At 37.1% G+C, this 288,358-nt stretch overlaps 13 protein-coding genes and 1 pseudogene across 22 annotated transcripts; 5 read left to right on the forward strand and 9 right to left on the reverse strand.

Annotated features, from left to right (window-relative positions):
- The first annotated feature begins 5,960 nt into the window (after positions 1–5,960).
- LOC135072131 (nipped-B protein) lies at positions 5,961–28,455 on the forward strand. The gene is given in 29 exon segments (XM_063966084.1): positions 5,961–6,062; positions 6,427–6,554; positions 7,752–7,920; positions 8,033–8,634; positions 8,900–9,093; positions 9,428–9,659; positions 9,748–9,909; positions 10,009–10,196; positions 10,281–10,518; positions 10,702–11,813; positions 13,401–13,637; positions 14,005–14,223; positions 14,741–15,235; positions 15,280–15,399; positions 15,444–15,575; positions 16,256–16,348; positions 16,573–17,313; positions 17,595–17,915; positions 18,154–18,492; positions 18,917–19,151; positions 19,698–19,852; positions 20,510–20,774; positions 22,560–22,750; positions 23,627–23,823; positions 23,911–24,034; positions 24,306–24,452; positions 24,727–24,920; positions 26,459–26,633; positions 27,759–28,455. Coding segments are annotated over 28 exon segments (7,458 nt in total). The 5' UTR covers positions 5,961–6,062; positions 6,427–6,487; the 3' UTR covers positions 27,873–28,455.
- On the reverse strand, positions 28,441–31,077 carry LOC135071864 (uncharacterized). Its single transcript, XM_063965710.1, has 3 exons — positions 30,823–31,077; positions 29,643–29,828; positions 28,441–28,748 (listed from the first exon to the last, which is right to left on the reverse strand). Exons 2-3 carry the CDS (start codon positions 29,823–29,825, stop codon positions 28,590–28,592), a joined length of 342 nt encoding a protein of 113 aa, XP_063821780.1. The 5' UTR covers positions 29,826–29,828; positions 30,823–31,077; the 3' UTR covers positions 28,441–28,589.
- A 576-nt stretch (positions 31,078–31,653) lies between these two features.
- On the reverse strand, positions 31,654–34,365 carry LOC135072254 (neurofilament medium polypeptide). Of its 2 annotated transcripts, none has more exons than XM_063966193.1 (3): positions 34,232–34,365; positions 34,044–34,149; positions 31,654–33,936 (listed from the first exon to the last, which is right to left on the reverse strand). In XM_063966193.1, exons 1-3 carry the CDS (start codon positions 34,250–34,252, stop codon positions 32,021–32,023), a joined length of 2,043 nt encoding a protein of 680 aa, XP_063822263.1. In that variant the 5' UTR covers positions 34,253–34,365; the 3' UTR covers positions 31,654–32,020. The 2 variants fall into 2 exon arrangements, with proteins under 2 accessions (XP_063822263.1, XP_063822264.1); XM_063966194.1 differs by having other exon boundaries at positions 31,654–33,435; positions 34,232–34,356.
- Positions 34,366–35,695: 1,330 nt separating this feature from the next.
- LOC135071848 (VPS35 endosomal protein-sorting factor-like) lies at positions 35,696–57,812 on the reverse strand. Of its 2 annotated transcripts, none has more exons than XM_063965683.1 (18): positions 57,610–57,812; positions 57,258–57,351; positions 56,385–56,489; positions 55,922–56,066; positions 43,021–43,175; positions 42,766–42,938; positions 42,332–42,674; positions 41,845–42,020; positions 41,540–41,643; positions 40,963–41,144; positions 40,240–40,386; positions 39,988–40,157; positions 39,747–39,909; positions 38,577–38,748; positions 37,323–37,462; positions 37,062–37,230; positions 36,581–36,849; positions 35,696–36,274 (listed from the first exon to the last, which is right to left on the reverse strand). In XM_063965683.1, exons 1-18 carry the CDS (start codon positions 57,627–57,629, stop codon positions 36,185–36,187), a joined length of 2,817 nt encoding a protein of 938 aa, XP_063821753.1. In that variant the 5' UTR covers positions 57,630–57,812; the 3' UTR covers positions 35,696–36,184. The 2 variants fall into 2 exon arrangements, with proteins under 2 accessions (XP_063821753.1, XP_063821752.1); XM_063965682.1 differs by having other exon boundaries at positions 43,021–43,190.
- A 772-nt stretch (positions 57,813–58,584) lies between these two features.
- Positions 58,585–61,338, reverse strand: LOC135071849 (mpv17-like protein). Its single transcript, XM_063965684.1, has 4 exons — positions 61,056–61,338; positions 60,502–60,635; positions 60,132–60,263; positions 58,585–60,028 (listed from the first exon to the last, which is right to left on the reverse strand). The coding sequence occupies exons 1-4, from the start codon at positions 61,180–61,182 to the stop codon at positions 59,834–59,836; spliced, it is 588 nt and encodes a 195-aa protein (XP_063821754.1). The 5' UTR covers positions 61,183–61,338; the 3' UTR covers positions 58,585–59,833.
- A 265-nt stretch (positions 61,339–61,603) lies between these two features.
- Positions 61,604–69,012, forward strand: LOC135071851 (tectonin beta-propeller repeat-containing protein). The gene is made up of 6 exons (XM_063965685.1): positions 61,604–64,614; positions 64,713–64,909; positions 64,999–65,208; positions 65,317–65,403; positions 66,443–66,764; positions 67,003–69,012. The coding sequence occupies exons 1-6, from the start codon at positions 61,806–61,808 to the stop codon at positions 67,182–67,184; spliced, it is 3,807 nt and encodes a 1,268-aa protein (XP_063821755.1). The 5' UTR covers positions 61,604–61,805; the 3' UTR covers positions 67,185–69,012.
- A 4,415-nt stretch (positions 69,013–73,427) lies between these two features.
- Positions 73,428–85,316, reverse strand: LOC135071853 (splicing factor 3B subunit 1). Its single transcript, XM_063965687.1, has 21 exons — positions 85,164–85,316; positions 84,635–84,894; positions 84,169–84,295; positions 83,787–83,866; positions 83,506–83,700; positions 82,962–83,154; positions 82,107–82,357; positions 80,393–80,582; positions 79,724–80,007; positions 79,060–79,263; positions 78,772–78,970; positions 78,540–78,698; positions 76,669–76,961; positions 76,431–76,589; positions 76,157–76,345; positions 75,713–75,895; positions 75,376–75,554; positions 75,046–75,291; positions 74,749–74,961; positions 74,213–74,429; positions 73,428–73,760 (listed from the first exon to the last, which is right to left on the reverse strand). Exons 1-21 carry the CDS (start codon positions 85,189–85,191, stop codon positions 73,602–73,604), a joined length of 4,008 nt encoding a protein of 1,335 aa, XP_063821757.1. The 5' UTR covers positions 85,192–85,316; the 3' UTR covers positions 73,428–73,601.
- A 1,116-nt stretch (positions 85,317–86,432) lies between these two features.
- On the forward strand, positions 86,433–94,753 carry LOC135071870 (vigilin). The gene is made up of 17 exons (XM_063965712.1): positions 86,433–86,480; positions 86,563–86,629; positions 87,824–88,088; positions 88,468–88,683; positions 88,763–88,969; positions 89,118–89,333; positions 89,405–89,588; positions 89,699–89,829; positions 89,906–90,089; positions 90,179–91,135; positions 91,302–91,588; positions 91,961–92,209; positions 92,462–92,602; positions 92,676–92,770; positions 92,862–93,075; positions 93,152–93,376; positions 93,694–94,753. Exons 3-17 carry the CDS (start codon positions 87,870–87,872, stop codon positions 93,958–93,960), a joined length of 3,792 nt encoding a protein of 1,263 aa, XP_063821782.1. The 5' UTR covers positions 86,433–86,480; positions 86,563–86,629; positions 87,824–87,869; the 3' UTR covers positions 93,961–94,753.
- Positions 94,754–95,450: 697 nt separating this feature from the next.
- On the forward strand, positions 95,451–96,786 carry LOC135072255 (phosphatidylinositol N-acetylglucosaminyltransferase subunit P). The gene is made up of 3 exons (XM_063966195.1): positions 95,451–95,731; positions 95,893–96,021; positions 96,185–96,786. Exon 3 carries the CDS (start codon positions 96,297–96,299, stop codon positions 96,768–96,770), a length of 474 nt encoding a protein of 157 aa, XP_063822265.1. The 5' UTR covers positions 95,451–95,731; positions 95,893–96,021; positions 96,185–96,296; the 3' UTR covers positions 96,771–96,786.
- Positions 96,787–100,971: 4,185 nt separating this feature from the next.
- Positions 100,972–103,978, reverse strand: LOC135071871 (serine/threonine-protein phosphatase 2B catalytic subunit 3-like). The gene has a single exon (XM_063965713.1). It carries the CDS (start codon positions 103,756–103,758, stop codon positions 102,271–102,273), a length of 1,488 nt encoding a protein of 495 aa, XP_063821783.1. The 5' UTR covers positions 103,759–103,978; the 3' UTR covers positions 100,972–102,270.
- Positions 103,979–111,083: 7,105 nt separating this feature from the next.
- LOC135072256 (protein RER1) lies at positions 111,084–116,188 on the reverse strand. Of its 3 annotated transcripts, none has more exons than XM_063966196.1 (6): positions 116,114–116,188; positions 115,834–115,970; positions 115,162–115,266; positions 114,284–114,380; positions 112,849–113,072; positions 111,084–111,408 (listed from the first exon to the last, which is right to left on the reverse strand). In XM_063966196.1, exons 2-6 carry the CDS (start codon positions 115,909–115,911, stop codon positions 111,325–111,327), a joined length of 588 nt encoding a protein of 195 aa, XP_063822266.1. In that variant the 5' UTR covers positions 115,912–115,970; positions 116,114–116,188; the 3' UTR covers positions 111,084–111,324. The 3 variants fall into 3 exon arrangements, with proteins under 3 accessions (XP_063822266.1, XP_063822267.1, XP_063822268.1); XM_063966197.1 differs by having other exon boundaries at positions 116,110–116,177; XM_063966198.1 differs by having other exon boundaries at positions 116,118–116,164.
- Positions 116,189–116,889: 701 nt separating this feature from the next.
- On the reverse strand, positions 116,890–143,807 carry LOC135071872 (TOX high mobility group box family member 3-like). Of its 6 annotated transcripts, XM_063965714.1 has the most exons (15): positions 143,728–143,805; positions 143,204–143,354; positions 130,432–130,506; positions 128,015–128,146; positions 123,862–123,971; positions 123,424–123,643; positions 122,808–122,885; positions 122,457–122,590; positions 122,244–122,379; positions 122,019–122,099; positions 120,976–121,251; positions 120,582–120,809; positions 119,985–120,269; positions 119,579–119,697; positions 116,890–118,477 (listed from the first exon to the last, which is right to left on the reverse strand). In XM_063965714.1, the coding sequence occupies exons 2-15, from the start codon at positions 143,267–143,269 to the stop codon at positions 118,408–118,410; spliced, it is 2,010 nt and encodes a 669-aa protein (XP_063821784.1). In that variant the 5' UTR covers positions 143,270–143,354; positions 143,728–143,805; the 3' UTR covers positions 116,890–118,407. The 6 variants fall into 6 exon arrangements, with proteins under 6 accessions (XP_063821784.1, XP_063821787.1, XP_063821786.1 ...); XM_063965717.1 differs by lacking the exon at positions 119,579–119,697 and having other exon boundaries at positions 143,728–143,807; XM_063965716.1 differs by lacking the exon at positions 122,808–122,885 and having other exon boundaries at positions 143,728–143,804.
- A 60,545-nt stretch (positions 143,808–204,352) lies between these two features.
- LOC135071874 (titin) lies at positions 204,353–241,646 on the reverse strand. The gene is made up of 7 exons (XM_063965720.1): positions 241,508–241,646; positions 222,690–222,767; positions 216,896–216,937; positions 216,079–216,285; positions 215,096–215,368; positions 206,106–214,923; positions 204,353–205,960 (listed from the first exon to the last, which is right to left on the reverse strand). Exons 2-7 carry the CDS (start codon positions 222,754–222,756, stop codon positions 205,855–205,857), a joined length of 9,513 nt encoding a protein of 3,170 aa, XP_063821790.1. The 5' UTR covers positions 222,757–222,767; positions 241,508–241,646; the 3' UTR covers positions 204,353–205,854.
- Positions 241,647–244,370: 2,724 nt separating this feature from the next.
- Positions 244,371–245,794, forward strand: LOC135072133 (uncharacterized; annotated as a pseudogene).
- Positions 245,795–288,358: the final 42,564 nt, after the last annotated feature.

Consider the following 288,358-nt stretch of genomic DNA (forward strand, 5'->3'; position numbering starts at 1 on the left):
GAATCATCAGTCTTTACAGGAGAATGTTTTGGACTGTTTAAGGCTTTAGAGTATGCTCTCCTTATGAAATTAAACACAACTGTAATATTTTGTGACTCTAAAAGTGCTTTGCAGGCATTTAAGAATTTAAGAACAATACTAATTATCCTATTATTACAGAATGCAGGAAATTACTTCACAAATGTAGTCTTAACAGTCATTTAATTAATTTTGCGTGGATTCCTAGTCATACCAATATTCCAGGAAATGATAAAGCTGATAAGCTGGCCAATGAAGCGGTTGAGTGTGGAGATATACATCCGTACACAAATTATTGCCATGACTTAACGGCAGCCCTTCCCAAAGCTTATCTCAAATCTGCCTGGGATGAGAATTGGGAGTTCACTAGCCAATCTAAGGGGAAACATTACAAGCTCATTCAACCATCCATCCTTTGTAAACCATGGTTTGTTAAAATTAATCTTTCCAAAACAGTTACTACCATTTTAACTAGAATGCGACTTGGTCACGTGTGCACTCCAGCACACTTGGCTAAAATACATGTACTTGATTATGATTCGTGCACTTGTGGTTCTGGCGTCGGAGACTTAAATCACATATTTTTTTACTGTTGCCTATATGATCGTTCCTCTTTTATTAGTTCTCTTTTAGCCATTAAAATTCCTTTTCCTACATCCATCACTTGCCTATTATATACCAATAAAATTGATGTTTATAATATCCTAGCCGAATTTATTACCCATAATAATATAAAATTGTAAATAGTAATGTATATTGTACTTATGTAAATATTATTTTATTTTTATTATTTTGTACTTATATCACACCTAAATTGATCCTATGAAAACCATCCTTTGTTCCGTTTCCTTCCGTAATTGATTCGTTTCCCTACCTTTTAACTTTAACCCAATCCCACCCTGTCTACTAAACGCAATGTCCGCAAAACTTATGGCAAAACTGAACGCAAAAATCAAGAACCCCGTCGCGTGGCTAAACGCAATCCGCGAGAGCCATAAAGAAGAAAAAAAAAAAAAAAAAGTATTGGAATTTATCGACTGAAGTCGCTGTTTGGAAGCAAGTTTGATCGTAGTATGGAAGTTTCCGTACCCTGACTGTCACTGTCATATCTGTCAAATATGACATTTATGACATTTTCGTTAAACGCATTTATCATTTTGCAAATAGTAATTAAATTATAAAATAAAATAATATAAAATTAATGTTAAATCAAAACAAATCACAATTCCACATTATTATCAAATTTTGAAGTACTTTTAAAATAATCTAAAATATTGTACAATCTAAAAATGAAACCGAACTGTAGGTCACTCAACGATAGTTGAGGCGGCGAGCGAGCACGTGCACGACACAGAGTATTACTGGTATAGGTGTACCAGAATCTCATGGCAAACAAAAATATTGGAAAAGTGTGTTTTTCATATGGCAATTGTCTATGGTTTAATTGTCACCTGTCAAAGAAAATTATGAAATCTGTCAGTCACTGCAAAAATTTTGTAATCTCTTCTTGACTATTTGTTATTTTTGTGAAAAAGTCGAAAAAGCTCAAGTAAGTCATATTGTTTTCAATGTGAATTGTAAAATAAGGCATAATTCAAAGTCAACCTTTAATTCTAAACGCGCCGTCGAGTTGACAGTGAGTTGGACTGAAATGTTTGATACATTTAGCTTATTACCCAACTGCGTCAGAAGGAGGGTTATGTTTTTTTATTCTTACTAACTTAATAGCTGCTTTATCGATGTTTTCAGGTATATCTCACAAATTGGTGCAGAGGAATGGTCAAAATGTTATGACCATGTAAAGAAAATTGAAAAAGATTTCATCAAGTAATATTGAATAATGGAGAAGTTTCCATTTTTTTTCTTTTAAATAAACTTGAAATAAATATAAGTAAAACTAATAATAATTGTGAAAGAATCATGAAAATATCTCTACAAATAAATAAGTTACAGGGCCCTAAAGTTGCGCATAACTATTCACGCCGTTTTGATCGGTGTATTCACGCACGACAGTCATTCGGGGTACAAACAGTAAATCACCCCTGATCCAGTGCTGTTGACAGATCCATATTTTTTTAAATCTATTTCTATTTTTTTAAGTCACTCAAGAATCTTTCTTAGTAAAATTTTGTAACCTTTTTTTAAATATCCCAGACCTGGCCATTTATACAAAAAGAACGGCACCGCCTGTTCCAATTCCACGCTAAAATAAGTGTGTAGGTAATTTAAATAATTAATTTCCCAGACATTTCTAGATCGATTTTAAAAAAAACTTCACCGTCTTTTTAGTTTTGGTATATATTTTAATCCCATTCAGAGAAATATAGTTTTTTTTAACATCAGGAAACTTCTCCATTGAAATGTTGGAAGAACAATTTATTTACAACACCTCTTTATCTTGATCATCTATTGAAGAACAAGAAATGCAAGTGGAGTTCTTAGAATCGTTTTCTAGTTCTGAATGAAGTGATAAGTTAAAAGTATGGTGCATAATAAAATTAGTTACTTTAAGTAATATACGATTTATTTATAATAACATTCTTCATACTCATACCTACCTAAAATGTATATTCGTACTTCATGTTCATTAATATTAAAGTCATAAAAGTAAAAAATTAAATAGTATCAAGATCGTTTATTCCAATTTCCCCAGTATTGCTCTCAACAAAGTTTATTTTCCCTATTTGCCATGAGATTCTGGTACACCTATATTACCCGTGGTATTACCGTGACGGAGGACAGGTACTCACTCACACTGATGACTTTGATTACACATTCAATTATCGAATACTTTTGGCGTAGACTTTCATGGCTACCATTTTATGTATTTGTTACGGTTAATGTGATAAATTGAAAATTATTAATAATAACCGGTTATTATGAATAATTACCGACAGTCGCGGTAAAAGTGATAAATTAATCACATTTAACAGTGATTATTTAATATTTCAACCTTAGTACTAACAAATTTCATAAAAGAGAACAACATCTTGTGTACGTGCTCGTGTACAGCCAAACTTTAGAACGTTTTGATATCATATATTATTATAATTTGGCATAATGAGTTTGGAATGTTTCTTGCATAATATTACTTTTCCATAATGCCTATAACATAATGTTTTGATTTAAAGTGAAAAATAGGTTAAGGTGCGGCGGGGGTGGCCCTTGGGCCACCCCTAAGCCGCCTATTTAGTTTTATACACACATAAATGACCTCATATTAATCACATTCACCAAATCATGCGGTAATTATTCATAATAACCGGCGATTATTCATAATTTTCACATTTATCACTTTGACCGTAACATATTTACATTTACAGGGTGACAGGGAGACTCGACCTTTAACTTGAAAGGGAGAACTAGAGGTCATCAGCAACAAAATAAGTCCCGTGAACCAAGTTCTTAAAAATTTTTTAGATATTTGTGTTAGGTTGAAGCAAAAGTTGAAGCAAACGTGCGTGTTTGTTTCAACTTCACTGATGTAGGTATTACCGTATTACTAATTGTATACAGAGCCCCGATTACGGTAATTTTTAACGTCTCCAATCCAGACGCGCTTCATCGATTCTGCGATACGATTGGTCAAAACAGCTGACTAACTATTGGTCAAAACAGTTTTGACCAAATAAACTAGTTATAGTTCCAAAATACTGAACTGTCCTATGCATGACATTGACAGTGGGGCGCCACCGTCAATACCGGATCGCTGGTTCCGATTTTTGCCATGTTGGAAACCATTTAGTTGAACGATGGTAGCGCCCCCCTGTCATTGAGTTTGGTGGGACAGTTCAGCGTGGGTCATCTATACACCTCGCAGTAGTAGCCTACTACTATTAGTATAATTAGTAGACAGACTAGGGTCTGTCTACTAATTTGCTAGTGAGACAGAAAGCACTTCTTAATCAACAGGCTACGCAAGACGTCCAGTGATATAAAGATATAGCCTGACCAGGAACATAAAAACCCTGGCATAGAGGCGCGTCTATTGCATTTGAAAGTGCAACACTGAGTACAGTCGTACCTGTGTTAAATTAATAGGCTAACTTTATGTATCAGGATTCAGGATTACGTCCTAATTTGATATTTTCATAAATTAACGAATAAAGATTATATAGGTAACCTGGTTTAAATAAATTAAATGAAACCATCAATCGAGCTAGTAGGATTTATTTTATTATTCATCAATAATCAAATTCAGAACTTGAATATTCAACTGCAATGTCTGCTCATGAACGCTTCAAACTCGGTACTTCTTTCCCAATTCCATAAAATTCAACACTTAGAAAGTGACAAAAATCTTTAAAATAGGTAGTTGAAACAAACCACAGCTAATTTTCATAGAGGACTGTACTATACGATAAACATGTCAGTCAATTTGACAACCTTTGTCGGAAACATTATTCAATGAAAATATTGTCCGAACCCTTCGTATCTCTTCGACAAATACTTTAACACATTGTGAACCACTTTTCTTTCACGACTATAAAAAGATTTTAGCATTTTAATTCACAAAATCAATTGCGCACATTTAAAATAAAGTTTGTTTACACTTTGACAGCAATAGACTGACATGCAAGGTGACATGTCAATGAAGTTTTCAGTTACTGTTGCCATTAAAAGAAATTAGTACCATTAGTTTTCCGCAACATGGCGAGGGTTTTTATGTTCCTGGTCGGGCTATACAAACGTTATTGTGTTCATTGCCTCATCTCTCGCTGCGCGATCTATAAATAGCCACAGATCTACGATTTTTAGGGCAAAATTTTTCCTGTGGCGCTATACGTTAGTGGTGGCGCCCCCCTCTTGAGTTTGAAATGCTTAAAAAAAGTTCGCTGCGCTCATTAAGCCGGGTCTCCAGCCCGTCTTTTGCCCTAGTACACAATCAACAAAAACATTTCAACATTGAACAAAGTAGCTTATATATAAAAAATGTTGAATGCTGACATTGTTTTTGTTGATTGTGTAGGGCAAAACACGCACTGAAGACCCGGCTTTACTTGGATGTGCGAGTAGATTTATGTTCAAAAAACCAATTGGGCGTATCAAATAAACTATCGATGGAATAAGTTGCGCCTATGTGAAACATTTCTTTTTACAAAGCGCCCTCGTGTCTCCATTAATTTTGGCCCCCCTTAGGTTGAAATAAAATCTTAGCCAGATTTTATTTCAATTACAATCAATAGCATCCAGGCGGCGCGGCGACCTATCTAAGATAGGTCTGCTTTTTTTATAGTACTCATTTTCATAAAATCTATCATTTTTAAATTATTATTTTAGGTTCAAGGTTCAACTATAATAGCGCCACCTGCATTTCGTTTTCACTAAGTAAGCTTTGACAAAATACAGTTGTGCAACGACAACGAGTTCATTTTTAACCAGTGATGTTCTTGATACGGCAATTGCCGTAATATACGGCATTCAGGCATCTTAGGCACCATAAATACGGTATACGGCAGCTCTTTCATTACCGTATCAAAATATACGGCAATTGATTAATGTAGAGTTTTATGAGTTTTTCATGAGTTTTAGTAAACAAAAAAAAATATTTCGTCTAATGGAACGTACCAAATTGTAAATCATAGATGAAGTAGAAGCGCCATGAAAAGAAACGTCAACAGAATTCAACCAAATGCAACCTTATCACCGAGATATTAATGTCTAAAATCGTTAGTTCCTCATTTTGGTAGATTTTTCACTTTTATTCGTGTAGGTTCTAGGACTAAACTATTCAAAACCTTTAAAAGTAAAGAATAAAATAAGTAAGTTTAAAAGTAGTTTACGTATAGTACTTAATACATCAACATTTTTTTTAAATTTTAACCTTTCAAGTAAGCATGTTGTACAAATACGGCAATTTTTCTAAGTTTTCCTTAAAAATCCGGCAATTTTAGAATCAGACTACGGCAACCCTAAATTTGTCAGGAACAACACTGTTTTTAACCTGTGGTAACATCGTCACAATTTCTTGATTACCTAAATGTTGGGATTATGTTTGATTTGCCCTGGATAAATAAAATAGAAATATCTAACATAATGTTAAAGTGAGTACAAGTGTATTTGTTCAACTGGAAATAATCTGCTCCTGGGAATAAATATCACAGTTTTGCTATCTCATTGGGAGTGTCGTGTGGATGCGCTGACCTTCGTTGTGATGCACAACGCACAACAAAGCATCAAATTGACGGCTGCCCCATTTCCACAACAATCTTCGTAATTTTGTTGATATATTTATCTTATTTTCGTGTACAGTGACATATTCTAAATTATTTAACATTCATTATCAGATTGTGGTCAGTGCCTTCAAAGTAGAAAGTAAATCATGAGTAGACAGGCGACGTCGACGACGCACTGCCCTGTGCTTATTATTTTGTTACTGTGTTGCTCTAAAGACTTTCTTTCTTCTAGGAGAGTTTTGGCGGAATTTGACAAATAAATTTTTGTTATTTATTGATATAATACAATCAAAATGAATGAAAGGGATATACCAAGTGTCCCTATTACAACATTAGCAGGAGTAGCCAGCTTGACAGACCGTGAGTATATTAAAAATACCAAATATTGTAATTGATAATCAAATCTAATTCATTAAATAAATTAAAATTATTTCCATCAAAATATCAAGATTTAGTAAACCTGTAATCCTAATTTTACCAATATTTATCTGAAGTTGTTTGCTTATCTGATTTCATGTGTTACAAACTGGTAGTTATAATCAAGAAATGAATCTTATGAGTACAGTACTACGACACCAAAGCAACCATTTGGTGTAAATCATCTACATTATTACCTTAAAAGTACTAAAAAAGTTAGCAGTCTTATTTGAACCATTTTAAACATCATAAAGTAGCTAGTACTTCACCAACAATGTGTGTAATAGCATGCTTTTCCACATTACAAGTCGACATATTGTCTGATGCTGATTAAAAAGATATTTTATAAAAAATATGCACATGCACATTCCTACTCTTTTGTCTTTTCAATACCTATCTAATTTACTGTATGATTTTAATTCTAATACATTAAACTTAGAATTCTAGTTAAGTATGGGTGTGTAGTTTTATAAATAGTAATCTAAACAATTTGCAATGTTTTTACTATAGACAAATTGTGAATTGCTAGTGTAGATTGAATACTAAGGAATGTGTAAATTTATTGTCATTTTATCAAATAATTAATCGGGTGATAATGAGTAGAGGTTATGTGGTTCTTCAACTAAGAAAACATTAAAGATCATCATACCGAAGCTACGTCACACATCACATTTTTATTAGCATTAGCTTTGTTCAGGCTTTGCTAAATAATAAAAACTTTTACAATATACAAAGGAGAAATTAAATACAAAATACATGATTGAAACTTCACTTTCTAAAGCTTTGTGTAAAAATATATAAAATAATGTTGCATTTACATCTACTAGTACATACCAGTCAATAATCCTACTAATATTAATTATATAAATGAGAAAGTTTGGATGTCTGGATGTTTGTTACTCTTTCACGCAAAAACTAATGAACGGATTTTGATGAAACTTTACAGTATTATTGTTTATAACCCAGAATAACATATAGGCTATAATTTATGACGATCTGTGATAAACGAAATTTTATGCATGTGAAGCCACAGGCAAAAGCTACTGACTAAATAATTCAGTAATTCTTTTATTCTTTTCCTTTAAAGCCAGAAACAATATTAAATGTGAAATGGGTATTAAAATTACAATTTTGTTTCAGTTCTACCAGTGTTACCACTTCCAACACCTTTGCCATCAACGTTAAATAATAAATCTCAACTGTTTCATCCAAGAGTTGCTGAAGAGGCTGCAATATTGCTAGCAACTCGTGATGATAACTTGGTGTCACTGCTCTTGCAATCTCTTATGCAAACCTCTGTACAGCACATGTAAGAATATAGCATTAAATTAATATTAATGTCCTAAAAGAAATATACAATCATCTGTGTGCTTTCCTATTTTCAAGGATATGGATCTAATCTTTTGCATATTTTTTTTCAGTGATTTAAAAGATGAGAGTATACCAAATGCAGTGAGTCCTGCTCCTCAACAATCCACACCAGAATTGCTGAAAGCGATCTTAAATGTTAATCCTAATGTGTTTGATCAGCAGCAAAGAAATCATTGGGGCAACAACCATTTACATGCAGCAAAATTTAATGGCATGTCGCCATCTGATTCATACAACTATGCCTCACACAACACTGTTAATTCAAGTCCATCAACACATGGAACTACAGTGCACCAACCGACCATTCCAAACCAGCAACTCCTGGCAACACCTTGTCAATCATCACCACATGTCAATATGGGATCCCCTCCCTCTCAGTCTAGACCTGGCAACCAAGTTAACATCACTGAACAGAATAATGTATCTCCTTTGTGGAACAGTGGGAATTCCTCCAACACATACACAAGTCCATTAGCAAACACCATGACCCCTAATTCACAAAATGGTGGATTCTATAATAGTCTAACACAGGACTCCAGGAATTTTGGGACAAATTTGAACGAAGATAAAGATCCTCTTTCTATGTCGCCTGGAAATCAACCTGATCAACAAAGACTGCACATGCAATCCCAAGAGAAGCCTTTTGAGCAAGGTACTTTTTTATTTCTATTGATGCCAATTAAAATCTTGTATCATAAATACACCTTAAAAAGTTACATTACTGTAATTTTTGCAATGTTTTTAAACAGCATTACACAGTAAAGATATAAACATGCAAATGATAAATTTAAAATGCATCTAAAACAACACAATGTATAATATTTATTGAGCTTAAAATGGAAATACAACATTCAGAACTAGTATAGTTTTCACACCTATGAGAAAAATCATCAACTTATTTTCCAATTTCAAACCAGATGGGAACGTGGTCACCGGTCAGTCGCCGGCGCAGGCGAGCGTGGCTCCGTCGCCGCTGCGGCAAGAGCCGCACGTGCCGCAGCCGTCGATGGGCGCGCCCTACGCGCCGCCCGCGCAGCCCGACAAGCAGGAGCCTAACAAGAGCACCGGCGCCAACAACAGATACCCTGTGGTCAAGATTGGAAGGCTTTCGGTGAGTTATTTCTTTTGTCTCTATGGACATAGTTGGGTAGTCAACACCAATCAATTAATAATACTTTTCGTGAACTTTTGAAATGTTTTGTAAACTTTTGTATTTTCCCCAACCTATGACATCTCGCGTTTTATGCCTGTGTGGGTTCTCGAAACAATAACAATAATTGGCAACTAATTGGTTAATAGTGTCTGTAGTGAACTGTTTAGTGATTGATCCATTTATTTCCAAAGTCAAAATGTTCAAAACCTCTCTTTGATGGCCTCTAGTATTTTTGGAGCAGAGTGCGATGGGAGCTTGAATTCTTTACATTTTATTTTATTTTTCTATCTAGGAGGGACTTTTGAAGAAGCATGAACCACCTAGTGATGAGAGAACTCGTAAAAATAGTACACTCGAGTCGGACTCTGATGATAATGCGCCACTAAAAGCTAAATCGAGCAGTGCAACACCCACTGTAGACAAAGAGAGAGAAGCAATAGATATAGCTAGAGAAAAAAATTGGGAAGCAGTGAAAAGAAAACACGAAGAAGCCAGTAAGAAAGAAGAAGCTGAAGCTGCTATTGGTAAGTGTATTTGAGTTATAAATCAATGAACTGGAATTTCCTATAAATTATAACACAATAAATATTGACAATAAAATGTTTATTACAGTTCGCCCAAAATTGCGTAAAGTCGAAAGAAGATTAGTACCTGTACTAGAAATGTTATCTGTTGACGAATTAATGGAGACAAATACGTATCAGCGTTTTAATAAATTAATCGAAACAGTATTTGAAACTATTGACGATGACGTTATCATTACTGATGAAATGGGTAAGTGCAGCATTAATCTTACAAGAAATGTCGTATTTTATCAATTATTATTCAATAATTTTATCGAATTTATTAAACAAAATGTCAATTTTATTTCAGAAGGGACAGATATCCCTGAAGAACTTTTACTACCGCGTTATCAACTTCAAGAGCTGTGTTCTGAGGCAGCTAAACTAAAGAATCTTGGTGCTATGGAAGCAATTCCTTCAGACAGATTAGTTCGCTTACTGAATATATTGGAGAAGAATATTAGAGCTGCGGAAAAAATGTCGTTAGTTGGCGATCCGGTAAGTTTTGTTCCATCGAAAATATTATTTAACTCTGTTGTATTCATTAAATTATTTTTTTCTAAATAAAATTATATTCCACAGGATGACAGTGAAGAGATGCGACAAATATGGATAGAATCAGCTCAAGAGAGAGTTATGTGCGCATCGGACGCGTGTCTGACTTCTTTATACATAATGACCTCACCGAGTATGCCTAAGCGCGTTTTTCTAGAAGATGTTATAGATAGAATCATTATGTTCATTAAATTTCAACTCAATAACACAATATACTGTGTGTACGATCCTGTATATAGCATCCAGACCACCTCCAAAAAGAAAGGTAAGTTTTAACAATCTTGTTCAATTCGATTTTTCCTATTTTTGTAGCTTAAATTAATTTTGATGCCATTTGATACAGTGGTTGAAAGGTTTCTACATTTCTTAAAACAAAAGCACCATGAAAAACGCTCCTCATTTGTTTCTCCTTCTTTTATTTATGTAATTCAACCATTCGCGCTTGCAGTGGACGGTCGGAAGAGGCGGGGCGGGGGCGCGGGCAACGCGACGCGGCGCGGCGGCGGCGGCGGCGGCGGCTCCACGCGCGCGGTTCGCGAGTTGTACACTCACGCGCACGAGTGCGTGACGTTGTTGGCTGAGCTACTGGCGGCGCATCACCTCACCGACACTACGGTGCTGCACGCGTCTACAGTGGGCGTGTCGCCGTTCTTCGTGGAGAACGTCAGCGAGCTGCAGCTGTCGGCGCTGAAACTCGTCACTACGGTGAGTTTGTGCTACGAAGTGTACGAGTGCGTCACGCTACTAGCTGAGCTGCTGGCGGCGCACCACCTCACCGACACCACGGTGCTGCACGCGTCTACAGTGGGCGTGTCGCCGTTCTTCGTGGAGAACGTCAGCGAGCTGCAGCTGTCGGCGCTGAAACTCGTCACTACGGTGAGTTTGTGCTACGAAGTGTACGAGTGCGTCACGCTACTAGCTGAGCTGCTGGCGGCGCACCACCTCACCGACACCACGGTGCTGCACGCGTCTACAGTGGGCGTGTCGCCGTTCTTCGTGGAGAACGTCAGCGAGCTGCAGCTGTCGGCGCTGAAGCTCGTCACTACGGTGAGTTTGTGCTACGTAGTGTACGAGTGCGTCACGCTACTAGCCGAGATACTGGCGGCGCATCACTTCACCGACACTACGGTGCTGCACGCGTCTACAGTGGGCGTGTCGCCGTTCTTCGTGGAGAACGTCAGCGAGCTGCAGCTGTCGGCGCTGAAACTCGTCACTACGGTGAGTTTGTGCTACGAAGTGTACGAGTGCGTCACGCTACTAGCTGAGCTGCTGGCGGCGCACCACCTCACCGACACCACGGTGCTGCACGCGTCTACAGTGGGCGTGTCGCCGTTCTTCGTGGAGAACGTCAGCGAGCTGCAGCTGTCGGCGCTGAAACTCGTCACTACGGTGAGTTTGTGCTACGAAGTGTACGAGTGCGTCACGCTACTAGCTGAGCTGCTGGCGGCGCACCACCTCACCGACACCACGGTGCTGCACGCGTCTACAGTGGGCGTGTCGCCGTTCTTCGTGGAGAACGTCAGCGAGCTGCAGCTGTCGGCGCTGAAGCTCGTCACTACGGTGAGTTTGTGCTACGTAGTGTACGAGTGCGTCACGCTACTAGCCGAGATACTGGCGGCGCATCACTTCACCGACACTACGGTGCTGCACGCGTCTACAGTGGGCGTGTCGCCGTTCTTCGTGGAGAACGTCAGCGAGCTGCAGCTGTCGGCGCTGAAACTCGTCACTACGGTGAGTTTGTGCTACGTAGTGTATGAGTGCGTCACGCTGCTAGCCGAGCTACTGGCGGCGCACCACCTCACCGACACCACGGTGCTGCACGCGTCTACAGTGGGCGTGTCGCCGTTCTTCGTGGAGAACGTCAGCGAGCTGCAGCTGTCGGCGCTGAAACTCGTCACTACGGTGAGTTTGTGCTACGTAATGTACGAATGCGTCACGTTACTAGCCGAGCTACTGGCGGCGCACCACCTCACCGACACCACGGTGCTGCACGCGTCTACAGTGGGCGCGTGTCGCCGTTCTTCGTGGAGAACGTCAGCGAGCTGCAGCTGTCGGCGCTCAAGCTCGTCACTACGGTGAGTCTGAGCTGCTCGGTGCGCGAGCTTATACACATGCCCAAGAGTGCGTCACGCTGCTGGCCGAGCTAGACTCGCTCAACATAGCTCCAGTGAAAACGACTTGGTAAATACAAAATAAGCTAGTAAACGAGTGCATTCTGTCTGCCTCTTATCATTTATTAAGGGTCAAAGCAGAGCAAGGCAGACATGCGTCATGTATTTTTATGAGTTAACAGATTACAATCCCACAACAATCAACATAGTTAGGGAGGCGAGGTAGCTAAATGGCGTAATTCAACGGCGCCGTCGAGACCTATCAAAATCGAAAGATAAAATAATTTCGAAAAGAAAAGCTCGTATGGCAAAAACCATTTTAGCGGTGGGTTTAGCGTGTACGGTTTTTCAAAAATGTTAAAAAAAACAGTTACTTGGGCATTCTCGAGCGCGTCAGATATTCATACTACGTATGCCCCGAGTACCTCTGATAACAACGGTATACTAATCTGCCGGTTTGCGTGGTGGGGGTAGGCATATAAAGTAGTCAAAAATGAAAAAAAAAAATTACTTGAGCGCGTCAGATTTTCGGAAGGGGTGTTAAGTAGGCCCAAAGGAAGCTCCCTTTAAAAAAACTGACGATTTCGGCGTGACGATAAGTTACGATGAATTTTTGAAAATGCAAAAAAAAAAAGTTTTTTTGAAATACTCGAGCGCGTCAGATTTTCATAGGGGAGGTTTATCTCGGTATCCTGAAAGCATATTTTTTTAATCTGACAAAAATGTTGGTGGGTTCTCTTAATCTGACCGAAAAAGATTCTTTGGTTTCTTTTTTTTCCTTTCTTTGGACAAAAATGTAAAGAGACCTTTTTTGTGTAAAATAAAATTACCTTTTTTGTTTATTTAAACTTTTTTTTTGTAAAATGTATCGTTCGCGACTTATATGCCGTAACGCGTTCTTAGGAATACGAAATGGCTTCTCCACACTTCCGGTCATGCGGAAACCGGCAGAGTAGTATGACCATTACTCCCCTTTTATCATGATGATGATGATGTTGGCATTTTTCAGTTATTTGATAACAACATTTTGTTACAGATATTCACCAAATACGAGCAACACCGACGGCTTTTGTTAGAAGACATACTGGCGTCGATAGCTCGTATACCTAGCTCGAAGCACAACTTACGATCATTCCAGTTGAGTTCAGATCAACACATACAAATGCTCACGGCTCTCGTACTGCAGCTGGTGCAGTGTGTCGTCACCCTGCCGGAGTCCATGTGCAAGTCTCAGGATAAAGATAAGGAACATCCTGAATCTGAGAGCAAGAAAGTAAGTGCCTTGTGTTTATTATTAATTTCTGGTTTGACAAACTTTACAATATTAATATCTAATTTCATAAATAAAATGCTGGATTCTTAACTTGCACTTACATTTCCATAGTTATTTTTCAACAAAATACTATAGACCATAATAATATGCGCGCGCGACGGTACTCTGGCGTCCTTACTTATCAATGTCATTCGTAACCTAACATTAGACAGCCGCCCATTGGTCATAATAAGGTTGCCTATTGGCATTTCGATTTTTTATGTTAACAGTAAATAAGTACTTAAATTGATTTCTTTTTTATACTAAATTGTCTATCATGACATAGAATCAATGATGCTTTGTTGTTCAAATCGTCGTATTTTTCCAGCACGTCGACAAAGATCTACTCATAATTTCGAAGTATGAAGCGGCGATCAGTGTGGGCGGCACGTTCCTGACGTCGTTCCTCAACAAGTGCCGCAGCCGCTCCGAGGAGGTGGACTTCCGGCCCCTGTTCGAGAACTTCGTGCACGATCTGCTCACCACCGTCAACAAACCAGAATGGCCCGCTACTGAGTTGCTGCTCAGCCTTCTTGGAACTATGCTAGTAAGTAATATAAGTTTTAATTATCCAACAATCCCAAACCCTTCTATGTAAGTAGTCGGTTAACAAATGGAAGTGTCTATGTGAAATTGATCATTTCCATCCCCATTTTATGGTGAATCCACGCAGTCCAGCAGCAAAGGCATGGCCGCCGGCTTTGTGTTTGGCAGTCGCAGCAAAGCCAGCGGCCATTTTGCCGCCGTATTGAAAAGAAAAATGTGCTAATATAGAACAGAGCCACATTTTCCAGCGGCACTAAAACCCGACTATCCGCTGGAGTTTATTGAGACGGCATTGCGAATAATTTATCCGCGGTTCCATCCCAGGCCTATGGCTCGCTATGGAGCGGACCCCATCCAGCCTTTAAGGGAATAATGCATGCTTTCGGCGCACGAGACATGTGTGCGCCACCACCACGAGCGGCGCACGGTGGCTGACAGTACACCAGCGCTGTATGAAACACCAGCGCTGTATGAACTAACTAAACTACTATTTGAAATAACAAAACATCTTTTCTCAGGTGAAATACATGTCGGACAAATCCATGGAGATGCCGGTGCGCGTAGCGTCACTTGAGTACCTGGGGCTGGTGGCGGCGCGGCTGCGGCGCGACAGCGTGCACTCGCGCGCCAAGCTCGCCACCATGGACGCCGTCGTGCGCGACATCCGCGCCGAGGAGGAGAAGGACGGCAACCAGACGCAGGTAACTTGCAGTCTGCACCTTATGGCGCAGGAGACAGGACCAGTAGTCCACTACATAACGCTGCGGCGCGACAGCGTGCACTCGCGCGCCAAGCTCGCCACCATGGACGCCGTCGTGCGCGACATCCGCGCCGAGGAGGAGAAGGACGGCAACCAGACGCAGGTAACTTGCACTCTGCGCCTTATGGCGCAGGAGACAGGACCAGTAGTCCACTACATAACGCTGCGGCGCGACAGCGTGCACTCGCGCGCCAAGCTCGCCACCATGGACGCCGTCGTGCGCGACATCCGCGCCGAGGAGGAGAAAAGGACGGCAACCAGACGCAGGTAACTTGCACTCTGCACCTTATGGTGCAGGAGCCAGGACCAGTAGTCCACTACACAACGCTGCGGCGCGACAGCGTGCACTCGCGCGCCAAGCTCGCCACCATGGACGCCGTCGTGCGCGACATCCGCGCCGAGGAGGAGAAAAGGACGGCAACCAGACGCAGGTAACTTGCACTCTGCACCTTATGGTGCAGGAGCCAGGACCAGTAGTCCACTACACAACGCTGCGGCGCGACAGCGTGCACTCGCGCGCCAAGCTCGCCACCATGGACGCCGTCGTGCGCGACATCCGCGCCGAGGAGGAGAAGGACGGCAACCAGACGCAGGTAACTTGCACTCTGCACCTTATGGCGCAGGAGACAGGACCAGTAGTCCACTGCATAACGCTGCGGCGCGACAGCGTGCACTCGCGCGCCAAGCTCGCCACCTTGGACGCCGTCGTGCGCGACATCCGCGCCGAGGAGGAGAAGGACGGCAACCAGATGCAGGTAATTTGCGTGCGATTGACACCTTCCTCTCAGCTTGAAGACGGCTGCACTCTACAGCTGGACAAAAACTTCTCCAAGTATTTTGTGCTGCCTGCATCCAGATGCTTCATTAGCCGCGGCATATCGCCATCTTCATCAGTTCATCAGCTAATAGGAGAGGCCTACACTACTCTCCCAGTGTTGCGTGGACGCCATTCTAAAACTTTTCTATCCCAGCAACTAGTTCTAGAGCTTTGTGCCCAAAAATTACGTGTCAGTGGCATTATTAATCCCGACCTAAACTATCTGTATGTGAATCGTATTTCCTCCCCTACTGGCACAGGCGATGCACTCGAGCACTCCCAACGACTCTTGTTGAGCGTGCAGCGGTCAACCTCTATGAGGAGACGGTTAACCACCTGCGACTGTATTAGTATTTAATTAGTAGCATGATGTCACAGATATATCAATGCAAATAATGGCTGAACCTACCTCTAAATAAAACTTGGCGGCCTTTAATTATTGGTTCCCCTTGTTAGATCATTCCTACATCTGGTAGGCGGTCGTTGGACGCTTCGCGCGCCGGCGATGCGTGGTCACAAGACTATTCTGCCCTAGCTGCCGCCCGTTCGGTAAGCAAAATATTAAAGTTTGTTAACATAGATCCTTCGCCAAAGAAAACGCAGTAGGTTGTTCGGTTAGGTATGTTTTAGGCTTTAAGGGAGCTGATTCTTATTATCTGTATTTAATCGAACCACGAAGAAGAACACTGGAACAATCATAATTCAGGATTTTTAAAAAACAGTTGTCGATTATTTTATTGGCACTAGTTATTCATATTTTACTCTTGTTGCAGGGTATTACGTCAGGACTCGATGAAGACGAAGAAAGAACGGAATTTTTACAACGAGTCTTACTTGATTACCTCGCCATCAACGGACAAAAGGACCAGGCATGGAATTGTGCGCGACATTTCTACATCACCCAGTGGTACAGAGACATGGTTGTGCAACCTAAAAGTTCGTCTCCTACTAAAAGGCCGAAAAACAAATCTAAAAAGCGCTACAAAGACGAAAGCAGCGAGGAAGAATCTGAACCCGACGACGACAGCGACAAAGAAACCAAGGAGAAGAAACAAACTATAAGCGCGGTTATATCGGCGGAGAAGTTCAAGACCAACGAGAGGCGGAAGCATTTCTTTCTGGAGAAGATTCGACCGTTCCGATATCAAGGCGGCACTCAAGTACAAGTGATGCAGTCGTACATAGACTACGGTGGTGCCGAGTTAATATCTCAATATCTCGCCTCGAAGAGGTCTTTTTCGCAAAGTTTCGATAGATATCTGCGAAAGATTCTAGTGATATTGTGCGAGAATACGATAGCGATTCGGACTAAAGCTATGAAATGTTTAGCGATGATTGTGGAAGCGGACCCGGCGGTGCTGGCGAGGCCGGACATGCAGATCGGCGTCAACCGCTCGTTCCTCGACCAGTCCACCGCCGTGCGCGAAGCGGCCGTCGACCTCGTGGGCAAGTTCGTCCTCAGCCGCCCCGATCTCATTGACAAGTATTATGGAATGCTCTCAAATAGAATTCTTGTAAGTTACTAAACTTTTAATCGTGTTAAAATAATAACAATAACAAAAATTTTAATGTAGCCCTTATCCAATATTTACCTACACTAGAACTATTGAAAAGAATCATAACATAACTTCTTTCTATATTTAGGTAATTTATCATAACATAACTTTTTTCTATATGTAGGTAATTTAATTCGTGCTAAACTTTGAAGACACCACAACTGGTCGGAAATACGACTGATATTAAAAAGTGATCTAATTTAGATCGAAAATCATCCAAAAAAAACCTTGTTTCGCAGGATACGGGTGTGTCTGTTCGGAAACGTGTGATAAAAATCCTCAAAGACATTTGTATAGAGTGCCCCGAGTTTCCGAAAATACCTGAAATCTGCGTGAAGATGATCAGGCGAGTGAATGATGAGGAGGGCATTAGGAAGTTAGTGATGGAGGTGTTTCAAAACATGTGGTTCAGTCCGTGCGCTAACTCGACACGGCTCGGCGCGCTCGATATGACCGCGGCCACCGCTGATCCGCTGACCAGGAAAGTCCTCAACATCACAGACGTCGTCATATCCTCAAGGGATATGGGCCTCGAGTGGTTCCAGCAGTTATTGACGAGCGTGAGTATCAAATAAGTCAAGAATGAGGGTACCCAGTTTATATTACGTTTATATTTTACCCAAAATAAGATAATCTTACCTGCCTGATTTATTTTATTTAGAAATATTTCATCTTAATGTTTACTGTAGTATCAAAATGTTTATCTAATCTCAGAAATAAGTATTATTTCATATTCTTCTAGGGTTGTGACAATGCAAATGGGATGAAATTATAGTTAGCCTTGACTTGACTTTTCAGTTATTCAAGCCAAAAGAAGACAAGGAAGATTCAACAAAAATTATTTATCAACCTCCAAAGTCACTTTTGGTCGCGTGTCAACAAATTGTGGACTGCTTGATCGAAAATTTACTACAGCTAGAAGAATCGAGTGTTGAGGGTAAGGAATATAAAATGAGAATGTTATTAATTAAGCTGTATATGAATCTATAAACCAACCCATTTTTTGTTTCAGGATCTGCGTCATCTCAACGCATATTAGCGTGCCTTTCAACTCTACATTTATTTGCAAAAATTAGGCCTCAATTGCTAGTTAATCACGCGTTAACCTTGCAGCCGTACCTGAGTTTAAAATGTCAGGTGAGTTTAAGTTTGTTTTTATCCCACAATAATGACGTCATCCCATCATTTTCAACATTGATCTTTACACCGAGTATGTCATCAGTCAAACAAACTGTCATTTCAAGTAGCCCTGACCTCTTCGGGTGGCGTGAAATGACGTCCTTTTTTGACGTCTGTGAATAAAGAAATAGATAAAAAATCTTTCCTAGGAATGCAATGCATGGTATTTTGATTGCTGTCGACTGTATTTTGAAGCAAAAATGTGACTAACGCCCGTATTCACAAACTTTACAATGAGGTCTCACAGTGCGCGTGGACGCACTGGCACAGGGTCACACACGAACCAATCACAGAGCTCTTTTCAACGCTGTGCGTTCGATTTGCTGCTTCACAAGCAAGCATCGTTTGTGAATACGGGCGTTAATCTCATCCGTTATTCCAGAATCAATATGAGCAACAAATAATGTCGACTGTGGCGTCGACTCTCGAGTTGGTGGTACCGCTAATGGAGCACCCTAGCGAGACGTTCCTCGCTCAACTGGAGGAGGACGCGGTGAAGCTGATCCTGCAGCGCGGACAGCTCGTCATCGCCTCGTGTATAGCGCTGTTAGCGGCCATCGTCAACAACCTGACGCACAATTACAAGCTTATTAGGGACGTTTTTAATAAATATCACGGTGAGTACACATAAAAAACTCGTTATTTGTATGCAGAAACTGATTGAGTTGTTGAAACTAATTAAGAGCATAGATAGATATGTAATTCATGTGTCTACAAGCAGTTTATCCAATCAAAAGTATTAGCGACTTGTATTATCAGCGGCAAAATGCTACGCTACGTTAGTCGTTAGGCTGGTTTTAGAATCGCATTGACGCACGCCGAAAGTCGGCGCTGACAGCCGAAATGTAAAGCCGCGTATCCACTAGCTAGAGGCAGCCTCGGCCCGAGCGGTTGCCTCGTCCCGACAAAATGTACATAGCTCGGACCGCGGCGACGTAATTTGCCCCGCAACGAGTCGTGCCTTGGTTGAGGCAGCGTCTTCATTTGAGCAGCTCTAGCTGCCTCTAATGGAGATCCGGCTTATGAAGCGTAGACGCCGAGCGATCAGCGTCACTCAGGAAAGTTTCCTTTAAATACATCAGTGAGCGGTTAGCGCGATTCTAAACCCTACACTATTGGTGTAAATATACGGTGAAATCAAAAGAATATCTATATTTTGTCAGGGGTGCTGCTACAGTGGAAGCACAGCTGGCAGCGCAACCCGGACGCGACGCGCGCGCACCACACGCGGCCGCACTTCCGCCGCGCGCTGTTCATCGTGGGGCTGCTGCTGCGCTACTTCGAGTTCACCGAGGCCAGGGTCATTGAGGGGCTGCCGGTACGATAGTCTTCACTTTTTCTAACATACCGTTATATTTTGGTGCAGCGTATTTTGTCGTTTTCGTTGTAATTTTAATTACGTATTTCACGAAATTAGTCACTTACTTTTTTTTTCCATTTTCGTAATCTCATAAATTCTGAACGGGCAACTTTGTGCGCGGGTTAATAGAGTAAGATTATAGTCAACAAGTCATAGAACAATGCTCAAGTAGTTTCAAAACTTGTGTTTTGAAACTTGTTGTCAATTCTTCATCGGAATCGACCACTTTGTTTAATTAAATTCCAGTCAACTGATACTTATCAGTTTTAGAGAAAAACGTTTAGTCAAATAAATTTAATGAGTTTACGTTAGGTGTGCTATACGACATATTGTACAGCGTCCCTAACGGCTACATTCAAGAAGTTCTTACTTCAAAAAATACTATGAAGAAAATCTTCTCTCGCTAGCGAGTGCACCTAACGTAAACTCATAGTAAGCACAGAATAATACGTAGCCTATCGATATGTAATTTTTAAAAATAGATCTTGTGGAATAAAACACTATGGCCGAAAGTCGCATTCTCGATCCATAATGTGCCCCCTTTAAAACAGACAAGAAATAAATATTATCGCACATCAGTTACGACTAAACCATCTCTCCCCTTCCGTACCACAGAACGACATAAAAGAGCAAGTGTTCTCCACAATGATGTTCTTCGTAAGCCTGGAAGACGAAGACTTCGTTTCGCACACGCTCAAAGCGCTCGGCTCGATATGCGTGCGGCACTACGAGTTTATGCTGCGGCCGGAGCTCAAGGACTTCTACCATCAGCTGCTGACGGCCGACCTCGCGCCCATCGAGATGAAGGCCGACGTGCTGAGGAATATTGAGATGTACTTGCAGGAGGAGGAGCAGAGGATGATACGACAGGATAAGGAATGTGAGTACACCCAGTTGAAAAACAAGTTATGTAGCTGTAGTTATCTTTCTTCTTTTTATTTTTTTTATGACCAGGTAATTCTGAGATATTACGGCCCACAGAGTGACGTAGTTACCTTTAACTGCCTATAAGGCATCGGACATCGAAATGACATTGCGCACCCCCGAGTCCGACTAAATTCGCGTAAATTATAAGTACGCTAAAACTTGCACAGCGGCGGGTGTCTGTATCGAAGAATAAAAAGGCGTGTGGCGCAGACGCGTGAGATTAGTTTCCGCGCTCATGCGCCCGCGGAAGTATTACCATTAAGTTTTGCTACACAAAAACGGCATGTAAAATTTGTGAATTCCGTCAGATTAATAATCTGACGTACAATCTAACCTAATTCACTGTTAGTTTTCAATCTCACGCGTTATATTATAAACTGACGAAGCTCACAATTTCACGTTAACATACACCGTGTTACTTTGCATTCTTGCCATATTCACAGAGATAAAAGTAGGGAACAATACCTTAATAGGTAACTTTCTTTATGGGAGTCTCTTGTTTATCTTAAATAATTTTAAGATAAACAAGAGACTCCCATAAAGAAAGTACACTAAGATTTTAGTCAATTTGGTTTTTCAGTACAAATTGGAATAAACCAATTTTGTCTCGCACGTTCTACAGGTACAAGTGAAATAAACCTAGTGGGCGTGGCCTAGTTCTTAATAATCTGTTGATTTATGGCTCTGGGTACCAGCCTTTTTATCCAGTCATAATAATTATTTTAAAATACTCTTCAGTTGATTTCAGATTTCCCTTTCTACTTTACGGGCTTAGGACCGTCAAAAATACGTAATACTTAATTATTAGGGTTTTAATTAATTTATAACATTGTACCCTATTTTTACAAATTAATAAATTAAGTATGAAATGAAATCACCTTATTCACAATTAATTATTTATTAAAAAGTTCCTACTTACAAAGTTTACTTACATACTGCGAAGCAAGTGTTCAAAGTGGCCTCCGATTCTGATCATCTGATCAAGGCACAGTCTAGCACTGCGAAGCGTAGGTTTTTCGCTTTAGTTTTCGCAACACATAAACGTTTTGTCTCACAGTTTCACTAAAACAATCCTTTCGTGTAACGCGTTTAACACTGTTTATCTCTTCTGCGCATACCAGTCGTTTCAAGTCACTCCAAAAATCCATTGGTGTCAGGTCCGAGGATAGTGGTGGCCAAGCTACTGGACCCCTCGTCCAATCCACTGTTCACCAAACGTATTATTCGCGCACTTGACGTCCTTATTGTGGGGGAGCACCATCCTGCTGGTAGTAGAGCATTTGGTGTAACGCTAAGGGTACGTCATCAAGCATTTCGTCTAAGACGTCTTGCAGACACTCCAAGCACCATTTTGATTAAATTATTCGTTGTTTGAATACGCTTCAGACATTTTTGTATTATTTATAACGTGATTTGTGATTGATGGATTTCTCAGTATTTTACAAGTGTCAAAAAGACATTTTAAAGACAATAGATTGCAATAGATATTTAAAAATACAATAAAAAGTAAAAAAGTCTCCATCGCCATCGCCAACAAGTGATGTGCATGCGTTACGATAATTAGTGGTGTGTTTAACAGATTGTCGATAAAATAAAATACTCAAGATAAAAAAAAAAATTTTTCGGGCTTTATTTTTTTACGGATTTGTGTTCAGTATCAGTAATATAGTAACCTCTGTAAATATGGCAAGAATGCAAAGTAACACCCTGTATAAAACATGTTTTTAAATCTTCATAGGGTCAAAGCGATCGAAGCACGAGAACCTCAAAGAGATGGGCGACGTGTCGTCGGGCATGGCGTCGACGGTGATCCAGCTGTACCTGAAGGAGATCCTGGGCTCGTTCCTGCACAACAGCACCGTGGTGCGCTCCAGCGCCATGAAGGTCGTGCAGCTAGTTCTGGCTCAAGGCTTGGTGCACCCTGTACAGGTAAGCAAAGGAAAAAAACCAACCAAATTGAGAACTTCCTCCTTTTGTTAAAGTCGGTTAAAAAAAACATAAGCTTCCACTTGCGGCCTGATCACCATTTTTCATCTGAGTGCAGTCTAGTAGGCTTAGGATGCGTGCCGCGAAAACTTTTATCGAGACATTTATTGATTTTACGTGACAAGCTCATACATTTTTCGTCTATCGATAAGATTTTATCACGGTGCGACTCGACAGGAGTTTGCCCATTGTAGCAAAAAAATCTCTGTTCATCATCGAGAACTTTTAGGTTCAGTTAGAATAATAGAAAAGAAAAAAAAAGAAAAGTTCACACTGAAAGGCAGTGCCAGTAGTGACGCGGGGAGCGTTTTTAACGACAAGCAAGTTAACATTTTTAATGTATGTAAACTTTTATGTTCGATATCAAAAGATATAAATAAATAAAAGTTTATTTGAACAAATTATTACATCTGGTATCATCACAAGGTACAAGGTGTTGGCGACATAATGATGCATGATGAGATACGGTTGAACGAAAACGCCTGCACTAGTTTTATTGAAAAACTGTATTCACTTGATTTTTTTTTTTTTTTAAAGATTATTAGTAATTTGTTATTACACAAATTACTAATACTCCCGTTAGCCCCTCGTACTAAGCTAAATATGCTTGTGTCACGAGTGAGCTCACCACAATAGTCGAGCGGCGGCGGGGACCGAACCCGCGTTCCCCGGATCACGAGTCGGCCAGTCCGACCCCTTCACCATTCGGCTATCGTGGCTCCGGGCGGGGACTCGCGCGACCCGTGTATTGCCGCAGCGCTACCATTTCAGTGTGGGTTTAAAGTGACATTTAAATTAATATTGTTGTATTTCTTTCAGATTGTTCCATATTTAATATGTATGAGTACAGACATAGAAGTTACCGTGTCACACACGGCAGATAAGAATCTTCAAGATATAGATAAGAAATATCCTGGGTTTATTCACATGAAAGCGCAGCTGGGTATCAAATTATCATATCAATTGCAGAAAATTCTACAAACGAATAAGAAAAACGTTGTTATTCGAGGATTTAGGTATGTACTATATTTTGAAATTTGAAAATTGTGTTTGATATAATTTATCACATGAGGATGTCATACTCACGAGTTCTTTTTTTGCAGGAAAAAAGAGCAAGATGATTTGCCTTCTGCGTTGAATGGTTTTCTATATTCATTACTGCGGAATACGCGACCTCAAAGGAGAGCATTAGTATTGTCGTTATTGAAACAATTCGACGATGTTTCCGTAAGTTTTTCTAAACTGAAGTATGTAGATTTATATTGGCACTAGCTTTTGCTCGCGGTTTCACCCGCGTGAAATTTAGTGCCACAGATTCGCATAAATTATAGCCTATATGTTATTCTGGGTTACAAATAATAATATGTACTGTAAAGTTTCAACCAAATCCGTTCTGTAGTTTATGCGTAAAAGAGTAACAAACATCTTTCACCTTTATAATATTAGTAGGATTTAGTCGTCCTTTTTACATAAAATAATAATTTTGCGAATATTTCAGACTGCCCCCCTGGATCAAATGTTGTACCTGGCCGATAACCTTAGTTACTTTCCATATCAAGTCCAAGACGAACCCTTGTTTATAATACATCACATCGATATAATCATCTCAACATCAGGATCAAATCTACTGCAGCTTTTTCGTGAGGTAAGATTTTAACCCAATAGCTTAATAAATTGTTCATTTTCTTTCAATAGTAGATAACTTAGTCGATTTTTACGTTTGATCCAAGATCTCTCTTAAACTAACTGTCGAAGAAAAGCTACTCTCTAAATGTGCGCTCGCATACCGCGGTCGTTCCTATTCAACTAAAAAAAAAGTTCCCTGTATTCCTTGGACACGTGTCCCATGGCATGTGTTACAGAAATCTCAACCTTGGTTTGGTGATCTCAAGATTTCATTGCTGCTCATCTTTTTTCAGGGCTTAATAAAAACAAACACAGAAGAGAGGGAGCCACTAGACGAGGAAGAAGACGAAGAAGAAGCCGAGACGCTGATGAGCCGACTGCCGGAGAGCACGCGGCCGCTGCGGGACGCCATGCGCCAGGCGCGCGGCTGCCTGCTGCTGCTGGTGCTCAAGCAGCACCTCAAGCAGCTCTACGGGTTCACTGACGCGTGAGTGTCGCGCCGCACTAGCGGGACACTAGGGCGGGACGCAGCAGGGACGCCGCTGAGCCGCTGCCGGAGAGCACGCGGCCGCTGCGGGACGCCATGCGCCAGGCGCGCGGCTGCCTGCTGCTGCTGGTGCTCAAGCAGCACCTCAAGCAGCTCTACGGGTTCACTGACGCGTGAGTGTCGCGCCGCACTAGCGGGACACTAGGGCGGGACGCAGCAGGGACGCCGCTGAGCCGCTGCCGGAGAGCACGCGGCCGCTGCGGGACGCCATGCGCCAGGCGCGCGGCTGCCTGCTGCTGCTGGTGCTCAAGCAGCACCTCAAGCAGCTCTACGGGTTCACTGACGCGTGAGTGTCGCGCCGCACTAGCGGGACACTAGGGCGGGACGCAGCAGGGACGCCGCTGAGCCGCTGCCGGAGAGCACGCGGCCGCTGCGGGACGCCATGCGCCAGGCGCGCGGCTGCCTGCTGCTGCTGGTGCTCAAGCAGCACCTCAAGCAGCTCTACGGGTTCACTGACGCGTGAGTGTCGCGCCGCACTAGCGGGACACTAGGGCGGGACGCAGCAGGGACGCCGCTGAGCCGCTGCCGGAGAGCACGCGGCCGCTGCGGGACGCCATGCGCCAGGCGCGCGGCTGCCTGCTGCTGCTGGTGCTCAAGCAGCACCTCAAGCAGCTCTACGGGTTCACTGACGCGTGAGTGTCGCGCCGCACTAGCGGGACACTAGGGCGGGACGCAGCAGGGACGCCGCTGAGCCGCTGCCGGAGAGCACGCGGCCGCTGCGGGACGCCATGCGCCAGGCGCGCGGCTGCCTGCTGCTGCTGGTGCTCAAGCAGCACCTCAAGCAGCTCTACGGGTTCACTGACGCGTGAGTGTCGCGCCGCACTAGCGGGACACTAGGGCGGGACGCAGCAGGGACGCCGCTGAGCCGCTGCCGGAGAGCACGCGGCCGCTGCGGGACGCCATGCGCCAGGCGCGCGGCTGCCTGCTGCTGCTGGTGCTCAAGCAGCACCTCAAGCAGCTCTACGGGTTCACTGACGCGTGAGTGTCGCGCCGCACTAGCGGGACACTAGGGCGGGACGCAGCAGGGACGCCGCTGAGCCGCTGCCGGAGAGCACTTGACATAATTTTTATACATCATCATCATCATCATCATCATCATCATCTCAGCCATAGGACGTCCACTGCTGAACATAGGCCTCCCCCAGTGCTTTCCATGTAACCCGGTTGGTAGCGACGCCTGCGTCCAGCGCTTTCCTGCTACCTTTGTGATGTCGTCGGTCCACTTTGTGAGTGGACGTACCCACGCTGCGTTTTCCGGTACGGTAATTTTTATACGCTCACATAATTATTTTGTATGGCAATGAAGACTATGACGTCATCAAGTGCGAACTCCTTTGACAAACAATTTATTGATTTCAAAGCATTTAGTTTTTCTTGTTTTTTTGTTCGCTAAGTAACTGATGGAAAATCGTGTGTAATTTAGATTCGCACTTGCTAGTTTTTCGTTTACAGAAAACTCATTATAATGTTTGTTGCAGTAAAATAAACCAGTATTCGCCGTCGGAGAGCGTGAAGGTGTACGAGAAGGCGGTGTCGCGGCGGCTGGCGCCGGTGTTCGAGCCCAAGGCCACCATGGCGCAGCTGCGCGACGCCGACGACGACGACGAGCTCGACGAGCGCGGCCGACGCCGCCTCGTCGACGACTACTTAGAGGTACGTATTTATTAGGCTGGTTTTAGTGTCACGCGGACTGTCAGTGCGGATCGCTCCGCACAGCCGATCTGTATGAACTGCTAGGGAGCGAGCGGTTCCTCCGGACCGTATTACTCTAAAACGCTCCCTAGAAATTCATACAGATTGGCTGTGCGGAGCGGGTCCGCACCGGACGGTCCGCGTGACACTAAAACCAGCCTTAATTTAATCAAGTGGCAGTGGGCGGGGCACATAGCTTGTAGAGACGATGGCTGTTGGGGCAGGAAAGTTCTCGAGTGGCGACCACGAGCTGGAAGACGTAGCGTGGGCAGGCCTCCTACTAGGTGGACCGACGATCTGGTAAAGGTCGCGGGGAGAGTCTGTATGCGGGCAGCGCAGGGCCGTTCATTGTGGAAAACCTTGGGGGAGGCCTCTGTTCAGCAGTGGACATCATTTGGCTGAGACGAACGACCGTATTTATTTAAGTACATCTTATATCGCGTGTGGGTTGTAACAAATTAACTCGCTTCCCTGTCTCAAAAAAACCTACATACTGACTTGCTTATTCTTATGGGTTGAAGCACTGAGCTCGCAATCTGACTGACACCCGTATTCACAAACATTACTATGAGGTCTCACGTCCTGTGACAGGATCCTAAAAACCTATTCATAAACAATACTTGAATGGCGGAGTGACACACACGAAACCAATCGCAGAGCTTTATTCAATGCTGTGCGTTCGACTTCACATAGCGTTGCTCACTTAGCAAACATCATTTGTGAATACGGGTCATAAGGTTTTGCTGTACTGTTGAACCGTTTTAGGCGTCTGATAATAGAGATATCGGACGAGGCAGTAGTACCTACGTATCGGTTTCGATAATACCGTATCGTTATTATTGAAGTTTGATATTGTTATACTGTCGATACTCTTGTCTTGTTTATTCCATGCTAAAATACGCTACGTGCAGACCACCGTGTTTGCTTAACCCAGGACCTATATTTCTTATATTGGTTGTGTCTACATAAGCTACATTTTGACATTGTTCATGTTCATAGACTTTTTTGATCGAATTACAAGTGCCGATTTATAGACATAGACCTGGCTTGTATAATATTTTATTAACTAATTCATTCTCCCCACAGTTCAAGCAGCTAATGCTGAAGTTCGACCCCGAGGAGGAGGAGGACGAGGAGAGCCCGGCGGGCGCGGCGCCCAGCGCGGCCGACGCGCCGCCGCCGCCGCCGCCGCCCACGTAGCGCCCGGCCCCGCCCCGCATGTACAGTACTTAGGACCCGCTCCGCCGCTCCGACCCGCTCGATCGACCCGCGACCGGCGTCGGGCACACTTTGTTTTCCCCCAGATAGTTCTATGCTAGAGTTGCGTATTATTTATTGCGAGCCGACGCCGGCGGAGCGGGCGGCGCCGGCCCGTGCGACCGCGACGCGCGCTCGTCGATCTTAAATTCTATAAATAAGTTATATTTGAGAAACATGATTTTGTTTTTATATTAAAGTCTTGTGTGTAGATAATTTTTATGAAGAATATAAAATATATGTACCTACTCTGTTTTGAATTTTCCGAATGCTATCTTTCTGTTATGCGTTGTTTGATCGTAGAGCGTCGCGATTCGATCGAAGCGTAGAGCGATGTGCCGAACGCGTGTATGATACTTGTGTGCGCGCCAGACTTGTCAGATATTCACGTAAAGTTTTGTACATACTGGGATCTATGTAAAATTAAATAATGAATTATTTATGTTGACATTAGAGGGTACTGCAATAAACTGCATTTCTTATGATTAAGAAAGAATTAAAGTTACAAGGCTAGATTTTTACAAAATTATTTTTTCTATTTACCCTATCTTAAATTAGTACATAAATATAAATGTGGATTACATAGGCTGGTTATTATTAATACTATACAATGTTACATCTGATTACATACAATAACAAACGTTAACGATTAAAGCCAGTTTACACAGATATTTTATTTTGTCGTTCATCGGATATGGCGAACTTGTTGCATAGGAAGAAGATGAGCGTCTCCGACGTGGGCTTGACCTTGCCGTCCGCGATGAGCCGGCGCAGGTTGCGGATGCGCTGCTTGTGTGGGTACTCGGATCCTTGCTTGGGCTGTGGAAAAAAAATCTTTAAACGTTTTCTATCAATGTATTGACTGAACATTTCATTTCACTACATAAACTCCACTTTACTGTTGGTATCAACAAAAAAACAATTACAAGACGGTACATAATATTCTCTAGGTTCCGATATCAGACATTGCAATACATGATTAGCTGGTGAAATCAAATCATAACGCGATTTACATTACAAGCAGCGAGATATTTAAAAGTATCGACATCTTTACATGTCTTAACATTTTATTATTAATTTAGAGAAACATTGGAACTTATGAATGAAAAAAAAATAAAAAAGTTGCCCATATGGGGTCATAAGGAGTGCTCTCGCCTATACCAAAAGGAAGAAATATTTCCTACACTCGGTATGGTATCAGTGTCTGGTGAAGTGAAAGCAAAAATGTGTATGTTAGACTGGGTGTGACTACATGCCGCTGACATACTGGGAATAGCGCCAGAAAGTAAGTTATGTTTGTCCTATTTACTATTCTTTATGGCTTAAAAACATTCTAGATAAATCACACGAGGTAGACAATTGGCTGCTGGACACTTTTTGTAAGTATTTGTATATTTTATTGTTATACAGGGTGATTATCAAATCCGCATCGAACCAGTAAGGTTAGGATTAGGATAAGCCTCTACATTTAAAATTCGAGCCAGCAGATCAAGAATAAAGAATAAAAAGTCAACAAAAATGTTGGTAAGTGTTTCCACTATTCCATGACATTCCTCGTCCCGATTGTTTCATAATTTGTGACATCAATGTTGGGTAAGTAAATAATTCCACTATTCCATGACATTATCTTCTTGTTTGTCATCGATTTCACAGTATGTACATCAATCACTCATGTCATCTTTATCATATGAACATAATTATGTGTACCCGTACCTCATCGGACTCGGTGTGGTCTGGCGGCGGGATGCCTTCGATAGAGCTGTCCCACATGACGGGGTGCCAGGGCCGGCGCGCTGCCTTCTCAGGAGGCAGCAGCGGTTGCGGCGGCCTCAGCGGCAGCGAGCTCACGTCCACGTACTGCTCATCCTCAAGCGCTGCAGGCTCCATCGAACTCATTTGCTGGAAATATCACAAAAATTTTATCCATCGCAGTCATTCCAGTAAGTCTTCAAAGGCCTCCCACTTCATACGTCCCCGCTACGATACTACCCGCTACGTCCCTGATACTAATGACTTAGCATCGCAGTCTTTCCGCCTACAATCTTCAAAGTCCCAAAACTTCATACGTCCCGAAACAGATTAATTAGCTCTAACAGACAAGTGTCATTCCAAAAAACTATGGTTGATACAATTTTATCTTTTCTATGTTGGAACTTACTTATGTTACTTATCCAGACGCGCGACTCTTTTATAGGTGTTCTGAATGTATATATTTGGTTATTTATTAAAAACCTTAATTATTATTATTAAATATTTTTTATCGCGGCTCCGCTTGCATTGATTACAGCTCTCAATCCTCTGTAATCGTTTTGTAGGAGACTAGAAAGAGTCCGTCGTTACGCACGAATAGTTCATTTGGATTCGGTATTACAAAGTCTTGTTTTTATGAATTAAGATATTTTTAGACGTAGACACAAAACAACTAGATTATTTAGATCACATTAAAATCTTAAGAATGTGGCTTTACAAGCCAAGTAAAAAACTGCTGCGCAGTAGCGGGAGTTTTAATTCGATCAGTTGTTTGGCAAAGATACAAGAAATTCTCTTTTCGGCATCTGGCTCTGGTGAAAACATCGACCGATCGCGAACATTGGAAACGTGACGTTCCGATTTTGATGATTGGAAAATTCTTTTAATTAATCAAAATCAATTATTTGTATTACTTTTGGCACAAATTCAAATATAATTTATTTGCACTAAATAGGGTTTCACAAAGTGGGTGTTATTACATTTTTAAGTTATTGTACTTATGCCTATTTAGCCATACTTAATTACAGCGTGCAAATTTTAAATTTTGTCCTACACAATATAAATAGGAGACATTATTCGTATAGTACGTCCTATATTTTTCCTATTTTGTAACATTAAGAAATCAAAATTATTGAGGACTTACCGCTTCAAATCAACGAATCCAATTGCGCACCGGGAAAATAAATATTAGCAGCACAAACACAACCGCCTCGCGTTCACTGAACAAATTGGTTAGCTGCAGGCTGAAATCGCTATCTGTTTATTATTGGCTACTAATCTCATAAAGCTTTATTTATAATCTCAAGTGAACTGTTGCATAGGCAGAATTAGACTGACATGAATCGCTTTCTCGGAGTCTCGTTGTAAGCCTGCGATTTGCGTGAATCGTTTCCTTTGTGACGTCTGATCTTGGACAATTACCAGAAAAAATAGAACATTAAAAACAGTATCGACATCTAGGACACTAACCGAATCTTTGCCAACTATTGTTATAGAGTATGATGTACTCGTGTGTATAGGTTCTAGATGTTATTGTAAACATGGCCCATAGCGCATTTATTAATTTGGTGGTAATTGAGTAAAGGCATGGCCATTGGACCACGAGACATGACCTTAGTCAATAGATAAATATTTACAATAGGTTCGTCGCACCGCACTGTATGTTTGCACACAAAAAATCTTAAGTTTGGGTTTGGTATAGGTATTTAAAAATATAGGTATACTTGTTCTCACGATGCCTAGTTTCCATGAGTTAACGCATGTTTAATTGTCTGTGTTAGTTTTAAAAATAAATATAACTAAATCTTTGACCTGATCAGAAAAGTAATTAGGACAATGAACTAGACTTGCAATTTCTGGCGTCTGACCTATTCTGCGTTCTAGGTGCGATTAGTTTCACTTTGTGCCTAATTTCTATCACTTTAATTGACCAACTCAAGGTTATTTTTTAAAAACTAAAGTAAAATAAGACAAATTAACAAAACAATTATTTATTTTCGAAAGATATTAATCTAAGTATAACTAGTTAACAACAAACATGAGTTTAACAAAAGACAGTCCTTGTAAAAGTTTAACAACTTTATAATTGTCTCCATAGCGCAATAAACGCTTGTAAAACAATCTAAATCGACAAAAAGATATTATAAAAACTCCTTTTTTCATAGTTCAGTTCTATTTGGTTGTTTTGAAACCGTTCATGCCAAATCAGTTGTAAATCTGTGAAATCTTATTTAGTTACGCAACAAATATCTATTACCCGTTACAATCTGTCCAGGCTTTTGTAAAACCGACACGCTCTACTAACATTGCTAGTGTTGGCTAACATTTCCAGCCTTAATCTCTTACGCACCCGCCACCGCTTCATCGAACGAAGCTTCGTGCTCTGACCTTGATAACATGAACTCGGGTAAAGTGACACCTAAAGCTGCACTATAGCGAGGCATGGTCTCAGCCCAGAAAGCACCCTTTGAACTATCGCCTGCAAACTCGTCAGGCGCAGCTATATTCGTCTCGTCCACAATTTCAGCTTTTGTTTCTGCTTCTGATTCAACGCTTCTTTTGGACTTATGTGATTTCTGTTGAAGAGCTGTCGCTGACGCAGCAGGAACTGCGCTGGCAATAGGATTAGTTGCAGCTGCAGCCGCTGCTTGAGGAGCTTTCTTACGCTTTAACTTTTTGCCGTAACCATTCGTTGCGACAACATATGCAGCAGATTTTTGCGCTGCGGGCGGCGCACTCGTAGTTACAGTTTTACTTTCGGCACCTTCATTAACCTCATCAACTGTTGCTGGTTTTGAAGTAAATTCTTTAACTTCCTGGTAAGCTAAATGGCTTCGTTTTGGAGCAGACTCCGATACGAACATGCATTCTTCGTGCTTCAAGCCATTCTTATCGACGCACTGGAAACAAGTCATACCGTTCTTTTGCACTTTTTTACATGTAGACCTGTCTTTCTTTTTGAATTCCGCCAACACATGTTCTACATCTTTCTTTGGTTCATTGTCTGTATAAAAGCCGGGCAAAGCTTTTTTGTAATTGTATGGCTTAGATACTGAGTCTGACTTTTCTTCAGAACTTTCATCACTGGCAGCTCTTAATGCCTCGCTTGGTTTGGGTTTTGAAGTGTGTACATAATAAGCTTTGTACTTTTCTCCGGAATCATCGCCTTCGTCTTTGTCTGCGGCTTTGTAACTGCTATAGGGTTTATGTTCCTCGCTGGAAGAAGATGGAGTATACTGCTGGGCATCGTCCTTGGGATTTTGATATTTTGCTGATTTTTTCGGAGCTTCAGACTTTTCAGCTTCTTGTGGTTCATCGGGTTCATCGTTACTATCGAACTTTCTTTCTTTTGAATAAGCGTATTTGTTGTTTTTGGGCTCTGCTACATACGAACAAGATTCGTAATTACCGCCAGTTTTTTTATCTTTGCATACCATACAAGTCATATCGTCTCTCTTGACTTCTTTGCAATTTTCTGGATTTTGTTTTATTTCGGCAGCTTGCTTTTCCGACAGCTCCTTTATTCTTTCATATTCCTTGTGGTCATATCCTGAGTCGTATCCATACGGGTACTCGTAATCCTTGTTGGGGTCCTTTTCTTGTTTGTAGGCACTGCTGTAAAGTGAAGAATCAAAAGCTTTAGGTCTTGAAATGTATTCGGCTTTGTAACCGTAAGGGTCGTCCTCGTCCTCCTCACTGCTTTTCCTCAGATTTTCTTTTTTTCTTCCACTTGTGTATCGTCGAATACGCGATGGTCCTGCAATATAAGCATTTGGCTTGTAGTTTTGTTCGTCGCGTTCTTCTATTAATTCCTCTTTACGATAATTCAAAGGATGAGAAACTTCGACATTTGTTAGTGCAGGTTGAAAATATGCAGCGACAGATGGATTTTTTTTCAAAGCTGCTAAAATTTCTTCACCCTGCTCAGTTTCTTCAGGTTTGTACACCTTATAATCGGCGTCATGTACCGTACGAATATCATAGCGTAAAGGCTGCAAAATAGGCTGCGCTTGTTGTTGCTGTTGTTGTTTTGGCTGTGCTACTAGTTGCGCCGGCCTCCCAGGCGGGTTAAAGCTTTGACTCGCAATTGGATTAAAACCAAAGTGTTCAGCAGAGAACGCATTTTCTCTCGGTGCCACTCGAGCTTGCAATGAATCGATGGAACTACTGACGATGGTGTCAAACAATCGCGGATATTGGCTCTTATCTACTTTTAGTACTGCGGCGGCAATAGGATTCGAAGCCAGTGAGGTAATGCCTGAAAAAACAATATAACTTGTTTATGGCATTTGGTTATACCTAATCACTGCGTGCATGCAAAGCTTTTGTGTGCTACTGTGTAATTATTTATGCTTATATAGTTACCTGAATCCTCCGAGCTGAATATAGGCGCAAAATCCAGGGGCTGGACGAATCCATTGTCTTTTTCCTCCTTGCAAAGAACTCCCTCACATATCACCCATAATAATAACTGTAACAGGCGAGAACAAAATTATTTCAAAGTTTAAGCGCTAAAAATATTGACAGTCTTCTATTCTATCACAGATTCGTACCAGACATCTGAGTCTATACATTGTAAGGATTTGGGTATAAACCCAAATTCGATTTTAAACTCAACTTCTTCTCACTGTACCAAGTTGTTCTCGTTTAGTTTGGGATGAAAGTAACGTCACAATATTGCAATGACAACGTTTTATAGGCGTCAACATTGCGAAGGTGAAAGATCGGTGCAACCGAGCGCGCGCGCCACTCAAGCGTGACGTAGTGGACAATGTCCGCTTGCTCCATCCGCCGCCCGACTGTGGGGTCAACTCTGCACCTGCAGATTGATTAGTAAGTGCACCCGTGAAGCTTATCAAAACTAATCGCTCTCCCTTTTGCCTCGTAGGAACCTGCATTGTCAGCTGCCAATGGCAACTACCACCATTACTACAGCTACGTTGCGGGAAACCCACTCGTAAATAGCTCAGCTGAAGGAATTAATATGTGCGATACCGCTAAACCTTTTAAAAAAACATGGTTCTATGATACATCGCCGATGGTATATTCCGCATTCCCGCCTCTAACTGGGAATTGCTATAAGTCTAGGTCTTTATAATTTTATTTCACAAACTGGTACCTACTCTTTTATTTTGCTCTGTAACTATGTGCATTCTATTGCATATAAAGTACATAAAGCAACAAAATAGACTTACACAAAGTTAGTACTACCGTCCTTTGTTGAGGTTAAATACATTAGGTAGTCGTTTTATTAAGATCACTCGTGCGTGCGTCTAATATTTACAAAACAGCTACCACTACCATTTGTTCAAGAAAATCTTTGATGTCGTATCTATTCATGGCGTAGCTATACTTATTGTTACATCATAGCTCATTCCATGCATTGTTTTTTTTTTACATTGTTATCGAAGTAAATGTTTACTACATCAATAAATTAGTTCTAATGGTTGGGACTTTATATCACCGGACAATGTAGCTGCATCGATTTCTTATTTACTTATTAGCCAACATCACATTACATTGTCATTTATTGGCCAACAACAGAAAGTAATTTAGTCATCCTTGTATACAGTCAATTAAATTAGAGATACACATATTATATCAAAGATTAAGGGGTGACATTCGTGTTGTCAGCCCATAAGAATGGCTCTAAATCTAAATGTTTGTCTCAAAGCGCTGGTAGGGCTCAAAAGATAAGGAGACATGTAAAGTGCCCCATAAGGGCTACCTTTTCTTTTTTATTATTTACTATATTTTGACGTTCATAAGTGCCACTTGTGGTCTAAACTGAATATTTTTGATTTTGATTTTGAAATTGTGAGGTGTATCTAATACTCTTATAAATAAAACAGTAGTAATAGATCACTTAATTTGATGTCTACTTTTTCTTAGTGTTATTAGGATCTAATGTATACTTAGACGTAGGCGTTTAAATTAGGAAAGAAAGAAATAATTTTATTTTCGTTCATCAGAATTAAGTGGTCTTCTATCACCATCAATAAAATAAAAAAATAAAGTATTTAATTGATTTTATATTTGAATTAGGTATAAATAAACTTACATGCATATAAGTAGATAGTTAACATACTTTGTGAAATATATTTAATTTCTAATAGTAAATAAATGCAGTTATAGACAATTTAAATATAGACAATATTATTTTGAACTAAATATCAGTCATTTATAGTGAAATTCATCTCACACGGATTATACTGACTAGTGAAAAATACACATACCTAATTAGAAAAAAAATGAAGAAAGAATCTCGAATCCATTTAGAGTAGGTACAATACGAGATTATCTATGTCTTACAAAGACATTGTTTTTAATGTTTTTTATAGTTTCCTATTTTTTTATGATACTCTCGCTCGGCTATCTATAGTAGTATAATACTCTTAAAGACATGATATTTAATATTGCGTATTACGTAATCATACAATTATTTCTATTTTTTACATAACGGAATAAGAACGAAAGACACACAATCCCAGATCAATCTTCTTCCGTCATTGTTTGGTAGCACTTTCTTCAAGTTTTTTCAGTAAAACTTGACTCGCCGGACTACTATCGGATGCTAATGCCGCTAACATCGATTTCTGAAACCAAATAATTAAAGTTTAATAAAACATGCTTGAACAGATTGTATGTAACATGTAATAACATAGTTTCGTGCGCTGCTTATTAGCACTGGCCCTCACTATTGTCCCCAAGCACTGTTAGCAGTCAAGGTTATTGTTATAATGGGTCTTGGTACGTGTCGCATTTACATCTTCGTGATAAATACATTTTAGGGCAAATTCAAATGAAAAATTGACAGATTATTCACTACACGTCAATTTATTTATGATAACGACGTACGTGACTGTAAGTCAAACAGGTTGCTTAGGGTAAAAGTTACTTACAGCCATTTTATTATTACTTGGCTCTTGTAGTTTCTGTGATAACATCCATAAATTGGCAGCCAAACTCATCATCGTAGCTTTGTTGAGCTCTCCACGTCTCACAACTCTCCAGAACATTTCTAACGCTAAGTTATGCTGTTTCTTTGTTTCTTTAGCGTCGCCAAGCATCTTCAAAACTACCAGCAACTCTTGACAAATATTTGTAGCATGTTTATCAATCGCCTCCAGAAATTCTTCTTCACCACCATACAACTTGTCATTTGAAAGGACTGTAAAAACAATAATTTTATTAGTCATTTGAATAAAATATTTTACTTTAACGGCAATATTTTTAAAATAAAAAACGCCTTCAAACAATCTAATTCTTATACAAAACATGTAATATTAAACATAGAAGGCAAATGGCTTGAGTTTTAGTTGCTAGTAAACAGATAAAATTTTTAGCCACGCCCACTTTTCTTGAGGTCTCCAAACGACAAACCTGAATCAATGTGGTATGCGTAATTTTCTTGCGTCATTTCGCTTAGCACATCTAAAATGCGTAACAATGTTGCATAATATAAGGGATCAGTTTTCTTCCAGTGTATTCTCTCTATCATCTTGATGAAGCCACTCAATAGATATGCCTTGCAGTTGCTGTCCACGTTATCCTGAAAGTACAAAATAAAATAAAGACATTGAAAGTCTATGGAGTATTGTCTAGAATTCTAGATAAAAATTAAGTCACAAAAATATAACTTACGGGCATTATCAGCATAGTTGATAAAAAGTCGCTCATGATGCCACTGACTTTAACATTAGTCGGTTTCCTTTGTCCATCCTCGAGGAGAAATTCTGGGATATCCGGTATTAATCCGACTAGAGCTTTGAAATTCGCTTCGGCTAGAAAATATGAAATAAGTTTTACACATAGTAGATTAAATTATGCAACAATTATGAGAATTATTAAAGAATGCATAGAAGCAAATAAACTAAGAGATGTGGTGCTTTTAATGTGCCTCGCTAACCGATTTCAAGGGCGAAAAATTACATATTGTATAGCCGGTGCTTGTACAGACAACAGCATGTTAAGCTATACACTGAGCACTGATTGAGGTATCGTATTTATTTGTAATAGGTGCGATTTTGCAGTAAAAATGAATGTGCTGTTGACTGCCTACAGCGACTTATCTAGCCCATGTAGCGCATATGTGCATTCATTAACCTATCGCCCTATAGTAATACGCGCGGCTAGTGGCGCCCGGCGCCTCCTAGGACCGTGCGCCCGTGTGTAACGAACTTACCTATACTAACCTTACTTATACATAGGTAAGGTAAGTATAGGTAAAGCCGCCTCACTAAGCATGGAACATTTCATGAATAGCAGGTGAAAAATCATATGACATGAATTTCATTAATCACACCTGCTATTTAACTTCACATAGACTGCTATTTTTTCACAGTCAACGAAATCACGAATCACATGAATTTCATTCATTCATTCGAGCGAAGTCCGTGAGCGCAGCTCTGCCAAGCGACCGAGCGAGTAAGAAGGAATGATTTGATCATGTGCGTGTTAGAAAAGGACGAGAGATGTGATGACGGACGAAACTGGGCATTTTAAATATGAACTTTAAGCTCAAAGGTGTAAGGTTTAGATTTCCTTGTCATGATTCGTATGATTTCATTAGATAGCAGGCAGATGAAATGAATGATTTTTCACTAGTCGCGCGGTTATTGATGTTACTGCATACATGCAGTACTGTGAAACTGTTTGTTTTTTGTTGTGCGACATAAAATGAAACATATATTGTTACATTTCATATTTAGCTAATTAGCAATCGTTCATCATACTTCATTAAAAGTAGCACATTATATGAAAGAGCTACATTATTATAACACTGCGAATAAAAATCATTGCCTGTGAAATTTCGCATGTTTTATCATATGAACAAAAATCATCATTTCATAGAATGAAAATGAATGAAAAATAGCAATTATTTCCATGCCTAACTACCTTGTCCGATGCAGTTGTTGAGCAGCGCCACCTGGCCGGCCAGCAGGTAGAGCTGCGCCCGCGCCAGCGCGCACGGCAGCGACGGCACCGTCACGAAGCAGTACGCGGCGCACGCGCGCTGCAGCCAGCGCAGGCGCCGCGCGCCCGCTCGTGCTGCTAGCGCGTTCACCGCCTATACAACGGTTCACTCACATTAATGTCAGATCGAATATTAAGGCTAGGTTGCACCATCTTCACCCCAAGGAAAACGCAAACGTGGTCGACCCAGGCAAACTTGGCGGCGCACTGAAGCGGACGAGGCGAAGAAGATCGGCAAGACCTGGAGCGAGATCAAGCGAGAAGCTCAAGACCGAACGAGATGGAGGACTGTTGTGGACGCCCTCTGCCCCATCTAGGGGACATAGGACCATAAGTCAAGTAAGTCAAGCACCATCTTACTTTAACTTTGACAAACGTCAAAAATATATCAAATTCCATACAAAAAACACCGGTTATAGTTAGTTACCGTCAAAGTAGGACGGTGCAACCCACCCTAAATATTTGTATTAGAGTAAGCGCACACCGTTGATTTTTCATCGGCCTATAGTTTAGTCGGGCAGTTGATCAGTATGGGCATGTATGGGAGTGCGCACACTACGCCGATTCGATTTGGCCGATTGTTCATACAAATTAAAATCGTGCACAACTATCGGCCAACTAAAAATCAACGGTGTGCGCCTACTCTTAACAGCGAAGCGCTGGTAGGGCCCAAAAGATAAAGAGACATAAAGTGCCCCATAAGGGCTACCTTAATTTCATTTAAAAAAAGACTCATAATTGCCAAAATACTGGTCCTAATTGTTTTTTTTTTTTTTATTGAATGAATCACCAGTGAAAGTCCTTTGGTTGAAAACATAACTTAAGCCCTACAGTATGCCCCGTGAAGTTGGCGTCGTGGTTTCTGTTTTTTTTGTGCGCACCAACATAGACAAATAACATCGGATATAAATTAACCCCTTATAAAATAACACAGAAATACAATTTAACAATAGTGTTACAAAAGTTTCTGATAAATAATTATGCGCGATATAGGCAATAAAAACATTGCAAGTTACATAAAAGCCAGTGCGATCGTAAATGTTGCATAGACGTTTAGTATTTCGTACCTCAAATATGATGTAAAGAACTTACGTGAACCAAAGCTATCAGAACTGCGTCAAGTTTTATGAAAGCTGATCTGCATTCTACATAAAAGTTTAGTTGCTGTTCTAAGTCATCTTCGTAAGTAACTGCTTGCACGAATTTGTTGATCAGTTCCGCACACACTTTACTCTCATCATCGACCGTTACAGCACTAAAACAAAAATATCATTATTATGATTATGATACTTACGGTAAATCATAGTTCTTAAAAGGTAATTTAATAACTCACTTGATAGAATCGTGCAATATGCAGCACAGCCTCATCAAACTGGAAATAATGATGTGATCCTCAATGTGTACTGAGGTGTATCTTGAGAAGAATATGGAAAGTACAGTTTTGGCCATCATCGTACGAGCGTTCGCCGTCTGCACGAGCTCAACTAGGGGCATAAAGGCATCCTGCAATCAAACACTTGTTTATTACACAAAAAGGACTCTTATTTATTCGTTTTATTTTATTTTCTTTGACATTTACACATACCATCAAGAAAAGTTCCTCAACATCAGGTATAAATTTGAGCATCCTCCTTATGACAAAATGAAAATTGCCCGAAAATTCATCAGCAGGTTTGCCACACTTGATCATGTAGCGGATTGTCCCTCGCAATATAATGTTGACATGTTGAGTCTAAAAAACAAAAGACGACACTTTAACGATAATGTACTAAGGCAGGATTCATATTTACCGGCGCGAGTCGCAGCGTCCGTTCGACCAAAAATGCTGTGAAATGCGCGCCTATCCGCTGGAATACGCTCGTAGCCGACCGGCTTCAGACGCATGCTCGCGCATCCGTCCGGATTGAAATGTCAGTTATTTATTTATTTATTTATTGATAAAGGTACACCAACAGCAAAACACATTTAAGACATTCACAGTATACAACACATATTGGGGTTTTAGTTTAAATATGTTTGCCAATTACAGGTATACACAACAATTTCCAAAACATTGCAGCTTATTAGATATATTATTTATGTATACAAAACACTAAAAATCAGTTAATCAGTTGTAAGCAATTACGACTCTAAGAACTGTTAATAAAATACTATTTTCTTTACGGCCGTGTAAGTGCGCTCCGACATCGTCGGTCAATGGGTATCGTGAGAGCATTTTGCAAAAAAAAATGTTTTATGATTATTGCAAAATCGCACTTAATATTACACAGTTGTCTTAGTTAATGCACATAATATTTTGAGGTCTTACCGATAAATGAGTACAAGCGAATTGCAACCACGGCTCCAGCACTTGCAAAAAGTGGAAAGTAGACTTCAAAGTAGTGGCTATCTTCCACCATGTTTGGATCAATGCTTCTGACGACAGCTGGCGATGACTTTCGGTGTTGCACAGGTGCTCTCCAAGTGAAGTGAGAATTTCACTCACTAAAACTGTAAAAAAGACTAGACTAATAACTGTCTTAAAATGTTATTAGGTGTAGGTCTTAACTCAGTCAGTGCCTGAGGTATGGGAGGCGCAAATGGGAGGGGTGACATTGGCATATTGTGAAGTGACACGGCATACAAGTCTGAAGTCTTCCTGACGTTTGACCGCACAAAATCACACTCCCCGTGCCGCTCCTATATACCTCAGGCACTGACTGAGTTAAGCACTACTAGACCTATAAAATTAACTCAAAAACATGCATGCATATATCTAGTCTTATAGTCCGGGGACGAATCCTTAGTGTGACATACCGCGCGCTAAGCAAAAGGTTATGGGTTCAATTCCCATCTAAGGCAATCGATTCATTTATGTTTAAAAAATAACAAGTTTTTAAACAAACCCATTTTATCTGAAGACTTTTGTACTAATTCCAAAATCTTCGAGGATTTTTTAATGATACTTGGTGAATCAAAAGCGTTTACGACGCAATAGAGCAGTAGTTCACTGAAATAAAAATACCATGTTGATCAAAGTATAGTTATATAGATAGGTAAAGAAAATTAGAAAAAAATTCTGAGTAATATTAATTATTTCTGAACAAAAGTTTGTTTTTTTATTAACAAATATAGGTTTCTTTTCATTACAACATCATGACTAGGGATGAGAAACTGAATTTAAAAATTGAAATGTGAAAATAACACCTACTTATTTTCCATGTCTTCACATTGTTGCAGTAGCTCATCTAAAAGTGTATCTTTACATTTATTTGAGTTGAGTGTGCCATGAAGGAGCCAATCCACAGCTGGTACATACAGGTTTAGATATTTGTCTAATGTTAGTAACTGGGCTTCAAACTTCCTTATGATCATAGGATGGAAGATCTGAAACATACAAGTTTTTTATAATATTTTTGAAGAATTAACTTGTTTTACTTACTAATATTACTACTAATTAACTGATACTACAAACAAGGTGATCTTCACACACAACGAATATGAGCTCGACGCATAGAATTTAAAATTTAATCAAAGGAGAATATCTTACAAATGTGAAAGTTTGTGAAAAACCGCAAAAACTACTGAACAGATTTTTCAAGAAACTTAGAAAGGATTACTGTTTAATTTATAACGACAGTGATTAACTGTATGTAAAGAATATAAAAAATTTAGAAATTCAAAGCAAAGACCTTTACCTGCTGATATTCTTCAAGGAATTCCTTTAGATTTGAATAAAAGAATTCTTCACTCTCTTTACCCAGCAACTTTGAAGCAACACGACATAAATATAGTCTAAGATAAATAGCAACCAGGGGGTTTCCAATTCCTCTAATCATAGTTGTAAGTCTCGCTATTACTGGCTTTATTTCATTTTTCGATATGAAAGCATAACACTTGAGCAAAGACATCTCCATGTATAAACGTGGCAGCAGCTCCCTAATTGAAGCCATCTTAAACAACCAGTTTTGGCAGGTCTCTTTAGCAGTTTCAGGAATTTCTCTAGGATCAATATCATTTATATCTTTCACTTCATTTGGCCTGAAACATTTAATAATAAAGATTTTATTGTTTTATCAATATGAGAGATGACAAGAAATGTTTTAAACTTATTATGATAGCTTAAACTTACTTGAAACTTTTTGCCTTTAGTCTGTCAAATACTAAAACTCCAAAGGTATCCAAAATATCAGTGATCAATACAAATTTACTTGGGTAGAATTGCATGACATTAACATCAGACAGTAATTTAGAACACTGGATACCTATTTTAAATGCCTTTACCCTTTGCTCAGAATCCCAAGCCTAAAAACAATAGTTATCATTTTGGATTACATTTCAATAATTTATTTTACTGTACAAAATGTAATGTAATTTTGCTACGTACCTTTTTTATTTCATCATTCAGCATGTTAATTTTCGTAACAAACTCCTGCTGGCTCAATCCCATGGTTTTCCTAACTGATCCTTCATCAAAATCATCTAGCTGTTCAAGTCTGTGTTTAACTTTTTCATTCAAATTAGATACTTGTCTAAACAGAGCTGAAAAAGAATTAACTTAAAAAACGAAAAAAAAAACAAGAAAAAATATTAGTTTAGTAGAGTATAGTAGAATCATTCAAGGCAGTTTATATTATCTGAGACTAGATAATCAAGAATAAGGCAAGAAAGAAGAACGGTCACGCCCCATACAAAAAAAACCCAGACCCGACAGAAAGGAGACATACGTACTGTTAGGCCGGGCTTTGATAGAGTCTTTTTAAAAAAGGCTAATTATTCTGGCTAAAATAAAATACAGTGATTGGATTTGAAAGAGGCAGCCGTCACGCACGAGTGGTAGCGAAGAACTGGCGAGCCCGTGAAGCGGGCGAGCCAACTCGGGCAAAAATGCTGATGCCGCAGGATTTTCTGGGCATCAGGGGTTTTATGTACATCAGAGGGATGTAACACCTCCCCCCATCAAGAATAAACTTAGGGGTTAAATCTCCTAAGTTTATGGGTTTAAGTAAATTTGTCTATAAGTTCCTGCGAATTTTGGGGAATGAGGTTCCCGGGTTCTGTTCGGATTTAGGTTCTACTTTAGGAGTGGTACGAGTAATCGCGAGTTCGGTTAGGTTAGGTTAGGTTAGGTTAGGTTCGACATCGTGAGGGGTGCGATGGTGAGGGACCTCCACGTGGTGCACCCCGGGCAACGTCCGCGTGGTCTTTTCACGCGGGCGGCTGACTTCTCACCTGCGCGGCAGGTTGCGTCAATTCGGCGGGCCTGTCGGGCGACCCGTAACCCACAACGGAGTGGGCCGGGGGCTGTCGGGGCATTTGCCCGGGCCGCGATGCAGGGGACATCTCAGAAACCCCCCCAATCCCAAGGTCTACAGGGGCCGAGGGGACGCGTGGTCGTAGGGTGTACGGCCGCTACCCTGCTTGAGAGAGGGTGTGGGCAGCTGCGCCCGGAAGCAGTAATCTATGACATGGACACAAGGAAAACTAAACTACCCCAGGGAGGTACCGGCAAAGCCGGAGAATCCTCTGCCGCTACGGCGGTCACGGCCCACGTATCTGGGGGGGCCGCACCGTGTTCTGTGTCTTCGCCGGCGAATGCGCCGAAATCTTGCAAGGTCGAATTGACCAGCTTTGACCGAGGGCTTCGGAATATGTTCGGAGCTAAACCTAAAATCGACCAGATCGCTAAAAAGACAGTTGAGACTGCCGTGGATACAACCCGCGGTGTGACTCCTGTCCCAGAAAGTAACCCAGACTTGACGACAGCAAAGGTGGTGGTTGAGACTCCCCCGGTTCTACCCGGGGATCTGACTCCCACTACCCGCAGCCGCTCCCGGATCAATAGTGAGGACTCCGTCACTCGGGCTGCCACCAAGCGGCGGATCGAGGAATCGGAAGAGTCACAGTACTCGGATTTAGAAACCGATAATTCTGAAAGGGTTGATCGCTTCATTGAAAGATGCTTAGCAGCCGACACGGATGACTCTTGCATGTCGACTGAATCGGCTCCGTCAACAAAACACACAGCATCGTCACGTGGCGGCAAAAAACCCCGGGGCCGTGGTAGAGCTCAAACAAGCGGGGAATATATCGGCTTGAGACAGAAGTGGGCTGAAGAGAGGTTGCTTGCCAAGGAGCAACTTGAAGACTCCGAAGAATCAGCCATACGACTGACTAACAAAATGAAGACGGCGCGACTTCGCGCTCAGGATAAATCGTGCATACTTACTGCAGCAGAGCTTATGGAGACTATCCGCACAAGTGCTCAGGCGGTTTTCAAGTGCGCGGGAAAGTGCAGTAAGATCAGAGGCACTGAGCAGGGGGCCTTTAAAGAAGCCGCTTTGACTATCGAGGCAGCAATCACGGCACTGGCTGATCGGCCTCCTGATGAAGAAATTCACAGACTAAACGTTGCCAACTCCCTCCTTAAAAAGGAATTGGAGGAACTTCGTCAGGAGGTTCGCAACCTCAAAGAGGAAAGGAGCAAGGTCACCCCAGCCATCATCACTGCTCCTCCCCCCGTATGTTCTACACAGGCAGGTGATATGGAGAGGGAAATAATGATTCGCGTAGGAACTATGGTTGACGCCAAACTGCAAGGCATAGAGGAAAGACTCCTCCCAGAAAAGCGCCTTCGCCCATCTTTGGCAGCAGACAAAGCGAAAGTACTGGCCCCAGCCGAGGACTCAACCGCTCTCACCACGAAAAAACAAACCGGCCCAACCTCACGGGCGTCGGCTAAAAGGGTTGCCCCAGCACCCTCCGTAAAGAGTGCACCTGCAAAAGCTGCAACAACCGCAGCCCCTCAAGCGCACACCAGTCAGAAGGAATCCTTGGTTGCCGAGCCTCTCGTAGCGACCGTGGAACTAGCGTCGCCTCCTAAAAGAGGCCGCGTTAGAAAGAAAGGTAAGGGCAAATCTCAACCTACCCCCATGCCTACCCGTCCAGAACCTCGCCCGCTTCCTCCACCCCCCGTGTCCATGGATGCTGAGTGGACGGAGGTTGTAAAGCGTGGTAAGGGTAAGAAGCAAGGAGGCCAAGCCACACTAACCAGCGCCAAACCGCCTAGCCAACAGAAGGCTGGGCCGGGCAGAGAGAAGGGCAAAGCCCGCAGGGTTCGTGTCCCGAGAACGGCCGCAATCTCGGTCGTGTTTACGCCGGAGGCCGCTCGTCAGGATCCACCTCGTGACTTCCAATGGTTTATGCACATTGCAAAGCAGCAGGTGGATCTCGCCCAACTGGGCATAATGGACGGCCTCCGCTTTAAGCCAGGTCAAACGGCAGCGAAGCTCCTCGTCCTTTCTGGTCCAGACGCGGAGGAGAAGGCGGATAGGCTGGCTGCTGCCCTCCGTGATGTCCCCGCTTTCACAGCGGAAATGGTCGCTATAAGGCGACCGATAAAGAGTGAAGACATCCGACTGTCCGGTTTGGATGAATCTATCGAACAGTCGGAACTCGCTACGGCTATTTCCATCAAAACTGGGTGCCCACTAGAACAGATTAAAGTGGGTAAAATAAGCGGAACCCGGGACACCCGCAGTGTCATCGCGCGGGTGCCGTCGAAAACGGCGAAACAGCTGGCAAGTCTACGTCGGCTACTTGTAGGATGGGCCTCGGTGCAAATTACGTTGCTAAAACCGAGACCTTTGAGGTGTGTGTCTTGTTGGGGCGATGGGCATGTTGCTCACAAATGCGCTGCCAACGTCAGCGACCGCAGTGCACTCTGCTTCCGATGCGGTCAGCCTGGGCACCAGAGGAAGGAGTGTCCCGCCAATGAACCCCGCTGTCTACTTTGCTCAGCGGTAGGAAAGGCAGCGGACCACACGCTGGGGACAAAAGATTGCCCTCAGCCGCAGCAGAAGTCGAAACCGGTGCTTTCTGGGCCCGGCCGAACGGCTAGCCTCATGGAGGTGGACGCGGGGGCGTCCGCTTCCTAACACTGAGGCCCGAAGTGCGCGCGGAGTCCCCGCGTGCTTTGGAGAGATGACCCCTTGAAGGGGTCTGTAGAGCGAGGCTGCGGCCGATGCGTGGGGGCAGGCATGCGAACGATTCACCGACTCGTACGCTGCCCCACTAAGCGCGACCAGAGGGACCCGACTGGTTTTTAGTGGGTAGGCCTTGCCCTTCAGGCGAGGAGAGTCCCACATAACTCATCGGCTCCCCCGGGCCGGTGAGTATGCAGTTTCATGCATTTTCCAGTCGAAAAAAAAAAAAAAAAAAAGGTTCGACATCGTGAATGCTGCCTGTTTTTATTTTAGTAAAATTATTATACTTATAAACTATTACAATTATGATTAGGAATAGGATAAACGACGAATAGTGTGCCCCGTATTTAATGATATGTGGTTCTTGAATAACTTTATTTAATTCGGTTAAAATTTTATCATTAGTGTATTTTCCAAAATTTATTTTATTCAGATCGAGATCTTTTAACTTGATGTTGGGTACACCATCGGCCATTTCCTTGAATTTATGGACATTACAACAACTGTCATTAATCAGATTAAAGTCTAAGTTAGATGAAGGTAAAGTTATATTTAATACATTATTTTTAGGTATCAATTGGGTATCTTTACAATAAGCTTTACAAGATGTTGGAATTTCTATGATTCCGGTTCCTATAATATTAGTTTCTAACGTTTCGGAGTTTGAACAATCTATTGACAATTTACTTAAGGTGGATTGAACAAATATCCACTTATTATTCCGGAGTGGTTTCCAAACGTCCAAATTACCACGGATGAATTCCGTTCGACACTGATTAGGTAGTTTTGTTATTACTTTAGATAATAGTTCACTTTCACAATTGGGGTTTTCACTGGTTGGGAACACATTCACTGATTCACAGATATAGTTTTGTTTATTGGTATGTTTGCACTTTTCGAGGGAATCCAAGTTATTGTAGTGTAGTTTGTCCTTTGTTATAAGGATATACTTATGGCTAGGTATTACAACGCTGAATGAGTCTGGTGTTGTTAAGTTATGAGGAGTTGGTAACGGTATATTATTATACAAATAAAACTGGCGTGGACCTACTAGGGGCACTTGTAGTACAAACATTATCTTATTACTAACATAATAGCTAACTAAATTACTAAGATTTAAAATAACATGAATCAAATTTATATCTAAGTCTACGGCAAGTTCCAAATCACTGGGTAAGTGTCGGTAGTTATCGGCAAGCTCTCTATAAAGTTGTTGCGGAGTTATTACTGACGGATGAATGACATTAACATTACTAAATAAGATTGCATTGATTATGTCTTCGATCTGAAACGATAAGGTAAGCAAAGATGATTCTAAATTGGTGAAAATTTCATTTATTTCGGAAGTTATTAATAGACTATTGGTAGTATCAGAGATATTTATAAGTTTGGCTGAGAGCTTGTTGATAGCTGCACTGAGATTATCTTCGTTAATCTTAATTTTACTTAATGTTTCATTATAAGCGGATAATACAGATGTAGTGACTAATATGTGATCTTTCATTAATGAAGCCAATCTCTTTTGGTTGTTTTGTACATGTTTTATAGCCGCATCGTATTTGATAGCATCATCTTCGTCCAGAGTACCGAAGATCTGCTTCATAAGGGAGCCTATTCCGGGGATCCATGCGCTACGTTTTACTCTACTGTCTATTAAATGAGTTATTGAAGAATAATCTTTGATTATATCTTTAAAACGGATTGCAAAAGGTTGAAGGATGTTAAAGCACTCAGAATTATCTAGCGGTTTTATTTTTTCGCAAATGAATTTGACCTTATCCAGTTCCTGATTAATATTTTGTATATGCGGCCTTATATATGAAATATCTAATGGAATCAGTATCCTTAGATTTCCACTAATGATTTTGGCTTTTCCAATATAATCAAAATAGATGCCCGAACTTGTGGGTATCGGTGTTATGAAACTTGGCGTAGCCGTAGCTGACACGCTGAAAATAAACAAATTAAAAGTAAGTTCTAACGTCTAGTGATAACTAACGATAACTAACCTATTATATTACTTAACTAAGGAGAACTGGGAAAGACGCCAGCTAATTTCACCTCGTCGCAGTGATGTTTGACGTGACGTCTATTGATTAAAAGAGTGAGGGTATTGTTGTTGTGAACAGCAATAACCTTGTATGGACCTTTCCATATAGGTGAAAGTGCTTTACGCAGTCTTACATGATTTTTTAAATACACAAAGTCTCCCACTTTGTATTTAACTGGACGAGTCCTACTATCGTAGTAACCTTTGGATCTTTCTTTGGATCTTTCGATGTTTTCAACAGCCCGTTCCCAGGATAATTTAAGTCGGTGTTGGAGCATCCGGACGTAGTCGGGATAAGTAGTGAGGTCTTGACTGTAAATGGAATCGGGAATAAAGGCCTTGTGCCCAAACAGTAGTTCGTAAGGGGTGAAGTTCGTGGTACTATGAATGGCTGAATTGTAAGCTAGGATAGCCGTGTAAACGTAACGGGGCCAATCATCTTGGTTCTCGTTAACGTAAGACTTCAGATATTCTTTAAGCGTCGAATGACTTCTTTCCAGAGCTCCTTGAGTTTGTGGATGGTACGGAGTGGACCATATCTGTTTTATTTTGAGGAAGGAACAGGTCTTTTTAAAGAGGTCAGCGGTAAAGTTTGTGCCTTGGTCAGTGAGAATGGAAACTGGGATGCCAAATAGGGAAATGAAGTGGACCAGACAGTCGGTTGTTTCTTCGGAAGAGACACTACGTAAAGGATAAGCTACTGAGAATTTGGTTAGATCATCCTGTATTGTTAGAATATATTTAAGTTTTGCGGGACCTGATTCGGGAAGTGGACCTACAATGTCCAGGGCTATTCTTTGAAAAGGGCTAGTAGAAGTGGTGGTTATCTGCATGGGCGCCTTGTTAGTTCGTCTTAGGGCCTTGTTTTCCTGACAGGAAGTGCAGTTTTTAATATATGATTCTACATCGCTTTTCATTCCTTTCCAGTAATAGCGTTCTTGGATTCGGCTTAGCATTCGATTGCAACCCAAATGGCCAGCAATCGGGAGGTCGTGATTTTCTCTTAGGATTTTCTTTATTTCACTAAGGCTTGGATGAATTATATTGTTGTGGTAGATATTTACTGTAATATTAGTGTCGTGGAAAAGGTAGACAATGATGTTGTAGATTTTAGCAAAAGAATGTTTTTGGAATGGATTTTTAAAGTCGGGTAATGCGATTTCGATTACGTCATCTGTTGATTCTAATAAGTGGTTTCTTGCAGTTTTCAATGTTTGGAATATTTCTGGGTAAGTACACTCGTCAAAGTGGTTTACTTTCGGATAGATGAGATAAATTGATTTATTATTAATGTCAGGGATTCTTTCGAATGAGTATAGTTGTTTTTCTGAATACAGTATTTCTTTGGGGTCTGTAGCTTGTTCAAGAATTTCGGAGATATAGGCATTCGATTCGTCTAAATCGATGGACGTAGGGACTAGTAGGATTTTGGCATGAGATTTCAGGAGGGATTGATTATGTTCTAACACCTTTGTGTTATAATTTCTGTTCTTATTATTGATTTCTTTCAGGAATTTGGAGTAATCATCACCGAGGGCTACGTGTTCTGGACTTGAAGGTAAGTTGGGACTTAGGTTAAGTGTTTCAGGATTTTGCAGGGGAGAGTCAGGCGCTGGGAGGAGCAGAGGTGAGGTATCTTGATTTCCAGGTGATGGATCGGGAGCATCTAGGAGTGGCTGAGGAGGTAAGTTTTCTTGCATTTCAGGATTGGATTCAGCGGGAATGTTTTTACTTGTAGAAGGTCTAGGGTCAGGAGTAGTTGTAGTAGGAATTGCAGGTTCAGAGGATTGAGTCGGGTTAGTTTCTTCAGGACTGGATGGGAATGTGATTTCACGATCATCATCTAATAGGTCAATGTTAGGTATACTGTCACTGTCATTTTCAGAAGTATGCGGGAGCTGAATATTTAGGTCATCCAGCGTGAGCGGACTAAAAGGTAAGTCATTATTTCCGTTATCAGCGGATTGGACAGGATCAAGTTGATTTGGAGCTTCTAATTGCGGTGGAGAGTCGGTAGGGATTATTGGATTTACAGGATGTCGAGATAATGCGTCAGCATTGGCGTTTACTTTGCCTTTTTTATATTGGATATTATACTCGAACTCTTCCAGTTTTAGGCGCCACCGGACTAAGCGAGACCCGGGGTCCTTGCAATTAAAAAGCCATTGAAGGGGTTTGTGGTCTGTGATGATTGTGAAACGGGTTCCATAGAGGTAAGGTCGGAACGTTTTAGTGCCGAACAGGATTGCTAGGCATTCCTTTTCAGTCACACTGTAATTGCATTCCGCCTTATTGAGAGTGCGAGATGCGTATGCAATGGGACGGTCTCGTCCCACGGGACCTTGGGATAATATTGCGGATATCGCATAGTTGGAAGCGTCGCAAGTCAGAAGGAAGGGTTGTGTAAAGTCTGGATAAGCTAAAATCGGGGCTGAGACAAGTTTGTTTTTTAGGGATTCGAATGCGAGTTGTTGCTCGTTTTGCCAATTAAAAGGCGTGTCCTTTTTAAGGAGGGAAGTTAAGGGTTTAGCTAGTTTTGAGAAATCTGATATGAATCTCCTATAATAGGAAACTAAACCCAGGAAAGATTTCACATCTTTTGGAGATTGTGGTACTGGAAATTCTGTTACAGCGTTGGTCTTGTCGGGGTTAGGCTTAACGCCATTTTCACTGATGATATGGCCAAGGTAAGCCACTTCCTTCCGGAGGAACTCACACTTGTCTGGCTGGAGTTTTAAATTGAAATTACGGATTCTGTCGAAGACGATTTTGAGGTTGTCAATTTGGGAAAATAGGTCAGGGGAGTACACGACGATATCGTCTAAATAAACGAAGCATCGTGTACCCTGAAGGCCAGAAAGGCAGTTGTTCATGAGTTTTTGGAAGGTGGATGGCGCATTTTTAAGCCCAAATGGCATCCTATTGAATTGGAAATGCCCCTGAGGGACGGAGAACGCGGTTTTGGGTGCGTCTTCAGGAGATACGAGAATTTGATGGAAGCCCGAGGTAAGATCCAGAGTGCTGAAGTATTTGCTCTTGCCTAGCTGGTCGAGGATTTCATGGATTTGGGGAATTGGATAGGTTTCGCCTATTGTGATGTTGTTCAACTTCCTATAGTCGATGACAACTCTCCATTTTCGTCTTCCTTGGGAATCTAGTTTTTTGGGAACTATCCATATGGGAGAGCTCCACGGCGATGAAGAGGGCTCGATAATGTTTTGGTCAAGCATTTGGTTGATTTGCGATTCTACCTCCTGCTTATGGCATTCTGGGAATCTGTAGGATTTGGTGTGAACGGGTTCGTCGACTGTAGTTTTGATTTTGTGGTCGAGAGCAGTGGTGAAAGTTAATTGATCGCCTGGCAAGTGGAATATATCTGAGTATTGGGAGCAGAGATCTATAAGAGCATCTCTCTCTTCTTGGTTCAAGTGATTTGCTCTGAGTGAATTTATAACTTCTTCAGTTCGTTTGGATGTCGTCTGTCTACTAGTATGGACAGGATACGCAGAGGTATGAAGAGGTTCCAGGTGAAGATTGAGATTTGTTTTGATATTTATCGGCTGTTCTGAGGTATTGGCGACTGTTATGTTAATTTTATCATTTTCCTTGACTTTTACTAAGCAGTTTGATATTAGTAGGTTCTGGGATATATGCTGATCTAGAATGACACCTTCTTTAAGGTCAGGATTAGAAACTGAACACTCTATTACTTTCTCTGAGCGTGCTGGAACGGTGTAATAAGGATCCGTGAAGAATAACTTTAGGATATGTTTTCCAAGCTTCAGGGCTTCGCGCGTGAAATCGATGCTGCCATTGAATTGGTTAAGGAGGTCGTTACCCACGATGCCGTCGTAGGGGAAATCAATGTCTCCCACTACGTGGAATTTGTGCTTGATGGAAACTTTGGGTTTGTCTTTTAAGTATAACGCCAAATTAAGTGAGCCCAACGTTGGGACGGATTCGTCAGCAGAGTTAAAGCCTTTAAGTTTGAGCTTTTCCTCGTTCAGCGGAGTTTGAGGTTTGATACACGACTTTTTGAGTAGGCTTATTGAAGAACCTGTGTCAATTAAAAGCGACAGTGGCATTTCAGAAGCGGCTGTGTTGATTACAACGTGTGGTAACGATTTGATTGAGGGATCAAATGATATTTCGTAAATTTGTGTGTTTTTTCCAGTTAGCGGAGTCGTCAGGGAAGGCCTGCGCTTGGGTGTAGTGGATTTTGCATTTGATACAGTGGTTGACTTTGACTCAGCGGATACAGTGGATACGGTGGTTGGCTTTGATGCAGAGGATACAGTGGTCGCCTTTGGTTTGGCGGATACAGTGGATGCAGTGGATACAGTGGATGCAGTGGATACAGTGGATGCAGTGGATACAGTGGTCGCCTTTGGTTTGGCGGATACAGTGGATACAGCGGTCGCCTTTGGTTCGGCGGATACAGTGGATGCAGTGGATACAGCGGTCGCCTTTGGTTTGGCGGATACAGTGGATACGGTGGATACAGTGGATGCAGTGGATACAGTGGATGCAGTGGATACAGTGGGTGTCTTTTCATTTGGAATCAGGGTTGGTTTGCGTTTTGGACTCGCGGGACACCGCCGGGAGTCCACTACTCGTTTAAATTTTCTGAGGGATTGAAGTCAACTTCGTCATGACCCTCGTCGTCCTCCTGTTGGTCCTGGTTGAAGTTGACCCTACGGAACTGAGGATTTGGGGTGTTGAATGGAGGTCTTTGACCCCTCATTCTGTTATTGTATTCTCGTTTTCGACAGACGTCGATAGTGTGCCCTGGGGCTTTGCAGTATCGGCATACGACGGTGGAATTGGAACCCGAAGGTTGAGGTTGAGATTGAGATTGAGAACTTTGTTGTTGGTTGTTAAAATTCTGACGGGGTTTCGTGAATCGATTATTGTTATTGTTGTTAGGTCTTTGGTCGGGAACAGGTTTCTTGTACAGAGTCTGTTGTATCCTTTCTTCGGATACGGCGAGGTTTACGGCTTCGTTGAGGGTTGATGGTGAGCGACATCTCACTATATTGGAGATACGGGGATGTAATCCCATTAAGAAATGGTGGAGAGCGAGATCCTCCATTGCGGCTGTCCTACCGGGAATTTCTTTGATTTTAGTTTGCGACAACGATATCTCCGTCAGGAGTTGGGACAGGCATGTCTCGACTCGGAGCGCGTATTGGCTGACGTTTTCATTACCGCCCTGCTTACTTTCTTGGAGGTCCATTAGCAGGTGCGCATAATGTTTACGTTCACTGAATTGGGTTTTCAAGAATTCCTTCAATTGTTCCCAATTGGTGAATTCTTTTATGGAGCACGCGACTTCCGCTTTCCCTTGAAGTTGGCATAATATGTATTTAAAAACTATATGTTTTTGGGTTTCCGTGGCTAAGTTGTAGGCGTTGTTGCAGTTTATGATAAAAGAGTTTAAAGTTTCTCTACTGCCATCGTATGGCTTTATGAATTTTAGGAGGATACTGAGGTCTAAATTCATTGCAATAGTTGAGGGAGCAGGTTTTCTGCCCCTTTTTTCCCTTTGGACGTCCGCTACTGGGCTTGTGGCTCTATCGTCCTCCGACATTGGCAAGTCCACGTCTACCGGTACGGGGAGCACGTCCTTGGGTACTCTGAACTCTGATTTTGACATTTTGAATTGATGTAAAGTTAAACTTCTTAAACCGTAAATGATTACAAAAGGAATACACGATAAAATTGGTCACAACGCCACACAAAGAATTGAGTCAATTGAATATTAGATAAGGTACAAAGAACAAAGGCCAGACTCACTACAATGTTGCGTAGACGGCGAACGTGAGCGCGACGACGGGAAGCGGCTGCATTCCGGAGCGATAAGGGCGTCTCAGGCACGGTGTTACGCGTTGATTGTCTTGAGTTAGGATGATATTTATTTCAGGTTGCGGCAAATCGGGATACGGCGGAGCAGGATACAGCAATGAGATTCTTCTTCAGGATGCAGTGGAGATGGTAAGTATTTTCTTTCAGGGCCAGCGATGATGGTGAGTTCGACGACGGTTGCGGGACACAGCGGGAACAGTGGGACACAGCAGATACAGCGGGACACAGTGGGACACGGTGAAATGTAGCGGGACACGAAGAGGTACAGCGATGATGCAGTGTGATGCGACGAGAAACGGTGAGATACGGCGAGATACAGTGAGATACGGTGAGATTCTGAGTTCGAACTTGGATCACTTGCACACACACTGTTTGTTCACTATACTATACTTCGGACGCGGTACCGAGGATTTTATAAATCCCTTGAGCTGCCACCAATGTTAGGCCGGGCTTTGATAGTCTTTTTAAAAAAGGCTAATTATTCTGGCTAAAATAAAATACAGTGATTGGATTTGAAAGAGGCAGCCGTCACGCACGAGTGGTAGCGAAGAACTGGCGAGCCCGTGAAGCGGGCGAGCCAACTCGGGCAAAAATGCTGATGCCGCAGGATTTTCTGGGCATCAGGGGTTTTATGTACATCAGAGGGATGTAACAGTACCTCAGTTTTTTTGTCATGTCTTAATTAGTTAAATTATATATTTTTTATGTTCGAAATCTATATATAACACCAAAATACCCTTTGTTTCTGTTCAGGCGTTATACAAAAACTAATACAAAATGCCTATTTATCACCAAAATTGATAAATGTATGTACCTAAATGTCTATTACAGCTGCTATGGAATGTATCTAGGTGACCTGGAGATACAGCAGGATTATACAGGGTGGTTATACATATGGAACGATAAGTGATATCACTCGATTATTTCTAAACTATACAAGATATCGAAAAACTAGTTACTGATTCTGAAAGTGCTTCATGAGCTCTTTCAAGTGGTACCAATAATAGGTTACAGATTATGGAAGCTGGTAACATTGAATTTTTGGATTTTGTAACTTCTCGTTTCCACCCTGTATAATTCGGCTGTATCTCCAGGTCACCTAGATACATTCCATAGCAGCTGTAATAGACATTTAGGTACATACATTTACCAATTTTGGTGATAAATAGGCAATTTGTATTAGTTTTTGTATAACGCCTGAACAAAAACAAAGGGTAATATTTTGGTGTTATACATAGATTTCGAATATAAAAAATATATAATTTAACTAATTAAGATGACAAAAAAACTGAGGTATGTCTCGTTTCTGTCGGGCCTGGGTCACAAATGACCGTTCTTCTTTGTTAGAGTTTATATTTTATTTATACACAAATTAAAAGCATACTAACTTTTTTCTCCCCCAGGCAGAAAACTGCTTACTATTGTGAGTTTTTCGCCTGTGGTATATTTGTTAAGTATAACAGAACGCCTTGTATTCCATGAGTTCTTATAATTTGTGACATCATCGATAGGAATATCAATTTGGTTACATTCCTATAAAAAATGAATTTAAATTAGTTTCTGGAGGTCCCAAAATATTGTTTTATAGAATACTAGCTGACCCGGCGAACTTTGTTCCGCCTTAATGGCAATAAATAAGCAGACTTTTTTTTAAACGGGATAAAAAATCCTATGTCCTTCTCCTGGCTCTAAACTACCTCCCTAACAATTTTCAGCTAAATCGGTTCAGACGTTCTTGAGTTATAAGTGGTGTAACTAACACGACTTTCTTTTATATATATAGATTAATTAATAAATTTATGTTTATCTATGGCTACATTATACTTAAATTCAATTTAAATTGTTACTTGCCTCCTCTTGTTTCATCTGCTCAAACCTCAAAAGTGGGTCTACTTCTTCAAATGCATTACTCCATTTAGTTAGGTTGTCCATCAAAATTTTACTGGTGCTCTCTTTCTGTAATTATTATTATAGTCTTTTTCACCTAAGATGATCCGTATGACGTTTCGAGTTTGAAGGATTTAGAGATGTCACATAACTAAACCATAGCGATTTATCTATCGATTTTTTTCGAAGAGTTAGTAAAACCTACTTTTAAAGAAATATTTTGTATAGGTGTTATTTAACAAAAAACATGTTTTTTTTAATTACAAATATTATTGTAACAATTTTTTATTGATAATATTCAAATTTCATGGTTCGTGTTCAAAAAAACGATTCCTAAAAAGTACTGGTTCTGTTTCTTTAAATTAAAAACTATTAATTTATTTTCAATGCGTTTATTAAAGTCAATAATCGAAAAATGTAGTTGATTTTTGTGATGTTTTTAATAACTAAGTATTCACTGCAATCGATTAATGAACCGCGGAAATAATCGATTATATTATACAAGAAATACCCCAGCACTAAATCTATTCCGTTTCACACATTGCGTACATTAAATTAAAAATATTTTTACATCGTATTTAATTAAAATATAATCAATAGACTCAGATTTTACTATATATTCCAAGACAAGTAGTTAATTTTTTTTTAATATATTGCTAATAAAATACAAATATTTTTTCAAAAATATTCTGCATATGTAGTATGCGTAATATGGATAACCTTGAAGTGTCATACGGATCATCTTACGTGAAAAAGACTATAGTAAACTTAAGTAAACAATAAATCACAAAATATTCACAAAATATAAAAACAATATTCAGTAAATATCAAACATACCATAACATTTATCACATTTACTTTTAGAGGATGAGAAGCAACTTCAAAACTAGGGTATTCATGTTTTTTCAAAGTAGGTTTCTTTCTTGAGGTCCTGAAACATAAATAGAATTACCATAATATGCACCATCTGACTTTATAAATAAAGTCAATTCTGAAAACATCATTTATAATCTTATAATATTATAGTTACAGTAAAAGTTATGGTGACGCATGCAACCTTATCCAACCCAGGGTTAATATCACTACTCCATGTACTTACAATTTACTCTAAAGCCTATTCGTGATGGTATGGTAAGGTATTTAGAGATGAAAGATCTGTAATCATCTTGTAGTTACAAATCATACTTACCATTCGTAATACACAGGCATCTTACAAGCAATGTGCAGAACAAATTTCTTCTGGTTCACTTCTATGGTTTATTAAGCCAAGGCAAATACAATTTTGAAAGTTTCAATTAATAGTTTTTATCATTATTAAATTTAAAATCAATAAAAAATTCGAAAACAACAACACTTTACCACCAGACGCACCAGACTTGACACATCTGTCAGTCAGTGACAGTCAGTGTCAAAGTTTTTTTTTAATATGCAGTTTTACGGCTCTGGGTATCACAGATTAGACAGGTCAGTCAGTGAACAGTGTGCATAGAAAGGAGGAAGTTAGTAAAGTTGGACAACACTAGGTGGTGGGCGCTACCGTCAATACCGGATCGCTGGTTCCGATTTTTGCCAGGTTGGAAAATACTGAAATTTCATTTGCAGGAGGGCGCTGCCATCAATTCCGGATTACTATTTTCCGATCTTTGCATTTTCCATTTCAAAATCGTTCATCTATACTTTCCTGCTTTACGACTGGGTAGGTTGTTCTGATTTTTGCCACGCTAGGCTAGACAAGACTTGTCCCACTGCTGTACTGTGGGACTCCCACTCAACAACTCCCACACATATTATAGGAGGGCGCTCAGTAGTTTTTGTGAGAAAGAATAACAAACATCCATCCTCACAAACTTTCAGATTTGCCATATTAGTCCTACTATTATTATAAATGCGAAAGTTTGGATGTCTGGATGTTTGTTACTCTTTCACGCGGAAACTACTGAACGGATTTTGATGAAACTTTACAGTATTATTGTTTATAACCCAGAATAACATATAGGCTATAATTTATGTCGATCTGCAAAAGCTAGTAAAGTAATAAAGTAAAATTTAATTTCGACAATGGTGGGAAAAGAACCCATGACCATTGTTGTCTGCCAGCTGCTCTAACCACTGGATCACCTGCTAATTTGGCTAAGTAACTGGATAAAATTAACACATCGTAAAATGTCTGTTAACATTTTATTTAATTCAAAAGATACTTTCACAACATGTTTGTAATAAAAGCTCATTATTTTGGGGTAGATTCAGATATTCAAAGCCACAGCAATCATTTAACGCCTTTTTACTAAGCTTGATAACAACAGATATTACAGGCTCATCACAATAAGGATATTTTGTGTAACTGATAAAAGTGTAAGCTGCAAAATCAACCCCAATTTTGATATGATACAGTTTCGACATACATACATACAAAAATTTATGTACATTTGTATAAATTCGGATACTTTCTGCATTGTAAACTACCTGTTTCCACGACTTTATCATACATTTAATCACCTCCCTAGAAAAGTTAAAAAACGGAGAGAAGTAAACATAAAAAAAACGCCGGATCAAAGTGATTTCGGCATTACAGCCGTCACGTTTGTAACATGTCTAGAGGTGCCCCTGTTAATTCGCTTCGTGAAGCGAAACTATTGAGTTACTTTGTCTAGACCATAGAGGAAAGTAATACTGGTCTAGACCCTGTGGTCTTTAAATAATAACAATAATACATTTCTATCAATATAGACTACACATATTAATTATAAGATCTAAATTATTTGAGACTGCATCCAAAAGAAGGATGATGTATTGTTGTAAAATAAGAAATTATTAATACTTTCAGGACCATCACATGTTTTATAGACCCTAAAGCATGTTTAAAAAAGGAGATTCAAAATCTAGTCCCATTTTCAAATTATAAAATAAAATAATTGAATAAGCAAGTGCAGAAATAGTCATTGTTGATATCAATATCAATCAATATTAAAATAATAAATATAATAAATTACAACTGTAATACTTCTAATACTGAGATAATAATTTTCTTAATATTTGTACTAGCAAACAATTCATTCAATAACCGTTTACATTTATTAAACAGGTAAAAGAATTGCTTTTATTTAAAAAATATAATAATAATATTCTTCTAACTGCTCAAAGCAAAAAAATATAGCATCAAATCTCTGCTCTGCAGAATGTCTTACTTATAAATAATTTATGTATCACATGGCTTGTTTCTAAATAAATAATTGCACAAAAATCACTAAAAAGAAGAATTTTCTAGTCTTAATATTAAATTAAATTGCACTAATGACAAAAGCACTAAGTAGTGAAGATGTGGACATAATTAAACCGTAAATATGTATTTTTTATTATACATAACAACAGATCTAATTATGAACATCACAATGCTGTGCTTTTTATAATCACCTTTATACTTTCATCTTCAAAAGTTGCACTGGGCTCTGCCCTTTTTTTGCAGCTACATTTTCCTTATCAAGGTGTTTCATATATGCTAAGAAACTTGTCCAAATAAGACTACACATACTGATGAAAGGAACCCTATTACGTGGGGGAATGAGGCAAAAATTAATCATAGCAACCGCTGGCCACACAGAAGCACCAATCTGAAATCATATGAATTACAGTCAGTCATTTTAAGAATTAGAATCTGTTTTGTTAAGCAAACTAAAATCATAACATTTGTTTTAAAAAGAAACTATTACTCACTTTATATGTGGGCCAAAACTTAGCATTAACTTCAGCAACAGCTTCACAGAAGGGTTTCATTTCAAGCATACTCATACCAAAGTAAAAGCTGCACATTGCAAATGGAGTATATGTTAATGTTTCTACAAATGTCTGAAAAAGATAAAGTAAAATAACTAGTTATACATTTTCTTTATACATTTCATAGACTCCTACATAATATAAAATTATAAAATACCACTTAATTATAGACTGCTGTAATCATAGTTTTTATGTTGTTTTGTTTATTGTGTTGAAAAATGGATATCAATGTTTAGTTACACTATTAACACATACCTAAACATTTTTTAAACAAATACAAAACTAATTTCCCAATAAAAAATATTTTTACCTTAATTATACCAGCCTTTATAGAGTTCCCTGGCCACATAATATTGGCTATAGTCAACCAACTGTATAAAGTAGGAGCAACATAGCAAGATCCATAAAGACCATATCTGGCACTTCTCCACCAATCATAGTTGTCTGAAATAGATTATGATAGAACCATTGACTAGAATTAAGTAAAAATAGACTAAAAAGTTATAACTATGCAATGTGAAAGTTAAATCATGTAAGAATGCAATCAACTATTCAGTTTAAAATAATAGCTCCAGCATAAAAGCCATAAAAATCAGTAGGGAACACTTGAAAATAATGAGCTACATATTAATGTCTGATGCTCGATGCCAGACAGTGTAATGCATCATCTCTGTTATATGGTGAGTCAAGGGCTTGACAATCTGATTTGTCATTTCTGCTAACTACTAATAACTGAGCGATTTTAACTACAAGCACAAAAATAAATAAGTTATTTCTAATGTATGCATTGGACTGTCGTCAGTCCATTTCCTGAAGCTATCCATATAGTATGAATACTTATTGTAAAAGGCACTACCTACTTACCAAAAGATTTCCCTTCAAATGTCTGTTGGATAAGGCTAGAAGCTGGCCAAATTACGCTGTACGATGCCATCCCACGAAGCAGTGGGTACTTTTTAAACACAGTCTTCAATTTACTAAACACTCCCATTTTTAATTGGTTAAATTACTTTTTTGTAGTGCAATGAGTAACGGCACTTATGTAAGATTCTCATAGTAATTGTGTAGGAATGGAAATTACGAACGACCTTTAGTTTCATCAGGAAATAGGTAAACTTTTGATCAAATGCCAAAAAGAAAAAAGTCAAACACGTGCAAGTGACATTATGTTTTTTAAATTTTAAAGAAATTGTACTCACAAGAATATTGAAACTCAAGCAAAGGAATGCCTAAAAAAAACGTTTCACAAGACTCATCTAATTTTACGGTGTGCAACGGAACGTATCAGTGTCATTTTGCTTTATTACATTTAAATCAACGAAAAAACACCCTTATTGGAATGCACATAAGGACTATAGTTTCTTATTGACTTGAATGTCAAAATTGAAGTCCGAATTTTGACTTTTGGTTTTTTGAAGTTTTGCGAAATGTCGAAATGAATGGCTTGATTCCAGTCTTTTTACTTTATTTATTACACGTTTTAATCCAAATAAATAATAACAACAACGCTTCCTTGTAAAACATCTTCTATCTATGGCTGTATAAGTTTGGTGTGGAGAAAGATTTACATTCATAATTTAAGTGGCAGCAAGTGATGATCAGCTAATATCAATAATGTCCAGTAGTAGCTCTCTACTATTTTCTATCAACAATGAAGGTAAAGTATATGCATTATCTACCAGCGGCTCATGTTGGCGTGAGTTCATGTACCTGGGATTGGAATTTAAAACTTTATCAGCTGTACCACATTATTTGTGGGCTGTGGGAGGGGACCGACAGATCTATCTACATGTCCATGGACTAGAAATTCCTATACGAGTCAAAGAAGAGTCCTATGAAAATGAGAGATGGCTACCACTTGAAGGTTTTAGTGGTCGCCTCTTGCCCACTGATAGGTATCACTTTTCATCACAAGATGGCACAAAGGACAGGTCTATAGATCGTATTCGATTGCCATCAATGGCTTGGCAATGGGAGGGCGATTGGCAGCTAGAGCTTACTTTAGATGGGCAACCTTTAGACCATGATGGTTGGAGTTATGCTGTTGATTTTCCTGCTCATTTTAGTCCTATAAAACAATGGAAGTCTTGTGTGAGAAGAAGGAAATGGATAAGATACAGGAAATTCAGTGCAATGAATTCTTGGTGTGCAATTGCTCCACTTCACAAAGATCCAACTCAAGAGCCTTTCATTGATGTAAGTATAGGTGGAAATGAAATACCTTATGCTTCTCCTGGAACTCTATCTGTTTGGGCCATTACTGCACATGGTAGAGTTATGTACAGAGCTGGGGTCAGTACTACTTCACCAGAAGGTTTGAAATGGATAAATATAAGCATTCCACCTAACTGTGATATAAAACAAATATCAGTTGGCTCTACAGGATTAGTATGGGCTTTACTCTGGACTGGCAGAGCCATTGTTAGAAAAGGAGTAACCAAAGACTGCCCCACTGGTGATGGTTGGCTTGAAGTCAAATCTCCTAGTGAAACCAAACTTTCAGTGATCTCTGTGGGATATAATGCTGTCTGGGCTGTAGGTACTGATACCAGAGTGTGGTTCAGAAAAGGAATAGATGGCAATCTAGCTGGTTCTTCTGAATCAGCTGCAATGGGAAGTGGGTGGCTGGAAATAACTGGCCATATGACACACATTTCTGTTGGCAGAAATGATCAAGTTTTTGCCATTGGAGACACAGACAAATGTGTTTACTGGCGCAGTGGAATAACACAATCAGAGTTGACTGGCAAAAGATGGAGAATGGTTCAAGCTAACATGCAACTGAGTCGAACATCAAGTTCAGCAAGTGTTGTCTCCTCTGCTTCCAATGCCAAACACCATAGCCTGACCACATTGAGTGAAGCTACACCAGAACTTAAGTCTAACATTCATTTGCACAATTCTTGGGAAGAATCACATTCTGCACCTATTGAACACACATTACCTGTGAAACCCAAGGAAAGAAGAGCAAAAGGAACTGCTAATGTAGAAAACATTGATCTAACAGGAAAAAGTTATGAGACAACATTAAAAAATCCTCGTGCTTGGAGCCCTGTGCGTAGTGTTGGTTCTGTTGTCGGCATGGAAGCTCAGCCAGACAGTGACAGCAGTGTGTTTGATGTGGACTCTGGGATGTACTTTGATGAAGAAGTCAGTCAGACAGCATGGGGCACATGTGACACTACATGGGCTTTTGTTGAAGCTGGAGCTTGTTCTGTTGACACTGTTCAGATACCTCATTGGTTTACTGACAATCAAAATGCACACAACTCTGATCTTAGCACTAAATGGCGTCTCGATATATTAGAAAACTTGAAAAACAGAAACCAAACGCAGGATGTAGACTTGTCAAGTTATGGCATTGCTATTGAAGAAAAAGGATGGACTCGCAGTTGTGAGGCTAGATTAGTTAATACCAGTAACACTGGTGAAGATTGTATTTTATCACTTTATTGGCATGCTTTAGAAAACACGGGAACATTGTCAGTCTTCCAACCTGATGGCACTATAAAATTCATATTAAATTTGGGTGAGGTAACAAGTGTCTTTACCTCATCAGAACCTGGATGTCCTAGAATTACTATGTTAGTCCCAAGACAACTTAAGGATGGAATCAAAGTACAGTTTATATCTGAAATGGAACAGGAAGAATGGTTTTCTGTTTTAGTTGATATAACATCACAAATCAATGGGCTTTCTGGGAAACCTTCACCCACTTCTATCTGGACAATTACAAATTCAGGTGATATTTTAAACTGGGATCCAATGTCAGCACAATTAAACACAGAATCCAATGGCAGATACAAAAAGGAATATCAAGTATTTGGTAAAGACATTTTGTCTGGTTTTTCAACAAATTTAAATAACAGCTTTTTGAGCGGGAGTACCCTTAAAATCACAGGATGTCTTTCTGATGATATAAAGAGATTTCATGTTAATCTACAAGGTCCAGAAATAAAAAAGCAGAGGCACAGGATAGAAGTTGAAGTAACAGACATTCCTTTTCATTTTAATGTGAGATTTGATGAGAGCATTGTTGTCTGTAATTCAAAAATAGGTGGCAGTTGGGAAACTGAGGAACGACACCCATTGCCGTTAGCCCCAGGTCAAGAATTTTCTGTGAAGATAGTCAGTGAATCAAAAGGTTTTAAAATAGTTGTAAATGATAAAAGTTTCTGCTTTTTTGAGCACAGATTGAATCCCGAAAGTATAACTTCAGTATTAATTCATGGATCCTTGAAATTATACACCATGGAATACTGCACCACTAGTGTTATTATAGATCCTGAAGAAATGATCTGGCGAGTTATGGGAGGATATCTCCGTAAAATAGAAAATTGTCAGAATGGTGTTATATGGGGGATAAGTCATGATCACAGAGCTTGGGTTTATACAGGAGGCTGGGGTGGAGGTGTTCTAAAAGGTGAGAATTTTATTACCAACTGGGGATTATTCATAATCCAAATTATATGATTCAGTAGGTATCTAGTCATATTTGATTTTGACATGCCTGTTTTTCAGCTATTGGCTCTAATGAGGGCATCAATCCTATGACTGACACACAAACATATTGCGTTTATGAAAACCAAAGATGGAATCCACTCTCAGGGTACACGTCGACGGGTCTTCCCACGGATCGCTACATGTGGAGTGACATAACAGGGAAGCACAAGAGGACACGAGAACACACCAAACTACTAAGTCGTCATTGGCATTGGGTACGTAAACCATCATTTCTTTACATCGCGCTTATGGTATGACATTGATATTTATAAGAAAATAACAATAACTATATTGGTTTTTCTAGATATCAGAGTGGATGATCGATTATAATACACCTGGCGGCGTAGACAACGATGGATGGCAATACGCTACTGATTTTCCAGCGCCATATCATGGGAAAAAAATATTTACAGATTGTGTTCGCCGACGCCGTTGGTATAGAAAAGCTCAGGTTATTACAGAGGGGCCCTGGATACGGGCTGGCAGCACAGCTTTGCTAGATATATCGTTATGGGTAAGAAATTTTCTTAATTTTATAGCTCCTAGTCTCTATCGAATTATTATAATAGTCATGTTTCATTCACTTTGTTTGATTCATGGATAAATGGACTGTTTGTTACAGAACAACGACGAAGAAGTAACTGTGTGGGCTATTACACTTGGAGGTGAAGCTATCTATCGGACCGGAGTTTCGGCTACAACACCTGCGGTATGTTTTAAAATTTCAAATGTATCTTTTTGAGAAAATGCGAAAATTATTTACAATGCCTAGAGAGTGTTTATAATGACCAGACGATGTGTTATTCAAATGCAATAATGAGCCCTCATTACTTGCGCTACGTGTCTCCAGTTGGCGCTAGTGTCGAGGAGCCATAAAACCATACGCGCCAATGGCGTCAACAGCTGAGCGCAAATATTTTTTCTAAAATGATTTTTTGAATCCCTATCATTTATATTCCTAACTAAATTGATTTTATTTGTTGTGTCACAGATAAGACCAACAAGATGATGTCATTAAATGAATTTTGCTGAATTTTGCTTTTTTGACACAACCATTCAAGTGAGATATTTTATAATTTACTGTTGATACGACACGCCCATTTTGCCCTTCCGACATTACAGGAACTCAGTGTTGCCAGAAGGTTACTTTTGTAACCTTTTAGGTTACTTTTGAACTGCCTTGGTTACTTTTAGGTTACACTAATGAAAAGGTTACTTTTTGGTGATTTTTCAGAAATTGTAGAATTAACTTTTACAGGTTATTCAGTAAAAAATATTAATAGTGACAATTTAAAAATTATGTCATAAACTGCATTTAAACATGAATTTGATTTATTATTTGATAACAATGAGTTTTAGCGAATGTTTTTCGATAGTGAAACGCCAATGCATGAAACGTTTTATACGACCGGTCACTTTTCGGTCTTCATGGAATGGTCAAAATTTCGAATTTAGGTAAACGATTGATGATCAATTGTATTCATTTTCCATCCATGAACAACCTTACATTTACACAATCGCTCCATTGAAAAAGGTTACATTTTTTTATATTTCTGGTAATTTCTGACAAGACCCGACTGGCAACACTGCAGGAACTAAAGGTATATTCTCATTGCCACCTTACGTGCGCAAACGTGATTTATGCGTGTGCGCAACGGCCCTATGTTTCGTACAAACAGCGCGTTCACAAAATGATGGAGGAATAAAATTGGGAACCAACTGTTTTATAAAATGTCGTTTTGTTACAGGGTCTACATTGGGAGCATGTTAATAGTCCCCAGTCATTTATCGCTATAAGCACATGCAACTACATAATTTGGGCAATAGGACGCAAAGGAGAGTTGTACTTCAGGGATGGAGCATCGAAAGAGAACATATCAGGAACGAGTTGGAAATTAATAGAAGCACCAAAGAGCAACACTCCTTTCAACCAAAAATCTAATGTCGGTGCCAAATGTGTCTCTTTAAGTAAATACACAGCGTGGGTATTACTTTCAAATGGGGTAATCACAGTGCGGACAGACATTAGCAACAAAAAACCTGATGGAAAGCAGTGGAAATATTTAACAGGTAAAATAAATGTTTTGTTATGTCGACCAATAATCCGTCTAATAAAGGTCGGACCGCATTAACGCGGCGCTCTGTGCGGCACCGCATTGCGCGTCAAAATATTCTCTCGTAAGTAACTGTGCTGCGACGCGCAGCGACGTTCTTTCTTTCTGCCAACTCTTTAGTTACAAAAAGCTTGACGAATTAGGCTTATCTTAATTCTTTCACACTAACAACGTATATTGTGTTTGTATTTTAGATAGCGAGATGACATTCAAAGACGTATCGAGCATTGAACTTGAGGTGTGGGCGGTGAGTACGGACGGAGCGCTGTACCGGAGGCTCGGGGTCACGGCCGAGAATCCAGCGGGCAGCGTGTGGCAGCGCGTCCACTCGGGACCCACGGTTCACGTTTCAGCTAGAGGAAGCTCCTTACAATAGTATTATTAACGCGTAATTCGTATTTACATTATGCGCCAAAGAACCTTCATAGGATTTATTGAAGCGCTTGCTCCAACCCAAGGTTAGGTAAAGCAATGTACCCCAACTTTATTTATGATTCCAAAAAACGATCTCACGGTCCAAAACTATTGGGCTGTATAGATGTTGGGTTTACAGACTGACATTATTTTTATAATGGCTTACAGGAAAGCTGTGCTTCAATCAACAAATTGCCCAGTTACAGTATATTAAAATTTTGTTTTACATCAATTTTATTTATGTTTCAAAGACTGAGTACGTTACTAGAATTAATTATTTATTATTTAACGTGCATGCAGTCTTGTAATGCTTACTTTGTTTAAGAGTCTAATGTGTGCTGTGTGCGCTGTCTTAAACAAAAAGAGGCGAGGACGCTTTTTGCCTATGCCTACCATTTCTCAGTTATGTGAGCCTCATGCGACTTATGATATTGTTTTTGATAAGTATGTAATGTATTCGATATTGTAGATTGTAATATATTTATTTTATACTATTTCTAGAGAAAGTCGAATATTTTAAACCTTATGAGCACACATTCCAAATAATAACTATCGATTTTTAGGATAACATCGTTTTAACTTGTTATCATGATTGTGATCATTTCGCTCAATGTCATTGTATAAATAGACGAAAACTATGGTTAAAAGCCAAGTTCAATAAATTCTCAAAACACTATTGAAATTCAGGTAAATTTTAATTTCTCTATCCTCCACATTTGGTCAAAATGTTCATGGTAGGGTACAAAAATTACCATGACAGATTTCGTTGTTTTCTTTATTAGATTATGTATAGACTCTTCAGTATTACTGATACATTACTGATTTGATTACATTATATTTTTACTTGCAAATACTAAATTTTATTCATTCCTGTTATTTAATAACAAAAAAGGTTAGCAAAATTCGCCAGATCTCAGTTACATTCCTTTTTCATTTTACAATTGAAAATACAAATTGCCCAATTCAATTTTGGCTGAGTTTCAAGAGTGTTTGTTAAACATTTCAAGCGTAGGCGTGCAAAAACCAAATTAACTTATTACTGTAGTTGGAAAAGTGGAAACCTTGTTGTGTTCGTTGTATGTACATACGAAATCAAATCAGTAATATTAAAAATAAATTGATAGCTCACTCTTACGCCTCGTACACAGTAATAAGATATGCACGACTCAATGACCGGAAGATTGCACGCGCATGTCATGTATTCATTCATACCTACATGTTAAGTGATAAATAAAATTATATCAACTCGATTTTTATTTAGACTGTTACACTGGTATTATTTATTTTGATAAAGTTTTACATTGTTATTTAGATTATTATTCGATTTCATATTATCATTTGCTCATTTAAAGTGTACCAAAACAATAAGAAAAGCTATTATTAATACTGTATTATTTTGAAATAAATTAAGTTGGTATATTATTTGTGATAAAATTGAGAAAGGATTACTTATTATTATTTTCTAGTCATTGATTGATTGATAGCAGTTAGGCCTGGTTTCCCCAAGGCGGAGCGGAGCTGAAAAGTATTTTGAATAACAAACAGATTTCATTCATTTTATTGGAGAATGAAACCACCTTGGTGGAAAACGGGCCTCATGGTCCTTTTTTCTGTTTTAGAATTTATAAAGTATTTATACACCTTATTTAATATGATTATTTGTCTATATGTATATCAAAATTGTTTGTTTCCCTAATATATAAATAAATAAAAATTTATTAGAACTGTTCAAAACTACTCAACAAAGTTATCGCTTAAGCTTGAAATATAAATTAATTCATTATTCTAAATATTTGCTTTTTATTTTTAAGATTTTAAGACCTGTTTGTCAATAAGTTAGCGTTAGTTTAGTCAGTTCACCGATAGTTTAATCAGAATCGGGCAGTTAATCAGAATGGGCACGTATGGAAGTGCGCACATTGCACCGATTGATTCTTCATACAAATTAGAATCGGGCCCTAGGCTAAATCGATTCTCAGTGGGGACACTACTTTGTTGGGTGTTTGGGATTGTGCATAATTAGCCTGGCTAGCTAGTTACCCACCACATTACTCAAGTCTGTCGATATAACAATGTTATGAGCATTGTTTGTGTTACGATGTGTTATAATCATGGACTATTATCATATCGCACACCTAGATCTAAACTGAGACAACTCAAAAATTGCCAATTTTGACTTATGCTTGTATTCAAATACTCGGTTATCATACGCATCTTTCCAACATAACAGGTTTAATAAAGCCTTGATCCATTTGCCGCTAGATGGCGATAACTTACTTTTGTTGAATCAACGCTTGTCAACCCCTTCCACCTAAACAAGCGTTTTGTCAGTTGACCTTCGCTAGTATCAGAGAGTGCACGTATTAAAATAAACGAAAACGCGGATATTTAGATTTGTTACAGTTAAGCAGAAAATATATAATGAGTTAATTTGAGTAGTAACAGTATTGATGAATTGTTCTGCAATAGTCAACCAGATCATTTTGACTTGTTCCAGTTTTGTTTGATAAAGTAACTTATATTTTGTTACTATTTTGAGTTGAGTTTGTTTTGATGAATCAACTTGTGAATTTATAGTTGGCGTAGTTTTGTTGGAACAAATTTCAATTCAATGTTTTTCTATACAGAACGCGTAGTTTTGCATGTTTCACCTAAAATCAGGTACAGTATGATAATCCCTGTTTCTAAATAAAGTTAGTTTTATTCAAACTGTTCAACTGTTGTGTTTGAGAAGAGTGTTTTGAGTTAACTTACTATTGTTGGATAAGTAAAAATTGCAATGGATATTTTTTTTATTTTCCGAAAAAAATATGCTAGGTCGTTTTCTTTTAAATATTTTGAGAGAACAGTGTAAAAATAGTTAAAATGGCAATGTACAGATGACGGCACTTCAGGTTAAACACTGTAGTAACTAATGTAGTTGTAATACAAGTGTATAGTCTGATATGCTGTTGTCTGCACAAGAGATAAAACCTTCTTTATAATGTAGAAATAAAAAATAATGTAGAAAAAAGGTCTATAATAAGTAAATAAAAAATAAATAAACATATCAATCAGCAGATGCTAAGAAAAAGTGGCTGAAGAAACTCAAACACCTATCATGTTCACCATGTCATGAAATCTTCATTTATATCTCTTATGCTGATCCAAATCGTGTTAAAAAAGAACTGTTTTCTCAAACAATTCCTAAATTGATGATTATGGATAACGAAACATTCAATGAAAACACTTTAATAGTGCAGGAAGAGGACTCAGCCACATCTTGAAATTTTGAAATACAGAGGACTAAAGAACGTGGAAGAGATGACATTTGAAAAGTTTTATGACACTAAAATCTTGCAAAAAATGTGGGCAACTAATTTGGTTGTAGACGAAAATCGGAATCAAGTTAAATGGCACGATATAAAAATTTTAAGAGTGGAAAAGGAGGACTCAAATCTCAAAATGTCCAAACAAAACTGATTCAAGTCTAAATGTACTTTATTATTTATACAAAGTCATTCCTCTAAAATGTAACAACTAAAAAAACTGCGATTAAAGGTAAAAAGGATAGATTTTTTGACCCAGTTTATACACAGGGTCATTTCACACCCTATCAATAATCCAAAATAAAACTGAGTTTCATAACTTCCCTAACAAAAAATGTAGTAATACGTTTTTTTCGCCTCCTGAAAAATGCCCTTTTTTGAGTTGTCTCAGTTTAGATCTAGGTGTGCGATATGTGTACAAGGTGTCCCGCCCTCCGCGAGCGACTATCGCAACTAAAAAGTTTCAGTAGTTCGGTTGGACTAACAACCGAACTGCTAATACAGGAGTGCACCTGCGCGCACTTCTGTTTCGAAGTTTTAGCGGAGGCCCTAAATTGTGCCGTTTCGATTTTGTATTTCTGTGAGCTAATCTCCGCGAAATCGGGTCTATACACCAGAGAACAATAATAAAAAGGCCAATATCAATGATGCAAGTACATCACCCATTTATTTAACACTTTTACAAATAGTTACGTTAATCCCATATTACAACTAGTGATGCAATGAATTTCCTTTCAGTTACATTATTATTTTAATGCTGATGTAATAACTTAATAACATAAGCATACAACAAATCTTATTTCACAGAGCTAATTACATTTGTAGATTGCTTTTCAAAACTTTTCTTCATAAAGATGTAATTAACTAATAACACATTGACAGTCACATAAATTAGCTAAAGTTGTTTATTTATTTTAGAATTAGGGTAAACCACCCAATTATTGGCACTTTAAGCAGCTACTTCACAAAACCGGTAAAATTTACATGTAAAAATATGTTTTATCAAAGATAAAAACATTTATATTGGTCTTTTAATCTTTGCAGAATATTATAAACTACTTATCATTAATAAATTAAATCATTTATTCAATATAGTGTACCTTTTAAAAAATTACCTCAAAATACCAGTTGTTGGCATAGCCAAACCTTTTATTGGCAGTGATAATTACCTATTATTGGCACTGATCTCGCAAGACTGAAAAATAGCTGCTAGGTCTTATGTAGAGGTTTTAAAGAGATTCATGATAGAAATAAACAAAATAAAATCTTTTGTTAAAAGAAAAGTATCATTTTTTTTGTATAGGAACATACCATATCAGTTCAAACGCTTATTTAAATATGGTTTTAAACTTTCCATAACCACTTTTATCAAATCTTCTTTTCTCTTCGGAAATCCTGTTTTGCTACTGATTTTTATTTTATCCAGTCAACAAAAAGCTGTTCTTCCTCGTCAGTTAAAACTGTGAACGGACCGGGCTTAGAGCGATGATCAGGATGTTTCAATCTGGATTGTATAGTAGACCGTGGCACCACTTTCAAAGCCTTTCACAGGCTTATTCGACTAATCCCCGTCAACGGGGATTAGTGAACTTTTTATTCATTAATCCCCGCTAACGTCAATGGAGCTTATAATGGGGATAAATGAACTAAAAAGTTCATTAATCCCCATTACTTTATTTTTCTTTATTCAGAAAACTACGTTAAAAAATAAAATACTAATGTAAGAATCATGTACCTTCTATTTATTATTGGATAACAACTCACTTATTGATTATTTTTATAATCAAATTTAATTTAATTTAAGCCTGATTACAAAGCTATTAATTTACACCATTTTTATCTTGTTACATTTTGGGCCAAATTTGTATGTAATCGTTTCCATCTTCTTTTAAATGATGAATGAGGAATAACGATTCAATATCCATAGTGCTTTTGGTTAATCAGGTAAGTGTTCATTTTTTTTAAGTATTGTAATCAGTCTTAAATTTAATTTAATTTGATAATAATAATAATAAGTGAGTTCTTATCCAATAATAAATAGAAGGTACCTAATTCTTACATTAGTATTTTATTTTTAACGTACTGGGGATTAATTAACTTTTTAGTTCATTAATCCCCATTATAAATTCCATTGGCGTTAACGGGGATTAATGAACAAAAAGTTCACTAATCCCGTTGACGGGGATTGTCAACGGGGATTAGTGGAATAAGACTTTGAAAGGCTTTGAAAGTGGCTAAAAAGATAATATTTTTTATTGGCACCCTTTTAACCAATGTTTGACACCCGTGCCAATAAATGGATTTTATATAATTGGCAGTGGGCCAACATTTGGATTGGTGTGTCCAAAACGTTAGAAAATATTTTAAATGCAATTTAAACTCAATTTTGAGACAAACAAGGTATAATTTTTAATAAACTCAAATTATTTTAAATACCCTTTTATTGGCATGTGTGCCAATAAAATGGATAAACAGATTTTACGCATACCAATTGTTGGCATACTACAAATAATTAAAAGTTGGCCGTTAAATTATAAAATAATGTTTTAAAAAGGCAGTTAATATAGTCAATAATAAGACAAAATGATTATGTATAAGAACAACAAAATAGATTTGCATTTTTTTAAAAGATTATGATAGCTCTTACCTTAGTAAAAAACGAATATTTCGATTGTTTTATTCGCACAGGTCCCGGTTTGTCAAACAAATGGTTGAAGCGCCGCGATGTTTGAAATAATAAAAAACGTGTGTAGCCAGTTGAGTAATAAATGATATTACTCTTCAATTTCTACCAAAAAATATAAGGTTTGGCTACAAAGAATCTTAATTTTCTTGAAAAACTGGAGCATGCCAATAAATTGGTAGAGTGCCAATGATTGGGTGGTTTACCCTATTACATTTATATTGAATTAGGAAAAATCATTCCATTGTCTTTGACTAACCGTCTATGTGTTATAATAACGCATAACATTGACATCGCTATACTTAGTTTTATTTTATTTAATATTATTATAATCTTACTATGAAATCAAACAAGATAGTCGGGCTTAACGCGTTACAAATAATACGTTTTACAACAAGTAGTCTAGTTCGTATCTTAGGAAATGGTTATTGGGATCGTTTTGTATCCGGGGGTAGCCCGCGACTAATGCGTCTTGTCCTCCGATATATAGGGTGTTGTAGATTTTCCAATAAACGTCGCGAACCTTTCTTGCAGGATGGAACAAACCCTGAAAAATAAACACAAGAATTAAAATAAGTAAGAAATTAGTGATGTAACGTGATGAGTGTTTCACAGCTTGATTGTAGAACAATTAATAAGCACACAGTGGCATCTTATGTAGCTAATGTAGCATAGCAGTGTGACTGCAACAACAATTTGTAACTGAGAAGTGTGGAGCAGACTAATTTTTGTATGGAATTTGACAGCGGCGGAGCTGTGCGGAGCGGAGAGAAGGGGAAATAATAAAAAAATATTGGTTATTTCAAAACACTTCTCCGCTCCGCTCTGCTCCGATTTGGTGGAAACCGGGCCTAATGGGTGATAATAGACAAAATATAAATGTTAACCATCAGACTTCCCGTAATATAGTAAAAATGTTCCCACAGAAAGAGAGATTAGAGTGGCTTATGTCCTAAGTAAACTGTATCATACAATTTAAAATTTCATTCATCATCATACCTGTAAAGCATATTGCAGTATCTTGATAGGTCCGAGGGCCACCCGCATGCCCTCCACGGCGTCCATAAAGGCCTGCACGAGATGCGGCGACGTCTCGAAGATGTTGGGCCACACGTGGTTGAGTAGATGCACCAACGCATCTTCGCAGCCGAAACCGTACACACCTAGCGCCATGTGCTTTATGGCGGCGCACGCGGTTTGCCGATGAACTAGATCCCTGAGGACAAGAATGGAACGTCATCATTTATAGCTAAGTCAGTCATTGTACAGACGATTGTACACCAGGCATTGTGGCTTATGTAGGTGTAATAAGTGTCATTTTGCAATAAAAATGGTCGTTTATCAATGATAGAATCACTTAGGACTGATTGATGGGTTTTGGCATTTATACGGCCTTTATACTTATAGGAATCTCTTACATTGTGCATTTCATGTACTTAAGACATGACACAACTAAGCGAAAATAACACAGTGGATTTCCACTACAAGTTGGATAGTAAATTATGAAAGATGGAAACATCAATAATAAAAATTACCTGTCCATAAGAGCATCTTCAAGTAATGGACAGACAGCATAAATGTAGTCCTTGCCCATTTCGCCGATGTACTCAAATAAGAAGGATAAAGATTTCAAAACTCCGTTTTGAACGTTCAATTCTGGAACTCTGTATTCATTCATCAAAGCAGGCAGGACTGTGAACGGCGAACACGTTTCCGCGACGATAGCTATAGCCACAGTGGTACATACTCTGAAAAAATAATGGTAATATTACTTACATAACGGTCTTACAAATGATAATAATGTTTATAATATTTATACACAATCTACCAACCTGTTTTGTCTTTCTTGGACCTTCAAATTATTCAAAAGTGTGGCCAGCACATCGTGGGGACCGATAGCTTTAGCAATATAACCAAACGTGTTGACGGTCGCTCTTCTAATTGCTTTCTTATGGGCTTTCAGCAGCTCCAATAGCTCGAAACAGATTCTCATCCATTCTCGAGCGGAGACGAATTCGGGCCCTCTATCTGCTATTCGCCCAACTAAATCGATGCAGTTCTCTTGTACTTTTTCATGTCTGTAATACAGAAAATTGTTTACTTAGAAACATGTTAAAAAAGCAAACTCACAGTCAAATATAAAGGAAAGTTGTGGTACATACCGATTCTTTAAAATGGGCGTAAGCCTGGGTAGCAGATCCTTAATAGGAGGAGTCATTTTAGTCATACCGATAACGTTTACAATAGCTTTCAATGCTCCCAAGATGGATCCAAGCACCTCAGGGTATTCTTCTCCCAAATACTCGTATAGCACCACACCCAAATGACCCATAAGTTTTTCCTATAACAAAAAAACAGGCTCTTAATTTTAATTACACTAGAGAGAGAAAGAAATAGAAAAAGTTATTATTTTACAGTTTATTAAATAAACGAGATAAAAAACATAATATTTGTCACCCAGATTAAAAAAGTTAAAATTTAAACATCCAATATACACACCTCTTGACACGTTTTCATAACGACCGCTATTCTGGAGATGAGATCGGCGGCCTGTTGTCGCACTTTAGCGGACTTGTTGTTCATTCGCCACAGAATGATACCGCATATTTGGGGCAAGTATGGCTTAACACGCTTGCCCAGTTGGTTGACAATAGTGCCAAAGCCGTTCAGCATTACGACATCCTAAAACAGAGTAAAAGTATTTAAATAAATATTTATATGGCGCAAGTATACTATGCGGGAAATTGACCGAGACGTAATAGTGTGAACACCATCTCGGTTACTGTCTCCTTCCCCCACTCGTACGTCGCCCATACTTCGGTGTGCGATGTAGCGTTTCGTCTCGGTCAATTTTCCACAAATTGTAGGGCCAATACATAGAAAACAGCGCAGGTCAGTTCTGTATAAGAGAAAAAAGAAACATAAAACATGACATTAACTTACTTCTGTAGTCTGTTCTTGGAATGCATAAAGGATACCGTCAATTAAAGCCTCTTCCAGCTTGGAGTCGATGTCAGCAGCACCCAGGTTTGCAAGGATCTTCTCAATAGATTCCATTACCATTTTCCTGTACTGTTCATTGTCATCTTTTAAGTCGTCAACAATTCTGTTTATGATTTCAGAGGCACCAACCTGAAATTAAACATATTTTGTAAATAATGCTTTGACATGATTCATAAAAATATGGATTAAGTTAAACTCTGAAAATATGACTTACTTTGTTTGCAATCTCCACCGTAGTGTCGACGAGTTGGCGGTAATTACGCCTGTCCAGCGCCATCCGATGGTTCCAAAAGTGTTTGAAGAAGTGTGGCAAAATTTCGTCCATAATATACTGCGGTTCCACACCATCAGTACCGCAACACTGTTTCACTACCTAAAAACGGAAATGATGCATTAGAAACCTGTACTTAAGGTCTAAATTAAATAGAGAGAAAAAAGTTATAATTGCTTACTTTCAATACAATCTTCTTCATTTCCTCATCAGGCGACTGGAACTCACGAATGAGAATCAACATTACTTCACGAGTGTAATAATTTGCGTACTCGGCGTCCATAAGAGGGATGAGGTATCCGATAGCTTTCAGGAAAGCAGCGAGACCTTTGCCTCGGTGAGTTCTGATACCCTTCCATAGGGGTTTGAGCACTGAATCGAACGACTCGATACCGTACGGGGTGGCGGCCTCGGCGAGAGCGGCGCTGGCTAAAGCAGTAATCGTACGCACTTTTTGCTGCTCGTCAACCAAACCTGCAAATAACGTAGAAATAAGTATGGTGCAGTGATGCACATGGTTAAGGGCAATAACTTAACTTTTTTTAACTAGTTATTAAAGGACAATGTTCGTTCTCCATACATTGTTCGCCGTTAGATCAACAGTGCCGAAATAATACTTTCTAGGTTCTAAATGACACAAATCTTTATGTAAGAACAATTATTCCTGGCGGACCAATTCTATAAACTTATTGATAGCAATATTGTTATCATAACCTCTTACTTACTAGTATTGTATTATATTATTTTATGCACATCGATTTGGGAGATGTTCTGTATTGTAGTTGTCGCAGCCAAATTGTATTATAATATTGGACGGGTTTTGGAAATAGCTCGGCGTTCCACTTTTATGATTTACTTACTTACATTTTGCACGTAAATAAATAACATGAATCCTATGTTTACTTTCCACTCTTGACATTTAACACGTGACTTACCAAACTAACTATCTCCATGGTTACCGTCTTAGTCTATGCATGACTAGGGATTGAACAACTTTTAATTGAATATTATTAACAATTCTCGATAATTATTATCGATTGAAAAATATTCGGTATTTGAATCGAAAGATATATTCAATTTTATCAATATCAAAATATTCAATTTTAATAATAAAATAAATATTATTTACTACCACCTATGAAATGTTCTAAAAATTGCCTGGAGCGCTCCCCCAATCCTGGGTTTTCCCCTTCCAAGCTGAGAGGATATCATTTTGGTTCTATCGATACATTATAAAGGTACTTAATATTTGAAATGTATTACCAATTATTGTTATAAGCATTTTGAGCGAATAAAACTTTCAATTCTATTAGAACTTTAGACATTTCTCTCACTTTAAGCGGCATTGGATTTTTCATCGAATTTTGAAACTGTAACAGATATATTAAAGATGATCCCATATTGTTGTCATTGTCTATATCAGTGTTATGATCACAATTCTTTTTATTTTATTCATGACCTTCGACCAGTTGGACACATTAGATAGCTTCTTGTAGTATCGTGCAATATATTTTTAACTTTTAATTAAAATCTAGTCATACTGTAGCAATTTGGACGATTTATTTTATTTACAAGATCGGTATCTTATTGTCTATGATGACCGCAGTCAACATCACTATTACATGGATTCCTAACAATGAAGTACGGCATTGCCTTGTGCCGATTTTACATAGATTTTATCGACACAAATTATGGAACTTCATAGGATATGGAGCAGGCCACGCCCTAAAATATCCGGATGTCGTCATAGTATTATAGAATACATATAAAATACTTTTATTATTTCATTTTTTAATCCTCAAGTGTCTGTTACAATCTAATTAATATTTAAGTATTCAAAAAGTAAGAGATTAATTTTGATACTTTACTGCTGTGCCCAGGAATCTAAGGCGGTTTCTGACAATGTCCTTTTCAGCGTTTAGAGTCGCATCTCAAACTAATTTGAAAATTATAAATAACTTGAAAAAATCGAACTGCCTAAGGCGGGAATTGAACATTTTATCATTTTTTAACTGTTTTCAACAATATAAAAATACTAAAGTGTAGTCTTACCATGCTCAATAATTTCCACCAATGACTTGAGATGCGGCAAAATGGCGCAACCCATAAGGATGGCGATTTGTTGCACGATCTTAATTCCAGTGTGACGAGCCTGCCACGATTTTTTGGATCTGCACACAGCCTTCAAGAAGGGTAGCAAAGATGGAATACCTAAAAAGAATGAATAAGATTTAATTTATAATCATTCTCCATTATTTAAGAAATAAATTACATTTATACATACCTAAAGCAGACGCTACTACGGCGAAAGCCCTAGCCGTTGTGTTTCGTACGTACTCATCAATGTTGTCAATATCGGGTCTCATTGTCGAAATCATGGTGGCCAAACCAGCAGCCTTTGCCAAGTTCGAAATGATCTCACGACCTTCCACACGGGCGTAGTAATCTTCATCAATCAGAAGAGGTTCAATTACGACCAAAATCTAAAAATAAACATACAATTTAATCAAATATTTCACCAAATGGAGATCAACCTTTTTTCAATGTATCATGTAAAATAAGGATAACTTACTTTGTGGACGTAAGGACGAACTAAATCGTCTAATTTGTATAGAATCCTGTCAATGACTTTCACTAATAAATGACGTTCCTGATCTTCGAGCGTGGGACTCATCAGCAGAGGCAAGATCTGATTGAACAACGGGCCTGCCCCGAACTCTCGAGCTTTGTCTGTGATCTGACGTAACGCGGCTTTGCACATGGGCGGTGTGCCGTTCTGAAATAAGATGCAAGATTTAATATAATAAGTAATGTAGATATTTTTTTAAATAATGAATATTTACACAACAGCCTGGAAATAAAAATAAGCCCCTCCCCTTATTTGGGGCCACGCCCACTAAGCTAACCACGCTAGTAGAGTAGTTTTCTTTAACTAGTCGAGATTTTTTGTTCTCTCATCATTTTTCCTCGTCATACATTAAAACTATCTTTACTACAAGGGTAACTAGGTAAAGCCTGGTCCGTGAGCACGTAAAATTTTGTCCAATGACCCCAAGCTGCCTATCCTTGTCGCTCGCGCGTAATTATGTTGCTGTCGCGCTCGCACACTCACTGCGGGCGCGCGTCGCACAGTCGCGACAGCAATATAATTACGCACGAGCGATAAGGATGGGTAGCTTGGGGTCATTGGACGGGATTCTACGTGCTCACGGACCAGGCTTTAACTGTAGCCGCACCTTAATTTTGAGCAACAGCTTCATAATCTTCCGCTCCTTCAGTTCTTCGGGGGACAGCGTGTCCTCATCGACGTCGATGAGCAGTTTGTCAAAGTACTGCGCGTCTTCGGGCTTCATGAAGGGCAGCTGCTGGCTACCCTTGGGCTGCGGGTCGAGCAGGCGCGCGGCGGCCGCGGCGGAGCCCCCCACTTCCTCCGTCTGCATGAAAAAGCCGATTGGGGTACCCGCCAGAGGCGTAGGCGTCGCGGTCAGCTTACGAGCCGGCGTCCGAATCGGAACATAACCTGGTCAACAACATCACACATTAACAACGGTCGCATGCCGTCACGGATATCGTAAGCGTGCTTCTCTATCGTTAAACAAAGCGATTCATAAACGTAAAGCTCAATCTGGAGTCTATCCGACGGCATGAGACTGTAAAGTCATTGTCATCATTCATCTGAAAGAAAAAGTGTGTAATTAAAATAAGTGTCTGTTCGTTTCAAATTTAAAAACACATGTATCTTTTGATATATCATTACTGTAGACTTCCCACATGGTGAAGGCTTTTTAATACATGTGTCCTGAAACTAAAGTGGGTATTAATAACTAAATGATAGTCCTTATTTGTATTTGATTTTAGAAAACGTATTTTAAAACTAGGGTGGGGTCCAAATGGACGGTACTTACCGGCCGGAGGGGGTAAAACCTTGTACCCAGGTGGGAACATGGCGTCGAGTTCTTCGTCGGTGTAGGGCCTGTTCCGCTCGTCGATCTCCTTCTCCCAGCGGTAGGCCTGCAGCTGCTCCGGCGTCATGGCGGCCACGTGGCCCGGCGTGGGCGTGGCCAGCGCCATGGCCTTCACTCCCACTGGGGTTGACTGGAACAAGTACAAGTTCATCAATTCAGGCATTCATTCAAAAAGTTCAACAATCCAATAGAAAAAGTCGACAGTAAAATGATAGTGCAACGGTGTCAGTATCGAGCTGGCCGGCTCGAAATCCAAGGAACGTCGCACTGGTTCGCAATCCGTCGTCAGCTGGACTATTGTGGTAAGCCCACTCTTATTATAGGGTGGAAACGATAAGTGATCTCATTCGATTATTTCTTAACCACACAAGATATTGAAAAACTGGTTACTGATCCTTGAAGTGCTTCATGAGCTCTATCAAACGGTATGAATAAACTGGATCTATCCGAAAATTCAACGTTTCCAGCTTGCATACATTTAGTATATTATTTAGTTTAGAAATAATCAATTGAGGTCACTTATCGTTTTCACCCTGTATTTAGCTTGGCTGAAAGAGTTGACAAACATACATATATAGCCTGACCAGGAACATAAAAACCCTCGCCATGTTGCGGAAAACTAATGGTACTAATTTCTTTTAATGGCAACAGTAACTGAAAACTTCATTGACATGTCACCTTGCATGTCAGTCTATTGTTGTCAAAGTGTAAACAAACTTTATTTTAAATGTTTGCAATTGATTTTGTGAATTAAATTGCTAAAATATTTTTATAGTCGTGAAAGAAAAGTGGTTCACGATGTGTTAATGTATTTGTCGAAGAGAAATACTAAGGGTTCGGACAATATTTTCATTGAATAATGTTTCCGACAAAGGTTGTCAAATTGACTGACATGTTTATTGTATAGTACAGTCCACTATGAAAATTAGCTGTAGTCTGTTTCAACTACCTATTTTAAAGTTTTTTGTCACTTTCTAAGTTTTGAATTTTATGGAATTGGGAAAGAAGTACCGAGTTTGAAGCGTTCATGAGCAGACATTGCAGTTGAATATTCAAGTTCTGAATTTGATTATTGATGAATAATATTTAAAATAAATCCTACTAGCTCGATTGATGGTTTCATTTAATTTATTTAAACCAGGTTACCTTTAATAATATTTTCGTTAATTTATGAAAATATCAAATTAGCCCGTAATCCTGAATCATGATACATAAATTTAGCCTATTAATTTAACACATGTACGACTGTACTCAGTGTTGCACTATCAAATGCAATTGAAGCGCCTCTATGCCAGGGTTTTTATGTTCCTGGTCAGGCTATACTTTAAAAAAATTGTAACAAAATACTACAAACAATATTTGATAAATCTGAATTGAATGAGGGCTATCGTTTTTATACATAACAGTTGGCACCCCTGGCGATTGATAGGACCTTACTCTACAGTAGCGCCATCTTGATGAGTGCAAATGCGATAGTCCTCCTACCACTTTAGCACTCACCAGTTGGTGCCACTGTCTTCGCTACTAGTTGGTGCCACTGTCTTCGCTACTAGCAAGTGACAGGACTTTACTCTACAGTGGCGCTAACTGGTGAGCGCTAAAACGATAGCCCTCATTAAGCCTGTTTGCATATAAATAACATGGTTATTCTTACCCCTCCAGGCGTAAAGACCGGCGTATGCGGCGTGGGCGTGGCATGCGACGGCGTGGCGTGCGATGGCGTGGCGTGCGATGGCGTGGCGTGCGACGGAGTAGGCGTGGCGGCGGCGGGCGTGGCGCCGGGCGTCTCGTCCCAGCGCGAGCGCCGCTTGGTGCCCGGGGTCGGCGTCTCTTGGATGGTGTCGACGCCGGTGCCGCGGTCCGTGCGAGGAGTCTCGGCCCACCCGCTGTTGTGGCCGGGGGTTTCTGGGGAAAATAAACAAGATTATTCAAACGCCTTGTTTGAAAATGATTAACATGATGTTTAGTAAAGAACTTGCAAGTATAAATAACTTTAGTAATCTCAGTAACAAGGAATGTTTCCTGGGTAAAAAGCAAGTTTGAATTAGTCCGTCAGTCACCTTATAAATATTCGACACGTATTTTTAACTTTTTCAAACTAATGAAAATTTACAGTTATAAATAAATAAATAAAATCTTTTTATTTACTTTTACAAGCAGGTACTTACATTAATCTGAGGCTGGGGTCTACCTAGTAAGTATAGAGATATACCTGTGGCAGGAGGCCCCGCTCTTCTTACACTGGTTACGATAATTTAAGTACATAGGTAATCTTTAACACTAGTGCGCTTAACTTTAGTAGTTATAGCGCGCCAAAGTTCAAAAGAAGAGGCCCGTGACGTCAAGACGTGGTTAAGTGTAGCACGGTGTGACGTCAGGCGGAACTTCAACGCACCATAACTTGTTTGATTGATAAATGAAAAAATATTTGTCCAATATTTTTTGATATAATAATTGACGGACTAAAAGTTTTTTTATGAAAACTAGCCTATTTATTTTGAATGCTTACCTCTATCTGTCTTTGGTGTTTCATCCCAGCGGTTACGCCGGGAGGTGTGCTGCGCGGGCGTTTCCCTGCCTGGCGTGGCGTGTCCCGGTGTAATATGTCCCGGAGTGGCGTCCCAGACTCGGGCGGACGGCGTGGCGCCAGGTGTTTCGCCACCACGCCCACCACCACCAGGAGTTTCTTCCCATGCTCCCCTCTGTGTATATAAAAAAAAGTTATTTAAGTATTTATAATCTATATCTACACTTCTACAGTTACCTACAAAAAAAATACTAGACGAAAATTAATTTATTAACTTGATTGGCGCCCACTAGTTGGCCAAGTGATTTATCAGGAAGGTGTTATCTTAGTGATTTGCATGCCTTAGTGATATATTATATACTTCTGATTTATAAATAAAACTGACCCAATGGGAGGGCTTCCACCTAAGATCGCACGTGCGTTCAGTATCGAACAGCACCCGATCCGTGCGCCCACGCGAGTTTTAGCGGAGGCCTATAGTGACGACAACACCTATAATATCTCCTACTTCTCTATCAATTCTTACCTCTGTATCCCATGATGGTGTGGCCTGTGAATTGGGTGTAGCTGAAACTTGAGCTTTCTTGACAGATGGGGTATCCTCAGTACTCTGATCCCAACGGCCTTTTCGTTTGGCGGCAGCTTTTGTGGCCTCTCCATTGGATTGAGCAACAGGTTTGAGAGTACCTTCTCTGGCTCTTTCTAATAGTTTTTTTCTAAGCTGTAAACAATAATATTCAAATTGAAAAAATTACTAACAATATTATTATAAGAATAAATATTGAATATAATAAAGTATTATCTTACCTCAGTTTCTTCAGCACGGAGATATTGCTCTTTCATAATCTCTGTATATGTTCTAGACCCTACATCTGGTGTTTTTCCACCTGGAACAATTTAATATAGCAATGAAATCAATGGACATAATTATACACATTCAAACAAGGAATCTGCCACCACAGATATTACAAGTTAATTAGGGGAATTTAAAATTAATTGTAACTTAATATTTAATGCAATTTTATTCTTAAAAGTATTCAGAACATTCTAACTGTAAGCAATCAATTAAATTGACATAAGTGTGCCAATCTTGTGCATCATACTTTAATATAAATTGAGATTTATAGACTAAGTACTTACAAGAAAATAATTAAAATATGTGTCCAATTAAACTTCTATCAAAACATACCTTCTGCAAAAGGATCAATACGTTCTGGTGATATAATCATCCTACGCCTCTTTTGACGGTACTCATCTTCCCTATCAGCAATCGTAGGTCTTCTTTTGTCCGCAAATGGATCATAATCTTTGTCACTCTGGAAAATTTCACAATGTTAACAAATTATCAACAACTCATTGCATATTACAGAATGTATATCAAAACTTGATTCTATTTTAAGTATAAATTGAGTGATTGGTTCGATTTCAAACGTTTAGACTAATCACAAGACAGAATCTATGAATAACTAGCTGACCCGGCGAACTTCGTACCGCCTTAGCGTAGAGATTTTCTTTATATTTTTTTCCGTAAAAACCTTGTACAGAGTATTAGAAAACTACAAAAAAAAAATCAGCCAAATCGGTCAAGCCGTTTTCATGTTATGTCGTGACAACGGAAAACGGGTTTCATTTTTATATATATAGATAGACAATACCTGAGCAATATCATTTAGTATAGATGCTGGAGCAGTGTATCCAGATCTTTTTTGAGTGATCGGGACATTTTCAACATCTTCATCTTCCACCTCATCATTTGCAGCGATAGAAGTCACATAACCATCATATCTTGATTTCCCTCCTTGGGCGTCATAAATATCACTATCATAAGTCTCCCCAAGAGACACGCCCTTGCCGGATCCATTTTCTGGTAGTTCATTTTTCTTTGATTGAATTTCTCTTATTTGAGCTTCAATAGCTGGTGAGAAATATAAATTAATAGCACAAAATTCATAAAGAAAAAGTAACCCCAACTTTAAAAGTAAGCATGTATACGTGAAGAGTAAATGGAATTATTCCTGTGAAAACTATGTTTAGACAGAATATGCATGAGAAAAATAGTACAAAACGATAAAATAACACATTTTTTTTATCAATTTCAGATTGTAATAGTGTCAATGCTGATGCACGTCGCATGCATACAAATAAAGCAAGAAGTCAACATTTTTACCTATTCTTTGGCCTTACCTTCGTGAGTCCTGGGTATTTTGTCCATTATTCATGAATATGGAGTACCTTGTATTCGTTTTTAGGAATTATTATGCATAAAAATCAAATGTTTTCATACAGCTACTCAAAAAGCATTTCGGTAGACATTTTGATTTCTTGAATGAATGATGAATGACTGAGTGAACCACTGAACGAATGATTAATTTAATTCTTTTCAATAAACTGGCAACACAATTCATTTCTGTTGAAGCAGTGCGTTGAAACCTTTAGTGATTACCGATACCGATTGAATCGATTGAATAGTTGGCAACTGCCTACTGTCATCGTGTTACCATAGACAATTACGAGTTAAGAATAGAAATTAGAGATGGGTTATACTAGGTAAATTTGATACTAGGTGCACCTATTCCAAGTATTTATTAATACGTGATCCAAATACCTGTTCCACTTAGTACGTAGTAATTTACCATACTTGACGCGACTAGTGCGGACTAATCCACGTATTACCTATGACTTTAAAATACAATTTTCTTTGAAAAGATCCACTCGTAGTATTAATAATGCAATTTGAAATTGAATAATAATGTTTTTGCTGGTTGTTGATTGATTGATATCCTCCCTTCATACTTCAACAGGCTTAGGACTGTCAACTTAAAAGTTGGCGTATTTAAAAGATATCAATTTCATAAAAATATTTATATAATTTTTTCTATTTTTTATTTATGCAATTATCACGGACGCGTGACAACAAACCAAAACAAACCTGTCGGAAGAATAAAAACTGGTTTTTTACCGGCTAGTCAACAAGGAGTGAGCTGGATGAGAGAGAACAAAAATTAAAATATTCAAAACCTTACCTGTGTACAAATAGAGTTTAAATTACGTAATACATCAAACACCTATTCCTATCTCACACCTGCCTGCGCTCAAATTTGTTTGTCAGACAGAGACGGAGTGAATCTCTACGTTCGCACATAAGCTTAGCGAGAAATACGCGGTGCGCGTAATACACGACTACGGATTATGCAATAATAACCTCTATTACTTTGATGGTAGGGTCGGAAATCGTGTAATTTAAAAAATACTTAGCAAGAAATACGCGGTGCGCGTAATACACGACTACGGATTATGCAATAATAACCTCTATTACTTTGACGGTAGGGTCGGAAATCGTGTAATTTAAAAAATACTAGGTGGATCAAGTATTTTAAAAATTGGAATAGGTGCCACTTAGTACTGTAAAATACCTAGTGTGTGGATCTGTTCTAGTAAATACGTCTCATCTCTAATAGAAATAATCTGTGGAAGACATCTTTCTCCTCGCGGCAGCACTGGGTACGTGTTTAGCTGGAGAAAATTTTAATTTATTGTTTTTTTGTTACTGTTTCATGATAATCATTTATCACATTTTACGCAGGAGAAAGACTAGCTGGCCCTGGCGTCCTCAGGATAGTCATTCAGGTTGATTAGCTGCAGTACGTACGGTGAGTATTGAATTTTATAAAAGCCTACTTCCACGTCAAATGTGTTGGAAGGTGACACGTATTATCACAAATTTCAATAGTAATATTCATGAACCCTGAGAGTTATTAACAAACTTTTGGTAAATTAATTTCCTAGTAAATGTATTATTGTTAGCCATTGACAGTAAGTATTGATCATCATGTTTGTATAGTTACAGATTGTTCACATTTTTGTCTGTAAATTGAGTGTACACCTCATCTAGATGTCGTTTAACCTCTATCCAAAGCGTATTTGTTAAAATTATATTGACTGAAGGTGGTGCATATTTTTCTTTATTAGGATATCAAAATACAACATCTAAGGATCATTTTTTGCCTAGTCTGTTCATTCATACTTATAGCTAAAACCAGCATTATCTTACATATTTATTAATGTTCAAGAACACTTCTAATTACTATTTATCTTATAGTAATAATAACAATCCATTTCCAAATTAAATATTTTTATCACTAACAATATGGTTCATTAGTAAATGTAAAAATCTTCCTATCTTCTCTACACTGTGAAATGCAATAAATTATTGAGTATTGGTATTGTTGTCTTGTCTAATTGTGTAGTTAAATCATTTAAATTGTACTGTAGCATTATAAAAGAACAATATTATGTTTTTAAATGTGATAAATCATTTACATACTATCTTAGGATATCTTTCAATTCATGAGCTGGGTTGAGCACATAAAAATCATATTAATTAATAACTTAGGCTAGAATTACTTTAACTCATTTAAACCTATTAAAAAAGGTGGAACACTTCTAATCCATATTATATTAAAAATAAATTTTAGTAATTATAGTTTATTATACAATAATTAGATTGAGATTATTATTACTTTTTTGAAATCACTAGTGTGCTTACCATGAAATACATTAATTGCACTTGCTAGTGACTGCAGATTGTACAGCACATGAAGACTTATGATATGATACCATTTATACAGTATACTGTACATACTATTGGTTTAATCGTGTTTGATTTTATTTCATACTGACCTTCAGGTAAAAATTCACTGCCAGATGTAGTAAGAATTATTTTAATAGTCATCGAACAACTGTATAAACATGTGACTTCAATTGAACAGTTAAACAGATGGCACATTTACCACATAAAATTTTTGTAAGTGAAATGTGGTTTCATTTTAATTTTTATTGTGTAGTACTGTAACGACTTGGCGCGGACAAGGACTGCTGGAGGAGACTAAAATGATGCATCAGCAATCCATGATGGTTGGAGATATGTTACCCGTTCACCCTGAAATACCTGTCCATGGCGAAGAAATGAACAACGTTGGGTACGACACGAGTGGGTCGTACGCTTATGACGACCTGTTTCCTGCGCTCCCGCACTCGCAGCCGCCAGTGCAGAGAAACATCCAGCAGGTCACCAATAAACTTCGTGTTGGCTCATCTTTGCACACTCAAGTAAGCATACAATCTCATTTTTTTGTAGCAACTGTGCTTTTTCTTTTTCCCTACAAAACACGTGGCTTAATTAGTCGCGCTTACGTAATCTGTTTGATAAAGTTTTGATGATAAGATTTTTTGTTTTATTTTAATGTAATGTGATTGTCAAAAGCAGCACTTATCAATTTAAAATTGTCTACATATTGATGCCTCTTTTATTTTGTTTTTTTTTTTTTTCATTTTAAACATTTTTCTTTTGAATGCTTTGTTGTCCAAAATTAAAGATCATATTGGGTCTACAAAATCATAACTTTTGAGGAGAATGCTAAAAACATTATGAAACATTTGTTTAAGCAAATAATACATTTAGTACATTATTTTTATTGAATTTTACTAGGTATTCCATGTGCCATACGAAGAAAGAAAGCTGGACAATGCTAACACTTTTGGAGAGGGTGAATCGCTGAGAACATGTCAGGCAATCACAAAAGATACTGGTGCCCACATTGAGATCTCTACCAGCAAAGACGGAAGCCTCACGTTCCTTATCACCGGCAAGCACAGTGCCGTTCTTGAAGCTCGGCGTCAAATTTTGACCCATTTCCAACAACAAGTAAGTTTTATTTTTCTAAGATGTTATATTTTAGATAATCTTACTAGCACAATATTATTATTATGTAACTTTTTTGCAGGCTAGTAAGCAAATTGCGATTCCTAAAGAACATCATCGCTGGATTCTGGGAAAACAAGGCCAAAAGCTGAAAGATCTGGAGAAAGTCACTGCAACTAAAATTAGTGTGCCAGGGATTGCTGACAATAGCGAAACTATAACTATCACTGGGACTAAGGAAGGTATTGAAAAGGCTGAACATGAGATCAGGGTCTGTTCGGAAGAGCAGGTAATTATATTGTTTTTATACATTTATATTTTCATTGGATATTTTATAAAATCTTAAAACTCAATGTTTAAGTTTTTACTTCTATACTGTTTTTATAACATATTGACTAATATTGAGTTATTTTAAAATTTATTTATTTTTATTACAGTCTCGTAAAGCTCTCGAGCGAATCACCATTCCAAAAACCTATCACCCCTTCATCCAAGGTCCTTATGGCGAGCGTGCACAAGCCCTCAGTGCTGAAACTGGTGCTCGCATCCATATCCCTCCCGCGTCCACGCAAAGTGACGAAATTGTTATCGCCGGTGAGAAAAATGGAGTTTTGGCAGCTAAGGCGCAAATTGAACAGATCTATGAAGACATGGTATGTGTTTCAAGATTACATTAGGTATCTTAAATGTATTAAGTATTTCATTAACCATCAGTATTTTTTAGGTCAAGAAATGTTCAACGGTTCGGGTAGAAGTACCCAAATCGCAGCATAAGTATGTTATTGGTGCTCGTGGCACAACAATTCAGGAGATTCTTAAAGAGACTGGTGTCTCTGTTGAAATGCCTCCACCTGATTCCCCTACTGGCACTATAACTCTTCATGGACCCCACAACAAAATTGGCCTGGGTATGTACATTTAAATAATCACATAAATCATACTTATTTACTCAGATGAATTTCATTGAAATTGAAATTATTTCAATGAAGCATATTAATTAATTAACGAAATATTACAGCTCTATCTAAGGTATGTGAAAAAGCGAACTCTGTTAAAACTGCCACTGTTGACGCCCCAACATGGATTCATAAATACATCATTGGGAAGAATGGATCCAACATTAAGAAGCTCACCCAAGATTTCTCCAAGGTAAATAGTGAAACCTTGTAACTCATTTTTGCTATAAATGGTTTTGCAATATTACAGTTTGTATTATTTTGTTTAGGTTCATGTAGACATTACTCATTCTGAAGATAAAGTAAAAATCGATGGTCCCCCTGAAGAAGTAGAGCGTGCCCAAGTGGAACTTGACGACTTTGTTAAAAACCTGCTTGCAACTCTCACTTATGTTGAACTCTCTGTTGACCCGAAATTCTTCAAACACATTATTGGCAAAAGTGGATCGAACAGTAAGTATTCTCAAAATCATCTGTCTAATTGTTGATATGTTTTTATGGAAACTGGGTTATCTAATGTACATTTCCGTTTTTATTTATAGTTAACAGACTGAAAGATGAGACTGGTGTAGTTATTAATATTATTGAAAACGAAAATAACAACGTAATTCGCATCGAGGGTAGCCACCAGGGTGTGGCCGATGCCGAAAGAGAACTTAGGGAGATGGTAATGAAGCTCGAAAATGAAAGAACGAAAGAAGTTTATGTCGATCACAGATACATTAAATCACTCATTGGAGTCAGGGGAGAGAAAATTAAGGAAATCCGTGAAAAGTTTGATCGCGTTCTTATCTCCCTGCCTGATCAAGGCCAAAAGAGGAGCCCAATCAAACTGAGAGGTCCACAGGAAGATATCGAGAAATGTGAGAAGTTCCTCCACAAACTATTGAAAGAAATCGCTGAATCGTCATACGTTCAAGAGGTGCCCATTTTCAAGCAATTCCATAAGTTTATTATCGGCAAGGGTGGCGCTAATCTGAGGAAAATTCGTGACGAGACGCAAACTCAGATAGATCTCCCGGCCGAAGGGGACGACAGTGACGTCATCACCGTTCGTGGCAAACGCGAGAACGTGGAGGAGGCCGTCAAGAGGATACAGCAAATCCACAACGAGAAGGCGAATATCGTAACGGAGGAGGTGACGATTCCCCCTAAATATTACAATTCGTTGATCGGTGCGGGTGGTAAACTTATTCATTCCATAATGGAGGAGTGCGGCGGTGTGCTTATAAAGTTCCCGCCGGCGGAGAGCGACAGCGACAAGGTGGTGATCAAGGGCCCGGTGGAGGACGTGGAGAAGGCCAAGCAGCAACTGCTGGCGCACGCGTCGGAGCGCGAGCTGACGTCACACACGGCGCACGTGCGCGCCAAGCCCGAACACCACAAGTTCCTCATCGGCAAAAATGGTGCTAATATTAAAAAGATTCGCGAGCAGACTGGCGCTCGTATAATCTTCCCGACTGAGAAGGACGAGGACAAAGAAGCTATTTTCATTATTGGTGAGATTTTTTTTTACTGCTTAATAATTTCATAATATTTTATCCCCATAAAATGCCTGCCTGTTATCTGATCTTTATCGACCCCTGTATGTACCAAACTGTCATACTAAAATTGGAACCTGGTTTGTTTGAAATAAGTCTAACAAAAACGTAACATTGCTACCAGGGCGCGAGGAGCAAGTGGAGGCAGCTCGCAAGCAACTCGAGGCAGCTGTGGCCGAGATCAGCAACGTGTCGGAAGGCGAGATGTCGGTGGCCGCACGTCACCACCGACACTTCGTTGCGCGTCGCGGCGAAGTGTTGCGACGCATCGCCGATGACTGCGGCGGTGTGCAGATCTCTTTCCCGCGCCAGGGCGTCAATAGCGACCGTGTGGTGCTGAAGGGACCTAAGGACTGCATCGAGGCCGCTAAGGCTCGCATCAACGAAATCATCGAAGACTTGGAAGCCAAGGTTTGTAGATACTTTTCCTATTAATATGTAGGTGGTAAGGTGGGCGGGGTGTTTAGTCTGTGTGTCAGAAACTGGAATAATCAGCTTAAATCTTTTAGCTTATGGAGTACGATATTATTAGCGGCGTAAATTTTTAAAATGCTGTTTTAGTTAATGTACAAAAATATTCACAATACATAATGGCGCTTGTGTGAACTAAACTGAATTTAAATAAATAAAATATTTTCGAATTTAAAACTAATTTAGGTACCAAAAGAATCTCTTTTTTATTTTTTTATTTAAGGCAACATGGTACAGTCTTGTACAATCAATAGCAAATATGAATATGACTCTTTGTGGATAAACTTTTTTACTTTTAATTATCGTTTTCAGGTGACAATTGAATGCGTGATTTCGCAAAGGCATCACCGCACCGTGATGGGTGCTCGCGGTGCCAAAGTGAAGGATATCACGGCAGAGTTCGATGTACAAATTAAGTTCCCCGAGCGCGACACGTCGGAAGCCGCCGACATCCCCGTTAAGAATGGGGATGATAATGCGGAGCCTGGTGTGAATGATATCATCAGAATAACTGGGCGGCCTGAAAACTGCGAGGCGGCTAAGAAGGCTTTGCTGGAACAAGTATGTATAGAATAGAATTCCTTTATTCAGCATATAAAATTTAGGTGCATACATGTTTAACTTTATTGACGCATGCTAAAAAGGCGCCCGCTCAGCAAAAATCGTGACATCACACAAGTCGTCAAGTCACGAAGCTGGTTTTCAGCGGGTACCAACGCCCTTTTGTCAGTGACAGTTAATCGTTAATTCGTTTGTTTGTTACCTGTAACTGTTTTTATGTTTTCTTTACTGTAATGTGTGTTCTACTCGTAGGTGCCAATAACCATTGATGTGGAAGTCCCTAATCACCTTCACAAGCTACTCTCTGGCCCAAGGAGGAGAGAACTGATGCAGACCTACGATGTCCATATCTTGCTGCCGTCTAGCAATGACCCTCCTAGCGACCTGGTCAAGGTAAATGTAATTTCATTATGGTTATTTCTTTGCTAAAAATAGAACAAAAATCTCATACATCATAATTTTACAGGTCACTGGTACTCCAACTAATGTTGAAAAAGCCAAACAGGCACTGACTGAGAAGATTGTTGAATTGGAGGAAGAGCAAAAAGATAGAGAACTCAGGTAATATTTCCTTCCTTGGTAAACATGCATAGAATTTAGTAATATTAGTAAAGTGAACATTAACATTACAAAAGTATGCTCTTTCTTTCAGGTTATTTGAGCTGACATTCAAAGTAGATCCTGAGTACCACCCCCTTGTTATTGGGAAAGGCGGTTCAGTGATTACGAAAATTCGCACGGACTATGGGGTGCAAATAAACCTTCCCAAGCGCGGAGAAGCGAACGACGACACCATCACAATAACGGGATACGAAGACAAGGCCATCCAGGCCAAAGAAGCTATCATGGCTATTGTCCACCAACTTGTAAGTAAACCTAACATTTTATTGAGTTTTATGTAAATTAAAATGTTAAATTAATCTGTAATTTTGTAATTATCAGGATAACCAATACCGAGAAGAGGTAGACATCGATCCTCGCGTACACCGACGATTAATCGGACTCCGCGGCAAGAACATCAGGCGTATAATGGACGACTACAAGGTGGACATCCGATTCCCGAACTCGAACGCCAGGCAAGGCGACGACAGCATCGTCGTCATCACCGGCGACGAGGATAACGTCCTCGATGCTAAAGACCATCTTCTGAATTTGGCAGAAGAATATGTAAGTATAAACACATTATTACACAGTATGCGCGGCGGTCTCAGAGTGCCTGTTTGAACCCTGCAGTATTTTGCGAGATGAACACAGGCTTTTGGGCGCGGCATAATTAGATATCTTTAATTCTCATTCACTGTTTTAATTGGTTGATAAGATGTTATCAACGATTTATTAATCTGATAATTTTTAACTGTAAGTAACAGCCGATTTGTTGATCATCTGATAACTTTAATCTCAAGAATTACTATGTACAATTATATGCCCATCTCTGAGGCATAACAGACATCAAATTCCTGACTAACACGTAACAATATTTTCAGTTGCAAGACGTGGCTGATCACCGATACCAGCGACCGGCTGGCCCATCGCTGGGCGACTTCGGCGACGTGTTGAACACGGACAACGGAGCCGGCGCCAACGCGGCCGCGGGCGCTGGTCCCACCAGTGGCTTCGTGGTGAAGGGCGGGCCGTGGGAGCAGCGCGCGCCCGACACGGCATCCACGCACGAGTTCCCCACGATGCCCGGCGCCACCCGCGCGCCGCCCGCCGCGCAGCCCTCGCCCGCGCCCTGGGGCCCGCGCCGCTGAACCCCCCTCCCCCCTCCTCGACTCGCGGTGCCGTGTCTTTATTATTACGATAACATATTTGTATAACTATATTATATTATACGTGTTTTAAGAAGTCTGCCGGTAGTATAGAAATGATTATGCCACGTCTGCATCCCTCGGTGAGCGACGCTCGATGCGATCGTTCGACCCGTTTACCGCAGCGAGCCGCGCTCTCGACGCTCCCGCTGCGCGATTGTGATCGATTCGCGTTCCCGTGACTGAATTTGTAACGATGTAATATCGAATTAGGAATCTACATAATATTTAACGATCGATTAGAAGGTGTCTGTATATCATATATTCTTTGTATGTATCCAGTGAACTCCTACTTATCGATATAATATTTTCGCAATGAAATTAGGCTGATCGATTTTATTAAGTTTTAATTAGTATTCATTATCGCCATGTTGTTATTGTAATAATGTAATGATGAATTTTGTTTTTTTTTTATATCAAAAATGCCATTGACTTCCTTGTTGATTTCTTTATATTATTATTTATATCCGGATCTAATTATGCAATTATTCAAATTATATGCATCCCAATCGTGTGCAGAATTATGTTTCTATGTACTTATTGGATAAATTTATAATGAAATGTCTATATTTTTCATAATAATTTTCAAGATTGTTTTTATCTATACTATGTTTTGTAAGTGTTGCCTACAATAATTGAATCAGTAAATAATAATAAGACAAGAATGAATATTTTTACAAAGTAATTTGTACATAGTAAATTGCGTTTGAAATATTAATAAAATCTTTTACATGAATTGTTGTTATTTTATTATATTTAATAATAACCGAAGTACACAGAACTAATTCACAGTTATCTCTCGCTCTTGCTATATGTGTATAAGCGAGATAGAAAGCAGTTGTCTGTCAGTCATTGGTCGCGCAGCGAGAGTTGAGGCGACTAAGCAAAAAGATTTTGAACAAAGAAAATAATATACTCTGACTTTACTTTATTTAAATATTTATTTTGAATCTGTCATGGCGCAGGTACTATCGGCCACAGTTCCAAATACCGCCGGCTCGCAGTCAGTGTTGCGTTACTGCAACATGTTAATGTTTGAGTTTGTATTGAAATATACGATCGTTAAAATGATAACAATATTTTGAAAAAATGCCACTGCCAATATATTTTTATGAACTCGACTATACCATACGTGCCGTTCGCCTCAACTTTCGTTGCGTGTCCGATTGGAAAACGACTATCAGAAGAGCCCCGATTACGGTAACTTTTAACGTCTACAATCCAGACACGCTTCTCGATTCTGCGAAACGATTGGTCGTTCAACAGCGTACGTCAGCTGTTTTGACCAATCGTATCGCAGAATCAGAAACGCGTCTGGATTGTAGACGTTAATAAAAGTTACCGTAATCGGGGCTCTGTTCGGGTCGCCAAAAATGGATTATAACCGGTTTCGGAACGCGTTGACAGTTGACAAGTTTCGGAACGCAGCAGCATCTGTCTGATCTGTCAAAAAAGGGTGGCTCGCTCGGCGAGTTGTTTTTTATTTTGAGATTTTGGTGTTTCACAATTTTTCATAGTTGTCTAAAATGGTCTAAAACTTGTGTATTATTTCACTGAAAATTTGGTATTTATACATAATTTAAAAGCTTTGTAAAAAGCTGAAATATTTATAATAAAGGATTTAATACAAACTAGTTTCATGCCTACGTTTCATGTAACAAAATTTTAAGTACACAATATTTTCTATAATGATTGACGTTCGAGAAACAAACGTGTAAGTATTAATTCATATCAGTTCGTATCTTTTAAATTATATAATGCAACTTTCATGTTAGTTTGGTTCTTCCAACACCATGGTACGGCATGGCATGGTGGTGGCATTTAAATTAAAATATTTACAAGTAGCTAATTGTAACTCAATATTTTTCTTTACAGGAGCTTGACTATTCCATTTTCATCCAGTGAAACTGCAAATTTGGTGCAAGAAGTGCTAAATGTTGATAAAGAACTAAAAGGAAGTGGTGTTAGCCGAACAATCACATCTGACCAGGACACATTACACATGTTAGTATTAAAAAAAAAACTAGGTTTAACATGATGTGTTGTTGGTAAATTCAATATTATTATTGAATTAAAATAGAATTATCAATATTTTGTCATATCTTCATTTATAATAAAAGATCTAAGTGTAACATAGGTATTTTATGTTTATTTTATTTTCTTCCAGTGATTTCAAAGGTGGAGATCTCAAGAAATTAAGAGTTGCTGTGAATTCCATGATAAAAAACATTTTATTGGTTGTGAAGACTATAAACCAGTTTGAAGTTTAAAGTACCAAGATGCCAGAACACACTCCAGCCCCAACACATGCAAGATCTTTGTATGGATTTTTTATGTATTTATTTAGCAAAACTGCACTTGGAATTTACTGTGTCTGGGCATTTACACCTGATTTTGTCTTACACTATTTTAATATTTATTACTATCCCCAAAGGTACTGGTCTACTGCAATCCCAATTCAATTTCTTGTAGCTCTTACATTATTTGCTTTTTTGATATACCCCAGTTCAAATTTAACATTGTCAAGAAATATAGACAGCATAAATACTATAAGAGATCCTTCTTCTCATTACACTAGCAAAGTAGATGTCAAAAATAATCAGAATGAAAATCTAAATTGCATTTGTCCTGATAAGAGTAAATGTACTAAAGATAGTTATTTTCATAATCCTGTTAGTAAAGAAAACCAGGTGCCTCAACTATATGATTTAGACATAAGATTTGTATGTAAGAAAATGTATTTAAATAAATGAACCTTAGCAGTTAAAAGTTTTTTTATTTAACTAATAGATGAACTACTTACTTACCTATACATAAGTACTTCAATGTTTTGGATAATCTTTTAAACACAGTAACACACACCTCATTAAAAAAATATTGAACATAACTAGTAGAATAGTGTTGATTACTCCAAGACACGGTTTCACAGCAAAAGAACATTTCTTGTCATCTATCTAGTTTTAAAACTGGTATGTGCTATGTACCTAATACCTTCAACCGTGGTTATACCTAGTATACTGGAGATGGAGAAGCATCCAGTGGATGCCATCCACAATGTCGGCAGACGGCGACGTAGCATCACAAACATTACGAGTAGGTACCTATACCAATTCAGCGCATCTATTACGTAAGTTTTAGATTTCAGAAACACGAATATAAAAATAACGTATTTCGAGACTTCGAGAGTAACTACATAAACAAAACACGTCAAAACCATGTAGGTACATAGATATTAGGTAAAAAAGTTTAAATATGTAGGTACTTAGCTTACTCGTGGTATACGTAATAAATTATGCATGAGTTTCATTATTGTTATTCAAGCAAGTCATATTTTACAGGGTGTACCTACTGTAGGCGTCGTAAAGTGTAAAGAAACATCATTAGTGTATGGTACATCACCACACTAAAGGAAGCAAGAAGCAATAATATGACCAATGGCAGACTGATAGAGAAAGCCTACATGCTTAAGTCTGCACTGCAACAATGCAGCGCAGATGCGCTGATTAAAAGGAAAACGATACCTCTGATCTGACTAATTGTTTATCGTAGGTATTTATTGTGCTACAATGCGTTCCAAAACAGAATAAGTAATAGTACCAAGGTACAGAGCGAAGTAGGGTAGTACAGAGGACTTCATGGGCATTAAAGACTATAAAGTTGCGTTATGTCGCCGCAATAACATCGAGGACTCTCATGAACAGGAAGTCATGGGTTGGGGCAGGAAGGAAGTGGGTCAACGTATTAACAATATCTTTTTAACATATTTTTTCCTTTTACCTATTAGGTGAGTACTTTTCGCTATAATTCTAGAAAATATTTTGGATTTAGCTATCCAAGTTTTTTTTTAAAACGTGTGTGTGCATGGAGACACAACTTTTTTCACACTCGGTGCTCGTAATTACTCGTATATTCGCTGCTAATATTCAAAAGTGCTTCCTACTTGCCTATTTAGAGCTTTTCTCACGAGAGGTTTTGCTTTCGTTCGTCGTGCACCTATTGAAATACTTCTAAGTAAAATTACCTACCTACCTTCTTCAAAATTACCAGTCACTTACGCCTGTAGCACACCTCCGCCGCGAAACCATGACAGCGAAACGATTTCAATATAACTAAAACTGCGCGTTTACTTCGTCACGTTGCTAATGTGGGGATATGATTGCAGAGATGTATATTGAAATCGTTTCGCTGTCATGGTTTCGCGGCGGAGTTGTGCTACAGGCGTTATAGAGTATAATATTATGCACATGCAGTCACTTTACTTTCAGTTGATCAAAGAAGATGGTTTATCTACTTAGTTACAACAAACAATAATCGCGTTTGACATCAATAAGATCATTACAAAATGGTTACATACTTTTGGTTTCCTCTTCATCAGGCGCACGCGCGCCTTATAATAAACGTATAGTGGGTATAGGTAGGTAGTAGATTTATTTATGCATACGTTATTTATTATTATTAGTTCATCATTCATTCATATCAGTATCGGCTACATTTAGTTGTACTTAATTATAAAATGTTTACATAAGTAGGTATGTAATAAAAGACAAGTCAGTTGGTATGGTACCGCCTGTATAGAAGCATACGTGATTAGACTGTTTTTCACAGCTACCTGCAGCTTTTGTCTTGACTGTCATTTCACTTATTGTTTCTTAATAGATTGTAGGTTATTTAGGTACATTGTGCTTATTAAAATATGAAAACTTGCTCGGTAGTAATAACAGTCATGTGATGCGCTTCATTATGTATGCCGAAGTTAAGATAATGGACTTCGCTAATTCTAAATACCTGCAAGTTCGAGACAGCCTAGCTAAGTGTCAGCGTCTGTTCGATTATGATGATGGATGACGACGACGAAAATGTGAAGCAGAGACGTGTTACATAAAAGCAGGCTACTCTACCGTACACCAGCATACTTGTACTACTTATCAGTATATTTTTAACCTAGATGATCGCGCGAAGTAATGAGACTCCTTTGTCATAGCCCGTTTTTGCGTAAGTATCCCTTGGGAACCGTGTTGTTGTCACCCTTTGAACTTTTGCTAGGTCGAGATAGGTAGGTACATAATTGGGCTATTAAGTACTTAATGTTGCATCCACCCACACTTTAGGCCAGTCAGATTTGGCGGAAGTCAAGGTTTTTCTAATGTAGCTAGGTAGCCTAACTACCTAACTTATAAAAATATTATATTTTACTTTACCTTTAATTTTAAAATGTAAAAATAACTAAAAAAATACGGTAGACAAGGTTAATTTATGGTAATATAGGTAATGGTTAGATATCACTTCTAGCATAGGTATTAAGGTATTAAAAACAAAAGATACTTTTAAGTAGGTACCTACTTACCTAGTTAAAACGGGTAGTTAGTTCACTATCGCTGCATCATGTTGGTGGGTAGGTAGGTATTTACCTACCAGACTGGTGTGGTGGTGGTGGTTAGAGATGGGTTTCCACCCGGGTAAAAACCCACATGAGGGTAAAAACCCAATAAAAACCCGTTTCATTCCACCCGTGGGTGTTTACACCGGGTGAAAACAAATAATTTTATAATTATTTCAATTGGTATCTTTTCTTTATTTTTATTGAATTTTTCTCATTTAAGTTTATTGATTAATAAGTAATAAGTCAAATTTAACACTAATATGCATTTATATCGTGGCCAAATCGTAAAATTGATCACGTTATGATGATGTGACCAATCCCAACTAATATTATAAATGCGAAAGTAACTCTGTCTGTCTGTCTGTCTGTCTGTCTGTCTGTTACGCTTTCCCGCTTAAACCTCGCAACCGATTTTGATGAAATTTGGCATAGAGATAGTTTGAGTCCCGGGAAAGAACATAGGATAGTTTTTATCCCGGTTTTTGAAACAGGGACGCGCGCGATAAAGTTTTTCTGTGACAGACAAAATTCCACGCGGGCGAAGCCGCGGGCGGAAAGCTAGTTATTTTATAAAATGGTGTTATTTCAAGAATCGTTGAACCGATTTAGAAGAAATTTAGTAGGAACACAATAATTTGTGATCATGGCAAGGACATGGAGGGGGAGGGGGGGGGGGGGGATGCCAAAGATGCCAAACTCTCTCTTTGATGACATTACGGTATAAAGTTACAAATAACAACACCAACTACAAAGTACTTCTGCTTAAAAACTTGAAATCGAACCGCCCTTTCGCCACTGTAACGCATTGTAACGTTTTTCAAGACCTCCTCTCCCCCCAGATTGCATTACGTAACACTAGAACGCCCCCTTAGCAACAAATACCACTTCTCACTTTTAAAAAACGCTATTTTTATTTTCACCCACCAGAATGGGTGATAATGGGTAAAAACCGGGTTTTTACCCAAATCACCCAGTTTTAACCCAATCGGGTGAAATGGGTTTTAACCCACTACCCATCTCTAGTGGTGGTGCGTGTTTGTCACCCCAAAACGCACTTCCCGTTTCGAGTCAGTTTTCAATTTTCGCTGTTTTTTACCTACGACGCAGTATTATTTTTTAAAACTGAGGCTAAAAGTATGTTGGGGTAATGAATCTTTTGTTTTTATCCATATCTGTGGTTTTTACTAATATTAAAAAACACTTTTTATTATTGGTGGTCTAGTACCCATAGTACAAGCTTTGCTTAAATAGTTTGGGACTAGACGACACAAAGTACTTTTTATACAGGATGTCCCAAAAAGTAGTGTCAAACCGAAGCCCAGAGGTAGAGCATCACTAGGGCTACCCAAATCACCGTGACTTTTGATAAGATTTTGAGTTATGATTTTTTTTTACAACATACAGGTTTTAGTTTACATTCGTGTTAAGGATGTAAATACTTATGAATAAGCTAGACCTAGTATTCTAGCTAGACTTAGTAGAAGAACAATTTTCTGGATTAAGGAATTTTGTGTATTTGTGTAATGTGTAGGTAATGATTAAGGGTCTAAAACCGATTGAATGAAACCATAATCTATGGAGCTCAATGTTAATATATTTTTATAAGGATAAAACAACACTTCCCATGATTAGTACAAAATAAAATTAAATATATTGTTAGTTTTTTTACATAGGTAAAATTTATTTAAAAGTACAGAACATATGAAGGACTACACACTGAATTGAGATAAAATACTTAGTACTGACTTTGAAAAACGATGTAAGCCACTTTAGTATTCACAATATTATGAACTTATTGCATCAATTAATGATTATTTGGCAGACCAAAAGAGATTTTCCAACAGTGCATAGGTCATTAAACCTAATAATATTATATTATATAGTGAAATTTGGAATAGAAGCTGTAAGAAAATCTGCAATTAGACTAGCCACTACACCTTATATACCGAAACATTATGGCTAAGAAACTTTAATATGTGATGTTCCAGCATACAAGTTCAGCTGCATGCAGGCAACAAGGGGCCAGCATACACCCAAATATAAATTAATTTTAAGTAATAGTTCATAGATAGTAATTTTAATATATTTTGTACAATAAAATACAATTAAGTACAACTTGTAGCAAAGATATTAAAGAGAGTAATATTTATCTCAAGTGTTAAAGCTGCAATAACGTGTGTGTACGCACAAGGCATATTTACACAGCACACACGCACGGCAACGACACACCATGTGCTGCACACTATAGTACATAATTAATTTTATTACTTAATAGAATATAAAGACACGCCCAAGCTGAGAACATTCCCACTTACTTTACATATTTCAATGCATGATTAGCCAATGAACATGCCCGTACTTCACTAGCAGATTGCTATTAAATAATACACGATCGTCGCTTAATATCACAGCTAATTATGCTTTGAAAAATTATAGACATGTCTAATTTTCACTAATGTAGATAACAATGTAGAGTATAAGTAGACAATCTGAATAAATTTACATTACAATATCATGTCTTTTCATATGAAAAATTTAAAATTACATTACCAAAAATTAAACAGTGCAGCGCATTATAAATAAATGTGCATACCTTAATATTTAATTGACTAAATAAATTTGTTGCCTGCAGATCTGACATATTTTAAATATCGAGAGGTAATATCTTAAGAGAAATTTTTAACTTTAACTATTGAAAAAAAGTTAAATCCAAATTTAAAAATATTTTGTATCTATTACAATTCCCTTCAAATCCACCTAGTTATTATGAATGTGAAATATCATTCCAAAAGCTGAGTCTCCTTCACACATATTTCACTAACCACTGACGTGGATCAAGTAGTAAGGATCGAAGAGAAGTAGTAGTTAGCACTTCACGAATGTGCATTGCTGTTTACATGTGGTTTCTTTTCCTGCGTGTCTGGTGTACGCTGGCCATCACGCCTCGGTGGCATACGCTCATTAATTGCATCCAACCCCTTAGCCTCAGCAAATGAAGTGATCTTGTGATTTGGAGAGAAACCTTGCAAAGCATTCTTTAGAGATGTCTTACCACCGGAGAGTGCACCCAATGGTAGAGCGCCAGTAGGAGTTAGCCCCTTCAGCTGCAGAACAGATTCACTTTCCTCACGAAGCACAGAGAACACATGAGCCATCTTTCCAATGGCACGGATTTTATTGCGGATGACTTCTTTTCTGAGATTTGCTTCCTCCAATGCATCATCTCCTTCTGTCATCAACTCATCATCAGAACAGATGTTTAAGACATTGACCAACATTTCTGTTACTTTCTCGCCGACAAATGGAAGAGACCAGGTGAAGACATCCATGAAGTTCGGTAGCCAGTACGGGTGAGGTGAACAATTGAACTGTCTGATATTCATAACATTGTTCTCATATTTTAAGACAGCAGCTTTGTTATTGTAGACATCCAAGTAATTAGGAGCAGAAAAGATAGTAATAAGACTGGGAAAACCTGTGGTCTGGCTTTTACGGTACATCCGGTAACCAGCATCTTGAGCTTCATGGGCACGTATGATTGACAATAAATTGTTTCTTTGTAGAAAATCACAACATGCTGCATAGCTATAGAAATAAGAACAACCTCTGACTGAGTTGTGCGAGAAATGTTCTGCATTTTTTTCATTACCAAAGTCCTCAAGAGGATCAGACCAAAGCAGGTCACACATGGCTCCAAATGCAGGCGGTTCCTTGAATCTATCTAGTTTACGAATATCATCTAAGTTGTTAATTTCAGGGGACAGACCTCCATGCACACATAGGAACTGCTGGTTCATGAGAGCAGCAAGCGGTAGGCAATCAAATGCCTCCATACATGCATCATACACTTTCTCAGAATACTTGATTTTACATTCTTGTTTGAAGGTGAAATACTCCGTCAAGTGTCGGCATTCATGGTTACCGCGTAATAAGAATAACGTCTTCGGATAACACAACTTCAAAGCCCAGAGGTAAAGAACACATTCTATACTGAAATAACCTCGATCGACATAATCACCTAAGAATAAATACTTGGTGCAAGAGGGTGAGCCTCCCACCTCGAACAATTTCATCAAATCATAAAACTGGCCATGGACGTCTCCGCACACGGTCACCGGTGAATCAATCTCGATCATCGTTTTTTCTGATCGTAATAGGGTGGCACCATCTTGGATGATTCGTAAAGCCGCGTTTTCCTCGATACGACCTTCTAAGATAAAATGTTGCTTCAGTACATCTGGAAGTGGTTTGCCCGTTTTTTCATCGAATACTTCCGACACGGTAAGCTTGTGGCTGGGAGGGAAAGCGACACTTTGGATCATACGCTGCGTAGTCGACACTTTATCATTGCTCCCGGACATATTTGTCACATAAAAAACACTAGGTCTAATCCATACACGCCACTATTTTCAAAATGGCAGAATAGATATAATACTAAAACAGAATCCCGATTTCACGACAGAGTAACTACTGCGCACTGGAAAACAATGCGCAAACATCTGGCGAGTGGTCAATAAAATAAACAGGGATATCGAGCGCGTTTTATTACTTTTGAAAATATCATTAAAATAGTAACACTGGCAATATCCGCAATTGTTGCCAGTACATTCATTAAAATAATCTACTACTTAATTAAATACATTTTTATGATTTTGTATTTGATAAATCTGAAATCTAATTAAAATAAATTGTGTTGAATTAAATATAAAAAAAAATTTGCTGCTTAACTTTTGCAGCTGAGTAAAATATATTTTTAGCGTTTTGAGTGGGAGTCAGAAGTATAGGTCGCGCAGTAAGAGTTGAGGCGATCAACACACAAGCAAAGATTTGTATTCGTCTGTATGTCGCGGGGATGTTTGCATATTCTGAGTTTCGGACCAATTTGTGTCTTTCTGAATCAAGTATTACATCAGTGTGAGTGTTTGTGTTCGCCTCAACTTTCGTTACGCGACCTACTCTTGATTTTATGATAAGAGGAAGAGTGAAAGGTCGATGGTTCTTATTATAATGAAAAATTAAACTGAAGGAATACATATGTAAAACTTTTAAAAACATTTTAATACAACTTGGTCGAGTTAACTGCGCACCTGGCGGCCGTGACGTCACATCGGCGCTCTGGTACGAACGGGGCGGGAGATGAGCCGGTGAGTGCGAGCGAGAGTCACATTCCAGCGAGGTGCGCAGCTCGACCGGGTTACTAGGTAATAGGCGACAGTTCTAGCTACCCATTTCCGGTCATGTTGTTTCGTTCTATATCGCAAAGAAACATCATTATTGATGAGAGCGAGAGAAAAAACGGAAATGGGTAGCTGGAACTGTGGCCCATTGTGCATAGCATACTACTAGCGAGGAGACCCAATGCAAGTAGGTGCCGTTGCCAGAAACTTTACCAGATTCGGATTATTGCCACTATTTTTTACTTGGTTGGTATATTAAAGCAACTTGATGTTAATAATTAATGTAGTGCAAGGTTAATCAATATAGGTCAGTAGTAGTTTCACTTTATAACATATTCATGCATTATTCGCTATTTCGCACTATTTAAGTTTATGTAGTGTGGCTGCCTACTAAATAAATAACGCTTTAAAATATTTTCTTCTCTGTCCTATTCAAGTAGTTACTTTAATGCTATGCTGTATTAAAATAACTTTATAATAAAAAATATATTTTTTAAGGCAGCAGTAGGTAATGTTGCCACGGGAATATTGCCAAAGGATGGCTACACTCACACGGCTCACACCCCTAAGCCCAACTGACAGATCCACAGCCTAAGGTCAATCGATTAAATACAGGGTAGTAGGTTACTGCGTAGAGCGCGTTCCCAGAAAAGGGTAATCTACCTTCCTATGCCGAAGGTCCGTAAGAAATCTCAAAATATTTTGATTATGGAAAAAGTAAGATTAGGTATTTGACTAGAAGAATAAGCAAAATAATCTGCATTTGTACACAGCAACAAAAGGTAAGGTCAAAACGGAGGACATTTGAAAAATATGAAAAAAATATAGGTATCCCTTTCAGACCTGAAAATTTTTTTCTACAAAATTTATGTTTTCTCGGATTTTATGTAACATTTGGTCCATAAGGAAGACAAGAAAAATAATATAAAAATTTTCCGACTTTCCATTTTTTCAGAAAAGTACCCGCACTATCGTGCGTGCTAGGACTAAGTGCACTATACGCACGCTCGTGCATAATTAATAAATTAGAGGAAATCCATAAGAAAATACTAACTTTTTTGGATATTATTGTTAAAATTTAATAATAATCAGCTTTTACTTGAATAAAACCATTCCAACTCATGGCCATTGAAGTGTTATGAGCTCCTGGTGGAACAATTGGAGATTGTCATAACAAATATGTTGTATTTCCATTTTAAGAGACTCAGGTCATCAAACACGAGTTATTCTGACTCTCCTCTTTTAACTTATGGTCAGACATGAAATTTAACGTTTTTCGTTGAATAATACCATTCATGATAATGGTGCTAGTTCCATACAAAGGCAATCACTGTCAAATTTCTAATAACATGACGGACGCTGGTGAAATACCGTAGAAGTATATAAACCTGTGTGGAGGAACCGCTTATGTATACAAAATTACTAGTGCACCAACACCCTGCTCTTGCTCAGCAAAAGCTGTACTTGCATTCAAATAAATACTAAAATCAAGCATCAGTCTTCCAGCAGTTAAAAGCCAAACAGAGCAAGGTACATTTCTTACAACCTGCATCTGCCAGTAACATATTATTATACTCATTAAGTATATAACAGTTACTCATCTATTTAGTAACTATTAGACACTCTATCCATTTTCTGACAAGCTTGCAAGACTTTGAAGGCTGTACTTTCCACAAATGGTATGTCCTCTAGAGAAGTAGGATGATCATAGGGAACAAAGTTAAATACGCTTCGCAAAGTTGCGAATCCTAACGTCTTCAGAATGTCACCTATGACTACTTATCGTATATTTAGTCACCAGAACAGATACAACTGGGGAAAGAAAAAAATCCATGTATGAAAGCATACCACACATTTTATCAGAGGAGGTATTAACGGCTCGCCCAGTTTTTTCCAAGTAGTAGTTATTGAAGCATTTGGCTCCTAGTCTATAAAATTATGGCCAAGGAAGTTTCCAAAGTACTTCATTGGAGTCTGTACAGTCGAATAGATTGATTATCTATCAATATCTTTCATTTATTTTACAGATATGCCCTTTGCCTCCATATCCTAGCCCTTTTCTCTCTTCAATTGGCGTAATACATGGTAAAGTTACTTTTACGAAGGATTGAGCACTACTGGTACTCCCTGATGGCTCTGCAGGCCCAGATCTAGCCAAATCAATGGATTGCTGGCACAAAATAACTTCATTTCATACTACTTCCTTCTTTTGATCTAAATGATGCAGAAGGTAGCTTTCGTCTGGATTTTTTTATGTCTGAGTCATTTTCATCACCTAATAAGCATAAGATAATGTTTTCTGATAATTAAACTGCTACATCAAAAAGTTAAATTAAAAAATGACTATTATTTTAATTAAATATCCAAAAAAACAATACGCACGAGCGTGCCGTTTTTTCCCTTTAAAAATGAATTTAAACCGAACTGCTACGATAGTGCGTATTACATTTAAGTTAGTTTTAAGTAAGCAATACTATAAATTATTTTAATGGTTTATCATTTATTTATTAGAATACAATATTTACTTTATAAATAATAACATTTTATCAACAATACTAGCAAAATACTATTTTATTGTTTACGTACCTCTCCGGGAGTTCGCGCCGAAAAATTCTGACATCTTTCACAATCGCTGTCCGGCGACCAACTACCCGCAAGAGGGTCCTATATTTTTTATTAAAAGTATCATAATACGCACGATCGCCGCGTACCGATTTCGTTCCGAAAAACAAAATTTTGCCAAGCAAATTTTTATTTTAAGTCTATGCGCACGCTTATTTAAGTCAGGTCTGAAAGGGGTATTCCTGATAACTTTTACTAAAGCTTTTTTGGCTAGATGGCCATTCATAAGTCTATCTTCTCCATAAGTTAGGCACAGTCTTTATGGGACACCCTGTATACCTACAACGACTACTTGATACTTAATGTATCGGGTGCGTCGCCGCGTCGCGTCGCATTGCGTCGTGTTCTGGTCGTGTTGTCGCATATTTTTCATTCACTAGGATAACAGGTTAAAGCATTGTTTTTTTTATCCACAACGAGGAAGCTCTTGGCCTGTATCTCACCTGATGGTAAGTGACGATCAGGCCGAAGGTGGAAGCGAGCTTCACCCGGAGTCCTCAACCACGGAGGAACTGGCTATCTTACCTCCAACTGCCGGAACACAATAATGCAGTTAATATTGTTGTTATGGCGACAGACTTAGGTAAGATGGTGGTAGCTAGCTAGCCAGGCGGACTTAGAACAAGCCCTACCACCAACCAAACCGAACAGAAAAATCTGCCCCCACTGGGAATCAAACCCGGGACCTCTGCGTCTGAAGCAGGTGGTCTTACCACTAGACCACAGAGGCGGAGGTGGAACACACTATAGGTATATTGTTTCTATATAGGTAGTCGTAGGTATTGTGTATTTTTTCCGAATTGGAAGAAAATGTCACCAGATTCTACTATAATCCCACCACACTTGTTCAAATAAAACGGTGTAGGTAAGTATTTGAAGGCCAAAGGCCGAGTCACCTACGTTTTGGCCCAGGCACTTGTATCTAAGCCTGGTTTACTTATGGGTGGGTTTGGTTCATATACACGCGCACGGTTAGTAGGTGGCGAGTGATGAGAAGTGCGTTCATCATCAAATCGGCACTGGAAGTCTTCAAATTAATTATTAAGGCTACTTGATGCCCTAAGCAATCAACCTCCCTATTTTATTACCTACTACGAGAATGTATAATATCTTCATTGATAATTTCATGAGAATGTCATTTTGTAAGTAGGTACCTAGGTGGGTAATGAAAAGAACCGACCCAATCAAGAAAAGTGCATTTTCAAATTGCAGGTAACGTGTATCGGGCCGTAAAATCGTTAACTCGCTAGTTAGCTGACCTAGATTTTAACTAAACATCAAAAGTTGAATAACTGATAAAAAATATGAATTGAATCAATATCCAGAAACATTATCCAATGGTACCTACTTAGAACAGAGTTTTTCAGTAGGTAGACATAAACCGTTAGGGACGAGTAAGTAAGTAAGTACCTAGGTACCTACATATTATTCTGTGCTTAGGGTTGCTTTGCTGCAATAGCAGCAAAGCAATACCTATTGCAGCTACTCATGGCTCCAACTTAATTATTTCGTGCATGAAAGCAGTTTAAAACTAAATGTAGGTCATGCTTCTTATCATAAACAACGCTTTTTTAATAGATTCTCACACGAAGGTTTCCTTTTCTTCACTCTTATAATAAGCCCTTTAAATTAGAGATTAGAGTGTGTTACTTTTGTAGGAACTTGTTGAGGGACGAGTCACGACGATAGTACATAAATACCGTGAATAATAAAATTAAAATACAGCTATTAACCCACCATTAACCATTGGCACATTTTTAGTCGTCATTACTTATGTGACGAAACAAAAATGGTATGTGTAACCCGTAATTACTTACTGAAAATACTATTTGTTCTATAAACTGAGCTCAGTTTATTCCTGAACGTAGTTTTTCGTCAGTTAGAAAACGAATTGTTTGATAGGTACCTACCTACCTCCGAAATAAAAGTTAAAAATAGTCGCTAGTGATAAAAATACAGCAGCATTCAGCACATTGTGCGTCGCGTTCGTCAATATCTAATTGTGAGTATTTTTGACGCAGTTTCTAGGTACGCTACACAACACGGTAGGGCTCCAGGTCATACGTAAGCAAATACGGTTAAGAAATTAATGTAGGTAATTTACATAGGATAAAAATAGAACAGAATATTACAAGGTACTTCTAATTGGTAGGAACTTTTAAACCTTAATGGATAAGAAATATCGATGAAACTATTTCTTATCAACCGAAAGAAGGACTTCGCGCTCTACTTACTTTAATTTTATATATGATCCTCTGGTCAGGGGATTTGTAGAATTTTTGTCCACATAATTATCCCCTCTCTGCACGCAACTATACTATGGAGGACATTATGAATAGCGGTTCATGTGAGTTGACCAACTCTTTTGATCTGGGTACTAGGTAGGTAGAGGTACGATTTACCGCCATCAGATCGATCGTGCGCACATACGACCCAACCCAATATCGTCAAAAATACACGAACTAAAGTATAACTTATCTCTACACGTGGAAGGTGGGACGAACAGTTCCACTGTTGGACAATAGTGTGAAGCCGGCATGCATAGGTATTCAGGGAGCCCCTACATGTTAACTGTGGTAAAGGCTATGAAATCATATTATGTATATGTATACCTACTTAGTATTATTAAACTTGACTAAATCTCTATTCTACGAAAGTAGAGCACCCAAGCAGCGACTTCCCGATTTCAAGTCTGCGACTCGTCAATGTTCGTGTCCAGCTCCTATCCCAAGCAGTTGTTCATGAGACTTGTTTCTTTGTTATTTAATACAAACTTATTGCTCAAATACAGGGTGTCCCAAAACTCGAAGTCAAGTGCGTACCGCGTGGTTCCACCGACGGGCTAGCTAGACGGCTCTATCTGTATTTTTTACATGAAGAGCAACCAAATGATTTAAATTGCTTTTCAGGTAAGCAGCTGAAAATAGTGTTTTTAACGAGATGCGAATACAGTTACGGCTATTAAGTATGTACCTATTCTGTGGTTACGGGTACTATTTTCAAAATGTGTTTCGGAGGCTCTTCGAAAATGCAATAATGTATAAACTTACCTAGGTAACTACAAAGAAGAACGTCAGTCATGTTTTTCCTTTCCCTTAGTACCTACCTGATATGAAGAGCGACATGTCGAGTTATTAATAAAAGTTACACCCTAGTTGAAATCTGGCTTAAATTGTCATTTAATATGGAAATATCATTTTAATCTAGTTCATCCTAGGTGTAACTTTTTTATTAATAAGGGGGTTAGTCATACAAAGGGTCTTAAAGAAACAAGACCTACATCTTGCTAGTACAAGGCGCGAAGACATAGTAGGTACATTGATTATATTTATAACGTGTTACCTAAATATGGGCTCATAATTAACTTAACAGAGTATATTATTGTGTAGATAAAGATAGGTATTAGTGGTATTATAAGACGTCCACTATGTTACTTACGACGCTGTGTGATCCTATGCTATCGTTTCGTTCGTTCGTATCGTTTTAAAATATATGTAATATGTATAAAATTTAACAACTTTTTACAGCTAATACAGCTATGTATGTGTCAACGTGAAATTGTGAACTCTGTCAGTTTATAATATAACGCGTTAGATTGTAAACTAACAGTGGGTTAGGTTAGGTTAGATTGTAATTTAACTACGTCAGATTGTAATCTGACGGAATTCACAATTTTACGGTGACATATGTATGTAAGTAGTTACATAATTACCATTAGAGCTAATATATAAATATAAGTATTTATTAATATAGGTCTTACTTCTTAAACCGACGTTATATAGAGCTATTAAAAAAGGCCAGCTTCTTCTTATCACATTTATCATAGAAACCCACTTTATGATCACGCGCATTTACCTTATGTCGAGGAGAAACACAAAACAGACGAATACGAATGATTACTTTTTGGCTTTTATTATTTACATCATAGTTTACATTAAAAATATTTTTTACAGTTCCGTCTTTAATTTCAAAAATAATAAATATTTTAGTGATTTACGACACAAATAATGAAATTAAAGAAGATAAAACATTATAATAAAAACTGTATTTCTAGAATCGTACAACAGTTTTAAGTTAATTTAACTATGACTCCTCCCGGCATTCGATGCTAGCATCGTTTAAAAGTGGTCAGTTAACAGTTACTGCAGGGTCAACAGTTTTGTACTTTGGTTTGCTGTGAGTGAACGGCAGGTACCGGTATTTGATCATATGCTGAAAAAAAAACAAGACTTAATAAAATGTAAAGAAGAGGATAATTGAGGGAATGCACGGCAGTACAGGTGGAATGGATATTGAGCGGGATTCTATTTCATCTCTTAGCTCATTATACTGAGGTAAATATACAACCTCTCTTCAAAGGTTACGTCATAAGGCTCTTTTACATACTAACACGGGGTTCTTGACATTTTATTTTTAAGCTAAACTAAAAGACAATGCCGGAAATTGGCGTCTTTTTTTTTTTCGCGCGGCCATCGACCAAACCATCATCATCATCATCAAACTTCTAACGCTCGTAACTCAGTTCAGACTGAGTTAAGAGGTATACATGTCTTAGTAAGTTTGGTTTATTACACTATTTTGTAATCAAAAAACAAGGCTTGGTCGATGGCCGCGCGAAAAAATAAAGACGCCACCTTCCATACAAAATCTGGCATTGCCATTTATTGAGGAAATATCTACAGAGAATTCCAAGCATAATATTTTTCCTGGTAAAATAAAAATAGGTACCTAACACATTTATTTATTTTTTTGCACAGCATAAAGTAAGTTGAACTAAACTTTTAACAAATACTTCATCATTTATCTATTTATATAAATAAAAATGAATTGATGTTTGTTAGTCTGATTAAAACTCGAGAACGGCTGGGCCGATTGAGCTGATATTGGTTTTAAAATGTTTGTCGTAGTCCAGGGTAGGTCTAAACGGTGAGCAAATACGCGCGCGATATTTTTTTTCTGTGACAGACAAAATTCCAGGCGGGCGAAGCCGCGGGCGGAAAGCTAGTATGTAATAATAATTCTGCTAAGTGCAAAATCCTTTTTGTACTTTAGTGTTTTTAGAGAAGATTAAGTTTTTTATAAAATATTTAGCGCTCCTGCACACGAAGCCGCTGCCGCGCCGTCCCCGCGCCTTTGCACTGTTTATACGCGCCGCGTGAAGCCCGCGGCGGCGGGCTTTTCTCGGCGTGTATGAACAGTGTAGGGGCGCGGCGTCGTGTGCAGGAGCGCTTAGGCGGAGCCACCAGCAAGGCGGAGCGGAGCAGAAAAGTTTTTTGAATAACCAATCAGATTCCATTATTTGCACATCTCCACTCTGCTTCGCCTTGGTGGAAATGGATCGAGCGGAGAAAAGCGGAGAAGTGTCAGGCACAATTATTGTTTTTCTATGGAATTTGACAGCGGCGCGGCGCGGTGTGGAGAAGAGCGGAGCGTTGCGGTGTTTCATAGATAGCAATAGACTGACAGCTGACAGCTACGCACAGCTCACACATCTTCTCTCGTCTCCACACCGCTCCGCTCTTCTCCGCTCCCCTTTGGTGAAAATAGCCTGCCAGCTTCGCCGCACATCTCCTCTCGTCTCCGCATCGCTCCGTCTTGGTGGAAACCGGGCCTTAATTTTAAATTTGTGGGTGCCTATAATATAAGGCTTACCTTGATTTGTCTCTTCATCGTAATACAAAATAGTGTTATAAAATACATGACCAAAATGGGCCAAAATACTGGAATATTAAAAGCGTCGATAAAAGTACAGAAGAATGCAATGATAGTGCTCTTTGTTACAGAGAGCCAGAACTTAAATTCTGGCAGTCGCCGTATGAACGGTCGGAATTCTTCTGTAGCCCTTGTTGGTAGAGCTGGACCATTATCATCATCACCTGAAAGCAAAAGCCAGTATAAATAAATCTTGTATCTGTGAAACACAAGATAAAGAGAAAAAAAAGTACAAGTACAAGGTGAATATGGTTTTTATTTAGGTCTCGGAGATATAATATTGTAGGGAATTTTATATTACTTTTTTTTTAAAACCATCTACAGGCTTCTGACAAACAATTTGGCTTTTTTTGGGGTTTTACGCAGAATTTGCACGTCGCAAAGTGCGTACTTTTCCATTTTCTAAACAGCCTTTATATTAGCTGCAGAGTTTGTTTAATATTTGTATAGACAACTGCATTTTGCGAAGTTCATATTCTGCATTAGACTCCTTTTTTGGCAGGCAATTTTTGGCCAATATTTATGTCTACCAACAGCAACGGTCATATCAATTATTATCATTCGGTGTCTCACTAAGGCGATCACAAGTGATTAATCTTTCAACACTAGCTTTAACTCTTTTTTCGATCTCACCAGGTTTCCACCTGTGGTCACTTAAAAGCGCACACGAGGGTAGTGTTAGCAATAGGAGGAGTAGGTACTTATTTAAAGTGTAATTTGTCTCTGAGGTCTATTTGCAGAGTAGGTACTGTTACTGTAGACGTCCTACTAGCTGAAGACGACTATTCGAGATATTCCGGAGGGCGAATTACGAGGCAGCAGTAACAGCCTCTCGAGGAAGACAGTATTGACGACGTAATGTGAAGACTGACCGAGGTCTTGCGTGTAAGGGAGTATGCTCTGGAAGCATTGATAGAGGGCGTTGTCCACGCGGCACAATGGTTACGTTATTACGTATGCGTAAACCACTAGTTTCCACGGGCCTCCGCGGGTACACGTCGCGGTCAGGTGGGCACCCGCGCGAATGAATGTATGGAAATGCGCTGCTCATATTAAGTTTCGAAACAGAACCGCGCGAGTTTTAGCGGAGGCCCTTGGACTTCCTTCCTGACCGTTAACGTCATGTAAAGAGTCAGCGAAATCAATAACGCCCACGCAAAGATTTTTGCGGGATGCTTTAGTTAAAAAATATGAACACTTGAGGTTGGAAGGAAATAGTGTTTTTTTACCACTGGATAAATTTTAAGAATGGTAAAGCAATACATATGTATCAATAGTTTCGATATACATATTATTAGCACAATATAATAATATTTTGACAGCTTTAATTAAACATAAGTTAACATACTAATAAAAGACATAAATCTTCACTTACCATCAAAATCCATTGCTGGATCAATTTTTGGTGTTAGGAATGCAATGAACAAATTTAAATGGTATATCCCAAGTGCATATGTTATAATATACCAACCCTGAAGAAGACAAAAAATAACATTATTAATATTTGTTTATTAATTACCAGTTTATGTACAATCTAAATTTAAAAAAGTATGTAGTTACATACTAAAAATATCAATGAATTTATTTCAGATTTTCATTTGTGTTTCCTAGCATGGGATTACACCAGGATTTCAGATAAGAATGTAGAAATCATTGTTTCTCATCCTGATCAGTGCTTAGGCATACAAAAGGCTAACCCCACTAGGTACTGAACCTGTACCACTTTATAAAAATCATTTGCATAAAATATCTATTTTTATATTGTGACAAAATAGCTGGATAAATTGTATGGTGAATGATAACAATAATATTTATTATTAAATGGCATTCATGGAGTTTCCTCCTCTTCAATGATGCACTTTTGATAATGAAGTGAGTGGTTATAAAGTGAGTTATGTACAAGTTTAAAATTTTTTTTTACCCTAGCACAGTGTAATAACCCTAGCTTTTAGATTTTACTTTATGAAAATGAGTCAACATATTTTAACTTTTAGCGGATTTTAATATAACATAATTTTTTGGACTGTACCAATTTAAGGAAGTTTAATCTGTGCGAACAAACTACTGTTATCAATGTTGAGTTCACAAATTAAATAGGAACTAAATAATGCAGATAACAGAGGCGGCATGCTGACAACAGTGTGAATAGTCAAATGATTAAATAAATTGAGCAGTTTATTGAGAGACATTGTAGATTAAATTTTAAATGGAAGTGAGTCAACTCTTCGTATTTCAATTGATGATTATACTCACTTGCTTGGTAAATATTCTAAGTAGGAATATTAATACAAGAACTATACTGCCAATCCATCTTCCCTTAGTATATGGTGTCCATCCATCTAGTGTTCCTTGGTAAATCTGAAATAGAGGCATAAATAATAGTGTTAGTGCAGCAATTTGGAAAAAAAAATTACCCCACTTAAAAATGACGTTTGGTACACTTTGTTAAGTGCAAAAATGTATTTGTGAAATTATGTAATTTAACTGTTATCAGTATTAAATTTAAATAAGGGTTCCTTGTCAGGACTACGGAACCCTAAAAAAGAGACAACAGAAGAGGGTGTTACCAGAAATTTACATCCTTGAAAGTTGACAGTTTTCAGAAATTTCTCCTACACAATAATTTCTTTATATCCAACCCCAGTATAGCTTGCCTTACAAGCTAACACATTGAGGACACCATAGAAGCTGGTGATAAGGTGTGGCTCAAGAAACATAGAAAACATTTTTATTATTAAGTTTTAATTATTCATCCATTACTATGGTAGGGTTACTTTTGCTCATCACACAAACATTATTTCCTACAGGGATTCAAATACACTGTTGTACTAAAGAGCGTAATTTAGCCTTAATTAAGTGCTAGTTCATGTTCTTGAGTGACAAGTAGGACGTGTCCTTTGGTTAGAAACCGACTTCGGTGTTTACCTGGGAAATGCGTGACCAAGCTTGAGAAATGATGTTTCTTCGAACAGATTCAGATGCTAAATCATTGCCGTCCATCATACTGATAGCTTTCCTGTAATTCTAGTTAGATTCTAATCACTGTACATCACTGTCACGAGCTGTAAGGAAATAAAACTGCAGTTATTTTATTACTTTCGGAGAAGCAGATAGCAAATTCCTATAATTTCTGAATGAAGGTATTTTTTGTAATTTACGAAAATTAATCGTTTATGACTTAAAATCCACTAATTTTATCACCTACATACTAAAGTTTGACACCTTGCGATTGCTGATTGACATAACATGACACGAGTCGAGTTCATCTACTATGTTCTATAGTCTTTGGTCGAGCACAAGCTCGAGTTGAATTGTTGCCAGCCACGATTAATACTAAAGACTAGAGAGAGGAACAAAAATAACGTTAAAATATCGTTACAATGTTTGTAGCCCCGCCCGACTGAGATCCTAATGTATTTTTCGTTGGAAGAAAACTAGATTATTTTATTTCATGCATTGCACGACAGAAGAAGCCACTCGACTCACTTGGAGCTTTCTGCTGCATCAGATCTGTCGATTTTAATGTTTACCTTACCTTAACCCTTCCTTCTTTGCGGGATTTTTGACTAAATCTCCTCGCGTATTTTAATGGTTGCCTCATTATTCTAATTTAAGTATAACGCATTTTATTTCAACTGGAAACCCTTACGCTACTATTGTGTATTCCGTGATATTACTTCTTTTTATAGGGGCTCTCCTACCCCCATCAAGCTACCTCCCATAGCAGTTTAATTCACCCAATCTTTCTGGGACACACTATCCTATTAATATTATAAATGCGAAAATTTTGATGTCTGGATGTTTGTTACTCTTTCACGCAAAAACTACTGAACGGATTTTGATGAAACTTTACAGTATTATTGTAAATAGAGGCTTATATAATTTATGACGATCTGTGACAAACTAAATTTCACGCGGGTGAAGCCGAGGGCAAAAGCTAGTATGTTGTAAAGATAATTTGTATTAGCCATGAAAAACCAATTTGTATGTTTATGAAATTTATTGAAACCATTTTTTTCTAATTACATTTTATACATTTTTATTTTACATTTTAAAAGATTATTTTGATGCTATATTATCTAACAGGTTTACGAAATAAATAACATAAGTCTGAAATTATGTCTCACGTATTTTCTACTGCTAGGTACCTACTGCTATTATTGCATGTGTTTATTTACAATTGTAATAATATATTTAATACCTATACATAAAACTTAGAGTTTATCAAATATTCTAAAATAGTTTTGCTTTGAATAAAGAAAATTTTGGTCCAGCTAAATCCTATAATACTAAACACAGGTCTGTAGGAAAGTAAATGTTGCTATCTTATACTTATGTACCTATGCTACATAGTTGGAACTTTGATATTTTTAAGATTTAGTATATCGAAATCAACAATTATCTAACCGTCCAAGTCAAAACTAGTTTTTAACATAAAGTATTATTATGTTATCGTCGTATTTTTTCCTTTTCACTTTGACGACAGCACGATTTGAGGACTCGATTATGGTTTTTCTAATGCCTGCTTACACGCATGATGAAGTATTAAAACAGATAATCTTACAGCAACTAATCTTAAACCATTATATAATATTTAATGGATTATATTACAACCTAAGATTACAACGTAATAAATGCTAGTTTATAAACAATGATTTTGAATCAATAATAAATACTGAAAGGTATTATTAATACAAGTTTTTCATTGCTAATATGCATCATCGTGCTTTATTCGAGCTTAAATCTAGATACCTATAATTAAATATTACATAACCATATTTAAGGCAAGGATTGCTTTATTAACGAGGTTAATGTAGAGTTTGTTTGTTCATAATATTTAAACGAAATAAAAGCTTGTAAATGCTTTTGAAACACTATTCGTGTATAAATATTTTATTCACACAAGCCTTAGTTATATTTTGTTAAAATAATTTACAAATGAGTTGAAATTACTATCTAGTATTTTCAGCTAATAAAAACATAATTACTAAGGAGAATTACATTTTAGTTTTAACACTAGCTTTGCTTTAGCCTGATCATTATGTAGGCCTAGTACATATTCCTTTACATTTTTGCTTAATATGCTTTAGCAAATAAATAAAGACTACTTCCACGTCATGCAAAAAATACAATACAAAATATGTATAGAAATCAACAAGGAAAGTTTTTGAAAAAAGAAATCATTGTCTCCCATATAATCCACATAAGGCCTGTTCGATAATAATGTTCGAATTGTTTCAAACTAAAGTTTAGGTTTGAAACTATGCTAGAATTTCAATCAAGTCTAGTGCGTTGTTTCGTAACTACGCGTCTTAAGCAGATCTTTAACTTTAGAGGCATATAAACCATTGAGGGCATAAAACACTCAAACAAAAGATATTAGGTACTGTAACAAATGAAAATAATTACACTAATATTTCATAATGTACTTCTAGACTCAATATAAACTTGAAAGAGTAATTTATCTATTAGTAACTACTCTTGATATGTACAGATAGTTTACTTCACTGCGGAAAAATTTTGCATCTGGTTGCTGCTGTTGGAAGCTACCCAAGAGCTGAAGACATCTCTGAAAACAATTATTTCATATAAAGGCTATGTTAATAATTATGTTACAACACAATTATAACACAGCGCTGACCAGTGGTTATAAATTGATGCAGTACTGGACCAACATTGGATTTTTTAAAATTATATTATCCATTACTTATGGTTTCTCAATAAATCGCTGGCAATAGGCAGTGTTAAGGTTTTTGTTGTGGATCAATAAATAATTGTAATTGCACAATTTATTTCAGCTTCATATAAAAGAATAAAATGTAATTATAGTCCGATTTTTAATTCGACGGAATTCTGACAGCTGTCATTTTTTGACAATTCAGATGTAATAAGCCTTTTTTGCTTTGAATTATTAATAAATATTATGAAATGAAATTTCATCAAGTACAACTTACAAGAATGAACTATTTTTTGTTTTGTGAATTCAATGAACACTAATTATTATGTACATTTTAGAGATTAAATAGAAAAAAACGTGTTTTTAACACAGTAAAATAACATATTATCAGAAACGAAAATATGTATTAATTATCAATGATCATTATCGTCATCATAATCAACTTGGATTATAAAATTAGCATCTTTTAAATTGATTATTTTATGAAGCCAAGATTTTATTAACAAAAGGATTTTCATAAAAAAGGTTTGTAACCCATGGATTATTGGCCAGGGAGTCCAGTAATAGAAAAATAATTTCCCAATTTTTTTTGTAACATCAAAAATATGATAATAAAAATTCAAATAATCATTTTGAAATGATGAGTACATTTTTAAGCCTTAGTTTTTCAAGTGAAACCTTAAATTCAAGAAAGGATTAATTTTTAATTTGTGAAAATGCTCTCCATTCTTAGTGGGAATGTTTCAATGTTGGCAACACTTCTGAAATGTCAAAATTCCGTCGAATTAAAAATCAGAGTTTAGACAACGAAAATAATGTAGCAATATCCCGACAATATTAACTAAAATAATAAGTTATTGAAAAAACCACGAAACAACTGGGTTGGTTGCTGTTGCAGGGAAGCAAGTGATTGAAGCTACGATCATCACATATTTTGAAAGAGCAGAGTGCTTCGTTTTAATATATTTTTTAAGATGTCAAATGATCATTTACCTGCAGTGGCTGACTACACATTCATTGGAACAATATTCATCTTCCCATTCACTATTGGCTATGGCTGGGTTTGTACAGCCTTGTCGGATACATGAGGGTGTACTTCTGTTTTCATTTTGCTGTGAAGAAGATAATTGATTGAATTGAATTGCATCAATATAATTTTATTGCAATGTTGCCCTTTTATTTTAAATTTGAAAATGTATGACTTGTGTGATGAAGTGTGCTTTGAGAAAAATTTAGAATATAATTTCAAAAAAGGTAGAGCCACTCTCAAGGTACTAAAATAAAAGTATAAGGTTTTCTGATTATTTTTAAAATGTTCTAATATTGTAAATTAGCCCCACTGTTCAATTATATGAATGTTCTGGGAAAATGTATTGAAATGACGGGACACTGAACTTACATCAGGCGACTGCTGTGGCATGCCAGAGCTGCCGTTACTATTTGGAGAATGTTCAGGTTTTGGCACTTGTCCAGGGATTTGTTGTTGCTGTGGTTGCTGCTGCTGCTGTTGTTGTTGCTGCTGTTGTTGTTGCTGTTGTTGTTGCTGCTGCTGCTGTTGTTGCTGCTGCTGTTGTTGTTGTTGTTGCTGCTGCTGTTGTTGTTGTTGCTGCTGTTGTTGTTGTTGTTGCTGATACTGTTGTACCTGATGTGCCTGTTGCATTTGTTGATGAGCTTGCTGCATTTGCTGTTACAAATAAATTATGTCATTGTTTAATATGTCATTTGATAATAGTTGTAATAATAATTAAATTATGTTTAAAAGAATAGCATGCAAGAACTTCGACTAGCTATAACCCCCTTATTAATAAAAGTTACACCCTAGTTGGACTCTGGCTTAAATTGTCATTTAGTATGGAAATGTAATTTTAATCCAGTGTTATTAACATTTTATTAATAAGGGTGTAAGTGATTTTATTTTAAAGTAGGTTGACAAATTACTTGACATTACTCATTTTTTATAAATAGCATTTCAAATTTCAATACAACATTGACTCACCTGTTGGGAATGATGGTACTGCATGGCAGGGTGAACAGACCCCATGGGTGGGGACTGCGATTGTACTTGTCTGTAACCCGGTGGTGATAGGCCTGAATTTGCAGCGTAGTTAGATGGCGACTGCGCAGGCTGATAACTTCGTGGAGACTGTGCAAGGCTGGGCTGACAGCCTTGGGGTGAGTTGCCAGGGTTTACTTGATAACTCTGGGGTGATTGACCCGGAACACCCTAAGAACAAAGTTTTCATAATTATTTTGTTTTTTTTATAAAGACAAAACTTTAAGTGAGCTCAATTTAGATAAAACAATATCCTGTATGAATTACAGATTTCTTAAGTCATACCTCATCAATAAAATAACTATTAAATTGTAATTTAACAACAAAAAGTACATACCTGGTAATTTTGTGGTGCATGGGCCATATTGCCTTGATAGTTTTGAGGTGATTGTTGGGGATTAGCAGGGTATCCTTGTGGAGTTTGGCCAGGGTAAGCGGGCTGTGGTTGGCCTCCAGGGTAGTTTTGTGGCGAATAGCCTTGAGGCACACTGTTTGGCACAAATCCTTGAGGTGAGTGACCATTTCCATATGTTTGCCCCTGGTAATAATTACCATAATTTGAATTGGCACTATTGTTGTGATTATACATGGTCTGGTTCTCTTGTTCACCTCCCTGGAAATTCAAAATCACAATAATATTAAACTTTGAATCACATTGTAAACTTTGAGGTTAGAAAGCTTCAATAATAAACAAACAGGAATGTGGATTTATTTGTACATATAAATATGGTACGAAATTAGAAAGAAAAACGATCACATTGAACAAAACAGAACAAAAGTTCAACCTTGTGAGCTTCGATTTATATGAAAGTTTGCGTAGGTTGTAGAAGCTTTTGTTTTGGTCGGCAAATAAACAAACGTTTACATACGTAAACTTTTACTAATTTTGTAATTGTGACCGCTAATTTAAATAAGTAATCAGCTAAAAACCTCTAAATAACGTCTAAAAGCTCAGGAGCCAAGAACAAAAGCAAGGGTATCTTGAACAAATTTAACAAAAGCTCCGCTCAGTCCTTGAGAAATTCCGGTTTGCCAAGAACGAATGGAACGAGTTCACTGACATTGACAGTTGTTGTTTGTAGCAAAGGAATTGAGTTTATACGTTAACGTTATTTGTAACGAGTGAATAACGTTGCTTCGTTACCAGACTACGCCCAAAACCGCGTGTATGACAATTTATACAGGGTTACAAAGTACAATAATCGGACTTGTGTGCTTGTGTTTACTAGGTATTTCATTTTTATCTTGGAATCTGCTTTCGAAACGATTTCCTGCTATTCCTGTTGTCAAACATTAAACGAATCTTTGATTATTTTTGTCTCAAGTATTCTCAGTGTAAGCAATAAAAAAACTTTAATATTTATTGTTCTTCATAAATACCTTTGAAACTAAGCTAGCTCTGTATGCAGCAAGTGCTTTGAGATACTCCTTTTTGGCCACTTCGGTCTTCTGTTTGTAAACCTATACACAAAATAACAATAATAAAAACATGAACAAAACGTGAAAGAAAATTATTGGCTTAGAGACAATAATTTTGCTTTGCTTAGATAATGTTATTTATTTACTTTAAACAATTCAACAAAATAACAATTTCATTATGCTTACACTTTTATGTTCTGAATCAAGACCATCCCACATGGATGCAACTATTTTTGAAACTTCTCCAAAACTTGCATTGGGATTTTGTCCTTTTATTGCTGCTTGTGTGTCCCGGAAAAATAGTGCATATGCTGACACTGGTCTATAAAAAACAGAAAAAATATTAAGATAATTGAAATTAAATGAGACATTATTTTAAAATGTAAGTATATCTCTTACTTTTGTGGTTCATTTGGATCTCTCTTCTTCTTTTTCTTTTGAACTTTAGGTTTTTTCTGCATTTGTCCCCGATTCATTCCATTATCCATGGGTTCTGGAGAAGACCTTTTTACTCCCATACTGCTTACACCCATCTGTGTAAATAAAGAAATGTAATTTATGTGTTTATAAACAAACTAATAAAATAATAATTAGCTTTGATAATTACATGCATAAGCAAAGTGGTGTATTTATAATAAATATAAATAAGTATGTACATACTACATATAATATAGTTCATTGGCAACAGAAATCTATAAGAATAGGCAATACTGTGTGTGGAAATATGTAAGCGGTAAAATTTGCCTATACCTGATGAAGCGTAGTTTGTTGCTGCCGGCTCGCTGAGCAATAATGGATAGGCAGAAGGCTTTCCGCATCACCAGGCAACTACCAACAAACAACCAATTCATTAGAATCTTTTATTATTATGTTCTACTTATTTAAACACTAAATGATAAACCAAGAAGTAGGTACCTGCCAATGAACTATATTTCTACATGGTAATAAATAGCTTAATGCACTATTCTTGACTTTGTGTTTTAATTTAGGACTGGGAACTATAGGTATTTTATTTTTAACATATTTATAGTACATCGAAATTGTTATTATGGAATGTTGTAAAATTTGACACAATCTGAGGAAAATGTTAAATATTTTATTACCTACCTAATTAAAATATTATTTTACTACTTTGATTGATCAGGGGATGTTGTACAAGTATAAACATTAGTGGGGTTAAGAAAGAAGTGTCACATAATGGTAATTTTCCATAAAATGGACTAAATTTAAAATGCAAAGAATACTCACACATGTCTGTTTTGTTGTATTTAAGACTTAAGGTTAAAATATGCTGGTATTATCATTGATGGTACATTTATTTTATGTGGCATAATATATTATATGAGGTTTTATAAAGTGAAATTACCTGGGAATGATGTGAAGGCACACTGTCATCTGAATCATCACTAGTTGTGCCTGGTGGTGACGCTCGTTGTGGGGATCCATATACAGGTGCTGAGGGTTGAGTGGGAGTACTGGGTGTGGGTGGGCCACTCATCACTTGGCTGGGTTGCATCATCAGCAGCCGCTGCTGACCACCAGGTTGCTGCTGGATCATGTAGTTACCAGCAGGGGCACCTGCCCCACTAGAAAACAAATGAATATGAAAACTCTGGTTTCAAATTGTATCTACTTAAAGGTAAAAATGTATAGTTGTGGGACTTGTGGGTTCAAACCACAAGAATAGGTAAGTAATGGGTGTTAAACTGTAGTTTGAGATGGAAAGCTTGAAAATATTATGTAAATGCCAAGTTATTACAACATTAAAACTATTATATTGGTAAAAACTAGTATCAATAGTTACCTGTGCGACGTAACAGGTGTATGGGGTTCTTGTAAATAAAGAGGTTGCTGGTAAGAAGGTGCACCGCCCGGCGGTGCTAGTCCGTCTTGAGCCGGATTCATCATACCCACCTGAGAGCAATACCATTTTTTTATCACAACTTCTTTAAAGTTGAAACAAACAAGTTTGTGTTTGTGTGACGTTAACAACATAACCTAAATAATGGTAACAATAAAATTCTTACATAACAAAGTAAAAGGGTTTTTTGAATTGAAATAATAAGAATAATAATTAACGAAAAATTAAAGGCATATTGTAACTAAATTTAAACAAACAAAATGTTTATAAAATGCATTTGAAATCCGTAATCACATGACAAAAACACTCGTCAAACTTTTTTGACGTGTATCGTCTGTCATTTTTTTCTTTTTTTTTCTGCACCAGGAAGACTAGTGAAGCTAATTGAAATAACCGGTAGCTATTTCAATTGAACTTTTCAATTAACATAGACCATATTATTAAATAAATAATCAATTTATTATACATTTCAAACTAAGAGTCTGTCTAGGCAGGAACTAACTGCTTTTTACTGCCATTATCGCGATTAGGCGTCGTATATTCACTGATAAATGATTTTAATATGAGCCGCAGTAAACGGTAAAAACCTAACTTAAAGTTTCACCTCGCAGTGGATATTGGAGACACATTTTAATCTACACTTAACTTATGACTTAACTACATATTACATATTATTGGTTTTTGGGCCTTCATTTGCGCCAGCTCGACCAGGTTTGATCTATTGTGGCAGCCCTTGTCTTTAGAGTTCACTGCTTAGTCCCGTTGAGTCTATAAATTTTCAGATTCTTTGGAGCGTGATATCTGCTATCTCATCCGGGTGCATGATGACTGTGTCACCCGAGATGGATACTTCTTTTGCTCTTAGGCCTCAGCCTCGAACTTAGCGGGCAGCGGCGCGGGAGCGGCGGCGGGGCGGGAGCGGCAGGATCTTATGCGTAAAATCAAATAGACCGGTTCTCGAAAACAGCGGCGCGGCAGCGGCGCCGGAGCGGGCAACGAGCGGGCAGCGGCGAGGGAGCGGGCAACGAGCGGGCAGCGCACTCCTTCTTTTGCCCACAATAAATCGAGCGTAAGGAATAAATTTGAATCGAAATAAAATTGTCGCCGTTGTTCAGACATTTCGTTCGCGAATAAAAACAAATATCTCGACAACACAACCCCGAACACAACACTTCGCCGCTAAAGCGCCGCGCGAGCTGCCCGCTGGTTTCGAGTAGGCATGGAACATTTCATGAATAGCAGGTGAAAAATCATATGAAATGAATTTCATTAATCACACCTGCTATTTTACTTCACATAGACTGCTATAATTTCACAGTCAACGAAATCACGAATCACATGAATTTCATTCATTCATTCGAGCGAAGTTCGTGAGCGCAGCTCTGCGAAGCGACCGAGCGAGTAAGAAGGAATGATTTGATCATGTGCGTGTTAGAAAAGGAAAAGAGATGTGATGGCGGACGAAACTGGTCATTTTAAATATGTACTTTAAACTCAAAGGCGTAAGGTTTAGATTTCCTTGTCATGATTCGTGTGATTTCATTAGATAGCAGGCAGATGAAATGAATGATTTTCATTAGTCGCGCGGTTATTAATGTGCTGTGAAACTGTTTGTTTTTTGTTGTGCGACATAAATGAAACAGATATTGTTACATTTCATATTTTAGCTAATTAGCAATTCTTCATCATCATTCATACTTCATTAAAAGTAGCACATTATATGAAAGAGCTACATTAAAACACTGCGAATAAAAATCATTGCCTGTGAAATTTCGCATGTGAAATCATATGAAAAAAAATCATCATTTCATAGAATGAAAATGAATGAAAAATAGCAATCATTTCCATGCCTAGTTTCGAGAACGGGTCTGCGTTGCCCGCCCCGCTCCCGCGCCGCCGCCGCCGCCGCCCCGCTGCCCGCTAAGTTCGAGGCTGAGGCCTTAAGCGGGCCGCATGAGCAAAGAACATGCATGGCCGTTTTTTTTCTGTATGGCAGAATCTGCACAGAGTTTCCTCGGTCATGTTTATGTTTGATTTGTGTTTGTTTAGTTTGCAGTGGCCGGTTAGTATTCTAGTCACTGCACAGGCTTTGTATCTTTTGAACTTTAGCAGTTCCTTAGTTACTTTGTTGCTATATCCCTGAATGAGTGCTTTTGAGTGTTTTTGTCCCGATGTAGACTTCCACCACTCAATAGCCTCTTGTTTGCAGAGGGCGGTAGTAGCGTGGTGGCTCGTTGTTTGGTGATGCCACAGAACGGTTCTACGCCGATTTGAGGGTTATCGGCTCCATCTCTGGCGAGTTCATCTGCTACTTCGTTTCCTTCTATATTCGAATGTCCTGGTACCCATGTAAGCGTTACTTTGTTGGTATTTCCCAGTGCATTCAGTGTCTCGGTGAATGTTTGCACCAATTTTGACGTGTATTCGAAGGATACAATGCTTTTAAGGCTAGCAATGCTGCTTGGCTGTCTGAGTTGATGTAGATGTGTTGATCCCGGAGCTTCCTTTCGAAGTTTATCTCTGCACATACCTATCATAATCTCCAAAGATAGATATCTTTAATTTCTACTTAAACTTAGCTTTAACTACATATGGATGGTTTTTAGTCCTTTACGCAAAAACTACTGGATAAATTTTGATGAAACTTTACAATGTTATAAAATACAAACATTATACATCAGAATCTGAATGTAGATAATCGAAAATCCTCCACGTGGGCTATGTCAAGAGCAGAAGCTACTAAAAATGTATGGGTCAAAAATACTAATCGAAAAGTCGAAGTAAAGTAACAGAAATAATTGCATAAAATCTAGTTTTCAACCGACTTCAAAAAAAAGGAGGAGGTTCTCAATTCGACCCGTATGTTTTTTTTTTTTTTTTTTTTCTATGTTTGTTACGCGATAACTCCGCCAATTATGAACCGATTTGAACAAATCTTTTTTCGGCGTATAGGTAATATCTCAAGGGTGGTCCCATTTAAATTTAATAATAGAAAAAACAACCCCCAAGGGTAGAAAATTGGGGATGAACTTTTTTATACGCAATATCTCCGCCGATTATAAATCAATTTGAACGATTATTTTTTTGTTGAATAGGTATTATCAAAAGGGTGGTTTCATGCGAATTTGAAGAAAATATTTCACCCCCAAGGGTGGAAAATTGGGGATGCACTTTTTTATACGCAATATTTTTAATTTTTAGTTTTTTTTGTGTTCACGCATTTGAAGTCGGTTTTATTTTTTTTCAACCGACTTCAAAAAAAAGGAGGAGGTTCTCAATTCGACCCGTATGTTTTTTTTTTTTTTTTTTTTCTATGTTTGTTACGCGATAACTCCGCCAATTATGAACCGATTTGAACAAATCTTTTTTCGGCGTATAGGTAATATCTCAAGGGTGGTCCCATTTAAATTTAATAATAGAAAAAACAACCCCCAAGGGTAGAAAATTGGGGATGAACTTTTTTATACGCAATATCTCCGCCGATTATAAATCAATTTGAACGATTATTTTTTTGTTGAATAGGTATTATCAAAAGGGTGGTTTCATGCGAATTTGAAGAAAATATTTCACCCCCAAGGGTGGAAAATTGGGGATGCACTTTTTTATACGCAATATTTTTAATTTTTAGTTTTTTTTGTGTTCACGCATTTGAAGTCGGTTTTATTTTTTTTAAAAGTTATCGTATGATTTTATCCACCCATTTATAAATTGGGACAAGAGTTGGGGTAACTCAACTGAGATGTTAAACGGAATCCATTGATAGGCATTCAATTACAATAAAAAGCAATCTAAAAAGTAGGGCGGATCCGAGATACCAATAACGTTGTTGTGTAACTTTCGGGCCACTGTGATAGAAGTTCGGTTTCAGAGGTTTACTTACCAATAATACCATTATTGAATTGGCTACGCAAACGTTTCATTTTGTACGAAATTTTATAGACAATGAATAAATATTAATGAGGTCTTTAAAGGAAATTAAAAGGATATTTTATTTAAATAAGTACCTATTACTATTCTTGTAAAAAAAAGAACTTTGTTAACAAACAAAAGAAAGTAGAGCTATTTTTCCGTCATAATTTGAAAATGGAATGCGTACCTGAGGGGCTGTATGGTGAAGCTGCGTATACTGAATGTGCGCTGAGTTCTGCACGCTGCCACCAGTCGCATGCTGTCCGTGAATGAGGGGAATATCGAACTCTTCGTCGCCAAATGATGGGGTGTGAAAAGTCTAAAACAAGATAACACAAAACGTAATTCAATTAAAGTACTAAACTGTGGTACCGTAAGGCCCAATTCCCCACGTCATAAGGAAGTGTCTAATAAAGATTGGGTAGGTATGCTTTTGTTATTGGTAGAGTTATGTACAGTCGCCTGCACAGAGAGTCGAGTTTTATTGCAAATTCGCTCCTACTACACACAAGATGCCACTGTGTTTTTTTTTTGCCCTTCGAACTTTATAAGAGCTAGACTAGACAACAAAGCAGCAGCATCTCACCCTTAAATATTAAAGCATATTTTAATACTAGCAAATTCTATCGAGGGATCCTCTCAAAACACCAAGACACGAGTACTTAGCATTCAGAATCATTCGATGAACAGTTACCAAATCGATAGAGATGATTCTACGTGATTTGTACACGTATTTTTACCCATTCCGATAGCAACTGAGATACCTACTTAGCTGACCCAAGTTCATTGAGAAAAGTTTATCGAACTGAGAATCGAACTTGGGACGTTTTGTTAGGAGGAATATGAATTCAAAAATTTAATTTTCTTATTGAGTTTTTTTTATTACTCTGTTTTAGTGAATGTAATTAATTTGTTCTCAAATTGGTACTTAACAAACATTGTAACTACTAGTTATTTAATACAAAGTTGAATACATAAGAAAGTGTATGAGAGAATACCGTCACAAGAAGTTTCTATACAATGTTAATGGCAATAAAAAGCTCTCGCTGTAATTGTACCATTGTTATTCGTTCTATTGTCGTCATGACTATGTATTATAGACTGCTAATTATTTCTTTTTGTCTATTTACATGTGGAAGTTATTTTCAAGGGACGATTCAGGGTAATCTGCGTAGTATTTAATCAAGTTGGTGTCTTCTGTTTTATTATTTCTGTAATCTTTTCTTGTCTTGTTACTGTAACGCTATCAATAAATTAGACCTGTTTCTCAATAGTATTTAAATTAAAAGAAATCATTTAATTTTCCTGTAATAATTATGACAAAAGCTTATACTAGAAATGTGTAAGGATTAACTCCATGTTAATCTTAAAAAATCTAGTTACATAGGTACCTAAGAACTTCTGTTAGCGTGAACTCCTAATCTACATTAGAACTAGAATTTAACTATCCCTACCTCTATGTATGCTAGTAGGTACATAATAAGGGCAAGCATATCTACAACGTGATGATGTATGTGGACCGGAGAACTTTTATATCATTTGTATTTACTTTGATTATTTCGTACTAGCGGCCGCCCGCGACTTCGTACGCGTGGCTCCCATTTTACCCCCTTCATCTATCTTACGCGGTTTAGATTTTTTGATACAAATGTTTTTTCCCGCTAACTCCCGTACCCGTGGTAATTTTGCAATATCCTGTTGTAACAAGCTTTAAGTTTACTAAGATACCTGTATGCCAAATGTTTTTTCCCGCTAACTCCCGTTTCTGTGGGAATTTTGCAATATCCTGTTGTAACTAAGCTTCATGTTTAGTAAGATACCTGCGTGCCAAATTTCAAGCGTCTAACTTAAGCGGTTTAGATTTTTTTATAAAAATGTTTTTTCCCGCTAACTCCTGTTACCGTGGGAATTTTGCAATATCCTATTGTAACTAAGCTTTAAGTTTACTAAGATACCTGCATGCCAAATTTCAAGCGTCTAACTTAAGCGGTTTAGATTTTTCATACAAAAGGATTTTCCCGCTAATTCCCGTTCTCGTGGGAATTCCTAAGTATACTATAACCTGCCCAGGAGTATGAAGAATAATTGTACCAAGTTTCGTTAAAATCCGTCGAGTAGTTTTTGTTTCTATAAGGAACATACAGACAGACAGACAGATTTTTTGGCATCAGTATCGATCACTAATCACCCCCTGATAGTTATTTTGAAAATATATTTCATGTACAGAATTGACCTCTCTACAGATTTATTATAAGTATACAGGATGTGAGGTAAATGGGTATATGAGCCGACACTAGCCCATGTTAACATGGTCATATAAATGGTATGGTGAAGTCAGAAATTTGATATCATCATTTTATTTTTTTAAATTTTCATACAAAATAAATTTTATAAAATCCGATTTGTATGAAAATTAAAATAATTTAAATGCAGATATCAATTTTCTGACTTAACCATACCATTTATATGAACATGTTAACATGGGCTAGTGTCGGCTCATATATCCATTTACCTAACACCCTGTAGATGTAATTGAAATGACAATGACTTTAGCGGTTGATAAAACTCCTATTAAATGACATGAGACATAATTATATTACTAACCTGATCATTCATAGCGTATATGCTATTCTTGGAGTCGCGTGGTGCTGACAGCGGCGACTCGAGGTTTTCAGGTCGCTGAAACAAACAAAATTTTATGTTTAATATAAAGTTACATAACCTTTTGTCCATTTGCTTCTGGTAAATTGGAGAGGGTCGTGTTCCTGCAGTGGAAACTAAATGACCTGATGATGATGAGACTTAGATACTGATTGATAGAAACCTAAATAAAAAACGAGTTTTTTTTAATTTCAATAAATATTTGAAAATTTCACTACATTTTGAAAGAATATACAATAAGATTAATGTTGAAGATACATTAAAAGCTTCCTTCTTGGGCTTTGCTTTATAGAAAATAGTTTTCAATATTGCTTGAGGCATGGTTTATAACCGAGCGTTAAAAACAGCAACGGTTATGAATAAGGATTATTATTATAATATAGTGGAACAAAATTATTTAATAACTGTGATAAAACTTTATTCGCGTTGGCAAGGTCAATCGTCAGTAGGTAATATTTTATACAAAAAATACCTTTTATTTGAGAGAGTTCTAGAGAGAATAGAGTAATGGAACGTAAAGCGTACCTATTTTAATATACTTTATACTTCCAGTTCTCCCTGAAAATCGCTGTAGGTACCTACTAAGTGGAATTAACATCATGTAAATATTTTCGTAGTACAGATAATACAGAGAAAAGACTTTCTATCGCTCTTATGTTGTTTCAAAAAGCCTAGGTTAAATTAACACACAATAAAAATAATTGAATAAACATTAGGTATAAAATTAGACACGAAAATTATAATTAAAACATGGGCTTGATGTATTACGGCCTTAATAAAAGCATTAGAACCTAAAATAAGTTTATAAGTTTAAGAATGCGGTCACTCGGCGCGGTGTGTAGCGTCGCACTAGTACCTCAATTTTTTCGTGCCTCAGTATGAGTAACAAAAATAATTCAATTCTAATAAGAATTCTAGCGCATTTTGACTGTAATTAACTGATACAACTAGAAACAGCGTAAGAAAGCCTATACCGATTTGTTTATTACTCACAATGTCAAGGTAGAGCCAATAACTTTTATAAAAAGCAAATGTATTCGTCGTGAAAGCAGAAGTTGTTGTAAATCAAATAGCATAACACTCATTCCTAGAAATTCTCCGAATTTTCCGCACATTCTATAGAAAGATAATATGTTTTATTTTTAGAAAATATTATTTACACATTATTTAGTCCAATTTTAATTCAAAATACAATATTGGTGAATGTTTAAAAGCTTTAAAAAGCTTCGGTAATTAATTTACAATTCCATCAGTGATCTCTCAAAGCATATAAGTAATTATGTTGGGCAATTTATTTGAAATAACTATTTAATAATAAGATGACGGCTTGGGACACGGCACATAATGTTTTTTTCAACAATCCATGTCCCGTTGATAACTAACTTCCGATGACAGATTTAAGTTTAGTAATAACAACTTCGAGGGAAGAGTTTAATTCGCTATTGATTTTATTACAGCACGACGTCACGAGATTCCCTGAGCTTCGATTTGCGGGAACAATTTCAGCGAACTGTGTTGCTATAACGTATCCTGATACTGAGCAATCTAATATCCTTCGACATAAGGGCTAAACTCAAACGAAAAATCCTATATAAAGTATGGTTACTGTACACAACAACCTCGTTAACTTCCCGACATGATAGTTAGAGGATCAATTTTATTACTTTTTACTTTTTACACGATATTAAATTTCCTACGTTCGCTTGAGTAAATTGTTGATTGCATCTTACTCGGCTCGGAGCAAATTATTCTAAGTTAGGCTTGGAGGTAAATTTAATTTTATAGTATTATCGTAAACTTACAGTAACGAGCCAATTACTATTATTTAATATACTGATTGGAGTTCATGTTAATCTTTATGGACATCAATGAATGTTTATGTTGTACATTTTATTATATTAATTTATATCGTAAAATATGCTTTGACTAATGGAAATTAATTATAGTGTTTAGCGTTCAAATGTTAAGTAAGTAGAGCGCAGAGATTCAGAGCTTCAAATATAACAGATTTTCAGCATTTAAAACAGTTTTCTTTGTTTATGGATATTTTACTTGTTACGTCAAAATTACTAAAACATGCATAGATTAGTACTTTTTTTTGATTGATTTAAAATTGAATGAGTAGGTTTTTATTTAAAATTGACTGACAGACTAAGCAAAAGTAAGTTAAGATGAAAGTTAGTTTTTACATGATCAGTTCAGCAATACTCAATACAGCATTTCTTAAGATTGCGATATTGAATAACATTGCGTTGCGCCTAAATGGCACACTGTCTTACGGCATTTGATTTGATCTGTGCAACAGACGCAACACTTTTAGTATTTTATTACAGCTTAGTCTATTTTAGACGACGACCATACAATTTATTTTTGTAGAGCATTTTGAACGTGAGCATACAGGATGATTAAACATTATTCGTGGGGAAATCAAATCAAAATCGATTTTTTTCAGAACCCATAATAGTATAAGAAATTTCTTCCTACCTGATAATACCTACTATGTATTTTTCAGTCGTTTTGAAAAAAAAGAAAACATAATTTCCTTCATATTTTAATGTGCTTCTTCATATTGTGTGTGACATTTGCCTATGTGGACACTTTTCTTTTAATTAAGGAGATTAATTGGGGTCATGGCCTTATGTAGATATAAACTACTCGTTCACAAATGCCCACTTGATTGTTTACATAAGTCATATTTGATTCCTATACGTTTTTCTAGTTGTTAAAACAAAGAGTATGAAGTTGTGTTAAAGGCTACTTAAAAGGCAGAAAAGATAGGTATCTCTATCTAATTTAAAAGAAAAATAAGTACTTATGTTCCGTGAAAGAAAGATTTCAGAATTTATTACATTAAGTAATAAGAATTGTGTGAAGCCTGTATGTTTCTTTTAGGCGTTGGCAACAAAAATAGTTTGCTGTCCATAAGATATAAATGCCCGTAAAGTTATTTCTCCGAGAAATTCTTTTGTGAAGGTGTTATAAAACATCCTTTCTTATTTTTTGTTCTTAGAAGTTTCATAAACACTTGGCTTATGTTCTGAGAACTCGTGCTTAAAGTAAACGTAGCATTGAGAGAGAACTTCCACAGAATTGCGCTCGGGGTGTTTACTACACCTGTATATTTTATTACGTATTCAGAGGAAAATCTCTTAATAGTGAATATGAAATGTATATTGTTATTTAGAGTACCTATTTTCGTTAGAATGTACTTGTTTATTAACATTGTGTTGTGTCAGTAAGTGTATGTATTTGGTATAAGTAGTTATGTTATGGTGACTTAGCGGTTGCCTGCAGCGTTGCACGTGTAGAGTTATTTTAATAAAATGTGATTGTCAAAAATAAGTGTCTCTTCAGTTATAAATCGTAATACCTAATTTTAGTAGTCTTAATAATAAGCTGATGGATACTTTGAAACTCCCCGCTTGTTCGAACTTAGCTGGTTAGGTTACAAAAAAAAGCTATTAAGATTTTTTTTGGGTGTGCGTTGATAGATCAGCCGTTTAATGGACAGACGATTTTATAATTTATTGACTTCAGGAGTAAAAAATAACAAAGAACGGCAACTTTCTCGATAAAACTCAAACAATTTCTGGCTCTACATTATCATCTAATCAGAGTTTTGAATTTGCCCAAATGTGTGAATTCTACTTACCTACTTTGTATATTGATACTGCATATTCTATTAAATCCAACAACCAAATCCAATAGACCAATAAAGTATAACAACCAAACGTTTATTGAATTGAATGTGAGAACCGTTTTAATCGTCTAAAATCCGATTGATCAACATTGTATAGTACCTTGAGCACAAGTCGGTCTCATTCCACGGACCGGTTCCACGCACCGGCTGCGGGCCCAAATGGGCTTATACAGCACACACACCAGCACCAAGTGAAAGGACACCCTGATAATTGCTTTCGAGCTATTGGATTTTGTAATATGCCAGCATTCATAAATATTGATACACTACTTAAAACATCGAACGCTCGTAATTAAATATCCTTCAAGCACTCTACATTTTAACTCATAATTGTCCATTCTTCTTAAACAAGCCTAATTAGACTTAAAACAACTAAACGAACAAACAAAATGGAATGATAATTTTTCTAACCGATAAATCTCAGTAATTGTCGATTATAATGTGGCATCCATAACGATACGATGTTTCTAATATGTTTTTAGAGCGTGGAAAGTAGAAAGTTTCGTAAAGTAGGTAAGTTTAATACAGTTCGAAAATGAACTGCTTGACGTATTATTCTAAAACGTTATTTCATTCTTTTATTTGGGTTGGACAAAGAATGCAGATAATTTAAATTAGTATAGAATAACATTTACATCAAAGAGAACTATGCAAAACGAAAACATTACCATTCCTTGATTTATATCGCATGTTGAATTCAAGAAAGCATAATACCATTATAATGTAATTTAGCTACGGAGTAGTCTCTAGGAGGACATAATTGCCGGTCGGTGACCTCGTTTTATTCCTCCCACTAAAATAGCGTTAAATCAATTGATGTTATTACAATTGGAACGCATCTCTGATCGTAGCTTGCTTTCGTCCTATAGGGGAGACAAACAAATAAAAATAAGAAAGCAGGTGGATTCATTTTTTTGCTCCAAAAAACCGGTACAGACGCATTGTTTGAAGAGGTAGAGTTTTTATTGAGCTTTTAGATTTGTTTCGAGCCAAAACAGATAACCTTTTTACTTGGGGATGTGTCGTTTTGTAGATTTAAAACGTAAATGCTTGACACGATTTTACTTTTACTTAATTATTGAAACAAGGGTTGAATAAATTATTGGGGGATATGTTGGTTTTTTGTTGCCTAATATTTGAATTGGGTATGCCGTTAAAATTTTATTGTAATAGTCGTAGTCAGTATTAAACTGCCGTTATGCGATGTGTCCATAAACCTTTCGTAAGGTTTCATGCCGCGACTCACTTGCCCTATTTTTAGGGCAAGCACTTTTTAAAATACAAGTCTGTTACATTTATTTTTATAACCGTGGTAGAGCCGGTATATTATCTTTGATCACGGTGTATGTAAATATTTAATACACGTACCTATTTGAAGCTATTTTCATCTTAAAAGTGATCTATGATCATCTTTTAATTAATACAGCCAAATCTGATCATTAATTAACAAGGAATCTTAGAAATAATATTTTTATCGTTTTAAAATACGTTCACTAAAAGAGTCGTACTTAATTTAAAATATTGATTTACTTTAAGCTAATACATATGAAACATGACAGTCGGTAGATATTAATATGTTAAAGTAGCTGCAAAATATTATTTCTTTATTGGTAACATAAGAATTACTTGAATTCTTGAAAGAAACATTTACAAAGTAGGCAACTAATAAATAATTAACTGTGGCATATCTTATCGCTCTATCGAGGCATGTTTCAGTTGGTCGTAGATAGTGATGTTTGTCGTCATTTAAATAAATATACACCCGAGTAAATGATGCATGTCGACGAGTTATATTTTCTACATAATAAAATGTAATTATTGTCTCTTAACGCGACTTAACACGCTTTTAAATGCTTAAAGCGTAAAATGTAATATTTTTTTAAAGAAGTGTTGTACAACGTAGCGTTGAAAAACACTGCTTTGTTATTTTTTTATTTATCTTTATACATTTTCTTGGTACATTACAGAAATTAAATCCATAAAAAACATTTCACAACTGTTACTTAGTAGAGCTACTACGTAACTTACTTTGGAGATATGGAGTCGTTTCACTCGTTAAAAAATATATTTGTCCAGTTTATTTACATTAAAATAAATCATGTTTATTGCTACATTGATAAAGTTTTATAACTCTTTGAAAATAACTACGTAAACAATTTAAACAATGCAAGATAATCATAGAAAGTTTTATACATACCATTTATGTATTCAGTTAACTGCCATATATTCCATCTAACGAAACGTAGTGGTTTTAATTAATTCCATTCATTAATTTAATACCTTCCGGTTCTATGTAAGATCTAATTAATCTATCGAGGAAGAAAAATTATACAATTACAACTTTAATTGATAGAGCACTGGAGTCATTACACAGTACGACGTGACGCAACGTCGTATCCTGGTCGTCGTTCACAAACTTTGATCACAGTGAGTTTCAGTGAATGTTTTGTATTTGCACTTTTGTGGAATTTGAGGTTCGTTCGGAAACTGTGGGGCGATGTGAAGGCACGCTAGACGCACGTGCGGACCGCGCGGGAAGACTGCGTGGCGGTCGCTGTGCGCGCCTCGCTCGGGGGGCCGCGCCGCCCGGCGCTAGTGCCGCCAACCACCGCGCGATGCCGATGGCGCTGCTGTTGTTAACATTGCTTTTTGGTCTGCTGACTAGTCCTGCGACCGTTGGTGCAGCCAAATTCAAATGATAACTGCCGCAATATTCGGCATTGCTTATCTTATGTTAGCACATTATGCTCTACGTGTACTCCTACTACATCATAATCATTTCATCACAAGACCTCTTGCTTGGCGCGGTATTAGTTGTTTTCTATGAGGCATTAGCCAGTTTTGCCACTGGGGACAATAATAATTATTATAAGCCATAAGAGCTCGCAGAATGAGGGTAGATACCCGAATGTGTATTTTTCCTACCCTACTAATTAAACGGTGCATGATATTTTGTAGTTACTTTAATGTGCAGGTTATTATGGTGCAAAAACAAGTACTTTTAAAAACCTTCTGTTTTTCAATGTTTTTAAATGCTAGAAAAATAAAACAAATTAGGCTACTATACTATTTTCATTTTGATTGTCAATCACTTTTTATTTTCAACCGACTTCAAAAAAGGAGGAGGTTCTCAATTCGACCCGTATGTTTTTTTTTTTTTTTTTTTTTTTTTCTATGTTTGTTACGCGATAACTCCGCCAATTATGAACCGATTTGAACAAATCTTTTTTCGGCGTATAGGTAATACCTCAAGGGTGGTCCCATTTAAATTTAATAATAAAAGAAACAACCCCCAAGGGTGGAAAATTGGGGATGAACTTTTTATACGCAATATCTCCGCCGATTATAAACCAATTTGAACGATTATTTTTTTGTTGAATAGGTATTATCAAAAGGGTGGTTTCATGCGAATTTGAAGAAAATATTTCACCCCCAAGGGTTGAAAATTGGGGATGAACTTTTTTGTACGCAATATCTCCGCCGATTATGAACCAATTTTTTTTGGTCTCAGTGTACCTTCAGTGGTAACATCAAGGTAATAATTAGTTAACTAAAAAGCAAGAAATAAGTAAAATTTTATAAAAAAAAAAAACCGACTCCAAAAAACCTACACTAAAACGTAGAAAAATAATTACTAATTACCTACTTATTTATTAGGACGAATTATTAATATTTATGTAGGTATACCATGATTGATACTTTTGGAGTCGGTGCAGGCAAACTTTACATGTTTCATAATCTTGGCACCGACTCCAGAAGTATCAATCATGGTATACCTACATAAATATTAATAATTCGTCCTAATAAATAAGTAGGTAATTAGTAATTATTTTTCTACGTTTTAGTGTAGGTTTTTTGGAGTCGGTTTTTTTTTTTTATAAAATTTTACTTATGTTTAAAAATCTTGAACTGTTTAAAAGTTTTAAAACATTTAATGAAGACAAATGTAGAGTCCGTTAGCCCTTGCAACTAGTTCTGAAGCATCAGACTCTACTGCGCATGAGACTCCAAATTTCAAACTACCCACGAAGCTACATTCCACGCCCATAAACAAATATTTTTGAAGAATATTCTACTTAATTTTTATTCTGTGTAATTACGAGTAGGTACCTACTTAGATTACGAACTTTTTTGTTTTTTTTTATAGTGCGTAAAATTATACCTAAAATTATATTTGTTGAATAATATTACATGTTATTTATGTGTATTGAAGTTAATTATTTTTAAGATTTCTTATAAAATTATTTTCTTAAGAGCTTTTGCTTTTGATAAAACAAGTGTTAAATAAAGTTTTTTTTTCATATTATTAAATGTTTGAAAAACGTTTTGTTAGATCGATATGTTGAAAATACAACAGCGTTTCACCACCCTCGCCCATCGCTAGATAGCGCTGCGTATACATACAGGGTGTCCCAAAAACAATGGATAACCCTGTAACCATCGATAGGCCTCGCCATGGTCTCCCTAACGTCCAATTTTGACCCCAGTAAAAATATCACCGTTTTCAAGATTTTTAAGTTTTTGTGCATTTTTAGAAAATTGCCACCTGCGATTACTTTTTCTCATGCCATTTCTACAAATGAGGATACTTTTCAATCTAGTTTTCTTCCTTATCACAAGGGATAGTTGGGCTATCAAAAGAAAAGATTAAAGTTCAACAAACTAGTTGAAAAGTATGAAAATTTTAAGAAATTGCAGAGAAGAAGGAAAATTTAATTCATTGTCTTGCACTTTTGATCAGCCGTCGTATAAAAAAAATGTAGGAAGACCATCGTGCCCATTACCTTAAAAACTTCCTTGGTTAATTGAGATTCTAAAAAGGTATCACAAGCCTATGTATTCTGTATTATTTTTATCTTATGGCTACTTGAATAGCAACTAGTATGAAAACTGCAAAAATGAGTTTTTCTCGTAATAGTTAAACTAGGACTGCATAGTGGCATTAAATACAAATGGATAATTTTTAGCGTAGGAATTTTAATAAAGCAACATTTTATCATCATCATCATCATCATTTCAGCCATAGGACGTCCACTGCTGAACATAGGCCTGTACCCCAATGATTTTCATAATGACCGCTTGGTAGCGGCCTGCATCCAGCACCTTCCTGCTTACCTTTATGAGGTCGTCGGTCCACTTTGTAGGTGGACGTCCTACGATGCGCTTTCCGGTACGTAGCCTCCACTTTAACCCTGTTGCCCCATTGGCCGTCCGTTCTGCGTTTTTGTGATTACTTAATTTTTGTTTTAAACCTTATAAATGTGCCTAGACAGATACCCGTGATAATACACGGCTCGGAAACGTGGATTTTTTGGACAGCGTGCTATGGAAGGGGCTATGCTCGGGTTTCTTCACGAAACCGTATCAGAATTTAGGAGATCCGTAAACGAACTAAAGTCGCTGACATAGCTCGACGGATCAGCAAGCTGAAGTGGCAATGGGCAGGGCACAGTAGGTTGCCGAACTGAGGCAGCAGGGTTAAAGTGGAGGCTACGTACCGGAAAGCGCATCGTAGGACGTCCACCTACAAAGTGGACCGACGACCTCATAAAGGTAAGCAGGAAGGTGCTGGATGCAGGCCGCTACCAAGCGGTCATTATGAAAATCATTGGGGTACAGGCCTATGTTCAGCAGTGGACGTCCTATGGCTGAAATGATGATGATGATGATGATAAAATGTTGCTTTATTAAAATTCCTACGCTAAAAATTATCCATTTGTATTTAATGCCACTATGCAGTCCTAGTTTAACTATTACGATAAAAACTCATTTTTGCAGTTTTCATACTAGTTGCTATTCAAGTAGCCATAAGATAAAAATAATACAGAATACATAGGCTTGTGATACCTTTTTAGAATCTCAATTAACCAAGGAAGTTTTTAAGGTAATGGGCACGATGGTCTTCCTACATTTTTTTTACACGACGGCTAATCAAAAGTGCAAGACAATGAATTAATTTTTCCTTCTTCTCTGCAATTTCTTAAAATTTTCATACTTTTAAACTAGTTTGTTGAACTTTAATCTTTTCTTTTGATAGCTTAACTATCTCTTGTGATAAGGAAAAAAACTAGATTGAAAAGTATCGTCATTTGTAGAAATGGCATGAGAAAAAGTAATCGCAGGTGGCAATTTTCTAAAAATGCACAAAAACTTAAAAATCTTGAAAACGGTGATATTTTTACTGGGGTCAAAATTGGACGTTAGGGAGACCATGGCGAGGCCTATCGATGGTTACAGGGTTATCCATTGTTTTTGGGACACCCTGTAGATGCTGTCTCGTGCCGACTCAGACAACGTTGCATCGATGTAAAGCCGTCGATCTACGGTGTGTACAGCGCTTTAGTTTACATAGCGGACAGACCGAATCAATTTCATATTCTTTATTAGTACAGACAGTGTACAACGTGTAGACTCAAAGTCTGGGAGAAAAAATAAACGGTGCCTGGGTGATTTTTAGAGTTCCTGTTTTCACCAACTACGATTTTTTATCTAGCATAGTTTCAGAGCTGTAATTGTCATGGCAACGGATTGTTTGCTGTCATAACAGAATACAATTTTTAAACAAAAATTGTTGTTTCGTTTAAAAAATACTATCAAAGAACTTTAGCTGTTAAGGAAAAAAAAATCATTTATTTAACGCTACCTATGTGAATATACCTTTAATACTTTATTTTAAGCCAAGTTAGAGCTGTTTATTTGGAAAAAAAATGGACTAATATTATCCACACAGCAAAACTTAAGTAAGCCTAAGTTAGTACAGATTAAGATTAAAATACTTAAACTTTGCGAGCTCTTTCATAAATAAAAACATCTTTTACAGCTGCCGTTAATTAGCAGCGTAATTTCAAAGGAATTACGATATATTTTAGGCCTCCTCCAATGTTGAAGTTAGAAAATAGGGGCTGGTTTGTTTCAGGACTTTAAAATTTATAATTAACGAGCTCTAGCCTAGGCCTAGGTAAATAAAGTTTGTGAAAGCTTCTTTTCTCGTAACTGAAAGTACCCAACTCTACATGCAACAATAATTTACAAAGCCTTAGAATTCTTATGTTAATTATTTTAAAGTAAATACTGTCCGTCTGTCTATTTTTAAACAAATTAAAAGAGACCATCAGTTGTTTATTGGCAGATTTAAATATAAGTTCCGTCCGACATTGACGAGGGTGAGCTTGCCCTGACGTTTGTTGTTACAGGCCACAAATCGCTGTACAAACACCTCATAACAATCAACTTCAACTTATAAACGTTGAACACAAACATCATACAAATCCAAAAACCAGTCAAGTGTGAGTTGGATTCGCAAATGTAAGTTTCTGTTGCGTCGTTCTCGATTGAACCTTCTATTGCTATTATAAAAATTGACTAAAATCTTCTTTTACAACCTCCTCATTGCAGTTGACGGCGGAGGCAGTACCCAATAAGTTACCTTTTGGTATCGACTCACATCAAATCAAAATCAAAATATTTTTAGTACTTGTGTAAGAAGGCCTTTTTCAGGGCACTTACACGTATACAAGTCCCAAATAGCTCCACGAATCCCAAAGATTTTTTAGATTAGCAGTTAGCAATGTTTCGTAAATAGATATAATTAAATTATATAGAAAGCTCTCCACTCCACTCTCCCGTTACTAGGTCTCGGAGTTCTGGGTTCAATTCCCAGGTGACACACACAAAGTGTGAAATCTTTTTGTGTTGACTGTAACACACACCAAAATGTTACTAAATACATTTTGGTTACATATTTATTGCTATTCTATCAAATGAAACAAATTCAGTGCTTCGAGGGCAGGGACACTGAAAATTCAAATTTTCAGAACGGAAAAGTACGTGCTATGAAAAACAATCCTAAGATAGGTTTTTAAAAATACGGGTCGGAAAACTTTAGTATGACTTGCTATCTTAGAATTAAATTAGAGGTACCTAAAAACGTACTTAAAAACTATCTTTAAGGAAGTTAAATCAAACAATAGGATACTTGAACACTTCAATCAGATTACATTGACTTAAGTTTGATACAATATTTTTTCCTAGAAGCAAAAGTGAAATGTTTTTGAAAAGCGCATGCCATTTTGGTTCAAACATGTACGTACTTACAAATACTTTGAACTGTAAAATTGTAATAATTGTTTTGGACCAAATAAACATTTTCTTTCTTTTTACTCATTTCTTTTATTTGCTATACAAGTAACGTGCTAAAATAATTCCTGGTTGATGAAGTTATAACTAGCAAAATAAAATAAGAAAATGGGAGGATTTTCCTGGAAAATATGTTATATTAAAAGTTATATTATGTTTTCTTCCATCGCGGCATCTATCAGCATGAGTTGGATTGATTGATTGGCCAATTTGAATATACGGTGCCGTTAAAAGATAGTATGTTATGTATTTTATTTGCGTATCAAGTTAACTATTTTAGTTTTCTGTGTATGTTTCAGATAGTTACTGACAGTTTTCAAAGCCAGCGATATCCTGTTCGGTGTTTCTACAAACTAATTTATAATGGAGAATAAACAAACGTTTTACACGAAATAAATAATCTTTGGATATCTTACATTGCGCCTCTAGTCCCAAACTAAGCAGTTTGTAATTAAATATGGGTCCATATGGGACAATCGATATAATATGTAAATACACTTACTATAATATGTAAAAAAACTATACCCACTTACTTTTTTTTGTAAATACATTTTAATAGTCTTTATGATAAGTTCGTTAGAGGCGACAGTGTTTGGCACTCTCCGTGAAGGATTATATCGTTTCGCCGTCCGATCACCCAAAACGTTACTTTTAAATTAATATGTACATTTTCCAAGAATAATATTGAACAAGTAAAGTATGATGATAAAAAAAAATTGTGTGATAAATGTAAGGCGAAACATATTTAAGGTAATGAATGAGTTTTTAATTTTACTTAACTTTAACAACTTTAACTTTAACAGGTTAACGAAATAAAATGTTTATGAATTAAATGTCAACGGAAAAAAAGATTACATAATAATATTGGTGCGGACTTACCTTGTACATATTATATAACTTGTAGGCCCTTTCCTGGTCCTCCGATGGCATTTGAACCGATTCCATTCTGATGCATTGATGTATTCGTGCACTGTTTCCAAAATAGGAGAGTTCATTTACCAGCTTTTCAGATTTTCTTCTTCGTCAATACCTACCGAATGAAACGTCTATGTTATATGCCGTAGTGTAAGACATTAAAATGTTGTGAAATATGAGCGCGGATCAAAATTATCTTAAGTTTCCTTCCGACGGCTGAAGGAAATTTAAGTATCAAAACAAATAATTTTCCTTGATATTTCCTTGTTATTTGGGGATGAAAACTGCCGTGAGTTTCAACTCCAAGAATTTACAAAAGTTTGTGAAAATGAGTTTGATAAAACAACTGTAGATTACAAAAGAAGAAACAAAAAAAACTGTAATAGTTATGGAACTTTCAACTTAAAAGCACTAAAAAACAATCAAAGACAAATAATTATAAACGCGCTGCCGTCAATTAAAAAGTGCACTCTAAAAAGGTTGTTTACATTAATCGCCGGTCCGTAATTACGGTTTTATCAATGGAGTTCGAGTAAAAAAGCGGGGTGTCGCCAGTAGGTGAGCGGACCACGTGGGCAGCACGCCGCGGCAGGACACTTGGCGAGAGCTCCCGCCGGAAACCGAGGCGCACCGGGGCTCCGCGGGCACAGAGTGCGACGCCGCGCCCGTCCCCGCTCCGCGCATGCACCGCCTTCGTCTCCACACCACCACTCACCCCGCATACTATGTTTGCCTTAATCGCGAATTAAGGTTCCACCAATGTTTTCTGTTAAGCTTAGAGCTTAATTTGACGTCATTCATTACAGATTCCGTTTCGAGAGGAAATGTATTGATTAAATTAATACACAAGCTCCTTATTCTATAAACGACGGGTAAGATTTGGTTCTGAATTGGAAATAAAGCGATATTCACTCGTTGGAATTAATTTTGTGGTACTTCTTTCCTTCTTCATGGTGGTGTAAGGAAAATTAACACCCTATGAAGCTTTCCTAATATACGTTCGTTTACACCTTCCCTGAAGTAAGCTCAGCGAAGATAAATTAAGAATGATGTTCCAAGCGGTACGTTTATATCTTGTTTGAATTTACTAACAAGTAGTAAATAAGAGATATTAGCTCCTAATGAACTTGAATAAAACTCTGATTAGACTTCTTTAAGACCCTTTAAAGGTGCTTGAATTCTTCCAGATAGCGCCACTTTACTGCTGTGCTTAATTTACTTATTAGGGTTCTACAAAAAGGATTACGACAACAGAGAAATAATGAAACGGAACAAGCTGAATAAGAAATTGAAGGAAATTAATTTCCCTCGGGCGTAAGTGGGTATTAATACATTGTAAGCCTACCTACATTTATTTTAATTTGTCGACAATATTATAGTGGGGATGACGCTCTACGTATATTATTATTACCAGCACCCTTCGAAAATATTTTAGTGACTTACATTCTTCTACCAACCTATCTCTATGGTTACAGTTAATGTTGTTTTTTTAGAGTTAGCACTGCTCTTGTTATGATTGAGTTTTTAAAATTGATTAACGCAAATTGTTCTAACGAAATGGAGCGAAAACATCAAAACGGCGCTCTTTTTATGATTCAGCTTGTTTGCATAAACAAGATTTCATTTGTAAAATTTTATATCAACTCGCGGTTCTAAAAGAATCTACCTATTTGTGAACAAAGCATGGCTGTAATGAATTATGCACAAAATTGTCTTTTCATAATTCAAAACCAGGGCGCTGATTTATTATGCATACAGTACGAAGATTTATACTTATTTTGGGAATAATATTAGTCAAGTCGTAAAGGTCATTCGTTCGAATTACGTATCGTAATACATAAAATTCAATATACATGTCGTCTTCGCTATGTGGAGTAACAAAGTTACGCACGCGCTTTGAAGGCAATTCCATACAAGTCTTATTTCTTTTACGAATTTCCGTTCCATCATTTTCCTTCAGTCTATTCCCATTTCCTCCTTTTATTTTTATTGTTGAGCAACAGAACACGTCCAAACGCGGATTCTTGAAATGGATTTTCTTTTATTTCTGTGATTTTATGGGAAACTTTTAAAAAGCAATATGTCTGTGCAGCAACTATGTGCCCTCGTAAAGGTTAAAGTTTCGGTGGTCGAAATATCTGATGTGATGTCTACTTTGGATTAAAAGCTAACAGGAGGATGTCAATATTTTCACTTTTCAGGACTGGTTCGGTAACTACGTTATGACCAAACAAACTTTGGGATCCTTTACGACTGATTTGCAAGTCGTAATTTGGTGCAGTCAGTTTCGATTGCTCACAAGGTGAGTCGTGGAGTTGTAGTTGTCCACGTCACGTGCCGGTCCGAGCCATAAAGTCTACGAGTGCACCGGATACAGCAAACCGTGTCTCCCACGCTAAAAAAGTTGTCGTAAGTGGTTAGTGTGCGATCGGAGGCGCGTGGCGAGCCATTGCGGTAGATCGCGGCGCGAGTGGTGGCGAGTAGGTCGGACTATTTGTGGTGACAGGAGAAGCGTGGGTGCCGCGTGTAGCGAGCTGGAGTGGCAATGACCTTGACACTAAGCGAGTGGCCTTGGGTAGCACGTGGCGGCTGACACCCGCTGTCTGTTGTCGGAACGCCGCCGCCGCCTTTCCCAGGGGAGCCTATTGTGGACACGCCCTGCAATTAAATCCGAATTTCCACCGGCGAAAACAGCAAGTGGCGAGGGCTACTGAAAACGAATTTGTGTTCAGTAAATAAAATGAAACTGAAATGCAAGTTTGGAAAGTTACGTGCCTTGTAAAGATGAAAAATAATAATTTACGAACGTCTTAGTTCCTAGTTTTGAATACTTTATAAGAAAGGGGGAAATGCATGCCATTTAAATTATACATTACCTTTACTCAGATATATTTAAAATTACATTTAAATAGACTTCTGCGACACATCACATTGCTTTCCGTATTCTAGAATTACTTTTAACTTGAATCAGAACTCTATTAGCTACTGGTCAGTTGCTTTGTAGCTGAAAAATGATGATTTTTCAACCCATGTTTAGGCTAGTGCGCCGCACCGATTGCACCCGAAACGCATGGTTCCCGCGTCGTCGCATATTTAAATGTAATATCCCACGAATCGCATTAAAAACTATTGAATTCCAAAAATAAAAATAGCGAGTCTTATCCACGATATGCGAACATGTGAATGGGTGCGATTCCAAGCGTCGGCGACGTGCGGCAGCGTGTCGAGTGCGGTCGCCGCGGGGCGGCGCGCCGAGCTCAGTAGCCCCCGCCCGGCCGATACGTTTACGAGCCGACACTAACTTTAAGTAGGGTTGCCATCTCGGCACTAACCTACGCCAATAGAAAATTAACCCTCACCAGAGTTTCAACCGAGATCCTAGCTTTTTTACACGCGAAAATAGGGTCCTAGGGGTAAAAAGGGTCTTTGACAGCTCTACACACAATTTCGTTGCACTTCAAGTGATTCTCTACGCTGAGATTGACCTGTTTGTGTCCTTAAGTCGAAAATACGGTAAGATATCATCTGAACACCAACTAAAAGACCGTCCATCACGAAAGAAGCATAAATAGGAAGTATTTTTGAAATAATGCAACAGAAGTCACATCTTACCACGCTCACTATGTTTAGCATAGGATTCAGATCAACCTGACTTCATAAAATGACAAGTACTCGTAACTTCAACGGTAATACTGTGACTAGCCGAACTTGAAACACCACAACTGCCTCCTAATTAGTAGAACTTAGTATGATTTAGAACATACTGTGATTTAGAACTAGTGTGTGCAGGAGTACCTATCTCCTAAGAGTATCGTGAATTACTGTTTCCGAATGTAACAGCTATAGTGTCAAGGAATCGGAAACGCATCTAATTTACCTCACCCTAGGTGTTAAGCGTCGCCGGCTCGTCGGTGTCAGCCAGAGACGTTAATAAGTCGATTGAGAACTTCAGAACGAGGCCAATAAGGGGAATCCCCGGCGGAGCAGCCCTGAGCGTAAGTGACCCCGCCGCACTCGTGCGCCTCAACCTTGTTTATATCCCAACTGAATGAAAATAAAAGCGACCGTTTCCTTAACTTTCCACGAAACGGAACTGATTACGCTCCAGCTAATTCAAGTTGTTGGCGTCGTGCATTCCGCTTTACGCACTTGTACGCGACCAAAATAGTGTCTTTATTCGCAAGGAAGCCCGATCAATGCAGCGTGTAGCACGTTTACATATTTTGTTGATTATTATCTTGTTCTTTAAGCATCTCGTCAAATTATTCCGCTATACTGCGAAACAATGTTGCTAGGACTTTTCTTTGCACTGAAACGAAACACTGAAATAATATTTCAGATGGTTAGATTTATTCACTTGACAAGTTGTATATGATAACAAAATTGAGCAATTTTTACTAACATGAATTACTTATATCAATAAAGTAACTATCATTCCACTAACTCCAGTAAGCAGCTCCTTTCTGTGAGTCCTTGTTTGGTTACTTCAGCACAAACATGACCTCTCCGTTTGTTTTCATTCGTACACGTAATTCAAGCATCATGACATGAATCAGCTGAGCGCGTGTGCCAGGTGCAGGTGTCAAAGAATGCGTACGTGGCTGGGCGGCAGCTCCGGCATGAATGGCGCTCTGCGTTTTTTATCGCTGCAGCGTCGAAAGCTTCAACAAACACCTGTAATTTACCTGTTTGCGACTGTCAATCACACGCCGCGGGCGCCGCCACGTCATCCACACATTGTTGGGTCACGGTAGCGGATAGAAACGTAAACCACCAAATTAGCCACGGGTCACACGATGTTTTGTTGCGGATATCGTGCGTGCAACTTTTGACCGTCGTTGTTTACGTTTATAATCTGTGTAGCGGCGGCTTTTTCATTCATGTCTATCGGAGGTTTGCTTGTAAAATTATCGATTTAGAGATCGATTATGGTTTTAATTGACTCTACAATTTCTTTTGACTGTCCTCCGGGACAAACTCTGGCCTTCATTACTTGGGTTTTTATTGGCGGTCAGCTGAAGATCCTGGCTACATGAAATTTAGCAGTACCTACCTAGTAAGGAAGGAAATGGAAGAGGAATAGTCCCGTCTACTATTTCTGCTTGCAATATTAATGACAAAAATACAAAATTACTCGTATGGAGTATAAATTCCATTTCATATTTTTTTCGGCTGTTTGGCCTGGTGATTCTCGTACTATACTCAACGTTAACTGCGATTGTGATTCATATCGCTTTGAGGATAAATATTGAAGCTGATGATTAGAGCGTATAAGATAGTCGCAATTGATATGTATTTATTAAGTTACGTTTAACCGTTAAAGTTAGTCTTATGTACGAGTAGTTCAACTATTGGAAGAAGAACATAAAAGAAGACCCCATTAATTCATATTTGCCACGAAATAGCACGATCCGTGTTTGCCCCGCAAAATTTTAAACACCTAACAGTCATTAACAAACTATCATTGATATAATTAATTAAACGCATGTATCATTCCAATATCCCCACTATGGTGCTACGAGCACCAATACTACGGCTACGGGCTGGAATTCGCTACGCGCGGCATTTTAACGCATTCCATCTGATCGAAATTAATAAGGAATCTCATTACACATTCATTCGCATTCTCTTGCTAAAAATATGTACGTAATATTTATAAAGATTTTTTTAACTAAGTTGTTGTAAAGAGGAGGGAACGATGTTTCGGGGTTTTAGTTGGTCTTTCATTATTACGAGTATGTGTTTAACAGTCGTAGCGTTGGACGTGGTAATCTCAAAACTAGAGTAACATGTAAATAATATGATAAAAACATGCCTTCTTACATAATAGACATTTCTACGGAGTTAAATTGATAATTCATAATCACTAATATTACTATTTAATCATTGAAAAATATATTTGCTTTACATAAGTATTATTTTAAAATAACAACTGATTCGTCTTTACTGCTATCTTAAAAGAAAATACTCTCCCCTGCGGAAAGAGGGGAAGGAAACTAAAAAAACTTACAACGAATAACCATTTGCCTCGGAATGAGATTGAAGTAATATGTCTCCGAACGAATAGGTATTATGACAAGGTTTACTTTATTTGGATAAGTTTATATCTTTCATCTCTGAAATCTACCTATTGATATTTTAAATAACTTATTGTGATTATGTTTGATGTATAGGGTAATTTAATTCATCATTAAGTATTTTAGAACCCTACATGTAGAGTTTGATAAAAAGATCCATTTTCTATGTACCTAAATTGAAATAAGTTCATCCTCTGATTAATAAAACATGTAACAATAAAGTTTGTTGTGACTGTATATGAATCATTTTATAAAAGTAGCTATTTCAAAGAGAATGAAAAACAAACATAAAAAAGTAATATTTCTAAGTAAGTAGCTTTTAATTAAACAAAAAAGCATTATTATGCCGCTTTTGTTGCCACTACCATTTTCAACGAACACAACTGTTTTTACATTAACTGAAGTATTTTAACATGTTATTTTTTTCTTCAGACGCGAACATGGCCATTTAAATTTTGCCAGAGTACTCGGGAATGCTTTATGTGGCTGTCAAATGTGAAACATTTAGCAATAACGGTGTATGTCGAAACAATATGTAGCGTGCACAAGTTAATTTGCATCTTAAATCAGTCACGAATGTCAATATCTATGGGTTTATATAGCTAACGTATAATTTAATTTTGATACTGTCATGGTGTAATATTTATTGGTACCAAGCCCTTTAACTTGAAGCTATAAGTACTTGTAGTGCTAACGCAGATAACAATTTCATTTTATAGCACTAGGTATTTTAGTTTTGGTACTTGAGATGAAAAACTGGCTAAATTTTCAAGTATATTTCTATAGTTGTATTCTATAACTTAAGAATCTCTTTCCTAAGTAAAAAAAAACAGGAATAGCAAAAATGTTTATCTGCCAGTTGAGATTATCTCCGGAACGTCTAGACAGACCCTTCATAGGCTAACTAATAGATAATATTTTTTCAGGGTAATATTGAGGTTACTTTTATGTAATATGTAAAGCTATATTGCGACTTACCTACTAGATTTGTCGGAAAATTTTCAGAAAAAAACATTTTCTCAATTCGTTTGATATTTATTTATAATGTGCTGATAAAAATTTCAGTAGCTAAGTTAGATTGTGATTTAACAACATGTAAGATTTTTTCAAAAGCAAGACTTTCTTAATTACTCACCACATTCACTATAGCCCCGGTTATTTGCTTTTTTAGTTAAAGTGGCCCCGACGAAGGTTAGTTAAGTACTCAGTAATGGTTCAAAATATTTGTAAGGTCTAATATAAAATCCGAGGTCCATATTAAGAGTGACTCTTATATTTATTTAATCATTTGATATTACGTACCTCCTTTGCTACGTTCATTACATAACTTATGAAGCACCTAACTGTGCGAAGTACAGTATATACGTTGTTTGTGTAATATATCTTAAATTTTCCGTAGTCTAGAGACGGAAATTGTGATCTTTGTCGCGCAATCGAGTTAAATATCATTTCTACTACGTCGAGGGCTCTCAATTTAATTATTTGAGGACACGGCAATGACGTCGACGTAGATTAGCTCGAAACATAAATGGGATTAACTACGATATCTATATCTAGTTAAATATAAACGAGCTTTGAACTTACTTTTGATCACTTCCAATATTTATCATCAATTAGTAATTACGTCCAGACCATTGAGTATTCAATCCAAGCAATCCCAAGTAAAGGGAACGAGTGATAAAACGATGTAGTAGCTACATACGGAGCACTCTAAATGCGATACAGATAATATAATAAAATAAAATTGCGATGCGAATTCGTGAGAAAATTTAAATAAATGACTTTTCTGTTTGCACATAAAAAGAAATATATTGCGGCACAATGAATGTTGGGGGTGGTGTGGGGAGAGGGGGCGCAGGGGGCGAGAGACGGCGCCGGGGAGGGGCCCGGGGGTGAGGGGGTGACCCACTTTAACGGGACAAGTAATATTACTTTTTACTTTTAGGTAACTATTTCATGTTTTATCGCGATAATAACATATATTGAACAAACTTTCCTTTTTGGTTAATTTTTTTTTTAAATTTTTTGGTAGTTAATCTCGCTCATCTTATCAATTGGAATGATTACATTTATGAAATTCTCTGGTAAGCTGGCTGTTTAAACGTATTAATATTTTACTCTATACTCACTTTGTATCGTCGTTTATGTTAATAAAGTATAGTCTTTTATTACCTCTTACAAATATTTATTAAGCTAATAGCATAATTATTTATCTTAAAAAAATATCTCGAATACTAGTATTTGGCCCTAAAGCTATAAAAAATTAAGCCATTAGAAACTTATATTAGCAGTTTAATAGTATGAAAAAACTGTATTTCAACTGCTTAATTAATTTTATTTTGAAATCCTGAATTAATATCTTTATAGAAATATCCATGTGGACTAAAAATGAAGACAACTTGATAATACACAAGATGTAGAGAGAAAAATAATGATGTAGCCATATTTATTTGAAAATGTTTAACTGTTTTTTCATTACTGAAAACCTTTAAGTAAGTGCAAGAATTCCCTTTTTTGCCTCAAGGAATTTTTCCGCGTCTGCCATAGCAGCGGAAACCGATAACTTAATAATATAATAATATGATTAGTCGTTCGATGTAACCGATGGAATTTTTCTTGAATTTTTTAATCTTTTTTAAAATCGGTTTACAGATAATTAGATTTTCAGATTTTGGTTTACTAAGGAATCCGATCTTGCTACTTTCATGTCCTGAGTATTAAATATACTAAAATAAGCTTATTACTATATTATTAACTAGCGGCCGCCCGCGACTTCGTACGCGTGGATCCCGTTTTACCCCCTTCATCTATCTTACGCGGTTTAGATTTTTTCATACAAATGTTTTTTCCCGCTAACTCCCATTCCCGTGGGAATTTTGCAATATCCTGTTGTAACTAAGCTTTAAGTTTACTAAGATACCTGCATGCCAAATTTCAAGCGTCTAACTTAAGCGGTTTAAATTTCTCACATAAAAGGATTTTCCCGCTAATTCCCGTTCCTGTGGGAATTCCTAAGTATACTATAAGCCCAGGAGTATGAAGAATAATTGTACCAAGTTTCGTTAAAATCCGTCGAGTAGTTTTTGTTTCTATAAGGAACATACAGACAGACAGACAGACAAAAATTTTACTGATTGCATTTTTGGCATCAGTATCGATCACTAATTACCCCCTGATAGTTATTTTGAAAATTTATTTCATGTACAGAATTGACCTTTCTACAGATTTATTATAAGTATAGATTAATATGCAATATGCATGCAGCTCATCAACGTACCATAAAATATCATTTTGAACCTAAGCGAAGGATAGACAGAGTCTTTACCACTAATCCTGTGAAAACAGCCTTTGCTGCTAAACAATATCTAACACGGTCGACATACCTGTATAAAATAATAAATAAAAAAGTTAACATATAGTCCAGTAGAATTAGCTTTTAAATCGGAAATAATTCCTACAAAAGATTTTATTGTTTTAATGGCTTCATTGGTTGCCCATTAAGACTCTCCTAAGTTTTCGACTTCGACGGAGTTGTGCTTAAGTGGTGGGGGCCCCCGAAAGAGGCATTTTTTCGGTTTTCCGGTTATACCGCGTAAAGGACTTACCCTATCAAAAAGTGGTCTTCATGGCGGTTGAAGGGCACTTAATCCTGCATTGAATAAGACCAAATTCATATGTTTTGGACAAACCGTTCTCGCGCTAAAGTTCGGCAAAGTAGAAAATATACGTATAATTAATGACCCTCTCCACGTCCAATGGTTTGTTACCCACAGGCTTCCAAGTCTTGAAAAGGGCCACCTCAACCAGTGTAACCCTATCAAGGCTTACGAGCTTGATGCGCCTATCCTTGTTCGTCCCAGCGTTCCTTAACTGCGGTTGCTGCACCTCTTCCTGACACTCACCTGAACGACTCTGTGTTACCTACTGTGGCTGCCCCTCTTCCTTATATCCTCTTGCATGACTACGTTGCCTAGCCGTATGCCTGGTCTAAGGTTCGACGCCAAAAATCAACAACAACAAGTTCATATTAAAACGCTGAAGAGTTTTTTGTTTGTTTGTTTGAACGCGCTAATCTCAAGAATTACTAGTTTGATTGAAATCATTATTTTTGTGTTGAATAGCTCATACATTGAGGAAGGCTATAGGATATATACAATCACTCTGCGACTAATAGAGGCGAAGCAGTAAAGAAAAATGTTGCAAGCACGGAAAATAGTATTTAAACTATTTTCACGCGTACAAAGTTGATTTTGTGGCGTCGAACCTTGGACCAGGCATATAGCTAAGCAATGCAATCGTACAGGAAGGTACAAGGAAGAGAGGCAGCCACATTAGGTAACACAGAGTCGTTCAGGAGAGTGTCAGGAAGAGGTGCAGCAACCGCAGTTAAGGAACGGCTGGGACGAACAAGGATAAGCGAATCAAACTCGTGAGCCTTGTTAGGGTTACACTGGTTAAGGCAACCCTTTACAAGGCTTGGAAGCATGTGGGTAACAAGCCATTGGCAAGGAGAGGGTCATTAATTATACACATATTTTCTACTTTGCCGAAAATTTGCACGAGAACGGTTTGTCCAAAACATATGAATTTGGTCTTGTTCAATTCAGGATTAAGTGCCCTTTAACCGTCATGAAGACCACTTTTCGATAGGGTAAGTCCTTTACGTGGTATAACCGGAAAACCGAAAAAACACCGCTTTCGGGGGCCCCCACCACTTAAGCACAACTCCGTCGAAGTCGAAAACTTAGGAGAGTCTTAATGGGCAACCAATGAAGCCATTAAAGCAAAAAAATCTTTTGTAGGAATTATTTCCGATTTAATCAATTTTTGTGTTTAATTCTACTGGCCTAATATACAATTTAACATATTATGACTGCAAGAAAAAACTCACAATCTGGTTAAAATCCCTCAGCTATACAGAAACAGAAAATCTACTTATGAATATAATACATATAACAAGAACTATCTAATGAATTAACACCAACCTAGTTACTAATAAATATGATGAATTGTTTAATATCTGACTTGACGTATGGGATGGCATAAAAATAAAATAAAATAAAAAAATAAATTAAATAGATTGCTACACACACACAACACTCCACTCACAACACAACACACTAACTCACTCAATACACCACTGATAACACAACACACAAATTCACTCAATACACCACAAACACACTAAATAAGGATGTATGTTAATAGGGTAAGATGGGGCACAGTGTTACAAAAAAAAATATACGGGACTATAATGACAAAAATATTGTTTCAATCAGCTAGTTTTTGGTATAAAAATAAACTTTAACAATCCCTCTTTAATTGTAATAGCTCAAACATTAACATTATTAGGAACTACTAAATTTAAATTGTACTTTAAATAAATCAGTCGATTGTAACACTGAGCCCCGTATCTGGGGTAGTCTGTTACAGGGTAAGGGGCGCAATGTTACAACAAAATAATAGGTTCGGTTCAAGTGGAAAATAGAGACGATTGTCAATTTTGCCATTTCGACGTAAGTAGCTAACGTCGTCGTCGTGTCCTCAATATCTGGCAGTAATTTTCAAAAATAATGCTTTCAACCATCAAAATCGCTTCTGCCATATCTTTTTCACTGTGAAGACCATAATCTGTCTTCCTCTTACGATATCGCACAATTTTCTTTTAATACCTTGAAATGGTACAAAAACATTTTGTAATTGGGGCTGACTTTTACAGTGTCACACAGTGCCCCGTAACACAGTGCCCCAGAAAGTCAAACCAAATTGAAAAATTCGAATTAATATTTAAGGTATGTTTACAACTAACAATTCAACGGTAATATATAGCTAGATAAACATAAAAATAAAGAAAAATATCAACATTAACCTGAATACAACACGTCCGGCAAAAGATTAAAAACTTTGAAACGGTTTTTTCGACGTTTAATAACATAAAAACAATTTTTGTTTGACCCACTTGTTACTAGCGTTCTTTTACACTGACGTAAATAACTATAAAGTTTTGGAGCGATTGTTTTGAGATAAATTTATCATGACTGATTTAAGGTAAGTGATAGAAAAAGTGAATTCCGTAACAAGTGGGTTAATTTTCAAGCGCGGTACAAACTGTCACAGGAAAAACGGTTCAAAGATGGCGGCTTATGAGCTTGACATACGTGTATACCAACATCATACAATTAATAGAAAGGGACGGAGAATTAATGTGCATTGTAACATTGTGCCCCGTGTAACATTGTGCCCCACCTTACCCTACTGTTGGAAGAGCGGTAACCTCCTACTACAGGTATTCTTATACTTAAAAGGATGGTTACCAAAATACTTTGTAAATCAACTTTATTTATAAAATAAAACATTTTCATTTTCATTTTTCACCTTAAGACCACATCCATATACCTACCTACAGTACAAAATCCATTATCCCAAATTTTGAAAACAGGTTGAACTGCTTATGCTTGTGCAGCAATAGCACATCAGACTATACATTTTAATTGGAAAATAGCACCTATTACAACTAATATAAGATACTCCAGTATTTACCTTAATGTATCTGTACCTTCCTTGTAAACAAGGTATGTAAGTATTAAAACATACTCTCGCCCTATACTAACTTTCACTCTCATACCATAAATAAACTCATGTTTTTATGTAGTAAGGGTGCCTTATATTCGTTTGAATTAATTATGATTTCCTGCATATTAATTGAATATTGACTTCCAGCGCACGATGTTTTGATGGAAAACGTACTTAATAATTATACATATTTCTCTGTAACAAATACAAGAACTATTCCTAACACGGAAACATTTTGGTAGGTATTCCTGAAAAAAAAAAAAAAAGACAATGGTGCCTAGGAATCTCAGAAAAGTAAATATTGCTTAATTTTATCAAAGTGCATGTTATAGATACTAGATTTCTGTCTTTTATAAATTACTTATGTAATTTATGAAACGTTGTTAAAAATAACTCTACAAGAACTTTAAGGCCCTGGACTCTTTTAGAGAGTTTTGCAGGTTATGAAACTGTAAAAGAAAATCATCAGAATCCTCAGGTGCGATTGCGCTTAAATCCTGCCTTGTTCTGTATTAAAAATAATAATCCTGTAAGTAATAATAAAAATACTAAAATTATGATTTTTCATGAAGATTTCGCCAATTTTATACGTAAGTCCGTAATATTATAATAAGTTTACGATTAGAATTATGTTATTGTTAATTGTAGGTAAATCCTCTTAAAACGTTAGAATGGTTGTTGCTACGTCGCTTACATTTTGAGTTCAAAATACTTGATATAACAACACCACGATTTAAGTAGCCTTACGAACAGTTATGACACTTACAGTTAAGCAAATATAATTTACAGCTTGTCCAGACGCTAAACGACTTTTTATCTTCCAACATTAGCAGTTCGTAACGGCTGTAACCTCAATAGGATCTACCTACCATCACCACAAAACGCTAATTAGATAGTAACGAAAGAAAGTATTTAAATAAATTAGAATGGCTGACCACACTATGTTCTTATTAAGGTATTAGAATCGTGGTGGTAAAATAAAATGATGAAGAATGTTATGAGGGCCACAATTGTGATGAAAAACAAGAATAATATGTGTGGCATGTCAAATTCTAGTGAAGAATTAAATATTCTATTGACTCGGATACATCTTATTATTATTTGATTTGAGCACCTGTTTCTAAGAATAGAATTAGTAGAAAAACAGCTTGTATTATTAAGGAATTTAGATTTTGTTTTTATTCTATACCTATTTTGTTTTTAGACTATTCATAAGATTTTTCAATAATTTTTATTCTATTTATAGTTCTGTCGATTTTTAGGGTTCCGTACCCAATGGGAAAACGAGACCCTATTACTAAAACTCCAATGTCCGTCTGTCATGATTCATGAACCGTCATAGACAGTTGAAAATTTTGTGTATGATGTATTTCTTTTGCCGCTATAACAACAAACACAACAGAATAAAATAAACCCATACAACAAACGTGATTTTTTTGCAGTTTTTTGTTCGTAAACCTTAATTTTAAGGAATAAACTACCTACAAGTTTGTACGGAACCCTCGGTGTTCGAGGCCGGCTCGCACTTGGACGGTTATAAAAAAACGCAAATATCCGTTATGATAGTGAAATGGGATTGTTCCTATTTTATGTATTTAACTAGATTTATGTACATGTGATTTTACCAGCTTTCTGATAAATCCCAGTTACTGTTACTATTATAATATTTTATGTATTATATTAGTATACATTTTATGTATTTTGTACTATTTTGCACCGCCTACTTAAATTCTCTGTTTTGTGTAATTTTCTGGTTAGCTGGAAGAGAATGCCACATGGCATTAAGCTCGCCTGTTGTACCACTGTTTATTATGTGTGCAATAAAGATTTTAAATAAATAAATAAATATGTTAAATATGTTGTATGTATTTCTATATCTGTGAGTATTACGTTTTATCGACGTAATCTATACTTATAATAAATCTGTAGAGAGGTCAATTCTGTACATGAAATATATTTTCAAAATAACTATCAGGGGGTGATTACGATTAGTGATCGATACTGATGCCAAAAATGCAATCAGTAAAATTTTTGTCTGTCTGTCTGTCTGTCCGTCCGTCTGTATGTTCCTTATAGAAACAAAAACTACTCGACGGATTTTAACGAAACTTGGTACAATTATTCTTCATACTCCTGGGCAGGTTATAGTATACTTAGGAATTCCCACGGGAACAGGAATTAGCGGGAAAATAATTTTGTATGAAAAATCTAAACCGCTTAAGTTAGACGCTTGCAATTTGGCATGTAGGTACCTTAGTAAACTTAAAGCTTAGTTACAACAGGATATTGCAAAATTCCCACGGGAACGGGAGTTAGCGGGATGAAACATTTGTATGAAAAAATCTAAACCGCGTAAGATAGATGAAGGGGGTAAAACGGGATCCACGCGTACGAAGTCACGGGCGGCCGCTAGTGAAATATAATTCTTCCGGGAAACAACTCTATGTCTTCGCTAGCCTGATGGCTTATTCTAGCTCTTAAACAAACAAACCAGTTGTAAAGAGAATCTAAATTAATTAACAGAACAAACACATCGCTTAATATAATCCAAGGAACTGTGATTTAATTACATCATATTTAACTGTGGTGGTTCAACGCTTTATAAATTAATTAACGCTCTATTCATAACGTAGAGAAATAATTACTAACTTAATTTATTTTCACGAATTTTAATTAATTTCCATGTTATTCTGTCTGGTAGAGGTAAGAGAAAACATAAATCCATTTTAGAATTTTCTAATTTAATATTGGTAACTCGCAGAATAAGATTTTTTATATTTAAACAGAGCTTAAGGCTTGGTATTTCTGCTAAAGTAGGTATTTCGCGCTGTCAAAATCTGCGCGCGCAATACTTCGCCGAAGACAGCGCGCCAAAGAGCTCTCGCGGCTACACAGTATAGAAATACGCAGTTCAGAAATACGCAGTTGGTTAGGTTAGGTTGACTTCCTTCCGTTCAAGCGTCACACTCACAGCACTTTCTAATACAAATCATATCCATGTGATACAAATTAAAACAACTTTCAAAATTTTTGGGAATATATTTTAGAATCGAATAAATATAGTTAATATAACTGCCAAAGTAAACACGGTTCAAAGAGGCGTGGCGTCACCCGACCTTCCGGAAGTTCCGCGCCGGCTAAAAGAATTTCAAGATTACGTCACCCGACCTATCGGTAGATCCTCGGGAGCTTGAGCGATTGGAAAAACATTTTATGATCAGTTACTCGTAGTAGCGATTATTTAGAGCTTGGATAATAAATTATAGTTGTTGCAATTCACAAAGCTTTGCATGTGGTTAATTACATTAATCAGTACACGCATCAATTTTGTTCAGTCTTTTTGTTTATTAATAAATAAAAATATCATAGTAAAATTGCATACATATTTGTTTGTATTGGTCTGGGTGTTTTCTTTCCATAATTTATGTATAACGTATGTACGGGGCTCTGTATCGAAAATCGGTTACCTGGAGTGCATTACCGCAGCAAAAAGCTTGCCATCTTAAATGAACGGTATAATATCGAGGTTTCGTCAGTACAGTTGCGAACAAAGGTGTTTGTGTAGTGTAGTTGAGTTGAGAGGTCAGATTATTGAAGTAATAAAACGAACATTTTATTTTTTAAATACATTTTAAAAATAATTTACATTACAGATAACAATGAGAGGATGACATTGCAAGGTGGTGCCAGTCAAGTCTTAAATCCGTTGATATATGCTGCATCTGCCATGTTTTTGGCTAAAACATTCTTCTATCTTGCAGTTTAGACTTTTATTACAGACCTCAGACAGTATTTTTGGAAAACTTTTACGCATGGTGGAGGAAGGGACGCTCTAGACACTCAAGTCTACAAGGAGTCACATGAACTCCAGTTTTAAATCCGTTGACATCTGCTGCATCTGCCATCTTTTTGGTTAGAAGATTCTTCCATCTTGCAGCGTAGACCTTTAGCTACAGACCTTAGACAGTATTTTTGTGAAAATTCTTACGCATGGTGGAGGAAGGGACGCTCTAGACACTCAAGTCTACATGGAGTCACATGAACTCCAGTTTTAAATCCGTTGACATCTGCTGCATCTGCCATCTTTTTGGCTAGAAGATTCTTCTATCTTGCAGCTTAGACCTTTAGCTACAGACCTTAGACAGTATTTTTTATTATTTACTAGCTGACCCGGCGAACTTTGTTCCGCCTTAATGGCAATAAATAAGCAGACTATTTTTAATTCGAACGGGATAAAAAGTGTCTTATGTCCTTCTCCTGGCTCTAAACTACCTCCCTGACAATTTTCAGCTAAATCGGTTCAGCCGTTCTTGAGTTATAAGTGGAGTAACTAACACGACTTTCTTTTATATATATAGATTTGTGTCAGTGTGCTCTTCTAAAGAGTGTAAGACGATTGTATGTAGGTACTATTAAAATGTAATTTTAACTCATTGGTTTTGTCTCATATTTGAGGAATGTACTATGTATCATGAGTAGAGTCTTCGTTTAAAAGGATGCGAACGATTTAAATTTCAATAGGTAGACAAAATTGATAATTTTTTATTATCAAAAATTTAAGCTTTCTCCAGTAACACTGATATTATTATACTGTGACTCATCAAAGTCATCATTGTCAAAAATATTGACAAATCGCGAACTGTCACGTCCAAAAAACTGACACACGTCCGTCCTCCGTAAGCGCCACCGCGCGACTGATTGAGATTGTCCAAGCCGTCATGGACGATTTTTTCCACATTTTTTAACATAGTAACTAAATAAGACGCAATATAAAAATTTCATCCGTTAAAAGCCCTCAAGTTATTTCTGAACTTTAGTTTAGTAAAAGATTTAGAATCTCAAATCGCTTATTTTAAAAATAAAACCATAAATAGAAAACGAATAGAGGTAACTTTGGGAATTTATTCTATCGAGTCAACTTCATCAAATCGTGTTTCCATCCGTTAATAGCCCTAGAAAATATCCTCAACTATGCCCAATAAAAATCTTAGCCTTTAATTTTACTGTTTAGTACCTCAAAAATGAAAAATGAAAACCTCATTTTCGCCATTTTCTCTGCTACCCGGCCTTAATTCAATGATATAGATACTTGACCTCGCTATTTTTCAAGCAACTAACTACATTATTTTTTCCTATGTTTTTCCAGGTTTGTTTACTCGTAGTTTAATGTGGTTTAATTAAGAAGATTCTAGCTTCTTCGACTTGACTCGCTAAAAGCCAGTAAATATTCTACGTTATTTTCTAAATAACCAGAAACATGTTTTTTTGTTTTTAAATATATTTTAACGGGTAAGAATGTTGCCTCTACTACTCACATCTTTGGCCTAATTCAAATGATTAAGATTTAAGTGAATCTCCTTAGTAATATGTAATTCTAACAAATAAATAACAAAAATAAATACGAGGATTTTTTTATTGTTTTACGTTTATATAACTTACTAAAGATATTTTTATAAGTAGGTAATCATCAGAAAATGCTTTCTCAGAATTGGCTTTGTAAACAGTACCTGATTAACTGTGTGATCGAATCAACTTATAGCCTCAATAAAGATAGGGGTTACGACGCTGCGGGGTCCCAAGACCAGATTAAATTGTCCTGGTTCCACTGTACAATGGTTGGGTTCTATAGAGATGTTACTAAGGGTACTCTTAAAGCTAGCTAGACGATATTTTCAAAATAGATAATGTAAGAAAAGATGATCTTTTCTTAACTTGACTTTTGATATTCACATAAATGCTTACTAGAGAGGGGAAATATTTTAATTGCAGTTTTCACGGGAGAACACAGTTCCCAAAGGGTTTGCGTTCTATTTTTGAGGGAAGTATAATTTAACATACAATACACTACAATTTTTACTAATTTAAAGAATTATCTTTAAAGACATTTTCAGGGACTTATTCTTTACCTTTGAGAAATTTTCTTTTATTCTTCCGTATGGGTTCTTGTAACAATTGAGATCACAACCCTGTTTGTCTACTTATAAACCATCACTCACAAGTATTAAACGTGGCCCATGACGATTACAAAGTAGAGTCACTTCCTCCAAATTCCACACATTTGATCATACACGGCCGAAAACAAAACGGAATGCTTAAAATATTTGCGTTTCGATGTACGACTATTTAAAAAATGTTATTTGCTCGCATCCCCTGAACGGGGGGTGAGGGAGAGTGAAAGCTATTGTTTCTATATCGCAGTGACCTTTTTTAATTAATTCCGTCGGCTCGATTAATGAGATCAAAGGGCTGACTGTATCTGCTATTGGACGACCCGCGCCATATCGTCGCTATACTATTTTGGTTTTTGATCAAATATTAAAAGGCTCACTGTCTGCGGTTTAGTTGACATTCGAAATTTTTATTCGTGTAATGTTGGATTTCAGAATCGTATGATACGTGTTTCGATGTACTTATGTTAGTAAATTAATAGGAAAATCAGTTTGAGATGTTTAATAACTGGCAGCTTTTCTTTAAAGATACGGTATTAAATATTGGAAAAACATTAAAAAAAACTCTATTGTGCAAGCAAGTAAGCTAGTACCTAGATAGAGTGCGTCAATTTGACTGAGGTAATAAAACTGGTAACAGACTTTAAGAGAGTCCATACTAAACATGGCTCGATAAGACTGAGCCGCGTCGTGCCCTCCCAAGTATGGATTTATAAGACTTAACGAAAATGTCTTACCAGAAAACATTTTCATTAACTCTTTATAGATAAACATAGGTATAGAGTCATTATTATGTCAAAGTAGGTAGGTACATTGACTACTTATTTTTTTACCAAAACTTGTAACTTTTTGGTTATAACAAAACAAATGAAGGTTGATAGTTCAAACTAACTTAATAGGGTTGACAAAATAATCTCTAAACTTCGTTTTTCAAGCCAGGAGAGGGACTTTCATCCCTCTTCAAATCCGGTCGCCTCGGCGAGCGCGGGGCTCGCTCGCACTCCGTCCGGTCCGCTCGCCCTGTTTTGTCTAAAGCATCGAGTTTCATGTTTCAAGGTCAAGGGAGATTAGGAGGAACTTTTAAAAATGAAAACATTCATCATTGTCTTAGATCAAAGCAGAGAACCGCTGCCTTCATGAAAAAGAGACATTCCACTACAACTTGTTCAAAAACCCAAATGAAAACTACATTAATACATGTACTCGAACAATTTGAGAAATGAAACGAAGACGAGTACTCGTTTATAAGCGTGATTTAACAACTCCAGCATATTGATTTTTACGTCGCCGTGGGCCCACCCCCTCCCCCGCGGGAAGAGTTGTGCACGGGGGTAATGCTAAAATGCTTGTTCCCCTATTTGAGAGTACATGCTGGAGGGACGTTCAACTGCGGCCGCGGAAAATCCGTGTTTTTCTTATTCATTTATTACTACTTTTTTACTTATCGTGAATACTTTACGTAAGATTTACGACCGGATGCGTCTTCATTCGAACGTGAATGTGACACACTTTCTATCGCACACTCTTATCTGTAATGCATTGTGTTTTAACAACTAGTTATGGGTTGGTTTTATGTTTTATTTTGACAAGAGCTATAATTTAAAAATGAGGTAAGCTTATTTATTTGTTACACGGGATTTTTCGTGACCAAGTCTTTTAAGTTAACTGACTAAAACTGTTTTGGTAATATGACTTCTTTCGATTTTTGATTGGATCCAATAACCAATTATAGATAGAAATTGGTATGTTGGTTGTATTGTTACTTCATAACTTAAGAGCAATTTAAGCTTAATACAACCGAAACCCACTTAGTAAAGGAGGTCACATAGATATTGAAACAAATTTCACCGTTCTAATTAATTAAAAGCCTACACAGTAATAAAAACGTCATTAAAATATCAATTTGAAATGAAAAGAAAATAGGGAAAACTCACGGCCCCAGTTGTAAGTCCCCGCGAGTTTGTTCAGCCCCACCCGCGCACTTTTCAGTGGGCCGCCTCGCGCGCGCACCCTTCGCTGCACCCCATGTGTTATTCTCCGCTCCGTCCCGCGGCAGGACCGGGACGCTCCTTCATTTTACTCCAATTTACAAACTGAAAAAATTCAAACAAACATTTCCCAAAATAAATCTAATAACAACTTTGGGACTCGCATTCTTTGCGCGAAGTTCCCCCAGCTGAGTCTCTTTATAACCCGTTTTAATATTAAATTATTCATTCACTAGCCGCTTTATGAGATTATTAAATTAATTATTGTGATGATGCGATACCTAGCTTTAGGTCCTCTGAAGGTTAATTAAGATGGAGTTTGTTTTAAAATGGGTCATGAGATTCATTTGTAGGCGCCTCATAGATGAGGGAAAATAACATGTCAAACAATGGTACGGCAGATCGATATCGCGCTCGCGATGTCGTCATTCTGTCGTAAAAGGGGTAACGAAAACAAAAAGAGGTTATGAATAAATAAGCTAACGAAGTTTTGTACCTACCTGAATGTTAATGGTTTGACATCAGAACTAATTAGGTATTACCGATGAGCCTATTTACGAATCTGGAGTTTTTTAGTAAGATTGTGGATTTCCTGAACAATTTGATTCTAACTATTGCAGTTTATATTTGCCCGCGTTATTATAACTCGTAGAATATGTGGTCCAGCGTCTCGGTGACTGGCCTCATGATTTTTACCTTCGTGACTGATTATGATCCGTTTTACGTTCTTTAAATAATTTATTTAATATAATGCACCATCTGGGATATAATGAGAAAGTAATTAAAATCATAAATGTCAATGGAACCTTCGAATTATACTAGATATCTCTCTTTTCGAGATTATGAAAGTCGATACCAATTATTATCATTGAGGTCAGTAATTTTAATTAAATTTTCAACCAAAAGCAACACTAGACACGAGATCAAAAACTAGATTACATATTTCATAATTTCAGGAACTTGAAAGTAACTGAATCAATTAAATCTACCCGTCGGCCCCAGGCTATAAAAATCCCCTTTACCCCTGCACCGATATCGACTTGTGGGTTGCCATCAAATGAATCAATTTGTGTTTCAATTTTGTGGCCTAAATATTTCTTACTTTACGAGTATTAGCAATACTATTTGGTTGATTTCATGTTCCGATTGAAGTGATATTTATAAGACTTCATGATCATATTATTTATAAAATTCGAGTCAATTATGGCAGAGTTATTACATTTATGATCGGGGACAGTGCCACAAAATTAAATCTGTTGGAGCATTTTTGTAACCATTACCTAAAGATATTTTTGTTTTAATATGTAAAACACTGGAACCTATTTCCATTTTCTTAGAACCAGCCGATACGTATCTAAGCTAGATTCTGAAGCGGCGATAGCACGGTAATACTATCTATACAGTATTCCAACTCGGCCATATTTTTGAAATAAATTTCAACAGTCGCGCGGTACGTCACAGTATGACAACATGCAATAGGGCTGCCACCCTACAGTACCCAGTTTAATTACATCTGCCTACTTAGAATTTCTATATTATAGTTTTGTGATTGTATTTCTTTATTTAGTTAGACAAACAAAATACTTTGTGAATGGAATAGGTTAAAAATGTGTGTTGTTTTGTGATTAACTAGTATATTTAATTTAGTAAAATCTACTTAAATAATTTTAAAACTTTAATAATAATGATCTGTTAATTTCGAGCGGGCGAAGTCGTGGGCAAAAGCTGGTTTAATACAATATAATTTTCATTTCAAATCAAACTGACTGAAAATGACAATTTGACTAGTTTTTGACCAATTTGACCGTAAATGATGGTCAGTCAAATTCAATCAGTTTTGTCATTTTTAACACTTGGCCACCGACATCCATTCGGCACATTCGCATTCGCGACACCCCCGACTTTTGCATACCGAGCGCATACCGAGATTTGAATTTCGAAAGAAAGTTCTCGTTTCGTCTGTTTATATGAAGTTACAATACTGTATGATATTATTACCGTGGCGATAGGGCTAAGCTATTTTAAGACGTACGAGCAGGTGCAAGAAAGGATTTTTAAAATATGCTAAATTAAAATGATAAGGCATACATTTATACATGACCTGTAACATTTAGACAATGGCACGAGTTGCTTGCTAAGTATGCTGTAAAATCTTCTCTGAAATTGTTTTGAAACCTAGGAGGTTACATTACATAGATCTTCTCTAGGTAGATGCCATTCCTAATAAATACGACAAAAACTTACTAAATTATAGTCTGCAATTATGTACGAGTAAGTAGGTAAGTAATTATTTAGTGGAATTGATCTAGGTACTCGTATTAGTAAGAGGAATTCATTTACTAGCATCAATTTGTAAGGCTTTAGATTGAAAAAGATTCTTAAATTTGCAACAATAAGTTTTAATACAACATATACCAAAATAATGAATTTTAGTGCGGTACTTGTAGATATAATAACAGAGGGGCGCCACCCCAACTCGCGCTTGAAAAGGAAAGCTTTTAAGAGCTTTTTGTTTTGTAATTAATTATGTTTTTATACTCTCTTTTAGCTTCAGAATGTATTATGTTATGAGTTTTCTTTTAAGTGAAATATTAATTTACACTGACATGTAGGTAGGTATAAGTTAAGTTAATGTTTCTTTTTTCGGAACAAAAATTGTATTCGTTGCAGCGTCCAATAGAGCATTTGTAATTTCTGTATGATATTGAATAACATAAGTCCTTGTTTTGATTTGTACATTGGGTAATGTAGGACACATAAAACATTTTATTAGATTCATAAACAGACAAACAAAAGAAACATAAAATATCGGGCTTGAGGACGGGCACCAAGGAAAATGAAGTTATGACGGGAAAATTATATGTATTGGACAAAGACATACAATAAAAGTAAAAACGCTTGTATAAGGAAATCTTAATCAGATAATGATTTATGGTAAAGTAGTTGTACTGGGTACATACTCCGAACTTACCCCTGTAACTTTAGAAAAGATAATTATTCAGTAATCAAATAAATTCAAGCAGATAATCATCATCATCAATCTTTTTCTATGTCCATGTAGTAACATCCACTTTCAGTGTCCATTAGTTGACGATTTCAGCTTATTATTCTGTATTTTTTGACCGAGGACAACCACTTTTTTCACCCAAAGCATTTCTACAATTGGAACGGATAACATCTCATAATTCCAACATCTAGTTAATCATCATCACATGGTCAGTTCAGGCAGGTCTCCACTGCAGGAGCACGGCCCTCTGATTTACCACAGGCAAGTGGAGGATTTGGTCCACACGCTGGCCAGATGGTTTGGGGGAGGTAGGCCTCTAAGTAGTCGCCTTTTAAGGCATCCCCGGGAAGAGTGGGAGTGGTCCTGTTCAACTCTGCCAATACCACGCGGCCATCTATCTATTCTACCAGTATACCAATTTCTGGTTTATTGGTTCCACATAAACTCCACTTAAAAATGTTTCGAAGAAGACATGTCTACTTTCTCACCCTATAATTCAATACTGTGTAGATGTAACATTACAATTTATTTGTAAACTTATACGTTATCTTGTTTGTTGTTCAGTATTCTGAAAAATTTAATATTAAGTCAACAAGGAACAATCAATAAAAGTTTTATAATTGTTTAAACTAAAAGTTAAAACGAGTATATCAAAATGTTATGTCTACAAAATCGTGTGTTGCTCTGTGTAAAAATTGATTGGATTCGTTCAATATCGCGAACCGAGACAAAACAAACATTGAAAAAGTTTGCTTGTACTCTTCTGACTGCGTCTCTAAATCAAAGTGTATAAAATCCATGTGTGCTGCTAGTCCTATAAAAGCAGTACTTGAGCAATTTAAAGTTATTTATAAGATATTGTACCAGGCTAGTATATTTTAAGTTATTGGTTCTAGTCTAGGCTATAATAACTTCAATTCTAGAGTAATAGACACGGCTCTAATGTAAAATGGTATTACAATGTTAAACCGTTTAAACTATGATACCTACTACTAGTAATTACCCCATAATAATTAATAGAGTGTTCGACCTTACTCTAAAAAAACTGGTTTAATAGATTTTATGAGTGTCGGTGTAGAGCGTTGATATTTTAAAATGCAATATCAATTAGCTTCTATTTGGAACATTGAGAGATTAAGGACCGTTATCGATACTTTGTATAATAAATAATGTATTCAAGTCACTGTTTTTTTTCATATTCCTTGTAAATGTAATTATTACCACAAATACCTTTTCATCGATAAAGCACTACCTACGACAGCATTTATATAATTGTCTCAAAAATACATAAGAAATTAAAGATTTTGAAATATACAATGTAGGCGGTCTTATACCTAGGAAGCTGCCCAGACAACCCAGGGTGTAAGATAATTCTAAAACATTCAGTAGTTAGTATTATGTACCGTGTTATTACGGACATTATTGCCCTCCTATAAAAGTTATATTAAATTAACAATAACATGAAATTATCTTGTCCCACGGGCTGTTTCTCATTATCCTATAAGAAGATTTACTTGTTGGTACTAAGGCTAATTGGGTATGATGTTGTTGTGCTTATAAGTTGTTTAAAAACATGGAAAAATTACTGTTTCTCGTTTAAGGGTTGCCCGCAGATTATAACATAAGTACAAGTAGATACTTAATGAGTGAAAAAGTGTTACCATTTCAAAAAATATCATCAGAAAACATAATTAGTTGAAATGGAAAAAAAGGTGGTTTTATCATAACCTACATAGCAATCTCTTCCAGACATCTCTGAGAGAGGACCAGAGAGGACAGTTGTTTGAAATAAAAAATAAAGGCCGTTAGACATATATTTTTTTCAAATAGAAAAGTAAATACTTTCTTTTGTTTATTAATGTGTGTCTGAAACTAATTATGATTTCTAAAATTTAGTACATCTCAAATTGAAGAACAATAAAAATATGTCATACGAATACGAGAAACAAGTAATAAAATGGCATTCATTTCCATTCATCATGAATCGCTCATGGGCTGTCTAAAGAAAAGGTTTTAAATTGTTTCTCGATGTTAATAAATTTTAAACAGATAAACCTGTACATCTCGAGCTCGCAGCTTAAAAAACGAGTATCGTGAGTATAGAATCCAGACGAAAAAAGTAGTCGTGCAACATTTCACAAGGCACAACGGCCCGCTGCATTGTGTGCCTTAACAATATCCATGGGCAGAGAACACTACACAATAAATACAACACGTCTCCGACGTCATTTCAACAAATCAAATACTCTGAGCAAACAAACTCAAATCGACAATTCCAGCCAATTTAAATTTTATGCCTTCCCCCCACATGCGCCTTGGGCTGCGACGGAAACAATATTTCTATAAATACGATTTTATATCGGACCAAAACTGTAACAGCGCCGCAATCAAATAGGGAATCCTTATCAAGCAATAATCCAATCAACAGATTAGTATCTATTGTAAGCTAAAGGTTTATATGACTAGAGTTTAATTTTCGACCGGTTAGTTCATTTTATTTTTACAGTAAGTATGAATGTAACCTATTTAAATTATTGTGTACCACAAGTATGAAACAAATATTTTATTCTGTGATTTCTAAATAACAACCAATAAGTAAGTCTTGGATATCTACCATACAGTTAATATTGTAAACTTGATTTTTTTGACGTAACTAATAAGTAAATTAATTTTGTTTCAGTGTTCTATAGACAGTGAAAAATAACAACAAGGAAATGAGTTTCAGAAATGCTGATTTAGTTCCACATCGGAACAAAAGAATAATGATTATAACTTACGTAAATGTTGTTGCAACCGGACACGAAAATAATTTTACATAAGAAAGGTGATGACAATTTCATGTCGTAATTAAATGTGGTTGTTAAACAATAAGCATGGTTCGATTGTTGATCAGGCCCGGGTCACTGGAGTACACTGAGAGCGGTCCCGCAGGGAAGGGTCGCAAACAGGTTATGACCCCGACAAGTTACTTGCTCGAAGCCTCAAATGTAGCCACGACTCTAGACCCTCGCCTCTCTCACACAAACCTCCTTTTAGGCCAAAACCACGCACCCAGAGGGGAGAGAAAGGGCTCATCCTTCGCTGGTCGCCGACAGTGACCCGCTCCTCCGTCCCAAACCAGGATAAGATAAAATAATATCTTGACGCTGTGATTTTGTCGGCACGTGACTTAGATTATAAACAACAAATTACGCAATTAATCCTTGCCACTAATTTGCGGGAATTGAGTAATCTTTTCAGTTTTTTTGTTGCTTGAATTTTTTAATGTTTTCTAATTTTTTTACTGAGTTATGACCGCAGATTTATTTAAATAGTTATTGCTTTGTCAGTACTAATATTATTTTAATTATAAATGTCGGTTATTCCTTGGTATTACAGGGTGATTAATATGTAAAATAAATATCAGTTAAAACAAATCAATACTAATGAAACTTCATGTTCATTTTACCTGCCTCGTAGACATTACTACAAAGAAAACAAATTGATAAATAAACAAACATATTACTCAGCAATATTTTTTTTGTGAATAATTATCTTTTTATGCTTTTATTTATAAATAAAAAGGACTTAAGTATATAAAAAGCCTTTCATCCTCTTCCTGCACACGCCAATATTAAAATCGCATTATGTTAGCAGTTGTTTTAGCCCTGCATCCGATATAACAATGCCGCGATTTGTTTAGATACTTTTTTCCACGCATAAGCAAACGAATATATTTCCAATATTACCACATAATACACCATTGTTCTTCAGTTCGTTGATATTTCTCCAACATTTCCAACGCTTGGACGCCATTTATGTGATACACATACCTAGCGATGCATGAATACCTACCATGAAACAATGTTACGGTTTGCTAATGTTTTTTGATGAACCCCTAATTAAACTCGAAAAAATAAACACATGGTTAAGTGTAATCTTGTGAAGACTTACTTTTCCGATAAAAAACCAGCCAGTTTCTTCACGAACATTATGAAGCCATGCTATGGAATTTCGTGCAAGTATTTTTTTCTGACATGCCATTCTCATAAATTTTTGATTGTACAGGTGTTTAAGTACTTTACATATTACAAGTAATTAATTGGGTATGAATAAGGTTTATCTTTTCGTTTCCGTTTATGTTTTCATAAATTGCTTTTAATCGAGGACGGGGTAAGGTAACAAATTCAAAACATTGGAATAATTTCAAAAATATGATAAAGGGAAGAAAAGTATAGGTAATAGGTATAATTATGATACTTATCACACATTGTGAATTTGTTTCTCATTTACCTAATTTATGAAATATCGTGTGTGAATTGTTTAAGAGCACCGTGCCTGTCCAGAGAATAGAATATCTTTTAAATGAGGTGCCTAAACAGCTTGGTATGAAGATGAGACTATGATTCTTATGTTGACAGGTCAGGACTCTGTCTTTTTTTATAAAGCCTTTCTTCAAGGTAATGAAGATGAGAAGCTGATTTCTTCCTTTCTTTGAATGAAATAATTGAATAAATTTAAAATGCTTGAAGAATATAGGTCTAAAGGAGCTTTTCAATGGTCAAGCTTTTTATTGGTTAGCATCTGAAAAATTTGGAGCTTTTGTTTTATCTGTAATAAGAAAAAATATTGTGCGTTTATATTATATCAAGTTATTTATTATTCACAACTTTATATTTAACTAACTTGTACTTTCATTTTTAGCTGTCTCATAGCCTTTTTTTATTAACTAAACAGTTTTTTAACATTTCATGCAGACAGTTTTTACTAAATATAAGACACGTATTATCCCATACCCATTTAATACTATTTATTTGATATGATCGACTCATGACCTGAATACATAATAACAACTTTTAAAAGGTAAGGTACTTTTAAAAACAATTGTGAGATAAAGAAAATATGGTAAGTACATACTCCTTATTAAAGGCAGCCTGATCAAAATGTATGAACCAGCACAATATTTTTATTGGATACATGCATGTCAAGAAAGCTGTTACATATTTTGCCTCGTTACTGAAACAAGTGGGTATATTAATATAAATACAACAAGGTTTCAAAATTAAAGATAAAGTTAGAGTAAAAATAAAAATGGTTACAATTTAATACGTATTTAAATGTTTAAAAGCTCACGCTAGCGATACAATCGAATACATAATATTTTCCCTCTCATAAATAGGTTCTTCGTAAAAACATTTCCAAGCAGTAATACCTTAATAGGAATACGCAATGCATCGCACATTCCAGATCTAGTGTAATCGTAAAAGAAACGCCATATAAAACTGTCCAGGAATTTGAATGAGATTGAAACTTGATAATAATCTCCTTTTGCACGAAGATAATAATGTAGCCTCCATCGGAATCAGTACAAAAAATGTAATTATCTTCCTTACAATCGGGCACTACAGCGTGTTTCAATGGGAAACCCCCACAATAATGTTAACGACTACATTCGTTCGCTATTTGGAGTTGAAGTGCGTGTAAAAATTCCATACCGAGCGACGAGGGTGCCATGTTTATGTCTGTTACGAAATGAAACCGAGCGGCTCCGAGCACTAGTGCGCCATCTGGTGCCCATCAACTCATCAAGAAAAAATAAACTTTCACAGAAAATAAACAAACGTGCCATCATAAATAGACAGTTCAGTTTAATGTAAACAACACTTGACATATTGAATTATAGGGTTAATATTTTTGGATTTATTTATCGACAAAAGTAAGCTAGACCACTATTCAGCGCGAGCGGGAGAATCGCGTGGAATCTAAGGTCTCCATCGAAGGAATTCCAATTTTCTTTGCCTTTTATCTATGAACAAAGAGGACTTATTAATTTGATGCCAATTCAAGTTATTTCTAAAGCGCAATGCATTTTCAGTGACGTCGTAGCAGGTGTTGAAGAAAAGTAATTTATTTTTAATATAATTTCATTTAACTATGCAATAAAAGTTAATCCAATGCTGAGTCGTATAAACATTGTTTAGTCTGAGCGTCGTGTATACAAAAATGAAAATAAAAAGAGACTAAAAATTGTAGAACCGGTCTCGGGCATCGTAGCTCGGAGAGCGTCGGAGGACTGACCTCTGTTGGCCTTGACAGCTGCGCTCACTCCGGCCGCGACGTGAGCCTCTCGGCTGAATCAACCACTAATAACTTCACTATAACATTATAATGCTGGTGCAACTATGCGTTACATATTACCTGCACAGCTCGCTCTACCGACGCGCGACGTGTCGTCAACACATGATTTGTCGAAGCTCATTTGTCTCATAAAGCGCACTCAGTGTTCTTAATGTACCAAAGCTTTTATTCCTATATTATCCACGTCTTCCTGTGGCACGCCAACAGTGTAGCTATAAATTATATAACGTTGAATAATGCGCTGCTTAAGTATTTATTTCAAAAATAACAGCGTTACGAAATTACTACGAGGACAATTAAATGTAGCAGATTGTAGCACCTTTGTGTATGTCGCATACGTTTATGAATATTGTTTTACCTGTTTCTTTTCAATATTTATTTGTATTTCATAACATTAATTTAAGTTAGTAAACTTAAAACATTTAGCAGCTAATTTTAACATCTAACAGTGTCTACCAAAAAATAAGACCAGGGACCTTTTTATCACTTATTTTAAAACCTGTACTGGAAAACGACTGAGTCATCAAAGCACTTGCTTCATAAACATAGTCAGTAATTTGAAATTGAATGTAGAGTTACTCATAGGTAGTTAATCCACTTGCCATTGGAATTTTTAATTGAGACGCATTTTTCATTATGAAATAAAGCTACAACTAGGCTTAGAGTCGTTTCAATTTTTTTTAAGTAGTGTTCAGCCTTCAGGTTTTAATTAAAACTTTTATTACAAATGTTTAATACAGGGAACGTTGCAACTTTGAATAACGTCTACAATAATAACACAAAGATCGTTCGGACAAATGTAGCTATTGACATAAGTGGCTTGCCATAACATCATATCGGCGGGACAATGGGCATTCCAGAGCCGGGAGGGGGGCGGGGTGGGAGGAGGGCCCGTCGGGATCGACATGTCCCGTCCTATTCTATTGTGTTTATACAACGTTTTCCGGACATGAACTTATTAATTACCTGTAAATTCAAAACGATACTTATTTTAATTAATTTGCGAAACATTTTACTAATGAAAGCTTGCGCTGATTGGTTAACGAAATAATTTATTGAAATTAAACAATCATAATGTAATTAAATAATCACAATGAGGTATTAATAGCTTTTGATTTATTTGCTTTAATTTTAGGATTTATTATATTGTGATATGTCAATTCTTGCAGGACCGCCGGAGGTCTCATACCTTCGTGTTCGAATGTTGGTTTATATTGACTCTACCAAGGTGGTTTGCCACTTACATGAATTTGGTTTTGCCCGAGGCTTCGCCCGTGAATTTTATTACAGTCAGTTAGCAATTATGTAGCTTTTCTACGGGTGATAAAATATAAAAATCTAATTTAATAAAAAAAAATAAAGGTAAGAAGTAATTTCATCTTTTTAATATCTAAAAATCTGTTTTGTAATTTCAGAGAAAATTTTCTAACTACCATTACATTACCTACAAACTTTTCCTCATTACGGTACTGATTGATTTTAAACATTCATCATATACCTAGTCAGAAATTATGTAGCGCTTTATCAATGCTCTAGAATATGCGCATTCTGTTGATTCTATTCTAAAATAATAGTAAACACTATCCTACTTACCCGAATAAATTACCAGTCAAACAATCACAGTGCTCATTTAGTAAACAAAATGTCCTCCGCCTATGGTCGGGGTCTATTCTGCACAAGTCAGTCTTCCTGTTGCCAGCGACTATTCGACGTTAAACTGGTTGCTAAATGTCAACAATTGCAAGAACGCCGTGACTCTGACTTGTTCAATAGGTCATTTGCCCTTAGGGAAAATATTTTAATGCTCACTACAGAATTGTTTAAAATTGATATTATGCAATGTTTTGCGCTAATCGGACAAAATGGAGCAGACCACCCGCTGAGAAATTGAAATGTCAGACTAAATTAGAGACAGCTTAGGCTAAGGTACCTGTATCTTTTTTATTTAGTTCAAATTATAGTTACTTTGTGTTAACCTCACCGACAGATCTGGGGATAGGGATACTTTTTTAATTTAACTTTTATTTTCCTTTTTTGTAAATATTGTATTTTTTTTGTATATAGTATAGTTTTTAAGTTTGTAAATTACCTGTACAAATTTAGTTTGTTATTGTTTAATAAAATCCAAAATGATCTTTTTAAATTAGCAAAAACGGCAAATATGAGAAAATTGTTAACGAGTTTCATTCCGAGCGTTTTCCTACGGTTCCATGCGTGTAGGTAGCAGTCTGTTATCTCGATTACTTTCATTAGCTTTTTTTTCAAGTTTGGATAAATAATTTATACAGGGTGTTAGGTAAATGGGTATAAGTAGATGAAGATTAGGGCATCTGGATCCAACCATTCAGGATCCAGATACCCTAATCTTCATCTTTTCAACACCGTATATTTTATGATCAGACCTAGATACAAGATTATCTAGACAATAAAAATCTCTATAATGTATACTCGAATCGAGAGTTTCATAAGCTTGCATTCAATTTCACTATTGTCATTTCGTTATTTGATCTACATTCTGCATCGACTCTAAGAATGTAAAGGTTGAACGATGGGTTGAAGTTTCTTCCTATTCGATGGTATTCTATTCGAATTATCTACTGTATTGCATTATCATAAAATAAAATCATCTTTTCTAATTAACTGTTTATTAAATTATATTATTTTCATTCTTATACTTTATAAAATTACATACATTCATAAAAAAACATGTTATGTACTAGAAAAAAAATTAAAAAGGTTGAGACACAAAAATAGTCCCTATACTTTTGATAATATCTTTAACTCGAGCATAAATGTTATCATTGAACACGTTTTCCACAACGTGTTGAGCACAAATTTCTGCATTACACTGACACACAGATTTGGTAGAGTTTTCAAACTGTTCCGCATCGTAAATTTCTATTCGAATCACTTTTGCTCCATGCGATACCGTTCGAATACTCGAATACAATTTCTTCTGTTGGTTAATGATGATATCACCATATCGTTGATTTTCATTTTCCATATTGTTTATTATTCTTTGCACACTCGTAGGACTCATCCTTCCAGATGCTGGTGGTGAGAGCGGTGTATATGATGGTGAATAAGACCAATTTTCGTGCTGAAACAAATAAGTATGATTAGACATTTTTTTTACAAGTGTAAGAAAAAAACATTTGTAAATAAATATTTTATAACTTACCGCCATTATTGCTAGCAATTATTCGTTCGTTATGCTTTAGGTACTAAAAATACTAATTAATTCCACATCTCAGAACCCTTCCTTTATATTAAAAAGAGTGCTTACGAAATAGTTTAAACACCCGAGGTAATTGGTCTATATTACGTTATAAGCAGTTTTTAATAATAGACCTAACTTTACACTTTTCTATAAAGAATATTACGTTGAAGGAGGAAATGATATTCCATCAATATTTAAAACATCTGAAAAGTGTGGATATGAACTAGTTTTGCAAACATTATTCATAGCAGGGTACAGTCCAGCCATTATACTCCATAGAAAACAGTAATCATCATTATTTTTTATATTTATACAACTCTTTGAATTTTTTATGGCTATGGGTAGGTCTATATATGTTCCACCTCTCATAGGAGAATATTTATTTATATTAATTTCGATATGACTAAACGAAACAAAGGTCCACCCAGATTGACAATGTTGAAATTCGGTTAACTTTTCATTAAATGTATTCATCATATTCGTTATTAACTTTTTCAAATCAGTATTCTTATATACAATCATATATTTTGTATTAAACGACTTTAATTGTGTTTCATCAGATTTTGGCAACATAAAATAGGCAAACAATTCAAAATTTAGTTTAATGCAGTCATGTTTATTTAAAGATAAATTGATCAAATCTATTAATTGTTCTTGGTTGTCATATATCACCGCCTCTAAGCCGAGGTACTCGACTTGCTGATCGACATTTAATCTGTATGTAACAATTCTGTTTCTGAATGCAGTTGCAACAATATTAATATTTTCAATCTGTGTATTCAATAAAGAATTAGCTTTATGTATATTCGTTTTCATATGATATGGATATTGTCTTTTCAGTACTAGAACTTTGCATTTGTCATAGTATATAGAATTTTGAGCTCTTGCTGTTTCGTAAGGGTGTGCAACAGTAACTGTGAAAAGAAAAAAATAAATAATAATACTAATATTTATTGAAGACACTTATTCTGTAAATTAAAATAACAGTGAACAAAGATTACAATATCTGTTACATAACTTATTCGGTTACATTATAGTAGGTAAATAGCATAGTTATTTAGGTGAGTATATAATAATAGTGTAAGTAGGTAATATTATAACGTATTAAATAACACTTTCGTATGACCCAAGCAATGAGACTGGACAATTCCTAAAGTCCTTTTTTATTAGATTTACGAACTCCTTTAAAGTATGCCATGAATCTTTATGTTCATCAAGTTTCATTTTAATAGTTGTGATGGCGTGATCTATTAATTGGCGCTATTTTCTGTACCTCCTCCGTGTTATATATCTTTAATTCCACATAATACTTTCCCTCCTTTGTCTCACTTATTTGTTTAGAGAACCCTCTTGATTCTCTTCTTGTAAAAGAAGAAAGTAGAGGTAGTATATTACCGCTTTTGCTGGATGTAGACGGTTTCACCCGATGTTCCTCATCGCTGTCTTCACCGAATAGATCGTTCGCTGTAAGTCGAGGTGGTGGAGTGTACGGTGTGATGGATGTCTTCGTTTTTTTCACCTTCGGCTCTTCTCTCGGTTTGCTTGAGCTTCTGCGCTTATTAGACTTCTTTTCCACAGGTTTTGACTCAACTTCAGAGTCGTCACTGGAGAGGAATAGATCCTTCGCCAACAATTTCGACCTGTAAACAATAAAAAAAACAGTTTAATACGAATATAAGAGAATATTCATTGAATACAGAAAATGAACAAAAACAATAAATAGATTCATAGAATACAGAAAATGAACAAAAACAATAAATAGATAATATGAGCGGAATAGAGGACATGAATGGAATTCAGAAAATTAATTAAAACAATAAAAAAGAATACAGAACATGAATCGAATAAAGAAATTTAATTAAGACATAGTCTTAGAATAGAGAAAACGATTAAAGATAATAAACATAATAGATAGCATGAATTGAATATACAAAATGAATGAAGACATGAATAGATCAGAATAGAAAACATGAATAGATCAGAACGTATGTTCCGTCTAGGAATCGAACCTAAGAGTCGTGTAGTAGCCTTAAAAAGTATATTCTATTCAGTAAGTAAAATAACAATCTAGTTACAGAGTAGATAATAATAGTTGGTACTTACATTTTTATTATTGAGAAAACCTTTAGGTTCTTCTGAGGCTGGCTGGCACTAGGGATCTTCAAATGACTGGCTTCCCGTAGGATAACAATCGATCTGTGTGATTTTCGCTCAACACTAGAGCTATTTAAATAAAAGATTTGTGACGTGGATCCCTTCCTTATTAGTTAAGTTCGTATGTTAAAAAGTAGCAATCTGCAGTTTTCTAAATATGTAAAGTGTTGATAAGTGAAAAATATCTAAACAATGCTTATACCCTATGTTTACTTGGTTACATTATTAATTTATTAACCTTCTCCTTTATGTAAGTATATTGGTAAACTAGCTATCGTCACACGGTTTCGATCGCGATTATAATAGGGTAACAACACGTGTTAGTCCAGATCATAGTCTATCTATGTATATAAAAAACATACAAATCCATCCAACGATTGCTGCATGATTGTGCTTAACAACTTGACATAAACATACAAACTTTCGTATTTATAATATCACTATAGATAATATTTTTATGCATAAGTAACTCTGTCTGTTAATTATGCTAAACCACTAAACCGATTTTGATTAAATTTGGTACAGAGATAGATGGAATAGAGCTTATATTGTTATTATAAAACTGTTAAGTTTTACCAGAATCCGTTCAGTTATTTTTTATAAAAGAGTAACAAAACTTTTATACATACAAAGTTTCGTATTTACGTATGTTTGTAGGATACGGAAGTATGTTCAACATGTAAACTAAAAATTAGTTTTTAATATACCAGGCAAAGTCGTAGTCATTAGTTAGTATCATGATCAAACATTAATGGACTAGCAACTGAACAGACGTCAGCGTACGTATTTGGACAGCACCAAATACAGAAAAGCTCTACATAGCACTAAACTACTAACGTAATATTCTTTATAGAAAAGTGTAAAGTTAGGTCTATAATTAAAAACTGCTTATAACGTAATATAGACCAATTACCTCGGGTGTTTAAACTATTTCGTAAGCACTCTTTTTAATATAAAGGAAGGGTTCTGAGATGTGGAATTAATTAGTATTTTTTAGTACCTAAAGCATAACGAACGAATAATTGCTAGCAATAATGGCGGTAAGTTATAAAAATATTTAGGAAGGGATCCACGTCACAAATCTTTTATTTAAATAGCTCTAGTGTTGAGCGAAAATCACACAGATCGATTGTTATCCTACGGGAAGCCAGTCATTTGAAGATCCCTAGTGCCAGCCAGCCTCAGAAGAACCTAAAGGTTTTCTCAATAATAAAAATGTAAGTACCAACTATTATTATCTACTCTGTAACTAGATTGTTATTTTACTTACTGAATAGAATATACTTTTTAAGGCTACTACACGACTCTTAGGTTCGATTCCTAGACGGAACATACGTTCTGATCTATTCATGTTTTCTATTCTGATCTATTCATGTCTTCATTCATTTTGTATATTCAATTCATGCTATCTATTCTGTTTATTATCTTTAATCGTTTTCTCTATTCTAAGACTATGTCTTAATTAAATTTCTTTATTCGATTCATGTTCTGTATTCTTTTTTATTGTTTTAATTAATTTTCTGAATTCCATTCATGTCCTCTATTCCGCTCATATTATCTATTTATTGTTTTTGTTCATTTTCTGTATTCTATGAATCTATTTATTGTTTTTGTTCATTTTCTGTATTCAATGAATATTCTCTTATATTCGTATTAAACTGTTTTTTTTATTGTTTACAGGTCGAAATTGTTGGCGAAGGATCTATTCCTCTCCAGTGACGACTCTGAAGTTGAGTCAAAACCTGTGGAAAAGAAGTCTAATAAGCGCAGAAGCTCAAGCAAACCGAGAGAAGAGCCGAAGGTGAAAAAAACGAAGACATCCATCACACCGTACACTCCACCACCTCGACTTACAGCGAACGATCTATTCGGTGAAGACAGCGATGAGGAACATCGGGTGAAACCGTCTACATCCAGCAAAAGCGGTAATATACCACCTCTACTTTCTTCTTTTACAAGAAGAGAATCAAGAGGGTTCTCTAAACAAATAAGTGAGACAAAGGAGGGAAAGTATTATGTGGAATTAAAGATATATAACACGGAGGAGGTACAGAAAATAGCGCCAATTAATAGATGGCGATACGCCATCACAACTATTAAAATGAAACTTGATGAACATAAAGATTCATGGCATACTTTAAAGGAGTTCGTAAATCTAATAAAAAAGGACTTTAGGAATTGTCCAGTCTCATTGCTTGGGTCATACGAAAGTGTTATTTAATACGTTATAATATTACCTACTTACACTATTATTATATACTCACCTAAATAACTATGCTATTTACCTACTATAATGTAACCGAATAAGTTATGTAACAGATATTGTAATCTTTGTTCACTGTTATTTTAATTTACAGAATAAGTGTCTTCAATAAATATTAGTATTATTATTTATTTTTTTCTTTTCACAGTTACTGTTGCACACCCTTACGAAACAGCAAGAGCTCAAAATTCTATATACTATGACAAATGCAAAGTTCTAGTACTGAAAAGACAATATCCATATCATATGAAAACGAATATACATAAAGCTAATTCTTTATTGAATACACAGATTGAAAATATTAATATTGTTGCAACTGCATTCAGAAACAGAATTGTTACATACAGATTAAATGTCGATCAGCAAGTCGAGTACCTCGGCTTAGAGGCGGTGATATATGACAACCAAGAACAATTAATAGATTTGATCAATTTATCTTTAAATAAACATGACTGCATTAAACTAAATTTTGAATTGTTTGCCTATTTTATGTTGCCAAAATCTGATGAAACACAATTAAAGTCGTTTAATACAAAATATATGATTGTATATAAGAATACTGATTTGAAAAAGTTAATAACGAATATGATGAATACATTTAATGAAAAGTTAACCGAATTTCAACATTGTCAATCTGGGTGGACCTTTGTTTCGTTTAGTCATATCGAAATTAATATAAATAAATATTCTCCTATGAGAGGTGGAACATATATAGACCTACCCATAGCCATAAAAAATTCAAAGAGTTGTATAAATATAAAAAATAATGATGATTACTGTTTTCTATGGAGTATAATGGCTGGACTGTACCCTGCTATGAATAATGTTTGCAAAACTAGTTCATATCCACACTTTTCAGATGTTTTAAATATTGATGGAATATCATTTCCTCCTTCAACGTAATATTCTTTATAGAAAAGTGTAAAGTTAGGTCTATTATTAAAAACTGCTTATAACGTAATATAGACCAATTACCTCGGGTGTTTAAACTATTTCGTAAGCACTCTTTTTAATATAAAGGAAGGGTTCTGAGATGTGGAATTAATTAGTATTTTTAGTACCTAAAGCATAACGAACGAATAATTGCTAGCAATAATGGCGGTAAGTTATAAAATATTTATTTACAAATGTTTTTTTCTTACACTTGTAAAAAAAATGTCTAATCATACTTATTTGTTTCAGCACGAAAATTGGTCTTATTCACCATCATATACACCGCTCTCACCACCAGCATCTGGAAGGATGAGTCCTACGAGTGTGCAAAGAATAATAAACAATATGGAAAATGAAAATCAACGATATGGTGATATCATCATTAACCAACAGAAGAAATTGTATTCGAGTATTCGAACGGTATCGCATGGAGCAAAAGTGATTCGAATAGAAATTTACGATGCGGAACAGTTTGAAAACTCTACCAAATCTGTGTGTCAGTGTAATGCAGAAATTTGTGCTCAACACGTTGTGGAAAACGTGTTCAATGATAACATTTATGCTCGAGTTAAAGATATTATCAAAAGTATAGGGACTATTTTTGTGTCTCAACCTTTTTAATTTTTTTTCTAGTACATAACATGTTTTTTTATGAATGTATGTAATTTTATAAAGTATAAGAATGAAAATAATATAATTTAATAAACAGTTAATTAGAAAAGATGATTTTATTTTATGATAATGCAATACAGTAGATAATTCGAATAGAATACCATCGAATAGGAAGAAACTTCAACCCATCGTTCAACCTTTACATTCTTAGAGTCGATGCAGAATGTAGATCAAATAACGAAATGACAATAGTGAAATTGAATGCAAGCTTATGAAACTCTCGATTCGAGTATACATTATAGAGATTTTTATTGTCTAGATAATCTTGTATCTAGGTCTGATCATAAAATATACGGTGTTGAAAAGATGAAGATTAGGGTATCTGGATCCTGAATGGTTGGATCCAGATGCCCTAATCTTCATCTACTGGTATATGAGCCGACACTAGCCCATGTTAACATGAGCATATAAATGGTATGGTGAAGTCAGAAATTTGATATTATCATTTTAATTTTTTAAATTTTCATACAAAATAAATTTTATAAAATCCGATTTGTATGAAAATTAAAATAATTAAAATAAAGATATCAATTTTCTGACTTCACCATACCATTTATATGCCCATGTTAACATGGGCTAGTGTCGGCTCATATACCCATTTACCTAACACCCTGTATAGGAGGTTTTTAATTTAATGCTCGATAAAAATACCGCCGCAATTGTTTATAAAATTCGGTGGGCCAGAGAAAAACTATGCTCTGGTGTTTCATCGAAATCAAATCAAAATTTTGACGGAATTCATTTTCACATTTTAACATTAGTGTGCCACACAAAATTGAGTCCACACTAACTGGTTACTAAAATTAAGTGAAAATTATTATTATATTAACAAAGTTGATTAGACGATAAAGTCAACAACACAACGGTATGCGGGCGGCTCATTGTCAAACAAATTGCTGTCATAACCTTTATTATTTAGGCTGGGCAATGTACTGACTATGGCTGAAGTAGATTGTTGAAAATTTCCTTATTTATATGCTTATAGAGCTCACAATTGTTCGTATGATTTTGCTGTTGACTGTATGAATGCGATGCACATATCCATACATGTTGTGCTTACAATTTTAACTGTAACCGTATTTTCAGTTGTTAGTTTGGACAAGGTACATAAACTTCCAAATAGTTTTGTTGCATGATTTTTCTAATTTGACTAAATCTTATTATAGTCTTGGGTTTAGTTAAATATCTAATGGATGTCATTTGGCTGAAACGAACGAGACGTCACTAAACGCTTGCTTTGTATTACATAATTGCAGTTTTTAGTCCAGTCAATAAAGCATTATAGATGGAAATCCGTGGAACACAATTTCTGATCTCGGGCCTTTATTTAGACTAGTTAGGAGGTGAACATAGCAAAAGTCCCCGCCCTTAGCCCTTAAGCTGGCGGGGAGAGAGGGGTTTAAAGGTACCACTTTTCGGTTTTTCGCTTAATCCTGGGAAACTATGCGTCCTAGTGACATGACTACTATGAACCAAAAAAAGCTTATTCAATTTGCTACAGGTGAGAGAGTCAAGTTTTTCTATATCTTGTATAGTTTTCGCGGCATCTGCTCTAGAAGGTCTGTAATATTGGAAATTTTATTTTTGTCTTACATGTTCCTAACAGGAGAAAATCGACTAAATAACATTGAGCAAACATTCTAGACAAGCGGGAGCATGTTAAGCTTAATTCCAGGTTAGGGACTGCACCGTGCGTATATTTAGACGAACCACTTGGAGCCACCTTTGACTCCTCATCACTCAAAAAGTTATGTAAAAAACCGTTTAAGGTATAGTTATGAAATTTGAATCTGATGTTTATCTTGCAAGTCTCAACAAATGAGCTAAATTTGAAGTGTTAATGCACATAACTTTTTGAGTGATGAGGAGTCAAAAGTGGCTCCAAGTGGTTCGTCTAAATATACGCACGGTGCAGTCCCTAACCTGGAATTAAGCTTAACATGCTCCCGCTTGTCTAGAATGTTTGCTCAATGTTATTTAGTCGATTTTCTCCTGTTAGGAACATGTAAGACAAAAATAAAATTTCCAATATTACAGACCTTCTAGAGCAGATGCCGCGAAAACTAAAAACTTGACTCTCTCACCTGTAGCAAATTGAATAAGCTTTTTTTGGTTCATAGTAGTCATGCCACTAGGACGCATAGTTTCCCAGGATTAAGCGAAAAACCGAAAAGTGGTACCTTTAAACCCCTCTCTCCCCGCCGGCTTAAGGGCTAAGGGCGGGGACTTTTGCTATGTTCACCTCCTAACTAGTCTAAATAAAGGCCCGAGATCAGAAATTGTGTTCCACGGATTTCTCTCTACACCGTCGTTAAAGCATTCATTGACTGGACTATTTCATGATTTTTCGTTTTTCATAATGCATGTAGTTTATAATTAAAAAGTTTAGAGTAGTCAAACAATTGCCTCTACTTAATCAAAACATACTTTGGTTTCTACGTCTAAGCATTCTCATTATTTCTCTCCGAAGAACAACTAGCTGCAACCACCAAGCTCGGGGCTACCGGAGGCTGGAGACAATTGATTTTCAATTTGGTCTGCGTACAGAGTGATACAATATTGTGTAGATTTCCCGAATTTGTATGCAGGAATACCCTGAATTCCGAAATCAAGGTAGACAGTGCCGTCAACGTCAGCAGTCGAGTGTTCTACAGTTATACAGGGTGGAATTTTGTAATGCCACCTGAAGGGAACGTACTCTTAATACTGTAGACATAAAATTTTACATTCCTTTATTTTGAAAAGAAATATAACTGTATTCAAAGATTTCCAAAAATTTGCTTGCCATACCCGGGAATCGAACCATCTAAAATCTGTTAAAATTACACCCTGTATTTTTATTGCAACCCAAACGGCGTAACCGTTTGGGTTGCATAAGGATGAAATCTCTCTAACAAACTTGATAAATCAAATGAAGGGAAACCATGAAATTTTAAATTATTTTAATTATTTACAGAAAATTGTATGGTATGGTAGTTAATTTTCGAAAAAAAAAAATCGGAAATCTTTGAATGCTTCTTTTTCTCTTTATTTCTTTTATAAATTAAAGGAATGTTTTGTTTGAGTAAAATTTTCTATCTACAGTATTAGTAGTACTTTAATTTCTCTCCAAGTGGTATTAAAAAATTCCATCCTGTATAGGTGCAGTCGACAGCACATCAGACTACACATTTTTGTAGAAAAATCACCTGTATTACAAATACATAAGATGCCACAGTGTTCATCTTGACGCGTCCTCGTATACGATAAACAACACTAACTATAACATTGTTATGTAGTTCCGAAATTAGCAAGCGTTGTATAAGTAGGACAACGTTTAAAAGGTACCTGACCTGACCTACATTATGTAATCTGATAATATCAACTGTCTGACATTTCAACGGTAATAAAATCACAAACTTGATAACAGGATGATAGATAGTAGAAATTAGTTAGAAACTTGCGGTTCTGAATTCAAAATGATCTTAGATAGAATAGTAAGTAACGACTAACAGCACCCTTACCATGTAGTAACTTTTATTATAGCATTACGATTCACACTAATTCAAAGACGCAGGTACAGCTAGTTTGTAATAAAACTTTTCCACATTTTAAATCCCTACTAACATTTCTTACAATTTTTTTATTGGTAGAGCTCCAGTTTGTTAGAATATTCAATCATATTATTCAGGGATTAACCGAAACTTTCGGATATCCATAGTAAAAAAATATCCATAACCGTAACCGGTATAATATTATTCCTATATCCGTAACCGAAACTACATATCTATAACATCCCTAATTATAATGATTTGTCAGGCTTCATTAGATAGACTTCTTAGTCTAATGCGTCACAATGGCTTGATACATCCCTTGAATGCATGTTAATCTTCCAGGATTATTATTATAATAGTGAAGTTTTCTATAGGTACCTACTTCTTACTTTCAAAAACAAACAGCTTTCAGTCTTTATGACGTTAAAATTAAAATTGATTAAGTGATCTCGTAAACAAAATAGTTTAACATATTAATATTAAATTAATTACAGCAGCTGCATAAATAATGGCTTAATGAAATTGTCGTACAATAAAATTGTATTACTTATTCAGCAAGTATTCATACTAATTAGTCGGAATTACCGCTCATGCAAAACTGGAATTTCTATAGACCATGTTCATAACTTTATAAAATGTTAAAAGGCATGCTATTGAACATAATAATATCCTTATTATCTACTTATGAAACAACCAGTTCCAAAGGCATAACGCGTATATAAGTTTGTTCAAACTGGGAACCGGTTCGTAAGAGAAATTGTTAACTGTACTTAATGACTTGGTAACTAAACACAAATATATATTACAAAATATCGTATTAAGCGTTTAAAACAAAGTAACAGCCACCGGGAATTGTAAAATATCGGGTGTTTTGGTTGAGGATGGATTTTGTTTCATATTGGTGTAGGTACGTTTTACTAGGTTTTTTGCTTTGTGGTTGTATAATACAATTACGTTGAAAATGACTGGAAACACAAATTATCTAATCGATTCATAAGTGCCACTTGTGGTCTAAACTGAATAAATAATTTTGATTTTGATTAACTATTTTGCAAAATACAAAAAATTTAAAATTTCAAAATGTTTCCTTGTCTTATTGGATTCCAACCTAGGTTACTTAGGCCCGGTTTTTTGAATCGTAGTTAAAATAACCAATGGTCAAATTTGACAGATGTCAAGTGACAAGTGGTTAAATATCAGAAAAAATGTTTTTCGAACAATGGTTAGCTTGACTTTTAGTACATTTTTTAACTATTAGTTAGCATTTTGTTAATATTTAACCATTAGTACCAAAATTTAACAATTTGTTATTTTAACTATGAATCAAAAAACTGGGCCTTAGTAATAGATTTACAATTTTAGACATTTGTAGAGTAGGCCAGTAGAATTAAACACAAAAATGAATTAAATCGGAAATAATTCCTATTAAAGATTTTAGTGCTTTAATGGCTTCATTAGTTGTCCATAAAGACTCTGGACCAGGCATATGGCTAAGCAATGCAATCGTACAGGAGGGTACAAGGACTAGGGGCAGCCACATTAGGTAACACAGAGTCGTTCAGGAGAGTGCCAGGGAGAGGTGCAGCAACCGCAATTAAGTAACGGCTAGGACGAACAAGGATAAGCGAATCCAACTCGTGAGCCTTGACAGGGATACGCTGGTTAAGGCGACCCTTTACAAGGCTTGGGAGCTTACGGGTGACGAGCTATTGGACGTGGAGAGGGTCATTAATTATACACATATTTTCTACTTTGCCGAACATTTGCACGAGAACGGTTTGTCCAAAACATATGAATTTGGTCTTATTTAATGCAGGATTAAATACCCTTCAACCGTCAGGAAGACCACTTTTCGATAGGGTAAGTCCTTTACGCAGTATAACCGGAAAACCGAAAAAGCGCCCCTTTCGGGGGCCCCCACCACTTAAGCACAACTCCGTCGAAGTCGAAAACCTAGGAGAGTCTTAATGGGCAACCAATGAAGCCATTAAAGCAATAAAATCTTTTGTAGGAATTATTTCCGATTAAAAATCTAATTCTACTGGACTAAGAGTCACATTGACTCTCTTTGACTAAGCATTACCTATATCAAGTTAATTAAATTGTTCTTTACTCTTTTTTCTGGTCAGCAATGTAAACATTTTTAGAAATAATTTTAGATACCTATCTACTTATGGAAAGACTCTCGATATTGATGGTAGATTGACTGATACACTAATGTCGCATGGTTTAAATAAATATTCACATTTACTAGCTATTATTATTTTCTTGTATCCAAAATTATTTTTTTGATTATTCCAAAAACAGAAGTTTATAACGGACGCTATAAAATGCGTATAGCGCCATCTATTGCATCCATAACAAAATACGTAGGCTGGTAGGGCCGGGCGTAAACTTATTACGGAACGGGAAAATATGTATTTCTTAGGTTGGGTCTTTCACTATAACAAACCATCTTTAACTATAACAAACGTCAAAAATTTGACAAACTCCGTACAAAAAACACCGGTTAGCATTATAGTTACGGTTAAAGTTAGGTGGTGCAAGTCAGCCTTAGTAGTGATCTGTAGAGCTACATGTTTTGTTTTAAAACCGAGGTCAAATGAGTAAGCTTAAATAAATGACTTCGTAGGATCCTATTCCTAATCTGTAAAGATTAGCGGTATAGGGATAGGTCATAAAAATGTCAATGAATTATTTTGTGGTGTCAATCACCCAATCCATAGGGATACCAAAATACTCCACTATTCGCACCCCGCGAGTAAAGCTGCGGGAATAGACTAGACAACACCTATAAAGTTAGGGTTAGAACGGCACGAAGGAAAACATTATTGAAGCCGAATTTAGTCTCGAAATTAAATCAGTGTTTCTGGATCGTTGGCATTTCCGATTTTCATACAAGACATCCTTCAGAGAAGAGTGCTCGTTCAGCTAAAATAATAACGACATTTGAGTTGGTACGATGTTGTGTTATGTTTTATCATTCGTATTTAAGAAAGTAGACAAGGAAAATGGAAATTTTAAGATGTTTTACTACTGGCAATGCATTATGGGGCATTTTTTAAAAAGTAGGTTTATTTAACCCAATACGTAGTTGCTTAATATCCATATTATGCAAGATGTCTTTTCTGTTAACTTCTGTTTGAGGTTTATTTGATTTATCAAATAATGTTGCAGTCCATGCGCGATTAAGTACCTGTCTTCACTCAGTCATCGGTGGAAAAGAAAAAATAACAATGCATAGTGACCTTAAAAAGTGTTGCATCATGATTCGATTATAACCACAATCCACTCTTTAACATTGCAGCATCTATTTTGTCTACGACTCTATATCAATGAAACTATTCTTCAGAGTAAAACATAGGGATAGCTATAAATACCTCATAATCACATGGTTGCAAACAACATCGAGTTTGTGTTTGGTGATCGTGGAATTATATGTATGTAATAATGCAGGCTAGTGATTTACTACAGGTTTTGCTCGCAAGCATCTATATTTCTTAGTTCGCGAGGAGGGAAGACGTTATGACTGAAACTTGCGTCGTTGGAAACGCCGTGTTACTAAAATATTTTTTGTTTAGAATTTAAAACATTTTAATAAAGTGTTTGAATAATATTGAACTTTAATCATTATTAGTGGTTGGTAGCTCATTCTGCCACATATGCCATGGCTAAAATAGATAGATAAAACTTTATTGACACGCATCATGAGTAGGTAAGGTACAAAATACATAGACAACAAATAAACCTAAAAGTTAAGCAGCATGCAGCGATTGCAGTATCTATTGATCTATACGTTCTTTATAGGTACGGAACTATTTCCACCTCTCATTCCCACCGCTGCAACTCCTGTGTAGCAAGGATCTTCTTCTTCTTGAACGTGTTTTATGAGTAGATGTAGTCGATAGCACACAGACTCTACATATCTGCTGAAAAATTGCAGCCAATACAACTACCTACATAAAATGCCTGTGTTTACTTTGATATGCCATGGTCTGGTTTTCGGTGGTTGCTAAGTTTCCGTTCTTTAAGGTATCGGGATCATAGCAGTCTTTATTTAGACTAAACCACGAACTAAACTTAAGCACAAAGCTTTTAGTTGGTGTCTTAATAACTAATTAATCATAAAGGTAGGTATAATTAATCAGTTTCACCTCCTAGCTTTTCTCAACATACTTGTATTTCACAATATTTGAACATTTCTGCGATTGAAAGTAGAAAGTAGGTAGGTAAGTATTCGTGTTACAAAACAACAAAGTAAGGTGTAAAAAATATGATATAAGTAATACCATAAAAGTAAGTTATCAGACGTTTTGTATTAATATTTCATGAATCTCCAAGGTTTTCCTGTTCTCCGAGCAAAAGTAGGTTCACTCACACTACAGAAAATCCAATTCGCTGGCTCGTACACACGCGCGCACACCAGCACGCGTGACTTGAGGGAAAAATAAAATTTCTCGCTAAGTTTATAATGGGAAAACTTTGAGAACCACTTAATTATGTTAATGTTTGAAACAAAATTTTAGAAGAGACGTTTAAACATAGCAATGTTTAATTTAAAATACTATTTAATAAGATTGCTCTGGTGATTTCTGATTGAGTATGTCTGGAATGTGTTCTGGTACAGATTGGAGTATTGATTCTTTTAATTAGGTTTTTTAAGTTATGTTCTGATAATGGTATCTATATTAGATATCTAACTACAATAGTAAATTAATTATAAGTAGGTAGGGTACTTATATTTCCATGTGAAACAGCAACAATATGGTGCAAGGTTTTACGTGGAAAAATTTTCTAGTGCTTTAATTATTTTTTTCATTTTCTTATTTATATTTTTTAACCAGCTTACGACTCTACCTCCCGTCAGACAAAAACAAAAAGCCAAATACTATTCTAATCAATATCTTATGATTACCTTTACCCATGTCATGATTTTAATGGTTTCTTAAATCGAATCTCATTAGTTTCATTGTAATTAGAGCATGTTGAAAGTTCAAATTTAAATTACACTTTGGAGAGTTGATCCTAAAGACTAACATTGCATAAACCAGTATTTCGTAAAATCCTTTCATTTGTGCGATTGCTAACATTTTCAAAACTTTGATTTAGTTTAATTTAATAGTGGCGCAGTATTAATAACTTGAACTGCACCAAGTTTTATCGTATTTCAAAAGTTCTCTATTTTGTATTTCCACTACATAGCTTCGCTGTAAGTTCAACATTTTTGATTTATATCAAACGTAATAACAAGATCTATACACAGATATGCATATATTTTATTGTTATGTAAATATAAACGATTATGAGGATGTCCAAAGTAAAGTAGTAAAATAAATGATTAAATAGCTACATTGCTAACAAATACACTTTACTACCTCATAAAATGAGCATAAAATGCTCTTTCAGTATCCATATCTGCAAACCAATGTAAGAATAACATGGCTTCATTATCATCGAATGAAACAGAATCTCGAGTTTGTAAAAGGGAATATATCGCCGAACGGAATAAATCATACAACATTACCTCATTTTCATTTTAATGAAAATATCATTTCCTTCCAAGGAGGTATATCCAAACTTTACATCCGTCATTTTGCATGGGCCAACGGTCGAGTGGCGGAGGCAGGGGTGCCAGGGGGTCGCGGCGGGTGGAGCGGCGCCACCCCGCGCCCCCCCTCCCCACGCGGGATCGATACGTCATTTGAGCTGGTCGCCATGGAGACCGCGAATGGAGCGGGGCGGCGCCGCGGCTCGGGATGGTGGGTGCACACGGGACTCCGCGGAGCCCGCGAGCCGCGAGCCGCGAGCCCGACTCAAATGAAAAAATAGATACAGCCTTATTTGGGACAAATCCCTCTATAAAATACGCCGTTTAAGATGACGCGGCCGGATGAATTGCTCCGCTGTTTGTTTCTAATATCTTGGATCGCGTATTACTTCAAGATTAGCTTCTTCCATCATATTCTGAGCGGGTTTTGAAGTATTCATCATAAGCAATTTTGAAATTGAATTACGTATGTAGAGCTGTACGCTTTATTTCGATGCTGACATTAATTAAGAAATGGGAAGGGAAATTCCTTAATAAATCAAAAACGTTTTAAATTTATTCCATTGCAAACATATAAATCATTTACATCTTTGTTATTTTACTCTGAACGAAACCTACAGAATGAACCTTCAATTTTCTGAATTGGGATTTAATATTTCGAATATTCTGTTTCATAATAAAAACACGTGTGGCACGAAAATAAACCCTGGCCGCGGGTAGTTCTGGGAATTTAGTTATCATTTCCATTGAAACACAACGTGTGTAGCATTGAACTTGAATTGCAGTATTTACGGTTTACACGTTGGCCCAGTAACTAGTTTTATCTCACCTCCTGTTTGTATTTTACACAATGAGTGGAAATTCCTGAACAACGCAATAGCCGCGTGTTACTAAAGCTAGACACCGAGACCAGTTTTTCGCCTTGAAAATTCTCAAGAATATGGGATTAGTAGTATTATGATTAGTACAGTAGTTTTACAAGGTTATGGAGATATCCTACTTAAGACTACACTTACCACCATCGTCCATTAACCATCAGCCACCTGTGCTCGGGGCGACAGCAACATTATTTGTTAATTTGAATCACTAACAACTAACAACACTGATATCTGAAATGAATATGATTAACTAAATAAATGTTTAGTTCAACTTCATGGGTAGTTGTAATGGAAAACACTATATTTGGAAAAGGGCCAGTTTAATCTGATGAATTTCATAATTTGATCATAGAACTTACTTACTCGTGTATTTGACCTGAATTCGAGAACTTTGTTACTAATGTAACATTAGTTGGCACAAATAGCAGTTAAGGACTCTTGGATCTAAGCAAGTACCTACTAGTACCTACTTACTTAGGTACCTATCTTTTCAACTCAGTAAACCGACTTGACATTTTAGTCTGAAAGTTATCTACTGCCGTTTTCCAATCTCATCTATTTTGATTAAGCCCGAGGTGTAAATATTTGTTTGTTTATTAATAAATTTTCCACATCCCAATATTTTTCACTGAAAAATTGAATTAGGTACACAATTAACGACAATAGATCACGAACTAATTAGCGTAGAGTTCTGTCTTACACAAATACATATACCTACTGAAGAGGATACAAAAGTAGAAATTCTTGTATATGAAAATTATCTAAGTAGTAAGTCTTTCTTCGCAGTTGATATTAAAAAGTGTTAGTAATAACTAATTTCAGGTGTTACTCGTAACTTGGAAGGTTTGTCTCATCAAATGTTTTACTCGTAGCAAAGAGAAAAGATATAGACTTAAAATAAAATGATTTAAGTAAGAGTGCCTGGACGGGAATAGGCTCGCAGTCCGCCTGCCTGTGTCAAGGCCCTTTTTCTCAGCGAAGGCTTTATGTATCAAGGTGAAATTAAATACTTCATTCATCTTAAGTAAATTAAGCTTATCTGAAGGTTACATATCTTAAAGAAATTGGCGTTAGGACCGTTTCAATAATACGCTTAATCTGAACATAATTTCTAATTCAGCTGATAAAATAAGATTGAAAATTAAGAAATAATTTCAAGCCCTAAAAATGTATTAAAAGCAAAACGGAAATTAAGTAATTTCACACAGTGTAGGCTATGTACTAACTAACGTAAAATACACGTCATTTGTCAACAAAAATCTCAATTTTTGGAAACACACTTGGCTAGTCTTATTCATAGTTCCGAGTATGTGTAAAATTTTAATCGGTCCACCAAAAAGCATCAATAAATCAATCACAAATTATTTCGTTCCTCACTTACCTTACACTTTTCCTTCTTCTTTCTTCATCGTGAGAGCGGTCAAGGGCGACTATGCATCGAATAGTTACTTTACCGGTCATCTGTCTATTGGTCAAACGTCCTAAATACGTTGCGTCAATCTGGAAAACATTTTTCTTTTAACATTGGTCCATATCTTTGCGTTTCGTGCCTTTTACCAATGTAACCCATGCTTTAGCATTTTAATCCACGTTTTCCAGAAAGCTACCCTGGAAAATTGGTTGTTACGATTTAATTTTTCTATCTCCTTCAATTTTAGGAGACTATGAATAAGTGTATGAATATTATCATCGTTCAGGACGTTTAATTAAGTACTATCTGTTTTTATTAATAATATTAAAACGCGCAAGTTATGGAGGACAGATGAATGTAAATACTATATACCTACTGTTTTCACACATAAATTGCCGTACAGTAAGCAAATACTCGCTTACATATAACTACGTCATAATTAATTAGGCTACTTTTTATTAACATCTGCTAAAAAGTTTTCAAGTAGGTATAATAAGATAAGAAAGATTTTAAGCCGTACCTAAGGGACCACTAACACCAATAAGTTACATTTAGGAAATGACATAATATAGATAAGGTTTACAATCAGGTAAATAACGAAAACAAGATAAATTTTATACAATAACAGTCTATTTCCAATTGATTGGACCGTAAATATAGTTTCTCACACGACAGCGAACCGGGCCGAGTTAAGTACGAGATGAAACAGATATTTTATAAACTTTATTGGTTAAACGAGTATCTTTGGTTATTCATAATCTTAATTATTGTCGAACTTAGTGTTAATTCGGTAAGCTAATCTTTCTTTGTGTATTAAATTATTAAATATTAAGTTAAAAGTTAATGTTAAAACCGATTTGCGACTTCCAGTATATTTTTTAAAATATGCTACTATGTAGGTCGTATATCTATACAGAATCATCACCTAGGATAAATTTTAACCTTCCAAAGAGGGGGTGTCTATCTGGTTTACCTATTGTTAATTGACAATCTTTGTAGTTATATGTGATCAAATAATAATGTGATATTTAATGCTGTTAAAATACTTGATTTTCCTCCTTCCATCATTAATGTCACTAATGCACTTAAAGTTTTTGATGTATCCAAGTATGTACTAAGTCTAAACTCTATCTCCCTAACAAGAAAGTTTTTCAATCATATTATTTCATTAAATCTACGAGAACGCTAGTACCTAGTTAGCATAACTGACGTATATTATTATGAGAGACAGATTTAATTTAACTTGGCTACTATTCTGCGTTTACGTTTGAACTCGTTCCTCCTAACGTAATATGCATGCATACACATTCAATTCACATTCAATATGGAATATCATTAAATTGCTAGTCTGCTAGTTGGTCTACTCTATTGTAAACCTAGTTCATTTAGAATAGAGTTTGAAATCATACTATTGTTGTTATGGGGTTTAATTAATAAAGCGCCATGATTATTTATTTCAACTTGCTTGTTTATTGCAATCTTACACATGCAAAATATAAATTACAACGGAGCACATCAAAACAAAACTTTTTAGTCGGCCATTTTTCCACAGAGAGTGACCATAGACTTTGAGCTAGCTTTTTAAACTCTAAACCATAAATAAATGTTTAGTGTTGTCATTACTCAACACTCTTCCTCAACATAAACATTTATTTACATATTCATACAGTCCCAAACCTTCAATTAAACTATAGAATACATTTTTACTTAAAGGCTTAGTTAAGATATCAGCTAACTGATTTTTAGAATTAACATAAACAATATTTATCAAATTTTCTTCAACCTTTTGTTTAACAAAATTAAATTTTACATCAATATGCTTTAATCGCTTTATATCACAACCTTTCAACGATTTAATTGTACTCTGGTTGTCTTCAAAAATAGTTACAGTTGGAACATCTACATTTAGGTCATTTAGTAATTTAATCATGAAACAAGCTTCCATTACAGATTCACACAAACTAACATACTCAGCTTCAGTTGTACTAAGTGCAACACTACTTTGCTTTTTAGATTTCCATACAACAGTATTGTTATAAACTTTAAATAAATATCCAGATGTTGACTTTCGATCATTATCTCTAGCAAAATCAGCATCTGCATATCCAACAAGTGGTTCACTTAAGTCATTTTTAGTATAAAGTAATACAAAGTTAATTGTCTTTTTAACATATCTCAATAATCTCTTTAAAGCACGCCAAAGTTCGGCATTAGGTTTTGATTGAAATCTACTTAAATAATAGACAGATGTAGCTAAATCTGGTCTTGATCCTACAGTTGCATACATGAGAGAACCTATGAGAGATCTACATTGTTTTTCATAAGACAAGTCAATTTCCAAGTTTTCATCAAATTTAAAGTTATGATCCATAGGTGTGTTACAGCCTTTACAATCTGACATATTAAACAGTTTTAAAATTCTTTTAAGATACTTTGACTGATCAATAAAAATTCCTTCAGAACTCTTTCTTATAGAAATACCCAAGTAAGTTAAATTATTATCCCCTAAATCTTTCATTTTAAATTGAGCTTTCAAAAAGTCTTTTACTGAATTGATATCTTTAATATTTTGTCCAAGAATTAATAGATCGTCTACGTATAAAAGTAAGTATGTTTCCCCTTTAATATATAAACAATAGTCATTATCCGAGCGTTTAAAACCATAAGAAGTAATAGTCTCATTGAATTTTTCATACCAATATTTAGGTGATTTCTTCAGTCCATATAACGATCTCTTGAGTTTGAGTACACAATTTTCTTTAACATTCATTCCTTTTGGTGGTTTTAGGTATACATCTTCGTCAATCCTCCCATACAAAAAGGCTCCTTTCACGTCCATTTGGTGTATAGTATAATCCCTCTTAGCAGCTACTGATAACAATGTCCTTAACGTTTGTAGTTTCAATACCGGTGAATAGATGTCTTCAAATTTCTCTTCCTGTTGGAAACCTCTAATGACTAATCTAGCTTTACATAATTTACCTCTTTCTGTCTCTTTCTTTGTAAATACCCATTTTCCATCTAATATCTTCTTATCTTTCGGTTCTGGTACGATTTCAAATGTCTCCGTTTCTTCTAAAACTTTTACAGCTTTTAACCAATCATTTTTGTCCTCTCTCTCTTCAATGTCCTCATATCTTACCGGTGTATCTTCATGTTGACTGCTTAATAATGCAAATAGAGCTTCATCACTTTCTTCGTCAAAATCCGCAACATAGTCCTTCTGCCATAATGGTTTCTGTCTTTTCCTTTTTTGTCTTTCTTGTTCTTCCTTTTCCAGTTCTTCACTTTCTTGCTCATTTTCATTGTTTTCAGAAGTTTGGTTCTTTTCTTCTTCATTCTCTATACTAGTTTCTCCTCCTGTTCTGTCTGGTTTCTGTTCTTCATTTTCACACTCTGTATAGTCAGGGATAAAAATTGTCTTTTCCGGTTTCTTTAGGTTTTCATCAAATATCACATTTCTTGCCGTCACTGCCATGTTATTTTCTTCATCAAATAATTTGTATCCTCCTACATTATATCCAATCATTATCATTTTCTTGCCTTTGTCATCCAATTTCTTCCTCAATTCTTTAGGAACGTGATTGTAAGCAATGGATCCAAATACTCTCAAATTCGAAACATCAGGTTTTCTTCCTTCCCATAATTCACTAGGTGTAGTATCTCTTCCTGCAACTGGACTCCTGTTTGTAACGTACGTAGAATATAATACTGCTTCTCCCCAAAATTCTTTTTTCATTCCTGCATCTATCAATATTGTTCTCGCTTTATCCATGAGGGTTCTGTTCATTCTCTCCGCCACACCATTCATCTCCGGATTATAAGGTACTGTATGCTGCATGACTATTCCATTTCTGTTACAAAAATCCCTAAACTCATTAGACAAGTATTCGCGCCCATTATCCATTCTCAATTTTAAAATGTTACTATTAAAATGTTTAGTTACCATGTTATAATAATATAAAAACTTTTTGAAAACTTCAGATTTATGTTTTATCAAAAATACCATAGTGAAATGTGTAAAGTCATCAATAAAAGTGACAAAATAATTTTTGTCATCCCAAGTGGTTGGTGAAATTGGACCACATACATCAGTATGAACTAATTCTAAAGGTTTCTTGGCTCTATAGCCTTTATGATTGAATGGCTGTCTAGTACTTTTACCCAATAAACAAGATTCACATAAATCACTCTGTGTCGTTTTATTTTTTAAGTCCGATAAACCTTTTACCATGCAATTTTTCGCCAATAAATTTAAATTACTTGAACCCAAATGACCAAAACGTCGGTGCCACAATTCATAAAGATTTACATCAGGTTTATTAATTAAATGGCAAGATTTTACTGAAGTTACTAAAACATTCACTGTGTACAAAGTTCCAGAATTATTACCAATCATTAGTATGTAATCTTTTTCAAAAACTCTTACTTTACCTTGAGAAAAACTGACAGTCAAACCAGCATTTTCCATTTTTGATACAGACAATAAATTTTTTCTTAAGTCAGGGACATAGTAAACATTTTTAATTATGCATTTATATTGCCTGTTGCCTACCTTACTAATTACCTCTATGTTGCCAATTCCTATTGCTTGTAAATTAATACCATTTTTGGCAGCAGCAATGAGACGTGGTTTTGTTAATTGTATATAGTCCACAAAATGTTCTCTTGTGTTAACTAAATGATCTGAACACCCTGAGTCCACACAAAATTGTAGTTCGCAATACTTTTCTGCACACTTATATTTTTGCACACTTTCTTCACACTGATTATTTTCACTCACAAATGCACTAGGATTATTTTCCGTATAATTACTCTCCTCTCTCCGTTCTTGACTCTGGTAGTTTCTCCCTCGGCCATGGCTCCATCCTTGTCCTCGTCCTGTATTGTTGTATCCTTGTCCTCGTCCTGTATTGTATCCTTGTCCAGTATAGTATCCTCGTCCTGTATTGTAGAATCCTCTTCCTGAATTGTTATTTCCTCCTCTATATGTTTGTCCCGATCCAGTAGTATAATTTCGCCCTGTAGAATAATTGTTTCCTTGTCCTCGACCTCTGCACTGGTATTTCTTATGGCCTGGCTTCCCACAGTTGTAACAATTGAAGGCACTCGAGCTCGTCTCTTTGTTGTTTTCATTAAACTTTTTCTTCTTTTCTTCCTCTGCGAGAAGTCTTTCCATGACTGTGCTCAGTTTCAGGTCTCCCATTGTCTCTAATGCGGTGACTACGCCCTCGTAGCTTTTTGGCATAGATAAAAGTATGTAGTTAATTTTTTCCTCGTCTGACAAAACTGATTCTGCCTCCTCCAACTGAGTGCAGATTTCTTGAATTTTGGTAAAATGTTTTTTCAGTGGTTTGCTCTCTAGATACTTTATTTCGTTCAGCTGTCTTCTCAAAAACAATTTTCCTCTTGTACTTTTTTCTTTGAAGTTTTCCTCTAAGTTTTTGTACATTTTAAATGCACTTTCTTGGCGTACATATTGAAGATGACTATCAGCCACTGCGCTAATTATTAGAGCCTGTGCCCTTGCTTCGAGGCTCTTATTTTCGGCTTTCTTGGAGAAATTTTCGTCAATCACAGCGCCCAGGCAATTTGCCTCATTTAGCATACTTTTCATTCTAAAAGCCCAATTCGAAAATCCTTCCCCATTGAATTGTGCAATGTTATATCTGTTGTCTTTCGAACACGACATGATGACGATGATATTCGTAGATGTAATTTTCGGTACTATAAACCTTTCCAACAATGTCCTCCACTCGTGGATGCGATTGAACTTAATTTCTTGTGACAAATTCTTCTGGGCCCATAACTATTGTTGTTATGGGGTTTAATTAATAAAGCGCCATGATTATTTATTTCAACTTGCTTGTTTATTGCAATCTTACACATGCAAAATATAAATTACAACGGAGCACATCAAAACAAAACTTTTTAGTCGGCCATTTTTCCACAGAGAGTGACCATAGACTTTGAGCTAGCTTTTTAAACTCTAAACCATAAATAAATGTTTAGTGTTGTCATTACTCAACACATACGAAGCTTTAGAGGCCTTGAATTAAGCAAAATATTTATTCATAATCTTTTATTCGATCGTGATTCATTCCAATTAGTTAAATTGCTATGAATGGAATGACTGAAGTTCAATAATCTCAACATTAATATGTTCTGTAGCACCAATCGTAGAACAAAGTTCCCTAATACATTATAACGTTAAAATCTCTTAAGACTGTACAAAAGCATCTGTAGATGCCTACTTATTATTGTATAATACAACCTACAAATATACAAACTTTCAAATACGTGTATTTGCTTATACAAACAAGAAAGTTAGCGAACAATATAAAAGTAATGGGATAGAATGAGACAGTCGTCGTGACCGTGTATTGGTGCGACAGAGAAGGAGTTATTCAAATTGAGGGTACATATTTCTACATAGGTAACAAATAGCTAGTCGAGAATAGTATGGACATACCATTTTATTGATTTTTCATTGAGTACTTAATTTATTGTTTCCGGATAAAATCTACTAATGTTATAGGTAAATTAGGTACTATTTACTCTTATATCATTAAAGAAGGTCATAAAAGTAATAAAAACAGAAGCCTGTTACCATTTCCCTAGTTAGATGAAATGAAAATTTATGTTATAATAAATCACAATAACTTAGGTGCCTTTTGAGAGCTTTTTCTAAGTAGGTATTTATGTTTCAAACTGTAAAAATTCCAGGAAAATGGAACCGTTCCATGATTGTCCTGAAAGAAAAGTAATTCCATACTTTGTACGGCACGTAAAGAGGGCGTGGGTGGTAACTAGACGTTATGAATTGCTTTAGGCGTCTGATTGAGCTTAATAAGTTTAATGTACCCTTAGAAATACGGAATTGTAGGTCCTTCTTTTCAGACAAATTCTTGTGTTCTAATTTATTTTGCTCTAGCAATGTTCTAGTTGTTTTTGTATTACACATACCACATGGGAATTGAATCCAGGAATATATCGGATCGAAAGGGTCAACTAGATATCTTTACCTGCTATGGTGGTAACTTCACGGTGCTCAATATTAGTCGGGTATTTCCACGTTATGATTACGGAACAAAAAGTAGAAAAGTTGAAGAGAGTTGCAGGAGCAACTTCAAAAACAGGTATTTACACTGTTTGAATATGTAGGTTGTGCAGGTAGTTTCAGATTTTTGTACTAAATTGGGCTTGATAATCATATTAAATTGATAAGAAGAAAATGTTGTATACAAATATTCAGATTCAAAATTATGAGCTTATGTATCTAACAAGTGAGACTAATTTACATGTAGAGCTTTTTGAAATATACCTAGTCGTAAACTAACTCATCAAACACAGACTTTTACAACATCAATGTGTTTATTTGTAAATAATATAATAATCTTGTGATATTGATAGTTATTACTGGTTTAACAAGACGCTTTATTATATTTTAAACAAATGTAGTCGTGAAACACAATTATTCTTAGTAATGTAGAGTTAATGCCGCACTAATGCTCATTTTAATGAATAATTCAACAATCAAATTCTAAAACCGAATAACATTCGATATTAAAGTACTGATGCGCCATCTAGCGGTGCCTCGAGGTGGCACTTAACAAGGTTTAGATGGTTCTAAAGCTAGCAACCGAGGCCCCTTCACCGGAGCTTTAAGCTTTGTTGAACTGTCGAAGCTTTTTAACTTACAGCCGTTGCCAAAGATGGCGCTGTAGTGATGATTTATCATTTGTTTCTTTTATTTGTTTGTTAAGAAGATCATGGTCATGTTATTAAGATCACAAGTAATTTAATCTTGCCACTGGCAAATGTTAACTAGGCAACTAATTTAATTATTGATCAATATTCTTACATTTGGTAAGTATGTTGATTGCAGTGATAATATTTTGTGTTGTACAAGGAAAAAAATTGTCTAAATATTTACATGTAAAACAACAAAAAATGCATTCAATTAGAAAGCTCTGTGGAGTTTTTTTTTTCTTGAAAATATTGTACGTGGTCTCAAGACCTTTATTATTATGCTAAGTATACTAATTGGGATGATGACTGGGTAATGAAATCGAAATTCTATTTAGTCCGTTAGACAGATAATAAAAAATATTGGACACGTATTTTTCAATTTTTTTCGTAATCGAATCAGAATCAGTTGAAACGTCGCGTGACGTCATTTTTGATTAAAAAATCTACTCACAAGTGACGTCGCGCGACATTTAAACTCGATGTAGCACTGTTATTTATTTAAATAAGAAAGAACATTTTCTAACTATATCTGTCTGACGGACAAATAATCGACATTTTGTCATCTAGTCTATTCTATTTTTGTATTGTATCTGTCACCGTAAAATTGTGAATTCTGTCAGATTATAATCTGACGTAGTTAAATTACAATCTAACCTAACCTAACCCACTGTTAGTTTACAATCTAACGCGTTATATTATAAACTGACAGAGTTCACAATTTCACTTTGACTTATCTACTCAACTCTATTACAATTAAGAGGTTTCACACTGACATAGACCTATTGGTATCAATTTTTTTAACGTTATCTATCTGTCGAAATATCAGATAGTTAATAAAACTTAGCTTTTCAGTCATTCATCATTTTATCGTGTTTGTATTTTTAGCCTTTCTACGAGAAGTGAGAGTGATGGATAATTTCGAATAATCAATAAGATAAGATAAGATAAATTTATTGAATAAAGACTTAGCCTAAATACAAGAAACTTAAATGGGGCTATGAAATTATTTGGTTAGTAACAATATTTTAATTAAGGTAGTATACCTAAACTAAGCAAAAATGTTTGCCTGTGTTTTAGGTATCCATTCTTATTATGTAAGTTAGTGCTTATTAAACAGATATTATAAATAATTACACCAAAACAATGTTGATAAAGGTAAAGGTTGACAATTTTGTTACATAAATAAAATTTTGCTGACAGAATGTTTATTTATAGTTAGCATACCTAAAGTAAGTAATTTAACTAATAACTATTAACAGGTTTTCTGTGTCATCATATGTTTTACCCTTGAGCCATTTCTGCAGTGCATATTTACATTCTTTGCTGTTCATTGGGTATATACAGAGATACTTGTTTATACTGTTGTACAAGAAACTTACAAAAAGCTTCCTAGAAAACAAAAGAATTTGTGGGTATGCTGTCTGTTAAATCGCTCAGAGGGACATACGATGTCGGCGCGCCTTTTGTTGGCTTTGAGGTCGGGATTAAAGGTAGTTAGTGAGTGTTTTTTGAGGATTGTTAGTAATACGAAAAGTTGACGTACTGATAGAACGTCGCATTTCGTAAGAAGCTCTACTGTAGGGAAGCGTGTTGGTCGGAAAGTGCTTACTTTCAGAACAGCTCTTTGAGCTATTTCTAAGCGTATTAGTGTAGTTTTATGCGTGCCTCCCCAGGATGTAATACAGTAAGTAATTAATGACTGACATAGCGTGAGGTAGACAGTTTTGAGAAGAGGACCCTTAGCCACGTGTCTCAGATTTTTAAAGGCAAATATCAATTTTCTGACTCTAGATGTGAGAGCTTCGACGTGAGCTTTAAAGTTCAGGTGTTTATCAATGATTAGACCTAAGTATTTCATATTATCAGTACTATTTAAATAAGGGCATGCACATGCTTGTTGAGAATTAGTGCAGGAGTGGGCTTTAATGGAGTATAAGTTTGAGGTAGGCTGCGAGAAAGCATTGTAGGAGAATGTTATGAACTTAGTTTTATCTACATTAAGGGTTAGTAAGTTGTTTTTAAGCCACTGATTGACAGAGTCGAAACCGAGTTGAGCTTGTGCGAACGCGTCACTCCAGGTGTTTGCGCTGAACATTAAAGCTGTATCATCGGCGTATGATATTATTTTCCCTTTGTTGTCGGGAAGTGGAAGTAGGCATAGGTCATTGATATACGTGAGAAATAACAGCGGCCCCAGTATGCTACCCTGTGGAACCCCATATTCGACAATTAACTCTTCACTCACTTCATCATCTATAATTACACGTTGAGTTCTTTCCGAAAGATAATCCTTGATTAGAGTATGTGGAATTCCTCTAATACCCTGGTCGTATAATTTCTTTAGAAGCATTGGTATCGAAATTGTATCGAAAGCTTTTGCAAGATCAAGGAAGATGACTAAGCATTTATTACCTGAGTCTAGTTGCCTCGCAATATAATTGGTGAGCTCATGTACTGCGTCATCAGTAGACCTATTCGGTCTGAAACCGAATTGAGTGTCTGCCAAAAGTTTATTTTTTTCTAAATAATTTAAGAGTCTGTTATAAATAAGCCTTTCAAGGATCTTGGAAATGGATGGCAGTAAAGCTATTGGGCGGTAGTTATTCATAAAAAAAAAAAAAAAAAATAAGAACATTATTGTAAAGACGACGGTCGCCAAAGCATACACTTAGCAACATAAGTATACTCGTAAAAAATAGATTGTGCAAAAAAAGCTTCTCGATGAGCTGTATATTTGAGTAATAATTACTATTTTTGTTTGTAATTACTATAGTCATTCTCGATTTACGGTTACTAACCATTTCAATAACTTTAATGTAGGTTTACTAAGTTTACATGAATTAATTCAGTTCGCTCAGTTGATGTTGTTAGGAGGAGGTCAATGAGAAAGCTTTCCTAGGTACTAGGTAATTGAAGAGGTAAAAAATAGATAAATGTTTAGAACTATTTATAAGCCCTGTAGACTATTCTTACTACAACAAACACATAATTTATGCAATTAAAATATAGGAACCGGAAATAGGTCAAATAAAAATAATGTTACACAGTTCATTTGGAATATTTTATTTAAAACTCATTTGCACAGACAGCTAGACAATATCTTCCCCCCTAGACAAAACGCACTTTTTGATCGAATCGAAAATCGAATCCGTCAAAACTCCATACAAAAAAGGGGCTTTTCGACCACTTTTCGACTGGTTTGCGATTATAATTTGCACTTTGTCTAGACCCACTTGTCTCGGTAAAATATTATTAAATAAATTCATGTTGTAAGATGACATACGTAATTATATGTCTTACGGAAACTGTTTTTTGAGTGAATCGACATCACAATTTAAAAACCAATAATTTTATAACTATTGCTACAACTTTAAATAAATAAAAAGAAATATAACTACAACCAGTATTCACAGGCAAAGGTTGGTACAAATTAATGCAGCCGCTTTAATTTGTGCTTCAATATTTATTCACGACCGCAAAAGCCTGTTGAGCTTTCGTACCAACCTCGATCTGAATCTTTCGACGTGTTTAAGTCTACCAGCACTTTAATATCAAAAGTTACAAAAGATCCTACAATATGTTTTAATTATTTTTATCATATTGTAAATGGTCTTTACAAAACGATTAAAAATATTGACCAGCACTCACTAAGTGCTATAAAACGCATTCGACGAATTAAGGAAAACAAGGTGCCGTCGTTTTCACTAAGACGAAGAAGCAGGAAAAGCGCGGGCCAAGGCGGCCGCGTCGACCGGCGCTTTTCGGACCGCGGCCGGCGTACTCGTTTTATTTCTAAATTATAATAGTCACTGGTCTCAAAACATGGCTTAAGTACTATACACCTAAAATATATAAATTATTACAAATTAAGTAAGGCATTTACAACATCAGGGAATCTTAAGATTTACTTCATATTTACACGATACTAAACCACTAACTGTAACATCGTGTAAAAACAAAGATATTGACTAAACTTATTATCGGTAAAACAATTAAGTTTACATTATGTAAAATGGTCAAGATTTCGGCGATCTAATGACCTACGAAGCTTGATTTGTGCAATTATGTAAATATTATAGTGAGATTTTACAGCTTCGCTTTGGTCAATACAAAATTTTTTTGAATGACATAATATAACAAAGTTTTGAACATCTTTATCATAAAGCCATAGTCGTTTACAACTTAGCACTATCGTTTGGCACTGACTTTTGTTAAGAAAAACATAAATAATAATAATATTAATAAATAAGTCTTAACAAAGACTCAAAATTGTAATAAATTCAGTTTTAGAAAATTATTATTTATAATTTAACATTTTAATCACAGTCATGATTGATTCATTAATTGAACGGTGCCACGACACTTTATGAAAAGTAAAATATAATATCGATTACTACATATGACACGAAATCTTATACTACTCCATCGGGATAATTTGAGCATTATTCTTGTGCATAGAAGAGTAGATGGAAATAATTATCACATAGGCGCTATCCTTGTGATCACGTGTTCAGTTAAAGTGACGAGCTCTGCGAGGTATTTCACCTCCGCCGCTTGGCTGAGACGGCGGCGGCGATCATCTGCCGCAGCATCGGCTCGGGGGTGCACGCCTTGGGGTCGCATTTCATTTGACCGTCTCCTCCGCATCTGTAATGAAATTAGCATAGACATTAGTTACTGATCACTCAACCTCGTATACTTCACATGAAGCGTAAGTGAAAAAAACTACTTCAGCGAAACTTAAACCTTTTAAATTGTCAAAAGAAAAGGAATGAAAATGAGTTTAACTTACGTGCAATGTAAACATGGTCCAGATGAAGCGCGAACAACTTCGCCCACTTTGTATGTATGCCCCTTTATTTGGCAGCCTCTTCTTTGTGCTGCTCCTTTGTACGCGTGGGGAAGGAAGTGTGGCGGCAATGTCGTGGTAGTTGTCGTCGTGGTCGTCGTAACATTAAGAGTAGTAGCCATAGCCACAGGACATTCGTATCGCGGACAACAGAATCCTTGTATTGGTTCTTCGTGGCAACCGTGAATTGGAGGTGGGCAGCTCTGTTGTAAGCAAATGATGTCGCTTCTGAAGCAGAAGCAGAAATCGCAAGGATCATCTCTAGGTATTTGCTGGGCTGAGACGTATACTTTTCCGCCGTAGCGACACGTGCCGGGTCCGAAAGCTTGGTCTTCTTCCACGTAGTCGGGCTCAGTGCCATATCCGCTGGTTCCTGCGCTGGGCGGGAATGGACTTTCGTCGTCTGGAACCTCATCTGTGGGATGCATGTCACCGAATCCAGGTTTCGATATTTCAGGAGAGGCTGTCGATGCAGGTTCTGTGGGTTTCTCTTCTGGCATGTCATGAGGTTTCTCTTCTGGTACTTCTTGTGGTTTCATTTCGGGTACTTCTTGCGGTTTCTTCTCGGCCTCTTCCTCAGGTTTCTGCTCGGCCTCTTTCTCAGGTTTCTTCTCTGCGTCTTCAGGTTTCATCTTAATCTCATCCTCAGGTTTCTTTTCCACCTCATCCTCAGGTTTCATCTCAGCCTCTTCCTCGGGTTTCTTCTCGGCCTCTTCCTCAGGTTTCTTCTCAGATTCATCCTCAGGCTTCTTCTCAACCTCATCCTCAGGTTTCATCTCAGCCTCTTCCTCAGGTTTCTTCTCGGCCTCTTCCTCAGGTTTCTTCTCAGATTCATCCTCAGGCTTCTTCTCAACCTCATCCTCAGGTTTCATCTCAGCCTCATCCTCAGGTTTCTTCTCAGCTTCGCCCTCAGGTTTCATTGCAGCCTCATCCTCAGGTTTCTTCTCTGCCTCTTCCTCAGGCTTCTTCTCGGCCTCTTCCTCAGGTTTCTTCTCAGATTCATCCTCAGGTTTCTTCTCAACCTCATCCTCAGGTTTCATCTCAGCTTCATCCTCAGGTTTCTTCTCAGGTTCGCCCTCAGGTTTCTTTTCGGTATCATCCTCAGGTTTCTTCTCGGTATCATCCTCAGGTTTCTTCTCAACCTCATCCTCAGGTTTCTTCTCGGGTTCACCTTCAGGTTTCATCTCAGCCTCATCCTCAGGTTTCTTCTCAGCCTCCTCCTCAGGTTTCTTTTCGACCTCATCCTCAGGTTTCTTTTCGACTTCATCCTCAGGTTTCTTTTCCATTTCATCCTCAGGTTTCTTTTCGACTTCATCCTCAGGTTTCTTTTCGATTTCAACCACAGGTTTCTTTTCGACCTCGTCCTCAGGTTTTTTCTCGGTCTCATCCTCAGGTTTCTTTTCCGCCTCATCCTCAGGTTTTTTCTCAACCTCGTCCTCAGGTTTCATCTCAGCCACATCCTCAGGTTTCTTTTTGATCTCGTCCTCAGGTTTCTTTTCGATTTCATCCTCAGGTTTCTTTTCGATTTCATCCTCAGGTTTCTTTTCGATATCATCCTCAGGTTTCTTTTCGACCTCGTCCTCAGGTTTCATCTCAGCTTCATCTTCAGGTTTCTTTTCTGCCTCTTCGTCAGGTTTCTTCTCGGCTTCTTCCTCAGGTTTTTTCTCAGCCTCATCCTCAGGTTTCTTCTCAGGTTCGCCTTCAGGTTTCATTGCAGCCTCATCCTCAGGTTTCTTCTCTGCCTCTTCCTCAGGCTTCTTCTCGGCCTCTTCCTCAGGTTTCTTCTCAGATTCATCCTCAGGTTTCTTCTCAACCTCATCCTCAGGTTTCATCTCAGCCTCATCCTCAGGTTTCTTCTCAGGTTCGCCTTCAGGTTTCATTGCAGCCTCATCCTCAGGTTTCTTCTCTGCCTCGTCCTCAGGTTTCTTCTCTGCCTCTTCCTCAAGTTTCTTCTCTGCCTCATCCTCAGGTTTCTTCTCAGCCTCATCCTCAGGTTTCTTCTCAGCCTCATCCTCAGGTTTCTTCTCTGCCTCATCCTCAGGTTTCTTCTCTGCCTCATCCTCAGGTTTCTTCTCAGCCTCATCCTCAGGTTTCTTTTCAGCATCATCCTCAGGTTTCTTCTCTGCCTCTTCCTCAGGTTTCTTCTCTGCTTCATCCTCAGGTTTCTTCTCGGCCTCTTCCTCAGGTTTCTTCTCTGCCTCTTCCTCAGGTTTCTTCTCTGCCTCATCCTCAGGTTTCTTCTCTGCCTCATCCTCAGGTTTCTTCTCTGCTTCATCCTCAGGTTTCTTCTCGGCCTCTTCCTCAGGTTTCTTCTCGGCCTCATCCTCCGGTTTCTTCTCGGGTTCATCCTCAGGTTTCTTTTCAGCCTCCTCCTCAGGTTTCTTTTCGACCTCATCCTCAGGTTTTTTCTCTGCGTCTTCAGGTTTCATCTTAACCTCGTCCTCAGGTTTCATCTCGGTCTCTTCCTCAGGTTTCTTCTCAGATTCATCGTCAGGCTTCTTCTCAACCTCATCCTCAGGCTTCTTTTCAACCTCATCCTCAGGTTTCATCTCGGTCTCATCCTCAGGCTTCTTCTCAACCTCATCCTCAGGCTTCTTCTCAACCTCATCCTCAGGCTTCTTCTCGGGTTCACCCTCAGGTTTCATCTCGGTCTCATCCTCAGGCTTCTTTTCGGTTTCATCCTCAGGTTTCTTCTCTGGCAATTCGGTTGGTTTTTCTTCTGGAATTTCTTCAGGCTTCTCTTTAGTTTGGTCTTCCGGAATTTGTGGTGTTGGTAGGGGTTTTTTAGGTTCAGTGAATTCTGGTTTTTCTGTGTACTTTTCTTCAGATTCATCCAAAGGTTTCTCGGTTCCCTCCATAGGTTGTCCCTCAGCTTCTTCCAAAAGTTTCTTATCTGGTATCTCTGTAGGCGTTTCTTCTGCTTCTTCTACAGGCTTTCCAGTCATTGCTACAGGTTCTTCTAATGGCATTTCTGTTGGCTTTTCTTCGCCTTCTTCTGAAGGCTTTCCTTCTTGCGCTTCTTCGGGTAAGCCTACAGGTTTTTCTGAAGGTGTTACCCCTCCTTCTAATGGCTTCTGTTCCACGTCTTCTATGGGTTTCTCAGTTATTTCTTCTTGAGCCTTCTCAGTAGATTTTTCAACAGATTGTTCAGTTGTTTCTTCCTGTGGTTTCGGTGCTAGCTCATCTTCGGGCTTTTCATCAGTTGGTTTATCCTCTGGTTTGCCAGATTCTAATTCTGGTTTTGAAGTTGAAATTTCCTCCTCTTCTATACTTGGTACTTTACCTGTTACAGTGCTAACTTCTTCAAGCATTGCTGTTTCATGTGACAACTCAGATTCTGTAACTGTTTCAGTCGGAACTTTTTCAGTCTGTACTGGAATTTCAATATCGGATATCGGTTGCTGTTCTTCTTGAGTGTCTTTAGTACCACTAGTAATTGGAGCAACAGTCTGTTCACTTTCTTCGTCAAATGATGGTCGGGACGTTGATAATTTTTCTTCTTCAGCTTCAGTAACTGCTGCTTGTCTTTCTGTAGTTGCTACCGGTTTTGGTTCCTTGTCATCAGATGGACCGGTACTATAATCTTCTTCAGTAGTGGCCTCAGTAGAGACTTCTTCAACTGGTTTGTGGCTATGTTCTTCTAATTCAACTACATCAGGAATAGTATGTTGATCAACTGATTCAGCTTCTTGCGTTCCATGTAGCATTGGTTCTTCCGTAGCCATCTCCGATTCATATCCTTCCGTCGCCTGTTCTGACGAAGGCTCCGTGACCATCGCTTCTGGTGATTTACGTGTGGTCAGTTCCATTCCTGCCTCATCAGCTTCTTGTGGTTTTTCTGAAGGTTTATCGCTTTCTGCTTCACCAGTTACGGAACCTGGTAATGAACTTGGTGTGGTTTCTTGTGATACCGAAACAGTGTATTTTTCTGGCAGATCCGAATCTGATAACGATGAAGTCATATCTTGTGGTACTTTAGTAGATGATTCTAGAGCTTGTTCGGACGATTCTTCAGTTGTTGCTTTTTCTTGTTCAGAAACTAGGTCTTCTTCAGTTTTATGTGATGGCTCAGTTACCGCTGTATCTAATCCCGTAGAACCTTCGGGTGAATATGATGGTTTTTCGTCACTTGGTTTTTCTGTAGCCTTGGTTTCTTCTTCCTTATCCTTTGGCTCAAAGACTGGTTCTTGTGGCTCCACAGGAATGACCTCATGTGTAGGTTCAGTAACAGCCTCTAATAACACCGTAGATATTTCTTCAGGTGTTCGTGTGGAAGTTTCTTGAGGTATTTCAGGCTTCTCTTCAGGTTTTTTAACGTGATGGTCTTCATCGGGTTTGTGCTCGGGAGTTCTTGAAGGTATTTCTTCGGACCCTTCTGTTCCAGTTTGATCTGGTGACAGTTTTTCGTGTGGTTCGCTAATACCCATTGTTGTTAATGCTTCAGCAGTTTCAGTAACTGGTTCTTCTGGTACTTTCACATGTGGTTCTGCTTCCTCTGGTTCTTTCACGTGTGATTCTGGAGCTCTGGTGACATATGGTACGTCACTTTCCGTAACAAGAGGTTCGGTTGGTTCTTCTGAACTCTCTTTTTGGACTATTGAAGGAACTGTAGTTTCCTGCATTTCAGAGGTTTGTTCTTGTTCGTGTTCAGATGGTTGTTCCTTTGTCTTTTCTGTAGTAACTGATTCTTTTTCTTGTTGTTCTGTTACAATATCTTCCGGAGCTGAGGTCTTTCCTGGTTCCTCATATACCGTAGGCGTTTTAGTTGTAATTGCTTCTGGAGCCTTTGTCTCCAGATCTTCCACTTCGGTTGTATCTTCGAAACCTGTTCGGTCGGGGGTCTTGGTTTCAATTTCTACATCTTCATATGGCGATGGTGTTTGGATATCAACGTCGACGTGCGGGATTTCATTTATGATGTCAGATTGTGTCGTAGACGATTCAGGTGTTTCTGGGTGAACTGGGATAAATGGCTCGGATGGTATTTTATCTGTTACTTGAGATTCTTCCCCTGGAAGTATCGAAGGTTCTTCCGTGCTAATTTCTTGTGGTTCAGTTATTCCTAGTTCAGGTTTCTCTGTCTTATGCGTTTCTTCCGGACTACTTGATGGCTGTTCGCTTACTAATGTAACTGGAGTTTCAGTAACAGTTTCATCTAATTCTGTTACTTTAGGTTCTTCCGCATGTTGATCTTCTTCGTCAGAGCTAGTGACAGCTGGTTTCTGTGTTGTGTCTTGTGTTATCTCATTAGTATCAGGACTCTCAATAGGTTGTTCTTTATGCTTATCGTCAACTTCTTCTGGTTCTGAAGCAGTCGTCTTTTCACCCAACATTGAAGCTCTTGTTGTGGTTTCTCCTTTAATATCTTCATCAGATGCCTGGGTAGTATCCTTTTCTTTAGTGTCAGTTATTGGTGATTCTGAAGTGGCATGTAACTTGGTATCATCTTCTGAAACAGGTTCGCTAGGCTGTACCATCGGTTCGTCGGTAGAATACTCAGGTTCTTGGCCAGGCAAAGCGGGTTCGGGACTTAATTCATGTGATTGTGTAATGTATTCTCCAGGAGTTTCTGTGAATGGCTCTTGTTTTTCTGTTTTAACCATATCTGGAATTAGTCTTGTTACATCTTCAAATGGCTCTGACGTCTTTTCAGGAACGGACTCTGTGACACTTTCACCAAGATGATGCTCTGTAGGCGCGTTTGTAAATGGTTCTTGTTCAATTTCTTTCTCCGAAACCGTATGAGAGGTATAGGTATCAGGCTCCAACGAACTAGACGCTAATTTGCCCTCTGTGGTTACTTCTTGCTCGTATTCTGCAGTCATTTTGTGTTCATCTAATTCTACTGGTTCCGAAATTTCAGTTGCCTTGTCGAAGATTTCATTTGATTCTGTAACATGTGGTTCCGTAACCTCATGTTTCATATCTGATTCTGATGTATATGGCACAGGCTCTTCGGTAACCTTGTCATGCTCATGTGGCATTGAGCTTTCAGTTTGTTTTTGTTCAGGTACTCTAGTAGACATGACTTCATGGTGTTCTTCTGATTCTGTCTTTGTTTCTTCTGTTTCAGGAATACTTGTGGAAGAGTCCTGTGGCTTAATGGTTATATCGATATACTGTGGTTTTTCAGTAGATTCACTAGTTTCAGTTTCCAAATCAGATTTAGGTGTAACGTCTTCCGATTTGGTAACATGCGAGTCCATTTCTACTTCTTCAGGTCTCTTCGTAACAGCGTCAGTGTCACCGTACTTAGTTTCAACAGTTGCTGCGACTTCGGGCTCTGAGGTGGATACTTCCTCTTCTATCTCTGGTGATTTCGTAACTTTATCATCTTTATCAAATTTAGGCGCTGTAGTATGGTCAACATCAAGAGCCGGTTCGGTTCCACCAATTTTGTCTTCCGGAGATGCTGGTGCTTCTGTTGCTTGAGATAATGGACTAATTGTGCTACCCTCTTCTAATGTAGGTTCTATTTTTTCAGTTGGTTCGTGGTCACTCACACCTTCAGGTGATTTAGTTTCTTTTTCAGGTAATTCTGTTTCAATTTCATGTCTTGCGGTAGTTATTTCAAGCTGTTCTGTAGATTTAATACCCATATCTTCTGTTACTGGTATATTCTTATCATCATCACTGGATGGCACCTTTTGGAGACATTCAGAGTCTGAACAGTCCGAAGGTACAGAACCCTCCACTTCCCCGGTTTCTTTTCTTCTGCACGATGTTTCCGTACAAGGTTCAGTTATTTCACCTTGTGGTGTCTTACAATCTCCTTCACAGCTTCCACCTTCTTGTTCCGGAATAATAGGTTTATTGAGATCATCTGTGCCACAATCTGTACCACTGCATCCAGTATGAACACTAATACATTCCTCACCTTCACACGGTACTGTCTCAGGTACGGGTAGTTTACAATCCGATTCATTTTCGCCACAAAGTGGTGTATGTTTAACAGGTATAATTTCGGGTTCAATACCGCATTTGCCATTTTCGCATTGAGTTGTCGGCGTTTCTTGACAGTTGCCATCAGTACATGGTTGAGCTGGGAATGAACATTTACCATCATGGCAATCTTCTGATGGGGTTTCCGGCACTGCGACATGTCCATCACCACATCCAGCTGATCCACAATCACCCTCAACAGGAATGTCATGTTCTTTTTTCACTTCACATTCATCACCGTGGCATTCGATCGGTGAAGATGGCAGTGGGCTATCTGTTCCAGCCATTTGACTGTGTGGTTGAGGAGGTATGGTTTCTCCAGTTTCGCAAACGTATGTTGGACAGCATGCATCAGGCGAATCATAGGTAGGTTGGCAATTATTCATATACTCTGGAGGGGGACTGCAAATAATTGGATCACATTTTATTATACTACTAACACATCTGCAGCCTGTATGGCAGTTATTTGAACTTGGTACATTGCTATTATTTCTATAAGTTATATCATTGAGTAAGCAATCGCCTTCTCCTGGAATACGGCCAGGCGGAAGAGTTGTTGAAATATCTTCAACTTCATTTTCTTCCGCGCTTGTAGTTTCAGACACGTCTACTTTTTCTATAGTTGCTGCAGTCGTTCCAGTATGAGCAAGCTCAACAGAGTCTGTAGTTATTTTTTCAGTTGACTTGCTATCTTCAGACGTTGTTATTTCTAATGCTGATTCGGTAGTAGATTTCTGTGGTGGAATTTCTTCTTCAATGTCCTTCTGTGTAAATTCTGGTGTCAATGTTGTTTGTTTTTCAAGTTCTTCCATAAATGGTGCCTTAGTTTTCGAGCTTGTAACATCTTCTTCAGTTTCCTTCTCGACCTCTGGTGACTGCGTAGACACCTTTTCAGGTTCATTTAGATCATAGATTTCGGTAGGTTCTCCCAAAGAATCCTCCTTCCTGAAAGCTGATTCTGTGGTGCTTGAACTTTCTTCAGACTTAATTGTCACCACTGGCGTAGAGGCGTCTTCGGGCGAGGGTGTTTTTTCTTTACTTTCATCCGTTTTTTCATCACTTGTTGTTTCGGTAACCTCTGGTTCTTCCGATGGAGTTTTTTCCGTAATCGAAGGTTTAAACATTTCTTCATCACTTGCGTCACTTGGAACAGTGTTGAGACCCTTATCGGGTTCTGTAGTCTTTTCAACTTCTTCTAATGTAGGTGTTCTAAGTGTGGTCTTGCTGGGATAAGAAGATTCGTCTGTAGGTTCACTACTGATATCAGGCGTTTCTGGCGTTAATTTGTAAGTATCATCAATGATAGATGACTCCGTTGGTTCTTCATAACCACTTCCTTCAGGTTCTGTTATCATAGGAGGTTCAGTGAAAGCAGGTTCACCAGGTTCATGTCTGTAGCCACTGCCTTCAACTCCAACTCTTCTGGGAGGAGATAAGGTGGTGAGTTCTTCCAAATATGATTGCGTTGTGAATTCAGAAGGTGGCTCTGTGGTGACTTCATCTCCTTCACAAATATAAGTATCTGGACAACATTGTCCTTCTCTTGGTGGTTGTGAGGTGCAGTTTTTGCCTTCATTTTCCATGGGCGTTCCACATTCTTGCACCACACAAACAATGTCTCCCTTCATACAATAACAATGTTCACATGCCTTTTCAGTTTTGATTAAAGCACCATCAGGGAAGATTTGATCATCGTGAACGCAATCCTGGGACATTTGGGTCACTGGTGACAAAGTGGTGGTAGTCAATAGGAAACCAGGTGTGGGTCGTACAGTCGTGGTCATGTCATCCAAAAGCAGCGTTGAATCCTCTGGATGATCTGAAATAAAACATGAATATTCTAAGTAAAAGCTGAAACTTGGGCCAATTGTTACAACTAATGAACGTTAAAAAACTATTAAGTTTACTTAATGGAGATTTTTTATAGCAAATCATTACGATTATAAATTCACTTTGCCAAAAAAAATGCAAATAAATAAAATAATAATTACCACAAGAGTAGCGGACAGGACAGCAGACGTCTTTGTGGTAGATAGGAGTACATCCATCCACATGAAGAGTACACTCTTGCATAACACAGGTCGTCATATTTCGAATGCAGTAGCAGTGTTCGCATGGTTTGTTCGGAGTCGGCGGTACTTTCGAGCCCTCGGGGAAGTATTTTCCGTTGATGCTGCACCCGTATTTGTCTAATTTTCCAAGACCAGTGGCGCCATACTCGGCAGGCGATGTTGTTGACGTTGATGTTAGTAGATCAACTGGAACTAAGAATAAAAATAATAAGACATAGAAATGAGAATCTAAGAAAAAAAAACGAAATTAATTTTGGAATAAAACAGTGTCATGATAATACTCGTACATACATAAACAAATAGATAGGTAGTTATCTAATTCTTCTAATATTTATCATCAGTTAGAGCAGGTTTTATGAAATCATTTTAGTAATAGTCCCGTAAACTCCTCGTGGTAAGCAACGATTGTCAACACAGTGAGTTCACCGCAATTTAATAGTCCATCTGCGGCGTAGTTCGAACCCGCGTTCCGGAGACTTGGTGACATTTCATCCGAGAAAATCTGATCCGCGGATGAGTTGTCTCCCTTTCAAATTTGTTAGGTGTCGAATCATCCGCAAAACATTTATATTCGGATGAAACGTCACCGTTTCTAACTTGGAAGATAGATCTAATTTAATTAATAAATAAATAATAATAAATCTTTGGACACTTTTCACACAGCGCCAGCTAGCCCCAAAGTAAGCAACTTAATGCTTGTGTTATGGGTGCTAGCTTAACGGATATAGTACTTATATACATACATATTATACATAGAAATACAAATTAAATTAATATATTTCGGATGAGACGACACTTCCAAGTTTGAAACGGACACTATTGGGCTATTGTCGCTTTAAATCGATCTAATTAATTTTATATACAATACAAACTAAAAAGTAAAGCAACAATAAAATATTTACCATCTGGGCAAGTGACGATAGGGCAGCACTGGTCCGCCCGCTTCTCAACAGTGCAGTCCTGGCCGATGGGCTTCGTGAACGGGCATACCCGCAGGTAGCACATCAACATGCGGTTGTGGCAAGTACAGTTCAGGCAGGGCTCGTTGGTCATAATGCGGTCTCCCTCGCCATAGTGCTGGAAATTATAGTAACATCCCTCAACTGGACCTGAAACGCAAAAAGTTTTCTGTTAATAAAAAATATCTCGTAGTATTAAAAAATATATAGATTTAATTTATTATAAGATGATGCTCTGGTATCTTAATTACATCTATAAAGATAGAAGATAAGTTAAGTAGTTTTATTAGCACAGTTTTTATATTATTATTTATTTATTATCAATGCGAGCTACGAAGCTCAACATAAAACTGTTTGGTAGGTGTGGTTACAACCCATGCAACTACGTCAGCCTATTATAAATTTTATGAATGAAAAATCGAAAGTAGACAGTTGTTTAGACAGTGATTGCTCATATCGACAGTCATCAATTAGATAAAGGCCGTCAAAACCGTTAAAATAACAGCGTGACGAGTTACGACTACGACGCTACGAGCTACGAAACATTGAACGCTACGGCTACGAAATATGTACTTATCAAGTATCTTTTAAAGCACTCACAGACTGTGAAATGTTTTGATTTTAATTTGATTTTCTTATTTAAGTTCAGTTAATGAGCAGTAGTAGTATTAACAAATTATAATATGATATATGAAGTATAGATATAGTGATAGTGCTACATAATTTAAATTGTAAGTGTAGAGTGACTTGCAATACATACCATCGTATAAATCTAATGCAGTCTGGTTGCTAGCCGTAGGAGCTGGAAAAGATAAAATTTTAAAATTAAAAATAAGTTAGTAACTAATTGCGTTGACTAAACGCAAGTTTATTAGATAACACATAGCGGTAAAAATTAAAGAAATTTGCTCTAAGTCGGTGCTTTAGAAAAATATAATTGGGACAGATACCTTGTCGTTTTATGAAGTTGTTGATGACCAATGGTGCAGAACTCAATAGAGTAGATAATATTGCTTAAGTTATGAAGTCGTCGTTATTAAAGTATTTTAGTTTCAAATATATTCGATTGGTTATCGAGTGTCCTATAGATTACTAGAATTCGAATTATCTATGATTTTGCGCCGAACGGTTGTATTGAATGCAGTAGCTAACTTGTTGGAATCACACAATAACTTAAACGTGTAAGAACCATAAATTTGTAAGCAAGCGCAATCAGTACAATCGGAAAGCGACGTGTGGAAAATTAGTTCCGCCTGCGTACTATGCCATTGAAAATTCAATATTCTGGACATTACATTGGTACTTGATTACTTTCCATGCTACGTTACTCTAAGGACCGTTATAACGATAGCTGTATACAATCTTTCAATTCATTCAATAAAATTTTGAGTAAGCTAACATTATCACTAGAAGCTTCAACAACGTGTAGCAGCTAGTATAATGGAATTTGACGTTGGTTTATTAAAGTTTAGTGATTTTATATGAGAAATCTTAACAGCTTTGATAACTTTGGAACTTGGAATGTACCTATTTAAAATCTATTTTAAATAAATTTGTCATGAAATGTTTATGAAAATTATGCGTTAATTCTAATGCTCCTTAACCGCACGAGAAAAATGTCGATGCAGAGTTAAAGGCGGTGTTCCGAGAACGTTTTACTGCTGTTTTATGAGTCGACTTATTAAGCACGTCACAGCTGGACAGGATATTAGCTGCAAATCGCCCGAGAGCCGCCATCGGTCATCGTCTTAAGTCTTAAAGTCGTTTTACATATCCGTTTTACTGCGTATAATTACTGAAGCGAGCGGCGAAAGCGACAAAGCTGTAATTAAAGTAACGGAGCGCGTCGTTAACATCGAAACCACGACTTTACTGCGATCCGATACTTAGGGCAAAAGTCATAACGCCGGAGGAAACGTCTAGTATGTAATCGATTGACGGATATTAAGCCACTAGATGCATAAAGATACCGTTCACCCTGCGGTTGCAACGCCCATGGCTCTCCGATTGTCTGTGTAGGACTCGCGCCATGCCCATAGCAGCGCCTTCTCGTATCAAAACCGGCATCTTGACGTCAAAAATCACGCACGCGCCATAAATACAAGTTAATTAATGCATCGAAATGAACTCTCTAATTACCGTCTATGTCGAAATGGTATTACTTATCGAGCGGGCGATTGGCTATTACAGGGGTATTCGTAATGTAATCATACACCTGAGTGTATCTCGGCCTGTGTTCAGTAATGGGTTGCAAGATTACCAATCTGTACCGTATTGTATCGGCTACCGTAGCATTATAGGATCGCGAGGGTGGCCGACGAGACTGACTGTTGCGGTTAAGGCACGAGCAATTGATCACGTTTGGTAGTGCGGTGTGTTTGGGCTTATCAGGGTACCGACGGCACCGTTAGCGAAGCTCTTGTCTCGCCCGCGCTGTATAAGGCGCGTGCGCGGTGGCGCCTCCGCCGCGATCCTACTAAGCAGATCGTCCATCTAACGGTCGCCAGGAATGTCGTTAGCATCCAGTTCTGCCTATCGCGATTCAATTATGTTTTTCGATTGACATCACTCAAAAAACCCCAAAATCAACGGGAAAACAGGTTCGATATCGGTCAATTTCCTTAATGACGCTTATTTGAAAAACTATAAAATTTAAACTGCACATCTATGACGATCACAAATCAATGTAGGCGTCGAAGGTCTATTTTAAATTCCGCACCACGACGACACACACGAAGCATGAGTATTTAACTGAATAAAAATTCCTAAGTAAATTCGTGACGTATGTGTGTTCCCATCTTGAAATTCCCATGAAACCTAATGAATCGCTTTTACGTATAAGTGTGACGTTATAAATGGCTTTGCACGAACAAAAAACTACTTAATGCAAAATCGTGCGCTTAGAAACATGGCCCGAGGCAATCGAAATGAGGAGGCAGCTTGAATTTAAAATCTGCACTACATTAATATGGATTGTTGTTTCAATGAATGAATGTCAGCGTGGTCGCCATTCGTGATGAAGTTCACACGGGTAGACGTATACATTGTAGGCCGCATTTAAATATACTTCCTATGTATAGCGTAAATTCAATGCGAATTCTTTGAAGTAACCGTGCTGCGGGTACTAAATCTGAGTGCAGACCAAAATAGCATCATCTAACAGCATGCACCGCGAAACAGACACGCACGGGCCTTTACAGTTATTCGGTACAACGACCAGGGTGCGCGGGCGCGCTGACTCACGGGACGCTGGGGCGAGCGCCACTCGACAAGTCGCCTGTGCGAATTCTTCACTGTTTAAGGTCCTCAAAAGTAACACACAATCTATCAACTCTCGTTACCGCTGGAAAAGAGAAAGAGGGAAATCTGAACACCAAAATCGCACTGGCCGCTTTCTTTCGAGTTCACGAGCTCGGGTTTTTCCTTTATAATTTAAACGCATATAAGATAATACTATTTTATTAGACAAACATTAAGATATCGATTATTTTACTGATATTATAAAACACCGAACACTATGAATTTCTACATCAATTCCAGTTTTTGCGAATTTCCAATAATACCGCAAAACTTGAACTTGATCTCTACAAACATTATCAAAATTTGCATACGTAAAAATAACTTACGACTCCCATTATTTTTGTGAGACGTCAGATTAAATAAAAGGTTTTAAGTTCGCGAATCTGTTATATTGATTTTATCGATATTATGTTGTCAAAATAGTAGTTAATCACGAGAAATATTTTTTGCAAACTAACGGTGTTGGAATTTTAAGTCTATCAAGTCAGCTGTTGGGTATAAATTGCTAACACATACCTACATGGGCTTACGTTGGCTTATAAATATCACGGGTTATAAAACAAGCATATTACTGTATAACGGTGCTGTCTATTAAACGGCGCAAGCTCACTGAATTAGTAACGTAATATATCAATAAGAGATCAATACCCTCACAACCAGTTTCATAACTAGACAAGTTACACTAGAGCTGTCAAGGTTATCTAGCATCTAGATTGCTAATTAGTTTTTATTTTTCAACCGACACTGAATCGACCGGTCAAGTTTATTGTTGCCTTTTTAGAAAACGTAATATACTGGTCGTCATTTTGATCAATCACAAAGAGTATTGACGTTATTTTCCAATTTTCTTTGATTTTCTTTGATTTTCACACGACAGTGAAAAGAAGAATCCCTAAATCAAATTATATTTTGCACATTAGATCGCTGTGACTCAACATTGTATTTATTTATGCTGCCTCCAGTAGCACTAAGCTCTAATATTGACGTTATTTTCCAATTTTCTTTAATTTTCACACGATAGTGAAAGAAAGAAGAATCCCAAACTCAAATTATGTTTTGCATATTAAACCGCTGTGATTCAACATTGTACTCGTATTTATTTATGAAGGCTCCAGTAGCACTAAGCTCTAATGTTGGCGTTATTTTCCAATTTTCTTTAATTTTCACACGATAGTGAAAGGAAGAAGAATCCCTGAATCAAATTACGTTTTGAATACTAGACCGCTGCGACTCAACACTGTATTTATTTATGCTGCCAGTAGCACTAAGCTCTAATGATTTTACATACAGATAAATGATGACTCTTCCTGAGCGCCAGTGGTATAATTAGCGAGGCTTGTTCGCTATCAAGATCTATCACCCGAGCATGATGTTTGGACAAGTGCATAATTATTAAGATAATCTTCAGCGCGAAACCCGTTTTGATTTGAGCCACGATCGATTGAACAATAAATGTGTTGTATGTATATGATATACTTATGAGTAGGTAGGTGTTAACTCAACTGATTAATACCCAACTTTTCACTTGGATTCTTTTGTCTCAAATCACTGAGAATTAAAATAATAATATCATTTTATAGCTACTTTGTTGAAGTTGATAAAGATAGAACGATGTTTTAATCTAGACTTAGGCTAATTCTCTGCAAGAAATTTGCACAAGCCAAACTTAATTAAACTTCAATATACCTACCTACCGCATCTTTACAATCGCCCTATTCATTGCGATAATTACTTTTCCAGCTCTTTGTTTCCGAATTTCGCCTAACAGATTTTAGTCCGTATATTTTGTTCCCCCCGTCTGCTTTAGTTGTGTTTTATTTGTAACGTACGCTTAAAGGGTGAACCTAATAAAATATATTTACAAGTAATTGCTTCAAATAAGTTAATATGGCGTTTTCAATATGATATGACGTCAACGATATCGTTGCCATAGAAAAACTGTTCATTACACCCTATACATCTCCCGACAAGTCCCCTTAATTATGGGGTGGTTGGGGTTTACCTCTATAAGCGTGTAGCATAGCCAATTTGAGAGACCGATCGATTCAGCAAATATTTGCAGTTATAACTGTCTGTTTTATGAGTCGATACGAAACCAATTAAAGATATAGCTAGCGTGAAGTCAGGTTTAATTTGCGGTCTGCTAAGTTTGAAAACACATTTATCTGTGGCCCCTGTTTTCTGTTACTTTAGCACAAAGACGTAGTTCCATAAAGAGAGGTATTGCGATCCGTGTTGTATCTCGCGCATAATTTAATGCTGCTGAGATCGCGGGCCAAGTCATAAGACTCGCGGGCAGACGCGTTGAGCGCGAGCGGCGAACTTGAGCCGGCGCAGTATCGCGCGCGGTCATCTCACGAGCGACGTATTCCGGGTCACGAGACTACACAACGGTAGATACTCGTTTCAACCACCATCAAATATTATAATTATACGGAAATTTATTATGAATGACTAACATTGTTAGTATTTCACGCTTAAATCAATTTGAGCTTTTTATTTGTTGGAAAGCAAGCTAAAGTAATGACACCTTTTTAAATATTTAAAGAGATTCGGATGCAGAGAATTTATGATGATTCAAATTGAATATTAAGTTGTTAGAATGTTTAATATTTTAGTTTTACATGTCCATTTTCTAAAACTAGTTATTTATTTTGTCTTATCTTTAGATAGTATCCAAGGTTAAAAACACTATATTTTAAGAATTATTACGGCGTAGACTAATTCCAATTAAATTTTTGAGCATTCTTTTCGCAATAAATTGATTGTAGTAGAGTCGATAGCAAGGTGATAGTAGGAGAAACTGAATAATATACTCGTATAACCAGTTTCTTATTTCTTCCAAAGCTTATAACGACTTCATAAACGCAAGCAAGATTCAATTATGTTAACTATGACAGTTTATTTTATGTATTATTGTAGAAAATATGAGTTCCGTAATGCACTAAAAGTTTTTCATCGTGGTAGAGTAAAAATGGAAACTAATCACATTATTCTATTTCCTTTCAACAAGTCGAGTTCGTTAGTTCAGAGGAAGTACCTACGTATATAGCCCTTGGTATATTAGGAAATCAAATATGAATTCAGGCGTATGCATGCGGAAAATTGTCCAAGTCCAAGTGCTAGCCCGCACACCGAAGTATGGGCGACGCACGGGTGGGGAAAGAAGAAAGTAACCGAGATGGTGTTCACACTATTACGTCTTGGCCAATTTTCCGCATGTGTACTTGCGCCATATAATGCTAAGTACTCACCAGCAGCCGTGCTCGCGATGCACACGGCTAGCGCGAGCAGCGCGCCCGCCGCGCGCCGCTGATCCATCTGCCGCCCGTCTGCAACAAATAAAGAAAACACTTAAATATTGTGTCTTTGTAAGAAAGAAAGAAGTGTTTATTTGAATTATGAATATTAACAAAATATACAAAAAAGACCTCCTATTTACTTCATTGCATAATAATGTGCCAAAAAGACACCCGCGCGCTCTTATTAAACAACTGAAAAAAAGTAGGTAGGTCTTAGTTAAAAAATTGGTCTTAGGGTGTATAAAGTTACAAAAGGAAGCTCAAAACCCGAATTAATTCCAAGCATTTAGATTTTAGATAGATAATTATTGATTGAATTTAAAAAATGTAACCTATCTCAGGAAAGGATCTATGACTAAGAACGAGTAGAATAGAGTCTGGAGCGTTGCTTATACGGACCTAAGTTAGCATCGACTGCTTCAAGCAGCGACTAATAGTGAACTACGATATTCTATTCAATGGAATTTAAGAGACCGCTTGCAGACGCGAAAGCTCCGGGCGGTCTGCAAGCGTCTGCATGCAGTTGACTATGAATGCGCGAGCGGGCCGTGTAAGTTGGTCAATTATTATACTCGTATACCCGCTGACCGTGTATCGGTGTAGCCTTTAGCGCCGAAAATAGGACACCACTAATTGTATTGGAATTGATATCTTATTCGTTCGATAAAAGAGAGTATCTACGTGTTTAAGTTGCAGTTTCGTACATTTTACTGCAACCCATAATGTAATTATGTACTAAGGTACCTTAAAGATTTCTTGTAACACCACTGCAACGGTTCATAAAATAAAATAAACTTTATTTCATTTTTGTGTTAGATTTGATATACTTACGTATTTTTTTAAAACCTTATAAACAAAAATTATGTTTAAAATATCTTTTAATCTTGTAATAAAACCCAGGACCTATCCACTCGTCCAACCCTTTAACAGTACAGCAGATACGCATACATTTCTAATTGATTGAAAATATAATTCAGGATTATTGTTAGCCAAGAACGTATTTTTATTTATCTTGGTCATTTACTGCTGTTTACCTACACAATAGCCTACGCAGTAATAAATCAGCTATCTATCTATCAGCTGCATTAATTTACAACTTAAGAACGATGCACAGACACATAACATATCTGATGTTACATCGCACATAACATCTTCAGTCATAAATAACCGATAAGTATGAAAGTCGCTATCGAGGGAACACTGAAATGCGGTTTCTCGTAGTTATCATTCCCTAGGTCCCGTAAAGATAGTTTAGAGTCAATATAAATTTTAAGTTTTGAAATGCAAACCTGTATTTTCGCTTTAATGGTATAGGGTGTTTGTCTTAACCTTCGGCAGGCAACACTTTTTTTGTATACGTAAAAGGCAACAGGGGTGACCAGTCACCCCACAAATTCAGTTTGAAATAAATAGCTTTGTGATGAAAAATCTAACTAATTAATGATAAGATCTATTACTTTGTTTCATTATAAAACTAAAAATGCTTTCATTTAACAGTTTATATATTTTTAATAAATATTTTTTTAACATTAAGCACAATTAAAGCAAATATCTTTGCAATGTTGAGGGCACGAGGGTAGTTGACATTTTATACGAGATGTCTTAACTTTTTTGTCCAGTTTTCTTTGACACAGCACTCACGTCGCTCCATATCTACAGTTAAATCAACGCGTTCTTCAAAGCGGATATATCAAATTGTGAGGAACCGTCCCAGCCACACTTATTTTTATTGCCGAGCTTTACTTTCCGCAGACAGTCAATTGAAGCGGTGACTCAATGTAAATCACGCTTTTAAAATAAATCTGATGAAGCGATCGAATCTGAATGCATATAAATTTGATGAAAAGTAGGTGGCTATACGAAAACATAACTGTTCGTTGACTTATGTGGTCTGGGAAGGCAGTTCCTATGCACAGTAAACAATAAGGTCATAAGGTGGCCGTCGCCATATAACGTAGCGTCATGAAGTCCATGAACACGCGCGGTCTGCCTGCGCCGGCGCAGCTAGGAACGCGGAAACGCAAAAATGTGCCTATTTAACTTTGAGTGAATAGCGCCTTTAACAGTCCATTCAGCGGCCGCTGGCACGCGGTCACCATTCAAAACAATGTAGTCAGTTTAAAGGATTTTCAGTGCAGGAAACCTTAAATGTTTCTAGAAACCGCTACGAATATTATGAGTGGCTCGAAGGGACAGCACAGACCTCAATTTCGGGAAAATTATGGGCCTTACTTCGCTCTGCTAACCATTTCTAACATCTGTTGGGAAAATTAATTTAGCCTTACGCTTAAATATTTAGGAGCTTTACTTCAGAAAAAACAAAATACGTTTTGACTGACTTAATTTTAATTATGCTTCAATACCCTGTGATTGAAATATAATTGAACAATTAGCTTTAACTCAGCTAATAAAATATTCATTTTGTTTAGATCGCGAATTATCTTCACTGACTAGCACACAATTCAATTAAAAAGCGATTAGTTGGCAGTTGAGCTAACCAGAAGCATCATAGCGATCATAAACACTGAACACATCCGGGTTTGAACTTAGTTACTGTGTGCTAGTAGAATTATGGTTAGAGTTACTGAAAGAGTCAATACGTACGCAGCGAATTATTGCAAGGCAGGTTTCGTATGCATAAGCCGAGCGTTACCGTGGGAACGCATCCGTCGCGCCACACTCGCATACCTACCTGTAGCACTCTCCTCTCGCACTCACTACCTACTCATTATACACCGCGTACACCTTACACGCATTTTTCAACAACCTCTCTCGTCGGCACTACACCACTGGGGAACATTTCCCTATTATTTTTCTTTTGTCTTCACTCATCTATTGTCACTTGTCGCGTCACTAGCACCCATTCAAACGGTATGTTCTCTAAAAACTAAAATCAAAATGTATGCGAAAAAAAATTAAAAAAAATTTAAGCATAAGAGGATAGATTTAGGGTTAAAAAGTCTTAACCCTAAATCTATCCTCGCTTGTTAAATCTTCGTAAATAAATATATATAGAGACGTAACTGCAGGGGTCCCTCCGTCTAGACGCTCTCCGCAAGTCACCTCCGCACTCTGCGGATAGGGTGAGGGTGCACAGAATTCACCACTATCTATTTATTTGCTTTACTAAAATACCACGTGTTCCGGACGTGGAGGGCTATTCGCGTTGTCGCGTCGATAAATTCGCACATTCTCACTTAGGATGTGTTTGACGGGCAATACTTTGTGAAACGCATTTAGCATTGGTCATTTCGTTCCAATGTACCGATGACAGTTGAGCTTGAGTGTTATTGACATTCGGGTGAATCATGGGAATACAAATGAAAATGCAAGATAAAATTTAACCACAGTTATTCACATCAGCCATTAAGTTTGACGATACTTTCATTACATAGATGAAAGACAAAAAGTTATTACCATAAACAAAGTAATGCAGGTTCCGTTTGCAGCATTATGATTAAGTGCCCGATTTAGTTGCGGAGAAGGCCAATTCTTTTAATGTACACAATGGAAGCCCACTTCCCAAGCATAATTTGGCTTACCGTTTGTGCCAGGCCATGTTGTGGCGTAAAAAGTAACAGTTAATCCGATTTAAATAAACCTACATTAGAAATGGACGCGGATGGAAAACCGCAGATGTGTGGGGGCTTTAATTGTTTCCTCGGGACCGAGATATTGTTGAGGAGCGCTGTCATTGTCATTGATCAAAGGCACTTGACGCAGCGAGACATCGAGGGCCCCGACCCGCTGCGATTCGCGAATTCCGAAGGCAGAACAACGCCCGACATAATTTTGAAATGAAAATGAACTGTCTCCCGCTTACAGAGTGATGGAGCGGAATGGCGGAAGTAATTGTTATTTACATTTTATTGGTTTTAATGGGATATTTCATTTCAAAGACAAAAAGCAATTAAATTTCAATTATTTTAAATGATGACGAAAGAGACTATTTTATTAATGCTTATGTAGAGGTATAGTTCCTAAAGTAATAAAGTTAGCTAAAGAAACATATTAAGCTTTAAGAAGTGATTGCCTCGCAGCTTGCGACTTGCTCCAAAGTTTTAGCGTATCTTTGTTAATAGATTAATAATAGCAGCAATATAAGGTAAGAGCACGTAAGAGCGTGGGTTAACTTAAAAGCAATTTGGTGCGACAAAATTAGCACACGGTAAGGCGAGTGCATCAGATCGGAAGGGCGCGGGTCGCTGGCCGGCCCGGCGTTGCCCAACACATAATTTCGGAACACTGCAACCGCAGCGAGCATTGACACCAATCTCGAGCATTGGATAACAGACTCAGATATCGGAGCTATTCTTTATGAGCAACCTAGTTTGCAACAGTGCAGTGCAACGGAATGAAACGAGTTGCCGGTAATCATACGTCCTATGACCTATCGCGATGCACAATTTGTGCACTCGTATCTAGATTTCGACAGATTTACCACTTGCTTTATCTAATAATGCACATGACCCTTTTGGTCTTTAGCTTACACAAAATTAAGTCAACTATCTTACAAAGCGTGTAAGCGTAAATAAATGCTTATAAAGCGCCATTAGTTAGTAAAAAAATACCTACATACTTAACGTCTTCCAATTATGATTTCAATGTGTGATAGTGAAAAGATTTTGTGATAGGTAATTTCAAGACTAAACATAAACGCTGTAAGCGACATGATTACTGTCAAGTTATACCCAGACAAAATATCATTTACAATCAGACACGCCTATAAAAAACTCGCTTTTCATAGCATGTAGTTCGTAGCGAGTGCGCCAAAACCGCCGTGTCATGGTTTATGTGTTGCGTGCCCATATAAAGTGGCCGCCAGACCGGGCTAAGTATGCTAAGAGGCGCACTAGATGCGAGATGTGATGACCGCGGGTCACCCGACAGGAGACGGCTACGCGGCTCCCGCCTTCGCCACATGCTGCCCGCGTACACCACTTTTATGGTCTCTATAGATAACCATCTCTAAACTTGTCTCCGCTAACTAGCCTCGCAATATAAATGGGATCGATTAGCGAGTTCACACGTTCGCATTTGGAAACTACGAGCGTACTAACATATTCGCGACGAGCGAGCACGCTCGCGCCCTGTGCACAATGCGTTCACGTACCCGTGTCGCGATTATCGGCCGTCGTAAATTACAAGCGATTAGCATTGAGTCGTGGACATGGCGACGGCGAATCGTTATTAGATTCGGCTACAAAGCGACACTGCATCGTTATTAGGCGATAATTGTCAGCGAAGTGTAGCGGTCGATTAACGGCAGACGCGAGCCGTCACTCACATACTAAGTAGCCTTACTTTCGGATCTCACATACCTTTAATGCTGTGTACATCGAAATTTACATGTCTTGCCATAAAAAGTGTAACGATTTGATTGCATATCACTTCAGAAATCAGCGCAAATTACTTGTTAAAGCCTATTACTTTGTTCATTTCACCTGACACAAATTCGCTAATATTCCTAAAAACCAGTTCAAATACATTTCCGTCAATAATGATTGAGCCACAAAAAGAAGCCTTACACAAAGGGATGTATGATATTTTATTCATGGGATACGAATGAGATAAGATTGTTTTTTCTTAATTGAGTAGGAGAAACGTCATCGAAGAAAAACAGCCGTGCGTGAGTAACTCGGAGCGGCAGCGGTGGAGGCTGTTTTCCCCGGGGAAATGGGTAGGAAGATGGCAAATATTAGTTTCCTTCATGAGGTACTGGCGGTTCGTTGACCCGCGCGAATTTTGTGCCGAAACATACCTACTTATATGTAGAAACTATCTAGACTACCACATCATATAACAGTGCTTGGGTTTTTTAGAACGTTATGCATGTTATCGCAATAAACGCATCTACTTTCTTTGATGTGATCCGTCTGAGGACCGTATAATTTTTTAATGGTACATGTAGGCTTTTCTATACCTACCTCATAAAACGTGTCTGAGAATATAAAATCAAGAGATTTGATGTCTATGACATACTTTCTTATATTTTTTAGGTTTATGTACGCAGGCTTGATGACAAATGATCGACAAAGCAGATTCACCGTTTCGAGGTTTTGGGGAAACGCTGGGTCACTGAGGAAAGAAAGCGATCACACGTCGCGATATTGGATCGCGCACGGAGCCGCGGCGCACGCACGCATGCTAACGTAGTCCGAATAATTTAGGTAAATCCGTCCAGACGACTCACCACCGTTACACCGAGCTAGCATTCCACGCGACATTCTCACGAATTATCTTATTTCCATTCTATTTCGTGAATACCATTTATCTATACCAGACGAAAATTTCAGAGGTACCTACTTTAAAATTTCATGCGCATACTGATAAAATTCCATCGACGAAAGTCTCAAGAAATACTGCTACTCACGTTCTATTGAGTATTGCCGTCGCATAGATAGCAAGCGAATTCCTTCTTTCATTGTGGGAAGCTTTTGCAACTTTAGTCATTAAAAGCTGCATTTCCATAGGCTTTTAATGTCACAAAGTCCATCAAAGCTTAAAGCTTGCATGCACTATTCTGTGCTCGTGTGCATAAAGAAAATAAAGCCACCGTTAGTGTGAGTGACTGTTGCTAGGCATACGTTGAATTCGCGATTGTTGGCCGCGGCCGCGTCGCTCGCACGATGAGCAATGCCCCCGCGCCTCCCGCGTACATAATGCAGCCACCCGGCTGCGATCCAGGTTGCCGTTTACCGACACCTCTCACGATATGCAATAACATTGTTTTAGTAATTGCACCGACGTTTAAGCCGTTTCATGTTTATAATTATGCAGCGACCTATTATGTGCAAAGATTTACCGTAACCGCATTAGCCCGGCTGATTGAATTACGATTCTCGGGACGTGCCATTAATCTTTCTAACCGATTCAAGTGTCCGTCTTATGCGTTTGGAACGTCTCGAAATGAGGGATGTCATGTTTATGTTCTCCCCTACGGCACACGGCGGGTCGCACAGTGAGCCCAGCGCCGCCCCCGCTCTCACCGCGCGCCCTCGGGACTTGACCGCGCTCTGACACTAGCTATTAGAGCGACCGCTGACCCGTGATACTTATGCACCCCTCGTGCAGCGAGGCCATGTGTAATATATTAGGAACCAAATCGCTGACCTTTGAACTCCACTCCTTCCTTTAGTGCGAAACCTAATTACGCTCGAGGAGCTTTGGAGACGCGGGTGCGAGGATTCATATTGTGTTAACAGTTAGCCCCACCAGGAAGTGTGTGCCTCTCGGCGTGATGTCTATTGACTTGCATTCGCAGCCATGCTCAAATGCTTCGTGTCGAACAATGTTTACGAGCGCGGGCCGATAGCCAACCGGCCGGCCAGTCATTACCGGCCATATCTCTATGTAAGGAATGAATGGCAAGTACTTACAAACGAACTTCAGAACCTAGCTCTAAACAGGCAGTCCAGGCACGTAGTATGGTTAAATCTTCAACAGTTTTCCGTTAACCATTTTACTACTTTGAACAAGCTTTTCTTGAAAAACATTTCTTAAAGCTTTAAACTCTAAAGTTCCCATTGACATTAAAAACGATTTCCAGGTCACTATAGTAGGTATACACAGGTACACGTAACAGTTATGAATCTATCAAATTAACATAGGTAAGTCACATATTATATTATTAACTTTTTATTTAGGCTTGATTTTTCAATCGTCAGATATCTTGTAACTGAAGAATAACCTTGTCATTTTGACATATTTCCCTTATTAAAACTGTCAATGTGCCAAACTTATTCTTCAGATAAAAGATATCCGACGATTGAAAAATCAGCCCTTAAACATCTAAAAGCTCAGGTAAGTAGACTTAATGTCAGTGAATAAAATGTAACATTTTTAGTTTACGAGTTTATGTATACCTTTGTACTTCAAAGTATTTATTCCAGGTGTGGTCAGTAGGAATTTAATGTATTGCATAACCCTCCATGAAGCGAGGCGCTGGGAGTAAAATAGCAAAAATCGTTATGAGCTTCTGTTTTCGCAGTGGAACCGCGCCGTAGTCATAGGAACTGGTTCCAGTGCAAAAACGATCACAAAGAACCCTAGACATGAAATATTTATACATCGCATTATCATATTACACGGGAATCGTGGTCATCGCTTAGAAAATTATGCGATTCGTTTTCACTCGGTAACCGCATGAAAACAAAAAATGTGTGAGTAAATGGTTGAAAAAGTACTAAGAGGGTGAGCGTGGTCCTCGCTCCGGTATCCTGCGCTTGAATTATGGTATCCATGCGCAGGCCATCGACAGCCGTAATTACAACGCGCGCTGGCTAACGATGCACTCCGCCGTCATTATCCAGGTAAGTACTAACTTTATTATTATTTTGGGTTATAAAGTAAGAGCTATAAAAAGTGCGTTTTAATCTGTCTAATTTTCATAAAGTTATAAAATTCCTAGCGTACATATACAACATTATTGGCGCAGGTTACATGAGATCCAGCTCGTAAACCTGAGAGTTACGACTCATTACGTTTAGTATGGCATTACCTACTATTAATGCTGAAGTTACAGATCGGCAACTTAAAGGACCAGAGAGAACTTTAGATTGTATCATAAAATTAAATTGATGTAATTACTTCTTTTCACTTGGGATTACTTTGCACTTTATGTATGAAAATACTAGGGTGTCATGAAATTAACACGAAACCTCTTCAGCTTTATGTAAAACGATTAAAAGGAATTATAATGGCGTGGTTAGAGTAATCATTTTCATAATTGAAAAAAGCTAATTGGAAAAACATAACTTACGGAAAAATACCGTACGAGAAAGGTAACTTTCTAGAAAAATCACGATAATTTGTGATGTCGAGTTTAAAGGTACCGCCGTCAATTTGAATGAATTACCCTTCAGCTCCACGCCGGGGTTGCCTTGTGCGTACACAGCCGACCCACTTTTGAAGGATTACAAGTAGCTGCAGAGAAAATTTACCGCTAACATTGCCATATATGCCGTATGAATTTTAGGTCGCTACAAGCATAGCATGCTCTTACACCGACATCTGCGCAAATATTGATTTAGAGTCACAATAGCGACTGGGCCGCGCCCGCGCACCGGTGGGCCAGCGATGCCATGTCAAGATCGCCTTTCTTTCGCTTACCCACAAACGAGATGACCGATTAATGTTAAGTAAATAAATGTATTATTACTTGAGTTTCCCACGAGTAATGTTGTGGGTCAAATAAGCCATGCCATGGTGATTTGCTTAACGGATCATTTAAGCGGTCAGGTGCATACATTTTTGTATCACGCAATCTTGCATTCTTAAATCGTTAATGTTTACAGAAATTTTAATTATAAAACACATCATTATATTTTTAAGCCCATAATATTTTCACTTTTAATTACGGTCGCGATACTCGGTCGATGTTTAGTATGTGTAATGTTTGTATGTAAACTTGTATTGTATGCGTTTTCTCCTGAAGCACGACGGTACAAAAGAGCGAACAACAAAAGAACGAGAATATAAAATTGGTACAGTGACCGGTGCCCAGACCACCGACAACTGGCCATAGTGTCGATCATTTATTCATTTACATTTAGAAAGCCTTCCTAGAGCTACTTGCCGTTTTCCTCGAACCCACGCGTTAATGATGCCCAAATGAATTTCCTCGTTTAATACTTAAACGTATGTGATAGAGCCAATAAAAGGAACTGACTTTCGTACAATTTTTTAAACGGTATTCATTGGTCAATTTAAGTCTTTAAAGTGCAACGCTGACTTTGATATAAAGAATAGTAATAAATAATAAATTAAATCAAATCAAATCAATACATCAGATACTGCAATTAACACATATAGTCGATCGTATGCAGTTAAGTTTTTAAACTACTTTTACTGACACAAAACATAATAAATGTTAACAAGTTTTTACGATGTAATAAAAGTCGCATCAAATCAGTTGGCAGTTGCTTCTCTAACGTGGTTCAATATCCAATGATTAAGAAAAGAGGAAGAGAGAAAATTGACCTGTTTTACTTATACATTACGCAACATACTGTATTAATGGTTATTTTGTACCGTTATGGCAATGTCGGTCTTTTTATGCTGCTACTTGTGGGAACGATTTCTGTTTACCAGCACTGTAATAGGCCCGGAAACTGTAGCAAATCATCACAACAATTACTGAAATTGCTTTTTAGATAATAAAATACTAATGTCACTTCAAAGAACCTATGATTGAAAAAAAAAATGGTTTGATAAGCCGTAAAAAAGCTAAAATCGATTTAGAATCGATAGCGGCATCGCTCCGCCTGTCAATCTATTGGTTTACGACGTAGCCTCTTCTAACAATTTGCCGACCTTTGACTTATTGTAGATCACTTAGGAAGATATAATCGGCTCAACGAGAGAGTAATTTATTTAAATAACTTGAATTGGTAGTAATTTATAGGTAAGTATAGACTTAACCTATAAATGGTTAAAGTATGAAGACTTACATTTAAACCCATTTTAGGAAAGAACGGATTTACGAGATATATTGTTAAAATATTTATATACGGTTAAAGTTTGAGGCTATTTTTAGCTGGGGCTCTTCTTTCTTGAATGACAAATAATGTTTTAATTGTTTATTAATTTAACTGTGTTCATTTGAAAGTACACTTATAGACATAAGCGTACTTAATGTCAGGGAAATCATTACATGCACATCAAAATAATCTTTTTAATATATTTTGTAAACAAATCTTAAGCAAGGAAACGCTGAAGATTACGTCAGTCTTGGCTATAGTTATAATATTTGCATCATCGCACGAGTACCTGTGATTTTTTTCTTGGCGCTATAAGAACGCTTTGGTCGTGATGAGCCGCAGAATCAAGATATTGAATGAATACTTCTAAAAATTATCATTATCGGCGTGGAAAAAACAGACGTCAAAAAAATTCTTATGTTCCTTCAAGGTGAAGATGTCGGCGCACGAATGTTTAAAAGCAAATTTAGGGAAGCACCGCGAATCAGGAAGTAACTATTACAAATTAATACTATTAACGTAATGATAGAGTTAATGTGCTTAATAAGCTCCATTATAAACTCTACCGAGCTATCGAATGGAAGCTGTAATGACATGTGCTTTATTCACACTCTTTCAATAGGAGATGCATCTAATAATAGCCAATAATATAGACGTTTATGAAAACAATGAATCTAAAAGCTTAATTTTTCAGTTGGATTAAAACTTTTCACCCAAACTAGCTTTCAAAACTTTAATTTGCAATTGAAATGTCTTAAAATCATAAATAAGTTAACTAATAAAATTTGTTTACTCTAACGAATAATATTAAGACATATTCATACATCACAGGCAAGATACGCTAAGCAATTAATTAAGAGGGTAATTGCTAAGGTAACGTGTTTGCGGAAATTACGTATTCAGTTGTGGCTTTTTAATGGCGATTTGGGAAATTTATTCGTTAGCTCATTTCGCGAAGGTGTCGGAACCGGTGGCGGTAGTCCGCGACGCAAATGTAGCGACGGCGCGGGCGCCGCTCGCAGCCGCGCCGCGCCCGCTCGTAGGACAATGACATCGCACGTTCCGCACGATAAAACAACCTGGACATTATGAAGTCTTACCAGAGCCTTTTTATTAACGTAAAAACTGTTAGACACAAGTTATAATTGCGTCATTAAGACTTTTCACGCTAGCTTCGCGAACAGTGAACTGTTTAAAAACGTTATTTGCACAGGTGAGGTGATACAACAGGATTTACGCTACCTAACGATCAACTCATTGATATGATTATTAAGACAAATATTTTGGTTAAGCCCTGATGCAAGATATTTGTTTGTCGGTCACGAAAAGAGGTAAAGGCTCTCGTTAAAACGCGACGAGTGGGTGGTACGTGAAACGACGACAAAGTCGATCGTTAGGTGCTCGAAGCCATTTTCCTTTTTGTTGTTTATCGTTTACCAATGTTATTTTCTTGCGAAAGACCTACTTTTCTAAGGTATTCAGAATCAATTAAGGTAGCACCCCGTTTAACGGCTGTTGCCTTGGGCTGTTGCCCATCAAAACTATAATGCGTACATAAAGCCTCAAAACGAAAGGTATTTGAGCACAAACAATGGTTTGTTAGTAGTTAAGCAAAGAGTGCTCTCATACCTCACATCACCTCCGAAGGGTGGCGGCTACTAAACAAAGTGTGTAGCAACTGGAACAGTCAGAACTAAACCACACTAACGTCATATATCGGTACAAACACTAATTGGTAAAAGACCTATTCAAACAAGACATGAGAATTTTTACTTGGTAAATGGTAAAGTGGACAAGTCTATTTGCCTTTTTATTTAGAGTGTGGGTGTTATGGTGTGCGTGGGCTCTTTAAGACGTGGCGAAGGCATCAGTACTCGAGAGCCCCTCCACAGATAAACCTTCAGATACTACCAATAAATTCTGCTTATTCTTCAGTATTGAAAAGTTTATACTGCCAACGTCGACTCTATGCGGGAAAGGGTCGTATTGGTAAATATGACTTATTTAATGTCAAATGGATAGTGAAATAGTGCGATCTGGGGCGATATCTCGCTCTTTGTTACGAGTCCAACTAGCACAAAGCCTTCGGATGCATAGGCTTACAGCTTTACGTCGCTGTAAATCATGTTTTTACCAGTATTCAAAAGCTCTTTCCGATTTATATTTATATCTTAATAGCCTCTCACTGTAAGATTTAGATTTACAGGACCGGATATGCAATAAATATTAAAATAGGTAAATATTCTTGAACATTTTATACTATACTATCTAGTCGCAAACTAAGCAAAGCGTGTACTATGGGTAGCAGCAAACGAATATAGGTAACATTCAATACAATAATAAACCAATGCACATAAATTACAAACTCCATAAGAAGTGAAGGTGCCACATGATGGCACTTAGGTATCAATAGAAATTAAAAACGTACCTCCAACTAAGCACTTTCAAAAGAGTTCTTTAAAAGTAAAGTAGGCAACAGCGTTCCCACGTGTTTATTCTTTAAAATTCCGTCCAAGCGAGGGTTAAATATAAAGTTAACAAGATAAGATTTGGCACAGTGACGTCAGTACTTTCACGCCTTATACGAAATTGATTGACATGAAAGGAGATAACCATTGTAATAAAAAACTTAGACCGGCAAAAAACTTGAGCTAAATAACATCATAACCTACATTCCATTTGGTGGCAGCGAGCGCCTAGCGCTTAGGTGCCATTGAATGTGAATTTTAAACAAAGTCCGAGTAGGGCCATATTCGTGTGTTTTCTCTTTATCGGTCATTGTGGCCGGCATCGCCGCTCGCGCATATTCTTATATTGATATTCAAGCGGCGACCCGCGCGAGGTCTTACACACCCGCGACCGGTGTTCATTACGCCGGGGACCAATACCATCCTGTCATAAAACAATATTTATTCATTGTTTCGCCAACGTATGCGAACGCTGACTCTTTCCCTGTGGGAACCATTTAACAATGTAGGCCAAATCTGCAATGTAAACCGACACTGAGCTCGCTCGAACCCTGAGCCCTTTCGCAACTGGGACAGGAACTCGAGGAATTCCTGTGATACAATGTTGTTGAATTTTAAAGCATCAGATTGTTTAATGATTGTCACGATATTTCCATTTCATCACATTATCACGAACTACACGCTTTGATAGTTACATAATTGTAGTGCGCGAAAACTCTATTGTTGATAAACCTTCTTCAATATGGCATGAAATCAAAGTCACGTCACGAAATGACGATATAGCAAGTGAAACAGAAACGGTTTACGAGGTTTTTTGCGACATTTTTGTGGTCCGGCTATAACGGTTTCAGCTCCTACAGCGGCGGCCGGTCGGCGCTCGCGGTGCACTCCGCGCGGGTCATCTGCCGCGCATCTGCAGCCGGAGGTTAGTGGTCTCTTGGCCATACATCCTCTGCTCATAACAACATGTATCTACTCCGTAAGATAAGTAGAGCATACAATGCAGTACAGCGGATCTCACGATATGAGCCAAACACACTTTATTGGTTATTACTGAAGCTCGATACACCGCAGATTATCGGTAAAACAACTGCGCATTCCGCCCCATTGTGGGTTCTGACTCTTACGAGTCTATAAACCCATATAGTGAGGAATGTCAGCAAATATTAAATGTGAATGGCAACACATGTGCGTGAAGTGTGGCAGGTTGCAGGGGTCAATGGCACCTGCGAGGCCCAGATTCAGTTCCCCATAAGTTGCCATTTTCTCAGGAAGCGGGCGGCGGCCGGCGGCCGGCGGGCGGCGCGTGGCGACCGGCGCGCCGGTGCGAGCGCATTCTGTCACGCCGGGGCTGCGCCCGCGCATATTGAAGCGCGCTTACATTAATGCGAAGTCAGTTGAGAGGTTTCTAAGTTTTAGGGACGCTTAATTTTATCGCTGCCATTACACGTTGGCTATGACACGGCATGTATGAAAAGAATTACCGTACAACAATTATTCTACTGACTTATATTGCAATTGGAACACCGACTCTAGACTTCTTGCGAGACTGAACTTCATTATACCTACTCCGGGTTTTCGCAAAAACAACAAGGCAAAGCGCTGAGTTGTTTTGTTTTTGCACAAATTTATTTAGGTACAAAGCCGCTGAGTAATTTAAAGGAAAAACATAATCCACCTATTTAGCTCCCGTCAACTAGGCGTATTTCCGTGGACTAAGTGTTAACGCTTAAAACAAAAGAATCGGATGCTCGCCGACCTTGTCTAGCTGCCACCCATGACTTTGATTTTGTTTTGACCTAGCATTTTATGCTGTATAAATTCAGGAATCACATACTGTAATAGAGTTATATTTAAAGCCTAAGTTGTCGTGGGCCGGCTTCTGTAGCAGTAGGTTACGAATGCGTCACATCGTGTTATGTCACCGAAACAGTTTTATGTTGCGTGGCAGTGAAATGATCACCTGTCATGAAAGTGAGGCGGTATAATAAGGCGAGCTGACATGAGAAGCGACGCGAATGTCGCGCCGCGGCGGAACCTTCACCCTGCACTTGAACTCTGCGCGAGCGCACCACAACCTCGGGCTTTGCGCAATCAACCGCGCCGAAACCAATGATTTGCACTCAACACTCGCTGTCAAGCGAGCTTATTATGCGACGCTTACGCAGAGCTTACGCGAACTTTTCTCATAATAAAACATGCAGATTATGAAGCAAGTTTATCGTAACTGCCACGTAATGACTGTATTTATTTTACATAGTACTTACTCACTAGTTATGTATTGATGAATAAAAAGGAAAATCAGAGAGGCGTCTTATTCTTGGGTATTTATTTATGATATGCAAATCAAATGATTTCTTAGTAAGAAATATTATTTCATCAAGTATTAGGATTTTTTATTTTATTCAATCTACGGCTTACTCATAGTCATTACTTAATAACTAGTGTTTAAATCGGTAATTGATCGGAAGACTAAACTGCAGAAAAAAAACTAGTAAACTTTAAAGTTTCCTCTTGTAGAGTTGCGTTACAAAAAAATAATCCACTTTAGATTAACTATTACAGTAAGTAACGTAGGTACTATAATAGAAAACAAAAACACGACTAAAAAGATATTGAAAAAAATTAAGCTCCCATGGCATTTATAAAAGCAATGAACGTATTTGTAATTCAATGAGAATTGAATAATAAATGCAATACTTCGAAATGGTGTTAATTTATCACTTTTTAGACCATATAGAAATATCAAGCATGTAAAATATTATTGCTTTTGTTATTATTGTATTTTTTTCAATTTCTGTGCCAGCTACAAGTTTTTTCAAAAAATATTTGGTGTTACTCTTTTGATACTGGCTAAATTATTTCTTCTACGTTTCAACATGTTTTATATTTTATGCATATCTTATTAATTATGTATTACTGGCGGCTACAAAAGAGCGCCAAAGGTTGCGTTATTTTTAGTTGCAAGCGGTGCAAAAGAGCTTTTAAGTGAAAAATAACATCTACCTAATTACCTTTTATCGATGTAAGATGTTCTCCGAAAGCGTACAGCGTAACCAAAACCGTTTAATTTTATTAAAATCTTGTTTCAAAGAGCTAACCCGCCCTGTTTTTGCAAATTATTACGACTTATCTTTAAAAAAATATCTAAAATCGCAACAAGTTACGTAGTATAAACTCTACACGTTCGAAACATTATTTCACTAAATAATATTTTCAAAAATATTGTACCACTTTGAATCAATTCATCTTACTTAATTATGATAAACGAGTCTAAGATAAATTATTACGTGGCTTACGTTAAGTTGCATTTTGCTGACACGACGAGGAAAACCCTCTTCGCCAGGATGGCATTCGATACGCAGTGTAGTGTAAAATTACCAACATTATCATTGTTCTTGTAATGCCCAAAACTAAGAATCATCCTTTACTTTGGTGTTGTTGTATTAAATACTTGTTTTACTAGCCGCCTTTTAAATTTTCCAATCGCCTATTAAAACGTCACACGAGCTTTTATGAAAACTTTCCTTCATTGTGAAACTAGGCTGATAAAATGTTAAACAAGTATATAATTTGTTGTAAATGACTAAAAAAGTAATTTTCTTTGTTTTAAAGTGTAAAATTAGGATTTGTTGCTTAAGTTAATTAAAGCGTAAATAAAAATATTAAGCATTAATCACGCTGCAACTTTTGTATAAATAAGTATATAATTCTATGTGCTGTAGTGTAACTAAATAAATACAATTCAACACCCTGCCATGTTTTTATGCCGATATAATTTCATGTAATATTATTACATTAAGTACAGTTGAATAGGTTATTAGAGCGTTGGATTTCTGTGATATTTTACGAGCGTGGATAAAATATTGAACGTTTATTTGTGAGTGTTGTCGATAACGCGGGTGTACAATTCGATTTCAATCTACTTTGTAAGTACAATCGGTGATTATTTGTGGTGGTGTGACGTATCGGATCCGGCACGGTCGCGCGGCACGCGGCCGATCGGATCCACTCACGCGACCATCCTTACGCCAATTCCGATTTTGTTACTTAATCGAATACTTATCTCACGACCGTCGAATTAATCTTCCCTTTTTATTTTTGTTGCTATAAATATACTTTTAATTTAGCACTAGTCTACTATTATCCGCAACCGTGTTTTTTGTTCTGTTATAATAACCAGTTGGTTTTTACCGTATTTTTAAGTTATTCTCGGAGTTATCTTTTTTTCTTCACTTAACAATCAAAGTCAAAAGTAAATAAATGATTTTACTGCTAACCAGAATAAAATTAGTTTTCTGATTGTAAATAAATAAATTATGACTTTACAGAAAGTACCTACTATAAAATCGTTACTTGTATCAACTTGATTTTTTTATAGCTATCGTTATATCACGGTTATCTATATATATAAAAGAAAGTCGTGTTAGTTACTCCACTTATAACTCAAGAACGGCTGAACCGATTTAGCTGAAAATTGTCAGGGAGGTAGTTTAGAGCCAGGAGAAGGACATAGGATACTTTTTATCCCGTTCGAAATTAAAAAAAAAGTCTGCTTATTTATTGCCATTAAGGCGGAACAAAGTTCGCCGGGTCAGCTAGTTTGTTATAAAAGACAAATTTGTATATTGCATTACAATTATTTTATTTTATTATATTTTTGTCACTATTAAAGAATCGTTGTTGATTTCGATAGTGACAAAATAATAGAATACGAATAATAAGAAAGCAGGTATCATGATATTATTGCAAGTTTTTTCTTTTAATATTTGTGGAAATCATGTTTTTCTCGTAGCTACGGAGGTATGCCGTAGCAATATTTTCAATGCTAGCTTACATAAAATAATATGCGCCTTTATGACTTAATGTGAAAATGAAAAGTGTATAAAGTGTGTAAACTAAAAATATGTTTCATTCTTATATTTCCAATTGCATTTTTATAAGTCATAGTTATAAATATAGGGTAGTTGTAATTTAGTATAGACTCGGCCGAGCGGCAAACATTTGCCGAACAATAAAGAGATGAATGTAATCGATCGCGCCACAATAGGCTACAAAAAATAGACTTCACAGAACGTTAAACGATGCAACAGAGCTTATTTATTTTCAGCATCTCTACTCTAACAGGAAAACATAATTATTTGGCGGTTTATTAATATACGCTAGTTGTGTTAAGCATAATATTATTAAAGATAAGTTAATTTTGTGTTTAGTTTACTGTATTATTCTTAAATTTTGTTACTTAATAATTAATTTGTAAAACCATTTTGGGCTCATTTTTGTTTTAATAAATTGTTACCCTATTTAAATATTTTAATTAAACTTATCATTGTCTAGAAAAACCCAGCGAATGTTTAATTCATGTCATAAAAAAGAAGCATGCTTTGTTAAGAATGTTAATTAATACTTTACGGTATAAGTATGCAAAATATTGCATCTGAAAATTTTCGCGCATGTCACGGGTTAAGGCTTGTTAAGCGATAAAACGCATTAAATACATTTTTTTATGTGAATAATTTTAATGTTCATTAAAAGATGCACTTTGCACATTAACGGAAATATTTTATTCGTGCATCGGAAGCGCCGGTCATGCCTGTCTCGCGTGTGAGTAGCTGCGGCTGCAAAGCTCGCGACCGGCTTTTTCAGACGCTCGCTTATGTGCGACTCTACCCAACATGGCTTATTGTTAACGTTATCAATTTAAGCTTTGTTAAGTTTTGAGAAAATTTTACAACTTACATTGTTACCTAAATGCACAAAAAGTACGAAAAATTTTAAAAATTGCAAAAAAAAATTATTGCAATAAAATATAAAAACTCACCTCTATCAGTTTAGTGAAATACTGTAGTGCACCCGTGGTGAGCCGGCGGAGGAGGGATGTTGTTATTGTTCACTGTCCAGTGGCAAGAGTTCGATCACCGGAGCGTGATGCTTGCGGCGCGGCCGGGCCGGCACTGACGCGGCGCTGGCGGGCGCTCGGCGGTCCCCGCTCGGAGGCTTCGGCGCGAGCTTTCAGACACAGACCCGCACGCACTGCACACTGCACTCGCCCCTGTCTACCCACGCGTTACGATTCTCTCGATCGTCTAATGTAGCGAACGCCCGACGCACGTTTGAACTCTTCGCAGCGCCCGCCTTACCGTATAAATATGAAGCCCGGTGGCGGGGGCTGGCGTCTACCGCGACGCATTGCGAATCCACGGCATATATTGAAGATGCAGCTGGTGTCCTCCCCGTTGATTTTATTACTTATCTATCGGTCGCGGACAATTAGCAAAAGACACGGTGCGCGGCCGATGTCACGAGCGGGCCCGCTTCCGCTCGACAAACGCCTGTGTATCGCAATTACGAGCACAGGTTCACACCACCATTATGTCATAAACGTATAACGATTGTTGTAATTGCAAGCCCTTACGAGGATGAATTACGTGCCCAGTGTAGATATTATTTGTATTCATACTCGAATAAACTATCACGATTGCATTTGATTAGAATCTAAATACAGCCTTCTATGTTTAAATAATGGATTCTATTTTAAGAAAGTTCAGTACACAGCGGCGCTGTTGTTATTATTATAATTGTACTTTATAGTTTCCAATAAGAATCATTTCAAAGGCACAACTTATGACATATAAACAAACGTAAGTTATACTGGGTCATATACTATATTCTACATCGTTTTACATAATCCGATCCGCCTACCTGTATATGATGGGACTGAGAGACACCAACTCCAGTTCCAATAAGAGGCCTAGGTGTCGCTGTAAGTATATTTAGTAACAAATTGTGTAAAGAGCCCTTAAATGTCCCTACAGGGTACAGAAATTCAGTAAATAGAACACTCTCCTCCCAACAATCAGTTAAAAATAAAAATAACATCGAAGAAACTCTTCTTGTTTCAACTCGACATAATTAGTCGAGCGCAGAAATCTACTTAAATAGCGACAACTTAATGAAATGGCTCTATTTTACAAAACTTGGCACGCTACAGAAATTCTAGGAAGTGGAGTTAATATCTGTGCAGAGACGCTGCAAGTCTCTATATGGTAGTGATTATAGAAGATAACATACTTCGTACTAAGAATTTTAAGGTACTATCTAATCAGTAATCACTCTCTTTATTTAATAACTATCGTTTTGAATATATTCAAATTGATCAGTATAATATAATTAAAAAATTAGTTTTTATATTACGGAAGTCGTCGACGACATAGTTGAAGTTGCATATTGTTAACATTCCCTTGACAACATCGTGACCTAGTGGGAATAATATTATTAGGAAATCATTAACTAAATTGTTCCTTCGACGCCATACGTAGCCCCAAATTATTTACGATATGTTAACTAGATGCTTATTATCTTAATTAGGCCAACAACAAGAAAGCAAAAATATGAATATTATAATCAGGATGCCAGTATGAAATATACCTAATTAGACGCCAATTACCTTGAATAAACCCTCAATATTTATCTCAAATGTCTAATCAGACATCTATTACTCGTCAATAAAGGCAGAGGTCAATCATTCATTGATTCACTCACTCACTAAACATCAATTCTCTAAGGCTGGGTTGCACCATCTTACTTTAACTTTGACAAACGTCAAAAATCTGTCAAGCTACATACAAAAAACATCGGTTATCGTTATATTTACGCTCAAAGTTAGGTGGTGCAACTCAGCCTAACACTTAAGCTACTTGACCTAAGAAATGAGGTAGTTAATATGTTAAAAAAATATCATCTAAAAGGCATTTTGCGACAAGGCCGTCTTAAGGGGGTCTAATCACAAGTTGGACAAGGGGGACAATCGAAAGTTTCAGTATTTTCAGTAGGCTTTTCTTTCAAATATGAAAAGTCTATATCATATGCTAGTCTCTATGTCTATAAAGATAAAGCTTATTACAGGTAGGACGTACCTATGCCTGCTATTTCAGAAAGCAGCTATTGAGATACAAATTCCTGGAAAATCCAATTAATGTAATAGACAAAGTCCACGCTAGTCATCAATATAAATAAACATATTATGCGTGACTAATTTCCGAAAATATAAATAACTAGCTGACCCGGCGAACTTTGTTCCGCCTTAATGGCAATAAATAAGCAGACTTTTTTTATTTCGAACGGGATAAAAAGTATCCTATGTCCTTCTCCTGGCTCTAAACTACCTCCCTGACAATTTTCACCTAAATCGGTTCAGCCGTTCTTGAGTTATAAGTGGAGTAACTAACACGACTTTCTTTTATATATATAGATTTGCCTGATTTGCCATTTTAAGATTCCATAGCGCAATGTTCTTGGTATCAGAAAGTAAAAGTAATGTGGGAGATGGAAGTTGGCAAGGAAGAGACTCTTCGACTGCATCCCACTTAACATCAGGTGCGATTGTGGTCAAATACCTGCCTTGTTTTGCAAAAAATAAAAGAGATGTAAGTAGAAGGAGTAGAAAATAACCATATTTTTACCTACCTCAACGATTACCTATTAAAATCGTTTATAAGGTCGGTATTAAGTAGTTGTATTTAAAGTTAACGGCTTTTTCCGTACATGATACCTACACGGAAAATGAGTTTTAAAAAAAGGCAAATAAACAAGATTTTCAGCAATTAAACGTCGGGTCCAGACAGCTGCACATTTGCATGGGACTTGATTGAATTTCAGGGCATGCCTGAAGATCTTATTTCACTATGGGTAATTTACATTGCCTGCTGCCGATGAGGCCCGCGCTCCTCTCCTGGCTCCCCTCGCCGACGGAGCCCAATCTAATTAGCCTCTTCCCATTTAATTACGACCGCCTGCAATCTAATACCGTTATCATTGACCATTATAATTCCTAGGTAATAAATAAAATCTCAAAAATTCTTTTAACTGTTATTCTTCGATATTTATTTTACGACGGTTAATCAATCAATCAATGCCTTACCAATACTGTTATGCGAAGAAAGATCCGATTAACTTGCTTTAACATTTTAAGGAAGGACATTATAAACATATTTAGCATTCACAAACTATGATCAAATAGCTTACGTTACAGCTATGCCAGATTTACATAACCAGGCGCTTAACCCTCTGACCACAACATGGGACATAAATGACCCCACTAACTTGTTGTTTTCTACCAAGTTGTTTTAGCAAGTTTTACTGCGTATATTGGATACGTTATATCTTCTTTTGACATCGAGGTGCATGCGGGCGTCCGGCAAGGCTGCCTGCTTTCGCCCCTTCTCTTTCTGGTTGTCTTGGATGGAGTCATGAATCGCGCATATCAAGACCAACGGCGTGGAATAGAGTGGGGTATAATCGGAGTCTTAGAAGACTTAGATTATGCCGATGACCTCTGTTTGCTGAGCCACACGCATCACGATATGCAGTCCAAACTTGATGACCTACATCGAGAAGCGGGTATCACAGGGCTCAAAATTTACTGCCGGAACACCCAAGAGATGCGATCTGGTGTGAGAAATTGCACGCCATTACGGATTGGTGCAGAGGATGTGGCACGAGTCCACAATTTCACCTACCTCGGGAGCGTCGTGTCAGAAACTGAGGTACCGAAGAGGACATCACTTCGCGCATTGCCAAGGCCAGAGCTACCTTCACACAACTTCGCCCCATATGGCAGTCACGGAAATTGACCCGAAGGGTCAAGATCAAAATATTCGGGTCCAACGTTAAATCCGTTCTGCTCTATGGGTGTGAAACGTGGAAGGTCACCAAGGTTGTCTCGCACCAGCTGCAGGTCTTCATCAACCGCTGCCTTCGCCGAATTCGCGGCATATACTGGCCCAAGAAAATCTCCAACGTCGAGCTATTGGAACGCTGCCACGAAATTCCGATCGACCAGCAGATCAAGCGCCGCAAGTGGAACTGGATTGGCCACACTCTCCGAAGGGACCCCGATAAAATCCCTAAGCAGGCTCTGGATTGGAATCCCCAAGGAAAACGCAAACGTGGTCGACCCAGGCAAACTTGGCGGCGCACTGTAGCGGACGAGGCGAAGAAGATCGGCAAGACCTGGAGCGAGATCAAGCGAGAAGCTCAAGACCGAACGAGATGGAGGACTGTTGTGGACGCCCTCTGCCCCATCTAGGGGACATAGGACCATAAATCAAGTAAGTCATATCTTCTTTTAAACTGACGTTTTTCATCAAAGGTCCACTTAAATTTTATAAGGCAAAAATTATTGCGTATTTGGAGTCTTACAGCTCCATGACATGTGGCTTACGACAAAAATCAATTTTATCCTTCTCATTTCACTCACGCAAAATTAACTCGTTTGCAACACTGATAAACCCTTCTTTTATGATTCGTTTTTAAATAATGAACACGACAAAAATCAATTTTACCCGAATCAAAATTCAACTTCCATTTCGGGCAACGACCCATAACTTTTATATGAATACTATACTGTATACCACTTGAACAGGTACATATAAACATCACACGAATAAAAGTAGTAATATTTTAAAATAGACAAGTAAATCACCGTCATTCTTTACAGATACAAATGTTCTAGCTGCTTCGCCGTTAGGATATGTATTGTCATGTCATGATTATTATTGTAAAGTAACGTTTTCTCAGCTAAATGTATTCGTTACAAATCAAGTTACCGTTTTTTATTCCTAATCGGCCACAACAAGAATTTATTTTGACTTACATGACAATAGGGTACTTAAATCCCCTTCCGACTTTTTAACTTTTTATCTATTAACTGCAAGCAATTTTGTCCATCAATTTGTTAACACTTTTTGTTTTGCATATCGGTCTCAAGACGAAATAATTAAAAATGTAAATTAATAAAATAACTTATCGAACACGAAAATTAATAAACTCGTCATTAATACGGAATTAAATTGGCATTCTTACGGTTTACTTGTTCACTAATCATTGGGTTAAATGGACTTTTGCTTTATCAAAATTTTATGGCGATCGCTAAAAGCGTCCTTATAATGTATGCATCTTGTTTATGAACATTAGCATGTTTTTAAATTCCCTGTGATGAAATAGCGTCTCTACAAACTTGACTGGTGGGTGACTCATAGCGCTACTGAGGTGTTACAATAAAAAAATCTAGAACGTGTTGATTGCATGCTAAATGGTTTAAACCCCGTTTGATTGGTAGCGTTTAAAAAATAATTCGTCCTTACATAGTAGTAGATGTTCAGATAAAGCTGTTACGAAGCTTTTCAGAAATGCACAGGTTAAATATCATAAAATCATTTATAATTTCCCGTTTATTACCTGCACCAGGCACTTAAACGTCCTAAAATAACTTTACACCACTTCTTTAAGATAATTATTGTGGGAGCAAAGCTTAGATGACCTTTTCTTAAATTTATGTTTAGTAAAAAATAAATGCGACACAAACAATCGTTTTGTATTTGTTGCTCAGTGTCATTTCTCCTGAGTCCTGAGATGAGGTTGAACTCCACGAGGCTGCAGATAGCCTCTGGTTCTCTTCCACTCTGACGACAAAGTAGTCCGTCAGTCCATCGGGCGAGGGGAATTCCACATGCCGTGTGCAATCAACGATTCATGGGCTACAACTTTTTCACTCAATCTGCGTCTGACTATTAGTAACATTTCGGCACTTCCAATGACGCGTTATCGGTAATTGTTATGATTGTCTTCATGGAAAACCTGTCTGATTGGCCTTTATAACTGTCAAAATGCAATTATTTATATTAAAGTAGATACTAGTTTATAGGTACTTAAAGTTGGGAGTATGTATATGAAAAAATATTAAAAAAGAAGACAATAATATGTGTACGAAGCCTTTGCCACTTCTAAGATATTCCTTAATTCCTTAAAGCCTGGTCCCTAAAAGCTACGAGTAGACAGATAATGGATTATTAAATGTGGTGCTGGCGTCGACTTTTGGAACCCCTGGACAGCGCAATGAATGTACCATTTCCTGAAGGAACTGAAAACTGATCACGGTAAAAGGCTGTCAACGGTCTGGCTACGCTGAGTGCTCCAAATATCTTGGTCTCATAGCACGCAGTAATAGTGACTACTTGTGACTCATCGTGACCGGCCAAATCGAGGGCAAAAGATCTAGAGACCGAAGTCCGAAGCTTGGACCAAGTCACATAGCAGTTGGGTTTTCCAATCAATGGTCACTGTGAAGACGATGAGCAAGTAGAGACATCGATTCGAAGGAAGAGTCATGAATCTTAGCAATGAAGGAGTGACTGAAGAAAAGAGAAATTTATTTCTTCGCTGAAAGCGCCTCATTATTCCAAAATTCATTCAATTGATACAAACTTACTTACATGAATAGTAGATTACCTAGGTATTTTGTTTTGTTTTTCCAGTTATTATCAATACCTGAAGAAGATCGTGCTCTGCGACGTTTCTCGAGGAAGGCTTATTCGTTTAACATGGGACTTCCTTCCATAGGCTGAAATGATGATAATGAAAATTCCTATGTAGAGTTTCTTTGACAAGAGCCAATTGTTGAACTGTATGATAACTCAATGAAATTATGAAATTTACAAAAAAGGCTTTACCCTATGAAGAATTTCATAGTAAATTTTCTACTCTCAAGGTATTTCAAACATGAAAATTAAACGTGCACATTGTTTCACCCGGTGCCGGTGGGGCGGAAGTGCTGCCGAGCGTCCGTAGTAAACAATATTGTTCTTACAAAGTTTCCAAGTTTACGCGTAAGCAACGCGAGTAACGACACTTTCAAGTCCAGGGTTGCTTCTTCTTAATGGAATTGACAAAATACGTATTGTTATTTATTATCTATTACAATATTTTACTCTGTTGGGACAAACATCCCATCTTTCATAATAATACATATATGACCAGCTTACTTCATTGAAGGTGTCTTAAGGTCAAACTTATGCTTATTTTTTATAGTAAACAAAATCGTCTAAAGTGAAGTAGTAATTTAAGTTTAATGGCGTTCTTAGATTTTTTTAAACCAGCTCGCGCCACACCTTGCCACTTGGAGAATAATAATATTATGTACAAAAAATAAATCATAAGAACTATAAAAAAAACTAAAACAAAGGAACATTAATGGACATGACAATTACTTAAAACACCATGAGTGGTGCCTTTTAGTATTTTTATAATCTAATATTTACGCCTACACGTGTGTTACTTAATGTGCTTACATAGATTAACAAAACCTCTTCAAATGCTAGTAAGAATTTAACAGTAATTTTATTAGGGTACCCGTTCGTTAAACTGGTCCTGTGATAATAAATTCAAAAATTATTTCCGCTTGTAAAGTACAAAATGCTATTAATGAACCATGCCCATGTTTGAATTATATAAATGTAGAGTACCACGATATAGCTTAATCCACAATCGGACATGGTTTATAAAGATTACGACTCATTAGGCTCATCGTTAGTTTATTATGCTATTTCGGTTTCTCTACTTGCGTGACAGTGCCCTACTTTTCATAGAGGTTGCAAACTGGTTTTGATAAACTTTGGTTCCGTCTATTTTATGTATTCTTTAATTAATACTTCCTCTTTTTCCCAACATGTAATTTCATGGTACCTTCAGCCATCATGAAGATTAATAACTCAATCCCATACGATGTTATTAAAAGTATTTTGGTTACTTAAAAAGTAAAAGAAAACAATATGAAAATTAAAAGCAGTTGTTTGCGTAACCTGGATACAAAGGCGAAGGACAAAGGAACTGACAATGAACTGTGTTTAAAGCTGATTGATTGATGTCCGTCGTAGCAAAACAATATTCTTCAATGAAAAGATGATTACACTTTGTGACATCCTCTCGTCCTCCCCTATTTTTATTTAAAGGGGAAAATCTTGTTTAGTTAACTCATGTTGAGGTAGGTGTTTTTTCGAGCGAACATAAAAAGCGTATAACTCTTCCGATTCTAGCGGACGCCTACACCTAAATTCTATTAGGATCATTTATTTATCCTCAACATCAGAAGCGGATAGGAGAATTATCAGATGTTTAAAATTGCTACACATTTATTCTCACGGTATTTGAAAATCTGCTTATTGACTATAAGATACATAAATAAAACACAACCAATATTGCAAAAAAGAGCCCTATGAAATCAACCACACCAGATTTCAAAGGATATGCGAGAATTGGATAGATTAGATTATAGTGTTTATTGCTAAAAAGCATTTATCATGGTCGTTAAGGTATACTCGGTAATATATCATAGTACTAATAACGGTAGAGCTGCAGTCCATCACTTATGGTTCCTTAATGTTAGTGTGATAAAACAGTTATCATCGTTCAACGCTAAATCTTAAATCCATTAATTGTTCAAAAATTAAAGGTAGAATATGCATAATCAGGATTTTAATTAAATGTTTATGACGTTTGATGGTCGGAGGCCAGTGACACTGGCAGGCGCCGCTTTTTTCATTTTAATTAAGGCGGACTCAATCCTAACATAACGGCCGCAAACATTACTATGCTAATTTATTATTAGGGTATTTTCTTGGCATCCGCAATGTGACACACATTTTTTGAGACTTAACTGTAGCGGAAATATGATTGATAGCTGACCGTTGAAGTATGCTTCAGCCGTTGTTCGTATTGCGAGCTCGATACTGGTTATATTTCTGTGCAGATCTTGATCTGCGTGCTCAATCACAAGTGCCTGATAAATGTGCTCTGGGCGGATAGGAGCAATGTTACATGCGTGATTCAGGGGCTGGCTGAAGTGATAAATCGTTTGTTTTCTTATCGGGCTGCGGTATGATACATCCAATAAAAACAAAGTCACTGTTAATAAGACTTGTGATGTGGAAAAACAAACGTGCATTAATTGTCGATTTCGTAGCGTTCGTTCACTCAAAAGCTTACAGTACTTCTCGGTGAGTCTTAATAACACTTGGTCCGAAGGGAGACTCCATAAAAGCAGCCGCGGCATAATGTCGTTACGAAGTTCATACAGGCGCCACCTGCTCAGGGCTCCAGAGACAATAATTTGGGTGTAGGCGGGCGGATTTAAACGCAACATACACTACTGCAGTAACCTCGCTGTAATAATCTGCAAAAGTAAGTAAATAAATTAAGTGATTCCACCGTTTTATCTACTATAAAAAGAAATTTTTACGATACTCGAAGATCCACACATACGGCCGGAAGATTTCATACAAATTTGAGTTCTACTACCTTCCATCACGGGCCTTCTGCACCTGTTTATCTTACGAAAAAGCGACAAAGAATCGCGATGTGTGCAGATCGCGAGTGTAGTTGTGTTAGTAGACTATTGATTTTGTCCACCCCGGACGCAGGCCCAAACTGCATTGGTTCCGCCTAACACTAAACTTATTACTGGGCTATTATTATCATTATTGACCGTTCCCAAAAATAAGCGTTCGGCTTTGTTGAATTGCTTTAGGAGTCTGCTTGGACGACCTGAACTTTTGACATTTAATTTATGAGTAGCCTTATTTGTAGCCGCGTGGGATGTGGTCTAGTTTCTGTTTTAATTTTAAATAAGAATATACAACATGAAATTAGTTATAAGTGAGCTGTAAATAAAGCCTGAGCTTTTAATTTAGTACTCGTCATCATAAGAATTTGAGCTTTTTTCAGTAACATTGTCTTTTACTTAGTATAGAGTATGTTATCGCTCCATTTTTTCCTTCGTAGCTAGGAAACTGGCAAAATTGTAAAAAATCAAAAGCCTACTTAATTAACCCAGCTAAGATACACTTGACCAGTCCTCACATCTGATGGAATCAAAAATATTGTCTTGATGAATCAATCGAAAATACTAGAATCAATCATTTTGTGTGCATCTTACCCGTTATTAGCCGTCAATTTTCCTCTCTGCGCACAAAAAGGTGATATTCGGCAAGCGAAGGCCGTGTCTGCGCAGGACCTTCTACGAATTTCCCGATTACTGAACCGGTCAGCCTGGGAATCGCGCGCTGATTCCGCGATAATACGTGATGAGTATTCGAACTTGAGTTCTTAAAAACATTCGCATGCACACCTCCGTATGCAACGAAGCAGCGCATCTTAGAAAAACTGTTCACGGCCTGAGAAATATATTTTTATCAAGTGCGATGCCATCATCAATATGGTGTGGTAATAGCGGTAACCTACAGGAGCTTCTATAACGTACCAAGATTCACGACGCTGAAAAGTCAACTATCCCCGGCCGCTAGCGGTCAGAGACAAGTTAAACATACTATCATTATAAATAAGTAAATCTTAATATTCGTGAAACGTCATAATAGTCTCTAAGTGCAACTGCGACAACTCTGAACTTTTTTGGTATCCAAATTAGTAATTCACGTGTTTGAAGCTACATTAGTTCCTACATCTGCTACAGAAGTCGTTAACTAAGCTAAAACATTCAAGCATTCAGGATGTTCGGGGATACACGCACTTCCTCTTACGCGCGGCTGATTTTCCAAGTTGTTGCCAAGAAAAGTTCAGTCAAAGTTTTTCGCTAGCACAAGTGTCCATAAATTTCCAGTACATTTGTTACATTAAAAGAGTCGAGAAACTTCCTAAAGTTTATACTGTATACTTTAGGAGAGTTGACAAATTAACTCGTTATGGGTCTAAAGTTAACGGAATGGGCACTTTTATTAAGTTTTCGTATGCCTTAATTATCAATTTGCCTGACATGTTTATTCCGATCATACATTACCGAGCGGATAATAAAATGATTCCCACTGTACGAGCTTAGCGGAAGCGAGGGTTCATGGAACTTATTCTAGAGGCTTAATTAGTATGGCCATACTGATTATAATAATCCTGTAAGTTTAAAACACTATAAATAGAGTTCGTTGGCAAACACGGTCATTAAATCAACTAAGAAAAAATGATCGCATTTATGAATAAGAAAATTACCGTATGTACATAACTTATTTAGTATTTAATGTACTTAAATTTAATGTTACGATGAGAACATTAATACTTTTGAATGGCATCTGGTTTCTCCTGAGTTCAATGTCTTAGGAAATACGAGTGAGTATTATTACTTATTACTTTTATTTAAATGAAACAAATTATTTACGAACTTGAGATGCAGTCTAAGTTATTATGAGATTTAATTATGATACGACACGGGAAAAGTGATATTATAAATTATCTATGGATGAAATTAAAATGAAATAATCGTAGCTTACAAATATTCTAACTTATTCTACCTAAATACGAGTATGCATCTTGCACGTAGGAATAGCATAATGGGTAATTTTCTATCTGCAATTTCCATCGTAAAAGGCAAAACCTACTTGACTCACAATACTTATTCTACATAACTGACTACATAAATTCACTTCATTGATAAAACGACGTTTTCCTACAAGGCAATAATATAAATAACCCCGATACAAATATTGGGAAAAGGACATTGTCAGAAACCGCCTAAAAAACCGCCCAAAAACATTAACCCATCATAATTATTTTCTATTTTTTTTAATACATTAAGCACCCTTTCATTCTAATGGACACTTAAGCATTGAAAAATTAAATAAATAAGTATTTTAACGTTTATTCTATAATACTATTACAACTTCCGGACGTTTTGGTGCGTGGCATGGTCTAAAACCTATCAAGTTCCATAATTTTTGCCGATAAAATCTGTACGAGGCATTACCGTACTTTATTGCTGGGAGTCCATGTATAGTGATGTTCCTGCGGCCATCATAGACAATAAAATATCGATTTTGAAAATAAAATAAATCGATTAAACTGCTTTGAAGACTTTGAAGAAGATTTGCGTTAAAAGCTAAAAAGATATTGACACTATTACAAGAAGCTATCTAAAGTGTCCAACTGGTCGAAGGTCGAAAATAAAATAAAAATAATTAGGACCATAAACTGATATTCATGGTATCATAACTGTAAAAGTGTCAGAATCCGATGTTGAATCCAATGCCAGTTGAAGTGAGAGAAACATAAATCAACCTAGTATAGTTGCCAGTCTCTCATAATCAATGCCAATGAGGGTTTTCGCGATTGAAAAATCCGCCAGATGGCAATACGTAGACGTGAGGTCCAAATGCTGCATGATTGGTTATTTTTGACATGACATTGACAGATATGTCAAAATCCACCAACCATGCAGCATTTGGACCTCGCGTCTACGTTTTGCCATCTCGCGGATTTTTCAATCGCGAAAACCCTCATTCATAGCACATGTATAATAATAGACCAAATGAACTTTTATAGATTGTGAAAGAGAAGATAAAGATTTTATTATTTTATTAAAATCTTGCCATAAGGTAGTTTTTCAGTAGAAACCAGGATTGGATAATCGCTACAGGCAAGTATCAGAACATTTTTAATATTTTTAATCGATTATATCCTTGTGAATCGTTTTAATAAATTGTCATTTTATTTTTCAATTAAAACTTTTTCAATCCCTAGTCTTGTCAAACTGTCATAATGTCAACAAATTATAAATGTCACGTCAGTTGACTCAATTTCAGTCTTCTGTGCGTTTATTGTATTTTTATTTCAATGAAATAGTGCTAAAGGGTTAGTACTAAAAGTGAAAGCCTTTTTTCAGAAAGAAAACCAATGTGGTGCCCTTATTATTCATACTGTTTGAAAGTTACAAGTCAGTGATACAGAGTTGCCGCCATTATAACTCCGTGGTGATACCATACCAAAGAAGAAGTTTTCCTTAACACTTGTGTTATTTTTATATGTGATCAAACAAAAAGGATTAATTCCACTTACGTTAAGCTGAAGAGTTTGTTTAGTGTCAAAGACTTGTCACACAGTGTAACTTAAATTGGCATATTATGATAATGAACATAAAAACTTAAATAAATATTTATGTTAATATTTTTTCTATTTATTTATTTTCCCAAAGCTTCACAGTCACAGCTGAAACAGCAATACTGTTGTAAAACTAAATTTAGAACAAACTGTTACAAATATTTTACAAATTAAAATAAAACCGCATGTTGCTTTACTTTCTCGTATAGGTAATTAATGGCTAGATTATTAATGTTACTTTGTTACCCTCAATAGTGAGGAGATCTTATAAAATGGTAACCCAGATTTTCATTGTCATTCAAGTGCTCTTTCTTCGCATAGGCTTCTGTGATTTGGCCAAGGGCCACACACATTGCGATAACATTATGCGACATTGATTTGACAGCAGCGGAGTGAAGTCTTGCGACTATGCAAAATGATACCCTGTAATCGCAGCGCATATAGACATAGACGGGGCGGGGCACATAGCTCGTAGAGCTGATGGCCGCTGGGGCAGGAAAGTTCTTGAGTGGCGACCACGAGCCGAAAGACGTAGCGTGGGCAGGCCTCCCTCTAGGTGGACCGACGATCTGGTGAAGGTCGCGGGAGGTGCCTGTATGCGAGCGGTGCAGGATCGGTCTTCGTGGAAATCCTTGGGGGAGGCCTTTGTCCAGCAGTGGACGTCTTTTCGGCTGAAACGAACGAACGAACGATACGTATTACCACTATTTACCAGACATTACTATTTATTGTATACTCGCCGGATTACACGTAGGAGCACGCGCGTTACAGCTTCGGCCTTGCATTATTATAAGATCTTGTTCCGCCATTTTTCGAACTTCCTCCGTGAGGATATCCCCGCCGATAAACCTATCAAAAGTCATATTCTGCAATGTCAAAATTAATTTGCCGAAATTCGCCGAGCCAGCTATGTCAAATAATATTATTAGGTGTCAAACAGGATACGTTCAGAAATTAATATTACGATTTTAAAGATAAGACAAGACAACTTTTTATTGACGAAGTTGCTGGGACAGCTAGAAACTATTTTTTTTCTGGCACTTTAAGAAAATAATAAATGAATGAAAACGCAGCGTGGGACGTCCACCCACAAGGTGGACCGACGACCTGATAAAGGTAGCGGGAAGGCGCTGGATGCAGGCCGCTACCAACCGTGCGATGTGGAAGTCATTGGGGGAGGCCTATGTTCAGTAGTGGACGTCCTGTGGCTGAAATGATGATGATGATGATGAAATGAATGAAAATGACAAATCTTCGAACGTGTATAATACCGTGCCAAAGTAATCATATAATTTTGGCACCTTAAAAACTATTGCCGTTTTTGTTGTAAAGATCATGCAGCGTTACTTGCGGATATTATTGGAAAGAAAACTATGTAGGCTCTAGATCTGAAGCCGCTTTAACGAACACGAAGTGCTCATACAATGCGGCGTATTTTCTTCCAGTCTTTAGTCAGGACTTTAGTCGAATTAAAACCCCGGTTGAACGTGATATAGCCGCACTAGAATACGGTGCTTTTTTGCATAATCGCAAGACTTCGTTCCGGTGTCGACCGAATGTTATCACGATGTATGTGGCCCAGGGGTTACTGTAGCCGCTAAGGTTTGAAACTTCTTGCTTAAAATATTGTAGTCTTTGGCATAGACTACGACGGTAGTCATGGAGATAGGAGTTTGTTATCTCATGTCAGATGTAAATGGTGAAAAGAAAACTCATGATTCGTGTTATTTTTATGCAATATGTAGGTATTTTATAAAAGTGGAACCCCGAGTGATCTCCAAAACCCATTCTATTATTACATACGATTCGGCTTCGATATCTATAATACAATAGGAGTTTATTTCATGTGTCAGATGACAAGGGTGGAAACAACCTACGATTCATGTTGTTTATTTACGTGCAATATGTGGGCATATTATAAAAGTGGAATGCCGAGTTGTATTTCTAAAACTTGTTCTATTATTTTATACTATTTGGCTGCGACTCGGCGTGACGACAATACAAAACATTTTTCGCGAATCGGTGTTCATACATTCACACAATACATTAGACGCCATGTTGTCATAAACGACATATTATAAAATCGCTGTGATTTAATATTCTTAATCATTAATTTTATGGCAAGTGTCCATCAGGAATCATTGTTCTTACACACAGAATCGTATTATTTCGCTTTCGGGTAGTAATATGTCAAAATTGTTGGTTCTTAGGCGAACAATGTATGGAGAACGAACATTGTCCTTTACCTTCAGCACGAATAAGCACGAATTGATGTAGGGTCCATGAACATAGTTTCGGGGTGATTACCGGATACTTAATACAAAATATACACATATTTAACCACATAAAGTGGAAGGTACTTTATTTAAACTTTGGGACAACCATTTGCGGAACAAAAATACTTCTGGCTTTTCATTTTACTTGCAAAGTGCGAATGGCAAATGAATATTATCTTTTAAAAAGTGTATAAAACCAGTAGTAGCCGATTTAAATTTTAGCCGGCATTCATTAAACGCTAAAGTCCTCTCTTTATTCCGTTTTAGTGCGCAAAATAAAAGTTAAGTAAACCAGTTGGGCCCTAACGCTACCAAATTGCACACTCTTTTTTACTGCATCAATTTGTATTTTCGCATCTTAAACGTTAGTTTAAGTAAGTTTGTTTACGTTTTGATTATATTATGGATGATACAATTCACTTTGTCGGTAAGTTGCAAACAAACTGATTTCGGATTTTATGGAGATGGCACTTAAGGAATTCGAATAAGTATAAGCATTTTCATGATGTTGCCAGCATCTATTTTTAGATTTGAAAGACCCAAAGTTCTGTGTAGGTAGAATTTACCTCTACTCATTTATAAAATTTATTGTCTTTCCCGTAAAACTTGTCCGAATTTCACAACTAAACATCGGATCTAACAATTAATTAAATTAAAACTGAACTTGATTGACAGTTAGATTTACGGTTTGGGAATTGTGTTTTGCATTTTATTACGGAACGACGAAAACTAGTTTATTGTTACACATCTTGATATAGTGTGATATAAAGCGTGTGTGTATTTGGGTGTCTTCATAACGGGTTTCTACGCAGATTTGATTTATTTGCGTCAACTTTGTTAATTCCAGTGTCACAGTTTGTTTATCACGCGACGTATCTTGTAAGACTGGATTATTTTTTCATGAGTCACAGTGCTCCGGTGCCTCCGTCTGCTCTGAAGCTTGACCCGTGATAAATTATTTGACAACACGGTCGCAGGTGGCAGAACGCTACATATGACGTAGGCAAATGACGACTGTATCTATCGGAACGACACCATTATTTTGGAACTTACTTAGGTTATGTGTTCAAAGTTATGCACCTACTTAATAATAATGTTCGTAAATTGACTTCTTTTTAAAATACATAAGACTTTAGTTAAAAGTTTGTCATTAGTTATAAGAAACAAAAATACCTAAGTGGCCTAGATGTATCCGGAATACATTTATTGATCGTCAGATTTATTAATAGCTGAATAGACTCAGAGAGCAGACTGAGTATTGGAGCTAAAAGAAGCCACCCTTATGCTGGATCGCATACTTCACTTTTGTTTATGTTTATTTATATCACTTTCCAAGTCGAGAAGCCTTATGAATTATTGAATAATTGTTGTACATAATTAATATAACAACCTCCGACGATTAGCAATCAATTAAGATTTTTTGCACGTTTGCAACTTATTACATGCTTTAATTAAATTGCTTAGTGATTTTTATTACTGGGATACTTAGATATTCCTATTACAATGCATTACAGAATAAATAAAAAAATATGACTATTAGAGAAAGTTAGTATTCCATAATCTTGTCAGCTTGCATCCGAAATTAAGCTGCGTTCGTTTTAACCGGTAGCATATTATTTGTTTTCAATTATAGTATTGTAATTAATTTTCCTCAAACAATTTCTAGAAAACGTACTACACTCAATTTATGCGTCATTCATAGCACATTTCAATTAGGTTTTTTATGTACCGTTTTATTATATGCATTACGAAAATAACCTTTTAAAAGAGCTTGGATAATTTAATTATGAGAAAGCAATTAAATTCATCAAAAAGAAACAAAAGCCGCAGCTATTAATATAAGCTTTTTAAATTGTCCTGAAGGCGTCTGAATAAAACAAGAAAATTGAATTCTAGAACATGACGAAAGGTTTAATTTATTTTTAAACTTACTAACATTTAATTTACTGAATTAATTGGAACTAACATGAACTCAATTTGTGACGTGGTGGTCCGATGTTGACTGGTTAAACCGAATTCCCTGAAGGGCTGTGACGAATCTATTAGCTACAGGCTACGTGAGGAAGCTCACTTGCTCATCTGCCATCGATACTGGTTTGCTGTATACTAATATAATAATATACTAAGTATGTATAATGGGCAGATAATGGGTTAGGAGGTGGGTGGTGTTATATCAATTTTCCTTTATGCTCTAAAATTATGAAGCTACCATTTTGTATGCATCGGGTAGATCCTAACGCGCTGTGTTGTTTATTTATAGAGAATTATATCGAGTGCAGCTTAACGGGCGGGGCGCGACACGGCGCGGCGCCGGCGACGATTCTTGTTTGTGCGATAGCTATCAGAAGCGCAAGCCCCTATTCCTCGCAGTGCTAATCAATGAATAATTACTCTGTTTAAGGGGCACCTCTATAAATAGCCGGCTGGAGCGCTGACCTGGAGCGACGGGTTAGTCCGGCCTGACAGCCGCGGACGCTCGCAGCAGCCTCGCTTGCCTCCCGTCCTCCGCTCCTCCGTGCCTTCCTCCCGCCCCTCCCCGCTCTCGCGCCCCTCCTCGCTGATCTTCTCGCCCTCGGCATCGCCGCCGTCGACGGGCTACTCGACACGCCTCCGACTCTACATCCTGTCGTTTTTTGCAAAATTACCCACAAAGGAATCGTTGTTATCAAAATTCTTCAAAACACTTTTCATTTACGATCCGCATCAACTCGATCAGGGTCGACGTGACATCAGTTCCGTCAACAGGTTCGTAGCGAGCGCAAGCCCTGATGCAATTGGCAGTGGGCGCAGCAGAACAATGCGAGGATGATTGTGCGTGTGATTTTATAAGTAACAGCAGTTCTAACCGAAGCTATCGGGCGCGGTGGTGCCGGGGTTATCGGTTATCGAGCCGTCTGCAGAATTTGTGCCTACGCGCGCTCTACTCCTTGTAGGTCTCATAGAACACCACCATTTTCTTCATTTCATTTTACAATGTTTCGGGTGAAATAATTTTAAAAGCTTCACCAGCTCGTTAAGTTGCATGTGTTGTAGCATGCCATTTGATCAAGTTAATTCATAATCAATTATTTAAAAAACTGTATGAAATAGATCGTTTGTCAGTAGTCCGTAAATGTGCATGCAATGGCACTAAGCGTCTGATCGTATAATTTTCACGTCAACAACACCTTAAGCGTAATTCTTCTAGATCAAGTCGAGTCCACAAAAGGCGTGGTTGAGTTTATTTGTTTTATTTTGCGAATCAAATGCTTACCGCGAAACAAATGGCAATGACATAGACATTGGTTAGTAGGCGCAAGGCTGAATGTGGCGCGATGCGGCCGACGACCAGCGGCCAATTATCGAAACACTCGAAGTCGTTTCCCGACCGCAGATCGAGAGATAAATGATTTCGAAACGACTAAGAGCGTACCATTAAGTCAAATTTATTAAATAAATGCTGAGGTAATAAATGTCAATCCACAAGAGAATTAAACCATTACCTTTTCATTCTTCAAAATAAATTATTGCCAAGTGATGCTGGAGGATAGGAGTCATAAATAAAAAATAATTGTTTATTCAAGTATGAAGCCCGTCTCTGGGGCTCGGCCACCTGGAACAAATGCGGAGACGACGACGCCAATTTGCCACTCAACATGACAGACACTCGCCACCTTATTTGTATAACGTGAACATGCTCCACTAAATCTATATTTGTTTCTGTACTCAATACGCAAAAACCATGTTTCTTTAAACAGCTAGTTTTGCAGTAGGTACTTCAATTCGAGGTCATATTTGACCATAGCAAGCGTCCTCAACCTATTTAGCCATGTTCCCGCCGTGGAGTCGAGACTTACCGTAATTAAGGACGCCTAAGTGGCCTTGGAAGCGCAAATAGGCCCGATAGGGCGCTGGAGAAGAAAATGATAAAAATGACTTCACAGCTATTAAACTTGTTATAATGAATTACGGCATTGCAAGGACGCAGTAAAGTTGAATATTGCATCAGAGTGGTTGCGATCGCGGGGAGGCAACGTTCGCATGGAATGTTGGCCCGCGCCTGCGCGGCGCAGGGCGCGCGTCGCCCGCGCACGCCTACGGTTGCCAAATCAAAACGCGTAAATAGCCAATTTACCTGAATAATGTTATAATAATAAGAAACTACCCTTACTGACGTTATATAAAACCAGTCCGTTTTCTTTCAAAGACAGTGTGAAAAGGACATTGTCAGAAACCGCCTAAAAAACCGCCCAAAAACATTAACCCATCATAATTATTTTCTATTTTTTTTAATACATTAAGCACCCTTTCGTTCTAATGGACACTTAAGCATTGAAAAATTAAATAAATAAGTCTTTTAACGTTTATTCTATAATACTATTACAACTTCCGGGCGTTTTGGTGCGTGGCATGGTCTAAAACCTATCAAGTTCCATAATTTTTGCCGATAAAATCTGTACGAGGCATTACCGTACTTTATTGCTGGGAGTCCATGTATAGTGATGTTCCTGCGGCCATCATAGACAATAAAATATCGATTTTGAAAATAAAATAAATCGATTAAACTGCTTTGAAGACTAGATTTGCGTTAAAAGCTAAAAAGATATTGACACTATTACAAGAAGCTATCTAAAGTGTCCAACTGGTCGAAGGTCGTAAATAAAATAAAAATAATTAGGACCATAAACTGATATTCATGGTATCATAACTGTAAAAGTGTCAGAATCCGATGTTGAATCCAATGCCAGTTGAAGTGTGAGAAACATATATCAACCTAGTATAGTTGCCAGTCTCTCATGATCTCGCGTCTACGTATTGCCATCTCGCGGATTTTTCAATCGCGAAAACCCTCATTCATAGCACATTAATAATAGACCAAATGAACTTTTATAGATTGTGAAAGAGAAGATAAAGATTTTATTATTTTATTAAAATCTTGCCACGATGTAGTTTTTCAGTAGAAACCAGGATTGGATAATCGCTACAGGCAAGTATCAGAACATTTTATAAATATTTTTAATCGATTATATCCTTGTGAATCGTTTTAATAAATTGTCATTTTACTTTTTCAATTAAAACTTTTTCAATCCCTAGTCTTGTCAAACTGTCATAATGTCAACAAATTATAAATGTCACGTCAGTTGACTCAATTTCAGTCTTCTGTGCGTTTATTGTATTTTTATTTCAATGAAATAGTGCTAAAGGGTTAGTACTAAAAGTGAAAGCCTTTTTTCAGAAAGAAAACCAATTTGGTGCCCTTATTATTCATACTGTTTGAAAGTTACAAGTCAGTGATACAGAGTTGCCGACATTATAACTCCGTAGTGATACCATACCAAAGAAGAAGTTTTCCTAAACACCCACACTTGTGTTATTTTTATATGTGATTAAATAAAAAGGATTAATTCTACTGCTCAAATGGAATAACTTATCCCAAGAGACCGAATATAAAAAAAAACCTCTCCATAGAAATTATCACCATCACAAGGATGTGAATTTTTTTGAGAATTTGATATTGGTCCTGTAAGAAAAGTAGTTGTATTTCAGTAGTAGAATCAATCCTTCTTGTTTCATCACCAAGAGTAACTATAAAAACGCCCTGTAGGTAGGTATTATTAAGCTGAAGAGTTTGTTTAGTGTCAAAGACTGTCACACAGTGTAACTTAAATTGGCATATTATGATAATGAACATAAAAACTTAAATAAATATTTATGTTAATATTTTTTGTATTTATTTATTTTCCCAAAGCTTCACAGTGACAGCTGAAACAGCAATACTGTTGTAAAACTAAACTTGGAACAAACTGTTACAAATATTTTACAAATTAAAATAAAACCGCATGTTGCTTTACTTTCTCGTATAGGTAATAAATGTAATTAATGGCTAGATTATTAATGTTACTTTGTTACCCTCAATAGTGAGGAGATCTTATAAAATGGTAACCCTGATTTTCATTGTCATTCAAGTGCTCTTTCTTCGCATAGGCTTCTGTGATTTGGCCAAGGGCCACACACATTGCGATAACATTATGCGACATTGATTTGACAGCAGCGGAGTGAAGTCTTGCGACTATGCAAAATGATACCCTGTAATCGTAGCGCATATAGACATAGACGGGGCGGGGCACATAGCTCGTAGAGCTGATGGCCGCTGGGGCAGGAAAGTTCTTGAGTGGCGACCACGAGCCGAAAGACGTAGCGTGGGCAGGCCTCCCACTAGGTGGACCGACGATCTGGTGAAGGTCGCGGGAGGTGCCTGTATGCGAGCGGTGCAGGATCGGTCTTCGTGGAAATCCTTGGGGGAGGCCTTTGTCCAGCAGTGGACGTCTTTTCGGCTGAAACGAACGAACGAACGATACGTATTACCACTATTTACCAGACATTACTATTTATTGCATACTCGCCGGATTACACGTAGGAGCACGCGCGTTACAGCTTCGGCCTTGCATTATTATAAGATCTTGTTCCGCCCTTTTACGAACTTCCTCCGTGAGGATATCCCCGCCGAATTCTATGATGAACCTATCAAAAGTCATATTCTGCAATGTCAACCCACCACAAGGTGGACCGACGACCTGATAAAGGTAGCGGGAAGGCGCTGGATGCAGGCCGCTACCAACCGTGCGATGTGGAAGTCATTGGGGGAGGCCTATGTTCAGTAGTGGACGTCCTGTGGCTGAAATGATGATGATGATGATGAAATGAATGAAAATGACAAATCTTCGAACGTGTATAATACCGTGCCAAAGTAATCATATAATTTTGGCACCTTAATAACTATTGCCGTTTTTGTTGTAAAGATCATGCAGCGCTACTTGCGGATATTATTGGAAAGAAAACTATGTGGGCTCTAGATCTGAAGCCGCTTTAACGAACACGAAGTGCTCATACAATGCGGCGTATTTTCTTCCAGTCTTTAGTCAGGACTTTAGTCGAATTAAAACCCCGGTTGAACGTGATATAGCCGCACTAGAATACGATGCTTTTTTGCATAATCGCAAGACTTCGTTCCAGTGTCGACCGAATGTTATCATGATGTATGTGGCCCAGGGGTTACCGTAGCCGCTAAGGTTTGAAACTTCTTGCTTAAAATATTGTAGTCTTTGGCATAGACTACGACGGTAGTCATGGAGATAGGAGTTTGTTATCTCGTGTCAGATGTAAATGGTGAAAAGAAAACTCATGATTCGTGTTATTTTTATGCAATATGTAGGTATTTTATAAAAGTGGAACCCCGAGTGATCTCCAAAACCCATTCTATTATTATATACGATTCGGCTTCGATATCTATAATACAATAGGAGTTTATTTCATGTGTCAGATGACAAGGGTGGAAACAACCTACGATTCATGTTGTTTATTTACGTGCAATATGTGGGCATATTATAAAAGTGGAATGCCGAGTTGTATTTCTAAAACTTGTTCTATTATTTTATACTATTTGGCTGCGACTCGGCGTGACGACAATACAAAACATTTTTCGCGAATCGGTGTTCATACATTCACACAATACATTAGACGCCATGTTGTCATAAACGACATATCGTCAGTTGCAGGTTCACTTGGGGTAACTGACAAAATACAGTTTTTCAGTAGAGCCGTTTAAAGTTTTTTTTCGTCTTAAATCGGACATAACTTTTTTCCTATTTAACCTTTTTTGGATCTGTTTTTACAGAAATGCTTAGAATTCTACGCGGTTTTAGATTAAATAAAAAGAATTATCTAATATGTCTTAGTTAAGGAAATAAATTGCAGTTACACCAATGTATTTTTGTACTTTTGACAGTTACACTAATTTTACACTTAACTTTTGGAAAAAACATAGGTCAAATTGGTGTAAGCACTGCCCAAAGTTACAATAATTTGATATATTTGCTGGGTTTTGTTTACTTAGTTGCTGTATAATTCCGTACCGCGCGGGAATAACTTGACATGTCATTTTTGCGTACTTTTCAGGGGAGCGATTTTAAAGTTTAGAGTTCTCTGGTAAATCGGAATTAATGATAATTGATATTTTTATGATTGAAATAAGCTAATTTGATGCGTATCTTTCGATTGGCGTAAGAATTTGATTAAATTATCTTCTTAATCTATTAAAAAAAAGACTTGTCAAGTTGTGTACCGACGACTTGTCAAGTTATTCACCAAAGAAAAACAAACATTTAAGGTTTAAAAATTGGATTTAAGTTAATTATTTTGAATGAAGTTTAAGTAAAAAAACAAAACATAAAAATAGAACATATTTTTATCACTTTTGTAATGAAATAGTAACAAATTTATTAGAAAAATCAAATATAATCGCAGATTATGATTGCTTTTGATCAGATAATTGTACGTTTACTTAAAATTAAAAAAAAGACAAATAAAAGAACAAAAGCCATGCTTCATAACAAGCACAATTAATTTTAATTATTTTAGGCTTACCATTAAGCTTAAAATAATTAAAATTAACTGGATATATTTTTGCGTAAGGTCGACACGCCCTTTCGCGTCCACCGTCCAGTTCACGTCCAAATGATGGATCACTCTAGAACGTAAACTATTGCTATGATTCCCTGAATGTATGACAGGTAAACCCACATTAAAAAAATCTTATAGCATGCTACCGTTTTTGCCAAAAATAAATCCCACGTGAGCAGGTGCGCGTTTCAAGGTAAGTTTTTAATATATTTAGGTCTAGTTTGGGATTTACCGCAGTCTCTAAGCCTTAACCATGAACCATACAATACGGATAATGATATCGGTGATTGTACTTTATTAAATGACACTTAAAATAAGGTGGATGCGAATTTACTACAATGAAATTTCCACTTTGCGTCAGAAGTGATCGCGGTCTGGTCTAACTGGGTCTAAGATATTAAAATATACAAAACAATGCATGTTGTATATTTTAAAACGTTATTTACATGACTTATCGAACACAAAGATTTTTTTCAGTACTTAGGCCTTTTCCTGGACGCTAATACACGCTCCAAATGTAGCTTACCCTTTGTGATAGCCAATTTGCGTCTACATTATCACGACAATTTTTTAAATACAGACGTTGTAAATAATATTAAAAAGCAAACTGTGCCTAGTGAGGAGACCATATTGCAAATTGAGCCATACTATTGAAATTTTAAAAAATGAAATAAACTAAAATATAAATGTATGTTTATAATTATTAAGTGTGATACCTAAATATTTTGAATACCAATTAGTAAGATTTTATCTACAGGGGGGTGTTAGGTAAATGGGTATATGAGCCGACACTAGCCCATGTTAACATGGTCATATAAATGGTATGGTGAAGTCAGAAATTTGATATCATCATTTTTTTTTTTTAATTTTCATACAAAATAAATTTTATAAAATCCGATTCCGAAATTTAAAATAATTAAAATGAAGATATCAATTTTCTGACTTCACCATACCATTTGTATGCCTATGTTAACATGGGCTAGTGTCGGCTCATATACCCATTTACCTAACACCCTGTATATTTTTTTATTTCCATGCTGTTATTAATTATTAGTGATTTTGAATGCATTTTTTCTATATTATATTAATATTACAAAGATATTAAAACTTCTAATGGTTTAGAGCAAGTTTAATACTATACTTATAAAGACTAAAGGGAGCATAATGACAACAATTTTTCGTTCAAAATGATTACGAAAAATTGTATATTATTTTTATTCCTCAAACCAACTCACTAAATGGACGAGATCTGGCGTATCGACCCTACTTACCTCATCATTATTCCTAATTAATGTCATTGATGTCAATAGACTATAAAAATATCCGGAACTTAAAGTTGACCTAAAAGTTTATTATTAGATTTTTTACTTATATTCGGTTGTCAAACGAAATCTTAGTCTGTTATGAAAAAACATTAGTAGATAGTACCTACCTATTGACTAAACTTATCCTTCTACTTTCAACTTGCTATTTAAACGTTAATTTAGTTTTAAACTATTGAAAATAGTAATAAAAGTAATAATTAACGCTTAAATATATTAAAAATATATTTTCAGGGGTTGCTAAGTAAAAAATATTTAAAGACACTCGAAATCCTGACAATGTTATATTTTAAAAACTGCTAATGACGCATATAAAAATATGATTATACGAATGTAATAGCTGGATAACTCCAAATATCCAAACTCTTGACAGTGTGCATAACTAGACAACTGCACATATCATGGATATGTTTAGTACTCAGAGGGGATCATAACTTGATAACTGTTTTTGTCAAATTAAAAACGAAAATCCATAAATGTATAAGTCGAGATATTAACAAATACATGTTCTGACATACATTGATAAATCGAAATATAAATGTTTGTACGAATAATATTAATTGGATATATCGTTATGTCAAATATTTATTGCCTAAATTAGAGATATTTACTTATGAACAAGAGCTGTATTTCAAGTATTTTTGGGTATTTCGAGTTGAGTTTTTTATACCAGAAGGGTATAAGGTAGAGGAAACGTTTAAGCTAATAAAAAAAAAAAGTGTAGGTCGAGATGTCAAGTTATTCCCGCGCGGTACGGAATTTATGTAAAAGTATTAAAAAATAAGAGAATTCATGAAAAAAATAACATTTTGTCGTTTTCTTTATAATTTTTTACATTTTATTAGAAGTTACTTTTTTAAAACATTAAAAAATGTAAAAAAAGCCACGAAAATCAAGAAAATACTGTGTAAATATTTTTTTAAGACAGAAATATTGAAATAACTAAAGTACTACTGTGAAACTAAGTAATTTGAATATTTTTTTAAGCTTTGACTTGCCAATACCGTATTTAGCTCTACGGGGCAACTTAAACTGAAAACAAAATGGATTTAATTTCCGACCTCTTTATAGCAATGTTGAATTATGGTCATGAGTACTACAACAGTAAAAGTAACAGAGTAACAACAGGTTAATGTTAGCAACGCGCAGTGACGCCTAGTTGGCTGGATAGTTTGCTCAATTTCAATTATTTTTTTTGTTGAGCTAACTTTAACTTCTTTAACTGATACTGCTGGTATAATAATAATGTAATATGCCTTAAAACTTTCTAAATTCCTATTTTATTTCATGTTATAAACCTTAGCAAATCAGTGTAATTGCAAAGTTTTGTAGCAAATTTTTTACATTATTACAGATACACCAATTCAACCTGGTAAAATTATTACAATGTCAGTTACACCAAAATTGTGAAGGAAATCTGAAAAGTTCACACCTGAAAATGTCCGTGTAATTGTATTTTTTTTAAAGCTAGAATTTTTTTACCTATACCATTCGAAAGAGCAGAAAAAATTAAGAAAAACTGTATATTTAACTCAAAAACCGTATTTTGTCAGTTACCCCAAGTGAACCTGCAACTGACGATATTATAAAATCGCTGTGATTTAATATTCTTAATCATTAATTTTATGGCAAGTGTCCATCAGGAATCATTGTTCTTACACACAGAATCGTATTATTTCGCTTTCGGGTAGTAATATGTCAAAATTGTTGGTTCTTAGGCGAACAATGTATGGAGAACGAACATTGTCCTTTGTAAAAAAAATAAGGTAATTTTAAGTGAGGAAACATAATGAGGATGGTAAGTGAATGGTCCTGCAGAAATCTGGGAAGTCTGGCAACCCTGAGGCTGCACGCTGCCGCCCGTGACGTGACTCACCGCTCCGACATCTCACCCGCGCCCGCGCCGCTTGGGGAAATACGCTCCTAATTGAGCTCCAATCATTTCTTGCAAACCTTTGACGTCACAGCATCTTAGCACCAACAACCGCTGCTGAACCCGCAGACGTATATCCTTATGCGTAATCGCTCTTTTTTAGAAAGGTCAGCAAAAAAGAACCCATTACGTCTACTTCGTAAAACATTACACGGTGACTCGTCACGTATTAGCTATCAATGGTGATGACTATACTAAATGAAGTTATCTCGCGCATTAATCATAGCTCTATTATTATAACATTTACATTGTTAGTGTTTTAAAACATGATAGGAGGTAGGTAGATAGATAGATATCTATGCATGATATCTTCGATGTATTCGAAGTTACAACAATATCTCAATAGTGTTGGGACACTCAACAAAATGCATTTCTATTTGGAATCCCATCCTCTTACAAGTGAGACCTCTCTAAATTAGATTATCTCGAAGCCCTTATGACAGGCGTACCCAAAGACGTTCTCAGAAAAGGGTCTACTAAATGTCATTTGCAGTCGACCTTAGAATCATTACGTGTCATTGCCGCCTGGCCGAAAGCCAGAAATAACAAAAAAAAACACAACATAAAAAATAAAACTTAACGCGAAGTTTTGCACATGTGACCCGCATTTCCCTATCTACATTGAGTCACCTTCATAAATATTTCCTGGCCCTCTCGATACAAAATTACCGATAGGAATTTTATATCAATTCTATTCATAGTTAATGTATGGCGCATTAAATGGAGGGAGGCTGGTTCACTTCGGTAACACGTCACGAACGAATCCAAGTTTCCGAAGTTACTCGGTGGAGTTTGTTAAAGTCGGCGAGCCGAAGTGACCAGAATTATTTAGGAGCAGTGATTGTTAATAATGTTAGGAAACCGAACACTCCCACCAAAACGTAAACCAAGAGTGCTCCATTCAGTAAAACGCTTCTTTACACACTTCTGATGTAGCTTATCTCGGTGAGCAAGCTTTTATTTGTATTCCGCAGTCGTGCTCTGGAATACTAGTTCTCTGTTCATAAATGTTTTATATGCTCTCCCATTCTTTTCGCTGTTACTCTACGTGAAAACATCTCTCACTACTTTTCCCCTTTGGGTACTAGGTATATTGCTACTGTGTTTTCTCTCACTTTAATTAATACTGAAATGTTGAAAGCATGTGTAGAGATAATTTGATTTAAAAATACTACCTAGAAATACTTTTATAAAAATAAATAAATAAAAGTAAATTACAAAAAGTCTTGACAGTCTATCATTTATATTTACACCAAATATTTGCACTGCTACTTGAAACGTTGCGAATTTCATATTTTCTTTCATAGTGAAATAGTCTCGAGGGGGAGGAAATCCATAAATAAATAACTAGTGACCCAAAAAGTCGAATAGAGTGGAAAGGCGCACTTTCATACTGAAAGCAACTAAGCTTAGTTTTGGATTTGCTTAAGCTCAATTTGCTTCTTATGTCTGCGATTTTAATGATCATAGTCAAGGTTGAATTCAATTATGTTATTATAGCGACGCCCATCAATACCTACTCTTATTATGGGAACAACATCTAAATGAGAAAAATAATATCGCTTAGCTCTCACTTAAATGGTCTACGAAGACCATTGAAGGACATTTTAGATTGTAGGGAAGGGAATGGCAATTTTAAAAAGATCATAATTTGAAAACCAAAAGTATGTTTATTGAGGTGCTACCTGCTTATCTCCGAAAGAGGATCGGGATCAGAACGCAAAAAAATATCAGACAGCCGATGCTCAATTACGTTTCGATCAATGAAGTGCGAGCTCACATTCAATAAGTATCAATTGGGTAAGATTTGCAGTGTCAGCGCGCGCGAGTGTCGACAGGGCTCGATAGGGCGAGGCGCGCGAGTGAAGCGAATGGAGCGGTTTTTATTCGCGCCTGCCGCGATTCAAAAACGTCTCGGTGGTCTTCGAATGTAATAAAATTTTTATTGCACTATGCGGTTGGTAGCGTTAATTTACTCCTGACAAAGTAAACATTGATTGGATAAAGATCCAACTTCATTAACTTCTCTTTAGACAGTAAACTTTCTCAAAAGTTATTATCTACTCGCTCTCCTTTAGAGATTTCAGGAGGCTCGTTTGTGTGACCTACTTAATATTATCTGACAGCTGCTTTATCTCGAAAAATTTCAATTGACTATCTTCAAAAATAAGTTTTAGTGCATCATGCTTTACCGCAAACAACACAAAACTACGTTTTGAAATAATTCACCGGTCGTTCCCACAAACGCGGCGCGCGCGGTCGAAAAACGCGCTCCAAAAGTTCAGTCGCGGAGGCGGACACGTGAGTTATATCACACGGTTGCTAAATAATATTGATTTTATGGCGCGGCAGATGGCCGGCCGGTCCGCCGTCTGCGACCCTCCCGCGCTGCACCTCTCCCCCGATTGAGATTTATCCTCCCAAAACGTCCCCCACACAAGAATGGATTATTCGATTTATATTAAGTTTCCGCAATTTCCATTTAGAGAGATTCGAATCTAGTAGGTGAGCTCTTCTTTTGTAAATATTTGCGGAGGGCTTGTCACAGGGACCACCGCCATTAATAATACAGCGCGTTATTAGTCTCAGACAGAATGCACCATCTGTTGCATTCGCGAATCGTTTGCCAAATTAGGTTTATGTCGCTGTTATTTGACACTTTGGTTATTATTTCCAGTAAGTAAACATTGGGGAATTCGTGTGTAGATGATCATTAATTTTGTGATTTGTTATATCCTTTTTAATTTATTTTTTGTCTGGGGCCTTAATTAATTACTCTTCAACTGAATTATTTTGGAATAAAACTGCGTAAATAAACATTATGTACCTAGTTCTACCTGCATCACAAGTGGTTCTTTAACTTCTATAGATCCCAGTTATAATTCTAATTTAGTATGTCCTTCCCTATAAACACCATAATGAACCTGTATAAACGAATATAAAATGCTAGAGAATAAAAGGTTAACGGTCGTGCACCTTTTGCGAATCGCCTTATTACACGGCCCCACACACGCATCAAAGCATTTACGATCATCCCTTTGACCTAAAAACTTGAATTTTGGCACACAACCATAAAAAATACAACTTAAGGAATCGCACACGAAACGTTTGAGATGGTGCCCGCCCAAACAACGTAAACACTCATTTCATCTGAAGTGGAAACTGTCTCCTTTCCGCCATGGACAAAAAAAGGTCGCATGTAGAGGTGACAGTAAAACCAAATACCAGTCTGTCGTAACCCGTGGTCCATCGCATCCTATAGAGCGCAAACAAGACCCAAAATAAGAAACGTATAAATCTCGGCGGAAATCGTGTAATAAAATAAAACGAGAGCTATCAAAACGCGCAACGCAAATTTGCTTGAGCGATAAAAGGATGCGAAAAACGAATAAGCTTATATTCCATTTTACATAATCTCCGTCTAGACGGAAGCTGGATGCAGCAGTGGTCTGTGTTCTCTTATTGAGAGAGCGCGACCCGCCGAGCTCGGATTTGCATCCTACGTTTGTTTGTGAACTACGGATGAATTACGAGCGATTTTCACAACTTCATAAGTACTTTCAATCCAGGTGGGCCCGTAAAGTTATCTCGATGCGAGGAGTTTTTTAATCCGAGCTTTATGGAACCTCGCAAAAGGTTTACGTTCCGCGAACTGTATAAGCACTGTTTACAAAGGAGGACTTGAAACGTTCCAACTTTCAATGCAAACAGTATTCGCACTTCGCGATAATGAATGATAAAAAAACGAACAAAATATTTGTATCGCTTCGTTGCCACCATATCGTGTTTCGTCGTGTCAACGAACGCTTTTCTGTCCATTTCTCATTAATTCTAATTACTCTCAAATGTTTAGGGTTTCACAAGGAACGTTACTCGGCAGTCCTTTGAAGTTAGAAGCAGGCACGTTTAGTTTTAATAAGTTTAATTGTGTGACGTCACTCTTTGTTACAAAGACTTTCTTTCGTCAGTGTAATTTAGACAGGCCTTGAAGTTTGACGAGCGGAATCTCAATCAATTATTTGAAATACATTAATTAATGGGCTAGGCCGTAGACACTGTATAAGAAACTTTAAGCTTACCTCACTCTTCATTTGATTATATTTTAAAAAACACTTGGCAACTTTTTTATCTGCACCTGATTTAACGCGTAATAGGTTTAATCACCTACTACGCATTAATTATTCCTTGATACAAGTAACTGTGCAAAATATTTGACAGGCAATCAGTAAGTGCGCTTCCTGTCCAAAAAATCTTGGACAACAAGAGCTACCGGCCGAGACAAGCGGCATTCCGCGAAGGCCGGGCCCACACATTTGGTAATGGTTTGGACTTCCGCGGCTTCTTGCTCGGCCTTCGCAATGAGCAGAGTTCAACGAATTAATTTGGTTAATGAAAACGCTACCGTCCGCACAACGAGCGTCTCAGGCGGAGGGCACAAACCCAGTTTGTCTGCATTAATTACTGAAATATCGCATTTGTCACGCAATTTTATGGAGGTAACGTTGAGATACCGCAGCCTGGGAACTGCGCCGGTCACGCCACCTGCCGCCGGGATTATAATGCTCCTCGGAAATGGATGATGGAGATGTTTTTTAGATTAGGTGCTAATTGAGAGAGCATTTGAACGTGCACAAAAGCTCTTGTTTCGCACAATCTAATTGGCTAATATGCCTTAAAAATATTATAGTATGATGGTGGCAGTAAAATTTTCTATAGTAAATAATTTATTTGGTAGTAACTTTAATAAGCAAAAAAGTTTTGTGCGTAAGTATTACTAGTTAAACAGGCATTCAACTCCCGTGTTATTCTACGTGTAACTATATTTTAAATGTTTTCATATTATAACTAATAATGAGCTAGTAACTAACTAGTCGTGATGTGCGCAAGGAAAAGAATTAGTTATTTATTAACAAGCATTTTCATTTTTTTTTTCATAAGTAAATATGCAGTTAATAAGCTTAACGCATTATTAAACGCTGTGGCTCACTTATTTGTACATATTTAGTGTAGTTGTTGGAAGTTTTTATATGTATAGTCTGTGCCAAGGATTAATAAGCTCCACTCACCTGCGTATTAGCGGGGCTGCGCGGGCAAATTGCTAGGGCCCTAGCTCGGGGAAATGATATTCCTGGGAAAACAACTTTTTTGCTAACGTGTCTATTACATTTTCTTATTAAAGCATTCTTCCTGTTGCTGTTTTCTGGATGACTGCCATAAGGAAGGATGTTCTGAAAATAAAATCCCGTCAGTAAAATAATTGTTAGTTAGATAATTAATATAATGCAGTTAGAGCTATGTACAAGATTAAGAGTAGGTAAACTATACAGAAAGAAGATTGTTTGTACCTTTTGTTTGTACGAGTAAATTTTTGTAATTGCCTAATTTAGCGATGAATAATTTTGGTCGTTTATCTTATAAACAACACTGGCTACAGGCATATAATTTCTGCACTGAGGATGATATGCAATGGGTTAATAGTACGGCTTAATGCGATTACGTCTCCGCGTAATTGAAGGACGATCGTAATGTCAAGCCACATTGACGCTTTTTATTCTTGTTTTTGATAATTTGCGTTTTGAGATGACATCATAGCTATTGAAGCATGACGTGTAGCTTGGTTCCGTATGACAATGGTTTTGAGGGGCGAACAAAAGCGATGATCCGCCATTCAAGATTGGAGGTTCCAAATAATAAAACCACAATAAACACCGATAGAAATTGACCTACTGCCAAAATTGGACACAAAGTCATCCTTAAAAAACGTATTTTGTAGTTAGTTAAAAATTGGACCAAAACTTTTTCCTTATAGCAATACACAGAAAAACATTCCGGATATTTTGATTACTTATAATAAATTAACGTTTTCTCGGTGATTTCGTGGAAGTGCGTGACGGCATTTCAATAGAGCATGTTTTTTATTTATTATTACATTGATGTTTAACCCTCGTGACGCAGCCGAAACGTGCGGAATACTGGAAGCATGAGTAGACCGAACTTGACCACAAGCTTATGATTCCCAGCAACTCTAAACCGATTTACATAGGTAGGTAGCTTAGGATTCAAATCTGTTGAATAAGTTGAACTGATGAATATAAATAAGGTGACACCGAATCGCATTAAACTTTTAAGCGGAGCATTTGCACGCCGGACGACTGCAAAATTCGTGAGTCCAACGTATCACAGCTCTTTGTTGCAGCTCACAGCCCGATGGCTCAGTGGCACGGTGAATCGCCTTGAGCTCGAAGAGTCCCGGGTTCGATGTCCGATAGGGTCAATTCAGAAAACGGTCTACGTGTGTTGAGAAGATGCCCCAAGCATAAAATCCATTGTCTAATAACTCGTAACACAATGATGTAGCAGCTCCTTTCTTCGAGACCATAACAATAGTGTGTTGTCTGCGCATAAGTTCCAGCTTTTTGCTCTTTATTCTTATAATCCAGATTAGCGTTACCAAGACTACAAGTCTAATGATTCAATCATTATAATTTCGTAGATAAGTAAAGACGTATTAAAAGAGTCCCGTTATGAGAATTAATCATGTGTTAGTAAAGTCTGATGTTAAGCCACGTGTGAAATTTTGTTTATAATAAAAGCCTTTCCTTTTATTAGAATCTATGTTCCCATTAAAATTAGCTGTATAGCAGCTAATTGAATGTATTTGTTTTTCCAAAGGTTCGCCGGCGGTTCCGCGTTCCGCTAAGCAAGCGCGAGCGCCGAACGAATCGCGCCAACAGCCGGCGAATCGATTTCGTGCTGGGTGGACTGCGGTGACACCTCTCTGCGCTAATCGACTCGAGTAATGTTATATCCACGTGTTGTAATTTATTATTATAACCGCAATATCCCCCTATATGCCCCCACTCTACTGCGCTACTTGTTAAGGACCGAGCTAGTCTCCTCCAAAATGAGAGAGAATTCTTTAACAGTCCTTCATAACTCTTTTGACCATATTTTATATCATCCCTAAAACCTGAATAACTTCTTGAGTGTACATTCATATTTCGGTATAAATGTGACAAATCAATAAGTAATTCAAGCGAAACAATATTCATAATCTACATAGAATAAGTTTGGATGCACCATTGACCATCATTTGTTATCGCTGAATGTGGTTCTTCAATAAATTGTGAAGTTTATTGTAGTTGCTCCAAAGTGACAAATATAATTTTCCAGTTATTATTTACTGCAAACCATAAAAGCACACTTATCGGATTACTTATTAATTGTCAGCGGGAAACATTAACATTAAATTCCAATACTTTACTTACCTGCTTTAGTTACACTGGACTCAAGTCAGCATGAAAACTTAGTTATTAGCCCAACACGGAATTTGAAAACCATTAATAGCTTTCAGTTTGTTTGAAGATAGGATTAAAAACAACGGTGTAAGCTCCTAACCTTACCTAATACTTATTAGGTATATGAAAGATAGATAGATAAATTTTTTTTAAAGTTATCAAACCTTCACAGCCACAACTTAAAAGGAAAAGAACTTCAAGTGCAGTGCAAATCGCGACACTCAAAATGGAGTTAAATCCATAAAAGGATTTTCAACAGGGTCATTGTCCTGTGAATTCATTACCGAGGTGATCGTCCGTCACTGACCAAATCATTTGCCTCCGGAGCTGTCCTTGGCGGTGGCCACGTCATACCCGCCGATGTAAACAATGCTTAGGAAACCACAACAATTACTAGAATTTTCTCAACCTAAAACGTTATTTTAAGGCATCGACCACTATACATTAACACAGATGATCATATAATTTAAAAATGTACGCATACGTATATAATTACCGTTCATTAAAATTACGCTTGAATTAAAAACAAACTGTTCCTACTTGTTACTTCTACTTATAATAGGTTGTAGTCCGTCAAATTAATTGATTTTTAAATTTATTAACAAGCAATTTAGTCCACGACGACATCGCATCGGGGTGTGAACCCACGGGAAAATGAAAATTTAATATGATCGCTTAACCATGCATCTGATCGATATAATATAGAGGATGCTCTAATAACCCTCACGCGCTGAGAAAATTATATTCCATTAATATTCCGATATTTCAGATAAACTGGATAATATCTACAGATATGATCGGGTATTTCCATGTCATTCGTTGCGAAGATACATTTAGTTGTAGGTCTATTTTCAGCAGTTTAGGTATAGGCACACAATAGTACAGTCGGTTAATACTTTTTTTTCATTAATTCTTTAGATTAAATTATGCGCTTTGCTTTACCAAGCAACTAACTAGTATCAAAGAATTCAAAGTTAAAAAGATTTAAGTGATTTTTTACGGTTTTTAATTTTATTCCTTATAGTTGATAGAGAACAGATAGATGAATAGATTTATTCTGAAAAATGTTAATTGACGATCTCGACGCACTATACTCACGTGTATGATAAATTAAATGCAGGCAAAGCTTTAGCCATTCTTTCCCGCAGGCTAGCTGAGGCTTGCTTATACAGTTCAGTGTTTTCATAGCATGTTCAACACTTATGTTCTGTTGGGACTTTTATGTGCAATCGCGTATCCTGGCTCGGGAAGTACCGTAAGGACCGACGGGTCGTTGCCTCATGAAGATGTCAGGTGGACTATAAAATGTATTTTATCAGCAGGCCGATAAAGACAGCAATAGGCTGGCCAAAGGTGATGAAAAGATCAATCACGAGCTTGAGCTCACATTCCTTCAGGCATGTATGCGCTTACCGCTACCTCGCACTAGGTAATGTTAGGTTCTTGCCCTAAGCAAAACTTACAGCTACTAGTTATATGCTGAAACATAACTTTATAATGTGTACTTATCTGTTATGTATTTATTCCTGTATTCCAGTTTGTACCGTGGGATGTGAATGAGGGCCTGGCACTCATGAAAGTTGTTGCTGACCATTACATTCTTCATACTCGATCAAGCCTGCGTGTTTGAGGTATCAGATTTTTTCCTAAACTAATAAAGGCCTAGTCTATATTTACAATACCTATTATAAAAGCACACTAAGTTAAAATAAAAACTGTAATCACTAAAAGCCAAGTAAATCCACCAATAATCGAAAAACACTTTCCCACCGTATTTCAGGGTCTTTAAACCTTCCTCATTATATTTTTACTACTTTGAAAATTTATTGTAACTGTCAAAGGTGCGCTTCCCTCGACATGTGCGAGTAATTATCTTTTAAGTTTACTGGTGAATAGAAAATCTGTGAACAATATACTCAGAGCGGGGAGCGCCGGGGGAAACGTTAGCGAGTGCACGACCACTGAGACCAGGGAAGCGCCTGTTCTGTACTCGATTGTATTGACTACCCTTCAGTCGAAATCTATGAAAAATAACTGCTTGTCACTGTTGTTGATGTGACGCTCGTAACACCACAGTATCAAAACAGTTAAAATTATATGATAGGCTGAAAATTATAATTAATTTGGCGTAACATTCAAGAAAGATGTTTTAGTTAAAATAGCTATGTAAATCTCCGAAACTTACAAAATAAGTTGGTCAACGCCGGGGGTGCCCTCGGAAATTTTTTAAGTTAACGCCCAAAAATCGTTTCAAAAGACCTAAAAACGGAAGTTATTTCACAAGGACTGTTTTCGCAGTAACAGTTCGGCACTCTTTAACTGCACACTCGATTAATTTTGATTTCGAGAACGAGCGAGTCTCATCCCATCCCTATTTCTAGTAATCCGCTCGTTCAGTCCTCGGGAGGTGATTTACGGTGCGCACGGGCCGACCCATTGCCGCGTCACAATCAATAACCGCTGCCCGGGCCCGGACTGATTCATACCGCCTGGAGACCCATCACACAAGCTTAGCTGGGTGCTCGGGAGACAGCATATTTGCTTAGATAACACAATCGATTTGTCTTGCTGGTGCTTAGTGCCGTACTTGTCCAGTTGCCTAGGTTACAAACGATAACTACGTATACATATTTCAGGAACATTCAACATGATACAAAATTTAAACACTTCATAGAAGTCTGACCAATGACTTCCGGTTCTTTTTACCAAAAAGAACATAATTAAATAAGAAAGAACCTTCATATAAAGTACAAAGTACAAAGTACAAAGGTAGGTAGGTACATTACGGTAGCACAAGAAAACTTGAGGAAAGAAATACTTAGTGAACTGAACAGTACCACTGGTACCACCCTGTCGCAATTGCGATGCCTATTGCAACGGGACCCACTCAGTATTTGTCGTGACCAACGGTGACGAAGGCCTATAATGAAAACTTTAGTTATTTTACTGGAAATAAAAAGATGTTGTAATTGGTATTGAAAAACTTATTTTCTTAATTTGTAAGAAACACAAATATGATTAAATAATAGATAGAAGAAGCCTTACTGTACAAGATTTTCTTTACTTTGACAGGTATTGATTGATTCAAGCACATTAGCCAATATTAAAAGCAAAAAAGTTTCTACTTTTACTTTGGAGTCTGTAACTTTCCGTGCTCCATTATACGAGTATTTTGTGCTCGGTCGGTTAGGTAGGTACATAAACTGACAAGTATGTAATATAAATACCTAATAATATTAGGTATAGGAATTCTTCAATTGATGGCTTCGGGGCGTCACAGGTGTAACCTCCAGTCATCCTCAAAGCCCCGCCGTTAAGGTAAATGGAAAAGTTCGAGATTTCAGCTCAAAATTTTAACCTGAGCCTACACAGGTACCATAACAAACTATAAATTAAATGTTATCTTTCTTTGCGGTTAGAAATAAGAGAATATAAACTTATGAATCATTGTTAAAAAAAAGTGTGTTGGTGGAAAAAAGCATTAGGTACCTATTAATAATTCCAGAAGCAGTAGTCATCAATGATTATAATAATAAGTATGACGTTATTATTTTGGTGTTCATTTATTCATCATCATCATCATCATTTCTTGATCTCCCAATGACTTCCACATCGCACATTTCATTCATTTATTATTTCAACCATAACATCGATTTTCTTGTCCCGAAATAAGTAGAGTGACTATTTTGCCTAAGTACTATACGAGTAGGTACTACTAATAATACTAATATTTTACACGTAAGGGTTCAGGCCCTCAACTGGTTCGTTTTAGCCAAATTACGTCCACTGCTGGACAAAGGCCTCCCCCAAGGCTTTTCACAATGAACTGTCCTGCGATGCCCGCATCCAGGTTCTTCCCCCGAGGTTGATTCCTCAACTGGTAACTGACCCTAAATAAAAGATACATTATTATTTTCTGGGACACATCACAATTAATTTACAGAGATATAAAGTATGACAAAGTCTCTACTATGAAATCAAGCTTAAGAGTTCAACTTTAAAATCACTCGTCCGCGGAGGCGTTCGCCTTTGTGATAGCCATCTTATTCCAGCGCCATCACCAACATCGAGAATGCACTCGCCATTTAGGTAGCACCCGCGCGAATTATTATCCCGCGGATTTAATCTTCCAACTATTGTACAAGTCACATTTTACGACGCCCTTTCAAAAAGAATAAGCGCATTTTCCATTGCAATGTCTGTTCCAGGATTATTTATATTTGACTTTATATTTCTACAGTCGTATTAGTAAAGTAAAAAGAAATTATCTAACAACTTTATGATTTCCCACGTGCTGCTTACAGATTTGTAGTTTCATGAAAAACAATAAAGTCAATTTTACCTGTTACAAGAAGAATATATCGTGAACGAGTAGAATGTTTTAAGCCAATAGAAATTAATCAAGAATTTTCAGTCTTATCTAAACCAATTTCCTGTCCACTACGCCGTAGAACTTGTTTTCCCAGGAGCGTCAGTGCTAGTGAACCATCTTTTTTGGGCATTTAATCAAACTATGCAATGTTTATCCATCCATACTTACATTTCGCAAAAAATATGCTAATGACATGCAAATATTTTATCCTATGTCCTCGGCAGGTACACAAACTGAGGCGACAGAAAGGCGACATCCACTCCAACACTAACGGTACATAATACAAGCACACACCTACTATAGGCCAAATCGTGAAGGTAATTGTATTCTCTAGTCTAATTTAGGCTGATAAACACTCTAGGTGTTGTCAAAATAAGCATAATAACATTGGAAAACACCGTTATATACGAATATATAGACATACTTGTACATACGTCTCTAAATTTACACTGCAAAAATGACAATCACGTAACTGCACATCTAAAAAGTGCATTTACAGCAATATCTATTCCATTTAGCTAACTCTACCGACTGATTCAACACTTGCTACACTTCCTTATTTAGTTTCAACAACGGAAGACCCAAGACGAAAAGTACAGTTAAAGAATTAGGCACTTACAAGAATTCCTATTTACCCTCAATTGGTATTTGCGCAGACGCGTCAGGAGTGCGAGTGTATGGGTGCCTCCTACACATGTACGGTGGAGAACGGAGGTTTGTCTCAGCGCCCGCGACGCGTATTTGTCTTAACACAATACCTGTCAATAGCTATCCCAAGTTCATTGGCACTCCAGCTTTGGCGCAGGCGCAGCCATCGCATAGATTTGTGCAGTGGTCAAGCGCACCTCCGTACACCAGTACCCACCAAACTGGTACTAACGAGCCTCGTAACATGATCTTTGGTATGCCATTAGTGTGTTGACAGGTTAAATATTAAATAATTGTGCTTAATAAGAGCTTTACAACGTTTAAGTTAGTTAAACGTTTAATTTAGACTCGAAGGCAGCTTCTACGATTCATGATATCATTACAATGGCAAATATCGTAAACGTGTAGGGAGTTTTGTTTGGTAACGCAAAACATACTAATGGTCTATCCCATGCTTCTTTAAGCTTCCTTCCCATTAGCGAGTTGAGTATACTTATACCGATGTTATAACTCGACCGTTTTACAGAAACCTTGAATGAGAGGTTTAGTCCAGAATTATTTTACAATATATTTCTGTTCTTTATTAATTTACTATCTTATGGGCCTGCCTACGCCCGCGGCTCAGCTAGCAAGGATTCCGGTACATGAAAAAAGACTATCGCGCAGTAGGTAGGTTATTCTTAAGATAAAACATTTGATAGGATGAGTAATCCTTTATATTGCCAATAAATATAAAACATGCTAGGCTAGTATAAATAGAAATCAACATGTTCTATGGGTATAACAACTTTAGAAAATGAATTTTCCATTACAGAGATTACCAACCCCCCGCAGTCATGCATTACCTAACATTGAATATACATTTTAAATCCACTTAACTCTCTGTATTATGTAGATTATTGTAGATAATTATGGTAGGTATAGTATAGTAGCATTAGAAAAATCTAGCGTTATAAAAGTTTTTGTACCTGTGTAGCTGCCATGCAATGGTCATTAGAACCTCCCGCACCTAGAGACACACAGCTAAAGATGTGCATTTCGTAACAACGTTTTAACTCTATCTGAAACTGCTCCGCTGTCACCGCATGTCAATACAATTTGAAAGTTAGTGTTAAATAAAACGGTGTTCAATATTTTGTAACAAAACAAGGAACACAAAGGGCGTTACACTCCGCGTGCAAACATGGGACCGATAGGCCGGCCGCGCGCGACACGTGTCTCGCTCGCACTCTCCCGCCGATCATCAAATTATCACCATTCACCACACAAAAGAATAGAAAAAGGTGCTAACAGAGACAATCACACGCGCAAACGTTACAAAATTGATAGTGCAATGATATTTCGAGCACTTCTTTTTAGAATGCGAATTGTGAGTCACCGACGCACGCCTCGAGTGCCAAACAAACACCCGTCACCTTTTGTCCTAATAACCACGGTACTAATGAAAGCATATACATAAGTCAACATAACGGTAATTACTGCGTAAGGAACCATGGTTTCACACGTACTTAACAGAGGAGTCGATGACAGATATAGCCTCTAGCCTTCCCACCACGGCTATTTGTACCTAATATAATTTTATATAAGATACGTCGTCCGAACTCATTAAAATAACAAATTTATGGCCAGGGAAATTGCAAGTCGTGATTAGCCCTTTGTAATTTGAAGTCGTCGGACTGCTCGCGACTGGAAATGTTTAATAGTCTGCTTTTTATTTAGATGCACAAAGTGGCGTTAAATTAAATAAAATAGCAGTGTTTCGCTGCAATAAAACGAATATATCTATTCAACTGCTATCATTAGAATGCAAGCATTTTTCTGTGCGGTAAGTGGTATGTTAATTCACCGTTGCCCATATATGAAAATAATGATAAAGTGTCAGCTAGAATATTAATGAAGATTGGTCATATTACTGCATTTTTATTATAACTGTTATCATACCATCATCACACCGTTTGAGTGAAATATGTATAACTCAATCTATATGATTGCGTATAAATTAAATAACTAGTTCACAGCAGAGGCCTGTTTTGTGCAGTTTTGGATCTAGATTTACATCTTTAATAAATGAAATTCACCCCGTTCATGTAATAAATGCCTCGAAGACTTTAATCTTCGATGAGTTTAAAATAATTGGCAGTGTAATAAACTTGCAAACCGCGAATTCATATTATAACATAATATGGATAAAGGATTGTGAGGAAAATAAGCACGCCGCAGCCATTAAACAGCCTTTAGATGGATAAGCGTCATTTGCTATTCTTAAACTAATTAGTTAGGAGAATTTCAGTATTATCGCTCCTAACAGCTGAGTCACTATAGCGTCCAGATTATTTCATTTATAAGAAATCGACCTCAGTGAACCCGGGTCGGAACCAAACAAAAAAATGGAAAAACTTGAGCAAAATGTATACTGACTCACTCACAAAATACGTCTTTGTTTATTCGACCATGGCGAGGTGAAACAACCACAAGTTAAGGTTCGGTAGGAAATGAGGGTCTGTTAAATTTCAAACAAACTTTGCTGGAATTTTTCCTTTGCGGCCACAAATAGTACTTAAAACGTCATTTTAGGAAGTTGTTTTTGTTTTTAGTGATATCTCTATAAAATAAGGTCTTATACATCAAAGTCCTTAGAGATTAAATGCTCGGTAACATGGAATATTGAAATGTTAATAATGATAGTCCATTTTAACCGACTTCAAAAAAGGAGGATTCTTCAAAAGGGGAGGTTATCGATTGGACTGTATGTATTTTTTTCTTTCTATTTCATTTGTTTGAATTTTCGAGAAGAATCAACGCCAGAATAACTTTATACCTTTAAAAAATTATGTAGCTATAAGTTTATGTATACCAATGTCTATTATGGAATCACTATAAGTCAAAAACTAAGTACAAGTATATATAAAAGCTTCCCTTTTAACTATGTTAAAATAAGTTTTTTAGTTTATCATATAACTAAGTGATAACTACCTATTGCTAATCTGATAAGTATACAAAATGAGACTTAATCAGATCATTTTACATACTTTACAATAACATAGTCAGTCATAATTACATTGCAATTAGATTACAATGTCATGAACAAGTTCTGCGATCGTGGGGTACAGATAGGTGTCATGATTATGCCCAGAGTGTATATGTACTATAAGTGGATCCATTAAACTGTCATCAAATATTAAAGGTAGAATCTAAAATATTTATTACTCATATATGCAGTCACTAAGTAGATAAATAGGTAGGTACATACATCTGGCAAATAATAATGTTATTATTATTGCGTTTTATGTTATTTAAAATAAGAAATTGATCCTTATAATAAATAATAAATAATCTTTGGACAATTTCACACAGCGCCAGCTAGCCCCAAAGTAAGCAACTTAATGCATGGGTGCTAGCTTAACGGATATACTACTTATATACTTTTTTTTTTTAAATACATACATATTATACATAGTCACACCCAGACCCGTCACAGAAATTAAAATTCATCATTTCAATTTCTGCCCGGCCGGGAATCGAACCCGGGACCTCTCGGCATAGTAGTCCGTTCTGAACCACTACACCAAACGGCCGACAAATTCCTTATGATCTCCCTTATGATCTGACTGATCCTAAGATTATCTAAATGCACAATTCATAATAATTAAATATTACAAGATCAAGTCAAATTAACTTAAGTATATAAAATAAAATTAAAACTGTAACTAATTAATTATTTATTCTTATGATTAGTAATTGCATCTCTTATCGTGGTTATCAAACATTCAATCTACATATTTAATGATAGATCGCCCGGTGCTTTGTCCTGCTGGAAGCTCTTCTGGAAGGACTGGTCTTTTGTTCTAAACGTCCTGCCAGAAGATTATCGCAAGTCCTGCCCGCAGTACGCAATTTGTACGTGTTTGCTTGCTGGTCCTTCCAGCAGTACGGTGACCTTCAAATTTGAACTCATCCTCACCAGAAGTAGTAAACACTTGGTTAGTGTTTATTAAATAAAAAGTCATGTCGTAGAATCATTTTGTTTAACCAGTATTTTACTTTTCTTAATATATTATAAACTTGTTTATCTTCTTTCAACTTAACTAATAGGAACTATAATAAGGAACTTTAAATTAATTACTTTGGTACGTCACTTTGTATTAGAAATTACACCTATCACTTACAAATACACTACAAATTAAAAACAAAAACAAGAAATAAATTATAAATGTTTGATTAGGCTGGAATACTTCACATTCATTATAATATTATCGCCAAAATGTTGCCGACTCCACGCCCGGCGCGTCAAAATGTCTCACGCGAGCGCGAACGCGCTGCCCCCGTGTATACTCGTGCGCCATCGGGCTCCGACTAACGGTTAGTCGCGTTTTTCGATCTTGGGCACTATTGGGTGAAAGAGAGAGAAACACTCTATTTTTTCGTGTAAATTTGAAATTTGTACAATGTATACTTACGAAACTGTGATCTTTTAATTTTGCGTCCTACCGGAAGTACTTTAAGTCCTGCTGGCAGGACTCCGGGCGATCTATCATTAATTTTTAATTTCACTCAAACGTCGGCCGCCATAAGAAAATCAATAATGCAAGGTGTTCAGTGGGCTGAGTGTGAGTTTACATCAAACGTCGTCACTAGTGAGTAATGACATTATATGTATGACGGATTGTACAGCGCCCCTAGCGGAAACTTTCAAGAACTAAAATTTTCATTAATTTTTTAACGCGCTCACTAGTGAGGACGTTTAATGTAAACTTCCACTAAGCCCCCAGTAGAAAAATCTACCATTATTTTAGTCACTGAATAAATTTTAGAGTTCTCATTTCCACTGAAAATATTTTTCAAAATTCGCAACAAAACCCTCCTTCAAGGTTTAACCCAGCAATTTAAACAAATATAAGTGTCCGTTTAGATCAAATACCTACTGATGATTAACACTCTTATGTCGAATCCTAAACAATTGCCCTTTAAACCGTATCTATCGTTTATGCATGCGAAATAAGACTTAACAGTGCTTGTCACGATGACGAATATTCTGCGATGGGCCTCAATAGGATCGATTTAATCTATTAATGTTCTTTAGGTATACCTGCAGATAGACGATATTTCATATTCTATTATGAAAAAGAATAAGAGACAAAAAAGCTTCGAAAGACGTCTGCAAACCCTAATTGAGCGCGCCAATTTGATGATATCATTTGATATTATTTCTTTGAACGGATAACTACAGAGTAATCGATATAAATATTGGCATTAAATTATTAGAAATAATTTCATAACTAAGCAATTAAAAATAATATCATGTGGTTTACTTATTAAACTGATCGACAAAGAAAGCTTTTATTATTAAGAAATTATTAATTAAGAGCGTTTTCTGTATCGTAGTTTAATGTTTATTTTAAGTTATCCTATTGTATTTCATTATTACTTAAATAGTTTTACTCCGATTATGATAAGACTCTACATAAAGTTACATTAACAATTCTCGTCTTAAAAGATTTCCAGAATAAATTAATGAGCCAAAAAAGTTTGTGAACTCAAAATAACATGTAGGTGTTTTAAAATTTTTCACGGATATCGCGATTAGGGTGGCAAAAAGTTTAATTGGCGCCACGATATTGGTCCAGCGAGGCGCAAGAGCAGGAGGGCGCGGCGGGCGCGGGCGCGGTCAATGATCGGCGCCCAACTTCGGAAGGTCGCCGCGCGGCCTTCTTTCGGCGAACCAGCGCCGTCTAATATACCTGCGCCCGAAACCCTGTATTTAGTCCGATACACTAACAGTTATGTGTGCTCTCGCATGCAGAGATGTAGGTTATGTTTCTGTGTCGAAATAACACCAAATGAACCAACTAATTGAATTCACACAGACAAAAAACTCAATTGCTGAAATAATGGCGTGTCAAATTCAGCTTTTCCGTCACCCGGATCCCATTTAGGTTCTTTCAGATCTCACGGTGACATTATCATAATAGCTTAATAACTCTTCCCAGTGAATGAATACCTTTGTGGGAACGTCACCGGCTGACTCAAGCGAACGTTAGCCCTTTATGCCGGGCGGCGCGTGAAATGCGACTGCCTAGTCCACGTAAATATCGAGTTAATTAAAAATTGCGTTGCGAAATGTTGTGAAAAGGTTCTTTGATGCGCATTTGGGTGAAGGTACCACGAGGGTAAGGTTAGCCGGAGCGGTGACCCCTCTATTCTGTCCCATCCTTGACGTCGCTTCACAGTCGCCTATACAATTCAATATTCAGATGATTAACACGTATTCATATTATCGTTAACGTGTCATTCTAACCTTTTACAATACGATTTCTCTTTCTCGGCGCTTACTTATTCTCATCAATGCGTTTTGCAAAAAATATTCAAATCATGATCTACCTAATAAAGCATGTAACATGCTTCACAAAGAGTTATGATGACCTCGAAATGAAAATCATGCAGCACTCCTTACCGTTATAATAACGAGGTCATTTATCACGTTTGTATTTGTTTCTGTCTGTACGCATTAAGATAGATATTAGATTATAGAGGTTGATTCATGCGTCGATATTAAGTTGGATGTTTGGGCGAAGTTCGGCTTTCACTGGAGATCGCGGGTATTGGGCGGCGCTCGCGCATGTAAACACCCGCGCTCTACATGCGGATCGACAAAAAATTAAAACATGACCGAACTGACCAACGCCGCTCTAGTTGTCTAATGAAAAAGGTATTTAGTGTCAAGAGTCGTAATGCACAATCTTATTTGTGCTTAATTGTATTCTCTACTACGATAACTATACATTACTAAATAAAAATAATGTTGGTTGATGAACGCCTATTTAATCAGTAAACTAAATAGATAAGTATTATAAATCCAAATCAAACTAACAACAATAAAAACTAAATTCAGAATTGACTCTCTTTTTATGAAAACAAAAAATACCAAGTTTCTTTCAATGACAAAAGCAATATGGCATGCAAAATTTCATGGTGTGGAATAGCTAAGTAGTGAAAGTGGAACAAACAAACTTTGTCATTTACAATGGTATAAGGCTATGGGTATTTCAGACTCAAAAGTATTTATGAAAAGTATTAATATCAGTTTAGTAATAATTACAATAAAGGTCAATTTTTTAGATACACATAATATTAATTTGACATTGGCAGCGGATTACGAAGAGTTGATGTTCGCACACGATGATTTAAGATTGCTAAACAAACATTTCATTTGCGATAAGGCTGTAGTATAAACACATGTTTATTCTGCGCGCTGGAGGTTGTTATTATGTAAATTCATATGTTTTAGCTCTTCAGCAGGCGCCTTGATAAGCGGGCTCTCGGGAACCTTGCGGAGGAGGAAGTACATACATTACGGCTCTTCTCATATCATGACTCAATATAATTGAACAGTAAATCAAATAAACTCGTTAACAGAAACACCATCTCACGTTTTTACTGCACAGTCAGTACCTTTACGCTCTGACTGGATGCATCACAAATAAGATAAATTAATGTTGGTTAACTCATTACAATCGTAAGCAGTTTAAGACGTTTGATAGGCATTTAGTGACCTATTGACCGTAATATTGATTTATCATGTTTACGGAAGAGAGTCAAAACTTTTTTATTTTCAAATCTTCATAGTGCAGAAAAAAATATAATTTTAGTATCCTTTACTTCGCATTCGTTTGCAA

This window comes from Ostrinia nubilalis, chromosome 5 (assembly GCF_963855985.1).
Source record: "Ostrinia nubilalis chromosome 5, ilOstNubi1.1, whole genome shotgun sequence".
NCBI classification, from domain to species: domain Eukaryota; kingdom Metazoa; phylum Arthropoda; class Insecta; order Lepidoptera; family Crambidae; genus Ostrinia; species Ostrinia nubilalis.

What these genes read in the sequence shown, in the direction of transcription:
- LOC135071874 (XM_063965720.1), bottom strand. Translation starts at nt 222,756, where the DNA reads ATGGATCAGCGGCGCGCGGCGGGCGCGCTGCTCGCGCTAGCCGTGTGC. An exon ending in TATCGTCACTTGCCCAGATG is followed by an intron (nt 215,369 to 216,078) that starts GTAAATATTTTA and finishes TTTTATTCTTAG; the next exon opens with TTCCAGTTGATCTACTAACA. An exon ending in GGACCATGTTTACATTGCAC is followed by an intron (nt 205,961 to 206,105) that starts GTAAGTTAAACT and finishes ATTTCATTACAG; the next exon opens with ATGCGGAGGAGACGGTCAAA.
- LOC135071849 (XM_063965684.1), bottom strand. Translation starts at nt 61,182, where the DNA reads ATGGGAGTGTTTAGTAAATTGAAGACTGTGTTTAAAAAGTACCCACTG. An exon ending in ATTTGAAGGGAAATCTTTTG is followed by an intron (nt 60,636 to 61,055) that starts GTAAGTAGGTAG and finishes AATCTATTTCAG; the next exon opens with ACAACTATGATTGGTGGAGA. An exon ending in AGTTTTGGCCCACATATAAA is followed by an intron (nt 60,029 to 60,131) that starts GTGAGTAATAGT and finishes ATATGATTTCAG; the next exon opens with ATTGGTGCTTCTGTGTGGCC.
- LOC135072254 (XM_063966193.1), bottom strand. Translation starts at nt 34,252, where the DNA reads ATGTATAGACTCAGATGTCTG. An exon ending in TGTATAGACTCAGATGTCTG is followed by an intron (nt 34,150 to 34,231) that starts GTACGAATCTGT and finishes CGCCTGTTACAG; the next exon opens with TTATTATTATGGGTGATATG. An exon ending in ATTCAGCTCGGAGGATTCAG is followed by an intron (nt 33,937 to 34,043) that starts GTAACTATATAA and finishes TTGTTTTTTCAG; the next exon opens with GCATTACCTCACTGGCTTCG.
- LOC135071848 (XM_063965682.1), bottom strand. Translation starts at nt 57,629, where the DNA reads ATGCCTGTGTATTACGAATG. An exon ending in TCTGCCTGGGGGAGAAAAAA is followed by an intron (nt 43,191 to 55,921) that starts GTTAGTATGCTT and finishes TCGTTTTTTAAG; the next exon opens with TTAATTCTTTTTCAGCTCTG. An exon ending in CTAAAGGCAAAAAGTTTCAA is followed by an intron (nt 42,675 to 42,765) that starts GTAAGTTTAAGC and finishes TAAATGTTTCAG; the next exon opens with GCCAAATGAAGTGAAAGATA.
- LOC135071870 (XM_063965712.1), top strand. Translation starts at nt 87,870, where the DNA reads ATGATGCATCAGCAATCCATGATGGTTGGAGATATGTTACCCGTTCAC. An exon ending in TGACCCATTTCCAACAACAA is followed by an intron (nt 88,684 to 88,762) that starts GTAAGTTTTATT and finishes ACTTTTTTGCAG; the next exon opens with GCTAGTAAGCAAATTGCGAT. An exon ending in CTCCTAGCGACCTGGTCAAG is followed by an intron (nt 92,603 to 92,675) that starts GTAAATGTAATT and finishes ATAATTTTACAG; the next exon opens with GTCACTGGTACTCCAACTAA.
- LOC135071853 (XM_063965687.1), bottom strand. Translation starts at nt 85,191, where the DNA reads ATGGACAAAATACCCAGGACTCACGAAG. An exon ending in TATTGATCCTTTTGCAGAAG is followed by an intron (nt 83,867 to 84,168) that starts GTATGTTTTGAT and finishes AAATTGTTCCAG; the next exon opens with GTGGAAAAACACCAGATGTA. An exon ending in CGTAGTAGCGTCTGCTTTAG is followed by an intron (nt 78,699 to 78,771) that starts GTATGTATAAAT and finishes CATTCTTTTTAG; the next exon opens with GTATTCCATCTTTGCTACCC.
- LOC135071851 (XM_063965685.1), top strand. Translation starts at nt 61,806, where the DNA reads ATGTCCAGTAGTAGCTCTCTACTATTTTCTATCAACAATGAAGGTAAA. An exon ending in GGGTGGAGGTGTTCTAAAAG is followed by an intron (nt 64,615 to 64,712) that starts GTGAGAATTTTA and finishes CCTGTTTTTCAG; the next exon opens with CTATTGGCTCTAATGAGGGC. An exon ending in TGCTAGATATATCGTTATGG is followed by an intron (nt 65,209 to 65,316) that starts GTAAGAAATTTT and finishes TGTTTGTTACAG; the next exon opens with AACAACGACGAAGAAGTAAC.
- LOC135072256 (XM_063966196.1), bottom strand. Translation starts at nt 115,911, where the DNA reads ATGATGGACGGCAATGATTTAGCATCTGAATCTGTTCGAAGAAACATC. An exon ending in TCCAGCAATGGATTTTGATG is followed by an intron (nt 113,073 to 114,283) that starts GTAAGTGAAGAT and finishes TTTTGCTTTCAG; the next exon opens with GTGATGATGATAATGGTCCA. An exon ending in CGATGAAGAGACAAATCAAG is followed by an intron (nt 111,409 to 112,848) that starts GTAAGCCTTATA and finishes TTTTTTTTTCAG; the next exon opens with CATATGATCAAATACCGGTA.
- LOC135071872 (XM_063965714.1), bottom strand. Translation starts at nt 143,269, where the DNA reads ATGGAATCGGTTCAAATGCCATCGGAGGACCAGGAAAGGGCCTACAAG. An exon ending in TGCCTTCACATCATTCCCAG is followed by an intron (nt 122,886 to 123,423) that starts GTAATTTCACTT and finishes GTTTGTTGGTAG; the next exon opens with TTGCCTGGTGATGCGGAAAG. An exon ending in AACAAACTACGCTTCATCAG is followed by an intron (nt 122,591 to 122,807) that starts GTATAGGCAAAT and finishes TTATTTACACAG; the next exon opens with ATGGGTGTAAGCAGTATGGG.
- LOC135071864 (XM_063965710.1), bottom strand. Translation starts at nt 29,825, where the DNA reads ATGAGTTCGATGGAGCCTGCAGCGCTTGAGGATGAGCAGTACGTGGAC. An exon ending in ACCACACCGAGTCCGATGAG is followed by an intron (nt 28,749 to 29,642) that starts GTACGGGTACAC and finishes TTTTTTCCACAG; the next exon opens with CCCAAGCAAGGATCCGAGTA.
- LOC135071871 (XM_063965713.1), bottom strand. Translation starts at nt 103,758, where the DNA reads ATGTCCGGGAGCAATGATAAAGTGTCGACTACGCAGCGTATGATCCAA.
- LOC135072255 (XM_063966195.1), top strand. Translation starts at nt 96,297, where the DNA reads ATGCCAGAACACACTCCAGCCCCAACACATGCAAGATCTTTGTATGGA.